This window comes from Zalophus californianus, chromosome 17, assembly GCF_009762305.2.
Source record: "Zalophus californianus isolate mZalCal1 chromosome 17, mZalCal1.pri.v2, whole genome shotgun sequence".
Taxonomy (NCBI): Eukaryota; Metazoa; Chordata; class Mammalia; order Carnivora; family Otariidae; genus Zalophus; species Zalophus californianus.
The window spans coordinates 57,436,313-57,718,155 of record NC_045611.1 but is presented as its reverse complement, the minus strand read 5'-3'; the positions used below and the strand labels follow the sequence as shown (position 1 = coordinate 57,718,155).

The window sequence follows — 281,843 nt, the reverse complement described above, 5'->3', positions numbered from 1 at the left end:
ACCCAGTATGTGGTTTATTCTGGAGAAAGTTCCATGTGCGCTCGAGAAGAATGAGTATTCTGTTGTTTTAGAGTGGAATGTTCTGTATATATCTATGAGGTCCATCTGGTCCAGTATGTTATTCAAAGATCGTGTTTCTTGACTTTCTACTTAGATGATCTATTGCTGAGAGTAGAGTATTGAGGTCTCCTACAATTAACATATTGTTATCAATGACTATTTTGGTTAACAGTTGGCTTATGTAGATGGCCACTCCCATGGTGGGGGCGTAGATCTTTACAATTGTTAGATCTTGTTGGATAGACCCTTTAGGAATGATATAGTGTCCTTCTGTGTCTCTAACTACAGTCTTTAGTTTAAGATCTAATTTGTCTGATATAAGAATTGCTACCCCAGCTTTCTTTTGAGGTCCATTGACATGAAAGATGGTTCTCCATCCCTTCACTTTCAGTCTGGATGTATCTTTAGGTTCAAAATGAGTCTCTTGTAGACAGCATATGGATGGGTCCTGTCTTTTTATCCAATCTGCACCCTGTGCTGTTTTATGGGAACATTTAGGCCATTCACGCTCAGAGTGATTATTGAAAGATATGAATTTACTGTCATCCTGTTGCCTGTGAAGACCTCGATTTATAGATTGTCCCTATAAATTTCTGTTCTATATCACTCTTGGGGTCTTTCTCTTTTTTATAGAACCCCCCTTAATAATTCTTGCAGGGCCGGCTTACTGGTCACATATTCTTTCAATTTCTGCTGGTCTTGGAAGCTCTGCATCTCTCCATCCATTCTATTTTTTATTTTATTTTATTATGTTAGTCACTATACAATACATCATTAGTTTTTGATGTCGTGATCCATGATTCATTGTTTTCGTATAACACCCAGTATTCCATTCTAAATGACAGCCTTGCAGATAAAGTATTCTTGGCTGCGTGTTCTTCTCGTTTAGTACCCTGAATGTCTTGCCAGGCCTTTCTGGCTTGCCAGGTCTCTGTGGATAGGTCTGACATTATTCTGATGTTCCTCTCCCTGTACTGAAGGAATCTCTTCCCCATAACTGCCCTTGAGATGGTTTCCTTGGTTCTAAGATTTGCAAGTTTTACTATTACATGCCAGGGTGTTGGCCTGTTTTCCTTGATCTTGGGAGGGGTCCTCTCTGCCTCTAGGACGCGAATGTTTGTTTCATTCCCCAGATTAGGGAAGTTCTCAGCTATGATTTGCTCAAATATATCTTCTAGTCCTCTCTCTCCACCCACTCCTGGATTCCAATAATTCTGACATTGGAACGTTTCATGGTGTCACTTATTTCTCTGATTCTATTTTTATGGATTCTGGGTTGTTTTTCCCTGGCCTCCTCATTTCCCTTTTTATCTATTACATTGTCTTCCAGGTCACTAATTCGTTCTTCTGCCTCACTTACCCTACCTCTTAGATTATCTAGATTAGATTGGATCTCATTGATAGCATTTTTAAGTTCTGCCAATTCAGCTTTCATTTCTGCCCTTAGAGACTCTATGTTGCCATTAATCGATTTCTCCATTCTAGCTATTGTCTTCACAATTGCTAGCCTGAATTCCAGCTCCGACATCTTGGTTATATTTGCATCCATTTGTAAATCTGCAGCATAAATCATAATCTCTGAGTCTTTTCTATTTTGGGGGTTCCTCCTCCTAGTCATTCTGTTGATGGGTGGTTGAGGGAATGTGTAGAGTCCAAACTATTGACCACAACCGAAGCAAGATGCACCTGTTTTCTAGGGACGTTAGGGTTCTGGCCTTTTGGTTTCCCAGCCTGTCTTCTGGGGGAGGGTCCTGCCTCACTGTTACTCAGGCAACCCTGTTTGGGCAGAGTTGGCAACCCTGTGGCAGGGGATGGGCACATATTTTTGGGGGGGGGGCTTTTGTTCTCTAGTGTCTTTCCCTTGTGGCTTTCTGGCTTTCACCATCTCTTCTGAGAGAGCAGAAGAGACCGTTTCCAATCCTCTGCTTCAGAGCAGAGAGATCTCAGTCTGTTCTTCAGTGAGCTCTCCAGGCCACACTGTCACCATTTCTGTCCGTGCTGCTATAAACTGCAGCATCCTGGGTTGTGTGTCCCTCAGCAGTGCTCCCAGTTCTCACCTCTAGATTGGGACATGTCTCAGCCCTTTGTGCTTCTAAAACTCCCAACCACCCCCAGTTCACACACGCGGCCCCACTCTGGGTTTCCATCCGGGCGGTCTGTCCTAAAGTCCTTTTCCCGTTGCTACTGGTCTGCGAGTCTGTGCCTGGTCCCCAGGTGGGAGGCTATCACTCTCCTGTGGTGTAGGATCCCTATGGGCGGGCTCCCTCCTCCTTCCATTTGTCTTCTGATATCTGCCTGAGGAATCACGGCTCCCCAATTTACCTCGAAACCAACCACTTGAGATATTCTGTTTGTAGAGATCCAGATCTATCTTCTTACGTCTCAGGCTGATTTTGTGGGTGTTCACAGTGGTCTGGTAGATATCCAGCTCAATTCCGGGGCCAGTTGGAATAGGGTCCCCTACTCCTCCATCGTTCCCCCCATTTTTTCTTTATAGCAACTCAAAGATGTCATTTCATTGTCACTTTTATACAATCGAGATAATTGACATACCTGTGTGTCACTGCTGTCTTAGAGAATGCAATGAGGTGACCAATCATAGTATAGAGTAAGTGTTCAGTATCGCTCTTTCCTCTTCATGTACCAGGTGCTGCTCTAGGTACTGGTGGTGCAGCCCACAACAGACAGCCGAGGGAGTTTACATTCTTGCACTGTAGAGAGAGAGAGAAGTGTGCAGACACAGGTAGCAGGATGTGCTACTGGGAGAAAGTAGAACAAGTGTGTAGATTTGTTTTTGGAGGAGGAGAAATCCTGGCTCATGGTTTCAACTCTATTCTCTACAGGTTCTGTGGATGTAGCAATTCCCGGGCAGAGCTAGAAATCTTGTGTGTTGGGCAAGATGAGCCCCTCCGTGAACGTCTCTTTTGACAATGGTTCCTGTAATAAGCTGCTGTCTTACCTGATTGGCCTGGATCAACCTCAGCTGGAGGAATTCAAGCTGTGCCTCCAGTCCCCAGAGCTGCTGCTTGGGAACTTCCAGAAGATCCCCTGGGCAAATTTGAAAGCCAGTAATCCCATTAATCTGTTAGGTCTGTTGGGTGAATACTTTTCAGAAAGGCAGATATGGGAAGTGACCCTCAGCATCTTTGAGAACATGAATCTGACTTCATTGTGTGTGGAAGTTAGAGCAACGTTGAATGCTGAGTGGGTCCACGGGAGGGAGGGAGGGACGGATGAATGGATGGATGGGGGTGGAGGGACAGAGGGGCATCTGCCTGGTGTGCAGGGGAACAAGGAGATGGTGGCTGGATTTTTATGGGGTCGTGCCAAAATTCTACCTACCCTTAAAAAAATCTCCCTGCTGGGCTATGAGAGTTTCGGGTTAAAGGTATAAAGGCTACGAAAATTCAGAGCTCTAGCCTGGGAGGGAATGGTGACTCAAAGCAAAAAGGAGGAAAATGTGAGGTACGCTCAGTTGTGTTGCAAACCTTCTTTTGAAAATACAGACTTCCTCCTGGAAGGGAGTGGGTGGGAGGGTGGGGTAACTGGGTGATGAGAATTAAGGAGGGCACATGATGTGATGGGCGCTGGGTGTTACACACAACTGATGACTTATTGAATAGTACATCTGAAACTAATGTACTTTAAGCTGGCTAATTGAATTTAAATTTAAAAGAAGAAAATACAGATTTCTTCCAAGGCAGCTGTAGTATTAGGGAGTGATTTGAGTATAACAGGAATTTCATGTTTGCTTATGCAGGATTCTTTTTCCTACAAGGGAAACACTAGGTAAATGCCAACAAAACAAAAAACTGCCCCCAGCTGAGCCAAGCCATGAAGGAATATACAAAATGTACGGGTGCATACACACACCTCAAATATTTATCAGCTACCCTAGCACGAGCCACACCCACCCAAAACTTTCTGATTTTAGATCGCTCTTTCTACTTCACAAAACCTCACAAGCTGTAACACTTGCTACACCCTCAAGTAAACGTCAGGCGCTTTTTTTTTTTTTCTTGTAATGTGCATGCTCTGTTTGTGGTGGCATTGCGTCTGGTGTGCTGTTGTATTGTGTGGTATTTATTGTGGTAGTGATGTGTTTCATAACTAGTTAGCAAGTGTGGGACTGTGCTACTGTTTTTGTTGCTATCATTTTTCTGAATGTATCACTGATTCCATTTTCCTATAATATAAAAACCCATGTGGTATTTATCCAGTTTTCTCTCTGCAGTGAGCCTTAGGAGTGCATATACCACTTTATGGCAGAACCAGTTGTCTCTGAGACCAGTACAAAATCATCCTAACTTTTACTGGTACCTGTTATGAGCCAGGCATTGATCCTGATGCCTCCTGTGTTTGTATGTAGTCTTTACTACACTCATAAGGAGGTCCTCTTGTTCCACTTTTGTAGACAAGAAAACTGGGGCCCAGAGCTCAAGTGAGTTGCCCAAGGTCACAGAGCTGGTGACTTGAACCCAGGTAGTAGGTGTCCAGAGGCTCTGTGCTTGACTGTATACTGCTTCTCTTGCCCCGAATGAGGGCATAAGTTCTAAGCAGTAGGGATGGGAGCTGGCAACATGATACCTCCCACATTGGAGACTGAGTCTATGGAAATTCAGGCTCACTGTATCTTTTGGTGAGCAGGAGGATGGGGTGGGAACTAGATTTCCCTGTCTACCTGCCATCCTTTCTCCATTCCCTCTCCCCCCATCTTCCTCCTTCATTTGAAATCCCTCATTTACTCTTGTGTAGAATAGGCAGGTGTTGAACAGAGAATTAGAGAATGGAACCTAGAATCCTTAAATCCTGTTTTAGACTGACGATCCCAGAGGGAGGCATTTGCACAGAGGAGAATGCCATTAAAGGAAGAACATCCTTTCTAGCCACTGGTCCTGTATGAAGGCTGTAGAGCCAGACCTGGCACATTGAAGAAGCCCATTCTTCCTGGTCCTTACTTGATTCCCACTTGGCCTTCTGAGGGGGTGTAGCATATGGAGGATAACTTGCCAGCAGGAAAAAGCCCTAGACCACATCATCTTCCTGGCAACATGAGTGATGATATAAAGGTCCAGGGGGTCAGGATGGCTTCTACTCCCCCCTTGGCTCCATCTTCTAGGAAATATGGCATAACAAGAGTCTCTGTGCTTGAATGATGCTGTTGTATGTGAATGCGTGTGTGTTTGCGGGCACATGTGTGCTATCTTTTGGGGGCCCTGGATTTAGGAGCTCAGGTTTGGTGTCAGAGTGCCTGGATTCAAAGGTTGGCCCACCTAACCAACTGTAACCCTGGGCAAATGACTTACCCCTGGGCCCCTGTTCTCTCTTCTTGAAAACCTGGCCAGCTGTACCTACCTCTGAGTTTCTAGAAGGAAATGCTTAGAAGATGCTGGGCTCAGAGAAAGTTCTCACACATTCATTTATCTTTGGGGTAGTTTTTTCTGGATTCCAGGTGCTAGTTTGAGACAATGCCAGAGGGACAGTATCAGAACTGGGAATGCCTTTGTCATCTTATGGCATATACTTTCCGCCCTACCCAAGACTATGTCAACAGATTTTGGGTAGGTGAATCTGTGATTCAACAGGCTTTCCTAGGCAGACAAAGGGAAGTCTGAATTGGGATTTTTTTTTTTTTAAGGAAAATGGGACTTAAATTCTAGGCTGTTGTGTTGACTCTTTTGATAAGTGGCCCCAGCTAGATCTAGAGCCTTCAATTTAATGTATCTAGATATAGATTGTGGCAGCAAGGCTATAATCTGGAGGTATCCCATCACTGGGCTTATGTGCAACAGAGGAATGCAATGTGTCATGTTGTGAAATGGAGCTAGTGATGAGGGATGATCTTAGCTTACTGCGCTATGCACATAAGATTTCCCGTTCAGGTCCCCTGATCCTAGGTGAGCTGGCCTAGCCCTGGACAGGCCCTACAGGTAGGCTCTGTGGGGCTCCACAGAATTGGGATTATATTGGCCAAGCTCACCATAGTGGAGAGTGATGGGTAGTAGCTCTTCAAAGGAACACGGGGCATGAGGAGGAAGCCCAGGACCCAGCTGGCTACCCAGATCAAGTCCTGCAAACCTTGACAACCAATGGAATTATAAACATTAGAGCCATGTCTCTGTTAGAGCTATTATCCCTTATGGGGCATTGGCCTATAGCAGCTAAGCAGTGGCCAGTGGAATAGGAGTTATTGCTGTGTGAGTTAGACATGGAAGGGGCCCTTTAGCTCATGAGGAATGGGGCATTCAGAGTGGTTTTGTGAAATATATAGAGGGAGGCTTGAGTTAGAACCCAATTCTTGGTGCTTTTATTCCCATGGTATTCTGGTATCCAGAGATAGTAGAGTGGTTTCTATGTGCTGGGTGTTGTCCTGCGTACTTGGGATAAGTAGGCAAACAGAGGCTAGCCATTTGTGTCCCTCCTTCAGTGTGGTGGGAAGAGAGGTACTGAGCCTAAGAAATACATACACTACATAGTGTGTTAGGAGGTGACAAATGCAATGGAAAGAGAAAGTTGAATGGGGAGAGTCTTGAATGTGTGCCCAGTGATCAAGTGAAATACTAATCAAGACTGCCCAGCACCATTGAGCTAAAATTTGAGCAAAGACTCAGAGGTGAGGTGGTGAACCACATGAGTATGGGAGAGAGCATTCCTGACAAGGCATGGCTGGGTCCAAAGTACTTGAGTTGATGGGGCTGGAGAATGTGATTCTTTTGTCTCTTCAGTCTCAAGCCTGTCAGAGCAATACTTAGCTCTGTGGAGAGCATCCATCATTGGCCATTTTCAGCCTGGGTATCTCAATATCCCACCATCACTGTTTGTTTCAGAGATGGCACAAGCATGGGTACCCCAAGATCCAAACCAAGAGAAGAAGAGATGCCAGAAGAAGAAGAAAAAGGTTTGTATGCTACTTTATGGTGGAAAAATGTGGTGACAAATGGCTTGATGGGGCATCCATTTTATTGGGTCTATAATCGCCACCACCTCTGAAATTTTCTTCGGTTGATAGCATGCAGGAAATTATACAATTCCCAACCTGTTCTTGCACTGCTGCTTATTGAATAATAAGTTACTATAAACTGGATAATTTCTCTGACTCCACTCTCTGCTCTTAGATACCAGTGTCTCTTTCTGGACTTTGTACTTTGCATTAATAGGTAACTGTATTTTTTTTTTTTTTTTTTGTACCAGTTGACTGTTGGAGATTTTCAGGTTGACAAAGTAATACATGCAGCTATGGAACAGATTTGGTTTTCTCAAATATATGTACTGGTGTATAATCCAGAAAATATCATGGAAACCTAAAACTTGTAATGAAAAACCTCAATCCATTACTCAACCCTTGAGTTCTGTTCTGTAGAAGCAACTATATGCCACTCTTGCTCAAAAGAGATTAACATACACTGTAACCTCTTGGTTTTTCAATCAGTTATCATGGTAGTTAAATATCTCCAATTATTTTTGTGAAGCAATCAATTTTCAGTATCATGGATATAAATCAATGCTGAGCCACATGATACATCAGGAATACAAGCTATATTTCTTTTCTAGGGCTGCCATAATAAATTTCCACAAACTGAGTGGCTTAAATAACAGATGTTTACTCCCTCACAGTTCTGGATTAGTCCAAAATCACGGTGTCGGCAGTGTCATGCTTCCTCCTGGGGTTTGCAGAGAGCCTCTTTCTTGTTGATCGGGCTTCTGGTGGCATTCCTGGATTTGTGGCTGCATCCCTCCAGTTTCTATCTCTGGTCACATGGCCGCCGCCTCTTATGTGTCAGAATTCTGTCTCTTGTGAGAATATATTTGACTGCCTCTAGGGCAATACAGGATAAGTTCTTCTCCTCAAGGTCCTTATATTTGCTACACAAGGTTCTGGGGATTAGGATGTCAACATATATTTTGGGGGGGCACTGTTCAGCCCACTGTATATACCTTTTTGGGGGAATCATTGCCTGTTTTTGTTTGAGTTAATAATTGCTTTTTAAACTTTCCATGCAATTATCTCCAAATTCTTTGGGAAGTATAATGTAATCAGATGTAACAAGCAATCCATCAGGTCCCTCATCACTGTTTCTAGACAGTTTCCTGAAGCTGAACATCCTTCCCTAGTCTGTATCAGTTGCCACATATTTCTCATCCTGGGACTTGATTTAATCTCGAATTCTATTTTCTACTCTCAAATGTTGTTGCCCCCCCACCCCCACTTTGCCCTAACTTCTATGTCCATCTGTCTTTCTCACTGCTGTTTCAGGGGACCCATTTTATGATAAGTTAGAAAAGTCAATATGAGGAAATTTCCTTGAGAGCTTGCCTGATAATTTCTCTAGTGCACCATTGATGAATGGCTTGGGTGTAATTGTCCAGCTTGAAAGTCCTTCTCCCTCAATGTTTCTGGTGTTCCAATGTCCTCTGGTGCCCAGTGTTGATAAATCTTGATAACGTGATTTTTTTTTTTTTACATTTTATATGACCCATGACCTATCTTTTACACTATGAGAACTTGTGGAGTCCTCCATCCCTGTGTTCTGAAATGTCACAGGGTATCTAGGTTTGTGGTCCTTACCCTCTTGATTAGGTTGGATACTAAGCAGGACATTTAAATGTAAAAAGTGCTCTTCTGCTCTCAAATAGTCTTGTTATCTTTTTGGCATTAATCATTCCTTCTCTGTTCTTTCTCTACAACTCTAATTAGGTGTTGTGTTTCCTGGGACTAACAATTAGATCATAACTTTTTTTTTTTTCACAAAATTGACTTTTTTTAATTGTGTATAGTTGACACAATGTACATTAGTTTTAGATGTACAACTTAGAGATTCAACAAGTTTATACATTATGCTGTGCTCACTTTGTTATTGCCATCCGCCCATTACATTGCTATTACAATATCATTGACTATATTCCCTGTGCTGTGTCTTTTATTCCTGTGACTCCATAACTGGAAGCCTGTATCCCTCCTTCATCCATTTTACCCATTCCCCCAATCATAACTTTTTAATCCCATGCTACCATCTGTTTTTGTTAAAACCATTTGAAAGATTACTTCAACTTTCCATCATACCATCCACAAAGCCTATTTCATCGATAATATTTATAATATCGAAACTTTTTAACTCGATGTCTCCTTTTAAAATGTAATACCTTTTGAATTTTTTTTCCAACTTTTGGAGCACTTTTTGGTTCCCAGAGTTACCTGTTTCTTGGTTAAAGTGATTATACAAGCAAATATAAATGGTACAATGTGCTTAATATTTTAAAGTTTCTCCTATATAGCCAATTAATTCTACAAAGGTAGCAAGCTCAAAAATTTGGTGTGTGTTCTTCCAGCTTTTCTTCATGAATTAGATTATATATCAGTTTGTAATTCTTGTCATTTGATACCTTGATCACATCATTATACAAACCTATCAGCTTCACATTTTAATAGCTACTTATTATGTCATGGCCTGTAGCTTACCCTGTCCTATTGGTAGAAACTTGGGCTTCTGGGTATGTGCATATTAAACAATATTTGAGGGGCGCCTGGGTGGCTCAGTCATTAAGCGTCTGCCTTCAGTTCAGGTCATGATCCCGGGGTCCCGGGATCAAGTCCCTCATCGGGCTCCCTGCTCGGTGGGAAGCCTGCTTCTCCCTCCTCCACTCCCCCTGCTTGTGTTCCCTCTCTGGCTGTCTCTCTCTCTCTCTGTCAAATAAATAAAATCTTTAAAAAAAAAAAACAATATTTGATAAACATCCATGACCTATTGTGTCCATCCGCAAGTATTTCTGCAGAAGATGTGCCTAAACTAGAACTCCCGGATCAAAGCACATACAGAATCTAAACTTTGAGGCAGCTAAATTGATCTTCTAAAAGACTGTATCAAGTTATGTCTCTCCTGATACTTCAGGTGTTTTACTGTCCTGTTATCAACAGATTCTTTAAAAAAATTGCCGCCTTGATAAAAATACTGCCCTGATTTAATACTTGGTTTGCATTTGTTGTGTGAGTGAGTTGAAAACTGTAATTGCTTTTAGCCTGTTTATTTCTTGCAAAGTGACTGTTTGTTCTTCCCTCTTCTTTTGGGTGCTTGCTCTATTCTTTATTGACTTGTAAGAGCACATTGCATATAGAAAATGAATGACCTTTTGGTCTGTCCCGTAGATGGCAAGTATTCCTCCTCATGCGGTTTTTGTCTTTCAAAATGACATGTGCTGTGTTTGTGTTCTGCTTTACATCTTCTGGATGGCAAGACTGTTTCTCCACTTGGCTGGGGCGGGGTCGGGGGGAAAGGTATCCGTGCTATAGCTGCCACCTGAGTGTAGACCCACATGTTCTCCAGCTCTTGTTGTGTGGGAGAGAACAGAGGCAGGGGGAGATGGGTTACCTGGTTCTGAGGAAGAAGGTCCCACACGAGTGTCCCACCTTTGGTCCATAAGATCCATTTCTTAAAGGCTGCGTGATCAAGTTTTGGGGTTTAATCAATCCAGAACAGTCCTTGTTTGGAGATGGGGTAAAGCTCTGTGAGGTTGAATATTTGAGGAATGCCAGCCTTCAGAGACCTTTGATAATCTGAACAGAAAGGGCCCCACCTCCAGAAAATGACTTTGCCCTTCTGGTGAGTAAAAGAAAAATGCTTTTCCATTCTTTCCTGCTTATTTGGAACTTAAAAGGGAACCGAGGTTCGAAGAATTTGATGTGTCCACAAAGCATTGCAGCCCTAAGCATCAGTTCTAAACCTTAAAGAAAATGCAAAGGCAGGCCTTTGGTATTCCCACTCTCCTGTTCTTTATACCAGAAACTGCATGTGTGTGTGTGTATTAAAAAGAACCATCCACTAAGATATTTAAGCCACAAACCTAGAATGCATGTACAACTCTATTTTCTTTAGCATTCCCCACACCCTCGTTATTAGAAATCATTAGTAATACTACTGGTTCTACTCTCAGTATATACCCTAAGTTCATTCATCCTATTTTCAATACTATGCTCTAGTTCTTCACAGGCTCTGCTCAAGTGTTTCCACAAAGAACCAGGGACCTATTGTTGTTGCTATTGTGTTATCAATGGATATGTTTGACCAACCCTACCTACCTTCACTTAGACAACAGAAGCAGCTTAATAAGTGGGCTCCTTGCTCCTTTCTTCCAACATCATCCCCTCTCTAAGCAACAGTGACCTTTTAAATATGGAGATTGTGGCTTTTCATCTCTTGGCCTTCAGAACAAAGATACCCATGACCAGCCCTTCCCCACAGTTGAGACCCCCTGTCAGGCACTTTGCTCACTCTGCTCTAGAATGTTCTTATTCCTGTCTCAGGGCCTTTGTGCTAGCTCTTCACCCTGCCTAAAATCCTCTTTCTACATCTTGGACTGGCAGCTTCTCGTGATTATGGTGTTAACTCTCCTGCAGAAGCCTCTACAGATCCCTTCCCCTCCTCCTCCAAAGGGCATTCTCAGTCTCTCTTATGTTCTCCGTATTTTTTGTATATCCTTGAGCTATTCTGCTACCTTTGCTACTTTGTACCACCACGCTGCTCCTTCCAAAAGTTAGACCCTTGAAGGTAGAACTTATTGTCTTGTTTAAGGTTTTATATAAAAACTGACTATTCCTAAGGCCAAAATTCATTCTGACCATTGTTGTGTTCTGTTTTGCCTCACTTCTCTGTCTTAGTTCACAGAAGAAGATACAGAGAGAAGATGAAGGCTAAAATATTGATGCTGTGGGACAACATGCCTTGGCCTGAAGGCCATATATATCTCCGCAATGTGACGGAGAAGGAACATGAAGAACTGAAGAGCCTCCTGTATCCTAACAGGACTGGAGCCCAGCCACAGACAATAGTCTTAGAGGGAGTAGCAGGGGTCGGGAAGACCACCCTGGCAATGAAGGCCATGCTGCATTGGACAGAGGGCTTTCTCTTTCAGCAGAGGTTCTCCTATGTTTTCTTTATCAGTTGCCATAAACTTAAAGAGATGAAGGATACCACATTTGCTGCCTTGCTTTCCTGGGACTGGCCTGACTCCCAGCCCCCCACTGAAGAGCTCATGAGTCACCCTGAGAGGCTTCTGTTTGTCATTGATGGCTTTGAGGAAATGGACCTGCCCTCCAACTTGGACAACAGCCCACCATGTACAGACTGGTATCAGCGACTCCCAGTCAACAGAATCCTGCTCTACTTATTGAGGAAAGAATTGGTTCCCATGGCTACCTTACTGATCACAACCAAGGAGTATAGAACCAAGGATCTTAAAAAGTTGTTACTGAATCCATGGTTTATACAAATCTTAGGGTTCACAGAGGGAGACAGGGAGGAGTATTTCATCAGGTACTTTGGTGACCAAAACGAAGCTAAGAAAATCTTGCGTTGGGTAAGAAAAAATGAAAACCTGTTTTATTTCTGCTCTGCCCCCATGGTGTGCTGGACCGTGTGTTCCTGCCTGAAGCAGCAGATGGCAAGAAATCCTTGTTTCCAGCTAAGCACCCAGACCACCACCAGTCTGTACGTCCACTTTTTCTCCAGCTTGTTTGCCAAAGCAGAGGTGAGTTTGTCAGACCAGAACTGGCCAGAGCAGTGGAGAGCCCTCTGCTCTCTGGCTGCAGAGGGGATGTGGTTTGGGAATTTCACATTTGCAAAAGAGGACCTCAAACACAAGTGCCTGGAAGCACCTCTCATTGATTCTCTCCTCAGCTTGAATATTCTCCGAAAGGTCAGGGACTGGGAGGCGTGTGTTACTTTCACCAGAGTTTCCAGGTGTTTTGGGGGGCCATATTCTATGCACTTGGTGGGACAAAAGGGTCCGTTGGCAGTCCTGCAAAGCATGAAGAGATGAAGGTGCTACTGAATGATGCTTTGGCTGACACAAACTTGTATTGGAATCAGATGGCTCTTTTTTTCTTTGGTCTTTTAAAAAGAAACTTAGCAGAACTGGAAGCTACTTTGCATTGTAAAGTGAGTCGCAGGATAATGGATGAATTATTAGAATGGGCAGAGGAATTAGAAAGTTATGACATTTTCTCCAACCGTTTTGAATTCCAACACTTTTTTGAGTGCTTATATGAGACTCAGGAGGAAGACTTTGTAAGGCAGATTTTGAGTCATCTCCTTGAAGCAGACCTTGATATTTTTGGGAATCTACAACTCCAAGTTTCTTCATTTTGCCTAAAGCACTGTCGAAAGTTAAGTAAGCTAAGGCTTTCTATCACCGTTCCCATCCCTCAAACGGAATTGACTTTCAACGTGGAGACTTTGGAGGTAGTAATGCAAACCATTTCCCTCCCAGGTTTCTTCCCAGGCTCTGCCCAAGTTCTTCCATGAAGAACTGGGGATATGTTATTGTTTTATCATTGGTTATGATCGACCAAACCTTCTAGGTCACTCCAACCCAGGAGACCATTTCCCTTTAGGTGTCATATAGGATTCCTTGGCTACTTCCATTGATCTACTTCGAGGTAGAGCTTCTATCTCAGGCCCCGAATAGTGAAGATGTATGTGCCAGACATTGTGCTAAGACCTCTCCTTATATCCGACTGATGCCCATTGTTGAATGGAGGGTGGAGTGTTATTGCCATTCGTAGATGAGAAAACTGAATAAAAACAATTTGCTTATGTCAGTGTGGCCACTAAGCAGCTCAGCTTGGATCGATGTCCAGCTCTCTTCCAGAGCTCCAGAGCTCAAAATGCTGGTGCCCCTCCTTTGAGCATGAGTTGGGGTGGGGGTGCGTCCAATGGTGTCAACTATATCCTGAGGTTTGTCATGAAGAGTTTGTCCCTTTGTCTCCGGGAAGAAGAATCCCAGAAATACTTAAACTACTTTTGGGTCTTACCCTATGACCTTCTCCCATTGCTGACACTGTGGACTTGCAGCCTAAGAGGTAAAGAGATCTCAGTGTTCTAATTATTTCAGGCCCTAAGGGTGTTTTCTAAACTCCTCCCATGAGACAGGGGCTGCTATGTGTTCACACATCCTTTCTTGTTTAACCCTCAGACCTACAAAAAATACCAGTTCAATTTTGGTTGTACAAATAGAAATTCTGAGAAGACTAATCTCTTTGTGTTCATCCAGATTGGAATATTAGTAAGATGTTTGGTCTCAGGGTCTCAGAGTCATAAAAAGTTCAATATATCTTGGCTGACGTTTGTCCAGTCTTAGATTCCCTAAAACCTAAATAGGGGACTTAGGTAGCATTCACTGTTGGGTTACATGAGTAAGTGTCCTTACTACTAAATGTTTTCCCAAGGATAATACCATTTATTGTAAGGATTAATACTCCATCAACACCATTCCTCACCTTACACATAATCACCCTAAGGCTGAAGGAGATTTCATGTCTTCCTTAATGGCAATAACAGACCTTCTGATGTGAAGGTCAGTCCCTGTTTCTCTACAGTACAGTTTCTTTTCCTAAGTGGTTTTTAATTCTGTCTGTATCTCAGAATTAACTGGGATGTTAAACATGAATACATGGGCATGTGTACACACACACAAATACAAATACACTAAGGTTAGAAACAACTAACCAATGCAATAATTCTGGGCTCACCATGTAGAACCTTATATCCTTAGGTGCTTTAATGTGTTTGTTTTACTTTCTTCATTGGAGATAAAAAGTTTAATTCATGACTTGGATGCTCTTTTACTCTTGTAAATGTTGACAGCCTACCACATTAAGGAAATACTAAATAGAATTTTTTATTATGTTCAGTTAGCCAACATATAGTACATCATTAGTTTTTGATGTAGTGTTCAATGATTCATTAGTTGCGTATAACACCCAGTGCTCGTCACATGTGCCACCCTCAATACCCATCACCTGGTTACCCGACCCCCCTCACCCCCTCCCTTCTGTAACCATCAGTTTGTTTCCTGGAGTCCAGAGTCTCTCATGGTTTGTCTCCATCTCTGATTTCTTCCCCTTCAGGTTTCCCTCCCTTCCCCTGTGGTCTCCCACACTATTCCTCATGTTCCACATAGGAGGGAAACCATATGATAATTGTCTTTCTCTGCTTGACTTATCTCACTTGGCGTCATCCCCTCCAGTTCCATCCATGTCGATGCAAATGGTAGGTATTCATCTTTTCTGATGGCTGAGTAATATTCCATTGTATATATAGAACCCTCCTAAGTTCTAAATATTTGCATAAACATTTTTTTAAATCAAAATCCTATGAGGGTTAAGTTTTATTATGTACATTTAGAGATAGACAATTGGAGCACAGAGATTAAATCATAGGTAGTGCAGCTCTGAATTTATCTTAAGTCTGTTTGACTTGAAGTCTGAACATGTAAGGATTAAACCAATTGCCACCTCACCTCACTTATGCAGTTGCTTTCCTCTGAAAAGCCTGGTTGAGGATTGTTGGAATAAAACGTCTGTGACTTTAAGAACTATACTTTTGGGATCACAGTTTTCCTGCCCAGCACTCTAGCAAATTCCTTCATTTCCAATGGGTCTCTTTTTGTCCCCTGTAGACCACACTCTGGGCATTGGTTGAGGTTCACTTTAGTAACACTTCTTTCTCTCATAAATGACAAGTCTGCATTCCAAGAGACACCAGTGGCAGGATATTTGCTCCATGTTTTGCAATGGGAATGTGAGTGAGCTGGACCTGAGTGATAGCAAGCTTAACACTTCTTCAATGAAGAAACTCTGTTATGAGCTGAGAAATCCAAGGTGCAAGCTCCAAAAACTGATGTAAGTGTGACACACAATTTGAAAAATTCCATCAGAGAATAATCCAACATTTTTCTCTTGATTATTGCAGTGAGTATCTATTTTCCAGAAAGTAAGCTCAGGTGCTCGGGATAATAAAATAAACATGTTTGTATGAATTGAGGCAAAGACCTGGTACTGTCATGAGTCATCTTGTATGAGACGTACAGGTAGACAAACTAATTTTCATAAGACCTCTGAGTGAATCTGCTGTTTTGAGCTGAATATGAAGGAGTAGAAAACTTGTAGGATGTGATCGGGACAAAGCACTTGAGGAGAGCCAGAGTTTATGTAGAATCCATGTGAAGTGTTGAGTCTTAAGGAAAGGTGGGTAGTTTGTGGTAAAGAGTTTGTTCATTCAATGGATATCTAATGAGCATCTCTTCTCCATTCTGAGGTTATAGCCATTAACAGAATGGACAATTCCTGCCTTCATGGAGCTTACAGTGTTGGAGAAATGAACTTAAATGACCAGAGTAGTGTATGAGACAGTGAGATCTCCCAAAGCAGGAGGAAATCTGTTCAGGGACCCCGGGTGTGGAAGAGGAGGCTTTGTGTTGTTGGATAGGGAAAGCAGAAGGCCCTCTCCTATCTAAAAGTTTTCTGAATAAAGACCTACGCATTGGAGCTGAAGCATCATTTTGGACTGAAACCTCTCACATGATGTAAACAGAGATCACAGGGTGCCAAATCTGGCTTGAAGGTAGGGAATAATGGAGGTGGCCATTGAAAGAGAAGCCAGTAAGAGCTACCTGACTGAGGACAGACTGAATGACTCTTACACTTGGAGAAGGCGTTGGGTTGGATGCTCTGGAGTCCACACCAACTAATTCTGCCTTACTGTCCCTCTGCAATGCAGTGCCACCTTGAGGTCTGAATATCAGATGTTTGCACTGATTCAGTGAGTTAAGAGCAGATTTGGCAGTAATGATTGTCCTCAAACTTCAGTGTATTGTGAGCTGAATCAAACCCCCAGGAGGCAGCCTTAAACATCTTTTATTAGGAGATGGCTTTTTCATCCTCCCTCCCTCCCCTCTGTTTTGGTCTTATTGCTTAGTCCTAAAGTGAGGAGAAACAGAATTAAGAAAAAACAAGAGGAGAGGTGTTCTCATCAGAACTTTCTGGGTTGGTGTGGGGGGTTGCCCCCTGCCCAGAAGAGCAGGCAGCTCCAGGGTCTCTTATGCAGACTTGGTGGGGAAGGGGATTGATTCCTGATTTAATCCATCCAACTGAGCTTCAATTTCGGGGTCCCTCTTATAAATGTATATCCTTGAGGGAGGGCGTACATGAGTGTGCATGTGTATGTGTGTGCGTGTGTGTGGTAGAAAGGCAAGATGAAGTACTCCCATGAGGCCAGCCTCCTCACTTCCTCTCTTTCTCAGATGCAGATCAGTAACTCCTGTGAGGATTCTGAAGGAGCTTGTCCTTGTCCTACACGGTAACAAAAGGCTGACCCATCTGAACTTGAGCTCAAACCACCTGGGAGTTCCCGTGTCTACGATGATCTTTAAAACCTTAAGGCATTCAGCCTGCAACCTCCAGTATCTGTGGTAAGTCTCTGTTTTTCCAGATCTGTCCTCAAGGTCACCCCCAGGTTCAGTGATGCATTGGGAGGATGGGACTCAGCACGGCAGCAAAAGGATGTAGAGAAAGATGAGCAAAGGGAAGAAGTGCTTGGGTACAATGCAGTGCTTCACATTATTTAATGTCCACCAGACCCACCCGAGGGCGTGTGTTAAAATGCAGGGTCCTGGAACCCACACCCTGAGACCCAGCAGGGCTGCTGGGGGGCCTGATAGCTAGCATTTCTAACAGGCTCCAAGGTGGTGCTGGGCCACTCTCTGAGTAGCATTGACTTCAGGCCATCCTGCCTGGGGAGATGAGGAGGAACAAGGAGACATAAGCTTTTATTTGTGGAACAAGGGGGCCTCCAAATGAAGACCCCTCTTCCTGTGAGTAACTGCCTGTCTTGGGGTCCCTTTGGTAGGTTGGAATCGTGTGGCCTCACCCCTCTGATGTGTCGTCATCTCTTTCTGGAGCTCAGCAAGAACTCGAGTGTGAGCTTCCTTAGCCTGGGGGACAACGATCTCTCCAGTATTGAGGTAAAAAGTCTGCAGGGGCCCTCTGGGATGTCAAAGTCTTCCCTGAAGGAGCTGTCGTAAGTCTTCCTATCTTGTCAAAATAGTGTCTTTGCAGGGTTAAGTGGCAGGGTGGGGTGGCAGTGGGATCATGTCTGGGAGAGCCTTGGGGATCCCCCTCTTGTAGTTACCTACCCTGCTGACACATTCCCTATCTTCACTCTTTTTCACTATGTCCTTAGGGCTCCATCTCAGCCAGCTTTGCCGTCACCTCGACTGTGGGAGACTCACCTGCCAGCCTCCCCTAAAATCAGTGTTTTTTTATTTATTTTTTAATATTTTAATATTTTAAAATTTATATTCAATTAGCCAACATAGAGAACATCATTAGTTTCAGATGTAGTGTTCAATAATTTATCGGTTGCATATAACACCCAGTGCTTAAAGATTTTATTTATTAGAGAGAAAGAGGGAACACAAGCAGGGAGGGGAGCGGGGAAGGGGCAGAGGGAGAAGCAGACTCCCCGCTGAGCATGGTCGGGGCTGGATCCCAGGACCCTGAGATCATGACCTGAGCTGAAGGCAGATGCTTTACTGACTGAGCCACCCAGGCGCCCCATATTTTTTAAAAAAGGATTTTATTGAACACTACATCAAAAACTAATATGTACTGTATGGTGGATAACTTAACATAATAAAATATATATAAATAAAAATGAAGAAAAAATGTCCCATGTCAAAAAGATTAAAAAAATAATTAGAGAGAGAGAGAGCAGCAGCGGGGGTGGAAAGGGAGAGGCAGACTCTCCAGTGAGCAGGGAAAACCCAGTGGTTTTAAACTGGGGGTGATCTTGTCCTCCAAGGGACATTTGGCAATGTCTGGACACTTACTTGGTTCTCACCACTGGGAGGGGAGGATGCTACTGGCATCTAGTAGGTGGGGACCAGGTATGATCAATATGCTTCAGTGCAGCATTGGGGGACCCCCGCTCCCCACCCCCCACACACCGGCATCACAAAGAATGATCTAGCCCAAAGGTCAGTATGGCTGAAATTGAGAAGCCTTACCCTGACCCACCTTTTTCTCCTTTATCCAGTTTAATCTTTTGATGATGTTGGGGTCCCAGATGTGTGGCCCAAGGGATTGGGAGTTTGAGAAAGAAAGAGAAAGTGGGCATAGCTGGGGCTCACACTGCACTTGTACCTTCTACAGCCTGGAGAAATGCAACCTGTCAGCGGCCATCTATCAGGATCTGGCATTGTACCTTACCAGCATCCAGAGGACAATTCGACTGTGCCTGGGATTTAATCCACTCCAAGATGATGGCATGAGGCTCCTCTGTGCTTCCCTGACTCATCCCGAGTGCGCCTTAGAGAGACTGGTGTAAGTTCCTCTTGGTTCTATTTCTGGAAGTGACTCTCCTTGGGAGTAGGCATGGAGGAAAACAATGGGTCCTTCATTTGGGACCCATTTATATCGTTGAATACTAACATGTGTTGAGCAATTACTCCATGTGGTAGGCACCATTCTAAACATAGGTTCTGAGTAGCACCCCAGATTTGTTGAATCAGTCCCTGGGGGTTGTGCCAAGGAATTCAATTTTAACAAGGATACCAGGAAATTATGGCCTGGTCAACTAATAATCTGAGCTCCTATCTCTAGATACAGAGCTGGGCACCAAGGTTGGGGTCAGGGATAAAATAGACACCCGCCTGTGTGGAGGATGTAGTTTTATGAGTGAGATACCAAAAAAAACAAAAAACAAAAACTAGGAGTTCAGCTAAGAAGAAAAACAAAGTGGAATGAGTAGACAGGAGTGGTAGTTGGTTTCCTAGTAAGGTCTTCTCTCATCAACCAATTGGAGGAGGTGACACTAAAGCTACAAGACATTGACTAAAGAAGCCACATGCAGAGGCCCCGAGGCTGGAGTGAGCATAGGGCATTGCAGGAACAGCAAGACAACTAGTAAGACTGGGGTAACAGGAGTGAGTGGGATGACTGATGAAGATGAAGCTGGAGAGGCAGGACTATGCCCCAGCAGTGAAGGAATCGGTTTTGTTTGGAGGTGAAAACATTGTCTGAGGACTGGAGTTTGTACAGGGACATACTCTGAAAGATTACTCAGGCTGCTCTTGAAGGATGGACTATAATGGAAGCAAAAATAAGAACAGAAACAAGTGCCTGTAGATCAGGCAAGAGAACGACAGTGAATTGGCCAGAGTGAGGTGGTAAGATTTCAGGGTATACTTGATGGTAGAGCCAGTAGGACTTGCTGATTCATTAGTGTGGTTTAGGAAGGAAAGAACCAAAACATCGCCAGGTGATGGGCTGGGCAGCTGGGTGAAAGGTGGTACCATTTTCTGACAGGGGGAAGACCGGGGAGGATGATGAGGTTTGGATGTGAGGGGTTTGGTCTGGGACATGGGAGTGTGAGATGCCTATTAATCAACCACATAGAGATGTGACCTGAGCAGATGTATGTAGGACTGTAGGTTTCAAGGGGATTGCTGGGTGGGGATGAATCCACTGGCAATGGTAGGTGCCAAGTGTGATTTTGTAGGTGATTTCTACTTTAGCTACAATCTGCTGCTCTGGGGCAGGTGTGGAATAGATGGAGAGATGGGTTTTCCTGGAATTGGATACTGTTCAAGTAAATATAAAAGGTTTAAAAGGCCAAGGGTCTTGAGGCCCCTCCAAGGGGGTAAATGGTGAAAGACCATAGAATCTGAGCTACAGACCAACAGGTTAGCACTCAACACTGAGCCTCAAAGAACCATAATATTAATAGCTAATTAATACATATGTAATATGAACTAATATTATATATAACTTACAGGTTATATTAACAATAGATATAATAATGTTATAATTATGCTTAGAGCAATATACTTTAATATATAATTATATTTCTTAAATTTTATTTTATTAGGTTAGTCACCATACATCATTAGTTTTTGATGTAGTGATCCAAAATTCATTGTTTTCATATAACACCCAGTGCTCCAAGCAGTACGTGCCCTCCTATAATACCCACCACCGGACCAATTCATCCCCCCCACCCCCCTCCACTCCAAAACCCTCAGTTGGTTTCTCAGAGTCCATAGTCTCTCATGGTTCATCGCTCCCTCCGATTCCCCCCGTTCATTTTTCCCTTCCTTCTCCTAATGTCCTCCTTGCTATTCCTTATGTTCCACAAATAAGTGAAACCATAGGATAATTGACTTTCTCTGCTTGACTTATTTCACTTAGCATCATCTCCTCCAGTCCCATCCATGTGGATGTAAAAGTTGGGTATTCATCTATAATTATATGTATTTAATAGATACATGACTATATAACAAAATATAAAATAATATAAATCATATATGTAATCTATATAATTCATGTTACTCAATAATATAAATCATGTATATATAACATGTCTATTATATAATGCCTAAGCATTTTATATATATAATATATAGTATACATATTATATATATATCTAAAGCTTATATAATCTCTCTATATTCTATATCTCCTACAACTTGTATTGCACACTTGCCAAGTGCTGTTTCAAGCACTGCACGTCATGGCTCATGGGATCATCAACAATGCCATGAGGGACCATTATAATCTCCAGCTTAGCAAGAAATGAAGGCTGGAGGGAATAAAGCAACATGCCTGACAAGTCAGTAATGGCTGAACAGCATTTGAATCCATGTCTAACTGGCTTCAAAGCCTTGGGTTCATCCCCAGCTGCCTCAAGGTCATTTAAAGTGTTTTCCCTTCTGTTTATTTTTTATTTTTACTTAAAGTTAAAAAAAAAATTCTCACAGGGTGCCTGGGTGGCTCAGTTGGTTAAGCGACTGCCTTCGGCTCAGGTCATGATCCCGGAGTCCTGGGATCAAGTCCCACGCCAGGCTCCCAGCTCAGTAGGGAGCCTGCTTCTCCCTCTGATTCTCTCCCCTCTCATGCTGTTGCTCGCTCGCTCGCTCTCTAATAAATAAATAAAATCTTTAAAAAATATTTAAAAATATTCTCACATTAAACTTCTGACCTGTGAGAAGTCGCACATTTTTACTATACAAGTCGGTGAGTTAGGGGAGAAGTACACACCCATGAGATCATCACCACCATTAAGGCCATATACATATCCATCACTTTCCAAAGTTTCCTCTTCCCCCTTTTTTATTAAATTTTTTGTGATATCACTTAACATAGAATATTTAAATACATAGAAAATTCTAAATGTTAGAGAACTTAAAGTACACAATACGTATTGTTAGCTATAAGTGATGTTGTAGATCTTCAGAACTTCTCTTGCATTACTGAAACTTGATATTCTTTGATCATCATCCCTTTATTTTTAAAGACTTATTTATTTGAGAGAGAGCAAGGAGAGGGGCACAGGGAGAGGGAGAGGGAGAGAGAGCATCCTCAAGCAGACTCTCTGCTAAGCGTGGAGCCCAGCGTGGGGCTCAATCCCAGGACCCTGAAGTCATGAGCTGAAATCAAGAGCAGGAGGCTTACCCGACTGAGCCATCCAGGTGCCCCGATCATCATCCTTCTATTGGCTCTTTTTTTTTTTTTTTTTGAAGCCGCCACTAATAACAAGCATGTTCTTGCTGTGCGCATTGCATAAATCTGGGAAAGGATAAGCACAGATACTCAGCATATCCTGGATTGGGGTTCAGGGGGACACCATGGTTGAACTCAGAGGCAGGGCCTGAGGCTTGTGTCCCCATGGGCCTTGTTTTGGGCTGCTTTCCTGAGCATCTGTCTCTGTGGCTCTTGCCCCGTAGGCTCTGGTTCTGCCAGCTCGATGTACCCAGTTGCAGGTACTTGTCAGATGCTCTCCTTGAGAACAAGAGTTTGACACATCTGAACCTGAAGAGGAATAACCTGCAAGATGAGGGAGTGAAGTTTCTGTGTAAGGCCCTGAGTCGTCCGGACTGCAGCCTACAGAACCTGGAGTGAGTTCCATTGCCCCTCTGTCCTTCAGAGGATGGGAAGAGAGCATGTGAATTAATTTGCAAATGCCTGAGTTCCAGATGGGCCTGGAGTCCTGGGTGTAGACATGATTGCTCACCTAGAGGAGCTTCAGGTTCTATTGGAGGGGGGTAGGTGGGGATGGGTGGGGGTACCTATGGTTGGGGGTGGGGGGGTACTGGGATGACTGCTGAGGACCAACCACAATGTGTGTTGGCGGTTCCCAAGACCACTCTGTGGGTCTGATGATTCACAGAGGACTTCAAGAACTTGGCACGGAGTCAGATTTGTGGCTGTGATTTATTACAGTGAAAGGAGAAAAAGCAAATCAGCAAAGGGGAAAAGTGCATGGGGTCAAGTCCAGAGGAAACCAGGTGCAAGCTCCCCATAGATGGCATGGGGAAGGAGCTGCATTGTCCTGTCTACTTCCTTTCTGCCGGGTAGATAGTGTACTCAGACCTCCTGACCAGCACCCTCCTCTTCCCAGGGCTCAGAATGAGAAGTCTGGCTTTGGCATCTCTCTTTTCCTTGGAAGAATGTGATATGGGCTGGTGTAGATAGAGCAAAGCCCAAGGATTCGGGGGTTATTGTTTTTCCCTTTCTGTTTATTTTGCAGTTTGTCAAGTTGTTCTTTAACCGCAGAGGGCTGTCAGGAGCTTGCTAATGCCCTCAGGCATAATCATAATATGAAAATTTTGGATCTTGGGAACAACGGTGTTCGGGATGATGGAGTGAAACACCTGTGTGAGGTTCTAAAAGATCTGAATTGTGCACTGAACACACTTGGGTGAGTTGACGCTGTTCTCTTTGTGGGGAGCCCCCATCTCTACTGTTGCATCCAGAGGGAATAATATGCGGTCACCTGAGGGTTCAAGAAAGGAACAAATGACAAAGTTCTCTTGTTAAAAATCTCTTCTGCTTAGGGCGCCTGGGTGGCTCAGATGGTTAAGCGTCTGCCTTCAGCTCAGGTCATGATCCCAGGGTCCTGGGATCGAGCCCCATGTCGGGCTCCTGGCTCAGCGGGGAACCTCATTCTCCATCTCCCTCTGCTTCTCCCCCTGCTCATGCTCTCTCTCTGTATCTCTGTGTCTCAAATGAATAGATAAAATCTTTAAAAACTATATCTTCTGCTTAATGGTAAGGCTCAAGTTCAGAGACAGAAGTTCATTCCAGTTACCCCCTCCTTGGTGTATTGGAAGTATTCTTTGTTTCAGTTAGTACCTTTTGGATAGTAGGTGGGGGGCTGGTGCACCATGTTTCCCACCCCAGAGTCTTTTCTATCTAAGGGGAAGTCTGGTTTTAGCCATAAGGTGATGTGTTTGTTCAGCAAACTAAGATGGTTTGGACTCAAATAATAGGAGTCTTGGTTAAGTGTGGCTTACAGGATAGCTATTTTTCACATAGGTGGTGATTCTACTCATTCTCACAAAATGCTTAGAAATCATACAGTATTTCTTTCTTTGTGGAAATCCTGCCATTTGCATTAAGTGGATGGACCTTGAGGACATTATGCCCATAAGTGAAATAAGTCAGAAGTTGCTGGGTTTTTTTTTTTCTCACCACATTCCTGTCCTTCAAGAAGTATCTTGAGGTGCAATATTCTTTATCCTGTAGGTAAAGGAAAAGCTGTCAGATTTATGCAAGTAATTCCGGGTCCTATTTGTGCCTTAAAAAGAATGCTGGTCTGGTTTTAAGCCCTCACTTGCTAGGTGCTTCTCCCTGGATGTAGAATGAATAAAATGTTTGCAACCGTTATTGCATTGTCTCTAGTGACGAATGCCTGTCTGATATTCAGTTCACTTTCACTCCGTTTTACTCTCCAATGTTGTAGTTTTAATGATTTTTTAAAAGATTTTTTTATTTGAGAGAAGAAGACAGAGAAAGCATGAACAGGGGGAGGGGCAGAGGGAGAAGGAGACCCCTTGCTGAGCAGGGAACCTGATTCAGGGCTCCATCCCAAGACTCTGGGATCATGACCTGAGCCAAAGGCAGATGCTTAACTGAGCCACCCAGGTGCTCCGCCAATGTTGTAGCTTTAAAGCAGGCACCTGAGTGTCTTATTTGGGCTCACAGGCTTCCATCTTTACCATCAGACCAGGGTTTCTCAACCTCAGCACTACTTACACCTTGGGCTGGGTAATCCTTGGCTGTGGGCTGTCCTATGTAACATACAATGCTGAGCAGCATCCCTGGCTTCCATCCTCCAGATGCCAATAGCGCCTCCCTAGTCTGCAGACATTGCTCGGTTTCCCCTGTGGGGGAAAGATCACCCCTCATTGAGAAACATTGGCCTAGATGACCAAGGGAATACTATTAAAAGTACATGATCGAGGGCGCCTGGGTGGCTCAGTTGGTTAAGCGACTGCCTTCGGCTCAGGTCATGATCCTGGAGTCCCAGGATCGAGTCCCGCATCTGGCTCCCTGCTCAGCGGGGAGTTTGCTTCTCCCTCTGACCCTCTTCCCTCTCATGCTCTCTCATTCTCTCTCTCTCTCAAATAAATAATAAAATCTTTAAAAAAAAAAAAAAAAGTACATGATCGCGGTCAACCATATATAACAGTGGTAAAAGCCCTGCAGGTGGCGCTAGACCAGAGACAGGACGCACTTGGGTGATGTTGGAGCCCATTTTTCTCATGTCATCCCCTTCCTGTCTACCAAATAGTGCCTTTACCTTGAAGCATTCTCTGGATCCTACCCAACTTCTTCCAACCTAAGGAAACATTCTTTCCCTTTACTGTTTTTTTTTTTTTTACCTTTTTTTTAAATGTTGTTTTATTATGTTATGTTAATCACCATACAACACATCATTAGTTTTTGATGTAGTGTTCCATGATTCATTGTTTGCTATAACACCCAGTGCTCCATGCAGTACGTACCCTCTTTAATACCCATCACCGGGCTAACCCATACCCCCTCCACCCTCCCCTCTAAAACCCTGTTTCTCAGAGTCCATAGTCTCTCATGGTTCGTTTCCCTCTCCAATTCCCCGCTTTCATTTTTCCCTTCCTACTATCTTTTTTTTAACATATGATGTATTTGTTTCAGAGGTACAGGTCTGTGATTCATCAGTCCTACACAATTCACAGCACTCACCATAGCACATACCCTCCCCAATGTCTATCACCCAGCCACCCCATCCCTCCCACCCCCCCACCACTCCAGCAACCCTCAGTTTGTTTCCTGAAATTAAGAATTCCTCACATCAGTGAGATCATATAATACTTGTCTTTCCCTGATTGACTTATTTTGCTTGGCATAATACTGTCTAGTTCCATCCACATTGTTGCAAATGGCAAGATTTCATTCCTTTTGATGGCTGCATAATGTTCCATTGAATATATATACCACATCTTTATCCATTCATCTGTTGATGGACATCTTGGCTCTTTCCATAGTTTGCCTATTGTGGACGTTGCTGCTATAAACGTTGGGGTGCACGTACCCCTTTGGATTACTACATTTGTATCTTTGGGGTATACCCAGTAGTGCAATTGCTGGGTCATACAGTAGCCTATTTTCAACTTTTTGAGGAACTTCCATACTATTTTCCAGAGTGGCTGCACCAGTTTGCATTCCCACCAAGTAGGAGGGTTCCCCTTTCTCTGCACCCTCGCCAACATCTGTCATTTCCTGACTTGTTTATCAAAATTTTCATGTATAGATACCTGTCACATTTCTTTATAGGCTTATATGGAAATTTCTACTAACTTAAACTGATATAACACTAGAACTTTTGTCTTTGAACATGTGGTTGGCTAGCTACTACAAATAGATTTTGTTCTGTTGAATTTAGAAACAAGATGAAAGTGTAGGGAAGGGGTTGTAATCTTATTTTAGTCCTTTCAAGGACCTTATAAATAAAATCACATCCACTTTTTAAGATTTTATTTATTTGACAAAGAGGGAAAACAGCAGGGGGAGTGGGAGAGGGAGAAGCAGGCCTCCTGCCGAGCAGGGAGCCCAATGCAGGGCTCCATTCCAGGACCCCGGGATCATGACCTGAGCCAAAGGCAGATGCGTAATGACTGAGACACCCAGGTGCCCCAAATCACATCCACTTTTTATGAACATTGTTTCTTTCACAGTTGGGCAGGCTAATGTTCTGTTTCCTCAGCTGGCAAATGGAATTTAAGATTTTGGCTACCTTTTATAGGATTGGTATATGGATTAATGAGTTATGTGTAAGCATTTGGAGAAGTGTCCAGTGTGTGGTAAGCTTTCCACTGTAAGCCAGTTTGTTTTAACCACATACTTTTTCCTAGATCTGGTATCACTTCTAACTTCTCAATCTTAGAGGACCATCTTTCACACTTCCTTCCCACCCACTCCTAGGTTGGAGAAATGCAATCTGACGCCTGCTTGCTGCCAGCATCTCTCCTCAGTCCTTGGAAGCAGTAAAAGCCTGGTTAACCTGAACTTTTGCAGAATGACTTGGAGCCCAGTGGAATCAGCATACTGTGGAAGGCCTTGAAAAAAATCAACGTGCAAACTACAGAAACTTGGGTAATCCCCCGTGACTTTTATACTAGGAAGCACTAGCTGAGAGAGGGGGATGGGTTGGTTGATGTTTTAAAGCAAGCATTGGGTTCAGCCTGCATTCGATTTCCTAGAGCAGTGCTGGCCAGCAGAACCTATGGTAATGATGGAAACAGTTTATATCTGTTGTCCAGTACAGTAGCCAGCAGCAGCATGTGGTAACTGGGCACTTGAAAGGGGGTTTGTGCACCCCAGGAACTGAATTTTTGACCTTTCTCAGTTTGAATGACTGAAACGGCCAATGGGTAGTGATGACCATACTAGGCAGCATAGTCCCACAGACATTTGGGTAGTTGAGGAGTCCCCTCATTTTTCTCATTCTTGTACCTACTCAATGTTTCACTTAACAGACATTCACTCAATGACATCCCTTTCAAGGCTGACAAGCATGCCGTGGTAGATAGCAGAAAACTCATGGTCGTGGGCCTTGCCTTCATGGCTCTGCATTCTCCTCAGGGAGATGACAAATCTGAGATGTATAAAAGCAGTGTTGTCATGAACTCTATGAAGGAAACTCTGGGTTGTAGTAGAAAAACAAGGGTGATCAGGGTGATAACAGAAGGCATGTCTGACGTGGTGACGTTGGTCTTGAGTCCCAAGGAGGCCAGAAGGAGGAGTCCATGTATCAGGAGGGGAACATGGACAGTGACAAGAGACAAAGTGTAGAGTATTCTAAGGAATACTTAGTATTGGAGTAGCATGTGTAAAGGCCCCAAGGTTGGATTACCAAGCTCTGTATTGCCCCTTCCAGGCATTGAAATAGAGCATTTCGTTAGAACACTCTCCACCTTATTCAGTGTTCTGGAGATGAGGTCAGAAAGGTAAGCAGTGGGTTCCCCCCCCTCGCACCCTGGAGAAAGACTTTAAACTAGGCACGTTTTAACAGAAATCCTCTTGGATTCCAAGGAAGCTTGCCTACTTTGGGAAGTTGATCAAAAGCTATACATTCAGGACTTTATATTACCAACTTCACATCTAAAACAATGCATATTTAAAAGCATTCTCTCTCTCTTTCTTGCAGGCTCAAGAAAGAGTTGTACGACATAGTGAAGGGGGAGCTGCAGGAATTGCAGGAGAGGGGGTCCTTTCTAAGAGTCAAGTGTAAATGGGATTTCAATGACCTTGAGGACAAATGGTGGTGGTGATCCAATGAGGAGATGCCATGGCTTCACCATGGGATGGTCTTGGATTAGAACCACCGGGAGATTGTTCAGGTGTCCCTGTGCATGGGGACAAATGAGCTGTTCCCTCCAGAGTGCTTTTCTGCCCTTTTGTTGTAGGCAGCATATTAAATACCCAATCTCCAGATTTCTAATATAATTCTACATTTGGCCCCAAGACCCTACATTGGCTTTGCCTCAAGTTTCCTTTTGTCCTTCTTGGTGTAATGTCTTTCTCAGATGTTAAGAGGATTTAATAAAGCAAAGGATATTAAAAATACCTTGAGAAAGCTTAAAGCCTCATTTCCTGTGGATGGAGAGGTGGGATAAATGTGACTCTAATTCCATAGTTATCCTACTGTGGATAAACCAGCCGGATGGAGATCCAGAACCACTCCTAATATGCAAAAATAGACCCCATTTTGGCTTTTGCATCTACCTTTGAATGATCTATGGCTGTGATATATATAAAATCTATTTTACCTACCTGAAAACAGGAACCATGGATCCTACACAGGATATAATGTGAAATTAATGGCCTTCATGGGAATGCATATGAGGATAGGAGCTCACTACAATTTTCTCTCCCTTGCCTTATTATTCAATAAGCAAAAGCCATCAGAAGTCTTAAGGAACAGTTGGATATTCATTTTATTTTGCATTTTGTAGCTTATAAAACCTTTTTGGTATGTCTCAATCCTCAAGTCCTGTAGATGGGGGCATTCCTCCTTGATGAAGAATTTAAAAACAAAAGACACTGAGGGTGATCATAGTGTCTCCTCTGCTAGGTAAGTATAGGGGAAGGGAGGGAAAACTGAAGGGGGAGAAATCAGGGAGATGAACCATGAGAGACTATGGACTCCGGGAAACAAACTGAGGGTTTTAGAGGGGAGGGGCGTGGGGGGATAGGGTAGCCAAGAGATGGGCATTAAGGAGGGCTGGTGTTGTGATGAGCACTGGGTGTTACAAGCCACTAATGAATCACTGAACATTATATCAGAAACTAAGGATGTACTATACAGTGGCCAACTGAACACAAAATAAAAAAGATACTGAGGGTGAATGCTTTATAACAGATCACAGAAATAGTAAGTCAAATAATGGAACTTGGAATCCAAGTCTTCTGTTTTAAGAGTCAACATGCCTTATGAAAGCCAGTGGGGTCTTTCAGTGAGTTGAAGGCCATGATCTTTCTATCCATCCATCTTCCCTCATCCATTAAATATAAGTAAAACTTAGATCCTTGAAATACTTCATTCTCTTCCTGCTGCACTTTTATCATTCATTGTAGATGAAAACTGGGTTAGTGGGGAGAGGTGTATTAACTAACTTGGAAAATCTTGAGGGAGAGATTTTTTTAAATTTTTTTTATTGTTATGTTGATCACCATACTTTACATCATTAGTTTTTGATGCAGTGTTCCATGATTCATTGTTTGTGCATAACACCCAGTACTCCACGCAGAACGTGCCCTCTTTAATACCCATCACCAGGCTAACCCATCCCCCCACCCCTCTCCCCTCTAGAACCCTCGGTTTGTTTTTCAGAGTCCATCGTCTCTCATGGTTCGTCTCCCCCTCCGATGTACTCCCCTTCATTCTTCCCCTCCTGCTATCTTCTTTTTCTTTTTTTCTTAACATATGTTGCATTATTTGTTTCAGAAGTACAGATCTGTGATTCAACAGTCTTGTACAATTCACAGCGCTCACCATAGCACATACCCTCCCCAATGTCTATCACCCAGCCACCCCATCCCTCCCACCCCCCACCACTCCAGCAAACCTCAGTTTGTTTCCTGAGATTAAGAATTCCTCATATCAGTGGGCACCTGGGTGGCTCAGTTGGTTAAGCGACTGCCTTCGGCTCAGATCATGATCCTGGAGTCCTGGGATCGAGTCCCACATTGGGCTTCCTGCTCAGTAGGGAGTCTGCTTCTCCCTCTGACTCTCTTCCCTCTCGTGCTCTCTATCTCTCATTCTCTCTCTCTCTCAAATAAATAAAATCTTTAAAAAAAAAAGAATTCCTCATATCAGTGAGGTCATAAGATACATGCCTTTCTCTGATTGACTTATTTCACTCAGCATAACACATCTAGTTCCATCCACATCGTTGCAAATGGCAAAATCTCATTCCTTTTGATGGCTGCATAATATTCCATTGTGTATATATACCACCTCTTCTTTATCCATTCATCTGTCGATGGACATCTTGGCTCTTTCCACAGTTTGGCTATTGTGGACTTTGCTGCTATAAACATTGGGGTGCACGTACCCCTTCGGGTCCCTACATTTGTATCTTTGTGGTAAATACCCAGTAGTGCAATTGCTGGATCGTATGGTAGCTATTTTCAACTGTTTGAGGAACCTCCATACTCTTTTCCAGAGTGGTTGCACCAGCTTGCATTCCCACCAACAGTGTAGGAGGGTTCCCCTTTCTCCACATCCCCGCCAACTTCTGTCGTTTCCTGACTTGTTAATTTTAGCCATTCTGATGGGTGTGAGGTGGTATCTCATTGAGGTTTTGGTTTGGATTTCCCTGATGCCGAGCGATGTTGAGCACTTTTTCATGTGTCTGTTGGCCATTTGGATGTCTTCTCTGGAAAAATGTCTGTTCATGTCTTCTGCCCATTTCTTGATTGGATTATTTGTTCTTTGGGTGTTGAGTTTGATAAGTTCTTTATAGATTTTGGATACTAGCCCTTTATCTGATATGTCATTTGCAAATATTTTCTCCCATTCTGTCGGTTGTCTTTTGGTTTTGTGGACTGTTTCTTTTGCTGTGCAAAAGCTTTTTATCTTGATGAAATCCCAGTAGTTCATTTTTGCCCTTACTTCCCTTTCCTTTGGCGATGTTTCTAAGAAGAAGTTGCTGCAGCTGAGGTCGAAGAGGTTGCTACCTGTGTTCTCCTTTAGGATTTTGAAGGACTCCTGTCTCACGTTTAGGTCTTTCAACCATTTGGAATCTATTTTTGTGTGTGGTGTAAGGAAATGGTCCAGTTTCATTCTTCTGCATGTGGCTGTCCAATTTTCCCAACACTATTTGTTGAAGAGACTGTCTTTTTTCCATTGGACATTCTTTCCTGCTTTGCCAAAGATGAGTTGACCGTAGAGTTGAGGGTCCATTTCTGGGCTCTCTATTCTGTTCCATTGATCTATGTGTCTGTTTTTGTGCCAGTACCATACTGTCTTGATGATGACAGCTTTGTAATAGAGCTGGAAGTCCGGAATTGTGATGCCGCCAGCTTTGCTTTTCTTTTTCAATATTCCTCTGGCTATTCAGGGTCTCTTCTGGTTCCATACAAATTTTAGGATTATTTTTTCCATTTCCTTGAAAAAGGTGGATGGTATTTTGATGGGGATTGCATTGAATGTGTAGATTGCTCTAGGTAGCATTGACATCTTCACAATGTTTGTTCTTCCAATCCATGAGCATGGAACGTTTTTCCATTTCTTTGTGTCTTCTTCAATTTCTTTCATGAGTATTTTATAGTTTTCTGAGTACAGATCCTTTGCCTCTTTGGTTAAATTTATTCCTAGGTATCTTATGGTTTTGGGTGCAATGTAAATGGGTTTGACTCCTTGATTTTTCTCTCTTCTGTCTTGTTGTTGGTGTATAGGAATGCCACTGATTTCTGTGCATTGATTTTATATCCTGCCACTTTACTGAATTCCAGTATGAGTTCTAGCAGTTTTGGGGTGGAGTCTTTTGGGTTTTCCACATGAGGGAGAGATTTTTAAAAATCAAAGGTTTAGACTGCTTTAGTCACCATGTCATGACCTTAGTTACTGCTGAGTAAAATGGTATCATGTCATTTCTGATAATCTGACAACTTGTTAACCCCAAGTCCAAGATAAGCCCAAAGTTTCTTGTTTCTTTATAACTCAGGGATGTTTTTCTGTGAGTGTTGGGTATACAAATTCTCTATTATTCTCATAATATTTTAGGAATTTATTCTAGAATTCCTGAATTTGCAATGGAATTATTCAATTACAGCAAAGGATCTTAACCCTTGGGTATTCTTAGAGTGTTGTTTTATTTCAAAGCCATGTAAGGCCAAAGTGGCTTTCTAGAGGAATCAATGATAAGTCCACCAACCCCTGCCCCAGGAAGGGGAATTGAGGGTTCAGTAAAGGAAGAGATGAGACTGAAGGGATTTGTATGAGCTGTGATTGCTAAGCTGCTTCCCCAGGCTCACTACAGGTTATGAAACCCACCACCCAGCAAGGAGCGATTCACTTGTGGCCAATTGCACACTAACTGCAAGTCTGTGATCATGTGGAAGACCTACCCACCCACTCTTTTTTCACACCTGCTACTTTGCCATCATAAAAGCATGGGTAGACGTGACCAGGACTAGGGAGTGGCTGGGAGTAAGGCCAAAGTAGTGCATAGTTGAGGTTAGAGAGCAGGGAGAATCCCCTCTGTGATGTGATGGGGGAGCTGTGGTTGAGAAAATGATCCCCTGAGTGGAATTTGGCGAAACAAATAGATTCTCTACAGAGTGTTTTTTTTTCTTTTTTTTATTTCTCTTCTAATTTGATTAGAGATGTAACATGTACCATACAAAGTTAGACATTACAGAAATGAAGTGCCACCTCCCAGAGAACCATTGGAATTTATCATTATTTGTTGGTAGTATCAGAAGTATTATTTAATAAGTTGGTATTTTAATAGCCACAGTAGTGCCATGCATTTGGAAAGTGTACATATATGTGGAAGACATTAGTTATGAGATGCCTTATGAGAAAATGTGCAATGGAAATGGAGTTTTGCAGACACCTTGAAATAACTCAGAAGCCCCCAGGAGTGACTAGTCTAGACTGTTTGGAACAGAGTGGCTTTTGATGATGGCACCACTGCTTCTTAGCTAGTGATTTACACCTTTTAAGTCGATTTTTCTTATTACAACATGGGTCTAATAGCACTAATCTCAGGTTTTGCAAAAATTACACAAAATAACTTGTAACATGCTCAGTGTGTGGTAAACACCTATAATGTTGCTCTTAGGTTAATAATCTCCTTCAATCCTGTCATCTCAAGATCCTCTCTTGCAAACTAGATGCTTTATGGCTCAGTTCTTTATCTGCACATCCTTCCCCCTGTTTTCTACTGACCTCTACTTTTGAGGGAAAGAGATTTGAGATTATGGGAAACTGTTGGAATGCCTCCTAGTGGGTGGGAATGGATGCCCCTTAACATAATTGTTGCTAGGGCAGGAAGTTCTTTGGTTTTTCCAGCTGGTCTGTCTCTCAGAAACCCTGGCAGGATCTCCTTCCTCTTCTCCACAGATGACTTGACGTGACTTTCTCGATCTTTATCTCTTATGATGTTTGTGATAAGCTGGACATAACAAATTCACTATTTAGCCATTTTGTTTGTTTGTTTTTTAAGATTTTGACAGAGCATGCACACAAGCAGGTGGAGCATCAGGCAGAGGGAGAGGGAGAAGCAGACTCCCCACAGAGCAGAGTCCAATATGGGGCTCGATCCCAGGACCCTGGAATCATGACCTGAGCCGAAGGCAGACGCTTAACAACTGAGCCACCCAGGTGCCCCTATTTAGCCATTTTAAAGTGAACAGTTCTGTGATGTTAAGTAGATTCACACAGTTGGGATGCCTGGGTGGCTCAGTCGTTAAGCATCTGCCTTTGGCTCAGGTGATGATCCCAGGGTCCTGGGATCGAGCCCCGCATCAGGCTCCCTGCTGGGCGGGAAGCCTGCTTCTCCCTCTCCCATTCCCCCTGCTTGTGTTCTATCTCTCGCTGTGTCTCTCTGTCAAATAAATAAAATCTAAAAAAACAAAAAAACAAAAACACACTGTTGTGCAACCCTCACCACCATCCATCTATGGAACTTTATCTTCCCAAATTGAAGCTCTGTCCCCATTAAATACTAACTCCACATTTCCTATTCCCTCAGTCCCTGGAACCACTATTCTACTTTGTCTCTATGAATTTGACCACCCTAGGTACCTCATAAAAGTGGGATCATACAGGGGCATCTGGGTAGCTCAGTTGATTAAGCATCTGACTTCTAGCTCAGGTCATGATCTCAGGGTCCCCAGATTGACCCCCATATTGGGCTCCATGCTCCGTGGGGAGTCTGCTTCTCCCTCCGCCTCTACCCCCTGCTCATGCTTTCTCTGTCTCTGCCTCAAATGAATAACTCTTTTTTTAAAAAGTGGGGTCATACTTTTATTTATGCTTTTGTTGACTGACTTATCTCACTTGGCATAATGTTCTCAAGGTTCATCTGTGATATGGCAGGTGTCAGAATTTCCTTTTTTAAGGCTGAATCCTACTTCATCATGTGGATAGACCACATTGTGTTCATCCATTCCTTTGTCAGTGGACACTTGAGTTGCTGACTTAATCTTAACTCCTGAATTGATGGTATAGGAGGCCAGAAATGAAATACTCCTTAAGCTTTCTTTCCAGTTCCCACCCGTCTTCATTTACAGGGTTGGAGGTCTTCATTTGGAGGAAGGGAAAGAAGAGTAGAGAGTTTTAGAAGCCATAAGATGTAGTGGGAAAAGGAGGACCAGAGTAGAGTCTGGGGAAGGATGGGAGATGCAACGGGTCGTGCAGGGAGGTAAGATTAGCAATGCCAGAGAAATGACCTAATACTTGGAAGGAGGCAAAAAGAGAATTAGGTGTTCTCTTGGGGACAGTGCTGCTCTTGCAGCTTTTATTGGAGTGATTTTTACAGCTCTGCAGAGGCTGACTTGTGGAGTCTTCTCTGGTGTTTATATATTATTTAATTTTATGCTTCTACTTTTTCAATTTATTCCACTGAACAAGCATGACTCACAAGATGAATCATAAAGCATTGTTCAAATTTACTCTCAGATGTGAAATCTTTTCCTGCACCTGGTTAAATACTTGACCTGGGCCATTTCTTTTCTTTATCATGTAATAGTTTCAATATCAATAACTTAACAATCTAGTCCATGCCATAAAACTCAATTTAAACTTCATGCTCTCCTGAACTATGAGATGGAAGCCCTAAATCCTGAGAAGGGATGTGTTCGGAAAGAGGAAAGGCGAGGGAGCAGGGAAAATAGTTACTGGACTGACACAGTGACAGACTCAGCATATGCACCACCCGATCTGGATGTGTAAAGCCGGCTTTCCTGGGATCAGCAGAGCCTTCTCATCAATAGAGAATTGCCCTTTGGAGGCTTTACTGATGAAGACAAATACATGTTTCATTCAGCTGGTAGCTTATTCCTTACTAAACCCCAACATATACATTGAAACCAGTAGCTTACCTTGCTAATATTTGTCATTGCGACTTTACACATTGTCTACTAAGGTCTTACTGTGCCTGATGTTGAGCTCAGTTCTGCATGCCCATGCCACCTGCCTCCCTCTTGTTACAATTTTTATCCTTCTATTGGTTGCCTTGTAGATACATGTGGTACATGTACATCTCTAGATGGTTAGACTTCTGTATGAGAAGAGATTTACAAGGTTGTAAGTTGTGATATGTATAATGTCAAATATTAGCAGATAAAAGCCTATTAATAGATTATTTAAGTGAAGTACATATATACAAGGCTGTTCTCTCAGGTTCAAGAAACAAGGTTTAGATATGTATAGGTATATATAGATATGGTTTACTTACGTATTATGTATCTCAACCTTTTTGTATGTGTGCACATATGGATACATGCATACACCTTTAACCACAGAATGCTATTGTATATATGTGCTTCACTGTGTTTATACTTTAACAATCTATCCATGTTGAGATGTATACACAATTTATGTGTATATTACATGAAGTACATTATTTTCAGTCTATTCATGTTATGTTTACATACATATATCAATATAGGTAGACTAACAATGAAAAGTGCATTTAGTGTGGGATCTTTATGTAATTAAAATCAATGCTATTTTGTTGATGGATGCATTCACGTACAGAGAAGTATAGGAATGATATGGGGGGCCAGTCTTATGACAGGTTGCTTGTGCAGAGGAGAATAAGACAGGGTTGGTGGTCAAAAGGATCTTCACCTTTAATTGTACTTGTAGGTGGAGGGCAATGGATGGTTTGTACTTTTGTGATTTTTAAAAAAAGCGCTTTCCAAATACCATCGTAAGGCAAGAGAAGAGAAAGCCTGAGTTGGGATACTAACGACACTAACAGAAAAGACAGTGACCAAGTTATACCTTAGGTCCAGTGCTCTTGGTACGGGCTGCATCTGTCCAAACCATGTGTGGAAAGGATCATGGTTTCTACAATCCACATGCTTGATCCAGGCATTCACGGGGAACAAATTCTGTTGGGAGATTTGTTTTACAAAATGTTTAAGATCTAAGACTCTATTAAGTGTTCAAAATGTTGTTGTGAGACAGGATAGGAACTTGATCTTGGCAGTCTTTAGTGACTTTCCCAAGACCACAAAGTTGAGGGGAGGGCAGTGGGGGGATGGGTTAGCCTGGTGATGGGTATTAAAGAGGGCACGTTTTGAATGGAGCACTGGGCGTTATACGCAAACAATGAATCATGGAACACTACATCAAAATAATAAATGGGGAAAAACCCATATAGACACAGTCTATGAAGTATCCAAATGTGGGGCCAGAAAAATCAGGGTTCACATCCATGTCCGGAACTGTAATTCCTGGGGACAGAGTAGGCATGAGTGAGGGCTCCAGTAACTTTTCTTTGAAGGTGCCCTTGGGTCAGGAGGAGTCTAACTTGCTTGCTGCCCTATTGTCCTGTCTCTTTTCCATCGGTCAGCTATAATTGTCAAGGTTAGATTTTGCTTTTCTGCAGCTGTCAGAAGTCTCTGGGTTTCCTCATCAAATTCAGTTTTTTGCAGCCTAATAAGATAGAAAAGGGGCTCTGTTGAATTCCTACCTCTTTTGTTTCTTCTCTGCAGCTCCTCTTTCTCAGTCAGTTCTTCCTGGGACAATCCTAGAACAACTTGGTGTTGCCTCCAAAGGGAAAGACAGATCCATGGGGCGGTGGTGTGTTGATAAATGTTTAACACCGGGCTCTTGCGAGGGGGAAAGAAAGCCCTGATTTGTAGCACTGCACGTTTCTGAGGTGTAAATTATCCAACCATGGCCAATTTTAAGCTGCCAACTTGGTGTCTCTAAACACAACAGGAGAAAGAGATAACACAGGGTTATCATGATCTGGTAGGAGCGGTCTCCACATTACAGGACAGGAAAAATGTCCTGTCTGATAGAAAGCCCTGATTCCACCTAAACACTAGCATTTGGGACTGGAAGTCAGAGGCAGCTTGGTAGAAAAACTATTTTTATTTTTCAAAAGATAAACTAGTAATAGCTTCCATTATCCGAGTGCCTGGTCCTAGCCTTCCATTGTGGGTTTACACGTGTATCTCATTAAAATGCCAAACCTTATGAGATGCCGTTATTGACCTGATCTGTGAAGAAGACAAGGAAGGCTAAGCAAGTTAAGGAATTGGCCCAAGGTCACACAGCCATCAAGTGGTAGAGATAGGACACAGATCCCAGCAGTTTGGTTCTGGAGCCCTGGCACTTAGCACAAGGCCGTATAGCGTTGCTGTGAATTAAACAGGAGGGTTAAGGATCACCGTGTCTTTGTTCTTCTGTGGATATCTGTTTGCAACTTCCTGAGTAGCTTCACCTCACTGTTGGAGTGAGGGACACTCCTTCGTGTCTCTGCTTCTGTCCACAGTTGGGGAGGGTGCAGGGGACGTGGAAACTCACATAGTTCTGTATTTTTATCACATTTATATTTTCATAGTTACTATGTCAAGTCAAATCATTTCCCCCATTTTGCAGAGAGAAGACAGATAATCAGGGAAGACAAACGCTTTGCCCAAGGCGACAAGACTCAACACAAAAAATCTAGAATTCCACAGCTCAGGAAAATGATGGGCAATCCAAGTCTTCCCACTGCCTCAGGCACCACCCCCCCCCCACGGTATGTTTGGAATCTTTCACACAAGGTAAGAGGAAGATGACATGGTGCAAGCCCCCTTAGGTTTCTAGATGTAGGTTTACAAGGAGGGGCTTTAAAGGAATGGACCTATTTCTTCACAAGTTGGAAAAGACGGTAATAGTCTTAGTGCTGGACTTCTACATCATTTACTTCCCCTTTCAAGAAAGTAGTGGCCCTATAAGTACCTCTGACTGTGCCTGATTTCAGATAGGTTTGAAGAGGGTAGGAAAATATAGAAAGAGATGCTGTAGGTTCATTATATTGTTACTTAATAGAACAATATTTATCTAATAAAATAACACATATAATTTATAATTATATAATACTATACATGTATAATTTATAGATTTAAATCTATAATTATAAATACATAGTAAATTATACAGTATAATTATAAATATAACAAAGTATAAATACATATATGTGTTTGATAGATTTTATAGTTACAATTTATAACTAAGTACCTATTATAAAACTTTAATATGTCTGTATATTACATAATATAAGTCTATTTGATATTGATTTTATAACAATAAAAGTTTATAATACATATGTATAATTTTATATTTATACAGGCTTATATAATATATATTTTATTGATATTAGATTTGTTATAATTTATAAATGTATATAAGTCCTATAAGTCTACATGAGTCTTATATAAATCTATAATTATAAATACATTAAATTTTTAATATAAGCTTTAATATAGTAAGTTATAATTTGTAATTTTACATACCTATGTATTGTAATTATAACTTGTACAATAACAGTAGCAAATGCCACTGTTTTTGGGTGCTCACCATCCACCAGGTATTGTGCTGAGTTGACCCATCTTTCACTCCTGGAAGCCTGAGGTGGGGAGCACCACTTGCATTTTGAACATAGTGAGACTGGACTGTGGCAGTGCCATACCTCAGGTCCCAGTGAATCCCTCCTTTGCTCAGGAGTGTCCCCACAGGGAGAGCAGCCCCGGCTCACTTGAGCATCTGCAGAGTGCATGCTGGGTGTCTCAGGGCTTCACACAGCACCACTGCCCCACTGTCGTCCAGGGCGATTCCTTTCTGACTCAGTCTTTGCAGGGTTTTACCGCTGGTGAGGGCACGGGAGAGGCCATGACAGCAGGCACTCGTTAACTTGCATGCACCCAGCCTGCAACCAAGGACAAAGAGTGAGAAGTGGTTCATCCATGTGAATGGGACATGAGCTTCACATTTGGTCAAGCTCACTCCTAGCCTCTGAGTACAGTGTCTCATGGTCCAGTCTGTGACATCTGGTCCCTGTGCTGGGGTAGACTGTAGAAGTGACCACAACTGTGTGTCCCTCTTTTACCCGGGCCTGTGGCAATGTGCCTTTGGTGCTCATCCATGTGCACAGGGCACTGTGCAGCACCGTTTGCCGAAACTGTGTCCTCTCCCTGCCCCACCTGCGATGCAGTTGTCCCCACTGCAACATCTGAACATGCATCGATGGGTCTTTTTGGGATCCCTATGCTGGTTGTTTATAACTCTGGGTTCAACTTGGCTTTTAATTTCTTTTCTTTTTTATTTTCTTATGTTAGTCACCATACAATACATCATTAGTTATTGATGTGATGATCCATGATCCATTGTTTTCGTATAACACCCAGTGCTCCATGCAGTACGTGCCCTCCTCAATACCCATCACCGGGATAACCCATCCCCCCTCCCACCTCCCCTCTAGAACCCTGTTTGTTTCTCAGAGTCCATAGTCTCTCATGGTTCATCTCCCCCTCCGATTCCCCCCCTTCATTTTTCCCTTCCTTCTCCTAATGTCCTCCATGCTATTCCTTATGTTCCACGAATAAGTGAAACCATATGATCATTGACTTTCTCTGCTTGACTTATTTCACTTAGCATCATCCCCTCCAGTCCCATCCATGTTGATACAAAAGTTGGGTATTCATCCTTTCTGATGGCTGAGTAATATTCCATTGTATATATGGACCACATCTTCTTTATCCATTCATCTGTTGAAGGGCATCTTGGCTCCTTCCACAGTTTGGCTATTGCGGACATTGTTGCTATGAACATTGGGGTGCATATGGCCCTTCTTTTCACTACATCTGTGTCTTTGGGGTAAATACTCAGGAGTGCAATTGCTGGGTCAAAGGGTAGCTCTATTTTTAATTTTTTGAGGAACCTCCTACTCTTTTCCAAAGTGGCTGTACCAACTTGCATTCCCACCAATGGTGTAAGAGGGTTCCCCTTTCTCCCCAACCTCTCCAACATTTGTTATTTCTTGCCTTGTCAATTTTTGCCATTCTAACTGGTGTAAGGTGGTATCTCAATGTGCTTTTGATTTGAATTTCCCTGATGGCTAATGATGTTGAACATTTTTCATGTGTCTGTTAGCCATTCATATGTCTTCTTTGAAGAAGTGTCTGTTCATGTCTTCTGCCCATTTTTTTGACTTGATTGTTTTTTGGGTGTTGAGTTTGAGAAGTTCTTTATAGATCTTGGATATTAGCCCTTTATCTGTAGTGTCATTTGCAAATATCTTCTCCCATTCTATGGGTTCCCTTTTTGTTTTGTGGACTGTTTCCTTTGCTGTGCAGAAGCTTTTATCTTGATGAAGTCCCAAAAGTTCATTTTTGCTTTTGTTTCACTAGCTTTTGGAGATGTATCTTGAAAGAAGTTGCTGTGGCCGATGTCAAAGAGGTTACTACCTATGTTCTCCTCTAGGATTTTGATGGATTCCTGTCTCACATTGAGGTCTTTCATCCATTTTGAGTTTGTCTTTGTGAATGGTGTTAGAGAATGGTCAAGTTTCATTCTTCAGCATGTAGCTGTTCAATTTTCCCAGCACCATTTATTGAAGAGACTGTCTTTTTTCCATTACATATTTTTTCCTGCTTTGTCAAAGATTATTTGACCATAGAGTTGAGGGTCCATATCTGGGCTCTCTATTCTGTTCCATTAGTCTATATGTCTGTTTTTGTGCCAGTACCATGCTGTCTTGGTGATCACTGCTTTGTACTATAGTTTGAAATTGGGCAACGTGATGCCCCCAGCTTTGTTTTTCTTCTTCAACATTTCCTTGGCGATTCGGGGTCTTTTCTGATTCCATACAAATTTTAGGATTGTTTGTTCCAGCACTTTGAAAAATGTCATTGGAGTTTTGATCAGGATGGCATTGAAGGTATAGATTGCTCTGGGTAGCATAGACATTTTAACAATGTTTATTCTTCTGATCCATGAGCATGGAATGTTTTTCCATCTTTTTGTGTCTTCTTCAATTTCTTTCATGAGTGTTCTGTAGTTCCTAGAGTATAGATCCTTTACCTCTTTGGTTAGGTTTATTCCGAGGTATCTTATGGTTTTTGGTGCTATTGTAAATGGAATCATTTCTCTAATTTCTCTTTCTACAGTTGCGTTGTTAGTATATAAGAAAGCAACTGATTTCTGTGCATTGATTTTGTATCCTGCCAAATTATTGAATTGCTGTATGAGTTCTAGTAATTTGGGAGTGGAGTCTTTGGGGTTTTCCACATAAAGCATCATGTCATCTGCAAAAAGAGAGAGTTTGACTTCTTCTTTGCCAATTTGAATACCTTTTATTTCTTTTTGTTGTCTGATTGCTGTTGCTAGGACTTCTAGTACTATGTTGAACAGTAGTGGTGAGAGTGGGCATCCTTGACGTGTTCCTGCTCTTAAGAGAAAGACTTTCATCTTTTCCCCATTGAGGATGATATTCACTGTGGGTTTTTCATAGATGGATTTTATGAACTTGAGGAATGTTCCCTCTATCCCTACACTCTGAAAAGTTTTAATCAGGAAAGGATGCTGTATTTTGTCAAATGCTTTTTCTGCATCAATTGAGAAGACCATATGGCTCTTCTCTCTCCTCTTATTAATGTGTTCTATCACATTGATTTGCAAATGTTGAACCGCCCTTGCATCCTGGAGATAAATCCCACTTGGTCATGGTAGATGATCCTTTTAATGTATTATTGAATCTTATTATCTAGGATTTTGTTGAGGATTTTTGAATCCATATTCATCAGGGATATTGGTCTGAAATTCTCCTTTTTGATGGGGTCTTTGCCTGGTTTGGGGATCAAGGTAATACTGGCCTCATTGAATGGGTCTGGAAGCTTTCCTTCTGTTTCTATTTTTTGAAACAGCTTCAGTAGAATAGGTATTATTTCTTCTCTGAATGTTTGGTAGAATTCCCCATGGAATCCATCACGCCCTGGACTCTTGTTTTTTGGGGAGGGTTTTGATCACTGCTTCAATCTTGTTACTGGTTATTGGCCTGTTCAGGTTGTCAGTTTCTTCCTGTTTCAGTCTTGGCAGCTTACAGGTTTCCAGGAAGGCATCCATTTCATCCAGATTGCTCAGTTGATTGCCATATGGTTGTTGATAATCATTTCTAATAATTTTTCTATTTCCTTGGTGTTAGTAGTGATCTCTCCCCTTTCATTCATAATTTTATTAATTTGGATCCTCTCTCTTTTCTTTTGTATAAGTCTGGCCAGTGGTTTATTGATCTTATTAATTAAGAACCAACTTCTAATTTCGTTGATCTGCTCTACTGTGTTTCAGGTTTCTAACTCATTGATCTCTGCTCTAATCTTAATTATTTCTCCTAATGCATGGCTCAGGCATCGTTTGTTGCTTTTTCTCTAGTTCTCTAAGGTATAGAGTTAGTTGGTGAATTTGGGTTATTCTATTTTTTCAGTGAGGCTTGGATGGCTATGTATTTCCCCCTTAGGACTGCCTTGGCAGTATTCATAGGCTTTGGACCGATGTGTTTTCATTCTCATTGATTTCCATGAATTGTTCTTGATTTCCTGGTTGACCCAAACATTCCTGAGCAGAGTGGTCTTTAGCTTCCAAGTGTTTGAATTTCTGCCAAATCTTTTCTTGTGATTGAGTTCCAGTTTTAAAGCATTGTGGTCTGAGAATATGCAGGGAATAATCTCCATCTTGTGGTATCGGTTGAGACCTGATTTGTGACCCAGTATGTGGTCTATTCTGGAGAAGGTTCCATGTGTGCTCGAGAAGAATGAGATGTTTTAGGGTGGAATGTTCTGTATATATCTATGAGGTCCATCTGGTCCAGTGTGTCATTCAAAGCTCTTGTTTCCTTGTTGATTTTCTGCTTGGATGATCTGTCCATTGCGGGGAGTGGAGTATTGAGGTCTCCTACAATTAACATATTGTTATCAATATGACTCTCTATTTTGGTTAACAGTTGGCTTATGTAGATGGCTACTCCCATGTTGGGGGCATAGATATTTACAATTGTTAGATCTTCTTGTTGGATAGCCCCTTTAAGAATGATATAGTGTCCTTCTGTGTCTCTAATTACAGACTTCAGTTTAAAATCTAATTTGTCTGATATAAGAATTGCTACCCTAGCTTGCTTTTGAGGTCCGCTGGCATGGAAGATGGATCTCCATCCCTTCACTTTCAGCCTGGATGTATCTTTAGGTTCCAAATGAGTCTCTTGTAGACAGCATATGGATGGGTCCTGTCTTTTTATCCAATCTGCAACACTGTGCCATTTTATGGGAGCATTTAGGCCATTCACGTTGAGAGTGATTATTGAAAGATATGAATTGTCATCATGTTGCCTGTGAAGACCTTGTTTTTATAGATTGTCCCTGTAAATTTCTGTTGTATATCACTTTTGGGGTCTTTCTCCTTTTATAGAACCCCCCTTAATATTACTTGCAGAGCTGGCTGAGTGGTCACATCTTCTTTCAGTTTCTGCTGGTCTTGGAAGATCTGCATCTCTCCATCCAATCTAAATGACAGTCTTGCAGATAAAGTATTCTTGGCTGCATGTTCTTCTCGTTTAGTACCCTGAATATGTCTTGCCAGGCCTTTCTGGCTTGTCAGGTCTCTGTGGATAGGTCTGACGTTATTCTGATGTTCCTCCCTCTGTACTGAAGGAATCTCTTCCCCTTAACTGCCCTTAAGATGGTTTCCTTGGTTCTAAGATTTGCAAGTTTTACTATTACATGCCGGGGTGTTGGCCTGTTTTCCTTGATCTTGGGAGGGGTCCTTTCTGCCTCTAGGACGCAAATGTTTGTTTCATTCCCCAGATTAGGGAAGTTCTCAGCTATGATTTGCTCAAATATATCTTCTAGTCCCCCCTCTCCACTCCCTCCGGGATTCCAATAATTCTGACATTGGAACCCTTCATGGTGTCACTTATTTCTCTGATTCTATTTTCATGGATTCTGAGTTGTTTTTCCCTGGCCTCCTCTTTTCCCTTTTTATCTATTATATTGTCTTCCAGGTCACTGATTCGTTCTTCTGCCTCACTTACCCTAGCTGTTAGATTATATAGATTAGATTGGATCTCATTGATAGCATTTTTTATTGTTATGTTAATCACCATATATTACATCATTAGTTTTTGATGTAGTGTTCCACGATTCATTGTTTGTTCATAACACCCAGTGCTCCATGCAGAATGTGCCCTCTTTAATACCCATCACCAGGCTAACCCATCCCCCTACCCTCCTCCCCTCTAGAACCCTCAGTTTGTTTTTCAGAGTCCATCATCTCTCCTGGTTCGTCTCCCCCTCTGACTTACTCCCCTTCATTCTTCCTCTCCTGCTATCTTCTTCTTTTTCTTTTTTCTTAAAATATGTTGCATTGTTTCAGAAGTACAGATCTGTGATTCAACAGTCTTGCACAATTCACAGCACTCACCGTAGCACATACCCTCCCCAATGTCTATCACCCAGCCACCCCATCCCTCCCACCCCCAACCACTCCAGTAACACTCAGTTTGTTTCCTGAGATTAAGAATTCCTCATATCAGTGAGGTCATATGATACATGTCTTTCTCTGATTGACTTATTTCACTCAGCATAACACCCTCCAGTTCCATCCACGTCGTTGCAAATGGCAAGATCTCATTCCTTTTGATGGCTGCATAATATTCCATTGTGTATATATACCACCTCTTCTTTATCCATTCATCTGTCGATGGACATCTTGGCTCTTTCCACAGTTTGGCTATTGTGGACATTGCTGCTATAAACATTGGGGTGCATGTACCCCTTCGGGTCCCTACATTTGTATCTTTGTGGTAAATACCCAGTAGTGCAATTGCTGGATCGAATGGTAGCTCTAATTTCAACTGTTTGAGGAACCTCCATACTGTTTTCCAGAGTGGTTGCACCAGCTTGCATTCCCACCAACAGTGTAGGAGGGTTCCCCTTTCTCCACATCCCCGCCAACATCTGTCGTTCCCTGACTTGTTAATTTTAGCCATTCTGACTGGTGTGAGGTGGTATCTCATGGAGGTTTTGATTTGGATTTCCCTGATGCCGAGTGATGTTGAGCACTTTTTCATGTGTCTGTTGGCCATTTGGATGTCTTCTCTGGAAAAATGTCTGTTCATGTCTTCTGCCCATTTCTTGATTGGATTATTTGTTCTTTGGGTGTTGAGTTTGAGAAGTTCTTTATAGATTTTGGATACTAACCCTTTATCTGATATGTCATTTGCAAATATTTTCTCCCATTCTGTCGGTTGTCTTTTGGTTTTGTGGACTGTTTCTTTTGCTGTGCAAAAGCTTTTTATCTTGATGAAATCCCAGTAGTTCATTTTTGCCCTGGCTTCCCGTGCCTTTGGCGATGTTTCTAGGAAGAAGTTGCTGCGGCTGAGGTCGAAGAGGTTGCTACCTGTGTTCTCCTTTAGGATTTTGATGGACTCCTGTCTCACGTTTAGGTCTTTCAACCATTTGGAATCTATTTTTGTGTGTGGTGTAAGGAAATGGTCCAGTTTCATTCTTCTGCATGTGGCTGTCCAATTTTCCCAACACCATTTGTTGAAGAGACTGTCTTTTTGCCATTGGACATTCTTTCCTGCTTTGTCAAAGATGAGTTGACCGTAGAGTTGAGGGTCCATTTCTGGGCTCTCTATTCTGTTCCATTGATCTATGTGTCTGTTTTTGTGCCAGTACCATACTGTCTTGATGATGACAGCTTTGTAATAGAGCTGGAAGTCCGGAATTGTGATGCCGCTAGCTTTGCTTTTCTTTTTTAATATTCCTCTGGCTATTCGGGGTCTCTTCTGGTTCCATACAAATTTTAGGATTATTTGTTCCATTTGTTTGAAAAAAGTGGATGGTATTTTGATGGGGATTGCATTGAATGTGTAGATTGCTCTAGGTAGCATTGACATCTTCACAATGTTGGTTCTCCCAATCCATGAGCATGGAACATTTTTCCATTTCTTTGTGTCTTCTTCAATTTCTTTCATGAGGATTTTATAGTTCTCTGAGTACAGATCCTTTGCCTCTTTGGTTAAATTTATTCCTAGGTATCTTATGGTTTTGGGTGCAATTGTAAATGGGATCGACTCCTTGATTTGTCTTTCTTCTCTCTTGTTGGTGTATAGGAATGCCACTGATTTCTGTGCATTGATTTTATATCCTGCTACTTTAGTGAATTCCTGTATGAGTTGTAGCAGTTTTGGGGTGGAGTCTTTTGGGTTTTCCACATACAGTATCATATCATCTGCAAAGAGTGAGAGTTTGACTTCCTCTTTGCTGATTTGGATGCCTTTGATTTCTTTTTGTTGTCTGATTGCTGTGGCTAGGACTTCTAATACTATGTGGAATAGCAGTGGTGAGAGTGGACATCCCTGCCGCGTTCCTGACCTTAGGGGAAAAGCTCTCAGCCTTTCCCCATTGAGAATGATATTCGCTGTAGGTTTTTCATAGATGGCTTTTATGATATTGAGGTATGTACCCTCTATCCCTATACTCTGAAGAGTTTTGATCAAGAAAGGATACTGTACTTTGTCAAATGCTTTTTCTGCATCTATTGAGAGGATCATATGATTCTTGTTCTTTCTTTTGTTAATGTATTGTATCACGTTGATTGATTTGCGGATGTTGAACCAGCCTTGCAGCCCAGGGATAAATCCCACTTGGTCGTGGTGAATAATCCTTTTAATGTACTGTTGGATCCTATTGGCTAGTATTTTGGTGAGAATTTTTGCATCCATGTTCATCAAGGATATTGGTCTGTAATTCTCTTTTTGGATGGGGTCTTTGTCTGGTTTTGGGATCAAGGTAATCCTGGCCTCATAAAATGAGTTCGGAAGTTTTCCTTCCATTTCTATTTTTTGGAACAGTTTCAGGAGAATAGGTATTAATTCTTCTTTAAATGTCTGATAGAATTCCCCTGGGAAGCCATCTGGCCCTGGGCTTTTGTTTGTTGGGAGATTTTTGATGACTGCTTCAATTTCCTTAGTGGTTATAGGTCTGTTCAGGCTTTCTATTTCTTCCTGGTTCAATTTTGGTAGTTGATACATCTCTAGGAATGCACCCATTTCTTCCAGGTTATCTAATTTGCTGGCATAGAGTTGCTCATAATATGTTCTTATAATTGTTTGTATTTCTTTGGTGTTGCTTGTGATCTCTCCTCTTTCATTCATGATTTTGTTGATTTGGGTCATTTCTCTTTTCTTTTTGATCAGTCTGGCCAGGGGTTTATCAATCTTGTTAATTCTTTCAAAGAACCAGCTCCTAGTTTCGTTGATCTGTTCTACTGTTCTTTTGGTTTCTAGTTCATTGATTTCTGCTCTGATCTTTATGATTTCTCTTCTCCTGCTGGGTTTAGGCTTTATTTGCTGTTCTTTCTCCAGCTCCTTTAGGTGTAGAGTTAGGTTGTGTATTTGAGACCTTTCTTGTTTCTTGAGAAAGGCTTGTATTGCTATATACTTTCCTCTCAGGACTGCCTTTGCTATATCCCAAAGATTTTGAACAGTTGTGTTTTCATTTTCATTGGTTTCCATGAATTTTTTTAATTCTTCTTTAATTTCCTGGTTGACCCATTCATTCTTTAGTAGGATGTTCTTTAGCTTCCATGTATTTGAGTTCTTTCCGACTTTCCTCTTGTGATTGAGTTCTAGTTTCAAAGCATTGTGGTCTGAAAATATGCAGGGAATGATCCCAATCTTTTGGTACCGGTTGAGACCTGATTTGTGACCTAGGATGTGATCAATTCTGGAGAATGTTCCATGGGCACTAGAGAAGAATGTGTATTCTGTTGCTTTGGGATGGAATGTTCTGAATATGTCTGTGAAGTCCATTTGGTCCAGTGTGTCGTTTAAAGTCTTAATTCCTTGTTGATCTTTTGCTTAGATGATCTGTCCATTTCATTCAGGGGGGTGTTAAAGTCCCCCACTATTATTGTATTGTTGCCAATGTGTTTCTTTGCTTTTGTTATTAATTGCCTTATATAATTGGCTGCTCCCATGTTCGGGGCATAGATATTTACAATTGTTAGATCTTCTTGTTGGATAGACCCTTTAAGTAGGATATAGTGTCCTTCCTCATCTCTTATTACAGTCTTTGTTTTAAAATCTAGTGTGTCTGATATAAGGATTGCCACCCCAGCTTTCTTTTGGTGTCCATTAGCATGGTAAATGGTTTTCCACCCCCTCACTTTCAATCTGGGGGTGTCTTTGGGTCTAAAATGAGTCTCTTGCAGACAGCATATCGATGGGTCTTGTTTTTTAATCCAATCTGATAGCCTGTGTCTTTTGATTGGGGCATGTAGCCCATTTACATTCAGGGTAACTATTGAAAGGTATGGATTTATTGCCATTGTATTGCCTGTAAGGTGACTGTTAACTGTCTGTTGTCTGTGTTCGTTTCTGCTCTTTGCTGCTTTTAGGCTCTCTCTTTGCTTAGAGGACCCCTCTCAATATTTCTTGGAGGGCTGGTTTCGTGTTTGCAAATTCCTTTAGTTTTTGTTTGTTCTGGAAGCTTTTGATCTCTCCTTCTATTTTCAATGACAGCCTAGCTGGATATAGTATTCTTGGCTGCATATTTTTCTCGTTTAGTGCTCTGAAGATATCTTGCCAGTCCTTTCTGGCCTGCCAGGTCTCTGTGGATAGGTCTGTTGCCAATCTAATGTTTCTACCATTGTAGGTTACATATCTCTTCTCCCGAGCTGCTTTCAGGATTTTCTCTTTGTCTCTGAGACTCGTAAGTTTTACTATTAGATGTCGGGGTGTTGACCTATTATTATTGATTTTGAGAGGGGTTCTCTGTGCCTCCTGGATTTTGATGCCTGTTTCCTTCCTCACATTAGGGAAGTTCTCTGCCATTATTTGCTCCAATATACCTTCTGCCCCTCTCTCTCTCTCTTCTTCTTCTGGGATCCCAATTATTCTAATGTTGTTTTGTCTTATCGTATCACTTATCTCTCGAATTCTGCCCTCGTGATCCTGTAGTTGTTTCTCTCTCTTTTTCTCAGCCTCTTTATTTTCCATCATTTGGTCTTCTATATCACTGATTCTCTCTTCTGCCTCATTTATCCTAGCAGTTACTGACCCCATTTTTGATTGCACCTTATCAATAGCCTCTTTAATTTCGATTTGGTTAGATTTTAGTTCTTTTATTTCTTCAGAAAGGGTTTCTCTAATAACTTCCACACTTTTTTCAAGCCCAGCTAGTATCTTTAAAGTCATGATTCTGAACTCTAGGTCCGACATCGTACTAATGTCCGTATTGAGTATGTCCCTGGCTGACGGTACTACCTCTTGTTCTTTTTGCTGAGGTGATTTTTTTCGTCTTGTCATTTTGTCCAGAGGAGAATATATGAATGAGAGAACAAAATGCTAACAGGTTTACAACGTCCCCAGCAAATATACTGTATACAAATCAGAAAAGACCTGAAACCAGGGGAAAAGAAAGGGAAAGAAAGAAAAAAGAAAGAGAAAAAAAGAAAAAAGGATAAAAACAGAACAATACAAAAAAAGCAGAATATGATCAAATATGATCAGGCTAGTGCATAGATCAGTGCCACACACTAGATTTTGGGCGTATTTTGGTCTGTTAGAAAAAAGTGCCTCCTAAAATTTTAAAGGAAGAAAGACATATATGTACAACATAAGGGTTGATACAATGAAGGGATGGAAGATGACTGTAAAGATGAAAATTATAAAAGATTTTATAAAAGGACTTGATAAGATAAGAAGTTGTTTGAAAAAAGAAGATTTAAGAAGGAAAAAAAAAAGGAAAAAGGAAGAGAATGTGATCAGGCAGGAGACTAGAACAAAGCCATACACTAGTGATTTGGGGTATATTTTGATCTGTTAGAAGAAACTGTATCTCAAAATTTTAAAGGGAAAACAACTTATATATATATGCCAAAAATAAGGGTAACTACTATGAAGGGATAAAATATGACTCTAAAAATGAAAAATAAAAAATGGTTTTTTTTTAAAGAAAGGGATTGATAAGATGTTGATTGAAAAAGGGAAAAAGAAAAATAAAAAAAAAAACAGTTAACAAAAATTAACTTTGATGAACTAATGAATCATGGTAAAAAAAAAAAAAAAGCCTGGGGCACCTGGGTGGCTCAGTTGGTTAAGCGACTGCCTTCTGCTCAGGTCATGATCCTGGAGTCCCGGGATCGAGTCCCACATCGGGCTCCCTGCTCGGCGGGGGGGTCTGCTTCTCCCTCTGACCCTCTTCCCTCTCCCCTCTCGTGCTCTCTGTCTCTCATTCTCTCTCTCTCAAATAAATAAATAAAATCTTTAAAAAAAAAAAAAAAAGCCATGAATTCTATGTGCAGTATTCCCCTAGCGCTGGAGTTCTCCCGTTCTCCTTGATCGGTAAACTTGGTCTTGGCTTGCTGGCTGTTCGTGCTGATCTTCTGGGGGAGGGGCCTGTTGCCGTGGTTCCCAAATGTCTTTGCTGGAGGCGGAATTGCCCCACCCTTGTCGGTCCGGGCTAAGCAAGTTGCTCGGGTTTGCTCTCAGGAGCTTTTGTTCCCTGCAAGCTCTCGGTACAGCTTTGGAGGACTGGGGTGAAAATAGTAGCCTCCCAATCTCCACTCAGAGGAGCTGAGAACTCGGGGCCCCGCTCCTCAGTGCACCCCCAGAGAAAAGCAGTCACTCCCGTGTCCCCGGTCTCCGGCCGCACTCCGTGCTCACCCGGCCTGTGACCGAGCGTTGCTATCTCTGGCACCCGACCCCGTGTGGAGTCTCCAAACCCAGCAGATCCCTGCGGTGCGCTCCCGCGCCGCTCCTCCCCGGGAAGGAAGGGGAGTCTCCCCGGCTCTGCCGCTTGTTGGGTCCCTGCTGGAGGAGCAGTGGCCCGACTGGGCCGCGGATCACAGTTTATGGCAACCCCGAGCTGAGAGCCCGCGCCTCGGCTCTGTCTCTGCAGCCGGCTTCCCCGCTCCGATACCTGGGAGCTCTGCCGCACTCAGGCACCCCTGGTCTCTCTGTGACCCCGAGGGTCCTGAGACCACACTGTCCCGGGAGGATTCCACCCCCCGCTTAGCCACTGCAGCGATGTCCCTCAGCAGAGCCGACTTCTAAAAGTTCCGATTTTGAGCTCTGTGACTCTATCACTTGCCAGAAGCGGCCGAAGGAGGCCCCTCCCCCGCCGTCTATCCTCCCGAATATTGCCTCGGATTCACTTCTCTGCACGTCCTACCTTCCAGTAAGTGGTCGCTTCTCTGTTCAGAGAGTTGTTGCTACTCTCCTCTTCGATCTCCTGTTGAGTTCGTAGGTGTTCAGAATGGTTTGATCCCTATCCAGCTGAATTCCTGAGACCAGACGAAATCTAGGTCTCCTACTCCTCCGCCATCTTGCTCCGCCTCTCATTGATAGCATTTTTAAGTTCTGCCGATTCAGCTTTCATTTCTGCCCTTAGAGACTCCATGTTGGCATTAATCGATTTCTCCATTCTAGCTATTGTCTTCACAATTGCTAGCCTGAATTCCATCTCTGACATCTTGGTTATATCTGCATCCATTTGTAAATCTGCAGCATAAGTCATAATCTTTGAGTCTTCTCTATTTTGGGGGTTCCTCCTTCTAGTCATTCTGTTGGTGGGTGGTTGAGGGAATGTATAGAGTCCAAATTATTGACCAGAACCCAAGCAAGATGCACCTGTTTTCTAGGGACCTTAGGGTTGCTGGCCTCTTTTTTTCCCCAGCCTGTCTTCTGGGGGAGGGGCCTGAGGCACTGTTACTTAGGCAACCCTGGTTGGGCGGAGTTGCCCTGCCCCCCCCCCCCCCCCGTGGCGGGGTATGGGCTCAGTGGGAACCAATTTTGGGGGGCTTTTGTTCTCTGGTGACTTTGCCTGGCGCCTTTCCACGTCTCCTCCGAGAGTCCGAGCAGAAGAGACTGTTTCTAACCCTCTGCCTCAGAGCAGGGAGACCGCAGTCTGTTCTTCAGTGAACTCTCCAGGCCACGCTGTCTCCATTTCTGTCCGTGCTGCTATAAACTGCAGTCCTGGATTCTGCGCCCCTCAGCAGCACCCCCAGTCCTGCCTCCAGGTCGGGGCACATCTCTGCCATTTGTGCTTCTAAAACTGCCAGCCACTCCCAGTTCGCATGCGTGACCCCGCCGCTCCGGTTTCCATCCTGGGGGCTGCCCTAAAGTCCTTTCCCCGCCACTACCGGTCTGCAAGTCTGTGCCCCGTCCCCAGCGCGCGAGGCTGTCGCTCACCAGCGGTGTGGGATCCCCACGTCCAGGCTCCCTCCCGCTGCCGTTTATCCTCTGATATCTGCCCGTGGAATCACGGCTTCCTGCTTTGTACCTCGAAACCAACCACCTGTGATATTCTGTTTGTAGAGATCCACATTCTCTTACATTTCAGGCTGATTTCGTGGGTGCTCAGAGTGATCTGGTAGATATCCAGCTCAATTCTGGGGACCAGTTGGAATAGGGTCCCCTACTCCTCCGCCATCTTTTCTCTCTCCTTTTTTTTTTATTACGTTAGTCACAATACAGTACATCATTAGTTTTTGATGTAGTGTTCCATGATTCATTGTTTGTGTTTAACAATTATCATGATTTCCTTTGCCCATTTTTAAATTGGTATATTTGCTACTGAGTTGTGTAGTTCTTTTTTCTTTTTTTAAATTTTATTTTCTTTTATTATGTTCTTTATATCTATTTTGGATATTAACCCTTTATCAAATACATGGTTTGCAAATATTTTCTTCCATTCCGTAGGTTGCCTTTTCACTCTGTTGATTGTTTCCTTGGCTGTGCAAAAGCTTTTTTAGTTTGATGCACTCCCATTGTTTGTTTTTCCTTTTGTTGCCTGTGCTTTTGGTGTCATAACCAAAAAATCATTGCCAAGACCAGTGTCAAGGAGCTTTTATCCCCTATGTTTTTTCCTAGTAGTTCTACAGTTTCAGGTCTTACATTTAAGTCTTTAAACCATTTTGAGTTGACTTTTGTATGTGGTGTGTAATAAGAGTCCAATTTCATTTTTCCATTTTCCCATCACCATTTATTGAGGAGACAACCCTTCCTCTACTGTGTGTTCTTGGTGCTCTTGTGGAAAATCAGTCCCATAAATGTGTGGCTTTATTTTCTGGGCTCTCTATTCTGTTCCATTGGTCTTATAGGTCTGTTTTAATGTCTGTACCATATTGTTTTAATTGTAGTAGCTTTGTAATATGCTTTGAAATGAAGTGTGATGACTCCAGCTTTGTTCTATATTGATTGCTTGGGCTCTTCAGGGTCTTTTATAGTATCACACAGACTTTAGGACTGTTTTTTCTATTTCTGTAAAGAATACCATTGAGTAGTTTTTTGTTGGTTGGTTTTTACAGTTTACAGGGAATCTTTGATCACATTGGGTAGTCAAATTAACAGTATTCTTCCAATCAATGGACATAGAATGTCTTTCCATTTACCTTCACTAGTGTTTTATAATTTTCATTGTACAAATCCTTCACTTCCTGGCTAAGTTTATTCCTCAGTATTGTATTCTTTTTTTCTCACTAGGGTGAATGGGGTTTGTTAATTTCCTTTTGGGAGCATTCATTGTGTATAGAATTGAAACTGACTTTTGTATGTTGGTTTTGTGTCGTGCAACTTTATTGAAGTCACTTATTAGTTTTAACAGGTTTTGAGTCTTCAGAGTTTTCTACGTGTATGATCTTGTCATCTGCAAACAGAGATCATTTTATTCCTTCCTTTCCGATTTGGATGCTTTTTCTTTTTCTTGTCCAATTGTTCTGTCTAGGACTTCCAGGACTGTGTTGAATAGAAGTGGTAAGGGTTCACATCTTTGTCTAGAACTAGAGGAAAACATTTTGGTAACCACTGGTCATGATAGCTGTGGGCTTTTAATATATGTCTTTGATTGAATTTTTGAGTGTTTTTATCATTAATGGATGCTGAATTTTTGTGAAGGTCTTTTTCTGCATCTATTGAGATGATCATGTGCTTTTTAAATCTTTCATTTTGTTAATGTGGTGCATCACAGCGATTGGTTCATGTTGAACCATCCTTGCATCCCTGGGTTAAATCCCACTTGGTTATGGTGTGTAATCCTTTTAATATGTTTTTAGATTTAGGGGAGCCTGGGTGGCTCATTCGGTTGGGTGTCTGCCTTCGGCTCAGGTCATGATCCCAGGGTCCTGGGATCAAGCCCTGCATCGGGCTCCTTGCTCTGCGGGAAGCCTGCTTCTCCCTCTCCCACTCCCTCTGCTTGTGTTCCCTCTCTTGCTGTCTCTCTCTGTCATATAAATAGATAAAATCTTTAAAAAAAAGGTTTTAGATTTAGTTTTTTAGTATTGAGGATTTTTGCATTTGTAGTCATTAGAGATACTGGCTTGAAGCTTCTTTTGCTTGTAATGTCTCTATTTGGCTTTGGTATCAGGGTGATGTTGGCATCATCACATGAGTATTGAAGTATTTCCTCTTTTATGTGTTAGATATGTGTAAGAAAGATTGGTATTGATTCCTCTTTGAATGTTTGGTAGAATTCACCCATGAAGCCATTTGGTCCTGGGATTCTCTTTGTTGGGAAGTTTCAATTACTGATTCAATCTCTTTATTGGTTGTTTGACTCTTCAGAGTTTCTATTTCTTTCTTCAGTTCAGTCTTGGTACGTTATATTTTTAGGAATTTATCCATTTTTTTCTAGGTTATCCAATTAGTTAGCATATAATTGTTCACAATAGTTTCTTATGATCCTTTTTATATCTGAGGCATCTGTTGCAATGTCTCTTTTTTTTAAAGATTTTATTTATTTATTTATTTGAGAGAGAGCAAGAGTGAGTGAGCGACAAGCAGGGGGAGCTGTAGAGGGTGAGGTAGAAGCAGGTTCCCCACTGAGCAGGGAGCCCTACATGGGGCTTGATCCCTGGACTTTGGGATCATGACCTGAGCTGAAGGCAGACACTTAACCAACTGAGCCACCCAGACGCCCCCTCTCCTTTTTCATTTCTGATTTTGAGTCTTTTCTCATTTTCTTAGTTGAAGGGTTTGTTGTTTTATCTTTTCAAAACACAATTCTGTTTTGTGGGGGTTTTTTCTATTGTTTCCCTGTTCTCTATTTCTGCTATGATTTTAACTTCCTTCTGTTAACTTTGAACTTAGTTTGTTCGACTCTTTCTAGTTTCTTAAAGTGTAAAGTTAGTTTATTTTATAATTTTCTTCTCTTTTAATGTAGGCATTTATCACTATAAACTTCCTAGTGCTACTTTTTTTGAAGATTTTATTTTTAAGTAATCTCTCTAGCCAACATGGGGCTCAAACTCACAACCCTGAGATCAAGAGTTGCACACTCCACTGACTGAGCCAACCAGGTGCCCTTTTAGTGCTACTCTTGCTGCATCCCATAATTTTTATTTGTCCAAAGATATTTTTTAATTTCCCTTTGATTTCCTCTTTGGTTTAATGGTTGTTCAAGAGGGTGTTGTTTAGTTTCCATTCATTTGTGAATTTTCCAATTTTTCTTCTGTTACTGACTTACAGTTATTTGTTTTTAAAGTTTTTTATTAAATTCCAGTTAGCATACAGTGTAATATTAGCTTCAGGTGTACAATATAGTGATTCAACTCTTCCACACCATTGTGGTTGAATGAAATACTTGGCATGATTTTGATCTTAAAGCTTTTTTAAAGATTTATTTATTTGAGAGAGCACATGCTATGGGGAGGGGTAGAGGGAGAGAGAAAATCTCAAGCAGATTGCCCACTGAGCATGGAACATGATGTAGGGCTCAATCCCATAACCCATGAGATCATGACCTGAGCCAAAATCATGGATTGATTGCTTAACCGATTGAGCCACCCAGGCACCCTGATTTTGATCTTAAATTTAAGACCTGGTTTCTGACCTAAAATGTGCTCTATCCTGGGGACTGTTCAATGTGTACTTGAAAAGAATATATATTCTGCTGCTGTTGGATAGAAAGCTCTGTGTTCTATTCTGCGCCATTGTTCTATATGTCTGTTTTTGTGTTTTGTGTTTCTGTGTCTTGATGATTACTTTGTAATCATCATGCTTTGTAAAATAGCTTGAATTCCAGCATTGTGATGCCACCAGCTTTGGTTTTCTTTTTCAACATTCCTCTGGCTATGCAGGGTCTTTTCTGGTTCCATACAAATTTTAGGATTATTTGTTCCAGCTCTGTGAAAAATGTTGATGGTATTTTGATAGGGATTTCATTGAATATGTAGATTGCTCTGGGCAGCATAGACATTTTAACAATGTTTATTCTTCCAATCCATGAGCATGGAATGTTTTTCCATTTCTTTGTCTTCCTCAATTTCTTTTATAAGTGTTCTGTATTTTTCTAGAGTACAGATCCTTTACCTCTTCAGTTAGGTTTATTCCTAAGTATCTAACAATTTTTGGTGCAATTATTGTAAATAAAATCAATTCTTAATTTCTCTTCTGTCTCATTGTTAGTGTATAGAAATGCAACTGATCTCTGTGCATTGATTTTATATCCTGCCACAATGCTGTGGAAAGAACTGAGATGTCCATTGACAAATTAATGGATAAAGAAGATGTGGTATATACGCACAATGGAAGATTACTCAGCCATCAGAAAGGATGAATATTTACCATTTACATCAACATGGATGGAACTGGAGGGTTAAGCAAAGTAAGTCAAGCAGAGAAAGACAATTATATGGTTTCACTCATGTGGAATATAAGACAGTGCAGAAGGACCATTGGGGAAGGGAGGGAAGACTGAAGAAGAAATCTCTGAAGAAATCAGAGAGGGAGACAAACCATGAGAGACTCTTAACTATGGGGAACAAACTGAGGGTTGCTGCAGGGGAGGTGGGGGGGATGGGTTAATTGGGTTATGGGCATTAAGGAGGGTATGTGATATGATGAGCACTGGGTGTTATACACAACTGATGAATTATTGAACTCTACATCTGAATCTGATGTACTATATGTTGGCTAATTGAATTTAAATTTTAAAAACTTTATATATGTCTGTTAGGTCCATTTGGTCTGTAGTATTATTCAAGTCTGCTGTTTCATTACTGATTTTTTTTTATTATGTTCAGTTAACCACCACAGAGTACATCATTAGTTTTTGTTGTAGTGTTCAACGATTCATTAGTTGCGTATAACACCCAGTGCTCATCACAACACATGCCCTCTTTAATACCCATCACCTGGCTACCCCATCCCCCCACCCCCCTCCCTTCTGTAACCCTCAGTTTGTTTCCCAGAGTCCATAAGCTTTCATGGTTCATCTCCCTCTCTGATTTCTCCCCCTTCAGTTTTCCTTCCCTCCATTACTGATTTTTAAAATGTGAGATTTTTTTAATGCTGTGCTGTACATATCACATAAATGGAATTAAAGATTATATTACAGTATTTCAAGGAAGAAATATTACTAGCATCTCATTGATAATGAAGTTGAAGTTAAACCAAGTTAAATCTCTTGCCCAAGAATGTACAGCATGTTCATGAAGGGATAGGAAGTTTAAAGTTTTTCCATCCTACCACGGTGCTTTCAGTAAAACCAACTGGTGGTGGGGGCACAATATGTTTTTATGTACCTACTATATATAGAAACTAACAGATGAATGAGATACTTGATATTTTTCCATGTTAAGATTGACAAAATTTAAGTGCGGAGAGCAGGTCACTTGTCCAAGGCTCATCATTTTGGAGTGATATAACAGATCTTTTGGTATTGGGAAAATTCTCAATCCTGTCCTGAGAACTTTAAGGTACTTTCAGGCAAAACCAGAATTGAGACCTTGTTTGTCAGATGTCTCACTAGCCAAAGTAGGTAGAGAAGCAGAGATTCAAAGTTGTATCTGTTCTTAACCACCACATACATTTACACTTAATACGGTTTGGGAAAAAGTATTCTCCACCATCACTGGGGCTATAGACGTGAGGTCACAACAGAGGAAATACAGAAGACCATGTTTCTCAGTAGAAAATAGAATGTGTACTTTTGGTGCCAGGTCATCCTGGAAGTAGTTGAAACAAGGGTTTCTAGGACTTGGGGACAATGTCTCTATTCATTGTGAGTGCCCCTAAGACAAGAAGGTGGAATTGATTGTCTTAAAGCTATGGATGTATGGACAAAATCTGTCTTCTCTGTAGGGAGGAATCCAGGCTTGACCTTGTTGACAAATCTGTGTCAGGCACTGTTCTCGGTGCTTTGCAGTTCTCACCAACAAAGGCAGTCTTTCTGCAAAGCCATATTCCTTAACTTTGAAATATTCTGGTTTCAGGGCTTGGCATCTCAAAGGCAAAAAGAAACCACTGGACTGTAGATTCCTGAGCTAGATCCAGGCTTGGGGAATAGGTCCATGAATTTGGGGATTTGTTATGAAGAGGCTTTCATCTTTTAATTGTGGGATCTAAATCAAGGCTTCTCAACCTCAGTACTATTGACACTTGTGACAAGATCATTTTTTGTTGCGGGAGGATGTCCTGTGCATTGTGGGATGTTGAGCATCCCTGCCTTTTACCCACTAGATGCCAGTAGCAGCAACCCTTCCTCCAGTTGTGACAACTAAAAATATCTTCAGACAGGGCCAGATGTCCCCTGGGGGATAAAATCAACCACTGGCCTAGAAATGGCATTGCATACCCAGTGTCAGCAGTGTGAGCTGAGGTGTCTACAACCAGGAGCAGTGTGTTTTCTGTGGGTGTAATTTGGAAAGGATCTGCACGTAAGATGACTCTAGGTAAGTATTAGTTGGATAAGTGAGTGGAAAATTCCAACAAAGGCTCAAAAGATTTGTCTCTTTCACCTTGTCAAAGGGGTATGTTAAACTAGTTAAGCTTGGGGGGCATATGTTAAAATGCTGTATGTCACAGAAATAACTAAATTTCCTTGTCAAATGAACTCTCATTGGATCTTTAATCTTGGCCATTTTGCATCTTTTGTCATCCAGATTGTTTTACTCTGATTCTTTTCTTTTTTAAAGATTTTATTTATTTATTTTGACAGAGAGACAGCGAGAGAGGGAATACAAGCAGGGGAAGTGGGAGAGGGAGAAGCAGGCTTCCCAGTGAGCAGAGAGCCCAATTTGGGGCTCGATCCCAGAACCCTGGGATCATGACCTGAGCCAAAGGCAGATGCTTGACGACTGAGCCACCCAGGTGCCCCTGATTCTTTTCTGAAAGCATTTAAAATTGGTTCCAGGAAAGCATGCTCCATAATGGCATTGCTTGAACATCTTAGAGACCAAGCCAGTGGACTGAGAATTTTCAGAACTAATGAAGAAGCTGATGGATTCAAAATAACTGCTAACCCAAGACTAAGCAGAATTAATTACATGGGACAGATGAGGATGATTATGACTTTTTGACTCTGTTTGAAATACTGCTGGTTATTTAATGTTTTGATTTCCAGATTTAAAAAAACTTGTTTAAGCTATCTACAACTTAGAGCAATTTGATAAATTATTCATCATAAACAGATGTGAAGCATTTATCTTTTCTCCCTACCTGATCCCTCCAGAATTTGGAAACTGAGTGAGTATTCTAATTTTCATGACAACACAGTTATTTGCAAAAGTTCAATAAAAAAATCTCTTCTCCTTGGAACCGGACATAATTGGAAACCAACTGGTTAAAGTACCAAGGCTTTGACTAGAATGTCGTATTAGAGAATGATGTGCATCGAATCAGATATGGCCAGACAACTTGAAGGAAACAAAGCTGACTTTAAGGAGGCAATGCTTATAAAGTCCTGCTTGGAAAAACCAGCTTCTGCCTGGTTAATGGGGTTCCCTGCCTTACGGGTCAGTAAGGAACCTCAGGATATTTGGAAACCTTGAGAAAAGAGGAATTCACCCAAATCTATAGGTAAAGTCTCATGGCAAATTCTTGATTTGGCTTCCTAGCCTTGAAAGGCTATTAAAAATCCAATTTGAGGGGCACCTGAGTGGCTTAGTTGGTTAAGCATCTGCCTTCTGCTCAGTCTTGATCCCAGGGTCCTGGGATTGAACCCCACAGGTCGGGCTCCCTGCTCAATGGGCAGCCTGCTTCTCCCTCTGCCCCTCCCCCCACTTGGGCTCTCTCCCTCCCTCCCTCTCTCTCTCTGATAAATAAAATCTTAAGAAACAACCAATCTGAGATTCCTACGAAAACTTCCAGCAGAGCAAACTCAAAAAAAAAAAAAAAAGCTATATGATTCACTCTTCTTGTTGCACTTATGTAAATAATCAGTTAAAGTTTTCTGAAACCAGACTTACTTTGCAAACAAACTAGACTAACCTTGATTATCTTCGATAGAAACACAGGTATTTGTAGAGAGATGTTCTGTTTTGTTTTGTTTAATGGAAAGCAGTAATGCCTCCCTGTGGGTTCTGTCTGGAGCATTCTGCCAGTCCTTACCAAATCCTGAATTCTAGTTTTCCCCAATATCCAGCTACAACTCTGTTCTGAGGACTAAAGTATTTTTCAGGCAAAACCAGAGCTGAAACGCTGTTTTTCAGGTCTGAGTTTTTAATGTCTCTTTTTCCTTTTTGTCTTAGAATTATGAGAACTAAAACTGTTCTTTTTCTGAAGTTCTGCATGTTTAAGCTCAACAACTTAATATAAACTTAAAAATTACTACCACGGCTTACGTATGGGCAAGCTTCCTGCTGCCCACTGTATGAACTGCTCAGAAAGTTCATCGGAATATAGAACGGCATCAGGAGACACTCTAAATGCAAACCAGGAAAATTCTTTAGATGGCCACTGCCATCCCCACTGCACCATTTGAAGATGTGTCAAGCTTGTTTAAAAATCTCACTGGCTGCCCTGTGGACTCAGAAACTGGGTTTTTTGTTAATCTTTTATGGTCCTAGAAACTCCCCTCATTAAAAATGCCTGACTGTTAGTAGCATCCAGGAAATATCCTCTATTACCCAGTCCCAGCAGATGGTTCAGCTGGTCCTTAACAGAAGATAACTGAATGAGAAACTGGACTCTCTTTTTTCAGAGGAAAGAATATTTTTTTTCCTTGAACAAGAGGGGGGACTGACAAAGATTCTTTGACCTTTTCAAGCTCCTGAACCTCCTCCTATACCCTTCTTGTAAATTCTTAACAAGAACCCCCACTCTGGGTATCTTGATCACCTTCATACCTGATCACCTTCATACCTGTACTAACCCCCCATCATCTTCCAGGTGATGTCTGACCAACCTTGCCTGCCTTCAACAAGAATCTTATTTAGTAGGTTTAGTCAGAACCCCTCTTACCACAGATCTTTCCACTTAGTAATTTCTACCTACTTCTCCCCCACCCCCACCCCGGGCCCCTTGGCTGTACATACCCACTTGCTTGTGTTGTATGCAGAGTTCAGATCAATCTCTCCCCCCCCACTGCAAAATCCCATTCCAGTGGTACCTCTACCCACCGTGAGGGTCCTGATCAAAGCCTGCTTTACCATCTTTAACGAATGTCATCAAATATGTCTTTCTTCAACAGATCTGCTGGCAGTGAATTCCCTCGGTTTCTGTTGGAGCAGTGGATGTGCACCGATGCCCCAAGGTCAGTCGTGGTGCCCCTCTCCCCAAGATCAAGGGTTTGTTTTTTTCTTCCCTTAGTTGAGCTAGAAAAGAACGATAGGATTTTTCTGTGATAAATCATTATGGTTCAAAGGAAAGTGAAAGAAAATAAACATCTCGGTAGCCCAGTCTTGTGTTTCTCACCGGAGCACAGATGGCAGCTACTCCTTCCGGTCCACTGGCCACAGGGGGCACGACTGGGAAAACTGGGAAGAGATACTTCCCTCAGCAGATGCTGCCAGAAGCTGCTGTCCCCTCATCAGCCTTGCTTACCTGGGTCAGGGCCATTCTGGAGGGGAGAGAGAGCTGGTGAGGTGCACTCTGAGTAGGAGGTAGCTGTGCGTCCACTAACCACGTCCACAGGCGGGTCTTCCAAGATTCGATCTCCACCCGACCACACTCGGACGCCGGGGCTTCTGAGATTCGATCTTCATCCCGAAGCCCATCCTACGTGACTGCTGTTTCCATCCCCCAGGGGGTACCACAAAGGACACTTCTTAGGGCTCTCCTAGTTCTTTTCCATGGGTTTCTGGTGGGGTTTTGTGGAGAATAAGCCTGAAGCCAGGGGTAGACTTCATTTTTCCATTCCCAACACGCACCCCCAGGGTTTTCGCATCACCCACCAGTCCGTACGCTCTGCCTTCACAGGTTGGTTAGCTGTTCTAGCTTCGCTCTCCTAACAGGTACCCAGTTGTGTTGACCCAGGTGAGTGCATTTTGACATCCCTTCTTCCCTTTCAGACGAGGTCCCCTTAGATTTTGGATTAGTTGTTTACTCTGCAACCCCAGCTCTCTGATGGGTTCCAAAAAGGAATGAAATTTGAAGTTTGTACAGCTTTTTCATCACAAGGGAGGGGGTGGGAGCAATGTTCTTTCTACTGCTCTATAATGCAGAGCTAAAGCCAGAAGTCCCAGAACTCCTGTATCTATGAGGTAGCAATCAACCATTTTGAACTATTACTGCACCAGAAATACCCTACCATGGGGGCTGGGAGAAGACAAGGCAGAGGTGGCATCAGGGAGGCTCTGCCAGTGCTCCCAACCTGCAGAGAGGTCCAAGAGAGTCTCCCTTGGAGAGATCATTGTTTTCCTCTATTGGAAAACACTCTCTCTCCTCCCTCACATGCTTTCCCCTGTCCTTAGTCCAGTTACACACACCCCTTTTTATTTCTCTCTTTCCATTTTTCAAGGCTTGTCCAAGTCTAAGTGCTTGGCTGTCTGTCAAGCTTCCTCCACCTTAGTACCCACTCTTGAGTTAAGACCTGCTCTGAGTTGCAAAAGACTGCACTTTACCCTTAGTTGCTAAGCTGAGCTGTTCTGGCAACTTCTATGGTTAATTTAAAGGGATCATTCCATCCAAATTCCAGACTCGAAGCCAGCAGTCTGGGAAGCTTCACTGAAAAACAGGACTGTGTTGAGATGTCTGGTCCACCCTTATTCGAGGGGATCCAAGCACACTCCAGTTATACCAATATGGAGTCTTTGTGCTTTGCCTGGCATGAGTTCTTGGTGAGATATGATGATGCCTTTATGTCCAGCTACCTCAGATCAGGTAGGAAGAGTGTATATGTGTGAGGGTAGGCACATGTGTGCGCTTGTATGTGTTCTTGAAGTGAGGCTGTTCTTATGGGGTCCCCTTATGTATTTCATGCAGGAAAATATCTTTCTGCAGAAACCAGAAGATGATGATCGTGATATTATCTCTGATAATAAGTAACAGGTTATACCTGCCTAGATCTTGAAATGTATAAAGAACTGTTTTGAGGTCTTTATATGCTTTATGTAATTCAGTCCTTACATGAAATGGATGAAATTACTAACAATGAACTAAGAAAAAATCAAGGAAGTTAATGTTTGAAAAAAAGAAAGTATTTTTCCAAATTCTGAAAAATAGGGATTTTTCTATGATTATGCTAACATAATAAAAAGTGTTTTATAAAAATTTTCCTCAAGCACATAAGAAAACCGATTAAATCTCCAATTGTTTTCAAATGAGAATGACCATGAATTTACATAATGGCAATTGTTTGATATTACAGTAATCAAATGAATCAAAATTAAAGCACTACAGTATTCTCACATTAATTTTTTAAGATTTTATCTATTTTTTGAGAGAGAGCACGAGCGGAGGGGAGGGGGAGAAGGAGAAGCAGACTCCCCACTGAGCAGGGACCCTGATGTGGGACTTAATCCCAGGACCCTGGGATCATGACCTGAGCAGAAGGAAGATGCTTAACTGACTGAGCCACCCAGGCTCCCCTCACATTAAGTTTTGATATGCCTTTCAGGACAATTGCTTAAGTGTCTGATGCTGAAGACTGAGAAGGCACATCGGTATCTGGAATACAGGTGTTGCATATATTAATAAAAGTAAGTATGGTCACCCATGGGATGCATATGGAAAGAAGAATAACTGTTTCTCCTGTTATGAAAATCATACCATTAAAGACAGGGCCTGTGTCATAATCATTTTTCTATATTCAGCTCAGAAATAAAGGGGTGGATTAAACAGAAGGGGATCAGTTTGAGACATGTATGGGACATGTAATCTGTGAGCTTGGAGAGCAATTGGATGTGCATGAGGGTGAGAGCTAAGAGGAGGTGAAGACAGTGCACTAATCTGATAAGTACTACGTCTGCTTGGATGGAGATTTGAAAAGGAGCAGGCACAGAGAAAAACTGATTTTGGTTTTACACACAGTGAGCTAGTGGGACTCACTAATGAAAAAATTCTAAGGGTCTAAATTTTATTTTTTTAATCAATTAGCCAACATATAGTACATCATTAATTTCAGATGTAGTGTTCAATGATGCATCAGTTTTGTATAACACCCAGTGCTCATCACATCTCCCAGTTACCCATCCCCCCACTCACCTCCCCTCCCGCAACCGTTTCCCAGAGTCTCTCATGGTTTGTCTCCCTCTCTGATTTCTTCCCAGTTTTCCCTCCCTTCCTCCATGACCCTCTCCTTTGTCTCTTAAATTCCACATATGAGTGAAACCATATGATAATTGTCTTTCTCTGCTTGACTGATTTCACTTAGCATAATCCCCTCCAGTCCCATCCATGTCGATGTAAAAGTTGGGTATTCATCCTTTCTGACGGCTGAGTAATATTCCATTGTATATATGCACCACATCTTCTTTATCCATTCATCTGTTGAAGGGCATCTCAGCTTATTCCACAGCTTGGCTATCGTGGATATTGCTGCTATGAACATTGGGGTGTGGGTGCCCCTTCTTTTCACTACATCTGTATCTTTGGGGTAAATACCTAGTAGTGCAATTAGCTGGGTCATAGGGTAGCTCTATTTTTAACTACTTCAGCTCGGTTTTTAACTCCATACTGTTTACCAGAGTAGCTGTACCAGCTCACATCCTACTAACAGTATGAGAGAGGGTTCCCCTTTCTTCACATCCTCGCTAACATCTGTCTTTTCCTGACTTGTTAATTTTAGCCATTCTGACTGGTGTGAGGTGATATCTCATTGTGGTTTTGATGTATATTTCCCTGAGGGCAAGTGATGTGGAGAATTTTTTCATGTGTCTGTTGGCCATTTGTATGTCGTCTTGGGAGTGTTTTCTGCCCATTTCTTGACTGGATTCTTTGTTTTGGGGTGTTGAGTTTAAGAAGTTCTTTATAGATCTTGGATAATAGCCCCTTGTCTGACATGCTCTTTGCAAATATCTTCTCCCATTCTGTAGGTTGTCTTTTAGTTTCATTGACTGTTTCCTTGGCTGTGCAGAAGGTTTTTTTTTAAAGATTTTATTTATTTGACAGACACAGCAAGAGAGGGGACACAGCAGGGGCAGAGGGAGAACTGGACTCCCCGCTGAGCAAGGAGCCCTATGTGGGACTCGATCCCGGGACCCGAAGGCAGACACTTAACGACTGAGCCACCCAGGCACCCTGTGCAGAAGTTTTTTTATTTTTTTTTTATGTTCAGTTAGCCACTGTAAGGTACATCATTAATTTTGATGTAGTGTTCAATGACTCATTACTTGTGTGTATAACACCTAGTGCTCATCACAGGTACCCTCCTCAATACCCATCACCCAGCTACCCCATTTCCCCAGCCCCCCTCCCCTCTGAAACCCTCAGTTTGTTTCCTGGAGTCCAGAATCTCTCATGGTTCATCTCCCTCTCCGATTTCTCCCCCTCCAGTTTTCCCTCCCTTCCCCTGTGGTCCTCCACAGTATTCCTTTTGTTCCACATATGAGTGAAACCATGTGATAATTGACTTTCGCTGCTTGACTTATTTCACTTAGCATCATCCCCTCCAGTTCCATCCATGTCGATGTAAATGGTGGGTATTCATCCTTTCTGATGGCTGAGGAATATTCCACTGTAGATATGAACCACATCTTCTTTATCCATTCATCTGTTGAAGGGCATCTCGGCTCCTTCCAGTTTGGCTATTGTGGACATTGCTGCTATGAACTGAAAAACAGTATGGAGGTTCCGCAAGATGTAAAAAATAGAGCTACCCTACAACCCAGCAATTACACTACTAGGTATTTACCCCAAAGATACAGATGTAGTGAAAAGAAGCTTTTATCTTGATGAGGTCCCAATAGTTCATTTTTCCTTTTGTTTCTAAGGGTCTCACTTTGAACTTAGAAAACCAAAGCACAGGGAGTACCTGGCCTGGAGGTAGGGATTTTGGATTCTTCAACTTTCCGGTGTCTTTCAGCTAAAAACTGCATCACCCTGGAGGTGGAGTGTGCAGGGAGAAGAGAACAGAGAACAGATATTATAGAAATGATAGTCAAGATTATAGTGGCCCATCTCAGATTAATGAATTCTGGGCACTCGTGAAACATCTTCACCATGTTAAGGTGACGCACAAAAACTGATTGTCCCCTTTATTTCACAACCAGGAGCACAATGAGTGACTGAGATTGTCCATTTGATGAACACTGTGGGGGAGGCTAGTTGGGGCCGTACTGTCCCAAACTTTGCCAGGTCCCCATGGATAGAGTCTACATCTTGGCAGAGAGTCCAAAGGGACCGGGATGGACCATGTCTCATGATTACAGAAATCTTCCCCAAGTCCTAGTTCACCTCCAATGCCAAGGTGAGATGGTGCTCGTCGCTTTGAAGGAATCTGAGGATGTTCTATCATTTGAAAAAATGATGAATCTAACAAGTATCCCAGGTGCACAGCACAGCTGCCACTCTTCCCTGCTCTTCCATCCGTGGCAGCCATGACTGACTGATCATGACATTTTATCTTGTGAACACAGAGGGCAGCTCAGAATTGTTTCTTAATGTAGTGAAACATGGCAGCCATTACCAATCAACAAAACTTACCCGAGGATCAATTTACCAGCCTTAAAAGTAAAGGAAATGGTGTAGGGGGAGGAGAGCTTGCACTGAAGGAATAGATCGACAGTGAGGATTCACGTTTTCTAACCCCACTTGCGTCTGAACAAATGAGCAGTTTCTGGGAATGAGGAAATGTGCAGCCCTGAGAAGAGCAGAGACAAATGTCGATATTGCATGTTCATAAAATCCCTTTTTGTTTCAGATCATTTATATCCTCAGGAATCCAAGAGATCCTGACACCTTATCACTTATTGCATGGATTACCCACTCAGAGGACACCAGAAGATTTTGAATGAATAACTGGTTTATGCAAGGTGATGGTGAGAGAAATCTAGACCTCTTATTTTTAAATTTGGAATGAAAACAATTATGGTATATCAGAAATTCAACTCATGTCTGCATTTTTTTAAAAGAGTAAATCTATGATCCATGATTGTTTAACATTTGCCTAATGTCACAAAAAGAGTTTAGTGGGAAGGCAGAGATAATCTCATCTCATTTAATCTTTATTCAAAGAATCATTGCATATGTGAAGGGCTTACTTTAAATGAATGAACATATATTTTTCTATATTTTTCAGTTCTTTGTGGTCTCATCTTCTCCCTGAACTTTAATATGCCTGACTTGAATTCTTTCTTCATAGATGTCATTGCTTTATAAAAGTTTTTTATTCAGGACTTATTAAATTTTGCCCTTCTCTTTGGCATTTTTCTGTTGAGAAGTTGTCAGAGCCCATTAATTACCCTGGTTTTCTTTTTATTTTGGATAACTGTGTAGTTCTGGGGCTGGTTTGTTTTTGACCATTGGGGTGGAAAGAGGCTTTTTGTCATCTAGATCTATCAGAAGGTTTTCATAAGGGCCTGGAAGCTGTGTTCTTATGACTGGAGGATTTCTGTAAAAGTTGTTAGCCTTTATCCACAGCCAGTTTCCCTAATGGGTAGTTCAAAATTCAAGGGGACTCTTCTCTTTGACACACTACCCCTTATACAGAGTGCTTCCTGCAAATATGATTGACCTGTGTGTTTCTTTGTTCAGCTAGGACTCCTTTATTTTTTGAGATCAATGTAGAATGCCTCTACCACCATCAATCATGTTGCCTCTGTTGCCAGCAAGGCGTTATGGCTTTGTTTCTCAGGTGTGGATTTCACCCTCAATAAATGTAATTTGCTAATTTTTTTGTTAGTCACCATACAGTACATCATTAGTTTTTAATGTAGTGTTCCATGATTCATTGTTTGCGTATAACACACAGTGCTAATGTTTCTTATTTTTTACATTTCTGGAATATTTTCAGACACAAATTTGTAATTGAATACCCAGATAGAGCAAATATTAACGTATTTCATAAGGATTATATGATGATCATAGAAATTAACATTTAAATATGGATACCATGCTATTATCTAAAGACTACTCATTTCACCAATTTACATTAATGCTCTATTTCTAATGGATCCAGTCCAAGATCCTACATTGTATTTATTCTGTCTCTTTAGCACTCTTTAATCTGAAATAGGGCTTGTTTTTTTTTAGCATCTTGACACTTTTAAAGGGTACTATCTAGTTGTAGAATGTCCCTCAATCTGGGTGTCTCTGATAATTCCTCAGTGAAATTCAAGATAGGCCCTTTTGGCAAGATGTGAGTATGTTCTTAACTTCACTTGTAAGGAGTAAAATAGACATTAACTGTTCATTTGGTTAAGGTGTTACCTGTGATGTTTCTCCACTATTAAGATTGTCTGTTTTAAGATTAATGTGTCTGATGCAGAGTTACTTTGTCACTATCTTGTCACTATTAGAATCTGTTGAAGTTTCTTCTCTAAAACAATTATGACCATGATGTATGCCTAATGGTTCTAGACCTATTATTCATATTAAATACCCTTTATTTCCTATTTATATCAGTATTAGTTTTGTTTATAAATTTGTCTCATTTGGCATTTTCATCAGTAACGTGTGAGGGTGCTCATTTTCCCCTATCTTGCTACCCGAATGTGGTTTTGTTTGTTTTGAATCAGTCTGATAGGTCAATAATGGTATCCTTTAGAGGTGGCAGAGGGACAGTAAAAATGTCCTCCAGAGTGAGAAGACACTTGGATACTGAAAGATGATACATGCTACTCCATACTATTTACAGAGTTTTAAATTTTATTTAAATTCAATTAGCCAAGGTACAATACATCATTGTTTTTTGATATATTGAACTGATATATCATTGAACATTATAACACCCAGTGCTCATCAAATTACATGCCCTTAATGCCCATCACCCAGTCATCCCCTCCCCCCACTCATCTCCCCTCCTCGACCCTCACTTTGTTTCCCTGGAGGCAAGTCTCTCATATGGTTTGTCTCTCTGATTTCTTCCCATTTGGTTTTCCCTCCTTTCCCCTATTGTCCTATGCACTATTCCTTATATTCCACAAATGAGTGAAACCATATGATAACTGTCTTTCTCTGCTTGACTGATTCCACTTAGCATAATCTCCTCCAGTTCTATCCATGTTGATGTAAATGGTGGGTCTTCATCTTTTCTAATGGCTGAGGAATATTCCACTGTAGATATGGACCACATATTCTTTATCCATTCATCTGTTGAAGGAGATCTCAGCTCCTACCAGTTTGGCTATTGCAGACATCGCTGCTGTGACCATTGGGATGCAGGTGCCCCTTTGTTTCACTACATCTGTATCTTTGGGATAAATACCCAGGAGTGCAATTGTTGTAGCATAGCTCTATTTTTAACTTCCTGAGGAACCTCCATACTCTTATCCAGAGTGGTTCCACCAGCTTGCATTCCCACGAACAATGTAAGAGGGTTCCCCTTTCTCCACATCCTCGCCAACATCTGTCATTTCCTGAGTGTTAATTTTAGCCATTCTGACCAATGTGAGGTGGTATCTCATTGTGGTTTTGATCTGTATTTCCCTGATGCCAAGTGATGTGGAGCATTTTTTCATGTGTCTGTTAGCCATTTGTAGGTGGTCTTTGGAGAAGTGTCTGTTCATGTTTTCTGCCCATTTTTTTGACTTTTTCTTGGTGTTGAATTTGAGAAGTTCTTTATAGATCTTGGATACCAGCCCTTTATCTGCAATGTCGTTTGCAAATATCTTCTCCCATTCCATGGGTTGCCTCTTAGTTTTGTCGACTGTTTCCTTTGCTGTGCAGAAGCTTTTTATCTTGATGAAGTCCCAAAAGTTCATTTTTGCTTTTGCTTTTGTTTCCCTTGCCTTTGGAGACGTGTCTTGAAGTTGCTGTGGCCGATGTCAAAGAGGTTACTATGTTCTCTAGGATTTTGATGGATTCCTGTCTCACACTGAGGTCTTTCATCCATTTTGAGTTTATCTTTGTGTATGGTGGTAGAGAATGGCCCAATTTCATTCTTCTGCATGTGGCTGTCCAATTACCCTAGCACCATTTATTGAAGACACTGTCTTTTTTTCCATTGGATATTCTTTCCTGCTTTGTCAAAGATTAGTTGACCATAGAGTTGAGGGTCCATTTCTGGAGTCTCTATACAGTTCCATTGATCTAGGTGTCGGTTTTTGTGCCAGTACCATGCTGTCTTGATGATCACAGCTCTGTAATATAGCTTGAAGTACGGGATTTTGATGCCCCAGCCTTGTTTTTCTTTAATATTCCCCTGGCGATTTGGGGCCCTTTCTGGTTCCATACACATTTTAGGATTGTTTGTTCCACCTCTGAAAAATGTCAGTGGTATTTTGATAGGGATTGCATTGAATGTGTAGATTGCTCTGGGCAGCAAACATTTTAATGATGTTTATTCTTCCAAAAACATTCCAGCATGGAATGTTTTTCCATCTTTGTGTCTTCCTCCATTTTTTTCATGTGTTCTGTAGTTTTTGGAGTACAGATCTTTTATCTCTTTGGTTAGGTTTATTCCTAGGTATCTTATGGTTTTTGGTGCAATTGTAAATGGAATCAATTCCTTAAGTTCTCTTCAGTCACGTTGTGTATAGAAATGCAACTGATTTCTGTGCATTGATTTTGTATCCTGCCACGTTGCTGAATTGCTGTATGAGTTTTAGCCATTTTGGGGTGGAGTCTTTTGGATTTTCCACACAAAGTGTCATGTCATCTGCGAAGAGAGAGTTTGACTACTTCTTTGCCAATTTGAATGCCTTTTATTTCTTTATGTTTTCTGATTGCTGTTGCTAGGACTTCTGGTACTATGTTGAACCACAGTGGTAAGAGTGGGCATCCTTGTCATGTTCCTGACCTTAAGGGAAAAGCTCTGTTTTTCCCCATTGAGAATGATACTTGCTGTGGGCTTTTCATAGATGGCTTTTAAGATTTTGAGGTATGTTCCTCTATCCCCATACTTTGAAGAGTTTTAATCAGGAAGGGATGCTGTATTTTATCAAATGCTTTTTCTGCATAATTGAGAGGATCATATGGTTCTTGTCTTTTATTAACGTGCTCTATCACATTGAGTTTGCAAATGTTGAACCATCCTTGCACCCTAGGAATAAAGCCCACCTGGTCGTGGTGAATAATCCTTTTAATGTACTGTTGGATCCTAAGGCTAGAATCTTGTTGAGTATCTTGGCCTCCATGTTCAGCAGGGATATGGGTCTGTAATTCTTTTTGTTGGGGTCTTTGTGTGCGTTCGGGGTCAAGGTAATGCCTCATAGGACGAGTTTGGAAGTTTTGAAACAATTAGTATTTCTTCAAATGTTTGGTAGAATTCCCCTGGGAAGCCATCTGGCCCTGGACTCCTGTTTTTTGGGGGAGGGTTTTTTAATTACTGCTTCAATTTCCTTGCTGGTTATGGGTCTGTTAAAAAAATTTATTATGGATATTCCTGTTGGTCTTGGATGCATTCCTGGAAACTTATAAATTACCATTTCTTCCAGACTGCCTAGTTTGTTGGCATATAGCTGCTGGTTTTCGTCGTGATGTCTCCCCTTTCATTCATGATTTTATTAATTTGGGTTCTTTCTCTTTTCTTTTGGATAAGTCTGGCCAGAGGTTTATCGATCTTACTAATTGTTTCAAAGAACTAGCTTCTAGTTTCTATTTCATTTATTTCAGCTCTAATCTTTATTGCTTTTCTGCTTGATTTAGGCTTTATTTGCAGTTCTTTCTCCAGGTCCTTTAGGTGTAAGATTAGCTTGTGCAATTGGGATTCTTCTAATTTTGGGGGAGACACTTGGATGGCTATGTACTTCCCTCTAAGGACCACCTTTGCAGTATCCCAGAGGTTTTGAACCAGTTAGAATGGCTAAAATTAACAAAATGGGGAACAACAAATGTTGGCGAGGATGTGGAGAAAGGGGAACCCTCTTACACTCTTGGGGGGAATGCAAGCTGGTGCAGCCACTCTGGAAAACAGTATGGAGGTTCCTCAAGATGTTAAAAATAGAGCTACCCTATGACCCAGCAACTGCACCACTGGGTATTTACCACAAAGATACAGATATAATGGGCACCTGGGTGGCTCAGTTGGTTAAGCGACTGCCTTTAGCTCAGGTCATGATCCTGGAGTCCTGGGATCAAATCCCACATCAGGCTCCCTGCTCAGCAGGGAGTCTGTTTCTCCCTCTGGCCCTCCCCCCTCTCGTGCTCTTTCAAATAAATAAATTCTTAAAAAAAAAAAAAGATACAGATATACTGAAACAAAGGGGCACCCCAATGTTCATAGCAGCAATGTCCACAATAGCCAAACTGTGGAAGGAGCTGAGCTGTCCTTCAACAGACGAATGGATAAAGAAGATGGGGTCCATATATCCAATGGAATATTACTCAGCCATCAGAAAGGATGGATGCCCACCATTTGCATCGACATGGATGGGACTGGAGGGGATGATGCTATGTGAAAGCAGTCAAGCAGAGAAAGACTATCATATGTGGACCATAAGAAATAGCACAGAGGAGCACAAGGGAAGGGGGGGAAATCGGAGGGAGACAAACCATGAGAGACTATGGACTCCAGGAAACAAACTGAGGGTTTCAGAGGAGAGGGGGGTGGGGGAGGGGGTAGCCAGGTGATGGGTATTGAGGAGGACAAATGTGATGAGCACTGGGTGTTATATGCAACTAATGAATCATTGAACACATCAAAAACTAATGATGTACTATACAGTGGCCAACTGAACATAATAAGAGTCAAACTTGGAAAAACAGAACATTGACTGGCAGTTACCAGGGGCTGTGGGGATGGGCAAACTTGGAGTTACCGCTTAACAGGTACAAAATTTTAGTTATGCAAGACAATTAAGTTGTAGCTATCTGTTCAACATTGTGCCTACAGATAACGTGAGTTTTTAAATCTGAGATTTTTGGGTAGATAGTGGAGGGAGAGGATCCTGTGCTCACCTCATCCCATGGACACATTGAGAAAACTATCTATACAACTAACTGTGAAGATGACCTGAAGACTGCAGAACAGATCTTCCACAGCTAATCACATAGAGAAACCACATTGAAAAGGGTGGAGGGGTGGAGATGCCTTGGGAACTAAAACCTTGGCACAACTAGCCACAACTAGGAGAGACATCACAAGCATGGGGAAGTGGATCAGATCCCACCCCAGGTACCCCAGATACCCCAGGCATTGGGGACCCACAATGAAAAAATAAGTTCCCATAACATTTGACTTTGAAACCCAGCAGGGCTTAACCTTGAGAGCTTTAAAAAATTAGCAGGCTAACACATTGTACTTTAAGTCCTGCCACAGCAATCAGACCAAAAAACAAAAAAAAAACACAAAACGCACCCTATTGGTAAAGAAATTCAACTGTCACTATTTGCAGATGACACAATTCTATCCATAGAAAGTCCTAAAGACTCCTCCCCAATAAACTGCTAAAAGCAATAAATAAAACTTCAGGATACAAATTTAATACCCAGAAGTCAGCAGTATTTCTGCACACTAATAAGAAAGTAGCATAAAGAGAAATTAAGAAAATAACTCCATTTGCAATGGCATCAAAAAGAATAAAATACCTAGGAATAAACTTAACCAAAGAGGTGAAAGACTTGTACTCTGTAGACTATAAAACATTGATGAAAGAAGTTGAAGATGCCACAAAGGTAAAGATATTCCATGCTCATGGCTTGAAAAAAAAATACTATTAAAATGTCTATATTACTCCAAACAACCTACAGATTCAAGGCAATCCCTGTCAAAACACCAACAGCATTTTTCACAAAACTAGAACAAACAATACTAAAATTTGTATGGAACCACAAAACACATCAAATAGCCAAAGCAATCTTGAGAAAGAAGAACAAAGCTGCAGGTATCACAATCCCAGATTTCAAGACATACTAGAAAGCTGTAGTCATCAAAACAGCATGGTACTGGCATAAAAACAGACACATCGATCAATAGAATAGAGAGCCCAGAAATAAACCCACCCTTCCATGGTCAATTACAAAAGAAGCAAGATTATTTAATGGGGGAAAAGATGGTCTCTTCAATAAATGGTGCTGGAAAAACTGGATAGCTACATGCGATAGATTCAAATTGGACCATTTTTTTTACACTATACACAAAAATGAACTCAAAATGAAAGACCTAAATGTGAGACTTGAAACCATAAAACTAGAAGAGAGCACAGGTAGTAATCTCTCGGACATCACCCTTAGCAACATAGTTATGGATAGGTCTCCTCAGGCAAGGGAAACAAAAGCAAAAATAAACTATTGAGACTACATGAAAATAAAAAGGAAACCATCAACAAAACAAAAAGCCAAGCTACTGAATAGGAGAAGATATTTGCAAACAACATATCTCCCAAGAGGTTAATGTCCAAATTATATACAAAATTATACAACTCAACAAACTATCCAATTAAAAAATAGGCAGAATAGACATTTATCCAAAGACATATGGATGGCCAACTGACACACTGAAAAGAGGCTCAATGTCACTCATCAGGGAAATGCAACTCAAAAAACACAGTGATATACTACCTCACGCCTGTCGGAATGGCTAGACTCAAAAAAACAAGTGTGGGGTTAGGATGTGGAGAAAAAGGGACCCTCACACACTGTTGGTGGAAATATAAACTGGTGAAGCCACTGGGGAAAACAGTATGGATGTTCCTCAAAAAAATAAAAATATTGTATGATCCAGTAATTCCATCAGTGAATAAAGATGAAAACACTAATTTGAAAAGATATACGCACCTTTATGTTTATTATAACATTATTTACAATAGCCAAGATATAGAAGCAACCCAAGTGCCCGTTGATAGATAAATGGAGGATGTGGTATAATATATACAATGGAATATTAGCCATGAAAAAGGATGAGATTTGCCATTTACAAAAACATGGATGGACCTAGAAGGTATTACACTAAGTGAAATAAGTCAGGATGCGAAAGACAAATATGATTTTTACTTATGTGTAGAATCTAAAAAAAACAAAAACAGAAAACAAAAAACAAAAACAAATGAATTAATAAAACAAAGCAGATCCATAAATACGGAGAAGAAACGTGGTTATCAGAGGGGGTGATGGGCAGAATACAGGGCATTGAGAAATACAACTTCCCGTTATAAATTATGGTGATAAAAATACACTTAAATATAGACAGCCCAGTGGCGGGTATTAAGGAGGGCACGTACTGCATGGAACACTGGGTGTTATACGCAAACAACGAATCATGGAACACTACATCAAAAACTAATGATGTACTGTATGGTGACTAACAATAAAATTAAATTAAAAAATTAGGATTTAAACCTCAAAAAAAAAATATAGACAATACTTTAATGTTGTGGCAGATGGTGACTACACAATGTGGTAAGCACTGAGTAATGTATAGAACTATCAAATCAGTATATTGTGCACCTGAAAGTAATGTAACATTGTATGTTAATTGTACTTCAATTAAAAAAGAAGGCAGTGCCTGGCTAACTGAGTTGGCAGAGCATGTGATTCTTGATCTAGGGATTCTGAGTTCAAGCCCCATGGTGGGTGTATTGATTAAAAAAAAAAAGATTTTTATTTTTAAGTAAAGAGAGAACTTCAAAGATAGTTGAGAAAGATCCCTGTTGCTCAGATAGCCAATATGAAGTTTCTAATAGCTGTCTTAGCTTCAAATTTGTTTTCTTGCCAATAACTATCTTTTGCTGACTCAGATCTCAAAAATATGCAGAGGATGAAGCTGTTGATTATGAAGTAGAATTTTTATGAAAAGTCTAAAATTTTTGGCAAGATGGCGGAGGAGTAGGAGACCTGGATTTCGTCTGGTCTCAGGAATTCAGCTGAATAGGGATCAAACCATTCTGAACACCTACGAACTCAATAGGAGATCGAAGAAAAGAATAGCAACAACTCTCTGAACAGAGAAGCGACTACTTACTGGAAGGTAGGACGTGCGGAGAAGTGAATCCGAGGAGATATTCGGGAGGATAACGGTGGGGGAGGGGGCCTCCGTCGGCCGCTTCTGGCAAGTGCTAGAGCCGCGGAGCACAAAATCAGAACTTTGAGAAGTCGGCTCCACAGAGGGACATCACTTCAATGGTTAAGCGGGGGGTTGAACCCTCGTGGGACAGTGTGGTCTCAGGACCCTTGGGGTCACAGAAAGACCGGGGGTGCCTGAGTGCGGCAGAGCTCCCAGGTATCGGAGCGGGGAAGCCGGCTGCAGAGACGGAGCCGAGGCGCGGGCTCTCAGCTCGGGGTGGCCATAAACTGTGATCCGCGGCCCAGTCGGGGCACTGCTCCTCCAGCAGGGACCCAACAAGGGGCAGAGCCGGGGAGACTCCCCTTCCTCCCCCGGGAGGAGCGGCGCGGGAGCGCACCGCAGGGATCTGCTGGGTTTGGAGACTCCACACGGGGTTGGGTGCCAGAGATAGAAACGCTCGGTCACAGGCCGGGTGAGCACGGAGTGCGGCCGGAGACCGGGGACATGGGAGTGACTGCTTTTCTCTGGGGGCGCACTGAGGAGCGGGGCCCCGAGTTCTCAGCTCCTCTGGACAGAGATTGGGAGGCCGCCATTTTCACCCTGGTCCTCCAAAGCTGTACCGAGAGCTTGCAGGGAACAAAAGCTCCTGAGAGCAAACCCGAGCAGCTTGCTTAACCCGGACTGACAAGGGCGGGGCAATTCCGCCTCCGGCAAAGACATTTGGGAACCACGGCAACAGGCCCCTCCCCCAGAAGATCAGCATGAACAGCCAGCCAAGACCAAGTTTACCGATCAATGAGAACGGGAGAACTCCAGCGCTAGGGGAATACTGCACATAGAATTCATGGCTTTTTTACCATGATTCATTAGTTTTTCAAACTTAATTTTTTAACTTTTTAATTTTTCCTTTCCCTTCTTCAACCAACATCTTATCAATCCCTTTTAAAAAAAAAAGATTTTTTGTTTTTCATTTTTAGAGTCATATTTTATCCCTTCACAGTAGTTACCCTTATTTTGGGCATATATATATATAAGTTGTTCTCTCTTTAAAATTTTGAGATACAGTTTCTTCTAACAGATCAAAATATACCCTATATCACTAGTGTATGGCTTTGTTCTAGTCTCCTGCCTGATCACATTCTCTCCATTTTTCTTTTTTAAATCTTCTTTTTTCAAACTTCTTATCAATTCCTTTTATAAAATCTTTTATAATTTTCATCTTTACATTCATCTTCCATCCCTTCATTGTATCAACCCTTATTTTGTACATATATAAGTCTTTCTTCCTTTAAAATTTTAGGAGGCACTTTCTTCTAACAGACCAAAATACACCCAAAATCTAGTGTGTGGCACTGATCTATGCACTAGCCTGATCATATTTGATCATATTCTGTTTTTTTGTTTTGTTCTGTTTTTGTTTGTTTTTATCTTTTTATTTTTCTTTTTTTTTCTTTCTTTCCCTTTCTTTTCCCCTGGTTTCAGGTCTTTTCTGATTTGTATAGAGTATATTTGCTGGGGACGTTGTTAACCTGTTGTCATTTTGTCCAGAGGAGAATAGATGAATGAGAGAACAAAATGCTAAGACGAAAAAAATCACCTCAGCAAAAAGAACAAGAGGTAGTACCGTCAGCCAGGGACATACTCAATACGGACATTAGTACAATATCGGAACTAGAGCTCAGAATCATGACTTTAAAGATACTAGCTGGGCTTGAAAAAAGCGTGGAAGTTATTAGAGAAACCCTTTCTGAAGAAATAAAAGAACTAAAATCTAACCAAGTCAAAATCAAAAAGGCAATTAATGAGGTGCAATAAAAAATGGGGTCAGTAACTGCTAGGATAAATGAGGCAGCAGAGAGAATCAGCGATATAGAAGACCAAATGATGGAAAATAAAAAGGCTGAGAAAAAGAGAGAGAAACAACTACAGGATCACGAGGGCAGAATTCGAGAGATAAGCGATACGATAAGATGAAACATTAGAATAATTGGGATTCCAGAAGAAGAAGAAAGAGAGAGAGGGGCAGAAGGTATATTGGAGCAAATAATAGCAGAGAACTTCCCTAATGTGGGGAAGGAAACAGGAGTCAAAATCCAGGAGGCACAGAGAACCCCTCTCAAAATCAATAAAAATAGGTCAACACCCAGACATCTAATAGTAAAACTTACGAGTCTCAGAGACAAAGAGAAAATCCTGAAAGGAGCTCGGGAGAAGAGATATGTAACCTACAACGGTAGAAACATTAGACTGGCAACAGACCTATCCACAGAGACCTGGCAGGCCAGAAAGGACTGGTATGGTATATTCAGAGCACTAAACGAGAAAAATATGCAGCCAAGAGTACTATATCCAGCTAGGCTGTCATTGAAAATAGAAGGAGAGATAAAAAGCTTCCAGGACAAACAAAAACTAAAGGAATTTGCAAACACGAAACCAGCCCTACAAGAAATATTCAAAGGGGTCCTCTAAGCAGAGAGAGAGCCTAAAAGCAGCATAGATCAGAAAGGAAACATAGACAATATACAGTAACAGTCACCTTACAGGCAATACAATGGCACTAAATTCATATCTTTCAATAGTTACCCTGAATGTAAATGGGCTAAATGCCCCAAACAAAAGACACAGACTATCAGATTGGATTAAAAAACAAGACCCATTGATATGCTGTCTGTAAGAGACTCATTTTGGACCCAAAGACACCCCCAAATTGAAAGTGAGGGGGTGGAAAACCATTTACCATGCTAATGGACACCAAAAGAAAGCTGGGGTGGCAATCCTTATATCAAATTAGATTTTAAAACAAAGACTGTAATAAGAGATGAAGAAGGACACTATATCATACTTAAAGGGTCTATCCAACAAGATCTAACAATTGTAAATATCTATGCCCCTAACATGGGAGCAGCCAATTATATAAGGCAATTAATAACAAAAGCAAAGAAACACACTGACAACAATACAATAATAGTGGGGGACTTTAACACCCCCCTGACTGAAATGGACAGATCAACTAAGCAAAAGATCAACAAGGAAATAAAGACTTTAAATGAAACACTGGACCAAATGGACTTCACAGACACATTCAGAACATTCCATCCCAAAGAAACGGAATACACATTCTTCTCTAGTGCCCATGGAACATTCTCCAGAATTGATCATATCCTAGGTCACAAATCAGGTCTCAACTGGTACCAAAAGATTGGGATTATTCCCTGTATATTTTCAGAACACAATGCTTTGAAACTAGAACTCAGTCACAAGAGGAAAGTTGGAAAGAACTCAAATACATGGAGGCTAAAGAGCATCCTACTAAAGAATGAATGGGTCAACCAGGAAATTAAAGAAGAATTAAAAAAATTCATGGAAACCAATGAAAATGAAAACACAACTGTTCAAAATCTTTGGGATATAGCAAAGGCAGTCCTGAGAGGAAAGTCTATAGCAATACAAGCCTTTCTCAAGAAACAAGAAAGGTCTCAAATACACAACCTAACCCTACACCTAAAGGGGCTGGAGAAAAAATAGCAAATAAAGCCTAAACCCAGCAGAAGAAGAGAAATAATAAAGATCAGAGCAGAAATCAATGAAATAGAAACCAAAAGAACAGTAGAACAGATCAACGAATAGGAGCTGGTTCTTTGAAAGAATTAACAAGATTGATAAACCCCTGGCCAGACTGATCAAAAAGAAAAATGACCCAAATCAACAAAATCATGAATGAAGGAGGAGAGATCACAACCAACACCAAAGAAATACAAACAATTATAAGAACATATTATGAGCAACTCTATGCCAGCAAATTAGATAACCTGGAAGAAATGGGTGCATTCCTAGAGATGTATCAACTACCAAAATTGAACCAGGAAGAAATAGAAAACCTGAACAGACCTATAACCACTAAGGAAATTGAAGCAGTCATCAAAAATCTCCCAACAAAAGCCCAGGGCCAGATGGCTTCCCAGGGGAATTCTACCAAACATTTCAAGAAGAATTAATACCTATTCTCCTGAAACTGTTCCAAAAAATGGAAATGGAAGGAAAACTTCCGAACTCATTTTATGAGGCCAGCATTACCTTGATCCCAAAACCAGACAAAGACCCCATCCAAAAGGAGAATTACAGACCAATATCCTTGATGAACATGGATGCAAAAATTCTCACCAAAATACTAGCCAATAGGATCCAACAGTACATTAAAAGGATTATTCACCACGACCAAGTGGGATTTATCCCTGGGCTGCAAGGCTGGTTCAACATCCGCAAATCAATCAACATGATACAATATTTTAACAAAAGAAAGAACAAGAATCATATGATCCTCTCAGTAGATGCAGAAAAAGCATTTGACAAAGTACAGCATCCTTTCTCGATCAAAACTCTTCAGAGTACAGGGATAGAGGGTACATACCTCAATATCATAAAAGCCATCCATGAAAAACCTACAGCGAATATCATTCTCAATGGGGAAAGGCTGAGAGCTTTTCCCCTAAGGTCAGGAACGTGGCAGGGATGTCCACTCTCACCACTGCTATTCAACATAGTATTAGAAGTCCTAGCCACAGCAATCAGACAACAAAAAGAAATCAAAGGCATCCAAATCAGCAAAGAGGAAGTCAAACTCTCACTCTTTGCAGATGATATGATACTGTATGTGGAAAACCCAAAAGACTCCACCCCAAAACTGCTAGAACTCATACTGGAATTCACTAAAGTAGCAGGATATAAAATCAATGCACAGAAATCAGTGGCATTCCTATACACCACCACCAAGACAGAAGAGAGACAAATCAAGGAGTCAATCCCATTTACAATTGCACCCAAAACCGTAAGATACCTAGGAATAAATTTAACCAAAGAGGCAAAGGATCTGTACTCAGAAAACTATAAAATACTCATGAAAGAAATTGGAGAAGACACAAAGAAATGGAAAAACGTTCCATGCTCACGGATTGGAAGAAAAAACATTGTGAAGATGTCAATGCTACCTAGAGCAATCTACACATTCAATGCAATCCCCATCAAAATACCGTCCACTTTCTTCAAAAAAATGGAACAAATAATCCTAAAATTTGTATGGAACCAAAAGAGACCCTGAATAGCCAGAGGAATATTGAAAAAGAAAAGCAAAGCTGGCGGCATCACAATTCCAGACTTCCAGCTCTATTACAAAGCTGTCATCATCAAGACAGTATGGTACTGGCTCAAAAACAGACACATAGATCAGTGGAACAGAATAGAGAGCCCAGAAATGGACCCTGAACTCTATGGTCAACTAATCTTTGACAAAGCAGGAAAGAATGTCCAATGGAAAAAAAAGACAGTCTCTTCAACACATGGTGTAAATGGTTGAAAGACCTAAACGTGAGACAGGAGTCCATCAAAATCCTAAAGGAGAACACAGGTAGCAACCTCTTCGACCTCAGCCGCAGCAACTTCTTCCTAGAAACATCGCCACAGGGAAGCAAGGGCAAAAATGAACTATTGGGATTTCATCAAGATAAAAAGCTTTTGCACAGCAAAAGAAACAGTCCACAAAACCAAAAGACAACCGACAGAATGGGAGAAAATATTTGCAAATGACATGTCAGATAAAGGACTAGTATCCAAAATCTATAAAGAACTTATCAAACTCAACACCCAAAGAACAAATGATCCAATCAAGAAATGGGCAGAAGACATGAACAGACATTTTTCCAGAGAAGACATCCAAATGGCCACAGACACATGAAAAACTGCTCCACATCGCTCGGCATCAGGGAAATCCAAATCAAAACCTCCATGAGATACCACCTCACACCAGTCAGAATGGCTAAAATTAACAAGTCAGGAAACGACAGATGTTGGCGGGGATGCGGAGAAAGGGGAACCCTCCTACACTGTTGGTGGAAATGCAAGCTGGTGCAACCACTCTGGAAAACAGTATGGAGGTTCCTCAAACAGTTGAAAATAGAGCTACCATATGATCCAACAATTGCACTACTGGGTATTTACCACAAAGATACAAATGTAGGGATCCGAAGGGGTACGTGCACCCCAATGTTTATAGCAGCAATGTCCACAATAGCCAAACTGTGGAGAGAGCCAAGATGTCCATCGACAGATGAATGGATAAAGAAGCTGTGGTATATATACACAATGGAATATTATGCAGCCATCAAAAGGAATGAGATCTTGCCATTTGCAACGACGTGGATGGAACTGGAGGGTATTATGCTGAGTGAAATAAGTCAATCAGAGAAAGACATGTATCATATGACCTCACTGATATGAGGAATTCTTAATCTCAGGAAACAAACTAAGAGTTGCTGGAGTGGGGGGGGTGGGAGGGATGGGGTGGCTGGGTGATAGACATTGGGGAGGGTATGTGCTATGGTGAGCGCTGTGAATTGTGCAAGACTGTTGAATCACAGATCTGTACTTCTGAAACAAATAATGCAATATATGTTAAGAAAAAAAAAAGAAGAAGAAGATAGCAGGAGGAGAAGAATGAAGGGGAGTAAATCGGAGGGGGAGACGAACCATGAGAGACGATGGACTCTGAAAAACAAACTGAGGGTTCTAGAGGGGAGGAGGGTGGGGGGATGGGTTAGCCTGGTGATGGGTATTAAAGAGGGCACATTCTGCATGGGAGCACTGGGTGTTATGCACAAACAATGAATCATGGAACACTACATCAAAAACTAATGATGTAATGTATGGTGATTAACAATAAAAAAAATTTTTTTAAGTATAAAATTTTTATTCAGACTTTCTGATGGTTTTTTCTGAAATAGGTGACTTGGGTTATGTTGCTTGGAAAATCAAACACAGAGATAGATATTTGCATGCAGGAAGCTTACTGGGGGGTGTTCTGAGGAACAATACCTATGTAGGAGTGTAAGAAGCAGAGCTGACAGAGAGAAGTTTGGCCAGAAGCCTGGTGTATCAGATAAATCAGCCTATCACATGCATAGCTATATAGTTGAGAAAGCTTTCCAGAATTGTCCCAAAACTGTCTGACCAACTGTCCTTCAGAAATGAAGGAGAGATACAACTTTCTTGAGCAAACAAAAGCTGAGGGAATTTATTACAACTTGACCTGCTTTACAAGAATGCAAAAGAGCACTGTTGGTAAGAATGCAAGCTGGTACAGCCACTCTGTAAAACAGTATGGAGTTTCCTCAGGAAGTTAAAAATAGAGCTACCCTAAAACCCAGCAATTGAACTACTAGGGATTTACCCCAAAGATACAGATGTAGTGAAGAGAAGGAGCACATGCACCCCAATGTTCATAGCAGCAATGTCCACAATAGCCAAACTGTGGAAGGACCTGAGATGCCCTTCAACAGATGAATGGATAAAGAAGATGTGGTCCAGGGAGTGTAAAAAAAAAAAGATGGCAGAGGATTAGGGGACCCTATTCCAACTGGTCCCTGAATTGAGCTGAATATCTACCAGACCACTCTGAACACCCGAAATCAGCCTGAGATGTAAGAAGATAGATCTGGATCTTTACAATTAGAATATCACAGGCAGTTGGTTTTGAGGTATCAAGTGGGGAGCTGTGATTCCATGGGCAGATATCAGAAGATAAATGGAAGGGGGTGGGAGTGGATGGGATCCTGCACTGCTGGTGTGAGAAAGCCTCCCGCGCTGGGGATGGAGCACAGACTCAGAGACCAGTAGCGGTGGGGAAAGGACTTTAGGACAGCCCCCCAGACTGAAACCTGGAGCTGCTGGGGCAGGCATGTGAACTGGGGCTGGCTGGCTGTTTTAGAAGCACAAAGGGCAGAGACATGCCCCGACCTGGAGGCGAGAACTGGGAGTGCTGCTGAGGGGCACACAACCCAAGATGCTGCAGTTTTTAGCAGCATAGACAGAAATGGAGATAGCGTGGCCTGGAGAGCTCACTGAAGAACAGACTGCGATCTCTCTGTTCTGAGGCAGAGGGTTGGAAACGTTCTCTTCTGCTCTGACTCTTGGAAGAGACATGGAAGGCCGCCAGGAAAAGCCGTCAGAGAAAAAAAGCCCCCCAAAAAACAGTTTTCACTGAGCCTATCTCCCACCCACAGACAGGGCAACTCTGCCCAAACAAGGTTGCCTGAATAACAGTGCGACAGGCACCTCCCCCTGAAGACAGGATTAGGGTTAGAGACAGGCTGGAAGAACAAGGGGCTGACAACTCTAAGGTCCCTATAAAATAGGTGTATCTTGCTTGGGTTGTGGTCAATAATTTGGACTCTGTATACTCCTACAACCACTCAACAGAATGACTAGGAAGAGGAAACCCCAAAATAAGAAAGACTCAAAGACTGTGACCTCTGCCACAGATTTACTAATGGATACAGATATAACCAAGATGTCATAAATGGACTTCAGGGTAACAGTTATGAAGACGATAGTGAGAATGGAGAAATAGATTAATGGCAACACAGAGTCTCTAAGGGCAGAAATGAAAGCTGAACTGGCAGAACTTAAAAATGCTGTCAATGATGGGGCGGCTGGGTGATAGACATTGGGAAGGGTATGTGCTATGGTGAGTGCTGTGAATTGTGCAAGACGACTGAATCACAGATTTGTACCTCTGAAACAAATAATACATTATATGTTAAAAAAAGAAAAAGAAGAAGAAGAAAGAAGAAAGAAAGAAAGAAAGAAGATGATGGTGATGATGATAGCAGGAGGGGAAGAAAGAAGGAGGAGAAATTGGAGGGGAAGACGAACCATGAGAGACGATGGACTCTGAAAAACCAACTGAGGGTTCTAGAGGGGAGGGGGTGGGAGGATGGGTTAGCCTGGTGATGGGTATTAAAGAGGGCACATTCTGCATGGAGCACTGGGTGTTATACGCAATTAATGAATCATAGAACACTGCATCAAAAACTAATGATGTAATGTATGGTGATTAACATAATAAAAAAATAAATTAACTAAAAAAAATGCTATCGATGAGATCCAATCTAATCGAGATACTCTAACAGCTACAGTAAACGAGGCAGAAGAACGAATTAGTGATCTAGAAGACCAATTGATAGAAAAGGAAAAAGAGGAGGCCTGGGAGAAACAGCTCAAAATCCATGAAAACAGAATTAGAGAAATAAGTGATGCCATGAAACATTCCAGTGTCAGAATTATTGGGATCCCTGAGGGGTGGAGAGAGACAGAGGACTAGAGGATATATATAAGCAAATCATAGCTAAGACCTTCACTAATCTGGGGAATGAAACAAACATTTGTGTCCTAGAGGCAGAGAGGACCCCTCCCAAGATCAAGGAAAACAGGCCAACACCCCAGCATGTAATAGTAAAACTCACAAATCTTAGAACCAAGAAACCATCTTAAGGGTAGTTAGGGAGAAGAGATTCCTTACATACAGAGGGAAGAATATCAGAACATCAGACCTATCCACAGAGACCTGGCAAGCCAGAAAGGCCTGGCAAGACATATCCAGGGTACTAAAGGAGAAGAACATACAGCCATGAATACTTTATCCGGCAAGGCTGTCATTTAGAACGGATGGAGAGATGCAGACCTTCCAAGACCAGCAGAAACTGAAAGACTGTGTGACCACTAAGCCAGCCCTGCAAGAAATATTAAGGGGGGTGGTCTATAAAAGGAGAAAGACCCTAAGAGTGATATACAACAGAAATATACAGAGACAATCTATAGAAACAAGGACTTCACAGGCAACATGATGACAATAAATTCATATCTTTCAATAATCACTCTCAAAAAGAATGGCCCAAATGCTCCCATAAAATGGCACAAGGTTGCAGATTGGATAAAAAGACAGGCCATCCATATGCTGTCTACAAGAGACTCATTTTGAACCTAAAGATATATCCAGACTGAAAGTGAAGGGATGGAGATCCATCTTTCATGCCAACGGACCTCAAAAGAAAGCTGGGGTAGCAATTCTTATATAACAAAAATTAGACTTTAAGCTAAAGACTGTAGTTAGAGACACAGAAGGACACTATATCATTCTTAAAGGGTCTATCCAACAAGATGATCTACAATTGTAAATATCTACGCCTCCAACATGGGAGCAGCCAACTACGTAAGACAACTGTTAACCAAAATAAAGAGTTATATTGATAATAATACGCTAATTGTAGGAGACCTCAACACTCCACTCTCAGCAATAGACAGATCATCTAAGCAGAAAATCAACAAAGAAACAAGAGCTTTGAATGACACACTGGACCAGATGGACCTCAGAGATATATGCAGACATTCCACCCTAAAACAAGAGAATACTCATTCTTCTCGAGCACACACAGAACTTTCTCCAGAATAGACCACATTCTGGGTTACAAATCAGGTCTCAACCGATACCAAAAGACTGAGATTATTCCCTGCATATTCTCAGACCATATATGCTTTAAAACTGGAACTCAATCACAAGAAAAAATTTGGAAGGGCTTCAGACACTTGGAAGCTAAAGACCACTCTGCTCAAGCATGTTTGGGTCAACCAGGAAATCAAAAAAGGATTTAAACAATTCATGGAAACCAATGAGAAGGAAAACACATCGGTCCAAAACCTATGGGATACTGCAAAGGCAGTCCTAAGGAGGAAATACATAGCCATCCAAGCCTCACTCAAAAAAATAGAAAAATCCTGAATTCACCAACTTTAGACCTTAAAGCACTTGAGAAAAAGCTACAAAGAATTCCTAAGTCATGCATTAGAAGAGAAATAATTAAGATTAGAGCAGAGATCAATGAATTAGAAACCAGAAACACAGTAGATCAAATCAATGAAAATAGAAGCTGGTTCTTTGAAAGAACTAATAAGATCAATAAACCACTGGCCAGACTTATCCAAAGGAAAAGAAACAGGACCCAAATTCATAAAATTATGAATGAGAGGGGAGAGATCATGACTAACACCAAGGAAATAGAAACGATTATCAGAAATTATTATCAACAACTATATGCCAATAAATTAAGCAACTGGAAGAAATTGATGCCTTCCTGGAAACCTATAAACTACCAAGACTGAAACAGGAAGAAATTGACAACCTGAATAGGCCAATAACCAGTAACGAGATTGAAGCAGTGATCAAAAACCTCCCAAGAAAACAAGAGTCCGGGGCCTGATGGATTCCATGGGGAATTCTACCAAACATTCAAAGAAGAAATAATACTATTCTACTGAAGCTGTTTCAAAAACTAGAAACAGAAGGAAAGCTTCCAGACTCATTCAATGAGGCCAGCATTACCTTGATGCCCAAACCAGGCAAAGACCCCATCAAAAAGGAGAATTTCAGACCAATATCCCTGATGAATATGGATTCAAAAATCCTCAACAAAATCCTAGCTAATAGGATCCAACAATATATTAAAAGGATCATCCACCACAACCAAGTGGAATTTATCCTTGGGATACAAGGGTGGTTCAACATTCACAAATCAATCAATGTGACAGAACACATTAATAAGAGGAGAGAGAAGAGCCATATGGTCCTTTCATTTGATGCAGAAAAAGCATTTGACAAAATACAGCATCCTTTCCTGATTAAAACTCTTCAGAGTATAGGGATAGGGGGAACATTCCTCAAGTTCTTAAGCTCCATCTATGAAAAACCCACAGCGAATATCATCCTCAATGGGGAAAAGAAGAGAGCTTTTCCCTTAAGATCAGGAACACGACAAGGATGCCCACTCTCACCACTATTGTTCAACATAGTAGAAGTCCTAGCAACAGCAATCAGACAACAAAAAGAAATAAAAGGTATTCAAATTGGCAAAGAAGTCAAACTCTCTCTTCGCAGATGACACGATACTCTATGTGGAAAACCCCAAAGACTCCACTCCCAAATTACTAGAACTCATACAGTAATTCAGTAATGTGGCAGGATACAAAAATCAATGCACAGAAATCAGTTGCTTTCTTATACACTAACAATGCCACTGTAGAAAGAGAAATTAAAAAATCGACTCCATTTACAATAGCACCAAAAACCATAAGATACCTCGGAATAAACCTAACCAAAGAGGTAAACGGTCTATACTCTAGGAACTACAGAACACTCATGAAAGAAATTGAAGACGACACAAAAAGATGGAAAAACATTCCATGCTCATGGATCGGAAGAATAAACATTGTTAAAATGTCTATGCTACCCAGAGCAATCTATACCTTCAACGCCATCCTGATCAAAATTTCCAATGGCATTTTTCAAAGTGCTGGAACAAGCAATCCTAAAATTTGTGTGGAATCAGAAAAGACCCCAAATCGCCAAGGAAATGTTGGAAAAGAAAAACAAAGCTGGGGGCATCACGTTGCCTGACTTCAAGCTCTATTACAAAGCTCTGATCACCAACACAGCATGGTACTGGCAAAAAACCAACATATAGACCAATGGAACAGAATAGAGCCCAGATATGGACCCTCAACTCTATGGTCAAATAATCTTGACAAAGCAGGAAAAAATATGTAATGGAAAAAAGACAGTCTCTTCAATAAATGGTGCTGGGAAAATTGGACAGCCACATGCAGAAGAATGAAACTCGACCATTCTCTAACACCATTCACAAAGATAAACTCAAAATAGATGAAAGACCTCAATGTGAGACAGGAATCCATCAAAATTCTAGAGAAGAATGTGGGCAGTAACCTCTTTGACATCGGCGACAGCAACTTCTTTCAAGATACATCTCCAAAGGCAAGTGAAACAAAAGCAAAAATGAACTCTTGGGACTTCATCAAGATAAAAAGCTTCTGCACAGCAAAGGAAACAATCCACAAAACAAAGAGGCAACCCACAGAATGGGAGAAGATATTTGCAAATGACACTACAGACCAGGGGCTGGTATCCAAGATCTATAAAGAACTCCTCAAACTCAACACCCAAAAAACAATCAAGTCAAAAAATGGGCAGAAGACATGAACAGACACTTCTCTGAAGAAGACATACAAATGGCTAACAGACACATGAAAAAATGTTCATCATCATTAGCCATCAGGGAAATTCAAATCACAACCACACTGAGATACCACCTTACACCAGTTAGAATGGCAAAAATTAACAAGGCAGGAAATAACAAATGTTGGAGAGGATGTGGAAAAAGGGGAACCCTCTCACACTGTTGGTGGGAATGCAAGTTGGTACAGCCACTTTGGAAAACAGTGTGGAGGTTCCTCAAAAAATTAAAAATAGAGCTACCCTCAACCTCTTCGACCTCAGCCACAGCAACTTCTTCTTAGAAACATCACCAAAGGCAAGGGAAGCAAGGGCAAAAATGAACTATTGGGATTTCACCAAGATAAAAAGCTTTTGCACAGCAAAGGAAACAGTCAATAAAACGAAAAGACAGTTGACAGAATGGGAGAAGATATTTGCCAACGACATATCAGATAAAGGGCTAGTATCCAAAATTTATAAAGAACTTATCAAACTCTACACCCAAAGAACAAATAATCCAATCCAGAAATGGGCAGAAGACATGAACAGACATTTCTGCAAAGAAGACATCCAAATGGCCAACAGACACATGAAAAAGTTCTCAACATCACTCGGCATCAGGGAAATCCAAATCGAAACCACAATGAGATACCACCTCACACTGGTCAGAATGGCTAACATTAACAGGTCAGGAAACGACAGATGTTGGTGAGGATGTGGAAAGGGGAACCCTCCTACACTCTGGGTGGAAATGCAAGCTGGTACAGCCACTCTGGGAAACAACACAAATAGTTCCTCAAAAAGTTACAAATAGAGCTGCCCTACAACCCAGCAATTGCACCACTGGGTATTTACCCCAAAGATAAAAATGTAGTGAAACGAAGGTGCACCTGCATCCCAACGTTTATAGCAGCAATGTCCACAATAGCCAAACTATGGAAAGAGCCAAGATGTCCATCAACAGATGAGTGGATAAAGATGTGGTATATATATACAATGGAATATTATGCAGCCATCAAAAAAAATGAAATCTTGCCATTTGCAACTACATGGATAGAACTGGAGAGTGTTATGCTGAGCAAACTAAGTCAATCAGAGAAAGACTTGTATCATATGCTCTCACTAATATGAGGAATTCTTAGGCTCAGGAAACAAACTGAGAGTTGCTGGAGTGGTGGGGGGTGGGAGGGATGGGGTGGCTGGGTGATGGACATTGGGGAGGGTATGTGCTATGGTAAGCGCTGTGAATTGTGTAAGACTGATGAATCACAGACCTGTACCTCTGAAACAAATAATACATTATATGTTAAAGAAAAAAAAAAGATAGTAGGAAGGGAAAAATGAAGGGGGGGATCGGGGGCGGAGACAAACCATGAGAGACTATGGACTCTGAGAAACAAACAGGGTTTTAGAGGGGAGGGCGAGAGGGGGGATTGGTTAGCCCAGTGATGGGTATTAAGGAGGGCATGTACTGCATGGAGCACTGGGTGTTATACGGAAACAATGGATCGTGGATCACCACATCAAAAACTAATGTTGTATTGTATGGTAACTAACATAATAAAATTTAAAAAAAAGCTAATGATGTAATGTATGCTAACATAATAAAATTAAAAAAAATAGAGCTACCCTATGACCCAGCAATTGCACTTCTAGGTATTTACCCCAAAGACACAGATGTAGTGAAAAGAAGGGCCATATGCACCCCAAAGTTCATAGCAGCAATGTCCACAATAGCCAAACTGTGGAAAGAGCCAAGATGCCCTTCAACAGATGAATGGATAAAAAAGATGTGGTTCATACATACAATGAAATATTACTCAGCCATCAGAAAGGATGAACACCACAGCAAAAACTAAAGAATGAAGAGGGGGAAATCAGAGGGGGAGACGAACCATGAGAAATTATGGACTCTGAGAAACAAACTGAGGGTTCTAGAGGGAAGGGAGTGGGGGGATGGGTTAGCCCGGTGATGGGTATTAAGGAAGGCACATATTGTGATGAGCAGTGGGTGTTATATACAACTAATAAATTATTGAACAGGACATCAAAAACTAATGATGTACTGTATGGTGGCTAACTGAACATAATAAAAAGAATGTTAAAAAATGGTTCCTCAAAAATTTAAAAATAGAGCTACGCTATGACCCAGCAATTGCCCTCCTGGGTATTTACCCCAAAGACACAGATGTAGTGAAAAGGGCCATATGCACCCCAATGTTCATAGCAGCAATCTCCACAATAGCCAAACTGGAAAGAGCCGAGATGCCCTTCAAAAGATGAATGGATAAAGAAGACATGGTCCACATATACAATGGAATATTACTCAGCCATCAGAAAGGATGAATACCCAAGTTTTACATCAACATGGATGGGACTGGAGGAGATGATGCTAAGTGAAATAACTCAAGCAGAGAAAGTCAATTATCATATGGTTTCACTTACTTGTGGAACATAAGGAATAGCAAGGAGGACATTAGGAGAAGGAAGGGAAAAATGAAGCGGGGGGTTAATCGGAGGGAGAGATGAACCATGACAGACTATGGACTCTGAGAAACAAACGGTTTTAGAGGGGAGGTGGGAGGGGGAATTGGTTAGCCCCGTGATGGGTATTAAGGAGGGCACATACTGCATGGAGCACTGGATGTTATACGAAAACAATGGATCGTGGATCACCACATCAAAAACTAATGATGTGTTGTATGGTGACTGACATAAAAAATTTGAAAAAAATGCAAAATAGAGTTCCTTAATTTGAAACAAAAGGACACCAAACAGCAACATAAAACAAAAGTATAAAACTTACTGGCAAAGGTAAATATGTAGACAGAGAATACTTTACCACTCTAATGGAATTGTGTAAATCACTTGTTTTAGTAAAAGCTAAAAGAAAGTATTAAGAATAATTATAACTATCAACTTTTGTTAATGGATACACAATATAAAAGGATATAAACTGTCACATCAGTATCACAGAGTGTGGGAGGGGAGTAAGAGGGCAGAGTGTTGTATGCAATCAAACTTACCAGAATAATATAGACTACTATAACTATAGGACATTTTATGTAAGCCTGAGGGTAACCATGAAGAAAATACCTATGGAAGACACACAAAGGAAAAAGTGAAGGGAATCAAGGAATATCACTACAGTAATCTAAAAATCACAAAGAAAGACAGCAAGAGAGGAAAAGAGACACAAATGCGCTACAGGACAAACAGAAAGCACAATGACAATACGAAGCCCTTTACCTATCAATAATTACTTTAAACATAAATGGATTATGCTCCCCAAAGGACTGAGTGGCTGAATGGATTTTTAAAAATAAGATCCAACTATGAATATTGCAGAGCTGCAGGTCCTGGCACCCTCCACGGACTGGTTGGAGTTTCCGTCTTTCCTGTTACCACTGGAGTTGGGGGACTCTGAGCCCATGGTGGTGTATGGGACAGATTATTTGCAGCAAGTATCAGAGCTCATTAACCACACAGAGCCAAGCATCCTAACAATTACTTGATTTGGAACCTGGGACAGAAGACAACCTGGAGCCTGGACCACTGCTTTGAGTCTACACAAGAGAAGCTGCTCCATGGCACCAAGAAGTCCTTCAAGGAGCAGACCTGTGTCTCCAACATGGATGCTGCACTTGGCTTCGCTTCAGGCTCCCTCTTGTGAAAGCCTCATTTGACTGGCAAAGCAAGGAAATTGCTAAAGAGATGATCAGTGAGATCTGGACCACCTTGAGGCGGCCCTGGGGCAGCAGAGCCCCCACCATTCACTGTCACATCCTTCCAGGTCACCCTGCCTAGAGGGGGCTGGGCGGGGGAACCAGCTCCCACAGGAAGGAGTATGCCTCTTCCAGCCCTAAGATCACTTAATTTGGTGGCTTTGGGGGTTCCTGTCCTGCCCCACTCTGACCCCACAGGGCCTGGGTGGTTGCCTCCCCTACTTCTCCCCGAGGCCCACTCAGTGGACTCAGCTCCTTTCAGCCCCACCTTTAGGAGCTGCCCCCCGACCCCATGCTCCTCACACTGCTCCTCCCAATACTGCAGTCAACCTTCACTGACCAACTGTGCTCAGTTCTTAGTGGAAGCCTGAGGGCCTCTACAAGCCCTCCTGCTGCCTCCTAGTTTCCCTCAACTCATAGGCGAGTGTGTATGGTGTGTATGCATAGGGGATGCTGGTCTTTGTGTCTTGGGGCACAAGTCTTAGGGGCTGACTGAGCCTCCCTGGCCCAAGCAGAAAAGCAGACAGAGCAGGGGGGGGAAAGATAGAGTTTATTTGTACAGGGAAGAGGGTGGAGAGGGAGAGGGAGGGTTCTGTAGGCCCCTGTGCCGATAAAGAGACCCACATCAGTCAAAAATACAAAATAAAATAAGATCCAACTATATGCTGTGTTTAAGAGTCACTCTATAGATTTAAAGACACACGTAGGCTGCGAGTGAAGGCATGGAAAAAGATACTCCATCCAAGTGGTAACAAAGAGAGAAGAGGTGGCTATATTTTTATCAGATAAAATAGATTTATAATTCAATAACTGTCATAGTGGACAAGGAAATTGATTACATAGTAATAGGGTCAATCTACCAGGAAGATATTACAATTATAAACATATGTGCACCCAACACCAGAGGGCTTAAATATATAAAGCAAACACTGACAGATCTGAGTGAAGAAATATATAGCAACAGAATATCAGTGACTTCAGTATCCCACTTTCAATAACGGATAGAACATCCAGACAGAACATCAGTAAGGAAACAGCAAACTTGCACAACACTATAGACCAAGTGGAGCCAACGTAGAACACTTTGCCCAATGGCAAAAGAACTTCTCCACTGTACACAGAACAGTCTCCATGACGGATCCCATATTATCACAAAGCAAGTATGAAACATTTAGGAGGATTGAAATCCTACCAAGTATCTTTTCTGACCACAGTGGAATAAAACTAGGAATCAATAAGAGAAGGAAAGCTGGAGAATTCACAAATATGGGGAAATTAAACAACACACTCTTGGACAAAAAAGCCAAACAAAAGAGAATTTTCTTAAATATCATGAGACAAATGAAAATAAAAACAGTGGGGATGGGCTAGATGGGGGATGGGCATTAAGGAGGGCACTTCTGATGAGCACTGGGTGTCGGATGTAAGTGATAAATCACTGAATTCTACTCCTGAAACCAATACGGCACTGTATGTTAACTCACTAGAATTTAAATAAAAATTTAAAAAGAAAGAAAATGAAAACACAACATATCAAAATTTATGGGATGCAGCAGGGGCACCTGGGTGGCTCAGTCAGTTAAGCATCTGCCTTCAGCTCAGGTCATGGTCTCAGGGTCCTGGGATCGAGTCCTAAGTCAGGCTCCTTGCTCAGAGGGGAGTCTGCTTCTCCCTCTCCCTGCTGCTCCCCCTGCTTGTGCTCTCTATCTCAAATAAATAAATCTTTTTTAAAAATGTATGGGATGCAGCAAAAGCAGTACTAAGAGGCAAGTTTATAGTGATAAGCATCTACATTAAAAAAATAGAATCAGTAAATAATCTAACTTTACACCTCAAGGAACTATAAAAATTACAACAAACTGAATTCAAATTTATCAAGAGGAAGAAAATAATAAAGATGAGAGAAGATATAAACAAAACAGAGAAGAGAAAAAGAAAAACCAACAATGAGAGTGGGTTTTTTTAAAAGACAAGTAAATAAAATCAGAAATTAAACTGAGGACATTACAACAGATGTCACAGAAATGAAGAGGATCACAAGAAAATAGAAGGAACAATTGCCGAAAAAACTGTATAACCTAGAAGAAATTAATAATTTCCTAGAGAACTACAAGACTGACTCCAAAACATCAAAAATTAATGATGTACTGTATGGTGACTAACATAACATAAAAAAAAAAAGACTGACTCCAAAAGAAAGTTTGAACATATCTATAACAAGAGGGTTAAATCAGTAATCAAAGATCTTCTAAAAATGAAAAGCCCAGAACAAGATGGCACAACTGCTGAATTCTTCCAATCATTTAAAAAATGAATACCAACCCTTCTCAAACTCTTCCAAAAAACTGAAGGGGAAGGAACACATCCAAACCCATTTTATGAGGTGAAATTTACCTTGATACCAAAGCCAAGATATGGAAGTAACCTAAGTGTCCGTTGATGGGCAAATGGATAAACAAGATGTGGTACTTATGTACAATGGAATATTATTTGGCCATAAAAAAGCAATTTTGTGGGGTGCCTGGGTGGCTCAGTTGTTAAGCGTCAGCCTTTAGCTCAGGTCATGATCCCAGGGTCCTGGGATCGAGCCCCAGCCTGCTTCTCCCTCTCCCACTCCCCCTGTTGTATTCCCTCTCTCGCTGTCAAATGAATAAATAAAATCTTTTTTAAAAAGCAATTTTGCCATATGCAACAACATGGATGAATCTTGAGGGTATTGTACTAAGTGAAGTAAGTCAAAGACAAAAAGAAATTATATGAACTCATATGTAGAATTTTAAAATAAAAATGAGCTTATACAGAGAACAGATTTAACATATTGGTAGTTGGTAGGTGGGGAGGGGGTCAAAAGGTACAAACTTCTAGTTATAATTACATCACGTGACAGAGATGTTAGCTAATCCTACCTTGATAATCATACATTGATGTAAATATGTCAAATTAATATGTTGCACACCTTAGACTTGCATCGTTATATGTCAATTTCAAATAAAGATGTAAAAAAATCATGTGTATTTCTTGTAAAAAAAATTGGCATTCGGTGAATGATTACTGAACAGTATAATCATGGCTATTGTTGAAGCTGACTTCTATAAATTAAGGTTAACAGTCATTTTCAACATTCAAAAGCAGAAATTAGGAGCTACAGAATCCCTAAGGATCAGCCGTAAGAGACCAATAGTAGGAAAACATGAAGCCAAAACATGAGAAGTATGTATCAACCATAGGAAAGAGCCTATTAAAGTAATATCATAAAAAGCAAAAACGGAATTCAGCATGTAGAAGACAACACATGTGGTCACCAGCATCAGGACGGTATGGGCAGCTCTGGTCTCCGGGGGAATTTGCAGTAACCATTGGGGATGTGAATACACGGTGCTCTCTGGTGGTGCCTGTGCAGGAGCAGCACCGTGGGACCACTGGATCAGACTATGAGGCCACTCAAACATGGCATCAGAGATGCACCACAAGAAGACAAGACTTGTATTAGGACCTAAGGATGAGCAAAACCATTTGCCTTGGGTATGGTTGTATGTGTCCTGTAGACCAGTAACTTTCACAGGAACATAGATATTAATTAAGACACTGGAGATCCAGCAGATGAACAGGAAGGACCAATGACCTTGGGGGTTCATCCTCTGAGCATCCTCCCCGCTGTCCTGGGGAAGAGAAAGACATACTGAAAGGTGCTCAGGACACCGGTGGAGCACAAGGTGGTGCTGCAAGTCATTTGGTGGATGTAATGGACAAGTGTACACCCAAGAGTGGACAGGGGTTGCCTAAAGACAAAAGCCACTGTTGTGAGTGGGACCAGTGGAGAGAAGAACAAAGAGATTGGCTACAGCCATGTGGGTGAGCATCATGTTGAAGAGCCTCTGCTTGTGTCTGTGCCAGAATGGAGGGACCTTACGGGAGAAGAAGTGGACACTGACAAAGACCCAACACCAATCTGTAAAAACAAGATGGTTTTCAGAGCCTCTTCCCCTGTGGTTCTTAGGGCGTTGTTCTGAAAAGACATGGTGAGGGCTTCAGAGTGGCCTGGAGTGAAGAGTAGGCTGTTAGTCCCAGCATAAGGACTCTTCTTAGTTCTAGGACCTCATAAAGGGATTCTGAGCCTTTTCTTCTCCTGAAAATGGAGATACAGTCATATTCCACAGGATACTCGACCTGGAGAACATGTCATAGACACCAATTGCATATTATTACTTTGTATTTCTATTTACTTTTATGTTCTGTCTCCCCATCAGAATGTAAAGTCCATGAACTTAGGAAGCACGCCTGTCTTGGTCAAAAAATATGGTTGACATATAATGGGTATAAAATAAAGATGTACTTCATGAGTGAATATGTGGAAGGAGACAACAAGAATACAGTGTACCATCTTTATAATTCATTGCCATCCTGCCATTATAATGCATTAATAAAGTTAAATGGAAATACAAAAATATACAGATTAGAAGATTCATCTAACTAGGGGCGCCTGGGTGGCTCAGTAATTGAGCGTCTGCCTTCGGCTCAGGTCATGATCCCAGGGTCCTGGGATAGAGCCCCGCATCGGGCTCCCTGCTCAGCGGGGAGCCTGCTTCTCCTTCTCCCTCTCCCCCTGCTTGTGTTCCCTCTCTCACTGTGTCTCTGTCAAATAATTTTTTTAAAGATTTTATTTAACTAAAATTACAAGAGAATACATATTCACCTTCTGAGGACTCGATATTATATGTTAGAGTGACAGTACACAAAATGCTTTTCAAAAAGTCAGTAGCCATCTGAATACACAACATGTCCCTAAAATGTCTTCAGATATTCTATTTCAGTATAGAAAATATCCCTACTGGCCGAAGAATTCTAGTTATAATAATTCCACAGATTGTAACTTGTTGACAAGTCAGTTCCTGGAGAGTTTTGAAGTGGTCTCCCACTCACCTCAGTCCACACAAAAAAGTAAACGTGACTCAAAACAGCCAATCAAGACAGGTATTAAAGAGGACACTTCTTATGATGAGCCCTGAATTCTACTTCTTGTGATCAATGAATTCTACTCCTGAAACCAGTATTACACTGTGAACTAAAATTTTTTTAAAAACCTATCAAGTTGTACATTCACTATAAGCAGTTTTATTAGTCAATTACACCTCAATAAAGCTAGTAAAACTCTTCTATCATTAAACCATTGCACAAATTGATTTACATCTGAGTTTTTGAGTTCCTACATTTTCTCTGAGTCTTTGATTCTCATTTATAAAATCCAGAACCAATTAAACTAGGTACCTTAGCTCAAAAGCAACCATAGCACATTTGGGTGGTCCATTAAAATAAAGATTGATCTGAGCCCTTATGAGTGAAAAAGAAGGTTCTGTGACATACAAGAGAAAGACGGACCTCTTCTGGTAAAAGGTGTGAAGTCTTCCAAAGGCAATAATCCTAATTGTTACTGTAGGATTCAGAAGCCACAGTGAGAAAGGAAAAATAAGTGATATTGAGAAAAACATCTCCAAGTTTCTTGCTCTTTGGGAAAACTGGGTCCATGTTAGGAGACTGTTGTGTAGACAAGACAGGAAACAGCATAGTGATTACCTTGTGACTATCAGCTTTGGACTCACCCAGTACGGGTTTTGTTTTATATTCCCCCAATGATAATTAATGGTGCTGGGACATTAGGACACATCCTTGAGCTCTGAGAACCTGTTCTCTCATTTGTGACATGGGAATGACAGTGGAACCGTGTGTCAGAGGCTTAATCCTTGAGCAGACGAAGATTCCATCCTCTGCATCCTGAAAGCTCTTACTGTGGGTTACAATCATCCACTTACAAGCTTAGTCCCACCTGGGGAGCGTCACCACTCTGTGCATCTGTTTTCTCACTGAAAAGGAGAGATGAACCATGAGAGACGATGGACTCTGAGAAACAAACAGGGTTTTAGAGGGGAGGGGGGTGGGGGGATGGGTTAGCCTGGTGATGGGTATTAAGGAGGGCATGTACTGCATGGAGCACAGGGTGTTATACGAAAACAATGGATTGTGGATCACCACACCAAAAATAATGATGTATTGCATGGTGACTAACATAATAAAATTTTTTTAAAAAGAAAAAAAGAAAAGTAAAGTTTGCTTTAATATGGAACACCACTTAAACCTCATGTGGATACGCACGGCAGATTTCATGTCAATTATTGATCACAATGGCTAGAACAAAGTTCTCATTAAGTAGTGGGAAGAATTATTTTTATGATAGGGGTTGTTGCCTTGTTTTGATTACCTACCACTACCAGGGATACAAGGGAAGAAAAATGACACGTAAAATGGGAAGAACAGACTAGCTGCATTCCAACACTCACACTATTTTGTGTGACTTGAAAATGAACCAGAGTTCATCTCACTAAAATTTTCTCTCTCCACTTACTGCATCAAGTTAAACAAAGATAGAAGGGCCCTTTTCTACTTATTTAAAGTATGAGCAATACCCCCACTTTCAACACAAATCATCAGATCATCAGAATCATCAGAGTATCAGTGAGGAAGCATTGCCCCCGAAACACACAATAGACCCCCTTGACCTACAGACATCCTGACCATCCACCCAACAGTGGCGGAGTACACCTGCTTCCACGCACAGAGTATTCACCAGGAAAGATCATAGGTTAGGTCCCAAAACAGTCTTAACAGATTTACAAAGACTGACATCATATCGAGTATCTTTTCTGACCACAATGGCATGAAACTAGTGATCAGTAACAACAGAAAACAGGAAAATTCACAAACATACACAGATTCAACAACACACTCCTGAACAACCCATGGGGCAAAGAAGAAATCAAAGGGAAACCAAGAAATACTTTGAGACAAGCCTAAGGGGAAACACAACACACTAAATGTAGGGGATTCAGCAAAAACCATTCTAAGAGGAATGTTTATAGCGATAAACGCCTACCTTAAGAAAAAAGAAAGATCTGGGCGCCTGGCTGGCTCAGTCGGTGGAGCATGAAACACTTGGTCTCCAGGTTGTAAGTTTGAGCCCCATGTTGGGTGTATTGATTACTTAAAATCTTTTTTTTTTAAGATTTTATTTTATTTGAGAGAGAGTGAGAGAGAGCACAAGCTGGGGGAGAGGTAGAGGGAGAGAGAGAGAAGCAGACTCCCCGTTGAGCAGGGAGCCTGACGCTGGGCTCGATCCCAGGACCCCCAGATCATGACCTGAGCCGAAGGCAGATGCTTAACTGACTGAGCCACCCAGGCGCCCTGATTACTTAAAATCTTTAATAAAAAAAAGAAAAAAGAAAAAGAAGAAGAAACAAAGATCTTAATAAGCCACCTCAGTTTATACCTCAAGGGAAAGAAGAAAAAAAAAAAACCTCAGCCCAAAGTACTTAGAGGGAAGGAAATAACAAATGGCAGGACAGAAATAATGACAATGAAACCAGAAAAACAATGGAAAAGGTTGATGCAACCCAGAGCTGGCTTTTGGAAAAGATTCTCATTTCTCTACTCACCACTGGCAGGAGCGTGAGGCGGGACATCCACGGTCAGGCAGCCAACTGCGTTTCCCACTCCTCTCCCATCCATTCCTATAGTCAGCTGAATTCACTTCCCTACAAAGAACCAGAGACGTGTTTTCACGTCATCACACAACCCACGTTCATTCTCCTCCTGGAAGCCCCTCCTCCCATCACCTCCCATGTCTCACACCTTCTCCAGCTCCAGCCCACCCAGCTGCACCTGCTCACAGACGCCTGACCGCCATTCTCCATCATCATATCCCTGTTTGTTTCTTTACTCCTACAGCTTTTCTCTTCCCCCTACACTGAGCTGGGTGAGGAGTCGTCTCCTGATCCACTGGTAGATACTTCAGCCATAGTGTCTGGACACAGGGAGCAAATAGCACCTCCTACTGTTCCGTATCACCTCCAACAACAGCAGGAGGAAATACAGCAAATTTATGCTGGTCTGTCCTTTGAATTATAATGACCTGCAAATTCCCTGGCACTCCAGCGTGCTGGGTTTTACTGTAGACTCAATGAATCCCATGGAACCTTCCTTATTGGCAAAAGATCTGACTTGAGTCTCATGCAGTAAGGCCTCCTATGACCCCTCTAAAAACCCCACTCTGTGCTCCCTAATTCACACCTCCACCCAGCTGTGGCATAGATACAGCTGCTCAGAGTGAGGCAGGGTTGGCGTGCGTCCTGCCCAATCCATGTTGGTGCCCAACCACATCCCCAAGTTCCTGCTCTCCTGGGTTTTGCCCTGAACAGAAGGAACCACTCACCTGGCTGGTCTTTGCTCCAGAGCTCTGTGCAGGGGAGTGTCAATCACAACGAGCCAGTTACAGGGACAGGGTTCCTGGACCCGATCTCCCCACAGAGATGCCCTTACCATGTCAGCTGTAGTCTTGGTGACCCTCTGCATGGAGAGCCTGGGGCATCTCCAGTGAGGAGCTAATTTAATCCCCAGTGCAAATCACCATCACTCTCTGCAGATGATTAAGGACAGTTGTTGGCAATTAACAAGAAGATTGGGGTGGGGGTAGCCAAAGAGCTGGCATAAAAAAAGTTTTCTAACTCCCTGTGGAAAACCATATTCAGAACCAAAGTTGTAATCAGGAGTTAAAGGGACACAGAAAAACACATCAAGAACTCGTTGGGGAACAAGAAGATGTGACCACTCCCCCCACTCATGCTCTCTCTCTCTCTAGCTCTTGCTCTGTCTCTCAAATAAATAAATAAAATCTTTTTTAAAAGGTGGGGGGGCACACGCACCTGGGTGGCTCAGTCAGTTAAGTGTCTGTCTTGGCTCAGGACCCGATCTCAGGTTCCTGGGATGGAGCCCTGCATTGGGCTCCCTGCTCGGGCGGCGGGGGGGGGTCTGCTTCTCTCTCCCTCTGCCCCTCCCCCTCTGCTCTTGCTTGTGCTCTCTCTCTCATGTAAATAAATAAAATCTTTAAAAAGAAAAGAAGAAGATGTGACCACTGGGGTACCTAGGTGGCTCAGTTAAGCTTCCAACTCGATTTCAGCTCAGGTCCTGATCTCCTGGTTGCGAGATGGAGCCCTCCCTCCCTCCACCCTTTCCCTGTGTTAGTCTCGCCACTCTGCAGGGAGCCTGCTTAAGATTCTCTTTCCCTCTCCCTCTTCCTCTCCCCTTCTGCTCTTGCTCATGCTCTCTCGTTATCTCTCAAAAAAAAAAAAAAAGATGTGGCCGCCCACTTACCCATGAGCTGCACCTGGGCACTCAGAGGCTCCTCATCCTCTCTCCTGGCCTTGGAATGTGGATTTGCTTGCCTTTCCCACTCCCAGAGGCTGCTCCAAGGGCATAGCCTTGAGATAGTGATGTGATGAAAAGACCTGCCCGAGCCCAGTTGGCACCTCTTTATAAACTTAGGTTTGCAGGGCAGATTCAGGGATCCGTTCATCTTGCTGCTGCCGAGACAAGCCTCGTATGTAAGTTCCCTTTGCTTATTAAAATTGCCATCTACCAACCTGGAGTGGCCTGCCTCCTTCTTCGGTCCCTTCCTGCCCTCTGTGTGCGGGGGGCCAGCTTCCAGTTACACCAGGAAAGCTCCGTAGAGGGCTCCCTTTACTGTATTTCCAATGGGGTATGTTCCTCAGTGCTTTTTCATCTTTCCAAAATATTGACCATCCTCACCGGGTCAGGACTCTGGTCTTAACATGACTTTAAATTCCATGCTTCTTGCTGTTTATGGCCCTAGGTCTTTTTAGTCTGGAAAATACCCCATTTTGAAAGCATCTTTCCCACCTCAAAATACAGGTATCCCTAATCCCCACATGACTCCAAACAAGATGATAATTTCCCTTCCAAGTCCCCATTCAGCCTGCCTCCTGTGCCTCTCATTGTGTAACCAGACTCCCCTCTTTATTCTGGATCATTTGCACAGGGGTGAAGCATTCCTGAGCCTACACACTTTGCTAAGGGCAAAGCCATATAGGAGAAATAAGTGATAACAAAGGAATTCAGACTTCCAGTGCCCACCACCCACCCTGGTATCCGAAAGCCCACAGTGCCCCCAACCCCTGGGACAACCATACACTCCCCATGGGTTTCCAACAGTCTTTTCACCAAGAAATTATTCTTTTTGCTGTCTTTTGTTTACTATTGACTATGACCTCATCTTTTTTATTCTATTTTTAGGGCTAATTCTTTAACACTATATTTCACCCACAATATTTTATATTAGTTTGAACATTTATAATTTCAAAGAGCACTATTTAACATTTGCTCATTAAAATATAAATTTTAGGGATGCCTGGGTGGCTCAGTCAGTTAAACATCTGCCTTTGGCTCAGGTCATGATCTCAGGGTCCTGGATCCAGCCCCGCATCGGGCTCCCTGCTCAGCAGGGAGTCTGCTTCTCCCTCTCCCCCTGCCGCTACCCCTGCTCATGCTTGTTCTCTCACTCTTTCTCAAACAAATAATAAATAAAATCTTTAAAAAATAAAATACAAATTTTAGGGACCCCTGGCTGAGTCAGAGGAATGTGCAACTCTTGATATTGGGGTCATGAGTTTGAGCCCCACGTTGGATGTAGAGATTACTTAAAAATTTTGTTAAAGTTAAAACACTTTAAAAAAATAAAATACGAATTTTTTTTTAAAGATTTATTTATTCATGAGAGACAGACAGAGAGAGAGAAGCAGAGGGAGAAGCAGGCTCCCAAGGAGCAGGGAGCCCGATGCGGGACTCGATCCCAGGACCCTGGGATCATGACCTGAGCCGAAGGCAGACGCTTAACCATCTGAGCCACCCAGGCGCCCTAAAATACGAATTTTAATGGACATTTTCAAGCACACAAAACTGTAGACAATGGTATCACAACCTCCCCTTACACACACACCCTTCAGGAACACCTTGTCTACTTTAAACGATCATTTACACTGAGCAGATCTAGTTTCATTTATATCTCCCTCATATTTCCTTCCCCTAAAGAACGATAATTATACTCTGGCTAGAAACAGTTGGCTGTTCCTGTTAACAGACATCGCTATGATGATGCATTCATGGGGTGGAAACCTTTATCAGTTAATGCATTCAAAGAGGAATGAACAAGTGGGGAGAGCTCACCATAGGAGTGTCACATCATCGCTTCTTTGTTGCCTTTTGGAATGTCCCAGTCGACCACTTCAAACCTCTTCACTCCAATTGTGCAGGTAAACTAATTAAACATCATCAACTACAAGCATTAAAAGAAGATAATGATTATTTGAGAGCATGAATAAAGCAGAAATGTTTAAAAATGGCACCGTGGTTGATGTGGTTGGATCTCTGCTCTGATTCATAAAATGTTGAATCACCTAATGGATTGTGTGCTTTACTGTTAGGAACATAAGATCTCATAGGCCAGAGGTAAATTTGTATGCCTTAATAAAAAGGACAAACAAATGGGTAATCTGTTACAGTCACTATAACGAGAACAATTTCCACAATAATTGTGGACCTGTGCTTATCTGGGTCAACAGCAATGATTTTGGTTCTGCAGATGTCCTTTTGACTGTGATAACATTTGATGTGGTCAGACCCACCATCTCCCTTAGTTCCCTTTGCTTGCTTTCCACAGAGCTACACTCGTCATATTTTCCTTCTACGGAGCTGATTACTTACGGAGATAGGATTTGGTGTCAGTTGCAGAGACTTATTATCCAAGACAGGTATTTGAACTTGAAGGTTCTCTCAAGTGCCAAAACTAGAAGAATCTGGAGTTAAGGCCTCTAGTTCCAGTAAAATTGTATGTGGAACCAAGAGAAACCCTGCCCGTCACAGCCACATGAAAATGCTGAGCCCAAGACCTGTCCTTGGATGGTTCAAGGCAGCACATTCTATGGATTGGAAAGTGTGGCATATGGGAGTGGATGGAAGTCAGGGCAGAAACTGTCATGGCCTTTGGGTGGCCAGATGTGAGGACTGAAATGAAATCCCACCAAAACTACCTTGGGGCCGAAGTAAAATGGATCCTTCTAGATCTGGCCACACGAAAATGTCAGAGAATTAAAAAAAAAAAAACTATCAAATAATTTTTTTCTATGGTGGTTGTCAATCAATGATATTCTAATTCCATCATTCCTTCTACATTTATTAGTAGCTACCAGACCCATCTATCTTTGGTTGCTAGCTCTGCCACTCCAGCTGTGTAATCTTGGGCAAACGAAAGGAAAGAAGCCAAGGGTCAGCCTAGAATTTTGCATCCAGTAAGAAAGACCTTCAGAAATTAGGGTGACACCTCCTTCTCTCCTTCTCTCTCTTTCCCCTATTCATCCCTCTCTTGCCATGTCCTTCCCCCTCTCAGGCTCCCAAGCAGTTGGCAGAGCTGCGGAGGCACCCTGGTGGTAGCATGGGAACCCTCTAGATTGCAGGGCAGTGAGGACAGAAGTGGGCAAAACACCTGTATAGTTGTGTGTTTTAGTCACCACACACCCGGGGATGCAAGTGGTGAGGAGGTAGGGGAGCTGTGGGAAGGAATAGTAGAAGCAAACCTGCATTGCAGGAAGGCACTGGAGGAGTGGGGGAAAGTAGGCAGAGAATTCAGGCACTGTGGTTATGAGTGGGATCCTCGAGCATGTACGTGTTGAGCAAATAGAATGTAATACAGGTTTCTCACTGTTGGAGGAAATATTTATAAGCAGAGAACAGGGAGAAGCGAGAATGAATCCTAGGGGCTGGTTCTGATGGGAGGAATTCAAATATGAATAACTCATATGTGAATAACTTTGTTCATTACACACATGCATGTGTGCACATGTATGAAACCTAATTATGAGTTTTTGCTGAGAGGTCCCAGAAGCAAATGCACACTGGTAGCAAAGCACAAAGCTAAAAGCAGGTCTTGGTTTCCAGCAACCAACCTCCATTGAAGGGATCTTATTCTTTGGTGAAGTGGTAGATACGAGGGCTACGTCTGGAACGGCACAAGATGAGCCTACAATGATTCCTTTTGTTAAATCATGCAGCTATACAGATCTTCCACTGGCCAATCTGGGACGACATGAACATGAAAACGGATAATGATTGCATCACGGTGCAATCCATTGAACCATACAGGAATTTAGGAATCCTTTGGACATGAATAAAAGAGAATGAATGAATGATTAAATAAATACATGGGGTGAAGGGAAGCCTCTTCCTTCAGTAGAGTCCTACTAATTAGTGTTGAGGGCTGATGTTAGAGAACCATCCTATTGTTGGCTGTTCCAATGGGAGCTGTGATAGCTAAGGCACGTGAGTGTCAGGTGACGAGGAGGAGCACAGTGGGACAATCTCAGGACATCTCCCCACAATGCGCTGAATCGGTTGCAAAGACCAAATGGCACACATAAGATGGAGAGATTTGGCAGAGGCCAACCCGACCAGGCGATCAAGGTGAGCATGAGCACGGTTAGGATGGGTGAACACCATGCACGCCCTGGTGTGAAGCGCTGGGAAGAGAACAGCAACATTTCCCAGGTCCTCCTACCGAGGAAATGTGAGCCGAGTCTGGTCTTGAGGAAGCCCAGAGAGACCCACGGGGAGGGTCATTCAACAGAACAAAGTGGGGCGAGGATATGAAAGAAAGGGAAAGTCAGCAATAACAGTTTGAGACTGGAGAACAAGGAAGAGACACAGCAACAAATTGCACATTCCTGGTGGGTAATCCCAACCAGAAAGGAAAAGATGTTTCGGATCCATTGGAAAATTTGAGCATGACCCATGGATAGAGCAGTGGTGGTGTGTCTACACTGATTTTCTAAATCAAAGGACAGTATGTTGTTATTGCAGGAGTGTCTCTGTTGTAGGGAAAACCACACCAGTGAGTTTAGGATAGTGTGCAGGGTGTACCCACATTGCTTTCAAGTGGTTCAGGAAAAAAAAGGTGATAACAGAATAAAATGTACAGAAATTAGTTAATACATCAAATGTAGTAAAGTATTAACTGTTGGGGTATTTGGGTAAGGGATAAAATTATGTATATTTGAAATGATATCAGATGAATAATTGTAAAAATAAAATTAATTCAAAGGCGTTGAATTTCTCAACTTTTAAAATGAGGTTGGATAGTGTTAAATACATCTTTGTTATTGATCACATTTTTTTAAAGATTTTATTTATTTATTTGACAGACAGAGACACAGAGAGAGAGGGAACACAAGCAGGGGGAGTGGAAGAGGCAGAAGCAGGCTTCCCGCTGAGCAGGGAGCCCAATGTGGGGCTCGATCCCAGGACCCTGGAACCATGACCTGAGCCAAAGGCAGACGCTTAACGACTGAGCCACCCAGGCATCCCTATTGATCGCATTTTATTACCTTTTTTCAAATAGACATTTTGTATAATTTAATGGGAAAAACAGTGAGATAAAGATATATTTAGATAAATACTGAAATAACTCACATAGAGCAAATCTGTACCTCAAAAAACCTGAAGGAGGTGCTTCATACTGAAGGAAAATTATACCAGAGGAAAACACACACAAAAGAATTATTATCAGCAGAATTGGCAATCATGTGGATACATGGGTAATCTATACTCTATCATTTCTTATTTTTTCTAAGAGACAACTGGCTCATGACAGCAAAAATAATAGCATTAATTGTGGGTAATAACATACATAGAATAAAAATTTATAAAAACAATATCATAAAACATTATAAGGTATATGGAACTACACTATTATAAAATTCTTACATAATCTGTGAAATGGTCAACAGTAGTTCAAACTAGAATGTAATACCTTGGAAATCCACTTTAAAACAGCTACAACGAGCAATGTCCACAAGAGCCAAACTGTGGAAAGAGCCGAGATGCCCTTCAGCAGACGAATGGATAAAGGAGATGTGGTCCATATGTACAATGGAATATTACTCAGCCATCAGAAAGGATGGATACCCACCATTTGCATCGACATGAATGGAACTAGATAGGATTATGCTAAGTGAAATAAGCAAGCAGAGAAAGACAATTACATATGGTTTCACTTATATGTGGAATATAAGAAATAGTGCAGAGGACCATAGGGGATGGGAGGGAAAACTGAATGGGAAGAAATCATGGGAGACAAACCATGAGAGACTCTGGACTCCAGGAAACAAACTGAGGGTTACAGAAGGGAAGGGGTTGGGGAGTGGGGTAACTGGGTGATGAGTATTAAGAAGGGCATGTTTTGTGATGAGCACTGGGTGTTATATGCAACTAATGAATCACTGAACACTACATCAAAAACTAATGGCATATTGTATGTTGGCTAATTGAACATAATAAAAAATAAATAAAACAACTACAACAACCACTAAAAATAGTTATACCTTAACACCATTAATTTTAAAAATACCAGACTGTCCCAAAAGGAGGCAAAAGGAAAAAGAGAGAAAAAAGCAGATAGGACAAAGAAAAAAACTGAGTCCCCAATTTCTGTACTTCAATGATAAACTAGAAAATCCGAGTAACAAATTTATAGATGGCAGCTGTAAACCCTCCTTAATATTACTTCATTTATGCAATCGATGAACTTCACTGAGGGTCAGCCATGTAAAGAAAACCCACAAGGTATAAAGGCAAAGCAACCCACTGGACAGCATTGATTTTCTGTGTCGGACTACAGCATATTAGAGAAATAGGAGTGAAATGCAGTAATCAAGTCAGGCAGAAAACACCTCTCCATCTACCAGGTTTCTTACCTGCATCTGTGAAACAAAGCCTCTGCACCCCCCCCGGCGTGGTATTTACCTGTATCAATATTAGATTGTGCACGAATGTATGCCAGGTGTTCACCGTGCCCACACTGAGATAAAATTTGCAGAAACACTTTGAATATTCCTGAAGAAAGAAGCTTTGTTTCAGCATCTGCCCTGTTGAGAGGGAAGACATGTTTCCTTAACAGTTTTGTATGTTTGTTTTAAGTTCATAATTGGTGAGTTGACTTTGAGATCTCCCAGGGCAGCCCCAGTATCAGATTTACCCTCTAAGATCACCGCGGAGGTTGTATAAAACACTGGTGCCAAGTAAATGGTCACCGAATAGAGTGATCGCGGTTATCAAAGCTGTCTTCCACACATTTACATCTGATCTCTAACAACTCAAGAGCAGGACCTAGGAGGCCCAGGGTTGTGAAGGATCAGCAGGAAGGGGCTAAAAGCGGGGAAACATAAAGCCAAAATACTAGAGGTCTGTATCAACCACAGATGGAAATCTAAAAAGGCAGCAACATAAAAAGTGACAATGGAATTCAGCACATAAAAGCTGACGAAGGTGGCCACCAGCAACAGGACGGTGTGGGCAGCTCTGGTCTCCAGGTGGTGTCTGTGGGAGCTGTTGGGGGTGTGAATATACCGCACTCTCTGGTGGTGCCTGTGCAGGAGCAGCACCATGGAACCACTGGACCAGACCATGAGGCCAATAAACATAGCATCCACAGCAACCCACAGGATGACCATGTTTGCACTGGGATCCAAGGATGAGCAGAACCACTTCCCTTGGGTGTCAGTACTATTTCCCACTTGCTGTGCATCAGTGATGTTCACGGGAACATAGGTATTCAGGAAGATACTGAACATCCAGCAGATGCAACAGGAGGGATGAATGACCTTGGGGGCTTGTCCTCTGAGCATGGTCCACACCATCCTCCCCGGGATGAGTGTGAGGAACCGATAGGTGCTCAGGATGCAGGTGGAGCACATGGTGGTGTTGCGAGCCACTCTGTGTATATAATATACAAATTTACACCCAAGACTGGACAGGGGCTTCCTCAAAACAAAAGCTGCCTTCATGTAGGGAATCCCGGCAGAGACAAAATCCAAGAGATTGGCTACAGCCATGTGGGTGAGAATCGTGTGGGGAGGCCTCTGCTTGTGTCCGTGCCAGACTGGAGAGACGTTACGGAAGAAGAGGGTGACATTGGCCAGAGCCCCAATGCCCATCTGGAAAAACAGGATGGTTTTCAGAGCCTTTTCCCCCGTGGTTCTTCGGGCATTGTTCTGAAAAGACATGGTGAGGGCTGCAGAGTGGCCTGGAGTGAAGAGCAGGGCAGGCTCTGTCAGTGCCTCGAGAGGACTCTTCCTAATTACAGGACCTCATAAAGGGATTCTGAGCCTTTTCTTCTCCTGGAAAGGGAGACAGTCATATTCCACGGGAGACTTGACCTGGAGAACATGCCACAGACACCAATTTCACATTATTACTTTGTACTTCTACTTACTTTTTTAAATTTTATTTTATTTAAATTCAACTAATCAACATGCAGTGTATTATTAGTTTCAGAAGTAGAGGTCAGTGATTCATCAGTTGCGTATAACACCCAGTGCTCATCACATCACGTGCCCTCCTTAATGCCCATCGCCCAGTTACCCCGTCCCCCCACCCACCTCCCCTCCAGCAACCCTCAGTTTGTTTCCTGGAGTTAAGAGTCCCTCATGGTTTGTATTTACTTTTATGTTCTGACTCTTCACCAGAATGTAAACTAACATAAACTTAAGAACCATGCTTGTCTTATGAAAAAATATGATTCATCCTCAAAAAGTGTTAAGTAACATGCACTTAGTAAATAAATAAGTGGAAGGAGGTGGTCACACTGTACCGCTCTTCGAATTTATCATTATTCTGTCACCATAATTCATTAACCTAAGACAATGAAGTAGAAAAATGCAAACTCATGTTCAAATGTATAAGATTATCTAACTCATTAAATTTGCAACAGTCAGCTTTTGAGAATGCTTAATATTATTCATCAGAGTGACTGAATATGATATACCTTCTAAAAAATCAGTAGCCTTCTGATTAAGCAACATGACCCTAAATGACCTCAGAGTGAACACAACGTGAATTTCATGTCAACTGTTGATCGCAGTGGCCAAAACAAAGTTAGTTCCCATATAGTGTTAGAAGTAATTAATAGCAGTAGAAACATAATTATGGTACAAAATATTTGTTTCCTTGTTTTGATTACCCATCACTACAATATGAAGTAAAAGGTATTACAATGTCAAATGGGAAAAATGGATCAGGTATGTTCCACCAACCTACTTCTGAGACTTGAAAATTAAATATAATTCATCTCACATTTTTTCTCTTTCTCCTTGATGCTTCACACACACGCAGAGCAACACTCTCTCTCTCTCTCTCACACACACACACACACACACACACACACTACAAAACAAAGAAAAATGACCCCCCAAATCTCCAGAAGAATACAGAAGCAATTGCATTCTACTGCAGTAGGATTTCAGAAAGGAAAAAAAAAAATAGGGTCATTAAATCCTAATATCATTACACCATAGACTGTTTTTCTCTGTGAATATCTCTCTGTATGTGTATGGGTGTGTCAGTGGACCTTATTTATGTCAGCATTTTGAAGTTATAACCTGAATTCTGCACATCAATTTTCTACACGTATTCATACACAAGCCTAAAATCTGTTAGGTCTGAGAAAATAAGCAGACTCTTCTGTACATGGTTGAGGAGGTCAGTGACTCTGCTCATCCAAAATTTGGCTCAGATTAAGAGATCCCCGTCTTTTTTCCCTCATTGTCAAGGACTCTAGGACACAGAGATCTACAGTGACTCTCTCCACTGTGGTCCTACCCAGAGACACTCCCCAACACATGTCCCCAGCCACCAACCCAGCCAGAGCGCAGGCAGGTTTAGTACCTGTCCTCTACAACCTTACTACACAAACCCAGTTCTGAGTTCCTCTCCTGTTGGAGACTACTTGTCTCCTGGTTTTTGCCGTGAGACTGAACATAAGAAAGCACTCACCTGGCTGGTCCTTGCTCCAGAGTTCGGTGCAGGGAAGTGTCAATCAGGATGAGCCACAGTTATAGGGACAGGGTCCCTAGACCTCATCTCCCCACAGAGATGACATTACCATGTCAGCTGTGTCTCAGGAACACTGTCTGCCTGGAGAATCTGGGGCGTCTCTAATGAGAAGCAAATTTTATCCCCATTGCAAGTCTTCACCAGCCTCTTCTGGCAATTAATGGTAATTTTTGGTAATTAATTTAAAGTTCCTGAAAATCTGCTAAACAACAGGCAGAGAGAAGTTTCTATGTTCCCTGTGGAAGAATCTAAGTTCAGAGTCAAAGTTGCCATCTGTGGTGGAATTGAAACTCAATGTATGGACTTCGGAAAACAAACTGAGGGTTTCAGAAGGGACGGGGGTAGGGGGATGGGGTAGCTGGGTGATGGGTATTAAGGAGGGCACGTGTTGTGATGAGCACTGGGTGTTATACACAACTAATGAATTGTTGAACACTACGTCAAAAACTAACGATGTGCTATATGCTGGCTAACTGAGCATAACAAAAATAGTAATAATAATAAATAAAACCATAAATCATCAAAAAAAAAAAAAAAAAGAAACTGAATGTTGGGTCAAGGGTTCCAGTTACAGTATTTCCAAATGGGCATTTCCTGTTTCCAGAATCAGGCTGACACCATGATTAGCTCATACTGACCATCTCCATTTGATCTGGAAACTGGTCTCTCCCTTGACTTAAATAACACAATTCCTGTTACTTAGGGCCCCACGTCTTCTACATCTGGAGGATATCCCACTTGAAGTTAGTCTATCTTACCTCAGAACCTGTGAGCATCTCTAATGTCCACGTGACTCCCCAAGAGCTCATTATATGCTTCCCAAATCACCCAGAGAGCCCTCCTCCCTTGTCCCTCATCGGTCAACCAGGCTGTCCTTTATTTTCAGAGTTTGCCCTGGGAAGAATAAAAATAGCACAGATAGAGGGATAGCGTCAGAATTATTTAAAATCAAGAGAGGGGCCAAAAGCCAAATAGAAAATTGGGCAAAATAATAAAAAGAAAATTCACAAGATAGATGAGATGACCCTGAATCATATGTATGTTATTTATGGCAAGTCTGTCAATAAGTTATTCTTCAAGATTGGTTTGGATATTCTATCTTTTTTGCATTTCTGTATTATTTTTAGAGGAAGCTTGCCAATTTCAACAACAGCAACAACAAAGACAACACAAGTGGGATGGATCGTGACTGGGATTTGTCCGCTCCTTAGATCAACCAGGGACACATATAGGGTCAGGGAGTGTATGGAAAATCTCTGTACCTTCCTCTCACTTTTGTGGTAGATGTAAAACTTCTCTGAGAAATAGTTTGTTGCAAGTTTTCAAAATACTCAACAAAAATTAAGTTCTATATAAGGTCAATAAGGCATGAACAATTTCTTATAGAGGCAACAGAAAACCAGACAAAGTTTAATTAAGACAATGAGGTATTTACGTATATTTGAAAAAGAAAACGTTGGATTAAACTGTGTAACATTTGGAAAAGAGAATACTGAAGTTCTTTAAAAGGCTATTGGAGTGGCATATTCTAAAGGGTAAGTACAGATTTGGAAATGTATTTTTTTTTATTAGACCATGAAACTGATCAAATGCAAATTTGAACAAACTAAAAATGGAAAGTTTGAGTGGGTGCTAAATGTAGTGATAGCAATAAAATCTAGAATCTATAGATGCATTCTACCATCGCTTCTGAGTCAAAATCGTCAAAGGATTGTGGTTCCTTCAAATCCAAGCCCCTGCTTCCCAAGACACTCACTAAGAAAATAAAGTCATGCTTTCTAAAGTGTTCATCCATTTTAATGTATTCCTCTATCACAAGCTAAGATGGGAATTTTAAAGGTGGGGATGGGGGCTTAGGCACAGATGGCACATCCACAGTCATACCACTAGGACTCTAAAGGGACAGGCCTGAAATCACAGCCCCCACCACCATGAATTACAGTTTACAGGACAGGGTGTGCTGGGAGGAGGATGGCCCACTGTGACCAAGGAGAAGGCTTTGTGAGATTTTTGAGGTGTTCCCCCGTCAGGTGAGCACACCCCCGATCCTGTACTCTTCGTTGACCCAGAGAAGATGGGAAATGGTCAGGTGGGGATTTTTCTCTTCCACAGCAGTGAGCAGCGTCTGAATCTCCTCATCAAAAGGAGATTTGCAAAGGCTGGGAAAATAGAAATAAAGGTTTCTTGACTCTACACATGATTGTTCACCTCTCTACATCCCAGTGCCTACTTCTAAGCCATTCTTCCCGAGAAGTGACTGGCAAGATCGTTTTGAGTGTGCAGAGAAAGCACGTATTTTTCCTAGAGGATAGGAATGTGGAGAATAGGGATGTGATCCACTCTGTTCCTCCTCAGCATGTCATCCAGGGGCCTGGCGTATGGAGGGCACCCAAATATTCATTCTACGGATGTCAAATGCATACACTTCACATGCAAATGTGACTTTCAGAACAACGCCGACTGCTGCACTTCCAGGAAAGTGCCTCTGGGTCAGAACTGCTCAGCCCTTTATAGATCCAGCCACCATGTCTGAGCTGATGTTCCTTCTTTATGGACAATGTGAGCAGGAGGTGGTGTTTACCGTAAGGCAGTGGTTCTTGCCTGGGGCAATTCTGCCCCTCCGGGGACATTTGACAAGATCTGGAGATGTTCGTTTTTTTTATTTCAGGGAATGGATGTTATAGCTCTTCTGTTTTAATTTTCAATTAATTTATTATTATTTTATTGAGATATGATTGACATAGAACATTGGATAAGTTTCAGGTATACAACACATTGGTTTGATACATCTCTAAATTGCCAAATGATTGCCAACTTAGCATTAGCTAATACCTCCATCATGTCACATTATTATAGTTTCTTTTTTGTGGTGAGAACAACTGAAATCTTGTCTCTTAGCAACTTTGAAGTTCCCATTTTTGATCATCATGACTGAAGGAAGGTACTATGGGCATGTAATAATATGCAGGGAGAGGCCAGGGATGCTGCTCAGCATCCCGCAATGCTCAGGACAGTCCCCACAGCAAAGGACTCCCGACCCAAATGTCAGTCATGCCAAGACTGGGAAAACCTACCATGGGCTGATTTGACTCTGAGGGAAAGGACATCCACTCACCAGAGCTGCTGCAGGGCACAGTCTGGGTGGTTCAGGGCCTCACACAGCACAACCACCCCATCATGGTCCAAGCTAATCCAGTCCAGATCCAGGCTCTTCAGTGATCTGCAGACAGTGAGAACCGAGGCCAGGGCCTCATAGCAGGTACTGATGAGCTGACACATTTCCAGCCTGCAACAGGGAAACACACACCAGAAGGCACACCACTGTGAGATGCCAAATCCCATGCCTCACAGGGCACTTTACAGTCTAGTCTAGTGTTTTTCAACCAAGGACACTGTGTCCCCTGGGGGACATGTGGCGATATCTAGAGACATTTGACACACCTGGGGAGTAAAACTGGCATCTCATGGATAGAGAGAAGCCAGGGATGCAGCTGCATATCGTACAATGAGCAGGACGAGACCCCCTTCCCCACCACAGCAAAGAACTAACCAGTCCCAAATGTCAATAGAGCCAAAGTTGAGCAAGCCCTGGCTTCATGGGATAGCATTTTACTTACCACATCGTTCAGGACACACTTGTTCTTAAACTTGCTTCTTTTATGTACCACCAATCCTTGAGGTTTTCCTATTCTTGAAATAGGTACGCCTTCTCATAAAGGCAGTCAGTGGACACTCACCCAAGATGCTCTACTTTACAGTCCGGATGCTTCAGAGCTTCACATAACTGCTCGACACCTGCGTCTTGGATGTCACTGCTCCCTAGTTTCAGGGTCTTTAGCTCTTCATTGCAAACAAGAACAGCAGAGAGGTCCTTACAACAGAGAGAAGTGAGGCAACAACCCACCAACCTGGGGGGAAATACACACCGACAGACACAATCATGAGGTCCCACCTCACAGAGCTTGGCTTGTTTTCATTTATTCATACGAAGGAAGAAGTACCCAAGTACTTCTGAGATGGTGATGGTGATGGTTCCATGACTTCACGGGCCTCCATCTTCCTGCCCAACATGCTGGACTGCAATTCTGCTGCCTGTCTCTGCTCCCCTTGGGGCCTCGGCTCCCGTTCTCACTGATTGCAACACTCCTGCCCAAATATCAGTGGGGTTACCCCTTCACCTCCTCCGAATCTCTAAACAAATGTCACCTTTGGTGAGGACCTCCCTGAATATTTTATATAGTCTTATGTCCCTAGTCTGTGCCCTACCTCTGAGCTCCCCACAGTACTTACCACCTGCTAACATATGTGTACATATTTTCATGAGTCTGACATATACATATATGTGTGTATGCGTCTCTGTGAGTCTCAAACAGGAATGATTTTTGTCGCTCCTCCCCACCCCAGGGGACATCAAACAATGCCTGTAATTTTGGTTTGCCACACTGGGAGAGAGGGTACTATTGACATCTAGTGGGTAGGAGCCAGAGATGGTGTTAAACACCCTACAAAGCACAGGACAGCCTCTCCCCACAACAAAGAATGATCAAAGCCAAAATGTCATTAGTGCTAAGATCAAGAAACCATGATATATACACATATACTTGCAACCCACACTCGTGTGTGTATGAGTGTGGGCGTGTGACACTCCATAAAATTGACAACCATGGAAACAGAGATACTGGAGCATTTCATTTACCAATTCATCTTATTTACAGTGCCCAGGAGAAGCCGTGAATGATATCTATGCTATATGCCTTCTGCCATCATTTACTGAGCACTTGTTTTGGGCAAGCCATTGGTAAGAGTACTTTACATATGTTATTCCCTCTGGTCACCGCGATTCTTTGATGTGGGAAATGTAATTATCTTCATGTCACACTGGAGGAGAGGTGAGGCACCTCACAATTCACCCAGCTAGCCAGGGCACTTGGGACTCCATTTCTGGTCTTCTGGGGGCCAGAGACCCTACTCCAGAGTAGCGTGTCCTACCAAGTCCTGTCAAGCTCTTTGGTCAAGCTCACACACGTCAGTGCCACTGGACACTCCCACAAGTATCAGGCAGGGTCAACGTTCAGCCTTGCTTTCTTTCAGCAGACCCCATGATTTTACCCCTTCCCATTTCCTTCCCAGGATGCTGATATCCAAAAAAAAGAACTCTGTCATTCACGTAAATCATAGCCAGATATACCACAACTGCTCAATATTGCAGTTTGGATGCTTCAGTGCCTCACAAAGAGGTGCCACTCCATTATCTTCCAGGAAATTTGACCCCCAGATCAAGAAGGGACAGGAATTTGTTGCACAGAAGGACTTGGGAGATGTAGTCACAGGCCACAGAGGTGAGGCAACAGCACATCAGCCTGTAAAGACATACACACACACTCAACTGGTCAACCCACTCAAGCTCTTCTGGTAATATTTTCATGAAGCCACATGCAAAATTTGCAAGTCATTCCTCATATTCCATTGTCATCTGAGAAAAGTAAGAGGATTAGAACATGTAGCAGCTGCAGAAACACAGAAGCAAAAATGTGGAATATGGAATAGGGCTTCTCAAATTCCAGTTCTCAGATTCCAGTTCCAAGTCAGATCGCCATCAGCTGGGTAACATTAGCCAAAGTCATCCCTTCTCCATGACATGGCATACTTATTATTTGGTGGAATGTGCTGGATGACGTCCTACTTAACATGATTTTTCTTTTAAAATGTTATTGAAAAATTAGTTTTGTGGTTCTGAGTTCTTGTATAACCACTGTTGGAAAGTTGGAAAATAGTGGAAGGCATAAGATACAAGTCACAACCTGGTAGCTCACAGCTGAACGTGACCCCTGGATGTAATGAATTTAGGTGACCTTATGTTGAACATCTTTTAAAAAAAAATTAGCAGTCAACATTTGAGAACCAAGAGATTTCACATGGAATTCCACACTTCTACCTCCCACAGGCAAGCCAGCTACCTGGAATTCCACGGCAGATGGTCACATGGTGGAAAGGAGCAGAAACTCTCCTGTGGGAGAGGCAGGTGCTTCCTAACTCACCAGCACCCCCACCCAGCCCCTCTCACTCCAGCTGCTTACCTGGGCTTCAGGGGGCCCCTGAGCGTGACCTCTGGCAGGAAAAAAGCATAAGTTCCTGATAAGCAAACACAGCTCACCTGTGATGGGTTTTCCTTCTGGTCTTCTCGTTTTGAGATCAGAAAATGGACACATCATTCATACTTTTTTCAATGAAATAACCATTTTCCAGCATTTTGAAAATTCACTAATACTTTAATGGTTGCATAATATAAGATCCAGTGGCTTCACTACTCTATGCACTCCCTGAATATCTCCACTTGCATTCTTTACAGTTTCTGCCAATTTAAGTTATACTGAATTACTGCCTTGCACCCAAAAAATTTTTTTTGAAGTCCTGAGGCTTCCTTTTAGGATTTTTCATTTCGCTTTGACTTATTTGCTAACTTTGAAAAAAACTCACCAAATTAATACTTCGCATCATAGTATAAACTTGTCCATTTTGCAGAATCCTGGCCAAGTGAAATATATTTCAAAATTTTGTGCATTTGTTGTAAAGGGTATCATTTTGTTGAACATTTTTGCTTTTAAAATTACTAGTGACATTCCTCCATGTTCAGTAGTCTTCCATTTAAAAAATTTTTTTATTGAAGTACAATATAGTGATTCAACAATTCCATCCATTACTCAGTGCTCATCATGGTTAGTGTGCTCTTGATCCCCATCACCTATTTCATGATGTCACCCATCCTGCCACCCACCTCCCCTCTGGCAACCCCCAGTGTGTTCTCTGTATTTAGAGTCTGTTTTTTTGTCTCTTTTTTTCCTTCTTTGTTTGTTTACTTTGTTTCTTAAATTCCACGTATTTTTAAGGAATAAAGATTCAAGTGCAAAAACAAATAAACAAAAAACCTCATTAAGTGATATATCTTGAAGAACTCTTTAGAAAAATACAGCCCATTTTAATTACCAGTCATTGAGTACATGTTAATTCTATTCATTGTGTAATACCAGTCAGTTATTTAATAGCCAAATCTTTCCACCTTCCAATGTGTCATTTCTTTCATACCCTTGAAGATTTTTCATTCTAATCTTCACAGATCAAAGCTTTTCTTTCTTTCTTTCTTTCATAGTTTGGTTTCGATGTTTAATGTTCTGGGAACATATTTTACTGTTGATTTTTCTTATACAGTCTAGAATGTCATCTCAGTGATAGTACTCCTTCCCTCTACTGCCTTAGATGCCACTGTGTGTGCATGTGTGCAATGCATATGTCTATATGCACACATACATGCACACAACAAAGTTGTGTGTCTGGACTACACATGCATGCACACGGATTTGGTATTCTTGCACCTGTCCCCACTTTAAGGCACAAGAGCAGGGCGCCTGGGTGGCTCAGGTGGTAAAGCGACTGCCTTCGGCTCGGGTCATGATCCTGGAGTCCAGGGATCGAGTCCCACATCGGGATCCCTGCTCAGCGGAGAGTTTGCTTCTGCCTCTGACCCTCCCCCCTCTCATGCTCTCTCTCTCTCTCATTCTCTCTCTCAAATAAATAAATAAAATCTTTAAGGCACAAGAGCAGTCTGCCTGATTTAACACGAAGTTGCCCATGTGGCCTCACTGGACAAACAGAGAATCCACTCTACCGCTGCCCTAGTCAACCGCCTGAAGCAGAGGATGCAGTTCACTCTGTATGTTTGCAGCAGGAGAGAAATGGCAGCTCTGGAGAATCCCAGTAATAACCTAGAACGTATGAACCCTGTTCCTAAAAGGAATTAGATGAATGCCTTGTCTCAATAGTCCCCAGCACCCAGTATATCAAAGGCATGGGTCCTTCACGATAACCAGGATTTACTGGGCTCTCAAGTAGACGAGATGCACCTAAGGGCAGGTCTCGCACTCCTGAACTCAACCTCATGGCACCTCTATAGAGGAGGTGTTTGAGTTGGCTGTTTTTCTGACAGGGCAACAAAGGCAGGGAGAGTCAGGTCTGACTACAGAGTCTGTGTTCTACGGGCTCCCTCAGTGAGCATTTGGTCACCTTGACTATCAAGGGGTGCATGTGCACACTTTCACAGTCTCCCCAGAGCCCACTTGCCCAGACAGACTTACAACAGTGTCTCCAGCACACAATCTGGGTTCTTCAGGGCATCACACAGTATCAGCATGCCTTCGTTCCTCAGGGGGTTTTCTACCAGGGAGAGAAGCTTCAGCTTCTTATTGCAGACAAGGACAGAGGCAATGTCTTCACAAGCTTCTGTTGTGACGTCACACATTCCCAATCTGCACGTGAGACATATGTGGGACATGACCACAGGCTTCGAGTTGCTCATGCAAAATTGGCCATGAACCACATCCCAGCCTCTAGTCTCACACCAGCAGATCCGCCATCTACATTCCAGATTTTAAAAGCACAAGTGTAATTACATGACTTTATTTATTAATCCCTTATTGCTTTCCACCAAAGCTAGGGGGAAAATCTGAGCCAGTGGTTTCCAATAGGGAAAGATTTTTCACCTCAAGGGGACATTTGTCAGTGTCTGGAGATATTGTTGTTTGTCACAATAGGGAGAGGGGTGCTATTGGCATCTAGTAGAGGGAGACCAGAGATGCTACTCAACATCCTACATTGTTGTGGACAGCCCCCAACAGCAAAGAACGATCTGAAGCTCAAAAAGCCTGATTATCTGATTGTCTGTCAATAGTTCTGAGGCTGTAAAACCCTGGTCTGAGCCTTAATGCAGTTTAAGCGAATATCTCATAGGGGCTCCTGGCTGGCTAGTTGGTGGAGAGTGTGACTCTTGATCTCAGGGTTGTGAGTCCAAGCCCCACACTGGGTGTAGAGATGACTTAAAAATAAAAAATCTGGAATCAATTCAATTTACAATAGCACCAAAAAACCATAAGATACCTAGGAATAAACCTGACCAAAGAGGTAAAGGATCTATATCTAGAAACTACAGAACACTTATAAAAGAAATGGGGGAAGACACAAAGTTGAAAAAACATTCCATGCTCATGGATTGGAAGAATAAACATTGTTAAAATGTCTATGCTTCCCAGAACAATCTACTTTCAATGCAATCCCTATGAAAATGCCATTGACATTTTTCACAGAGCTGGAACAAACAATCCTAAAATTTGTATGGAACCAGAAAAGACCCCGAATCGCCAGGGGAATGTTGAAAAAGAAAACCGAAGCTGGGGGCATCACAATGCCTGACTTCAAGCTATATGACAAAGCTGTGATCACAAAACATCATTGTGTTTTGGCAGAAGACACAAAAACAGACCCATAGATCAATGAAACAGAATAGAGACCCCAGAAATGGACCCTCAGCTCTATGGTCAACTAATCTTTGACAAAACAGGAAAGAATATCCAATGGGAAAAAGACAGTCTCTTCAATATATGGTGCTGGGGAAATTGGACAGCTGTTCACAGAAGAATGAAACTGGACCATTCTCTTACACCATACAAAAAGATAAACTCAAAATGGATGAAAGACCTCAATGTGAGACAGGAATCCATCAAAATCCCAGAGGAAAACATAGGCAGTAACCTTTTCAACATTGGCCACAGCAACTTCAAGACATATCTCTAAAGGCAAGGGAAACAAAAGCAAAAATGAATCTTTGGGACTTTGTCAAGATAAAAAGCTTCTGCACAGCAAAGGAAACAGTCAACAAAATTAAGAGGCAACCCATTGAATGGGAGAAGATATTTGCAAATGACATTTCAGATAAAGGGCTGGTATCCAAGTTATATAAAGAACTTCTCAAACTCAACACCCAAAAAACAAATAACAAAGTCAAAAAATGGGCAGAAGACATGAAAAGACACTTCTATGAAGAAGACATACAAATGGCTAACAGACACATGAAAAAATGTTCATCATCATTAGCCATCAGGGAAATTCAAATCAAAACCACATTGCGATACCACCTTACACCAGTTAGAATGGCAAAAACAGACAGGGAAAGAAACAACAGATGTTGGAGAGGTTGTGGAGAAAGGGGAACCCTCTTACACTGTTGGTGGGAATGCAAGTTGGTACAGCCACTTTGGAAAACAGTGTGGAGGTTCCTCAAAAATTTGAAAATAGAGCAACCCTATGACCCAGCAATTGCACTCCTGGGTATTTACCCCAAAGACACAGATGTAGTGGAAAGAAGGGCCATATGTAACCCAATGTTCATAGCAGCAATGTCCGCAATAGCCAAATTGGAAAGAGCCACGATGCCCTTCAACAGATGAATGGATAAAGAAGATGTGGTCCATATATACAATGGAATATTACTCAACCATCAGAAAGGATGAATACCCAACTTTTGCATCAACATGGATGGGACTGGAGGAGATGATGCTAAGTGAAATAAGTCAAGCAGGGAAAGTCAATCATCATATGGTTTCACTTATTTGTGGAACATAAGGAATAGCAAGGAGGACATTAGGAGAAGGAAGGGAAAAATGAAGGGGGGGATATCGGAGGGAGAGATGAACCATGAGAGACTATGGACTCTGAGAAACAAACAGGGTTCTAGAGGGGAGGGGGATGGGGGGATGGGCTAGCCCGGTGATGGGTATTAAGGAGGGCACGTACTGCATGGAGCACTGGGTATTATATGAAAACAATGGATCATGGATCACTACATCAAAAACTAATGATGTATTGTATGGTGACTAACATAACATAATAAAATGAAAAAAAAAAAAAAAAAAGAACTTCTCAAACTCAACACCCAAAAAACAAAGAATCCAATCAAGGAATGGGCAGAAGACATGAACAGACACTTCTCCAAAGAAGATATACAAATGGCTAACAGACACATGAAAAAATGCTTAACATCACTTGCCGTCAGGGAAATTCAAATCAAAACCACAATAAGATACCACATTACACCAGTTAGAAGGGCTAAAATTAACAAGACAGGGAACAACAAATGTTGGCAAGGATATGGAGAAAGGGGAACCCTCTTACGCTGTTGGTGGGAACGCAAGCTGGTACAGCCACTCTGGAAAGCACTATGGTGGTTTCTCAAGATGTTAAAAATAGAGCTACCCTATGACCCAGCAAATGCACTACTGGGTATTTACCCCAAAGATACAGATGTAATAACAGGAGGGGCACATGCACCCTGCTATTCATAGCAGCAACGTCCACAATAACCAAACTGTGGAAGGAGCCAAGATGCCCTTCAACAGATAAATGGATAAAGAAGATGTGGTCCATATATACAATGGAATTTTACTCAGCCATCAGAAAGGATGAACACCTACCATTTGCATCAACATGGATGGAACTGGAGGGGATGATGCTAAGTGAAATAAGTCAAGCAGAGAAAGACAATTATCATATGGTTTCACTCATATGTGGAACATAAGCAGTAACATGGAGGAGTAAAGGGGAAGGGAGGGAAAAATGAAGTGGGGGAGAATCAGAGAGGGAGACAAACCATGAGAGTCTCTGGACCCTGGGAAACAAACTGAGAGCTGTGGAAAGGGAGGTGGGTGGGGGGATGGGGTAACTGGGTGATGGGTGTTGAGGGGGGCATGTGTTGTGATGAACACTGGGTGTTATACGCAACTAATGAATCATTAAACACTACATCAAAAACAAATGATGTATGGGGCGCCTGGGTGGCTCAGTGGTTAAGTGTCTGCCTTTGGCTCAGGTCATGATCCCAGGCTCCTGGGGTCGAGCCCCACATCAGGCTCCCTGCTCCACAGGAAGTCTGTTTCTCCCTCTCCCACTCCCCCTGCTTGTGTCCCCTCTCTTGCTGTGTCTCTGTCAAATAAATAAATAAAATCTTTTTTAAAAAATGATGTACTATACAGTGGCTAACTGAACATAATAAAATAAATAAATAAATAAATAAATAAATAAAATCTTTAAAAAAACACCAGAGCATCTTGGAGGCTAGAGCAGGTTTCTCAATCTCAGCACTACTGACATGTTGAACTGGAAAGTTCTTTGATGTGGGAGCCATCCTGTGTGTTGTGGGATGTTGAGCAGCATCCCTGGCCTCCACCCACTAGATAAGCCTGTAACATCCTCCCAAGGCAATGATGACCATCAAAAATGTCTCCGGACACTGACGTTCCCTGAGGGAAAAAACTGCCCTCTGTTGAGAACTAATGATCTGAGAAGAACCTGATTTGGGGCACCTCTCACCCCCAAAACAAAACTGAAGTCAAGCATACGGATGGTCTGTTCCAAAGAGGCAAAGTTTCCAGCAATAAACATCTACACTGACCCCTGGTTTTCTAGATCTGTTGCCCAGTTCTTATGGTAAAGTAGAATATTAAAACCTTATGCAAACGACATAATACGAAATAGAGCAAAATACTAGGGAATTCTGTAAGTTCCCCCTGAGTAGAGAGAGCTAGAGTAGAGGAAACAAATGTCATGATATGGAAACAGCTCAGATGAGGAACAGGATCTATAGAAAGCTTGTGTGTTCGAACAACTCTTATGCATGGCATGTGCCTCTGTCTCCTGAAGAATCTTGACTGAGTTACAATTAACAAAGTGTATATGAATCCATTAATTATATTTGCAACTGTTATAGCAAAGGAGAGATGCTGAACTAGGAGAGAGAAGAGCATATTTTGCTCTTTCCAGGTGGGTTTAATGATTTGGTTTTGTTGATTGCTACCTCTATGACTTCCCCCTTTTGCTTTCTGCTGAAATATGGATTGAGGCTGCCTAGAAACCACCCAACCATGGGAGGAGCATCCCAGATAATTTTCAAGAGGAAGAAATGATTTGGGGCAAATGGCTTCCCTTCTGACCTCCATGTAGTCACCTACCAGATTCACAAGAGCACACTTGTGATCATTAATATGATTTCTCATTTTAAGATGAGTATGAATATCTTCAGGGGGGAAAAAATGGAGTTCTGGTTTTGGCATGGTTGACGTTGAGGGTAGAACCAAGAAGAGGCAGGTCAGGTGTCCACAGGAAGTGAGGGAGAAGAAAAAGAAGAAAGAGAAGGAAAAGAAAAAGAAGAAAAAGAAAGGAAAGCTGGAACAAACTTTCTGAGAGGTCTGGAGATGCTGAGGTGAAAAGTTTTCAATGTAGGAGACAAATGTTGATGGGGGAAGGAAATGGGCATATTCAAACTGTGAATTCCGTGCTGGACAAGAAGCATCCCCACGCACGGACAACCTGAGACTTACGTCAGCTCTTCTATGCTGCACACTGGGTGTTTCAGCATCTCACACAGCTGCCTGACATCCATGCGGGAGAGGCCTGTGCCATGAAGGTTCAGGTATTTCAGATGAGGGTTGTGAAGAATGGCCTTATGCAAGTAGGGGCCACTTCCAAGGTGAGAAGCAAAATTATATCTACAAAAGTTGGGGAAAAGGTGGACTCACACCATGGAGTCCAAGCACAAAGTAAGAACCACCCAACCTCTCCTGCCTGCCACACTTAGGTTCACAACACCGTTAGACACCTGGTTACTCCCACCTATATATTCTCTCTCTCTGGGATTTTCAGACAATGGACAAGCGCAGAAACCCAGCCGCTGGGTCCTCTCCTGTCTCTCCTAGTCCTTGCACATCTGCATACCACCACACACACTAACAGGGAGGCGAGCCAGACTGATCCCATATTAAATCCTAAGCACCATCAGGATGAGGACACTATGCTTATGTCTCTTTGCATCTGCAGCTCTAGCATGGAGCCTAACATAAAAGGGAGATGCAGTATTTGAATTCATGCACGAGACTGCACTCCCCAAAGAAAGGATCCATTTGTTTAAAAACTATGGGTTTTTTTTTCCCTAAAGGACACAATAATAATAACAACAGAAGACCATCTCTGCCATTGTTGAAGAACCAGTTTCCAGGGTTATAGAAAACTGGACTCTAATTTTTGCTTTTCTCCTGGATAATTTTGCAAGGTTGGGCAAATACAGATTAACTTCTTAGTTTCTTCATGAAACAAATAGTATCATGATGGTTACAAAATTAAAATTTAGGGGCGCCCGGGTGGCTCAGTCGGTTAAGCATCTGCCTTGGGCTCAGGTCATGATTCTGGAGTCCTGGGATCGAGCCCTGCAGCGGGCTCCCTGCAGCCGGAAATCTGCTTCTCCCCCGGCTCATGCTCTCTCCCCAGATCGTTCTCTCTCTCTCTCTCTCTCTCAAATAAACAAATAAAATCTTAAAAAAAAATACAATACCATTGACCATATTCCCCATGTTGCTTCCCTTATTCCTTTGACTTCACTAGAAACCTGTATAATGAGCTTGCTAATCTTTTTTTTAAAGATTTTATTTATTCAAGAGTGAGTGAGAGAGAGAACACAAGCAGGGGGAGTGGCAGGCAGAGGGAGAAGCAGGCTCCCCCCTGAGCAGGCAGCGCAACATGGGACTTGATCCCAGGACCCCAGGGAACATGACGTGAGCTGAAGGCAGATGCTTAACCAACTGAGCCACCCAGGCGCCCTAGCTTGCTAATCTTTCTTTAAAGTTTTAGGTCCAAACCCTATAAAAATCTAAGTTTATCTTGATGACATTAAGACAAATGGTTTCAAGTTTTTACCTCCTTACTAGGGCAGAAGTAAGCAATTCTGATAGTTTTCCTGAACTTAAACACAACTCCCAAAAGCTATTTACTTTAGTAATCATTTGTCAGTTCTACAATTGAAAGGGTCCCAGTAAGTGCCAGGAAAATTAAGTTAAACAAACTCCACACAGGGATCCATTACCATTGAAATTGGTAAACTAGGAGGGATAAAGAAGAATCTGAAATACTACCAAAGGATTTTTTTTTAAGAAATGACTTACAACTGAACAAGAATGAAAATGTTATCAATCTCTGTATCTGCAAGTAAAATGAGTCAGGCAGAGAAAGACAAATACTGTGTGTTTCCACTTTTATGTGGAATCTAAAAACTAACTCCTAGATACAGAGAACAGATTGGTGGTTGTCAGAGGGGTGAAGGGGGTCAAAACATATGAACGTCCAGTTATAAGATAAATAAGTCCTGGGAATATAACGTACAGCATGGTGACTACAGTTGATAATACTGTCATGTATATTTGAAAGCGGCAAGAGAGTAGATCTTCAAATTCTCTTAAAGTTTTTTTTTTTAAGATTTTATTTATTTATTTGACAAAGAGAGACACAGCGAGAGAGGGAACACAAGCAGGGGGCGTGGGGGAGGGAGAAGCAGGCTTCCCGCCGAGCAGGGAGCCTGATGTGGGGCTCGATCCCAGGACCCTGGGATCATGACCTGAGCCGAAGGCAGACGCTTAGCGACTGAGCCACCCAGGCGTCCCCAAGTTTTTTTTTTTTTTTTTTAAGATTTTATTTATTTATCTGAGAGAGAGAACACGCGAGCGAGCATAAGCCGGGTGAGGGTCAGAGGGAGAAGCAGGCTCTCTGTTGAGCAGGGAACCCGATGCAGGCCTCAATCCCAGGACTCCAGGATCATGACCTGAGCCAAAGGCAGAGGCTTAACCGTCTGAGCCACCCAGGCACCTCTCTTAAAGTTCTAAAGAAAAAAAATGTGTCACTCTGTGAAGTGAAGCACCAGATCACTTCACAATGTATACATTTATCAAATCATCATGTCATACACCTAAAACTAGTATGGTATTATATGTAAATTATACCTCCATAAAACTAGGGAGAAAATCTCTACTCTACAAAGCTGGATTTGAGAAATAAACCAATAGACTCAAAGAAATAAGGAAAAAACATCTCCAATATTCAATGTGCATTCTCATCATTAAAGGGTACCATTAAAAGGGAGAGGATGTTAGCCTCAAATTTACTCCAAGTTTGGACTCATAGAGTCTCTTGGAAAAGCCACTGGACACAATGACGTAGAGAGAACAATGAACTCAGCTGGACAGAACAAGACACAGAAGCATGAATAAGCTAAGAAATCAGTGAAGTGGTCCAAAGTAGCCACACACGCTTCAGTAACAATTTGGTGTTTTGTGATACCTACATGAGAGGTAGCATTGCTGTAAGATGGGAGGTGGGTAAGTAACAGAAGAAAGGCCCACACTCTAAAGGCATTCCCGGAGAAAAATACAGATACTTATCGACACAAGATCTTCTGCTTTAAAGGATGATCCTTAAACTATGCAACCACCACAAACTACCCATGCCCTCTCTTCATCCAGCAAATCCTGACCTTCCAACCGTGGGCCAAGGTGTGTGGAGGGTATAGCTGTGAATGGGATGGTCCAGGACCAGACACTCACAGAACTTGGCATCCCATACTCAAGAGAGATGCAAGACAAAGGGGAAGACACAATTTCATGACAAGAGCCACAGGATGCAGTTATGGAGTGACTGGGGTGGGGGCTGCTCAGTCTGGGGGAGTGGAAGTCAGAGAAAGCATTTGGAAGCCCTTGCCAAGTGAAAGTCTAGAGAAAGACTGTCCAGAAATGAGGAGAGCCAGAACAAAGTTTCCAAAGCAGAAATGAGCTTGGTCAAGGGCTTGAAAGAGAGTTACTGTCCTCGGGCCACAGCCTGATGTGGAGAATAAATGAGGGAGAAGGAAGGGATCAGACCATATAGCCATGCTCTTCTCTTCACGCCCAGTGGAAATTTTTTTCCTAGTTATGGGAAATCAAATTTCCCAGAAGAAAACAAAAGTTCAATGACCCACATTTTACTCTGTGTGGGGTCTTTATCAGTTCATTTCTCAGTCAGTTTCCTTATCTGAAATAAAGAACCCATTTTCATAATACAGGGATCCATTCATTCACTCAACAGATATTTAATGAGCCCCTACCAAGTTCTGTGTTTTGCTAGCTGGTGGAGATATGAGGACAAAGAGGTATCACCTCTCCCACCATGGTGGTGTACTCAACACAGAAACACTGTCCCCAAACCTTCCCTGGCTTCAGTGACCTGCTAGGACCCAAAAGACTTGGCATATAGTTGCGCTCATGGCTATGACTGATTACAGTGCAAAGACAGAAAGCAAAATCAGCAAAGGAAAAAGGCACAAGGGCAAAATCCAGAGGAAACTAGGTGCAAGCTTCCAAGGGTCTTTGCCAATGGAGTCGCCATTGGATGTGCTAAATTCCCCCAGCAACACACCGCGACAATGCACGTGAAAAGTCATCTACCAGGGATGCTTTTTGGAGACTCAGCACCCAGGGTGTTTATCGGAATGGTCACAGAGGCACCCACTGCCCAGCATGAGACAAAATCTCAGACTCACAGAAGGAAAGCAAGTCTTCAGCATAAACCACATTGTTTACACAGTATGGGAACAGCGAGCCTTTCTTATCAATTAGGGTGGTGGGAATTCTCCCCAAAACCCAAGTTCCAACATGCCAGCCAAAGGCCAACCTAGCAAGCAGTCCTTTCTAAGGACAACAGTCTCAGACCTACTATATTAGCTCTTCTGCACAAAGACAGCAACCAATAATTAGATGTGTGATAACTATGACCAAAAAAAAGACATATAAAAAGTGTTTTGGGAGCATAGAAAATCTTCCATGAAGAAGTGAGCTCTGGGGCACCTGAGTGGCCCAGTAGGTTAAGTGGCCAACTCTTGATTTCGGCTCAGGTCATAATCCCAGGGTCCTGGGATCGAGCCCCACTTTTGGGCTCCCTGCTCAGCAGGGAGTCTGCTAGAGATTCTCCCTCCCTCAGCCCCTCCCCCCCACTCTCTCAAATAAGGAAATAAATCTTTAAAAAAAAAGAAGTGAGCATTGAGCTGAAGGAGGAGTTACATTTAAGCTGAAAGAGATAAACTTCTGGGGGTGAAGAGAAGAGCATGACCCAGGCAAACCCAGATATCCAAAGTACCAGGGAGTAGCTGTGTGCTCCTCTGGGCTTCTGTGTGTGATCTGTATTAAGGTGACAGTGAGACCGTTTGAGGATTAAAAGGAAACAATACAGATAAGGAATGTGCCTAAAGCGGCCGCCTCTGTGCTAAAGAGCTGTTTTATAAATGCTGCCTTGTCTCTATGTCTATTCTTATTATTTTTCTCCTTCATGAACTTAGGGCTATTTTCCCATTGGTCCCTTCGTTACCTGGGAAACATCTATTCACCCATCAACATCCCAGCAAGTGTCACCAAATTCTCTCTGTGGCTCTGCAACCACTACATTTAAAACATCTGTTAGAGTCGGGCACCTGAGTGGCTCAGTCGTTAAGCATCTGCCTTCGGCTCAGGTCATGGTCCCAGGGTCCTGGGATCGAGCCCCGCATCGGCCCCCACGGGAAGCCTGCTTCTCCCTCTCCCACTCCCCCTGCTTGTGTTCCCTCTCTCGGGGTGTCTCTCTGTCAAATAAATAAATAAAATCTTTAAATAAATAAATAAATAAAACATCTGTTAGAGGAAAACCCCAAATGTACCCCCAAACCAAAACACACATGGTCATGTAATCCAAACGTAAGACTGATGTTCCTGAAATGCATACTCTGCTTTAAAAACTTACACTTTCTTCGTGTCAACGTGAACTTGTAGCTTTCTACTAACAGTCTACATGCAAGCGAGCTGGCGCCCTGAGAAGGGGAGTGCTCTCTGGCGCAGAAAACCAAGCACTTCCCCATTAGTGCTTAGAAACTGACCTGTGGTGACTGGGGACTGAGCCCCTTGACCATGTTTGGTTCTGAAGTCCCCCCCATTTGCCAACAGTTTGCTTCTTGCTCAATAAAACATTGGTATCAGGGAAAGTGTTCCAAAACTTTTCTTGAGACAGTGGATTGTAGCTCTGTGCTTACACATTGGCCTTTCCAAAAAAGCCAGAGTAGAAAGAATGAAACTCAGTTACTTAAAGAACGGGTAACATCCGACTTACATGAACTTTTGGAGTTTACAAACAGGCTGAGCCAGAGCCTTACAGAGAATCGCCAGGGAGGCTTCACTGAAATTACAGTTGTCCAAATCTAACGCCTGGAAGTTCTTGTTGGTGGTGAACACAGAGCAAAGGTCTCGCCAAAAGGAGAGCTTCTTACTGAGAGTACGGGGAGAACGAAGACTGTGACTCTCCAGTGGCTCAAAGCAGCTCAACACGTTCACAAAACAAGCAGGACGCCATTTTCAGGGCCCCTCAAAGCTGACCCATGGACACCTGTGCCTGAACAAGGAGAGGGCAGTCAGGTACACTGAGTCAATATGGCCTAGTGGTTAAGGAAATGGGCCCGGATGCCAGAGCAATTGGGATCAAACCCCATCTGAACCACTTACTAGCTATGTGACTCTGGACAAGCTACTCAACCATATTCAGTCTACACTTCTTCCTCCGTTAGGTGACAATGCTTAGTTGTGGTGTAAATGAAGGTTGGTATTTGGTGATCCACCAGCAAAATGGAGAACTATATCCAAAAATAAGAACATACAGGTATAAAATAAAGTCTTGGGGATGTAATGTATAGCCTGGTGACTGTAGCTAATAATACTGTATTACATATCTGAAAGTTGCTAAGAGAGCAGATCTTAAAAGTTCTTATCATGGGGCACCTGGCTGACTCAGTCAGAAGAGCATGTAACTCTTGATCTTGGGGTCATGAGTTCAAGCCCCACGTGGGGTATAGAGTTTACTTAAAATAAAAAAAAAAAATCTCATCACAAGAAAAAAAATTGTGTAACTATGTGTGGTGACGGCTGTTAACTAGACATATCGTGGTGATCATTTTGCAACATATACAAATACTGAATCATGATGTTGTGCTGAAACTCGTATAATGCTATGTGTCAATTATACCTCAATTTAAAAGACTAAAAACCAAAAGTGTAACCATGAAAGGTGATATATATATTTTTTGGAGGAGTAAAAATAATCTATTAATAGATTATTAGAACTGAAGTGTGAGTTGGTAATCTGAACCAGCTGGTGAAAAGATACAGGTTAGACCAGCAAAGAGGAGAAGAGAAGCCCAAGGAAACCACTCACAAGCTTCCAAGAGTCCCTTCCTGATGGATATGCTCAAATGCTGTGGGGGTGGGGGGGAAGCATAGTCATGGCAACAATAAAACCTGCTTACCTTTCAACCTCATATTGGCCCCACCAAGTAGGTAAAGTGTCACGCATCTTTATACAGATAGAAAAACTTAAGAACTTACTGTTCATGGTGACACAGCTAGCAAATGGCAGAGCCAGAACTCAAAGCAGTCTCTCTGGTTAAAAAAGCTGGGGCGCCTGGGTGGCTCAGTCGTTAAGCGTCTGCCTTCAGCTCAGGTCATGGTCCCAGGGTCCTGGGATCGAGCCCCGCATCGGGCTCCCTGCTCAGCAGGAAGCCTGCTTCCCTTTCTCCCACTCCCCCTGCTTGTGTTCCTGCTCTTGCTAACTCTCTCTCTCTGTCAAATAAATAAATAAAATCTTTAAAAAAAAAAGCCATGGTTTTTTTTTTTTTTTTTTTAAGTATAAGGCTCCATGAAGGATCCACTGGGACCTGAAACAAGCAACTAGTATGGCGTGTGTGGCATGGGGGGTGGGAGAAATTATAGATGGACTCACTTTGTGCTGGATCCAGAGTCATCTGAGAAGACATCTTCTAGACACAGGTGAAGTTTCTGCAAATTTGGGCAATGTTTTAGGCAGAATGCAGATATCACCAAGTCTTCTGTGTTACCAATATAAATACTAACTTCCTCAAAGAAATCCATCACTTGTACTACAAATTCTTTTTCATGGGTCTCAAACAAACTGCTGAACAATTCCTGGAAATTCACCACCTCCTGATCAGAGTTATGCTGACTTAAACTTTTAAGGCATTGGGTTATTTCCTGCTTTATCTCTTTGGCCAGGAGAAAACCAAAGGATGTCTCCAGCATGTTGGTTATTTTTTCAGTTGAAAATGCAAACAAGAATGTTATCATCTGGAACAAGTGGCCTTGGACCTGACTCGTGCTTGCTGCCACAAGCTGGGTCACACTTCCAATGGCTGGGTTAGGACTGTCCTTGGATTCTTTGAGCAGATATAACATGGAGGCACAAAACTGTTGGAGGCACACATGTATGACGGTAAAGCATTCGCCATTCCTTTGAAGGAGTCTCATGCCCATCCACATCAAGGCATCGGACTCAGATACCCCATTCCTCCTGAGGTTCCCATGGCAAAACACAAACATGCGAGTCCATATTCCCTCTGCAGCCAAGGAACACAGGCCTTTCAGTCGGGCTCTGCTCTGCTTTGGTGGACGGCTCTCATTTCTTGATTTGAATACACTAATAAAAAAGGATGCATACAAAGAAGTGGTGCTTTCAGACACAATCTCAAGGTCTTCTCCTCTCTCCAGCTGCCATTTCATACAAGTACAGACCAGCCAGTATACAAGGGGATTATGACAGAAGAGAAACAGCGGCATATTGCCCCTCACAAAACTGAAGGCTTTCAAGGCTTTACTCCTCTCGCGGAAGAAATGGTAGAAATACAGCTTCCTTTCATGTTCAGAGAATCCTGAGAGGGTTATGTATTTCGGACACTGCAATAAGAAATAATTTTTTCTCATGCCCACTGTTCCCAATGCAATAAGCAGAGAAGACTCTGGAAGCATTTTTTTCTGCAGCAAACTGCTCAGGATAATCTGCATTGGCTGTCGCTGTCTCTGGTCATCGCACAACTGAGTCATTTGCTCCAAGTCAGATTTCAGTTCCTCAAAGCTATCCAGGATGAACAGAATCCTCTCCAGCTGAGAGAAGATGTCCTCATCTGGCTCTGAAGACTGAGGCCAGTCCCTGGAGATAAGCTCCACTAAGCTGGTCTTGGTCATAGCGTTCATTTCACAGCCATTGAGGAAGAAGATAAATGTGAAACTGTCCTTCCAGAGGTTCCCCTCTGCCCATTTCAGCATCACTTTTCTCAAAAGTGTTGTTTTTCCGATTCCCTCTGGACCTTGCAAGACCACAGTGGGTGAAGGCTCTCCTGCTGGTGCTATATGCAGCATGCAGCTTTTCATACTTACACTTTGTGATTTCTTTGTAGAAATCATTGGGAACCAGAAGGCAGGTTTCCTTTTCCCATAGGAGATGGAATTTTTCCTTCATGTGATTTCTTTATGGGTTGGGTTTCTCTGAGTTCACAGGGAGAAAATACCAGACAATTAAAAAGTGCACCCGTTGACACTCAGAATGACCCTTAGAGATTTACTTGTGCACATATGTAAAGACTACTGCATGTCCACGGATGACCAGTCTCGTTAACTTAGTTTTTGTTAGGACCATAATTTATCTAAAATCATGTCCATGGAAGCACTTGACCAAAACTGGAAGCCTGTCTCAGAGTTATAGGCTACATAGTGTGAATTCCATTCCAAACCAGAAGGGGGGTGGTCTCATCTCCCCAGTAAAAAATCCACAAGCACTATATCATTTACTGAGTGTCTGCCAGGAACCAGGGTTGAGAATGTCCCTACCGATACCATGTCTTCCATGTCAATAACCCATCAAGACTCATTCTACTCCCACTTTACCTAAAAAGTGTTGGGAGAATGTTTCACTTGATTGATTTGCACTAGTGAATAAATATCAGGGTCAGGTGTCTGTCCCACATCTGTCTGACTTGAAACCATAAGCTATTTCTGTTCCACCATGCTGACCGCAGGTTAATTTCAGAAACCGACCCCTGAACCATAATGCATTCAACCTGCCCTTGTGATGTACCTTCCATGTTCAAGGCAAGCCATTACGGGAGGTCAACAAAATTACAAAAGGATCATATGACAAGGATCATACCTTGCACCGGAGAAATATATGCCACACTAGGTGAGGAATTTCTGCATGCCTTCCAAGCAAAGGGCACTAATGGTTTTGTTCAAGGATGTATGACTAGAAAACATTCTTGGGATGTACCAATGGTCCTTCCTCTCTCTGGGGCAAAGGAAGATTTGTTTCTAAAAACAGGTCTTTCTTCCCCCTCTGGAGAAATTCAGAGATGTCTCTCACTCTCTGGAGACATGCTAGGGTAAAAAGCTAGTATCTGTCTCTGGAGGGCAGCGGACAGGGCTGTCAGCAGCCATCACCTAAGATCAGGATCTCTGACTCTCTAGGTTCCTATGACCCAGATCTGCCTGAGCGCACCTCCATAGACCCCTGCTGAGAGATTCAAGGGTTAAGAGGAATGGACATGAGCATGAGTCTCATGTTCCTGTTGTGGGTGAGCAATGAACCTTCTAAATCCATCTGGGCACATGATGTCCTTTCAGACCAAACTTATGGACATGTGGCAAGCTGACCTAACAGTGGCTTGCTGCTTAGGAACTGCCTAAAAATGGGGAGACACCCCTTAGATGAGCAGGACACTACCCATCCACAGTTCATCACTAGCCCATGTATGCTCAGAGTTGGCGTGCAATTCCTCCATGACCTCCAAGTCTCCCTCAACCCACAACACATTCTCAGTTGATGGAGGATGACCACTAACTCAATAACATCACCTTCATTCTTATAAGCTCCCAGCAGACCAACCTTCCTCCATAGGTCACTGCCCCTTCACCCTACACTTACTTCTGATCTCCTCCTGAGCCTTTGTCCAGAGGTCACGCCGAATGATCTGTAGAAATAGGTTCAGGGTCACCTCCCATGCCCGCTTTCCTGGGTAATCCTTGTCCAACAACTTCGCTAGATCTTCTCTTGAAGCCTTCTTTAACTCAGTCCACGGGATTGGCTTGAGGTCAAGTTGCAGAGGCTCTTGTTTGAGGAGCACCTTAAATTTCCAGAACTCTTCCTTTCTGGGCTCTTCCAGGTACCACAGCAAGCCAAAGTCCGAAAAAAGGGATTCAGTCAACTTGTCCTGGGATTGTGAGCTTGGAAATCTCCAGAGGGAAAAAATCTTCAAAAACAAGGAATAAGTAGTACCTGAGGGAGAATGACGTGATTACAGAGATAAATCTCAGCAGTTGGTAGTGGCTTAGAATTATTGATATCCTGCATTTCCTGCTTAAAACATATCTGGCCAGCTTCACTTCATCCTTCCTCTTTTTCCACACAGCCGTACACATGAATTCAGTGCTAGCAACTAAAAATGTAGTTTACACTAAACCAGTTGGCAGGGAGAAGTGTAATTACCTAAAACCATAATAAAGCATTGAAGTTTATCACTGGGCCATGGAAGAAGGAGTTAGAATAGTTCTGTCCCAGGGCCCACCACTGTGTGTATCTCTGGGGATGCTTCTGAGAAAAGCTGACTGTTGACTTGGTGTCATTGTGGGAGCTTCCAACTAAAATTCAAAAGACCATGTTTACTGAACATTCCTTAAAGGAGAACAGTTTCTGACCTGGCTTCACTAAGTTATGAAGACTTTAAAATTACAAAAACCTGGGGCGCCTGGGTGGCTCAGTGGGTTAAGCGTTTGCCTTCAGCTCAGGTCATGATCCCAGGGTCCTGAAATCGAGTCCTGCATCGGGCTCCCTGTTGAGTGGGGAGTCTGCTTCTCCCTCTGCCCCTCCCCCCCGCTCATGGTCACTTGAGCTCTCTCAAATAAATAAATAAATAAAATCTTTTAAAAATATATCAAAAACCTAAAGCTATGTCTTTGGGGCATGAATGTTTTGCTGAATCCCTGCAAGATAGGAAACAGGGGTGCACCTGGGTGGCTCAGTCGTTAAGCATCTGCCTTCAGCTCAGGTCATGATCCCGGGGTCCTGGGATCGAGCCCTGCATCGGGCTCCCGGCTCGGCGGGAAGCCTGCTTCTCCCTCTCCCACTCTGCCTGCTTGTGTTCCCTCTCTCGCTGTCTCTTTCTGTTAAATAAATAAATAAAATCTTCAAAAAAAAAAAAAAGATAAGAAACAGGGAGCTGTGACTAACAGGGAAAAAAATCCAAATTTCAAAACGAGAGCAGGAAAAGATGAATCCCAAGGCACTCCAGCTTATATACTGTGCTCCTGGACAGAAAGAAGAAACTCTGGACAGCCATCTCAATGATGGGCAAGGAAGTACATTTCAAACAGCACTCAGCACAAAGAGAAAGGATGAAATGTTTAGATACTGTTAATAACTCTAGAAATCCCAACATCCATCTTATTGAAGTTCCAAAGAAAAGAAACAAAAACAAAAAGAACAGAGAGAACAGCAAGAAAGAAAGAATTCATGGAAGAAATCTCTGAAAATTTCACCACTATTTTCATATTTATTTTTAGGGGTTGTGTTTTATAATTTTAAAATATGTATTCCAAACAAGATAGCTTGGTGTCATATGATTATTTTTGGTGAATGGAACAATAAATTCTTTTCTATCTGGTCTCCCTTTGGTTGTCCTTATATTTGTGAGATTCACCCATGTAGACATAAGTGGTTCATTTGGATTGTTTGTATAGTAGTCCCCCGTCAGTATTCCACTGTTTATTAATGCTGCAGTTGGCTGGCATTTATATGTTTTTCTGGGGTTTTTTAGTAACATAAATGCTGCTTCTACGAACAAACTTTCACGTGCACCTTGGTGCAAATAAGCACACATTTCTCTCGGTTTGTAATTTTAGGTCACAGCATATACGGACCATCATGTTTACAGCATAATGCCCAACAATTTCCCTTTGTAAATATAATAATTTACATTACCACTAGCATCCTATGAGAGTTTCTTTGCTGTACAATCCTGCCCATACTTAGTAGAGTCTAACCCAATTTCAATAATGGAAAAAATGAACAGACACTAAACTCACCGATGATCTTATTCTAGAAGATGAAAGTAAAGAGTGGGGAGAAAACATTAAAGCATATTTGGGTTTTCCTCTTATTTGGAGGGGTATGCTTTCTTACTGTAGTACAAAGGACAAAAAAGATGTTTTATTTATGTATTAAAATTTTTAAATTTTACATCATACGTCAATGGCTAGAGCAGTATTATTCTCAACAGCCAAGAGGTGGAAACAACCCAAATTTTCATCCATGAAAAAAACCCAAATGTTCCATAACGAATAAATGGATAAACCAAATGTGCTATATACATGCCATGGAATATTATTCAGCCATAAAAAGGAATTTTGACGCATGCTACAGAATGGATGAGCTTTGGAAACATCATGCTCAGTGAAACGAGACAGACACAAAAGGACAAATATCTTGTGGTTCAACTTATGTTAGACCCCGAGAGTCTCAAATTCATAGGGACAGCAGGTGGAATAGAGAGGTCCTGGGGTGGAGGCATATAAACTAAGTGGGTGTGGTCTCAGTTGCAGGGATGAGAAAGTTCTGGAGATGGATGGTGGTGATGGTTGCACAACAATGTGAATGAACTTAATACCGTGAAACTGTGCCCTTAAAAAATGGTTAAGATAGTCAATTTTGTGGATATTTTACCACAATTTTAAAAGGAAACCCTCATGTGTCCTAAATCTTTTCTCTAAACATTCCTTTCTCCTTCCTTTTCTAGCTGAAACCGTCCCTTGAAGATACAGTGTTCCCTGAAGCCCTTTCAAATACTGGCTGCTTAGGTAGCCCCAGGACAGCCTCACAGACACTCCCTAACACCTCGCAGACCTAATCAGGCAGACTTTAGGCTCCACCACCCATTTTCTTTGGTTGTTGTGGCCACCACAGTCCCTGGCACAACCTGCCATGTTCCTCACAAAATTACACCACCTAGCTCACTCCCACTCTGATATGATGTCCATACAAAGCAAATGTCACCAACAAAGTTACTTACATGTCATTTAACATACGGTCAGGAGTCCTAGAACTTCTGGATAGTAAAAGATTAGTTCAAAGCCAATCAACCGAATTACCATAGCAACGGGTCTCAGACTTAAGTCTCCGATTTGCCTGCTGCTTGCCTTTCCTCTTTCATAATTTCCCCATTGCCAAAATTCTGTTTTTCATTTGTCTCCCCTGGTTACGTGCATTTTCACAATCAGAACCAATAGACCAACCGAGTCTGAGAAACAGCTCTTGGGCTTCTGGTGTGTTCACCCTTTCTCCTTTATTCTATGATACACGAGTTCCTCTAATTCTCCATGTCCCCGATTACATTTGAGGAAAACAGGCAGCCTGTTTCAGGTGGAAGACTCTGTTCTCTTACCTAATTTAGAGTTGGGATACACAGAGGATACACAATCTGCAAGTCTCAATGCTTTTCATGTTAATACATCCTTGTGGAATCGAAGGGGCAGGATTTGATCATTTCTGGTTCCCCTCTCCCTTGTTCTTTACGCATGCCAAACCGACAGTCAGTGTTGAAAGAGAAAAATGAAGAAGAAAGGTCAGTGAGAAGACTTCCTCACCCAGTCTGGCCCCTGGTCCTCCCGGCTGGTCCCCATCAAACAACAGCTGTGGAAACTAACACTAAAAGGCTGTGCTTGACCTTTGATTGGCCAGAGAATCTCTCCCTTCCCATTGGCTGGCATGACTCTTGATTGACTAAACTCCGGAGGTGATGTGAAACCACTTAGGCATGTTCTCTGCACCTCAGGTGTGAGTGATCTTCCTTCAGGGACTGCTGAGAGCTACCAACTGATGGGTATTCCCATGATGCTACCAGCTGCATCTTCCTGTATGATAGAACCACTTGGGCTTCTGTGGGCGGTCTTCTCCCTCTACCAATGAGGGATAACATGGAAACTGGTGACGGGAACCACTCTGCTCATGATCTGGATATCTGACTTCTGCCATCAAAGATACCATAAACCTCCCAAGGGAAGCTGTCTTGGGCAATTTCTCAAACTTCCATAGAGCACCTAGAATGGAGCATTTATATAGGAGGAAATTGATGAGTATTTTCAAATAACTCGCTCTGGATGCAAAAGGCAGAAGTTAGATTTTACAAATGTCTTTTTTTATTATGATAAGAACACATCTGTAGCCTTAACAAAGTCTTCAGTGTGCACTACAGTGTTGTTAACTGCAGTCACAATATTGTAATGGCACATCTCTAGAACTCATTCATCTTGCATAACCAAGTTTATACCCATTGAACGATCACGCCATATTTCCCCCTGCCCCCAGCCCTTGGCCACCACCATTCTATTCTGCTTCTGCGAGCCTGACTATTTGAGATACTCCATTCAAGTGGAGTCATGCAGTATTTGTCCTTCTGTGGCGGGTTTATGCATAATGTCCTCCAGATGCAGCCATATTGTTGCACACGGCAGGATGGCCTTTTTTAAGGCTGAGTAATATTCCAGCACAGGTGTCTACTGATGCCCCTTTATCCTCATCACTAAATCTTGTGCAAGTTCTGCCTCATCTTTATTCTAATCACCATCAGTGCTATTAGCTGTCATAATTGTCCCCACTGTCTCTAACATTAATTGGATGCTATTAATGTAGGGGCCCTATAGCTAAGGGCATTTCATGCAACATCTGATTTTCTTCAGCCCTCTGAAATAAGTAGTATTATTACTCCCCTTCTCAAAGATACCTGAGGACATCAGGGTGGAGGCTAGAGGTGAGACCATTCCTGTTTTGTCAGCCCAAATTTCAACCTTTCCACTGTGGTGCCTCTCAGGTGGCCTTGACCCCAGTGGGGCTTAAAGAAGTCTGTGTCGGATCAGTGTGCAGGTACACCTTAGTTTTGTCTGCTGAGACTGAGCCAAGAGACTCAGTGGATCTTTTCCCTCCACGATATTGATTATTGGTTAACCCAGACACCCTCCACCAAAATGTTGACCTCATGCTGACTTTCTAAACCATTCTTAGCTGGGTCACAGCTCACATTAGAGCACTGAGTCGTCTTGATTTTCTTTCTTTCTTTCTTTCTTTGTGTGTGCCATTCCCTGGTAGCTACCACAGGATCTGACATAGAAGGTTAAAAGTGGTTAAGCACTTGACCTGCCACACTCAGTCACCTAGGCTCTATTCCAAGCTATCTTTGTGGCCACGGGCAAGTGTCTTAACTGCACTGTATTTCCCCCACCTCCATAAAAATGGAGATGGTGATGATGATGAAGGTAATGAAGGTGATGATGGTGATAAAAATGGTGATGATGGTGATGATGAAGACGATGGAGGGGATGATGCTAAGTGAAATAAGTCAAGCAGAGAAAAACAATTATCATATGGTTTCACTCATATGTGGAACATAAGCAATAGCACAGAGGACCAGCGGGGGAGGGAGGGAAAACTGAAGATTGTGAAATCAGAGGGGGAGACAAACCATGAGAGACTCTGGACTCTGGGAAACAAACTGAGGGTTACGGAAGGGAGGGGGGGAATGGGGTGACTGGGTGTTGGGATGAGCACTGGGCGGGACACGCAACTAACGAATCATTGAACACTACATCAAAAACTTATGATGTGGGCGCCTGGGTGGCTCAGTTGGTTAAGCGTCTGCCTTCGGCTCAGGTCATGATCCTGGGGTCCTGGGATCGAGTCCCGCATCGGGCTCCCGGCTCAGCGGAGAGCCTGCTTCTCCCTCTCCCTCTGCCTACCACTCTGCCTACTTGTGCTCTCTATCTGTCGAATAAATAAATAAAATCTTTAAAAAAAAACTTATGATGTACTATATGCTGGCTAAATGAACATAATAAAAAATAAAAATAAAAAGAGGAAAATCAAATATACTACTCCTAATTACAGAAATTTGTTGTTGTGGGGCACCTGGGTGGCTCAGGTGGTTAAGCGTCTGCCTTCAGCCTAGGTCATGATCCCAGGGTCCTGAGATCGAGCCCCGAGTTAGGCTCCCTGCTCAACGGGTAGCCTGCTTCTCCCTCTGCCACTCCACTCCTGTCTCTCTCTCACTCACCCTCAAATAAATAAATAAATCTTTTTAAAAAAATTTGTTGTTGTTTATGGATCCTGACATAGCACGTATATTTTCATGCTATTTTTGACTTTCCAAAATTCTAAAACCCATGTATTTTGTAATAGACTGAAATGATATTCCACTGTGACCATTTTTTTTCTGTTTGATATTTTATTTATACATTTCGTATTTTCTTTTATTTGCTTATCTCAGGTTTGGAAACTTTTGCAAAGGAACAATTATTATTTATATGGGGAGAAAAATGAGGCATTAAAATAAAGAATAAAGCTCAATGGCAATAAGCGCTTTACAGAACCCTGAGATTCAACCCAGAGTAAAATGATAGGGTCTCGGTTCTCCTGGGGTTCAGGCTGGCATTCAGGAACCTGTTGCTGTATCCTCCAGTGACCCTATACTATGTTCCATTTGTGTCAACCCTGAATCTATTTTTCAAAGCTCTCCTTCTTTTTCTTCACGTGAAATGTAATCTCTACACCCGAGACATGTATCACAAATAATTTGCATGTACTCTTTTTTTTTTAAGATTTTATTTATTTGACAGAGAGACACAGCGAGAGAGGAAACACAAGCAGAGGGAGGAGCAGGCTTCCCGCGGAGCAGGGAGCCCGATGCGGGGCTGGATCCCAGGACCCTGGGATCATGACCCGAGCCGAAGGCAGACGCTTAATGACTGAGCCACCCAGGTGCCCCAATTTGCATGTACTCTTAATATTTCCCTTTTACCATGCCTTACCAAAACTCAGAGGAATTTCCCATGCTTCTATGTATGATTCAAAAAGCAATTTTTCTTAATACTGCATTATATACTTGAAAGTTGCTAAGAGAGGAAATCTTATATGTTCTCAACACCAAAAAGAAATGATAATTATGTGACGGGAGGGAGGTGTCAGCTAACACTGTGGCGGTTATCATGTTGCAAAATATAATGTATTAAATCAACACGTGGTACACTTTACACTTACACAACCTTACATGTCCTTTATATCTCAATAAAGCTGGGAAGAAATAGAAAGTCATTTTCTATAGACCATTGTGATGTAATTTTTTTCCAGAATGTTTTTTATTTAAATTCAATTAATTAACACATAGTGTATTATTAGTTTCAGAGGTAGAATTTAGTAGGTAGAATTTCATCAGTTGCATACAACACCCACTGCTCATCACATCACGTGCCCTCCTTAATGTCCATCCCCCAGTTACCCCATCCCCCCATCCCCAACCCTCCAGCAACCCTCAGTTTGTTTCCTATGATTAAACCTCTTATGTTTTGTCTCCCTCTCTGATTTCATCTTGCTTTATTTTTCCCTCCCTTCCCCTATGATCCTCTGTCTTGTTTCTTAAATTCTACGTGAGTGAAATCATATGATAATTATCTTTCTCTGATTGACTTATTTTCTTTAGCATAAAACTCTCTAGTTCTAACCACGTCATTGCAAATGGCAAGATTTCGGGTTTTTTGATGGCTGAATAATATTCCGTTGTGTGTATGAACCACATCTTTATCCATTCGTCTGTTGATGGACATCTTGGCTCTTTCCACAGTTTGGCTATTGTGGACATTGCTGCTATGAACTTTGGGGTGCGGGCGCCCCTTCTTTTCACTACATCTGTAGCTTTGGGGTAAATACCCAGTAGTGCAATTGCTGGGTCGTAGAGTAGCTCTATTTTTAACGTCTTGAGGAACCTCCATACCATTTTCCAGAGTGGCTGCACCAGCTTGCATTCCCACCAACAGTGTGGGAGGGTTCCCCTTTCTCCACATCCTCACAACATCTGTCATTTCCTGACTTCTTAATTTTAGCCATTCTGACTGGTGTAAGGTGGTATCTCATTGAGGTTTTGATTTGTATTTCCCTGATGCCCAGTGATGTCGAGCACTTTTTCATGAGTCTGTTGGCCATTTGTATGTCTTCTTTGGAGAGATACCTGTTCATTATGACGTAATTTTTGTTTTGGATGGCCTCCAGGGGATGAGAGATTTTTGTCTGGATGATAAAAATCCAGGGGTGGGGGGAAGAAACATGAAAAAGAGACCAAATTGACTTTAAAATTTAAATTTAATCATTGAAAGATTAAGTGAGTAAATCAAGTATAAATGATTAGATCACAGTGCCAGCCATTAACTTAGGTTGTCCTTCATTCCACTGCGGTGATGTGCCAGACACTCTGTGATTTAATGTCAGCAACAAAGGCGAGGGTGTTGGCTTTCCAGAGCAGCTATCTCAATAAGGAACATGAACAACAAAGCTCTGCAGAGCCCGATTCTAGGAAGGTTCACAAACTGTGCAGGCAGCACAAGGTGGAGGAATGGCTGTCATGGGACCAAAGGAAAGGTTCTGCTAGGAAGGAACAATCAGGCGGCCGTGCCTTCATCGGAGTTTCGCCAGATCAAACATGCTTAAATATTTCCAGGCAGAAGGAAGGGTGGGTCATTATGTGCCTGTGAATTTAAACTGCGGTGACTTTAAATAGTCTTGGGAAGAGCGGATAGTCAAGATGTCCCGAGGCACCAGGAGACATGAACTTCTGCTAAACAGAGCAGTCCTGGTATCAGATGAGTCCTGGACCTCTGGAGGGTGTTTCAGAAAGTAGGATGGAGGCGGGAAGCCTCCGTCAGAACAGGAAAGCACAAGGGGGCCACCTGGGGGACGGGTGTGAGCTGACCGGAATCAGGTTTTTATAACTACTTCATTTATCAGAGGTGGTTAGAAGTGCAAGAGCTGTGACTCACAAAGCAAATCTTGGCTGGGCTTTTCATATATGGAGAATCAAGGACAAAATAAGTAGGAAAATATCTAACAAAAACCAAACTTCAACTTTCACTGGGAAAATATATGTATTTTATATTTATATTTCTGAGCTGTCGTTATGACTCTTTCATCTTCATGAATTTCAAAAATATTTTAAAGATTTTATTTATTTATTTGTGAGAGACAGAGAGCACAAGTGGGGGGAGGGACAGAGGGAGAAGCAGGCTCCCCGCGGAGCAGGGAGCCCAATGCGGGGCTCGATCCCAGGACCTGGAGATCATGACCTGAGCCGAAGGCAGACGCTTAACCGACGGAGCCACCCAGGCGCCCCTCAAAAATATTTTAAATGATTTTTTTACACACTTACATTTTTTACTTTAAATGTGCAGCAAAGTCAGATGACAATAAGGGATGTTTTTCTAGTCATTCATTGGCTGTAATACCAGGGGAGGACTCGATCTCATACAAGGGGATAATGTACGGCTGAATTCCATTTCACCCTACTGTGGACCATAGTAGAATGTGATTACTTAGCAAATACATTATTCCTCAATCAGCTTGGACCTGCATTACCTCGGGACCAGAAGTTTTGGTAAAGGGGAAGGTAAGAGAGCCACTGCTAATGTTGAAATAAGAAAATGATCTCCAAAGGAGCAGCCTCACCAGGTGCCATGTGGGGCCCCTGTGGTGGACACTCCCATTCATAGCCCAGAATCCAACTCCTGAAGACACTCGGACATCCCCACGGGGGAAATAAATTCTCTACAAATGCCACGAGCCCACTCGTGGCTGGTTCTCACGTCCACCTCCCAGTGGCATCCCGACGTGAACCTGGCAGCATCCAGGGTACAGAGCGCAAAACTGAGCTCTCGGCATGCTTTTTTGGAATCTGGTTGATACGCCCACACGGCACACTGCTCGGGTCACCCGAAATGATGAGGGGAGTGTTGTCTGTGCCCCATGCAGGCTCCTATCCACTGTGGAGAGAAGTACTTTCACAAATGGGCAGACCCCGCGGCCCACGTAGCCCCTTTTCACTTAACCTGCTTTATTCTATGCCTTTCTCTACTTGATAAAACTTTCCCACAGAAATCTTTCCCGACTGTGGAACTGGGACTGAATTAACGGCTCGCCTTAACACGGACCCTGCTTCACGATAGTTAACTACTTAGTAAATGTTTTAGAACAAAGGAAGGAAGCAACACCAGATACACGAGACAGAATCACTTTTGAACTATTGGGACTTTGGGGTTCCCTTGGTGCTGCCCAATCCCCATTTCCCAAACCAACCACTCGACCACAAACTAGAATTACAGAGATTTCTTTTTTTCCCTACAAGTCTAAGGAAAAAAAAAAACAAAACACCATTATGTCAAGTGTCTTGTGAGAAAATGAAGAGCAGACACAGAGGCCTTGCCCCTGTCTACACGGGATGCCCTTCAGGCTGGCGCCCAGGAGGGACAACAGTGATGAAGCTCACGTTTAGAACTCGGGGAGGTGGGAAAGCACGGGTGGGAAATGTCCGCCGGCCCCGCGCCTCTGCTTGGGATGACATGGGGTAAGGATCTCCAGCAAGTGCCAACAAGGGATCGATGAAATGAACGATATTGAACATAATCACTTAGGCACCATCTAAAGCCCTCGCACCCCCTGCTGTGCCCAGTTTTCAATCCAAGATCCCCAGTGAGTCCTCTGATACCACAAGGAACAGGTTTGGCCCATGTTTGAAAAGAAATGTCTCCTCGTGTCTTATCTCCTCTCATCTATGTTGCGATGGAAGGAAAACACTAATACTGTGAAACACCTTTAATCTTTGATTCTGTAACTCACATAAAACAGGACCTCCAGTGGCCGACTCATCATCAGGGATCAGTTTTGGGCCTTGCTTTCCGACCTTGTAAGCAAGGGTTCTCACGTCTGTGGAGAAACACTTTTGAAGAAGAGACTGTCTAGTAAGTGGGATTTTAGGAGAGACTTCTCAGTAGGCTTAACCAATTTTCTGGCTCAAAATGGGGGGTTTCACTGTCATGATCAAAATTATTTGAAATTGGCCTCATTTGTGTACAAAGATCAATAACGATGACACATTTTTTTAAAAAAATTGTAACCCTGCTTCCAATTCTTATCACCAGCGGAGGGAATATTCCACATCTAATCTGGAATGATTTTATGGCAACATTGTGAAAAATAACACCTTCGAGATACAATTACTTCTCTAACTTGTGAGAAAAGTCCCACGAACGGGCAGCGTGAAATCCGATTCTGACTGGATTAGGGAGGCTGTGGGATTTGGGAGGCTGTGGGCGGGGAAGCATCCCTAATAAAATCCCCTCCCAGGGGATCTCGCTTCAGAACTGCTGGGGAAGACCTGGGGCCAGAGCGGGGCTGAGGTGAGTCCAACCTCACAGGTTTCCTTTGTATTTCTCAAATGTCTACAAAGACCTGCAAATACAGAGAATAAACGGGTGGTTGCGGGGGGGGGGGGCGGGGGGATGGGCAAAACCCGTGAAGTGGGGCGGGAGGTGCAGGCCTCCAGTGATGGAGAGAGTCTCGGGGGGGAAAGGCACAGCCCGCGGAACATAGTCGGTGGGACAGCACAGAACCTCTCAGCACTTCGCCTGGAGCCGGAGGATGGATGGTGTCCTTCATGCCAACCAGCATTTTGAGTATCAGAAGCTGCGGGCCATGAGTCCTGTCTGCACGTACACAGTACCTTCATGACTCCACGGACGTGACCGCAAATCACCACGCATGCCCAGGTGAAAGTGGCCCAAGGCCTGATCTCCGTCTGGCTCTCGCAGAGTCCCCTCTGCCCATCTTTCCCCACACAGCGGCCATGGCCGAACGCTTTAAAGAAAGAAGTGGATGTCCTGTGTGCCTGACTCACCTGGAGACACCCATGTACCTGCAATGTGGCTTCGTCTGCTGCCTCCGCTGCATCGATTCGCTGCAGAAGGAGCCCCGAGGGGAGGGTTTCTTGTGCCCCTCCTGCTCCGTGGTCTCTCAGAAGAAGGACCTCAGGCTCGGTACCCATCTTGGGAGGCTGGTTTCGAGGATCAAGGAGTTGGAGCCCCAGCTGACAGCCGTTCTGCAGATGAACCCGAAGATGCGCAAGTTCCAAGGTACGGCCTGCCCCCAACCCCTGAAGAGCCCTGGAAAACATAACTTGCCTACAACTCTCCATACACAAGGGCATGATCTGAAATGTTTATCTTTGCAAGCCACAGCTGTTCTTACCTGGAAGTATAGATTAGAACCATCTGTAAGAAAATAAGCTTCTGTCCCTGACCTGCACCTAAGAGAAATCATGCCTGACTCTCTCACAACTCCGAGTTAGGGTGAGTTCTCCCAGTTCCCCAGCACTTCTCACCAGCTCAAGCCAGGATGCCAAGCGGGCCCTCCCAGGCTCCCTGGAGCGGGGTCGAGTCCTTGCTCCTTCTGGCTCTGTCCCGGCTCTCCTATGATGGGTCCTGAGGACCGGTGTGGCCCTTGGCGTGAATGGGGTGTGAGCAGAGTGATGTGGTGGGCACTATGGTCCCCAGTGTCTTTGTGAAGGACACAAAGGGGTGGCTTTGTGTTCTGAGTGTACTCTAGCTCCATGCAACTCGAATTTGGGATGGCGAGCCCTGTCCCAGAAACATGACGAGTCCTGTCAAGTCCCCTGTGATGGTGAGACGGTCTGAGCATCTTCCAAACAGCTGTATGTCAGGGCGCCAAGTGAAACAGTTGGTCTTTGGTCCAGAGGGTTTGTTTCCGAGGCTGTGTTGCCTCCATCCGCATGGTCCCCTTAGGATAAGCCTGATCAGGGGCTGCAGGTGCAGGCGGCACACACAGTCCCCATGGGATGGAATCTCCCCACCCCTCTGAGCCCTGCCCTGCGTCTAAGTTGCTGCCAGACCCCAGCACACCCCCACGCCTGTCCACGGAGCCCCTTCCTCTGCCTGGGCTGTCCAGAGTTCACCCAGCTCCTCTCAGGACCCCCAGCCTTACTTCTTTGTGTGTTTGCAACCCCAGGAATCAAAGGTCCAGGATGTGTTTGCCTGTTAACGGCAGTAAACGAAGAAGGTAATTGGCAAGAAGACGTGAAAAACTTCCATATTTAATGTTCTAAGATTAAGTTGCCATCATTCACATATTCATTTGGTGCCTGTACATCAATGGAATATGTGGTCTGCATAATAATTTTGAGAACAAACAACGGTCATAGTGTCTTCAGGTTATGATCTGTGCCAAAGGAAGAAGCACCTTTAATCAAATAGAGAACTTAACGTGAAGAGAACACCCCTAGTAGGGGTGGGAGGGACTAGTTCGGATTAGAATCATTCTCTCTCCACATTCGACCACATCAGGGGCCAGGGAAATTCTGATCAGGAAGGAAGCACAGGGTGAAGAAGGGGGGGCGGGCGAGACATTGGGGCCTTTGCAGCAGACGTGCCGAGTGCCGTCAAGCGCGTGTGTTTGCTGATTGGCTTGTTTTCCCTCCACAGTGGAGGTGACCCTGGATGTTGACACCGCCAACCACTACCTCATCGTTTCTGAGGACCTGAGGAGTGTCTGCTGTGGGTATTCCAAACAGAACCGGAGAGCCCGAGCCGAGAGATTCAACTATGCCCTGTGTGTCCTGGGCTCCCCTCGGTTCCCCTCTGGCCGCCACTACTGGGAGGTGGACGTGGGGACGAGCAAGGAATGGGATGTGGGTGTTTGCAGAGACTCTGCCAATCGACAAGGGCCAATTCTACTATCCGCAGAACTTGGCTTCTGGACGGTGGGCTTGAGAAAAGGAGATCTCTTCCAAGCCAGCACCATGCCTGTGACTGTTCTCTCGGTGAGCCCCCGGTTACACCGACTAGGGATTTTCCTGGACATGAATTTTGGCACCATTTCCTTTTATCACATTAGCGATGGATCCCATATTTTCACCTTCACTGAAATTCCTGCCGTGGAGACAATGCGTCCATTTTTTGCTCTTTCGGATCCCATCACGGATGGTCAAGGCTTCCTGAGAATCTGTCCTGTGATGAATCCAGCTCCAGTGGCCTCTGATACAGAACAAAGTTTCTAGAGAATCCCTGTGTGCTCAGAGCCGCAGCTGGGACCTTTCCTGCCTGGTACGTGGACGGCACAGCGGGCAGCAGAAAAACACAGAACAGTTGGCGAACATGAACACTGATTACATAAGGGAGAAGTGCCTTTCAAACAAAGTATCACCACAGTCATTCTCTTTGGGACTTCAACATTTCTGTTCCAGTGAACGGGTTCTGGATTTTCAGATCAATTTCCAAATGCATTTATTTTCCGCAGTATTAACTTAGTGTGTGATGGAGATTATAAACTAAATAAAAACGTGGATGTGACCTAACAGATTAATTGATTTTCTAGGTACTATGTAAGCAAAACCTATGGGAACAGTAAGTATGTGTGTGTACGTATTCAGTTTCCCTCAACGGCTGAAATGCACACATTCCTTTCAGGTGCACACCATTTGGAATATAGGAAGAAGGCAGGCAGGGCAATCAGGGGGTGGCTTCCACTGATGGGGGATTGCAGCCTGGCACCCTCTAGCTGCCCCGGCCCCTCGTCACTGTGCCATGGCCTGCAGGCCGTGGGGTAAAGGGAGTGAGCTGGTGGTTGTCAACTCAGGGCGGTTCTCTAGTGGCTGGTGGGTGTGTCATTGCAGGGGGTACTGTGTGTGCCACCCCGGCAGGGGTAAAATGCATGGGACCCAGCCCTTTCCAATACAGGACCATGCTTAACTTCTGTATGTGGTCAATCCGTCCAATCATGGAGACGTCCGTGAGAACCTTACTAGGTAACAGGAGCACTTCTGCCACGGTGGGTCATCCCCTCCGGAGAGTAAACGCTTGCAGGTCCCCAAGCAGAAGAGACTGCCTCAGTGCAGTTCTCAGAGGGGGCTCCCAGGGTGCTGCGGATGAGGAGGACCAGCCAGAAACACTGACCGTCAAGTCCCGCGGGCATTCAAGGGATTGGGAGGCAGATTATGACACTGTCGTCGAGTTGTGTGTGCTTGAAAACGTCCATAAAATACGCATCGTAAGGAGCAATCGTTAAATGGAGCCCTCTGAAATTACAAATACGCAAACTAGAATACATGAGTGATGAAAAAGAATTAGCCCTAAAAGCAGAATGACAACAGAGAAATAATAGGAAGCGAAGGATGGCAAAGGCAGTGCCCATGGGGAGTGTGTGGCTATCTCAGGGGCAGGGGCGTGACAGGCCTGCTGACAGGCCTGCAGACACCAAGACAAGGAGCTGCAGGGAGCTAACTGTTCTTAGTCAGGTAGTCAATACACTCGGCTCACGGGTCATGTGGTGTCTGCCTTATCTACTTCCTGCTACCTTTGTAGATGGACGCTGCCACAGACAATACGAAAACAAGGGGCCGTGTTCCAATAAAACTTTGTTTACAAAAAGCAGCAGGCGGCCAGGCCCTGGCTGGCCCACCTGTGCCAGGGCATCATGCACTGACTGCCGGCTGGTTCACAGCCCAGCGCAGGGTGTGTGCACACCGAAAGCGCGGAAGGGGCGTGCGGTCCAACGCACAGGGCGGCGCGGCCCGGGGCCCGGGGCCCAAGCGGAAGGAGAGGATTCTGCAAGGAGGGGCAGACCGAGTTCTTGAGGGAAGGTGAGGCAGAGGCTGGCTGAGACAGGTGCGGAGACGGAACAGGCGCGAAAGGCTGGAGCAGTGGGCCGCGTGAGCACACGCACTGAGGTGCTGAGGAGCAGGGGGGCGCTGGAGGCACAGCACAGGACCTCCGTCTCCAGTGCCACGGGCCGGTCACAGAGCCAGGCGCTCCCCTAGACAAGCCCTGGGCCATCCTGTCTCCTCCGGCCCTCAGCCCCTGCAGGCACACCCACTGGGACCCCCACAAGCACCCACAACGGCCACCGGAGCCGCTCGGCGGAGAGCCCAGAGAACCACTGAGGCGGGCACAGATAAATGGCTGCACTCGTTCAGCATTCAGGTCGGGATGGGTCACAAGCGCAGGCGATCAGGACTGATGGGGGGGCTCTACTGAGAAGTGGTGGCTGGCATGTTCTGGACAGACGAACGAGTGGCGGGGCACAAGGTTTTTGGAGCTCAGCTGTACTCACGCCGAAGGACGAACAAGGAGCTAATCCCGAAAACCCCCTAAGTTGTGCAGCCGCGTGTGTGACTGCGCTGCTGCTGGGCTTGGCCGTGCTTCTCGTGTGTGACGAGGACGGACACGCAGACCATCACAGCCTTCCAGGAGAGCACGATGGGGCGCCGTGCTGCCTCAGCCCCCGTGTGCGGCCCCCCGGCCCCCGCAACGGCGCCGTGTCCTCCAGGGTCAGCCCAAGAAACACTCCGGGCCAGCTTCTGGTGCCCCCAGGCACGCCCTTCCCTGGATGGGGAGGCTGCCGCCCTCCGCGCCCCCGCCCCCCCCCCGGCACGTGCAGGAGGGAGCCCGTCAGCCTGCCCTCACCCCCCCCACCGGAGAGCAGGGCCAGAACTCCCACCGCCCTTCACCTGAGCTCACTCCTGCTCTGCCACCTGTCTCGGTTCCCCCTCCCCATGGCTGTTCAGGGCTCACAAGCCACCCTCTCAAGTGGGCCACCTCCTTGGGGAGACACGCTCAGCCCTCATCACCGTGGGAGAGGGATCCAGCGGAGGCGGGTCAGTGGAGGAAGAACACAGGCCCAGCAAATGGGTGGCACCGGGGGGCCTGGGCTCCAGCAGAAGTGGACTCCGGTTTCTCAGGACTGCTGGCCACATGGGGGATGTGTGTGCGGTGGGGGTCACGTCCAGTGGGACACAGCGTGGCAGTGCCGTCAAGGGCTCACCAACAGCTTACCGAACCCTGGACGACCCCTGACCCCCATCCAACAACCCCATCAGCTCTCCAGCCCCAAGTGGGCTGCAATGCCCCCCCCCACCTCCCCGCCCCGGAACAGAAAGGCTTCTGAGAAGAGGCAACCAGGTTGGAGCCCTGGGTCCCCCAGATGAGGGGTCCTATGAATCATGGATGGGAGCGTGGGGGAGCCACACCCGTGAGAATTGCCATTTATTCCCGAAGTCGCCAAAATTATCACCAAGGATTCACCAAGGGATGTGCATGGGGACGAGGAGGCTCAAACACTGACTGAGGGGCCAGTTGGGAGGGAAGGGAATGGGTGGGGGGACCCCCAGCTGTCCCTCCCCTTCCTAATGCCACAGGAAAGGGGTCCTCCTCTGGCCAGCACCCCTCCCCATCCCCCGTGTCCAGTTTCTCTCCAGGGAGGTGGGGTGGGGGACATGGAAGAGGGTGTAGTGTGAGTGGGCCCCAGGAGGGAGAGGGTGCTGGGGTGGGGGCGGGGGGTCCCCCGCTTCACATGCACTCACAACACTGGTCTCCCAGGGAGCAGAAATGGGGGAAGCCAGGCCAGGCCAAATCCCCCTCCCTCCTGGATTATAGAAGGAAGGGGTTAGTGTTGGGGGCCGGGGGGCCTGGGGGCATCATGGGGGGCAGGCCAGGGCCCCCACCAAGCGGAGAGATGTATGTTGGTGGTGCTCCAGGGACCGGGGGCACGGGGCTGAGCCGGAGCTGGTTCAGCGTGAGCGTCGCAGGGGGTGCAGGCTGGAAGGGGTTGGTGATGGAGGGACCGGTTGTCGGGGCTCCTACAGGAGAGAAAGGAGAGGAGATACGCAGAGCAGAGTCAGGGGTCTGCCTGGGGAGGAGGTCGGCAGGAAGGACCAGCCTGGGAGGCCCACACTCACCGCTTGGCAGGAAGGGGTTGGAGGCCTTGGCTCCTGGCGGCGTGGGGCCCGGCCGGCTCACGAGCGAGTCCAGGTCGACAAGAGCTGCGTTAGGCCCCAGGAATGACTCTGGTGTCTTCCGTGTGGGCGGTGGCGGTGTTGGAGCGACTGCGGGTGGGGGGCTCCCCACAGCCTCAGCCAGAGAGCCCCCGACCCCACTCATGTCAAACGCCCCAGGACTGCGGGCAGGCACCTCTCCAGCGAGCAGCTCCAGCTCCCCTAGAAGGAACCAGAGAAGGGGTCAGGGCAAGATGGACAGTGGGGGCCTCAGACAGGGAGGCCGTGGTACTGAGAGGCAGAGCCCTGGGAGGGACACGTGTCCAAGGAACAGCAGCAGACGACCTCCGGGGCAGAGTGCTGGGGAGAACCACCAAGGGACGAGAGTACTTGAGGGGTGCTCACAGAGCCCCACAAAACCCCACCGGTCCCATGGTCCCAAGCAGAAACTTCACGGTGGACAGACAACGGCAGGCACCAAGGAGCCCAGCAGCCTGGACGATGTTTGGCAGCTTGACCTGATTTCCTTAAAGAGAGTAGGAATCCTATCTGGCGTCGGGAAATGCACCAACTGGTGCGGAGAGAGAAGAGGCCCCGAGGAACGCCAACTGCAGGCTGCACAGTAACCAAGGTGGGCCTGGGGGGGCGGGAGGGGACCGCTGGTGCCCCACCAGTCCCACGTGCTCCTGCGGGCCCGCGTCACTCAAAGATGAACAAGGAAAGGGAACGAAGGCACCACCACTGCTGTGGGAAGAGAGGCTCCCGTGCCCTCCGGACAGCTCGCAGGACGGGTCTCCCACCGAGGACAGAGCCAGCCTGGACTCTGGCCAGGAGAAGAGAACGCAGGAGCCAGGACACCCGTGGATGGGACGCCTGGTGGGAAAGATGCGCTGGGCCCCGAGGCACCCGTGGGCAGGCCGGGGAGGGGACACTCGCCAGAGGCCCCTTGCGGTCAACACACTGCTGGGAACGCAGGTACAGCCGGCCGGGCCCTCAGAAACACGCAGAGACATGTTCCAGGGGGCAGAGAACTCAGAGATCAGTATACGGGGAAGCCCCAGAAAGAGAACTCTCTGCACTCTTCTTACAACTTCTCTCTTAAGTATAAAATTACTCGAAACAAAGTTAAAGCTTTCTTTTCCAAGATAAACCAACAAGCTTCAATAAGACTGCGGCCCATGGGGAGCTGCAATCCACCCTGCTTAACCCCTCACTCAGAAGCCTGCCTGCCAAGGAGCCTGCGGGCGGGGGCGGGGGCGGGGGCACAGGCGGGCAGGGGGCACGGCGGGGGCGGGGCGGCTCACCTGTGCTGCTCCCGGAGGTTGGCAGGGCCGTGCGCAGTCGGTCAAAATCAGAGAACTCATCAGGCTCCGCGTCAAACCCCACTGCTGTAGGGGCCCAGGATGTCGGCTCAGCTGGTCAAGGGGACCAGCCTCCCACTCCCCCTACCCCCCAGCACCCGAGAGCAGACACCTCACGCTCACCTGCACACACACAGACACACACACACACACTCTCTCTCTCTCAGGCCCCCGCAGCCCGACCCCAGAGCCCACCCCGTACCTGCAGTGCCATTGGTGCTGGGCTTGGCAGGTGACCCTCCCCAGGGGTCTGAGAAGGCCGGGGCTGGAGCCCAGGGATCAGAGGCAGGGGGTCCGCCAACTGGGGCCCCACCTGGGTGAGTAAGGAGGCATGTGAGAGGCTGGTAGTTGGAGGATTTGTCACCTACAAATGTAGGCCCACTCCCTCCCAGAAGCCCCCCCGCCCCGGACATCCTGGGATGCAGCTGGACATCCCAGAGGCTTCAGGTGGGCGCAGCCCCAGCCAGCCCTTCCCGCCTGGTGCCCACGATCTACCCATGGTGCACCGCTGCTGGGCCTTTGCCCACCTGTCCCTTCCTGGCAAAGCCCTCCTCAGCCTTGAGGCCTCTGGAAAACCCCCAAGAAGCTCCCCAGCTGGGCAAGGAGCCTTAGGTGCGTGCTTCACCTAGGTGTGCCCAACCCCCACCCCCAAGCCCCCAGAGCTCCTAGAAGTCCCCATGGGGTATGTGGCCCCTTCCCAGCCCACCTGTGCCCAGCCTCACCAGACACCCCACCCTGACTCCACCCTAGCAGCCTCTCCACAGCCCGACACGCCCCTGCTGCCCTTCCCACCGTCCTTCAAGGCTCCCTCACCCACCCCCCTCTCGGCTGTCTTATCTGACGCCCCAGCTGCCCGTCACCCGCTTGACTGTGTGTCCCTGTCCCCAGGTGTGCCCCGCACTGCACACTGGATGTGGAGGCTGGAGCAGGCAGGCAGCCAGCACTCACCATCAGAGCTCCCCCACGGGTCAGGCGTGGGCCCCTCTCCAGCTGCAGGGGCCTGGGTCCCACCCCAAGGGTCAACCGGGGGCCCCGCAGGGGCAGCAGGCCTCCAAGGGTCCCCAGAGGCTGGTGTAGGGGCTGGACCACCCCAGGGATCAGCAGCTGGAGGGACAGGGGCACCCCCCCAAGGGTCCGAGGTGTGGGCGCTCATGGGTGCTGGGCCCCCCCAGGGGTCCGAGGCTGGCGGTGGAGCCGGGGCCGTGAAGACATCAGCAAGATCCATGAGGGATGACTGCAGGAGACAAGGGAGAGAAAGCGTATGAGGTCCGAGCAGGCCAGGCCAGGCCAGGGGACTGGGAAGAGAAACCGGAGGAGAGACGGCCCCAGAACAAGAGAGAGGAGAGACCCACCGCCAGAGAGGGACAGCCAGGGGCCATGAGACAGGAGGCAGCCTCCCCACCTCCCATCCCCACCCCGCCCCCGCTGTGTGCGCCTCCCCCGCCACCCCAGCCCAACCCAGCCCAGCACCAAATCCAAGAGCCCCACTTGGTCCTGCCCCCATCCCTCCATCCACTCCCCAGTTCCCACCAGGAACAAGAACAGAGGCCAAAGCCCAAAGCCGCCCCTCCCAGCCCTGCCTGTGCACTTCCCACGCACTCCGGGAGGTCTGCCCTGGGTCGCCCACCCTGAGTCTCAAGTCATTACAGGCCACCCTGAACGGTCCTGGCTGAGGCCCAGCACCCGTGCCACATCACCGCACGCTCCGGGCCTCCAGTGCTTCACGTGAGCAACATACACGCATGTGCACATAGCCTCCCCTTGTCCTGGGGGTGAACCCAGCCAACCAGAGCCCCTGGTGTCTCTGGATGCAAAGGCACCACATCTCCCGTCCCCACAGGACAAAAGCAGCAGATGCTGGGACCGACACTCTGAGCCATCAGGCATCAGGGAGACCCTTTGGCCGAGGCTGGCGTGAGCAGGCTTTTCCACCAAGAGCCCTGCTGTGGCTGATCAGCCAGCCCGAGCTATCTGCCCCATGCCCATCAGGAGGGTGTCTACACCCTCTGATCAGAGCTAGCCCCATGACCCAGCCCCCTGTGGAGGCCAACCGCACTATGAAGACGCTCAGGACACACAGCGCCCGGTGTGAGGCCACACAAGAGGCCAGCTTGGATGCCCCAGCCACGTGAGTGACCGTGGCCCAGGCACGAGGAGGAAACCCGTCTACCCTCAGACCCAAGAAAAGGGTTGAAGCGGCAGAAACTGAAACACCACCAAACATCATCTGTCTCCACCGGGGGGGACTGGAGGCCCAGAAGGCTGGGGACCAGACTGGTCTGGCTCACCCACCGACCCTCAGAGTCCAGGGTGTGGACAGACACCGAGGAGGTGCCTCAGACAACGTGAGCGTGCAGGAGCTCTACGCCATCCCCTTCTCGCACAATCAGGCTGCTCATTGACAAGGACTGACCAGCAGCAGCGCAGTCTCCCACGGCAGGGACAGACGGAGGTCACACCTAGAGCGCTCTGTGCTCCAGGCACTAACCAAGTGCCTTCCAGTCTCCAGGTCTCCACGCATGTCCATGAAAAGAGTTACCTGCGGCGGCCGCCGCCTGGCGCCCCACCCAAGGCCCAGGAGTGCATGGAGGGCGGGGCGGCCTGCCCGTGCTCACCTCCTCCTGGCCGCCGGTCTCCCTCCTGCTCTCCTCTATGGCCATCTGCAGCCTCAGGTCGTCCCCACGGCGGATCCGCTCTTCCTGTTTAGATCACGGAAGCAGGCGGCAAGGGAGGGTCAGAATGTGAGCAGCAGGACTGCGCCCCGCCCAACTGCACGGCCCCCAACGACCCTCTCCCACCCAGACAAAAGTGACAAAATTAAAATGGGATGTGGACAATGTGTGGGGAGGGGGAACGGGGAAGAACGTGCGGTCTAGGGGATGGGGATGCAGGGGTGGTGTGCGGGAGATGGGTCTGGCCCGGCACGGCTCCGACAGACTTGGGAAGCATGGGGCCCTGGGGAGGACGGGCCCTCCCGCCAGATGCCTGAGTCTGTGGTATCTGCTGTGCTGGGTGGAGGTGACCAAGCCTTGGGCTGTGCCGAAGGGTGAGGGAAGGGCTCCCTCGCCACCCGGAGCAGCTACAAGGCATCTGCTTCACGTGCTGAGACAGCACCCGTCTGAGATCCGTCTGACGCGGGTCTCCCAGCTGGAAGTGCTTTGGCGGAATGTGTGTAAACTAGGGAGGGGGCTGGCGGGGAGCCAAGGAGGGGCAAGGAAGCGGGGACCTGAGGAGGGTCTGAGGGGAACCCTACGGAGGGTAGGGAGGCTGCTCTGACCTTGTCGTGCTCCTCTCGGCTCAAACTAAGGGCCAGCTGGAGCTGGACGTCATCCTCGGGGCCGCAGGACGGGGGCTGGGGGAGAGAGAGTGTGAAGGGGCCGGGGCGGGACACAAGATGGGGGAGAGAAGGGGGGAGAGAGAAGAGGAAAGACACACACACACACAGAGCAACGGAGGGGAGCCAGGGACGGACAGAGCCACAGACGGGTCACAGACAGAAGGGAGAGACAAGCACCCGCGCAGAAGAGACAAGAATTCGCAGGACGCGGTCGGAGGGCGGACGGACAGAGCGGAGCGGCGGACAGACCAGAGGCGGGGCGGCGGGGACGACCGAGCAGCAGCCCTCAGGAGCTGCGGGGTGAAGGATGGAGATGGGATGGCAGAACCAAAGGCAAACCCCGGCCCCCCCGCCGGCCCCCCGCCGGCCCCCCGCCGGCCCGCCCGGCACCTGGTCGGCCTCCTCCTTGCTCATGGCCAGGGCCAGCTGCAGCTGCAGCTCCTCCTCCCCGCTGCTCTGTGGCCACGCCTGCTCTGCCTCCGGGGGCGGCCCAGAGCCCACCGCTGCTGAGGAGGCTGCCGTGGGGAAAATCAGCTGAGACCCCGGTGGAGAAGGGGAAGGGGGCCCTGCAGCCCAGACAGCGGGCTTCCACTGGGGGTAGGGGTGGACTGTGAGGCGGGTCTATCCCATCCCCCAGAAGCCCTGCTGGCCTGAGAGCAAAAGCCCGCCAGGAGAGAGGGAAGTCTGGGAGCCTCGGAGCCCACGACCCAGATTCCCACACTGCACGCCTGGGGCCTGGCCCAGAGCCTGGGGGCGGTGGGGGGGGGGACACACAGGTCCTTCATCCTGGCTCCCACAAAGCTCCCAGCACGTCCAGTGGCCTGCATTTCCAGGGCTGCTGGAGAACTGTACAGCAGGACCAGCTGGGCGTTCGGGGAACAACTGCGCCTGCAGCCTCAGCCCCCAACCTCTTCCTGGGTGTGGCTGACACAAGGGGTGAGGGGCAGCAGTGAAGGAAGGGAGGAACAGAGAACGGGAAGGGGGATGACCATCTGGAAGGAGGGACGGACAGGGCGCAGGGGCCTAATGTAGGCAGAGGACCAGCTGAGCTGGGGGGGAAGCGCCCGCCTGCTCATCCCAGCTGGCCTGCTCTGGTACTGCTGTGCACGGCCCCCCTCAGAGAGCCGTCCCTAACCTCCGACCCTAGGCAGCCCCCTCCAAGTCCCACGCGCTTGGTCTTAGGCATTGAGTGCCCTCAGGCAGGACCGTGGGCGAACCCATCTGGCAGCTCCAGGGCCCAGGCTGCGGGCAGGGGCACCCCCGGGCCCTTAGGTGGCTCCTGGTCATTTGTGGGTGAATAGAACAGTTCTAGGCTCTCGGGTCCTACAGTGAGGGGGACAGGACAGGGAAGGACCGTCACGGGAGGGGAGAGCCTGAATTTGGAACTCCAGCCCACCTGGCCGCGCAGGAGAGGGAGTGAGAGGGCTCGGCGGCTGGGCATGGGGCACCCAGCAAGGAGGCCACCAGGGGCTTGGAGAAGAAGGGGCAGGGTAGGCCGGGAGGGACCTCCTGGGGGTGGCGGCCTCACCAGTGGCAGTCTGCGCCAGCTTCTCCTTGGTCTTGAGCGCGTGGGCGCGCTCCTCCCGTAGCCGGTCCTCGTCACGCAGCAGGGCCACCAGCTGTTTGGCCTTCTCACGCACGTTCACACCCTGGTCCTTGCCGTCACGGTCCACGTACTGGAAGTCCTTCAGCGTCTGCACGGCGTACATGTTCTCCTTGCACTGCTGTGACACGCGCTCCGAGCCGGTCTTGATGAGGTACTCCATCAGCGTCATGGCCTTCAGGGCAGGGGGCACACTGGTCACGCATGCGGCCACTGGGATCCCAGTCCCAGCACCGACCCACACGTCACCAGCAGGTGGATAAACAAGCGTGGCCCACTGGCACGGCGGACCCTACACAGCCGTGAGAAAGAGCAGAGCGCAGCCGCGAGCTGCCCCCGCCGGGATGACCCCGAAGACACAGTGCTGCGTGAAAGCAGCCAGACTCCAAAGGGCGCGCGGTGCGCGCCTGTGCTCACATGGAACGTCCTCGACAGGCCCATCCAGAGGAAGGGGGTTCACGGCCGCCAGGAGCTGGGGGACCCTTAACGGACATGGGGTTTGTGTTCAGGGTGACAAAAAACGCTCTGGACGTAGGTGGCAGTGAAAGCTGCACCGCCTGGGAACACGCTCGATGCCCTAGCACAGCACGCTTCCCAGGGGTGACTTGTGTGGCACGGCGTCTACACGTGTCTGGTAAAAAGATGGCAATCTTTTGGGAAGGGCAGGTGCAGTCCCTGCAGCCTCACCTGGACTTCCCACAGGGGTGCAGACCCCACTCTACTTCTCTAAGAGGAAAACCCAAAGCAGCATAGCCACAAAGACACGCTTGTTTATCGCCCAGAGCAGCCCAGGACAGGGGCCCGCGCGCCGCTTTCTCTACCGTCCGTGAGTCTGGAAAGCATCACCACTTCCTGCCTAAGACTTCACAACTCAGGATGACGAGGAAGTGACTCCCTCCCCCAAATCGGTGGGAGGAAGGGAGGTGCCAAGCTGCAGGGCGTGCCCAGGCCCTGCTCTCTGCAGGGACACACGTGTGCTGCGAACAGCGGGACATCCCGTGACAGCTGCGGCATCATAGGGCAGGAGGACACATGCTCCTCCCGACACAACAAAGTTAAATGGGAGCAAAAACCGCCAGTCCTCAGAGTGTGCAGGGGGCCCGGGACACACGGAGCCCCTGACAGCCCCCCAGAGCACAGCCGAACAACAGAGGGAGGCCCCGGCCATTGGGGTTGAGCTGGCTCAGCAGCTGTGAGATGTGCCGGGGACCCTGCTGTGGGTCATGAGTAACTCTCCACCGTCCACGGGAGCCGGACCTGGACCTGGCCGGCTGCCCGAAGGTGTGTGAACAGTAATCAGAGCTTAGTCTTTAACCAGCCCTCGAGGTGTTTAGGCATCACAGCAGAAAGCAAGCAGCAGACCGCGCCGGGCATGGAGGGCAGGCAGGCTCGGCGCACCTTGGGCCAGCTGTGCTGGGACCACCACGGCTGCACACACGACACACGACACAAGCCTCCCAGCAGGTCAGTCAGGCTACATGACACAAACAGATGGTTTCGCCTCCATCCAGGATGGGACTCGCACCCAACAAACTGGAAGAACCCATTTCCAGGGCTCTTGAGAGCTTGGCAGTGAGTGCAGTTAGAGAGATAGGGAACCCGGAAATAACCCAAACACCCGTCAAGGGTCAAACACACACGGAGGATGCACAGCATGCTCATAGGATGGAAGCAGCACACACAGCAAGGTAACTAAAGAAACCTCCCAGATGCAGCAGACACAGAGGACCATGTGCATGAGCCCATGGAAAGTTCTACAACCAGCCCGGCAGACAGGAGACAGGGCAGGATGCTTCTGGGGGAGGGGTGTGCTAAGCAAGCCTGGGAGGGACGGGGACACCCTCCATCTCCATCTGGGTGCTGGCCTCACAGGTGTGTGCACGCATGAGAGCTGCCAGGTCGCACACTCACGATGGGTGCCGCATTGGCAAACGTGAACATTTTCTCAAAAGCGAGCAACAGGACAACCCAACAGTCCCTCTTAATTTTCGAAACCGCTTGCTCATGGATGGTGGACGAATCAGCATACAACCATCTAAAACGGGGACCAGCAAACTTCTTCTGAAGGGCCCAGGTGATCAATAACCCAGCTTTTCGGGCCACAAGGCCCCCGTGCTGACCCCTCAGCTCTGTGCAGCAGAGGGGAGGCAGCTGCAGACGCATGGGCCTGGCCGCACCCACAGGCTTTACAAACACGGGCGGCAGGCCAGATTCGACCCATGGGCCGAATCTGGTTTAAGAAATAAAACTTGAGGGGATGCCTGGGTGGCTCAGTCGGTTAAGTGTCTGCCTTCGGCTCAGGTCATGATCCCAGGGTCCTGGGATTAGGAAGCCTGCTTCTCCCTCCCCCACTCCCCCTGCGTGTGTTCCCTCTCTCACTGTCTCTCTCTCTCTGTCAAATAAGTAAAATCTTTAAAAAGAAAAGAAAAGAAAAGAAAACCTGAGACCCTGATTCCTCAGAGCAGAGAGGTGACAGCTGAGTCAGAAGAACGGGCTCCGGGACTCCTTTCCCCTTGCCCCCTGGGCAGCCCCGAGGCTCCTCATGCCTCTATGTCCCCACCTAAAAAGTGGGGACAGGAAAGTCCTTCTCGGGATTCTGTGCCCACAGCAGCGTGTCTCCAGCTGCAGTCAGGGCCCCTCAGGACTCACCTCCCCTCGCATACGGTCCATGAGCCCCACAAGGCTTCTCCTCCCTTTGCCTCCACACGAAGGCTCACCCAGACCCTTCACCCTTTCCCTGATTCTCAGCGAGACAAACGTCACCCAGTCCTTCACAACAAACAGCAACATAACTGACCCAGCACAGAGTCCACGGGAATGAGAACCCAACCCGGGTTTGTCAGGATGGGCGTGAAAACAAGCCAGAGCATTTCCAGGCCCAAGGGAAATGAGGGAGCCACCGTGCCGCTGAGGGACGGAGGGCCCGGCCGGCACAGGCCCCAGCTGGAGTCCACGGGGCCAGGAGCTTCATCTGCCACGGCCACACATAGAGCAGGCCCTCCGCCAACGTTCACTGAAGCAACGGCAACAAGAGGACTCGCCAACACTGCTAAACCTCGCTCCAGCTCACACGGAAGGAGGTCCACAGGCTGGTCTGAGCCTGACTGCCAGGAGTGGGACCTGGCCATCTGCCCCAGCCTGTGTCCACTGCCACTTCTTGACCCAAGGGGAGGATACCAGGACCCAGGCCAGAAAATGGAAAAACCGCTGAGTGTTGCCCAAAGACACGTTCCCCTTGACCACAGCCTGTGGTCTTGTCTGTTCTTCGGATGAGGACGCGTACATACGTCACTAGGGGCCAGCAAAAGGATTCCTGTGGAGAGCATTCTGTCCACGTTTCTCCAAATGACATCTGCATGTGCCCCTTGACCCAGAAATTCCAGTTCTAGAGAATAGCAAACATACAAGGCTACTCACGGCAGTCTTGTTAACAAAAGCGAAACACCACAGACCACTTAAAAATTCAGCACCAGGTAACTAGCAGTTGTTTAAAAAGATAAAGAAGGAAGGACAGAAAGAAGGACGGAAGGAACGAAGGAAGGAAGGAAGGAGATGACAAATCTATATTTTGACGAGAAATGATCTCTAAGATATGAGCCCGTTTTCCTTCTTAAAACTCGGCGGTAGTTTACATACGATAAAATGCACCAGTTTTCACTTGCAGCTCTAAGTTCTGACAATCGCCTATAACAACATAACCAGTGCTGACGCAGAACAGCGCCACGCCTCCCAGAATTCCCTAGTGCCCGTGGACATCCACACACACCTGAAGGAGAACACAAACGCTGGGGACACCAGCTGCCTCTGAGAGGAAACTAGGCTCCGGGCACAGAGAGGGTTGAACACTGGGCACCCGCTTCGGCCTTCTGTGTGGACGAGTCTCGTGAATGTGCCGTTTTCAAAAAGAATTTGGAGTCCTTAGACTCAACATTCTCAAACCCTCATGTCTGTTACCTTCATTAAATGAGAAGAGGGACAAACGGAGAGAGACTGCACATAAAGACCTAGAACTCCAGCTCCTCCGCAACACGGGGAAGGTGGGCCTGGTGGCACCTCCACCTGAGCCCTGCGCGCACCCACGCAGTCGTGTGCACGTGAGGGCCCGCTGCAGGCCCGGGCACTGACCTTGTAGACGTGCCTCCAGTTCTTGCCATGGTCATTGAGCCGCTTCCAGATCATGCTCATGATCTCGGAGAAGGCGACGACATTGTAGGTGAGGTCAGCGATCTCAGACATTAGGGAGCTGGACGGGCCCCAGGGGTCGTTGCTCGTGGCTTCTCGGACCTTGATCTCGGCCTCTGAGTAGTTGTGGACTATGTTCTTCATCTGGCGCCGCAGCGACGAGGTCGACATGGTGTCAGGTGGTGGTGAGGGTGCTGGGCCCCCCGGGGTGTGGCGAGATGGAGTGACTCGAGGAAGACAACAGCGGCAGGAGCTGGTGGGTCACCGCATCTGAGAAGGAAAGGCCCTTTGGAAATACAAAGGGGACCTGGGGCTGCCCAGCCTGAACCCACACCCTCGTGGGGTTCCCCACGGCCCCTGGGGCCTAGAAGGCTCTGGTCCTCATTAACCCCATCTTAGACACCCAGTCCATCTTTCAGTTCCTCAAATATGGCCAGCTCCTTCCTGCTTGGGGGCCCAGCTCAGTGAGGCAGGAAGGCAGAGTGTGCAGTGAGGGATCACAGGCTGGCAGCACCTCAGTGCAGCATGTCCCAGCCTGTTGCCCTGGGTGGGCCAGGAACTCCTGCACCTCAGTTTTCCCCCCTAAAAAGTGGGGTTTCGTTCTGTAGCCCAGGGAGCTGAGAGAACCCAGTGCGTGGGAAGTGCACTATGAACATGGGCGGTCATGAGATGGGCACCCTGCTCATCCACTCCCTCACCACCCAGAGCACGCCCACTCACCCTGAGAACTCTGTTTAAGCTTCCCAGATTTTACACACCCAAACACCGTGGTCATTGTTCCCGAGGGGCCCCATGGGTAGACTAAGGCATCCTTGTGATTATATACTCGTCTGTCTTGACTCTGTGGCTAAGGCCAACCCACAAGCCCCATGGGGACAGAAAGCATGTCTGTACGGACATGAATTTTCCCGTAAGAGCAGCTGCCCCAGAAGAACCATTCAATAAACTGCTGGAAGGAAGGAAAGGAGAGAAGGCAGGAAAGACCTCTGGAGCAGGAGTGGACCAAGCAGAATCTGAGGCAGAAACAAGGGCACACAGGGAGACCATAAAGGGAACAGAGAGGCAGGCAGGAGGCGGGCAATGCCAGGGGGACAAGGCGTCCCAAGGGTGGAGGAGCTGGAGACTCAGGGAAGGAGAGATAAGGGCGAGCACAGCCGCTGCCGGGGTCCCAGCCGCATGCCAGGTGCTCGCTGACCAAGAGATGCCCATTATCTCATCCAACACCACCAGCAGCATTCTAACTGATGGGAAGGCAGGGGCTCATGGAAGCTGGACAATTCAGCCAAGGTCACGCACCAAGCACGGTAGCACAGACTCCACTTGTGGCTGCCTGGACGCCAAAATTTCACTTTTTAAACTAACCTGTGCTGAGAAGAAGGTGATGGGAAGAAACAAAAGGACGGGAACCAGGCAGACGGTGATGCTCCCAGCAAGCAGCGACACGGCCCTTACCCTGTGCCAGGCATTCTTCCCCGAGCTTTACACACAGTGACTCAATTAATCCTCCCAACTCCACGATTCACAGCACCTCACAGCAGAGGAAACTGAGGCACAGCAGGAGTCACTCCCCGGGCCTGGCTCCAGAGCCAACTGCAACCACCACATTCCACATCCACGCCAACGAGCCCTCCCACAACCTACCTAAGTCCTGGGACAGGCAGCTGGCCCCAGCTCTGAACTTAGGCTGGAGAGCCAGGCACTTGAAGGTACACGTGAACAGCCAGAAAGACACGGTCAGGGGGCCGAGCAGGCCAGCCAGACACACTGAGATGAAGAGCTGATGGGACCGACACAGAGGACACAGAGGGACGGGAACGAGACACATGACGGGAGAGAGAGGGGCAGAGACCCGGGCGGAGGAGCTACCCAGAGACACGGTGAGCAGAAGTCACAGGAGACAGAGACAGAAACTCAGTAGGCAGTAAGGCAGACGACCAAGAGCAAAGACTGAGACCCTGAACGAACAGACAACCTGACGCTACAAATTTGCAGAAGAAAAACTAAGAATACAGAACACGCGAAACCTGGACCCAAATCCTGGCCAGGAGCTACCAACAGGGCAACCTCCTTGAGATTCAGTTTGCAAGACTCTGACCTGAAGAAAAGAATTCCTACCTGGCAGGCTTGCTGATTAAATAAGATGGGTACATAAAGTGCTTGGCGCCCTGCCCCACAGATAGTAGCTCAATAATGCCGCCCGCCCCTTATCATGAGAGGCAAAGAGCATTTTTCCCAAAGGGTGGTATCAGAAGATGCCCTGCTTTAACGCTGTGGAACTGTACGAAAACACGTTAGAAAAAAGTCAATAGGGCATCCAAGCTAAAATTTCTGGGATTGCTCAGAACGAGACCAAATTTTTCAAAATAAACGAATTCCAACACAAGTACTAGGTTAAACAGAGGACAACGACAGGGCAAAATTCCCCGAGGGGTGTTCAAAGGACTGACAGAACACACTTGGTGTGGAACGGGAAATCTGGGAGCAATCATGGAATCCGGAGCTCCCAGCAGTTGACTGCAGGGCCAGACGGCGCTGGGCACTTCACCAGGACCACCTCCATAAACACGCACGGCCCTGACTTGAGAAGTCACCCGAGGAATACCACAGGCCGGCAAGCAGTGGACCTGACTGCAGAGCCGGACTCCGGACCACCGCACCAGAGACCCAAAACCCTGCGGGAGGGGGCATGTCCCAGACCAACCAAGCCACGCACGCGCGCGGGGGGGCCCGGGCTCGCGGGGACGACAATGAATGAGAAACGGGGGGGGGGGGGGGGGGGCGGGGAGCGGTGCCCAGCGTCCCCGGGAACTGCAGACACGGGAGCCCGAGGGGAGAGAGAGGAAGAGGGGCACGGCCATCACCCCGCGCCGACACCGGACACAGGCAGGCGCCCGGACCCCGGCAGACACCGACGCCGGCAGCACCGAGGCCCGGGCGCAGGCCGGCCGGACGCACACGCACACAAAGGCCGCGGGGCTGAGCCGGGGGACCACACGCGACGGACGCCCGAGCGCCCCGGCCCGCCGCGCCCCCGGCCCGCGCTCACCTCGGCCCCTCACGCCGGGCTCCGGGGGGTCATGGCGGGCAGACCCCTGCCCCAGCTCGGCCTCGGTGTCGCGGGGCGCGCGCCTGGCCGCGGGCGGCGGACGCGAAGGCGCACTCGGGCGCACGCGCGGACGCACGGATGGGCCGCACGCCGACGGCCCCGCCGCCCCGGCGCCCGGGAGGGGCGCAGAGAGCCCGGCGGGGGAGGGGAGCCGCCGAGCGGACGGGAAGCAACCGAAGGAGGCGACGGACCGGAAGCGGAAGTGGCGGCGCGCCCCGCCCTCCGCGCCGCACCCGGCGACCCTCCCACAGCGAGCCTGCGTAGTCGCCGCTTCCGCAGCCCTGCCCGCCCACCCCGCAGCCTCACTTCCGGCGCGCGGGCACGACGGCCGGGCGCCGCCGCGAGGTCCCCAGGAGCAAGCGCGGGACGGTGCAGGCCTGAGGGGCGGGCCGGCGAGCGCGGCCGAGGGAAGCGGGGGAGAGACCGCGTGGCCGCCCGCCCGAGCGGCGCTCGAGGTTCCCCCTCCTCCCGGGGTGGGGGGAACGGCCGCCCGCCCCCTCCCGCGCCGTGCGGGCCCGTCGGGCGCGGCGGCCTCCGCGCAGCCACGCCCCCGCCCGAGCCGCGCAGACGGCCACGCTGGCGGGGTGTGCCCCGGAGGGCGGGCCAAGGGCGTCCGGGCCAGAGGTCAAAGGCGGTGGGGCCACGGGGGACCGGAGTGGGGCGGGGCTTACACACACCGGACACAGAGCAGCTCCGTAAAGTAAAATACAACAAAATGTTTAATGAGCAAATTCGTCTTAGCAAATATGAAACTGCCACAGAGAGGAGAGGGACGGGGCCGCGGGGCTGGGGCGCAGGTCAGGGAGACTAAAGAGAGGAGAGTCAACTACGTAAGAAACCGGGGAGGGCACCGGGGGGAGGACCGGAGGCCAGGAGGACGGGAGCTGCGGTCCTGGAAAGGGAGAAGGCAGGGCACCGGGGCGGACAACAAAATTCAAAATAGTTTGGCCATAAAATATAAACACACTATGTTTCTACGGTGGGGAAAGGGAGGGGGAGGGTGTAAGGGAGGAGAGGCGAGGCTGTCCTGGGGAGGGGCTATGGGGTCCTACCCCGCCCTGCTGTGCACCCCCTCCCCACCCCGACCCCTTCCCTCTGTGTCTGTGGGTGCATGTGTCTGTGTGGGCCTGTGCGCGCACTTCCCCATTGCCCTCCCCACCCCAACCCCCACCCCACCCCAATTGCTGCCATTCCAGTTGCTGCCGGCTGTCATTCGGCTGTCACTCCTCTGCCCATCTTCTTCAGAGGGGGAAAAGAGGGGGGGCGGGAGGGGGGTAAGCCCCCAGCCCGCCCTGCCCCCACCCTCCCCCTCCACCTCTACCAGAAGTCCCGGCGGTGGTAGGAGTCGGGGTCACAGTATTTTGTGACAACCACTCTGTTGGCGAACTTGCGACCCGTCAGGCCCTGCATGGCTTTCTGGCAGTCAAACACAGAGGTGAACTCCACGAAGATCTGCAGGAGTAAGAGACAGAGTTTGTGAAGGCAAGGTGGCCTCAGCCTCCGAGGATAAACTGGCTCAGCCAAGCCACCAATCAGCATCTGCCCAAAACCCAGAAATCTGCAGAAAGGGGAGGGAGGGAGAGGGCCTTGCTGCAGGTCTGGGAGCATTTACCCAAATGTCCTCCAGAACCCCAGGATCAAAGAACAAGAGTGCACAGAGCAGAGCCATGTGGAGGCGTGGGAGAGAGAGTGGAGCCAAGAACCACACGGGACCGCAGCAAGCTCCCCAAGTAAAGAGGAGCACCTGTGTTCAGTGGTCTCCCCTATACCACACACCCTGCTGGGCATTCCCCAAGGGCCAGGTTCTCCCCAGAAGACAGACAAAAGAAATTAGGATTCAAACCCGGATTGACTCAAAACAAAACAACCCTGACCTAGACAAGTTTCTCCTCGTTTGAACCACCAGTTTATGGGGGGGGGGGCGGGGGTGTGATACCAACCTAATTCACAACATGGGAATTCTTTAAGACAGATGCCCTGTTGCTTCAACAAAATGGCTTGCAAAAAAAAGAGCAGTACGTGCAACTGTTAAGTTCTAAGAAAGTTCTAAATAAATTGCAAGAATCCTTTTTTGTTTTTTGTTTTTTTAAGGATTTTATTTATTTATTCGAGAGAGAGAATGAGATAGAGAGCATGAGAGGGGGGAGGGTCAGAAGGAGAAGCAGACTCCCCACTGAGCAGGGAGCCTGATGTGGGACTCGATCCCGGGACTCCAGGATCATGACCTGAGCCGAAGGCAGTCGCTTAATCAACTGAGCTACCCAGGCGCCCAAGAATCCTTTTTTGGATACTTAAACCAAGTATAAAAAGACATGTGGGACAGGGAAATCTGAACACAAATTTAAGTTAATCCTAAGGATAATTTTGTTAATGTAATAATGGTACTGTAGTTTTATTACGATTGTTTAGAAGTTATCTGTTAAAAGTTTAGAGCAGTAGTTCTCAACCAGGACAAATGTGTCCCCAAGCAACATTTTGCCATGTCTGGAGATGTTTTTGGCTGTCCAGAGGAGGGGGTGTAATGCTACCGTGCAGGAGGAGCCCCCATCTACTGGGTGGAGGCCAGGAATGGGGTTACACATCCAAAAATGCACGGCACAGACCTCAAAGCAAGACTTAGCTACCAGGCACCAAATATTTGTAGCTCAATTAGAGAAATATACTTGAATATTGCAGGTAAAATATAGAAGATATGCTTTCAATTATTTCAGGAAAAAGTTGGGAAGCTAAACATAGAAATTAAGAATGACAAACTATGGGGGTGCCTGGGTGGCTCAGTCGTTAGGTGTCTGCCTTCAGCTCAGGTCATGATCCCAGGATCCTGGGATCGAGCCCCGTATTGGGCTCCCTGCTCCGCAGGAAGCCTGCTTCTCCCTCTCCCACTCCCCCTGCTTGTGTTCCCTCTCTCACTGTGTCTCTAACAAATAAAATCTTTAAAAAAAAAAAAAAAAAAAAGAATGACAAGCTATGGATAATTTGAAGCTGGGTGACGGGGCACTAGAATACATACATTCCACAACAGACCTGAAGTGACCTACTGCAGAATGTCACAATACTTGTACTTTCATGTATGTTTGAAAAGAATGACCAAGTTTAAAAACTAAGATGATCCCAGACACCAGGCAGGTCTTCCCATTCATCCTTCCCACAAATACTGACTCGGCCCCTCAGGAGCCAGGCTCCACCCCAATGCCCATGACGGCACTGAGTGAGACTGACATGCCAGGAGCGGGTGCTTCCACCACACCACACCAGTGAGGACTGGGCAGGAGAACAGGGGGTAGGGAAAAAGGAAATGCTGCCCATCCCCACCACCACCACCCCCAGCCCTGTCCCTTGGCCCCCGATACTCATTCCACTGCTCCCTGGGCAAGCTCATCCAGCTGACACCAAAACGGGGATCAGTATGTTCATGACGCCTAAGTTTCTATCAGACCTCATGCCTGGAACACAGCTCTGCTGAGGTGTCTCAGGACCTCAAAGTGCCTGCCAACACTGTTCCCCAACACCGACCCCCCACCCTGAAACCTGCTCCTCTCCCTTGCTTCTCAGCTGCCATTTCTACCCAATCACCAAAGCCAGGAGTCTGAGCAGCTTACTTGACTCCTCTTCCCCCTCCAGCACACCCCAGTCAACCACCAGGATCTGGGTGTTTACAGGTCATGTGTCTCTCAAATCCACGGACTTCGCTCCATCCTCCTGCTGCTACTTTCAATCAGGTCACCATCTTCCAACCAGCTGACCACAAGCTGTTAGGTTCTCAAAGCTCCAGAGATAGTACCACCATCACTTCTGCCTGCTCCACATTCCCGGCCTGCAGAACGCAGCTCTGCAGGGCTGGAGTAATAACTACCTGCTCTATAACCCCCGACCACGCTTACCTCATTAGGAGGAACTCTATGTGCCAGGTAACAGACCACATTCCAGACCTTTCAAAAGGCTTCCTTCTCACTCCACGGAACACCCAACATTCTTCTAGGACCCACAGAGGCCAACAAGATCTGCCGTACTGGGCCCCAGCTCCCAACCTCAGACCTCATCTCCCACTGCTCTCTGCTTAGGCTACACGAGCTTTGTCACTGTCCCCAAACACCAGGGGGATTTACGCTCAATGGGCTCCCTGCTCAGGACCCTACCTACCTGCCTGCTGGAATAACCTGGTGTCACTTGGGTCTACTTAATGCCACCTCTTGACCTTCCTAAGAACAGCATCCAGAGCAATTCTACTCCCTTCGCAGCTGCTACCTGAGATAGCACACATGTTGTCTTTGACAAGGCTGGCCCCAGGACTTGCCCTGCTTAAAGGCTTGAATCACTGAGTGGTTAGATGAACCTAAGTCACCCCCCCTTCCCTGTGTCCCAAGGAGGGTTCGAAGTGCTGACGCCTGGCAGTGCCACAAGTGACATGACTCAGTGGGGCTGGAAGATCAGACAAGAATTGGAAATCTGACCATGTGGCCTGAATCGCCTGAGGAAGGGCCCAGAGAGCTGCCGTAGAGTTTGGGGTTGCACAGGTAAGCTTAGTGAGTACCTGGCAGGCAGCAGATACAAGTGGGTTTGCTGCTGTTGTGACTGTTTTTAGCACTTTTCTCCCCACTGCACAGACAAAACCAAACCACTTGCGTAAGGTCACATGACAGAGCCAAGCTGTGAAGCACAGTTGCAGGGCCACACTCCGAGGGAGGGGGGAGGTGGCCCACACCCATCTAGGTCACAGCAGTGGTGTACACGCATGTGTTGGGGGGAGGGGCGCATGCACACACGCACACCTTTCCGCAGCCGGGCACCTCAACGCCGTCCACAGGCCGGGGGATCTCGATGGACTTGACAAGCCCATACTTGCTGCACTCATCCCGCACATCCTCCACAATCTCCTCATACTCCTCATCGTCCAGGAGCTCCTCGGGCAGCACCATGTTCATGAGGCACAGGACCTCAGTCGGGTGGCCACCCATCTGCACCTGGGAGCTCATGAGGCCCGGCACTTGCAGGGTCACGGGGGTCTGGTTGATGGTGCTCTGTGGGGAAAAGGGGGGGGCGTCACGGCTAGGGCCACACAGCACCCCCAGAGGCCTACCCAGAAAAAAACACACCCTGCCCCTGAAGGCCCAGGTGTCCACTCTCAGCACAGCCCAGGAAAGCCAGGGCCAGAGCTTACAGGGACCTACTCCCAGCCCCACCCAGCCCCACGCCACCCCCAGGTGTCCCTCTAGCCAATGGAAGATGACGTGCCGGGGGGCTCACCAGCGTGGCATTCTTGGCTCCCACACTTGCCCTCTGGACGAGCAGTTTCTTATCCCCCAACTGCATCCCATTCAGCCCTGCGATGGCCTGTGTATGGAGGATTGGGGGGGGGGGGGCGCAGCGAAGAGGTGCGGGTCAGGAGCCAGGAGACTGACACCTCCCCCCAAGCCCCAATACCCCAGAGCCGGGCATTGGTGGGGGAGAGCTTGGAAAGAGCTGGAACCGAGGGAAAGGGGCCAAGTCCCCCACACAGGACCCTGCTGCAGGCTGGCCTCCTCCCACCCCTCCCGAGGTGGGGGGGGGAGACTTCAGTGAGGACACAGCAGGGTGAGAGGCAAGGGTGGATGCAGCAGTGCCAGGGACCCAGGGCTCACCTGATCTGTAACGTTGATGTCCACGTACTCACAGAAGGCGTAGCCCTTGGAGAGCCCTGTGGCACTGTCCTTGACCAGGTTGAAGGCCTTGAGAGGCCCGAACGATGTCAGCAGCTCTTTTACCTGCAGCAAGGCCGCAACTCCGTCAGGGCTGGTTTGGGCAAAGACTGGGAGGGGAGAAGCCAGGAGGAGGCAAGGGGTCTACCTGGTCATCATTCAGGTAATTGGGTAAGCCCCCGATGAACAGCTTGTGGGCAGAGTCCGGGACTACGGTGGACACAACTCCTGGGGAGAAAGGGGAGCAGACAGGCTTTGGTTTCCAGCACAAGGTCTTTACCCGGACCCTGGGGTGAGGGCACAGGGACAGGCCCATTACGCCTGCCACAGAAACAACAGGCTGACAATCGGCCATCCACCCACCCACTCTAGCCACGGAGGCCCAGCAACCACTGTCCCCCAAACCCGCCCGAGACTCGGAGACTCACACTGGCAGCTTTCTGAACACACCGTTAACAGACAGCAGCGTGGCACAGCAGCAAAGGTCCCCCGCTTAGGGGCCACAAAGACACAAGCTCACACCCAAACCTGCCAACCACAGCAGGTGATGTTGGCTCTCGCCCTACTCGTCAGGTATCAGGATGACACACCTACCCCCTCCCTCCATCAGACCACAACTCCAAGCCCTTTCTTACCACCTGATATTTACATCAGATCTCCCGTTGAGACTCTTGGCCCTTTTCTCTGTGGTCCTGTATTTTTTCCAACTACAAAAGCTCAGCAACTCCCCCCTCTGTCCTATTGTGTGTGAAATCGGAGAGGCCTGCTGCTCCAGGTCCGTGAGGGCAAAGACGGGCTCAGTTCACTCAGCACCCTGACCGCAGAGGCCAGCAGGGATGTCACAGGGGACTCATGTCCGCTGAGTGGGTTTAATGACCACTAGGTGTCTAACCACTCAACTCTGGATTCAGAGGTAAGTGCCTGCCAGGGGGCTCAGCCCGTTGGTCCCACTCACTTCAAAAGTGTGCCATTCAATTCCTGGAGGCTTCCTGTGAGCTGTGAGCTACCCAGAGCCCCAGCTCGCTGCTGGGGCTCAATGTTAAGAGAAACACCACCCACCCAGCCTGATCAGTTCCAGACTTTCCAAGGTCGGAGCCCACTACCAATGGCAGCATGGCCTGGCCCGCCTCTGCAGTCCATACCAAGTGGCCCCTCCCCACCTCCTCCTGACCTAGGGAGGGCAGGTGAGATAGGAAATGGGAGAAAGCATCAGACACGGAGTCACTGGACCCGAAGAAGGGTGCACCCTCCTCTCCTACCACCACCCCAGCTACTTCAACAACCAGAGCTGAGCCCCATCAGGGTGGGGCCATGGGGGTGTGCATGGAGATCCAACATGTCCAAAAAAGGATAAGCAGAGGCCACAAGCCAGGCACTACAGGTAAACTTAAATCTACTGCCTCAGTGCTCTCCAAAGCCCTGTCCATAGTAAGACGAGATAAACTAAGGCAGAAAAAGGAAGATCTACCCTGGATTCACACAGGCAGAAAGACAGATCTCTAGAATCCCTATCTCACCTGTGACTCCACAGGTGGTTCTCGGCAAGCTAAGGGACCATCACTCTGACTGATGGCAGACGAGGACAGGGGCAGAGGTTAGTCACCCCAGTAGGGGAGTAGCAGAGCCAGATGAACCTCAGCCAGCGGGCCGAAGCTGAGCCGTGCTGTGCCGTGCATCCCAGGAAAGTACATAGTGCTGAGGGCACCAGGGTCGGGATCCCTGGGTTCAAGTCTGGGGTGCAGCACCAAGTGAGGCTCCCCTGGGCCTCAGTGTTCTCATCTATGAAACAAGAACAGTCACACCTACAACAGAAGAGAACAACCCAGAAAAAATATGCACCTAAAATGGGGCCTGAGGCCAGGGCCACAGTGACTGCAGACCCTGGGTGCACGATGATTCTGAAGCAGGGGACAACAAACCATACAAGGTCACACAAACAGAAAGGGGTGATACAAATCAGTCCCAGTGCCCAAACATCAACCCCCTGGGCAACCTCCTCTCCCAACACAATGAGCAGGCTCCTCCCTGACCATGCATCTACTGCCTCAGAAGGGCCACCTGGCACACACCCCTCATCCTCAATTCCAAGGCCTCACCTCGTCTCTGAAGGCCATGCTGGACCCCCAACAGCTGAGCAATCTTTTCTTGTACCTGGAACACCACTTCCTCCTACCATGCACTCACCCCTGGGCCTGGCCGAGAACTCTGCTGAGGGAGAGGGTGCATGGAGGTGAGGCCCCACTAAGCAGGTGCCTGCTGAGGAAGATTGGGACTCAGCCCTGCCCTGAGCAGGGAGCCTGGCATGGCAGTGGGCGGGTGCTCAGGGCTAGCTGAATTCACACACTGAATGGCTATTCTGCTTTCCTGCCTCCAAAACAGCTCTGGCTCTCATTCCTCCCCCGCCCCCCTTTCCCTCGTCTTAAAAGGAGGGCCAAGATCCCACCATCAGTGCTCAATAGCTAGGCCTGACTTCAATGAGAATGAATTTAAGGTCTCACAACTCCAGGTGATGCGTGTTTAGTTTTAGGTCAACGCGCTTCCAACAAGGTCAGGAAGTCGCCTTCCAGGTTCCTGAATTGTTCTTCGTCCAACCAAGAATGTCTGAATTTTATCACATGCTTTTCCCCTTTAACCTCCTTATTTAACAAAACTTTTTTTTTTTTTTAATGGAAAACGAAAATCAAAACCTTTTACTCTGGAGTTAGAAAAAAACCAACCGGAGAACGCTTAACCTGCAGGCAGAATCCCACTTCCTGCCGCTTCCCGCCACACTCCCAGAACTGAGCACGCCCACCCAGGCACTGGTACTGCAGACCCTCATCCCTCTCTGGGTGGGCAAAGCCCAGAGTGAGAAAAGCGGTAAGTGATCTTTCAGCGGCTTCATGACACCAACAGCCACCTCTAGAAAGGCGCCCATGACTCCAGGAAGACTCCAAAGCAGCAGTCCCTGGATCTATGAGGTCTCCGTTCCCAGGGAGACCACTAATCGTGCCCTTGCCTTGCTTTCCTCCCGAGTGAAATGGGATCCCAGTATCCACAACGGTGGCTGTCAAACTGCTCACTAAAGGGCTGAGTGGCAAACGTCCTTTGTGGCCCACAGGGTCTCCGTCACTCAAATTGGCCACCGCTAGGGGCGCCTGGGTGGCTCAGTTGGTTGGGCGACTGCCTTCGGCTCAGGTCATGATCCTGGAGTCCCTGGATCGAGTCCCGCATCGGGCTCCCTGCTCGGCAGGGAGTCTGCTTCTCTCTCTGACCCTCCCCCCTCTCATGTGTGCGCTCTCTCTCTCTCTCTCTCATTCTGTCTCAAATAAATAAATAAAATCTTTAAAAAAAAAAAAAAAATTGGCCACCGCTGCACAAAACAGACTATAGACAATCAGTGGGCTGGAGTCTGTACTAATTAATCTTTATTTAAAAAGAGGGCAGGGGGCGCCTGGCTGGCTCATTTGGTGGAGAATGCTCCTCTTTCTCAAGTACATGAGTTCAAGCCCCATGCTAGACATGGAGCCTACTTAGGAAAAAAAAAAAGGCAGTAAACCACATTTGGCCCCCCAGCCCCCTAGCTGTTCCTCGCTGACCTTGTACTACAGGCGGTCATAAAAATTAACATGATGCACAGAGCCCACTTGGGAAAGTGCCTGACATAATAAGCTTCGGCAAGTGGGTAGGCTCCTTACATTACTAGTAACGACTTAAAGCACACGAAGTTTACTTAACAAAGGGGTGCCTGGGTGGCCTAGTCAGTTAGGTGCCCGACTCTTGGTTTTGGCTCAGTTCGTGATCTTGCAGTCATGGGACTAAGCCGGCATCAGACTGCTCCAGGCTTTCTCCCCCCCCAGCCCCCTTCTCATGCACTCTAAAAAAGTCTTGGGGCGCCTGGGTGGCTCAGTTGTTGAGCAACTACCTTCAGCTCAGATCATGATCTCAGGGTCCTGGGATTGAGCCTCATGTCGGGCTCCCTGCTTGGCAGGAAGCCTGCTTCTCCCTCTCCCTCTCCCACTCCCCCTGCTTCTGTCCCCTCTCTTGCTGTCTCTATTACATAAATAAAAATTTTAACAAGAATAAATAAAACAAAATAAACAAAATCTTTAAAGAGTTTACTTTGCACAAAACAAAGTTCCGTGGCTTCACCTGGGACATGGTCCCACAGATGCGTGCCCACGTAGAAAATCATCAGGCTATGTGCTTAGAGCACGTCAGTATGTAGGACACCTCAGGCATTGAAAGAATTCAAGAGACCCACCGAACCTACCCAATTATTACGGTGGAAAACACTGGAGACAAGCCAGGGAACCAGCCCCCAGGTCCTGAGGTGCCACTCGCTCTGGGACTCCCAAGTCCCCTGCTTTGCCAAGAGTGGACTCGGTTTCTAAAAGGTATCCTCAGGGCAAAGCCTCAGCCCGTGGAATCCCACCTTTTACTACTTCCTCCCCCCATGCCCAGAGCACCAGGGCTCACCCACCTTTCCTGGCAGAATTCGAGGGCCTGAGACCCAGGACCCCTGGCTCCGCTACAGCACAGGCTCCTCCTCCAAGCCCATTTTGCTCCCTGCACTGCAACAGGGCCTCACAGAGATGTAAATCCTCACCTACACTCACCACAGGACACGGCAACCAGCCTGCAAGTCGACTCAGGCCTGCTGTTTCCGTAAAGCCCGCAAAGGTTTTTAGAGACTATTGCACAACACGGGGGTAGTACATGAAACGGGAAAGTCAACCTCCGTAAACAACAAGGCCATACCCGTTCACTTAGGTATCACAAAGCTGTGCGCAGGCTGTCACGTCACAACAGAACTGTGACCCAACCGGTATGGTATCATCCACAAAGCCAAAGATATTTACTACCTGACCCTTCGCAGGAAAAGCTCGCCGACCCCAGGGCAGCTATGCTCTCCACTGACCCAGAATACCACTGAACATAGCTGTGGGGAATGGCCCAAAGCACAAAAGTCAAGAGAAAACACCAAGACCAAAAAACGAGGGAATATCCAGCTGCCATCCCCACATGGGTAGCCTGACTGCCTGTGCTCACACTGACCACCAAGGTCCCAGAACAAGAATGACAGCCAGGCTGCAAGCCCTTCACCTCCCTCAACACATCCCACAGTTGAGGGAGTGCAAACTCAAGCGGGGAGAACGCCCAGTTCCAAAGGTTTGGGGGAATGAACGAGAAGCACTCACACCATTCCCCAAGTATCTCCAGCTAAGCTGGAGACAGAAGGGAGGAACTAGGCCCCCACTCACCAGGCACATAGACAGAGGGATTCTCTGACATGCCAGGCAGTGGCTGGTAGTCATGAGGCCTGCGAATCTTCAGCGACTGGCCCTGGAAGATGATGCCATCAAAGGCCATGGCCTGGGTGGTCTCATCCACTGAGCGGAACTGAAAAAGAAGGAGGTGGTGAGGCTCAGGGAGCCCAGCGGACAACGGCCTGCAGAAGGGCCCTAGGCAAACAAGGGCTGCTGCAGAGGTGCTGCCGCCAAGAGGAATGCACGATTTCCTGACCCCACCATGCACCCGGCTCACCTCCAAGAAGGCAAAGTTCTTGTCTTGGTTAATCTGCACAGCCAAGACGGGGTTGCCAGGGGCCTGGGTCAGTCCCCCAAGGCGCATCTGGGCGTTGAAGAAGTCCATCATGGCCTCCTGCAGAGGGAATAGGAGACAGGGGGGGGGCGGGGGAAGGGAGGTGGAGAGAGGAGGGGAGGGTGAGAGAGGGAGACACAGAGGGGTTTGGGGGTAAGGGGAAGGGAGGGCATAGGGATGGGTGGAAGAAGGGAGGAACAGTGGAAGAGGGACGGGGGCACAGAGATCAATAGTAGGAACGAAGGCAGGAGAAAAGGAAAGAAACAGGGAGGAAAGAAGGCAGTAGCAAGAGACAGCCAGAGGCCAGGAGTGTGGGGAGGGCCACGGGGGCCCCAACCAGAGGAGGGACATCGTCCAAGAAAAATGCATGGAAACAGCAACAACAGGAAAAGAAGAAAGAGCATCAAATAGAAAACAAGGAGATAGAACACGAGGAAAAAAAAGCATCCAATGGCAACAAGAGAAAAGCGGTAGGAAAGCAGCAAAGAAAAAGCAGGCAAGAATAGAGAGCACCAAGTCAGAGAGAAAGAGGAGCAAAGGTACAGGGAGGGTGGAGGGAAGGAGGGTGGGGTGAGGGAGGGTGGGCGGGAGGGGAGGAGAAAAGAGTGATGTGGCGGGATCTGGCCCTGGAGTCCGGGGGCTGCTTTATCAAACGTAGCAAAGTGCAGGTTGAGAAAGTCAGAATGGACCTTACTTGCCTTCGACGACGGTAGCAAACTTTTTGTTGCTACGAGGGATCTCAGCCCCACAATATTTCACTTTAAAGAGAAATGGAAACAACTCTTTGATCTCGGGATTCTCGGGGTGCCACGGGAAGGGGTTGGGGAGAGGGGAGGGGAGAGGAGCGGTGGGGAAGGTTGGGGAGGTCAGGGCCATCAAAAACAAAAGAGCAGCGACCACGGGAGGGACGTGGGGAGAGGATGGGGAACAGGTGGCAGAGAACCAGAGGTGTGTCAAAGACATCTGAGGGGAGCGTGCGTCTGTGTGTATGTGTGTGTGAGTGTGTCAGCGTGCGCGCGCGTGCGAGTCTCCCTCTCTGTCTCTCTCGATACGGACTCGTGGATTTTCGTAGGTTCGTTATGTGTGTGCTTGATCCCTGGGTTGTTGGAGGAGGTTGGGAGAGGGGAGACGGGAGAGGGGAAGAGGAGGGAGGGAGAGGGCCACCCCCAGCCCGGCCCCTGGCTGGCTCAACTCCATCGGTCCGTCTGGGAGGGGGCCGGGGGGCCTTGCAGGAGCAGAGTCTGACCCGTGCAGGTTGGGGAAGGGAAGGGAGGGAAGGGGAGGAATGGGTGGGGGGAACTGGGGAGAGGGTAGGGGCAGGGAAAAGGCAGGGGGCGGGCAGTACCTCAGTGATGCCAAAGGGGATGTTGCCCACGTAGAGGCGCCGGGCCTGTCTGGTCATCTGGCTCCCGACCACGGGCACCGGCGTCGGGGTCACAGCCAGGCCGTCAGGGGTCATGGTGGGGAGAAGGGCGGTGGCTGGAATCTGACCCGCAGCTTCAAGAAGGGCAGCAGGATTAGACCGCAACAGGGCAATCCTCTACACCCCCCACCCAGTTCAGGGATCACCCACTGCACACCCGGAGAGCCACGGGAGGGCAGCTTCCCATGGACCAGCCCGATGGAGGTTCAACCCCACTCCGCCAAGGAGTCTCGCAGAATCTCCTCTGTGGTGATCGAAAAGGCAGAAACCAAGAAGCCCAGGACACAAACCTTATCCTGCCACCCCACACCACCCCCTGCCCCCGCCACATCAGAGTCTGCTCCCTCCACCACCCAGCACGCTCAGATCGTTAGCTAATGAAGCAGCAGCTGAAGCCTACCTTGCATGGCCTTGTACTGCATGGGGGTGATGTGCTCAAAGCCAGGTGGTGGTACGTCCCAGTATTTACGGACCTTCTTCTTCTTCTCGTGGCGGGGGGAACGACTGGGGGGAGGGAAGGGGAGAGCAGGGCAGGACGACCTCAGTCTGACCAAAGGTGGGCCTGCGAGCACCCCAGGCTCCCCTCAGCTCCCCACCAGGAGTGCAGCGCTCTCCAGGAGGGAGAGGATCTGGGTCAGGGCCGCACCCAGGCCTGGGGGAGGGTGCTGTTTTCAAGGCAAGTGGACTCTCTTCCCCAGTGCTTGGGCTAGGGCTGGACGAGGGCAGGGCAGGGTGCACGGGGGCGGGGGGGGGGGGGGGCAAAGGAAGTGGACATCAGGGTGGAAGGGGCAGGAAGAGAAGCTCACATCAATCCACCGTGCTCCTCTTTAGCGCCTCTGGTCAAAGGTTTGCTGGGGGGTGGGAGGGAAAGGTATGGGGAAGGGTGACTGGGGACCCTTGTCTTCCCCACACGCCACACCTCCCCAAGGGCACAGAGCCCCAGGGCTGGGGGCAAGCCCCCTCGGCCCTGCCATTCCCCCCAAACCCCCTACCCCAGGAAAGAGGAACTGAGGAAGGCAGAAAAGGCCACACAGACCACTTTCTACTTGGAGAAACTGAGATGAAAGGAGACAGGAAGACTTCAACCTACCCCGCCCTTCCTCACCTAAGGGGACAGAAAACGGAGAGGGCAGTCTACAGAGGAAAGAAGCATTAAAAGACCAGAAAGCAGTCAGGAATAGGAGATCCTGCCCCACTTCAAAAACCCCCTCTTCCCAGGAGGCAAAGCACAGGCCCCAAAAGACAATCCCATAGAGAACCACAGACAACGGAGAAAACAAGAAACCAGTCCTAAGAAACAGGGACTTGGAACGGGCCTCACGAAAGAAGAAACAGAGTCGAGTACCCTGACTCCAGACTCAACTCCAAGATAAACAACGTACTACCCCCGCCAACCCACCAGAAACTAAAAAAAAGTCCAGGAACAGGGTTTAAAAAAAAAAAAAAAAAAAAAACTGAACTCTAGACAAGGAGCGGACCCCCGCCCCCCAGATACACAGAGAGAAGCACACAAGATCTGAGTGCACCGATACCCCGTTCCCACCTGTGCCCAGCCGGGGGTCCCCAAGCCCTGGTACCTTCGTCGTCGCCTGTCCCGGGAGGCGCTCCGCTGGTCCCGGTTGCGCCGGTCCCGACTCCGGCTCCGGCGCTTGCGGTCCCGGCTTCGAGAGCGGCTGTGGCTGCGCTTCCGGTGCCGGTTCTCCTTGTCTCGCTCTGGGCCAGGGCGAGGGGAAGAAGAATGAGCTGAGGGAGGACACGGCCCAGCCCACCCACGGTGGTAGCCATGCCCCGAGCCCCAGGGAGACCACCCCCAAGGGAAAGGGACTCAGTGGAGGAGGGGAGAGAACAGGCTTCCTGGGTCCACAGGCGAGTCCAGGGGACCCTGGGGGACCGAGGGGACGGGTGCCGGTTACCTGAGGGGACAGGGCCTGGAAATGCCCCCGGGGTGTAAGATACCTGAGGATGCTCAGGAGGAGCTGGGGAGCCAGAGAAGACAGAGGAGGCTGGCTCCTGGTCCCCCTCGAGGGCTGAGGGGCCTGACCCCAGGGTCGTCCCTGAGAGGGGCAGGGCTAGAGGCTGGGGAATCAAGAGACCCAATGATGTTTTCCTGAATGAAGGAAACTGGCGACCCCTCAGGAAAGACCTCCTCAACCAGCTGGTACCCACAGCCCCACCATCAGGCCCCAGGGTCAGGTGCCAGGCAGGATCTGATATCCCCAGGAAGCCAGGACACCCAACAGTCCCTGCCCAACCAGGTGAAGAATGCAAGATGTCCTCCTCTAGGGAGGTGCCCCTTTCTGAATGTGGGCTGAAAGAGGGAGATACCTGGCCCTGCCTCAGGAGATAGAGGAGGAGCGTGCCCTGCCCACTACCCCTCGCAGGTTGGTATCCCAAACCACCCCATCCTGCCCACACTCCCTCAAAGCTAGTGACTGGGGTCCAGCCCTCAGTTGGGTCCCTCAACCCCCTCAATGGCCTTGGGGGTGGCGACTAGGAACGCAGCACAGCCTTGCCTGTAAAACCAGAAACCTCTGCTCAACAGACCTCTCGCCCTGGGAAGGAGGTGCAGACCAAACCACCAGCACCATGTCAAAGCGCATTTCCTTAGTCTTTAGTTCAAAACACCCCCCACTCCTCCACTACCCCGTGTCTATGGACAGAAGCAGGAAGAAGCAATTATGACAGGGTGTTAAAGTGAACTTCAGCCTCATGGGTTCTACTTTATCTCATGTTTTCTAGAACTTTAACCATGAAATTTCCGTAAATAAATCTCAATTCCAGAACCACTAAAACTCAAAAAACACGCACCTCAGAAAAGGAAAAAACAGAGGAAATACAAGAATGCTCCTAAAACCCACCTGTACTCAGTAGCCCCACTTGCCCTCAGTCCTTACTGTGCAGAAAAAACACTTCTACCCGCTCCAATAACAGAGAGAGAAACAGAGACACAAGAGGTCACGTAACTTGCCCACGGCAAAAACAAAAAGATGGTGAAAACTGAAAGTGCACCCTGTAATGTTAGCAAATACAGTTAGGCACTTTGGCACACTCCTTAACTTAGGACAAGCAGAACACTTAAGGGTCTGTCTAGAACCACTAGTTAACAATGTTATTAACTCTAGCAACCAAAAAAAACAGAAAATAAATCAGGGACTTGACGCAACGTGAAGTAGTAAGCAAACAGACAAGCATGGCGTTGGACAGAGCGCAGCTGTGGCCTGGAGCTTTGGTCCTCTGGCTCCATACTTGTGAGATGAGCAGGCGGTGAGCCAAGAACCTTCCCTGAGGCTAAGGCTCTGAAACAGACAAGCAAGCAGAGGGACCAACACAGAGGAGCAGACCTGCTGGGTGCCTGCCACCAGACGAGGAAATTAATCCTCTGGAGACACACGTGCCCTAGCCATAGGCTGAACCTCAGAGACCACCCCCAGAGAAAACACAGGCACGGCAACACGTGGACAGAGCTCCCAGCCTCCCAACACACACAGATTCCCGGACAAATAAAAACAGAAAAGGAACTTCAGTTGCTCAAAATGCTGTGGCCGCATTGTGGGACAGCTCCACCAACCCAGAAGTTCAGGCCAGGGCTGAGGGCCGGGCCTCCCAGTGTCAGGAAGAGCCAGACAACTTCTCTGCAAGCGCCTTGAGGAGCTCCGTCAGCCCCACCTGGCAGCCCGGCCCAGTGGAACCTGGCCTCGCACCAGCCAGACTCAGGGAGCGTTTCGCTCTTCTGCTTACTAACGGTGCGCAATCACGCAAAAACAGCCAAACCTCCCCTGAAACAAAGCTCCCACGTATCCCAAGTGTGTGAGGACGGGGAAGAACACCAGCTGAACGAAGACGTGCCTCTCCACGCGGTAGTGGGCACCACACTACGGATAATTAAAAAAAAAAAAAAAAAAGATGTATCGATTAGACACTTAGTGCGTACCAAGGCCCACGCCACGCAAACTCCCTATGTGTTACCCTGTGTGATTTCAGCTCTGCCTCTTACCGGCTGAAATCTAGACAAGTATTAAAATTTCCTGAGCCGGCTTCCTCCTCTGCAAAAGCAAGAAAATCATTTCAGCCTCACATGGCTCTTACGAGGATCCCCTTAGAAAAACCGCAAAGAGCTCAGCAAAGCGCCCAGCACTCGGCGAACACTAGTCTCATCGATCACTACGGTCCTCCTCAATTCCACAAACGCGGTGGCACAACAAGAATCCCTCTACGAACGGAAGACACGGACGCCGAAATCCTACAAACGCAACGAAGCAGGTGTTTGAACCGAGGAACGCCGGCCGCGCGGGCACTCAGGAAGAGGCCTCTTCCCCGCCGGGGCCGCTCTCCGTCCGCCGCCTGTCCTCCCGCCGACACGCCGCAGCCCCCACGCCCCTCGGCCCCAGCTTGGGGGGAACGCGCTTCCCGCGGCCCCGAGCCTCGGCTTCCTCCTGCCTGCGCAGTGCCGAGGCCGCGTCCACGCGCCCCGACGCCGGGACCGGACGAGCAGCCAACACTCCACGCTGCGGGCGTCGGGCTGCCACAACTCCCGCGTCACAAGGACGCACGCGTGTCCTCTCCCACGAGGGACACCGCGGCACGCTCGCTGCCCCGGGCCGGGGCCCCCCCCCCGACTGGCGCCCACGTGAAGGGGGCTCGCAACCGCCATTTTGGAACAAAGGGGGCGTGGAGACCCGGGCCGCGGGCCCGGCCGGAAGCGGAAGTGCCGGGACAGCGGGAAAGAAAACCAGCATTGCGGGACCTGATACACAAAAACCCTCCTTTCAGATTATTTAAAAAGCAGTTAAAAAAAAAAAAAAAGGGGGTGGGGAGTCCGCGAGGGAACACCCAGCCATCCCGCGAGTCCGCGCCGCCTCCGCCGCGGACCACGTGGGGCGCAGAACGGAGCGCGCCGCGCATGCGTCCGGGACCCGCGCCCGCCGCCCCCTCCCCTCCCCTCCCGCGCGCGGCGGCACGCCGGGTGGTCACGTGAGCGAGGCGCGCGCCGCGGAGCGGTGGGGGGGGCGCCGCGCGGCCCTGAAAGGAGGGGGAAGAGAGGGGGAAAATGGCGGGGGACACGGAGGGAGGCCAAGAGCCGCCCCGCCCGCCGCCCCGCGCCCCCGGCGCCCTCACCTTGCTTATTCTCGTTGAGCTGCCGCTCGAACTCGTCGAAGTCCGACATGCTGAGGCGGCCGCGTAAGGGCCCTGTGCAGCTCTGGCCTCGCCTTGCCGCCCGCCCGCTCCGGCCGCTTCGGCTACTTCCGCCGCTCGCTTCGGCTACTTCCGGCCGCCGCCGGCGCTCCGCCGCCTCCTACCTAATCAAGCCCCGGCCGCCCGCCCCGCCCCGGCTCCGCCCCTCTCCCCGCCCTCCCGCCCGCGAGGCGCCCCTCCCCCCCAGAGCCTAGCTCCAAATAGCGTCCGCTATTTCCCGGCCGTAGAAGGAATCGGGAGCGGCGGCTTCGGCTGCTTCCGAAAACACCCGAAGCGAGAATTTCACCGGCTTCCCAAGCAATCGTAACTTTTCGGAAACTAGCTCCTCAACGTTCGGGTGTTTCCGTAGGTCCGCGCGTTCCTCTACGCCCAGCCCCCTCAAGGGTTCGGCTTCTTCCGACAATTCAAACCGCCCCAGTCTTTGGCTGCTCCCGCAGATTCTGCCCGCTCTTCGCCGCCGGCCCTATCCAAGCAATCGGCTACTTCAGACAATCCTAACCGTCCCGGACTTCTGCGCTTTCTGAAGGTTTCCAGCCCTGGCTCTCGGCACCAGCCAGAGAATTAAACCCGATGCCAAGCTTCGGCTCTTTCCGGACAGTGCACTCACTCCTCCCCCGCCCGAGAACTTCGGCTCCTTCCGCCACCGCTTCGGGAAGGCCTCACTCACGGGGACAGCTTCGGCTTTTTCCGTCGGCGCTTCGGCTCCTTCCGGCTCCGGGAACCGAAAAGGGAGGGAGGACAGAGACGAGGTGGGTCAGGAGAAGGGATACAGAGAAAGGGCGGGGTCCCGGCTCTCTGCACCTGGCTCTCCGGGTGGGGAGAGCGGAGGGAAAAAAGGGCCGATCTCGCGGAGGGCCTAAGAAGGTTGCGCGAGACAAAAGCAGGCAGCGGGGTGAAGGGTGCGCGCGGCCGCTGCGGAGGTTGCCAGCGCGGCTTTGTGCGCCTGCGCAGAGTGGAAGAGAAAGGGGGGGGCGAGATCTGCTTCTGCGCCTGCGTAGAGGTCGGTCTGAGGCGAGGTTTCTCGCCGTGCGGGAGGCGAGCGCGTTCCAGAGGCCCCAGCACGCGTGCGCGAGACTTTCCCTTACTCTGGGAAAGGTAGTGAATTGCGGACCGTTAAGCACATCCGCCTTCTCCTGGTTGCTGTAGCAACCGCGTAAGCGCGCTCGCTCCCCTCCCGCAGCGCAGGCACAGCAGGCGACGTAGAGGGCACTTCCGGAAGACCAGTAATCCGGCAGCACCGCCTCCTAGCGGGCGGGCGTGGAAGCCTCCGCCCGGACGTGTCCCTTCCCCCCCCCCTTGGCGGTCGCTTCCGCTCGCGGTCATCGAGTCCCGTCTCCTGCCGCCCCGCCTGTAGTCGAGCTAGCCCCGCGGGCAGTGTTAACGCCTCTCTCCCGGAGCTCTCTGCCCCTCCGAGTTGCCTGGGGCACAACTGCTTCTCCCCCCGCCCCTGCCGCCGGGGGTGCTAATTACACCCTGTCTCCCCAAGCTCCGGCTCCCTGCCTGACCGCCCGCGCCGTGGAGCTCCCCGGTGCCCCCGTCACTGTCTCCGCGGCAACGGACATCCCCTCCAAGAAGAGGCCGGGCCTAGTTTATCCCAAATTTTATCGTCTCTCTTTAATTTAAATTCTCTGAATAATTTTTTCTCGTCCGAAGCTCCTGGCAGAGTGGGCCAGCCTGTCCTCGGGGCTGGGGGTAGAGACGGGGTATGTACAGTGCCTGGCCCCGCAGAGAGTCTCGCAGTGTCCCCAGGAGGGAGGGCCGGTGAGGGCAGAACGGTGCAGCTCGCGTGGGAGGGGTGCCAGTATTTGGGAAAGGGCAGAAACCGACCCCTGGGCGGTAGCTCTTGGGAGCCTGGCTATGTGGACGCCCCTCCCCAGGGAATGCGGAGGAAGGGGAGGGTGCTGGGGCCGTGAGAGGCAAGGAGGGGACCAGATCTACATACAAGGGACCCGGGGTGGGAGTGGGGATCTGCAGGAGCCGGAGAGGCACACGCAGAAACACCCCAGGCCCTCTGGAGGGGCACACCACTCATGCACACGCTCGCTCGGTGCCAGGAGGGGCACAGGAGGGGGGGAAGTGGGGGCCGACGGGCGCGTCCTGGGCCGGGTGGGCAGGATCACCGCTTGAAGCGGTAGGTGATGGGAAGCAGCAGCTTGCTCTTCTTGAGGGCCTGCACCTTCTTGAGGGTCTCGTCGTCCAGGGCCAGGAAGCAGCGGCGCGAGTACTCGAGCAGACGCTCCTTAGAGGGGTCGAACTCGCCCACCTCCGCCAGCTTCTCCGGGGCCACGATGAGCAGCTCCGCGATGGGCGTGGTCAGCGCCACCGTGTTGCGATCTACTCGGTGGTGCTCAAAGGCCCGAGACATGCTCTTCAACTTCTGGAAGGTGCCCAGGATCTTCTTGTAGCGGCAGAGGACGCCGTCTGCATCCTTCACTGCAGGGCCAGGGCGGGGCAGAGAGAGAGACACGAAGAACAGAGATGGACACGGGAGGCAGGGATGCGGCAAGGACAGGCAGGGAGCCCCATACAAGAAAAGCCAGGAGAACGACATGGAAACCCAGAGGACAGGTGGGTGAGGAGTCAAGAGGTGGTGGGAGACATGGACACAGAGTGAGACAAACGGAAAAATCAGAGAAGGCAGGCCCAGAGAGGAGGGGGGAGTTCCCAGCCCAGCTGAGCCTCACCCACTCCCCTTGTTACTAATGAGGAGCCTGAGGCTCGTGACAGACCCCAGAGGGCAAGGCTGCTGAGGGTGGACTGCAAAACTAAGACCACACATGGAGGCTGGGACAGACAACCAGGCTAGGGGAGAAGGGAGGGCCTCCTCGAAGGTCACAGCAAGACCCCAGCCCAGACCCCTTGAGCTCCCACCCCCTGCGTGTGCCTTGCTCACCCCGCTGCCTCTCCCGTGCCTTGGGCTTCCCAAAGCGCCTCCGGCCAGCACCTCCCTTCTGCTTCTGCCTCTTCCTCTCCATGGTACTGCCTTCTTCAGACGCTCCGCTGACCGAGGAGGCCGCTGACTCAGGGTCTGAGGCCTCGCCCCCAGCCCCACCCCGGCCATCCCCCTCAATCCGCCTGGGCCCAGGCTTCACCCGGCAGTGGTCCTCTGGAGAGACGGAGAGAAAGAGAGACCCGTACACGTGAACTTCCAGAACAGGAGGGAGGAGGAGGCAAGAGGCTGGCTGTAAGGACAGACACCACATCACACAGGTCCCCAGGAAAGGGGGGCCTCCACCAGGGCTGGAGCCCCCAAGGAGACCAACAGAAAATGTGGTGTAGATGTTGTAGTCCTCACCAAGATGGCTGAATACACACTGCACCTGGTTGGATGTGGGGGCAGAGATCACAGGTGGGGCACAGGTTCATGCTCTTCTGACTTCTAAACTTTATGGCAAGAGATCCGGGGGGAGGGCTGAGAGGAGCAAGACACGAGCAGACACCTAAGAGAGTCTGGGACTACAGGCTCCCCCGGCGGAGGAGAGAGTTTCTGGGGACTCAGCGGGACCTCCAGGAGAGGAGACTCTAAAAATCCGGGAAGCAAGCAAGGCCTTGGTTGGGGTGGGGGACTCAGACCCTGAAGGAAATCCCAGGCTCTGGGTCTAGTGGGCTGGGAAAGTCAGGCGCCCGCCTTCACCTGGACAGAAGGTGCGCTGGGGGGAAGTCCACTGTTGGGATTCTCACTAAGAAAGCCCAGAAGACCCCGGGCCAAACCATCCTAGGTAGGTTCCCGTCAGCACGCGAAGACAATGGGAGGTCCCAGCAACCCAGGCCACAGGCAGTTCCAGAGCAGAGGGGTCCCCAATAACACAGATGTTGAAGAAACACACCCCTTGCCCAAGCTGTCAGGTGAATCACAGGGGATTACAGGGTCCTGGGGAGGAGCCAGCCCGGGGCTGAACACCATGTGGAGGGAAGCAGAAGTTGGACTCCCCAAAACCGGGTGTAAAGATTTGGAAAAGGAAAGCCCTGACTATCCCTGGCAGGGGATGGCCACAGGATTCTGCCCATCAGCAGTGGCAGGAGTCAAGCAGGAAGGAAGCTGAGCTTGGGGTCCTGCAGACGGCCTCAGGAGCAGGGAGAGAGCCGCACTGGGCCACCAAAGGGTGAGAGTAGGTGGGAAGCGTCCCGTAGCCCGGAGAAGGGCCAGAGCTATGTCAGGGCCCAGGAGTGAGACGAGGGAGTAGCCCCTCAGGCACCTCACCTGCATCTATGCGGGCAGAGGAGATAAACTTGTCTAGCTGACACCGTAAGAAGTCCCTCTCCTCCTCCAGGTCCTCGATGCGCTTCTGCAACCATGAGTTTCTCTCCAGGGCCATGTGCAGCTGGGCCCTGACACCATTCATCAGGGCCACGGTCGGGGATGCGGCCTCCGGAGGCTCTAGGGACACCAGGAAGCTTTGGTCACACCCCAGGCCTCAAGGGCCCTGCACCCCAGCTGACTGGGGTCCCTCCGAGCCTTCCCCCCAGCTCACCCTCGAAGTTCCCCCGAGAGGGGCTCAGACTGTAAAAGATCTGTGGGTCTAGGTGGGGCGTCTCATCGAAGGGGATGGAGATCTCGAAGGCCTCATCGTCTTTCTTCACTGGAGGGGAGAGGCCAGGGGTCACCCCAGGCCAGGCCCCAGGCACCTCAGACCAGCCCCCCACCACAGCAGCCCTGGGGAGGAAATGGCAGGGACGGGCAGGGCAGTGGTGGGACCAAGGGTGGGGCAGGGTCCCCGCTTCCTCACGTGTCCTCCTTCGGCTGTTTCGGTCATTCATGGCGCGGCCTCCAGCGGACCCAGGTAGCTTAGCGCCTCAGCGGCACTGGACAGAAAGGGCAGCCACAGATGGAGGGACCCCCCCCCCCAGGAGAGGTGGGACCCAACTCTTTAGTGCTGGGGGTGGGGGGATGATGCTGAGGGCCGGGACTCCCGGATCTGAGGGAGGACACCTGGGGTTTCAAAGTCCTGGGCGCCTAGGAAACGAGGGCGCTGGGGGCCCAGACCCTGAGCTACTGAGAGCAGGAGGAGCGCGTTCCCCGCGGGGGACAGAGCCGAAACATCCTGGCCTGGATGGGGCGGACCCTCATCACGGGTCACCTCGGGGCCAAAAGAAGGGAGAGGTGCAGGGGGGAGGGGACCGTGCCCCAACTTCCAGGCGTAGGGTGGGGGTCCAGCCCACGCGCAGCCCCTCCCCCGCACTCGTGTGGGCGAGCAGGGCCCCTCCCCCGTGGTGGAGGGGGCGCGTGCGCAGTGCGGGGGGAAGGTCACGCGTGGGGATGCGCCCCCCCCGCCCCCGCCCTTTGTCCCCCGGGTGGGAGGGGGAGCGATGTGGGCCAGGGGTCCCAGCGGGAGACTCACTAGGCCGCGGGTGCAGATGCGGCCACCACCCCCCGCCCACAGGTTCCCGGGGTCGGAAGGGCCAGAGCCCCGCGCTCACCCACCCGCGCGCGGAATCCGGCCAGGGGACCGACAGCGGCGGCGCCCATGCCCGGCGCCGGGGAGTGTCTGCAAAGTATCGCGGGGAGTGGAGGGAAGCGCCCGCCCGCTTCGGGCGGGCTGGGCGGTAGAGGTGGCGAGTCTCGGGCGGGGTGCCGGGCCGGTGGGAGCGGGCAGGGACGCCGGTACTTCCCGGTCCGCCGGTCGGTGCGCTCCTCCGGGACCCTCCGGCCCCAGGTGAGACCCGCCGTTTGCGGCAGAGGCGCGGGCTGCACTTGCGCGACGGCCCCTTGCCGCACTACCCCTCCCTCCGCGAAGCCCGGGCAGGGAATGTCGAGAAACTCCCAATTCCTGGACAGCAGGCGGCTCCGGGGTCCCCGGGGTGGGTGGCGACGCACCGAGTCGGGCCCGGGAGAGAGGAGACAGCCAGGGAAGTTGAAGCACAGGGAGAATCTTTTTCAACGGTACCCCAGGAACTGGGCCCACGGACCCCCGCAACCCGCTCCTTCATCTCCCACAGTATGCGCATCACCAGCACAACCAGACCGCACGCACGGTTCCTAGGACCATGGGACGGTGGAGGGGTTAGAGTTACCCTCCCTGAAAATAGGGGCCTGGAACACCAGCACCACTCCTGTGGTAGCTAGCTTGGGAGGAGCTTTCAGACCCAATCTTGGCCGCTCCTTCTCCCCCAACCCCGCCTCAGTTTACTCACCTGTAAAGTGGGGAAGTTATGGTCCCGTTTAGGTTCCTTGTGAGGATGTACTGATATGGTGCAGGCAAAACGCTCAGGCCAGCGTCTGGCCATAGTCTAGGCTCAAGATCAGGGCGCTGGCGGTGGTATTTGAGGTCAGACAGTGGGAGGCTCTTTCCCTCTCTGGGGAGTGGACATGGCTAATTTGTTCTTCCACCCAAAAAGAGGTCAGAAGAAGAAATGGGGCCCAGCACAGTGCCTGGCACAAAACAAACGCGCAAGGAAAATTCATTAAGAAGGCAGATGTTTATTCAGCTTCCGGCTCGGCTCCCTGCCTCTCCTCCCAGTCACCAGTTGCTATTGGGATTTTTGCCAGCCCTGCGAGAGTAGGGTTTTAACCTTGCAGAAGTAAAATTTAAATGTCTGCACCGCTTAGAAAACTGTGTCCACCCTCCTCTACCTGCTTCACATTACAGACAAACTGCAGGCTGGGTCAAAACGTCCGCCCTAGATTGGTGTTTTGCAAACTACAGGTTCATGGGCAGGGAATTCAATATAATAGAACAGAATTGGCAGGGGGAAGAAAAAGTGGACTGCACGTGGCAGAGATTCAGTATTGTTAAAGTTTTGTTTCACATATATTTTGTGTAATGTATACTGGGTTGCCAAATAAAATGTTTCTCGTACAATAGATCCTGTCTTTAAAAGGGGGGTGGGGTGGAGTGTGTTTAAAAACACTCTGCCTAGATGATGCACCTTGTGAGGAGCCACGCTAGGATTGACCCCAGTGCACCCCAGTGCAGAAGGCCAACCTTCCCATCCCATGCCAGGCAAGCCACGAATTTTGCACTGGTATGACCCATGCAAGGTGCTCAGCGCAACACCTGGCCATAGTCTAAGCTCAAGATCAGGGCGCTGTTCCTGTTATTTGAGGTCAGACAGTGGGAAGCTCTTTCCCTCTCTGGGGAGAAGAAATGGCTGATTTGTTCTTCTGCCCAAAAAGAGGTGGGCCAGGCACTTGCTGAATCTCGCTGTTGGGCAGCAGGCTGGCCAAGCCGCTGTCCCCAAAAACAAATCTCAAGTGCTCAAAATGGGAAAGGTGTTTATTGGGTGTCCAGTCTCAGGCCCTATCTGGGGGCTGGGAGGCAGGTCCGGGGCCCCGTCCCCCAGCATCAACATGGAGGCCTCGGGAAGCTGGTGCAGATTCTTGATGGCTCCCAACCCCATTTTTCAGGCTGGAGAACTTCCACCCATAGCACTCTCCCCCACACCTCCAGTCAGGGCTCAGCCGGAGGCTGGAGGGCTCCACTCTGTGAATGTTAAGGTCTTGTCTCCATCTTATCTCCAAAACACGAAGGCTACTCATGAGCTCCTCCTTCAGGTAGGGCTTGGCCTTTGCAGGAGGTGTGTCTGTGTCCAGGGCTGCAACCCAGCCTTCGGCACTGGCCAAGTGTCTGAGGGCGACAGGAGTCCAGGCTCCCCCCAGAACCCCATGGTACCTGGGGTACCCTGCAGCCTGGCTCATGGATGCTTCCACCGAGTATGCTTTTGCAGCGTGTTCTGCTCCATAAATCGGCGTGGGCAGTGGGGGCACTGAAATGGGCGCTCTCCAGAGTGGACCCGGCTGTGCTGGGCCAGCTCACCCGCCTCACGGAAGCGGCGAGGGCAGAGCGGACAGCCATGGGGTCGCCCACCGCCAGCCCGGTGGATGGAGTGGTGCCGAGCCAGGTGGCTGGCCCGCTTGAATGCCTTCCCACAGGTGTCACACTCGAAGGGCTTCACCTCTGAGTGGGTGATGCTGTGCCGCTGCAGGTAGGACATGTACTCGAAGACCCGGGAGCACACAGGGCAGCTGTAGCACTTTTTCTGAGCTGATGCCCCATCTGCCCCAGGCTCTCTCTGAGACTCCTGGTCCACCAGCACGGTGTATGGGATGCCCTGGGTGTCAATAAGCAGGTAGTGGTTGGGCCTCGGAGACGAGGAAGTCTGGGGAGGTCCTGTGGAGGAGGAAGGTCCGGGTTCTGGAGACCTGCCTGTCCGAGAGGGCCGGGCCTCCATGGCCTCTGCGGAGGGCAGCACCAGCATCCGGAGGGGTGGCTGAGGCCTGGTGGATGGGAGAAAGGATGAGGTTAGGTAAAGGAGGGAAGCTGGCCGCACGAGCTCTGTTCTTTATCCTCCGTGTACGCTGCCCACAACCTGTGCATTCCCCAGCCTCCGTCCCTGGACTCTATGGCCTTCTCTAAAGCTTCTAGGGTCCTTCTCCCTGCCCCCCGTTCCATCACCCACTGTAAGCACAGGCGCACCGGGACCCCGCTCTATCCTCCTTTGCACCCTCCTCAGGTGCCTGGGCTCCCCTTTACTCTTGGCCACCCGCAGGGCCTCGCCAGGCCCCACCCCCTAGACCTGCAGGTCTTTCTCTCGGCTCTCCACGCCCCTGACCCAGGTCTGGGTGTCGCCCCATCCTATCACAACACCCAGAAGCCTTCCATGTTCGCCCGAGCCTTCTCCAACGGGCTGCCACGTTAAGACCCGCAGGTCCTGACCCGCCACCCAACAACCTCCCTGAACAGCCCTGCGCCCCCCTCCTAGCCCGGCTACCTCTAGGTTCTCTCTCGTCCACGCCCATCCAGTTCACCCTCCCCAAGTTTTTTCTGGGTCCTAGCGCTCTCGAGGGCGCCGGCCCCGCGAGTTCTGGGCGGTGCCCTCCTGGGCCCCCATAGCGGCCCCTCCCCGCCCAGCGCACAGGTACCCGCTCCCGGCCCCGCCCCTTCTCGCGGCCCGCTCCCCGCTTGCTCCCGCCTCCCGGCCCCCGTACCCGGTGCAGCAGCCTCTCGGGTCCGGGCGACTCCGGAACGGCCCCGGGCTACCCCCGTGGTCGCGGGTGGTGGCGGGACGAGCGCCTCTGGGTGTCCCCCGGGAGCCGGTGGCACCGGTAACAAGAGAGCGGACCGGGGCGCGGAGAAGAGGGTCCGGGGAGGAAGGTGGGGGCGGGGCGCCTGGGCCTTCGGGAAACGGATCCGGCCAGAAACACACGCCGAGAAGAAGGTTCCCAGGTGCTCACGGTCCTGGCTGCCCCCTCCCAACCCGCTGCCCACCCCCCAACACACACACACACACACACACACACACACACACACACACACACACACACACGCAAATCAAAGCCCTAAAGTGGAGTGCGGAATGTTTATTGAGTAAGGGGTGAGGGCTGTGGGTGGAAAGGGGGAGATAACAGAAATGAGCCAGACCGCGCCGTGCTCTTTTGTCAAATCTTCCGCGCACACAACCGTTCACCACTTCGGAGCCGAAGACCAAGGCCCAGAGACGTTGTCTCCTGCAAAGGCTCGCGCAGCACAGCCGGGCCGGAACCCAGCTCCGAGACTGGCTCCCAGGTCCAGGGAGGGGCAACGGCTTGGTCTACATCACACAGCTAGAAGGAAGGTAAGGAAGGGCTGGTGTTTCTCCCTTTGGGCGGATGGAGAAACGGAGGCCCCGGGTAAGGCAGGGAGCGCGTGTGGGAGTGACGCTGTGTGGCTCGCGAGGCCCCGAGGGTCTGGAACTCAGTGCAGGCGCACGTGTTGCGCCAGCTCCGCGGCGTCCTGGAAGCGACGTGGGCAGAGCGGGCAGGTGTGCGGCGGGCCTGCGCGCGCGCGGTGCGTGGCGCGGTGCCGCGACAGGTGGCTGGAGCGCTTGAAGGCCTTGCCGCAGGCGCCGCACGTGAAGGGCTTGAGGTCCGAGTGCGACACGCGGTGGCTCTGCAGCCGCAGAGGGCTGGCAAAGACGCGAGCGCACTCCGGGCAGCTGTAGCCCTTGCGCGGCCCGGGTTCTCCCGGCGCTGCCTCGCGCTGGGGCGGGCCCCGGGGCTCCTCCTCCAGCTGCACCGTGTATGTGTAGGGCACCCCGTTGGCGTCGATGAGCAGGTGGCGGCCCAGCCGCGGGGGCCGGGGGCCTGCCGCCGAGGATGGAGTGGAGGAAGGGCCTTCCGTCTTGGGGAAAGGGGGAGCCTTGGGGGGCGGTGGGTCCATGGCCTCTGGCGAGGAGGACCGAGGGTGGGGTGGCCGAGGCGGCAGCAGCAGCATCTGGGGTGTCAGCTGCGAGCAGTGGAGGGGGGAGAAATTAAAATCGCGACTTCCTGGGGGAGAGTGTCCCCATTACCACTGCTCGTTAGGCTCTCTGTACCACTGACCCACCTCTCCTGCAAAAACGAAACCGCCTCTGGGCCAGGCGGCGCCGCTCCCGGGACACCCCCTGCCTGCCTTTCCTCCCGCGGCTCCCTCTCAGACCCCAGGCCAGGCGGAAGGTCCCTATCCTGCCCCTTTCCTATCCCGCAGCTCCCCCACTGCCTGCCAATCGGCAAGTCTGTTTCCTCCCTCTACAGCTTGTTCCTAACAGGTCGCTCGCTTCCTCGTCTTCCTAGGCCCAGCTCCGGTGGCATCGTCTCCCCCGGGGCCAGCACAGCAGCCTCGTTCCCTGGGAGGCCTCCCCATCTCTGCACACATCGTGGCCTCGCTCGGATTCCCTTCTGGGTACACCTCAGAACGCCAGTTTTCATTCTGGGCTCCTCTATTCCGACCCTGCACTCAACACCTCCAAGTCTCACCCTCCCCCCTCGCCTAGCGGACCCATTGTCTGGATTTCACGCAGACAGCCCTAGGACGCCTCAGCTGCCTGCTTCTACGCACCCTACACCCGGGGCCCTGCTACCACCTAAATGCCCCCCAGGGGTGCCCCTGTTCCCCCGCGCCTAGACTCAAGTCACCGACATCCTTCTTTCTTCTGTCTGTGCCCCTCAGGGGCCTCGTCCCGCTCCCCGTTGGCCGCACCGGGGCCCCCGGAGCCCCCTCCCCTCCCCTCTGTGTGCATCTGGCACCTCTGTTTCTCCATCCCTCCAGCCAGCTCCAGTGTGCCGCCTCCTTCTGTGACCCCAGTGCCCGGGGTCCCCCCGTCCCCCTTCCCGCTGCACCCTCAGGGCCCCTCTCTCCCTCCGGCCCGCCCCCCGCCCGGCTCCCACCGTGCCGGGCCCCACCCCCACCCCACCCCACCCCCGCGGCGCCCGCCCCTCCCCCAGCCCGGCCCGGCCTCGCGCCGTCCCGGAGCCAGGCTCCTCCCTCCGTCCCGGCCCCCGTACCCGATGCGGCGGCCTCTCGGGACCGGAGGAGCGGGCCGAGGTCCCGGGCGGCCCGGGCTTCCCCTCGCGAGTGCCGGCGGCGGCGGGACCGAGGCTTCCGGGAGCTCCGGGCCGGCGGCGCCGGGGACGCGGGCGCGGGGGGCGCGGGCGCGGGGGCGCGAGGGGCGGCGGCGTCTCTGGAAAAGGGCACCGTCCGGAAACGCTCACGCCGCAACGAAGGTTCCGCTGTCCCGGAGCGCGCCGCTCCCACGGTCCGCTTCCATTGAGCCCCGGCGGTGCGGGCGGAGGGCGCGGGCGCCGGCTGCACGGTGAAAGCCCTGCCCCCGCTCCCGCTCCCCTCCACTCCCGACAGGAGCTGTTCGGGCGCCGCGACACACATCCATTAATAAACGGGCTAGGCGGTCTGTTTGCCGGATGCTCCTCAAGGAAGGGGCGCACCTAGGTTTGTCCAGTTGAGGCTGGACCGGCCCGCCTCCTCCCCCGCTCGGCAGTGCAGAAGGCGGGAGCAGGGATGGTTCTGTCGGTCGGGCACACGGGGAAACCAAGGCCCACAGAAGGCCAGGCGTCACCCGTCACAGAGATGGGGCGCTGTGACGTTCCCCACTGGACGGACGGGGAGACCGAGGCCCACAGAAGGCCAGACATTGCTGGATGCGGAGGTGGGGAAGGGTGGGTCTTCGCGTCGGGCTGATGGGAAGTTGAAGCCAGACGAGGCGCGGCGGCCGCGTCTTGATGGTGCCCGGCACAGAGCGCGGTGCACAGGGGGAAACCAAGGCAGTGCTCGGTGCAAGTGGGTCCACCCACAGGCCGCGCCTGGAGCTTCGTGCGGGGCCGCGCCAGGTGGCTGGAGCGCTTGAAGGCCGGGCTGCAGATGTGACTCGCAGCGACGCGGCAGCTACCGGGGGACACGCACTTGGGGCGCCCGCTGCGCCTCTCGCAGCCACGCCCGGAACAGTCAAAGAGCAGGGAATGGCGTGGCGGGGAGCGCGCCGCACAGGACCGGCCGGAGAGGGGGCGGCAGCAGCTTGGGGGTGGGGGGAGGTGGGGGAGGTGGGGGCGGCGGGAGCGCAGAGCGGAGGGAGAGAAAGGGCGTTATTGTGGCGCGCAGCCCCAGGCCCCGGGGGAGGTGGGGGGCGGCCAGAGCTGCATCCCAATGAGCTACCAGAAATAACTGTCTGCGGTGACCAGCCCAGTGTGGCTACTGCGGCCTGAGGACCTGAATTTTAAATGCATTTCTCTTAAGGTAAATCTAAATGCCTGTGGTTTTGGGACAGCTCCCACCACCCTCAACCTGGAGGCCGCAGGCCAGAAAGGACTCAGAGTTGTATCTGGTTGGGACCGTATGCTACGTTTCAGTGTTTTACTGGGCAATATTTAAGAAGCCAGACAATACACAAATTCAAAATCCCATACACAGTTGGAAAACAATTTCTAGATGTGGCAATAAGCTGGAGCTGAGAAAGCATTCTTCCGAAAACCTTCCAGAAACCTCCATAACATCTGTGGAATTGGTCTAAAATTAAAGATCCTCTAGAATTGTGCTGCCCAAAACAGCCACATGTGGCTCCTGGGTTCTTGACATGTGTCTGGTCTGAACTGAGATATGCAAGACGCCCCACAGATTCTGAAGACTTAGTTTTACAAGAAAAGAGTAACGACTCTTTCATGAATGACTTTTATATTGATTACATTTTGAAATGGTAATGCTTTGGATATACTGGGTTAAGTAAGGCATCTTATTAAAATTGATGTCACCTGGTTCTTTTTTTTTTTTTTTTTTTTAGTTTGGCTCACATTCTGTTGCTGAGACAGCATTGATATTCCAAGTGTCCCCCAGGGCAACACAGATTCTGGTCCACACAACTACCCAATGAGTCTCCCCAGATCCCTTTCTTGAGTTTCAGAACCATATAACTACCTGCATCCATGAGAGCCGCATTGCTTAGTGTATTGCATCCTCAGAGCAGACCTGCGAGGTAGGGGTCATGAAGATCCCTTTTATGGTTGAGTTAACTGAAGCTGGGAGAGATCATGTGATTGGCCTGAGGTCACACCTCCTCAGGACAGCACCAGCTTCAGCCAGAGCTGGTGACCACCTCACACATCCCCCCCAACCTGCCCCTGGCAACCACTATGCAAACCACGGTCCACTCCCTGCTTACAGGGACAGCCTCCCACCCCCACTCTCTGCCTCCTCCAGTACTTTCTCTTTATGGCGATACTGCAGCGATGTATTTTTTTTAAACGCACGGAATCATGTCATGCCCGGACTTAAAACCCTCCGCACTGCACTTAGAATAAAGCCCAGAAACCCATCGAGCACAGTGCTGCCCCCCAACCTCTCCCATCCTCCAGGGCCTCTGTTTGCTTTTCCCTCTCTCTGGAGTATTGCCTTTGCCCCTCAGCAGGATGGACTGCAGGATGGACCCACTCAGGTCTCCGCTCGGACAGTATTTCATCACTGAAGCTTTGCTGACTGTGTCTGAGGTCAAGCAGGTGACACTCCACTCTGCCTCCTCATTCTGTTCTCTCTCTTTCAACATCCCATAGGGCAGTCCAGGGTGGTCTGGCTTATTTAGCAATTTACTCTCCTCCTGTCTGCCTTTCCCACTCCACAAAGGCTGAGAGTTCTATCTTGGTTGACATTGTATCTCAGAACCTAGCCAAGGTCTTGGCGGGGGGGTAGGGGCTCCATTCAATTTTGGTTGAATAAATGAGTGAATGAATGAATGAATAAATGAATGTTTTCAATCACCCCATCCAAAAGTGAAGCATTCTCTACCCCCCCCATAAAAACCCCTGCTTCTCTCCTGGGACATGATCATGATGAAGCCCCCACATTCACTCGAGTCCAGAACCTTGGATGTCCCCATTCTGCCCCGCCCCCCCTTCCTCAGCTCCCCAGAGCCAGACAGCACCCCTCACCTCACACAGCACCTCGCAGGCCCTGACCAGACCTTGAACTTACACAGCTCTAGGTGCAAAGGCTCCTGTGTTTTCCGGCTATGTGTCTCCTGTATGCCCTGCTCACCAGCTCTCGAAGAATTCTCCCCTGGCTCAGCCTGGAACGCCAGGCCCCTCACCGTCCGCCCCAGCCACCCTGACCAGTTGGCCACATGTCAGATTTTGGATCACTGTGCCTCTGCTCACACTGGCCGTCTGGTATCCCCACCCCGTGGCCCTCAGCAATCTCTCCAGCTTCATCTGTGACCGATTACTCACGTCCCCCCGCCTTCGGTCCACACAGCCTCTCAGTAATCCAGTGAGGCAGGCACTCCACTGAGCCTCAGGAAGGGCAAGAGGCTTGCATCTGCTCCCCAGCCCAAGTGGCAGGGACAGTGTCAAAACCAGGGCCCACCGCTCCAGCATCCTCACTTCCCTCCACAGCCTGCAGCCCGAGCCCTGCCTCCGTCAGGAACTGCTCCTGGAGCACGCTCCTCTCAACGCCCACCGTTCACTCCACACGACCTCGCATTCCCAGTCAACAAGCCCTTCTCCCCTCTGGGGAACAAAGTGATTGCCAAGGCTGTGTGTCTGGGTCCATCTGGGTCTTACTAATCCACCCACCAGGCTTCCTGCCCTCCTCTCTGCACCCCATCCCAGGTCTCCCCGAACCTCCCTCGCAGGGGTTCTCAAGCCCCCCTGCCCTTGGGGCCACTCGGTCCCACACCCCAAGGCCCTCGTGTGGTCCAAGCCCTCACTGCTCCATTGGGCAGGATCCTAGCAATGCCACACCGCCTGCTCCCACTCACTCCTCCAGCCCTTGGCTCAGCCATCCCACCCTCTTCGGTAAGTGGATGCATCAATGAGTTCCTGAGGGCTCCAAGTTCCCAAGCAGAGGGAGGTGTGCCTAAGAAAGCTCTTGCCAAGAACTCACATCCACAAAGGAAACGTTCCCACATAGTTTGGGTTTCATCTCCACCCCAACTTAAGGAGAATCAAAACTCACATTGGTTAGAGCCTGTCGCAGAAGACCCGTGAGTTGGGAAAAATAGGTAAGGAAGCAGTATGTGCTGCCTTTGGACGGCACCGCACACTTGTAGCTCACCTACAGTACTCAGGTATGGTTCCATCCCACTTACAGATTGGAACTGAGTTACAGAATGGCACAGCCGTCCATCCCAGGCTATGAAGAGCAGCTGGGGCAGTCAGGGATCCAACAAGAGCTCCCACCTCTCACCCCTGACCAGAGTTGGCTGGGGAACCCCAAGCCATTCCCTCTTCCGGACCAGGGAAAGGGAGGGTCCAGTCACATAGCAAGTAAAACCAGGGCGTCTGCCATCTGTACCAAAAACAGGAGATTCTATGGAGTCACCGTGGCCTCTCCGCCCTCCAGCAAGTTCCCTTCAGCCTGCACGTGCTGGGTCAGGCGCTGAGCATCCTTCGGACTCCAGGGCAGAGCCGGCGGGCCGGGGCCACCCAGCCGGGCCAGTGCACGGACGAAGCGAGGCCTCACTTGCAGCGCTTGAAGGCTCCACGCGCTCCGAGTGGGCGATGCCGTGGCTCCCGGGTGCGCGCGGCTCTTGCGGGCCGGGATCACTGGGGGCCAGCGGGGGGTTGAGGTGGGGGGGGGTCCTGGGCTCCTCTTGCAGGCCCGGCTCACTGGGGGACAGTAAAGCCCCCCGGGGAGGGGGGTGCTGGGCTCCTCTTGCGGGCCCGGATCACTGGGAGCTCCCGGATCACTGGAGGCCCGTGAAGCCCCGGGAGGGAGGGAGAGCTGGGCTCCTCTTGCGGACCCGCCGGGGATGGGGGGGGCGGCTGGGCTCCAGCCCGCGGGCCTCCTCCCTGCGCATGTGCACCCCGGCCACCGGGAAGGGTCCGCGGCCGCCAGGGGTGCGCAGGGGCAGGCGGGGCAGCCGAGGGGCCGGGACCTGGACGGGGACCTAGGCGGGAAGGGCCGGAGCAGACCTACCTCGGGGCGCCACCGGGAGCCCAGCGCCGTGCGGTCACCTCCACGGGCCGCCCCGCGCCCGGCCCCGACGCCACTGTGGCCGGACGCCGCCCCGGAAACCCGCCCCGACGGGAAACGAACACCCCCGAACAACGGTTCCGGCGTCGCAGGGGACAAACTGCAACCGAATTCAGAGGGGCTGGCCATTTCTCTGTGGCCACACAGCAAAGCCAGAGGGCCGGACGATTCCCGCCCTGCAACAGCAGAGGAAACCCCAGCCTTGACACTTAATACATCACAAGGCAGGAAGACAGAGTGCCGGTGGTGAAACCGAGGCCAGAGACAGGTGGTGAGTGGCGAAGGGCCAGGTACCGTGCCGCCAGTCCCTCCGTGGGCTGCAGTCCTGGAGGCAACTGATCCCCGGATTCGAGCACAGCTGAACCCTTGGCCTCCATCTCCACAGCCGGCCAGGAGGCCCCTCCCTGAGGAATCCAGCGGGATCTGTTGGGCCAGCTCCGGGAGAGGTCGGCAGCAGCAGCCCACCCCAGGGCGGGTCAGCCAGCGGGGGCTGGGGCTGCTGGAAGGCGTGGAGGTCTTTCTGCAGGGGCCGCACACTCGGGGCCAGAATCCCAAATGTGAGACCCATGCTGGCTGAGGGAGAGCGTGCTCACACAGCTCTGCAGGCTCATGCACAAGCCCGGTGGGAGTCGGCCCATCTCCCTCTGCATCAACCTGAGCTGCTTCCTACAGCCACAGTAGGACATATGCAGAGCACCCCACCACAGCCAGTAAGTAAGTGACCACTGGAGCACGGGGGCCCAAGTGAGGACAGAACAGGTGACCGACTTGACCTGGTTTGGGATGCGTCCCACGACTTTCCCAGTTTTAAAATGCGGAGGAAGAAACAAAGAACAAGGCAAGGAGCTAGATGCCTTAGCAGGTTTGGCAAATCACTGCCATCTGGTGCTGACAGGGAGGAGAGAATTCGTTCCTGGGTTACACAGGGAGGACTGAAGCCAGAGAGTGAACTCCCCAGTCATAAATCCCACCCGGTGCAGAGTTAAAACCCAAGGTCCCTGCCTCTTGGGGGAGGCTCAAGGGGAGAAGAGCATTAATCCCCTTAGGAGGTGAGGGCATCTTTTTCATTACTTCCTCCCGATTTCCCCGCCACCCGGAGGCCTGCAGTGCATCTCGAGGCTGGAGATCGTTCAGTGTGGGATACAACAGCCCAGAAACGGATGCTGCCTGTCCACATGCCAGAGCCAAGCTCTACGTTGGAGAGCTGGGGAAACATTCCCAGCACACTGTTCGCTAAACACATCAGCTTTGTGTCCATATCAGTAAGAGACTCAGTTTGCCCTAAAGTGCCAGAATGTGCTGAGGAACACCTACAGGAAGCCCGGGGGATTGGCTGGTGCTGGCCGAGACTGCTAGATTGCTTGAAGGCCTTGCCACAAGACTCACAGATGCCATGCTGGACATCCAAGTGGGACAGGCCATGACCCTTGAGACAGAAAGCATTCTTGAAGACCTGCAGGCACTTAGGACAGCTGTAAGCCAGGGGGAACGAAGCTCCCTTGTCTTGCAGGCTGTCATCAGGCTTCTCCACTCCCATCGTGGGTCTGTAGGTGTATGGTATGTCCCTCTGGGCATTGAGCAGGTACTGGCCTCGACCCAGGGCAGGAAATGAGCCTGGAGGCCCAAAAAGAGGAGGAGGGGCAAACTCAGGGGAAGGGTATTCGCTGGGGATAGGAGAAGCCTCTGTTGATGAAAACAAAGCCACGGGCATCCTTGAATCCAGACGAGCAGCTAAAGGAGGAAAACCTGCCTTAAGTGAAAGCAGGGGGAGCTGTGGTGACCAAAGGCCCTCCCTGCACCCCCCAATCTCAGCATACCCATGTCATCCTCCACTCTCTCCTCCTTAAACACCCCCCCCCCCGGTCTGGACAAGGGGCAGGGGCGGTTTCCATGGCCCGCGCCACACGCTGCACTTGCTGACTTTACCGCGGCTCCACGCTCCCAGGGCTCACACGGGCCTCTAGCATCTATCAACCCATTCCTCCTGGTGTGCACTGGGGTCCTCTTACACTCCCCGGAATCCCCACCACCCCCGCGCTTTCCTTTACGATGCTGGCCTCCGTCTCGTCCTCCAAACGACCCGCGGGGAGGATGCACTCCTCCCTCCCTCCTGGGGCTCCCCGCGCTCCAAACGAGCGTCTGCACCCCCCCGAGGTGCCTCCGCTCTGACGACCGGCGTCCCACCCCCGCCCTCCGTCCCCACGGCCGCGCCGGTGTCTGCCCTGTCCGTGTCCCCGACGGTCGTCCGACCCTCGCTCCCTCCCATCCCCCTGGACGCCCACCGCAGCCTCGCCCCAGACTCTCTGCAGAGCCCTCCCTCTCGGCGCAGGGTCCTGACGCTTCCGGACCCCCACTCCGGGCACAGCCTACTGTCCGTGCGGGCCTCGATCTCCTGGGAGCCCTAACGGGGCCAGCCACTCCGACCGGAAAGGAAGGGGGGGGGGATGTTCGCATGAAAGGCTTCCGGGCAGAAACACACGCCATCAATGGAATGGTTCCAAGAGACTTTTGTTCCACTGAGCGCTCACTCCTTCACTCCTTCATCAAATAGTTGTTAAACGTCTCCTTCGTGGCATCTTCCGGGAATAAAAGCGTGAGAAAACCAGACCGAAGTAGTCTGTGCCTTCCTTCCCTTCAGAGGTGACAAATATTTTTATCGGACGCCTGCTGCAGCAAGGAGCTCTCCTGGGCCTCGTGGGGGCGACAAAGACCAAAATATTGAACTGTCACTCACCCCCCCCCCACCTAAGCACCTGGGGGGGGCGGGGGCGGTGTATGACCATCAGGAGACGCAAAGCATCACTAAAGAATCTTAATCTCACTGAAGACAGGGATTTCGAAGGAGAAGGTCCTTTAGTGTCTCAAACTCAGCCCTACCGTTTTTCAGACAAGTGAAGCCCAGAGAGGTTCAGTGAAATGTTGGTCATACAGCAGGTGGACACCAGAGCCAGGATGGCAACCAGAGCTGGGACTCGACAATGTCTCATCCCATTATGTTCATTTTAGGGAAACTGTTCTGTGGCCCCTGAGAGTTACAAGGGGTGAAACTAGAAAGACTGAAAATGAGAGAGCTGCCTCGGGGAAAGAGCCGCCTGAGTGCGACGCAGACGGGTGGATCCTCCGGCGGAGAGTGGTCGGTCTGGCTGGCCAACTACACGCTGGTTGAGCGTGCTGCCGAGGAAAAACCAGAAGGCTGAAGCCAGCCTCCATGCTGTCTGTCTGGAAGGATTAAGCATTCCATCAGGATTTTGTAGCAAACTTCAGATTTTAATGAAGCAGCTTAGAAATGACAGGATCCCAGTATAGTCTCTGAACACTCAGACCCCAAGTCTCTCCAGGGGAATCTGAGAAGCGTTGTGTGACACCATTCTCACTTGGTGACTCAGTTTCCCCATCTGTCGTATAGAGGCCACCATTCTTCGGGGTTTTTTTATATAAGATGTTAATTACACAAAGTAACAGATCAGTGAATTTTTACATATATACACAGCAACATAATCAGCACCCTAGAGAGCTCCCCCGAATGCTTCCTGTCGGTCATTAACGCCGAGAAAGGGTAACCACTTTTTCTGATTTCAACTCCCAAAGACTGACTACTTTGGCTTGTTTTTAAACCTCATATAAATATAGTTATATTTTTTTTAAGTACTTTTTCATGCCTGACTTCTTTCACTCAACATATGTCAGCCATGCTGTTGTTTTCAACAGTTCACTTTTTTTTTTTTTCCCATTGCTGTGTAGGTTGTGTTGTAGGGCTGTCCCACAATTTCCTTCTCTTTTCTTTCTAACTGCCGACGGACATTTGTTTTGAGTTTTGGTCTATTGTGAACAAGGCTACTAGGAATATTCTCATACATGTCATTTGGTGGATATAAGGACACACTTCTTATGAGTGTGTATCTGGGAATGGAAGTGCTGGGACCTGGAGTACATGTCCGCTTAGCCTTAGTGTGTATTAATGGTTTTCTAAGTGGCTGCAGCAATATGCATACCTGTCAGCAGTGTATGCAGGTTCCAGCCGCTTCACACCCTCCCCAACACTTGATCCTGAAAGTCTTTATACTCTCAGCCTAGTGGGTGGGAAGTGTATCTCATTTCAGACCTTCCTGATGCCCAATGATGCTGAGCACATCTGCCTGTGTTCGCCAGCCACTTTAATAGCTTCTGTTCTGAAACATTTGGCCCATTTTTAAGCGGAGGGATCTCTCTCGATGGCCAGGGAGGAGGCTTGGCAGGCTGAAGAAACCAAGGTCTGGAAAAGCCGAACAACATGCTCATGTTACACAACATTCCCAGTCTACTGGGCTGCCATCATAGAACACCAGATCTGGGGTGAGAGAAACGTACTTCTAACCGTTCGGGGGGCTGGGAAGGCTATGATCAAGATGCCGGCAGATTCAGTGTCCGAATTCACAGACAGCACCTTCTCTCCTCACATGGAAGGGGCGAGGTCGTCTCTGGAGTCTCTTTTATAAGAGCACTAAACCCATTCATGAAGCCTCCACCCTCATGACCTAATCAATTCCCAAAGGCCCCATCTCCTAATACCAACACACTGAGGATTAGGTTTCAACACATGAATGTGGGGAGGGGGGAGACATAAACATTCAGTCTGTGCAAACAGCAAATCAGGCACACACACAGTCTTCATCCTAGCACCTGAGTCTCTGATAGCGAATATGGTCAGACACTGCCCCATCTACATCCCCCAACTTAACGCACTTACCAAGAATCTAGGAAGCAGCTGTGGTACAAAGGGCAAGAAAAAGAAGCTGGATGGATGAGGTGGGTGCTTATAGAGATCATGCGTAGTTCAAGTCCAAGTGGAAGGTGCTGCAGGACCTGAAGGAAAAGGCTGTTGGGTGAACCCAAAGACACACCAGAGCTTGACGAGGATGCAGGGAAAACTGGAACCCTCAGACACTGCTGGTGGGAATAAAAAAATGGCGTGTTTCCTCAAAACGTTAAAGATGAAAATTTACCATGTGACCCAGCAATTCCATTTGCAGGTAGATACTCAACAAAACCTTAGGCATGAATGTTCAGAGCAGCATTATTCGTAAGAGCGAAAACGTGGAAAGAAACTAAATGTCCACCAGTGTTTGAGAAGTGGATAAATCCTATGTGGTGTACCCATTCCACGCACTATTACTCAGCCAGGACCGAACAAGCCTGGAGAACTACTTGTCCTTCAGAGTGACAACGCATAACGCATAATGCACGCAGCCAGGGTCACTGGCTGGAGACATCAACAGGTCCTAGCCCCAGGCACTTGGACTATAAGCTGCACCGCCTTGGGAGGGTTTTGAGCTAGGCAAGGATTCTACCATGTGAGGGCTTTGGGATTCCTCTGAAACTAGTGGCCTGAGGTCGGCAAGCGAGAAGCCTGGGGGGAACCTGGAGGTCGGCAGGAATCAGAGAATGCTTTCTGGAAGAAAGCTTCAGAAAGGCCTGTGTTGGCGGGCTGGTGGAAGCCGAGGGACGAGGGAGAGGCCTGGTGCTGAAATGCAAGCATGAGAAAGAAGGAGGTCCGAGCAAGCGGTGCTGCACATCGAGATGGCAAGAGCGATGCACAGGGAACCCTAAGTTCGTGCTCCATGGGCCGACTGAAATGCCCTGGAGAATCTCAGCGCTGCAGAGAGGAATTCACCCCGGAGAATATCACCAGCAGGAGCCCGCGCGCGGTCCGGGGTCCGTGCAAAGGCATTATTCCGCTCGGCGCCTTCACACCTGCTTTTATCCAATCACCTTGCGAGGTAACGCACAACCATTCCCGTTTTGCAGGAAAGAAGACTGAGGCTCAGAGACGGAGTTCACTGCTCAAGGGCACGCGGGCACCGATAAAGGACCAACATCCCTGCGGCCGAGAGTCGGTCGGGTCGCAGCTTTACGGCCGCCTTCGGGGGCCGAGCCCCTTCCCTACACCCACTTTCTTCCGCCCCGCCCACCACGGCCCTTCCAGCCTCGGCCGGCCTCTCTATGGTCTTCCCCTGCCGCCCTTGTACACACACGCTTCCTCTCGTTTCCCTCCCAGCCTGGCTGCTCTATCCGCCGCCACCCTCTCTGTGGTTCCCAACCCCACCCCACCCCCGCCGCTCACACGGTGCCGGCTCTGTCTCGGAGTAACTCAATCCCGGCCTTCGGCCTCTCGCGCCCGTCCGAGCCGAGCTGGGGCGGCCTCTCCTGTCCGGCTGGGCGGAAGTGGCGGCCACCGCGAGAGCGCTCGTAGAGAAAGCCCGGGAAGGAGGGACCGCGACTTCCGGGGAGAGACCCTGGAAAGACGGTGCGCCGTGCAGGCCCTCCGGGAGAAGGCTCCGGCCGGAAACGCGAGGCCCGGAGAGGAAGGGTCCGCTTTCCGCTCGGGCCCCCCTCCCCCCAGAGGACCTGGGATCCCAGAAAGATCACGGCGTCCAGAGGAGGTTCCTGCCTTGGGTTTCATTGTTGTTCCCCCAGCGCTGGACATAGACCAAGAAATCGGGAAATGCCCACCTCGGGACAGAGACCGGGGAAAACGAGGCCGAGAATGGGGAGGGAGCGCGGCCAGGACTCGGGGATGTGGGGCCACTTACCCCATGACGCCCAGTTTGCAGAAGCTCAGTGGGTTGGTTTTTTTTTTTCCTCTTAAAATAGGCGAGGTCGCAGGTCACTGGAGGGCTCCTCAGGGAGGCCTGCAGGGCCTTCGCAGTCGGCTCCTGTCAATCAAATAATATAAGGGGGAGAGTGTGGTGGAGCTGAGTCAGGTAGGAAACTCCTAAAAGTACTACACCACTTGGGGGTGGCGTGGTCATTGTCACCTGTTAAGTTTTGTAATTGGTGGGAGTTTGTTTTCTCATAATAAATGTGCACGTGCATACCTTATTTCGTGTTTCAAATTTTGTGTTCCTGGTTGTGTAAGTCGCACCCCACAGAATCTGGATCTGCCCCCTGCTCTCGCACTCGATGAGCTCTCAGCAAACACTAGTTATTATTTTCGGTGTTTTTTTCATTTGCAGACCCTGCAACAGGAAGGTGTGAGGATGATCTATTCTTTGAGGATTCCTATTGGCTTAGGACTCCAGACAACCATAATTACCAGCTACTTGTTCATTCACATACTTATGTATTGACTCGTTAATGTAATACATGTTTACTGAATACCTGTCACATCCCAGACACTGGTGTGGGTGCTGGAGATGCACGGGGGAATGATAATAGCCATGGTCTCTACCTTTATTTATTAGAATTTTATTTATTTATCTGAGAGAGCACAAGCAGGGCAGAGGGAGAGGGAGAAGCAAGCCCCCAGCAGAGCAAGGAGCCCAATGCGGGGCTCGATCCCAGAACCCTGGGATCATGACCTGAGCCAAAGGCAGATGCTTAACTGACTGAGCCACCCAGGTGCCCCTAAAAATCAGATTTTAAAAATCATCCACAGGCTCAAGGGGCACCTGCCTGGCTCAGTGGGAAGAGCATGTAACTCTTCATCTCGGGGTCATGAGTTCAAGCCCCACAGTGGGTGTAGAGATTACCTAAATAAATAAAAAACAATAAAAAAATATTATCTAGAGGCTCCCTCAACCCCATGTTTTATTATGGAAATTTACAACCATAGAGAAAAGTTGGAAGAATTGCATAGTGAACATCCATATACCTACCTTACAGACTTATGTTTAAATGTCATCTACAGTTTGACCCTAAAAGATCATGTTCAGCTAATTCTTTTTTTTAGCAGCTTCACTGAGATATAATGCACCATATAATTTCCCCATTTAACCGATGATTCAATGGTTTTTAGTATATTTACAGATATGTGCAGCCATCAGCACAATTTCAGAACATTTTAATCACCTCAAAAATAAACCTTGTACTCTCTAGCTATCACTCCTCTATTCCCTCAACCCCACTCCACCCATCCTCTGGCCCTTAAGGAACCACGAATCTACTTTCTTTTTTTTTTTTTTTTTAAGATTTTATTTACTTATTCATCAGGGAGAGAGAGAGAGAGCACAAGCAGGGGGAGCGGCAGACAGAGGGAGAAGCAGGCTCCCCAGTGAGCAAGGAGCCCGATGTGGGGCTCAATCTCAGGACCCTGGGATCACGACCTGAGCCGAAAGATGATGCTTAGCCGACGGAGCCACCCAGGCGCCCCTCTACTTTCTGTCTCTGTAAATTGCCCGGTTCTGGATAGCTTGTATGAATGGAATAATAAAATATGTGGGGTTTGTGTCTGGCTTCTCTCACTGAGCATAATGTTTTCGAGATTCATTCATGTTGTAGCATGTATCAGCACTTCGTTCCTTTTTGTGGAATAAAAAATAATTATCTTATGGATAATATATATCCCTTTGGCTATTATGAATAATGGTGTTATAAGCATTTGTTTACAAATTTTTGTGTGGACAAATATTTTCATTTCTTTGGGTACATCCCTAGGAGTGGAATTGCTGGGTCATATGGTAACCCTAACAGCCAGTTCGCTTAAAAAGCAGGGGATCCAGCCGAGCAAGGAGAAGCGATGTGCTCACAGGAGGGACAGAAGGAAGCAAGACTAGACCCCACATCTTCTGATTCCAAGCCCAGGACTCTTTCTGCCATTTTATAGTGGCTCCACATAGCCAGACTTCTAGCATCAGATCATGCAATAGAGTACTACATGCAATTAATGTAGTACCAGGCCATGAAGGACTCAGGCAAACAGGGGAAAAGGCAAGGAACCCACAGCTATTGAGCACCAGTTGGTTCCAGGAATTACGCTAGACCTGTAGCATTTTCCATCTGTGGTGTTCGCAATACAATCCCACCAAGCAGCATGGTGCTGCCCACTTTGTGCATGACAACTGGATACTGAGAAAGCACGTCTTGCCCAAAGTTGCATAGCAAGTGGATAGATGGCTCTGAACCCAGTTTTGTCTGACTTGAAAGTTTATGGTCACTCCACTGAACTATGGTCTCCTCTACAAATAGTTGTCTCTAGCTCTGATACCCAAATTCTTCTATATCTCCATTAATTTAGCTACTCATCCATTCATTAATTTGTTCGTTCACCCACCAAACATTCACTGAGTCCTTCTGAGGATGCAGAGATGAAACAGACCCAGCCCACAAGAAAGAAGAACAGAGGATGAGCTCTGTGCTAGATGCAGTATCATGAATTATCTCATTTAATAGAAGGAATCTCAATGAAAAACCATGTCACACCCATCAGATTGGCAAAGATTTAGGTTTGGCTATCAAATATTAACAAAGACTTTAAGCAACGGGAGCTCCCATTCATTGCTGGTGGAAGTGTAAGTCAGTAGTAATTATAGCTAATACACAGTTCCTACATTACACTTTACAGATAATGGCTCATTTAATCATCATAGCACCTAACATTTAACCCTGTTAAGTAAGTACTATTATTTTTGCCTTACAAATGAGAAAACAGAGGGCTTTCTCATTAGACACAGCAGGTACATACAGTGCCTAGGGCTCATGACACTTTTAGGAGCCCACGAAAAATATTTTAATTTTGAAACCGGAAGAAAAAAGAATGTAATCCAGCCTAGCTTATGTTCATCTTTATACCAACGGTCATAAAATATAATTTTAAATATGTTTTTTGAAATGAAGGGGCCCACAAAGGCAGAAATGCCAGGGTCCATGAACGCACTGGAGACACTGAGTAGCTAAATAATTTACTCAAGAGAGGCGTGTGGGTTGCTCAGTCTGTTGAGCATCCAACTCTGAATTTTGGCTCGGGTCACGATCTCAGGGTAGTGTCATCAAGCCCTGCATCAGACTCAGTGCTGAACGTGGAGTCTGCTAAAGTTTCTCTCTCTCCTTCTCCCTCTGCCCCTCCCCCTACTCTCTAAAATAAATAAATAAATCTTTTAAAAAATAATTTACCCAAGAGCCCCCAGATAGTAAGTGGTGGAGTTATTAGAAAAGCAACTGAATAATAAAGATGGGAGTTGAAGATGTTAATAAACTTTGATCCAGCAATTCAACTTCCAGTGATATAATATAGAAAAAGCTCTCTTTGGGGTTCAAGGAGACCTGAGCAAGACTACTCATGGCAGTATTGTTTGTAATAACAAAAATTTGGAATCAACCCAATGTCCAAGAATAGGAGAATGAAAACATGTAATGGGACATTATCATCCGTGGGATATCACACCAGCATTGACATCAGCAGTAACTAGACTACATGTATTGATGTATACAAATATAAAAAGGGGAGCAGAAAAAAGTTAGAGAACATTAGACTGAACTTATATCATTTATTAGAAAAATTTTTGAGTTGATTTATTTTTTAATAATCTCTACACCCAATGTGGGACTTGGACTCACAAGCCCAAGATCAGATGTTACATGGTCTTCTGACTGAGCCAACCAGGCACTCCTAATTTATTAGACAAAAATTATTTTTTTAAAGATTTTATTTATTTACTTGAGAGGGAGAGCATGAGCAGGGGGAAAGGGCAGAGGGAGAGGGAGAAGCTGACTCCCCGTTGAGCAGGGAGAACAACGCAGGGCTTGATCCCAAGACCCTGGAACATGACTGGAACCGAAGGCAGACACTTAAGTGATTGAGCCACCCAGGCGCCCTATTAGAAAAAATTTAAAGCACACAGAACAATATCATATTTCGTATGTGTAGGAAAATAAGGAAGACATGCCTGGGAATGATAAACAGAAAATACAAAATCTAACCTCAGGGGAGGGCGGGAGAACGGGGGAGGAGTACACAACTTAGATTGTATCTGTAATGTGTATTTTAAGTTTATTACTGAGTATGGGCAGTTTATATTACTGAATACTTACTTATATACTTTATAATAAAATAAATGCAAATAAAAAGCTCCGTATGTGTATCAGTTAAGATAGAATAGCTTACGCCCGTAGTAGGAACCACCACAATGGCTCAGTGGCTTAACAAAATAAAACGTTTTTTTGTATGCTACATAAATGCTACATCCCAGGAGGTCCAGCACCAGGCTCTGTTCACTGTAGACGCTCTGGAACTCGGGCTGATGGCAACCAACCGATGCCAAGCACGGATGGGCAGGGGGGATCCTGGCGAAGGGCCCGCAGGCTCTCGCTGAGAGCTGAAGGTGATGCACCTGCTGTCTCTGACAGTCCACTGGCCAAGGAAACCCACCGGGGCCACAACTAAATTCAAAGGAAAGTGCAATGTTATCATGTCCCCTAGAAGCGGGAGAAACAGCGCATTTAGGAACGATGGTAGTGTTCAAGCATCACCTACCCTGCCGTCCCAAGAAAACCTAAGGGCGTTCAAAGGTGTCCCATATCTCTTTTCTCATCGGGTTTTCACACCACCTCTCCAGTTTTATAGAGAAGACTATGTGTACGTGGCCCAGAGCGGTGTGGCGACTTCTCCACGGTCGCCATGTGCGCTTCCAGACGTCGCACCGACCTGTGGGTGTTTGCAAACTCCCAGGGCCCTCGGGGTCGCTGACAGGTGCTCAGAAGGGACGCGGCACTCCCCTCGGGCGGGCGGGGCGCGGCCTTCGCAGAGCCACGCCCCTGCCCGCCAGTGTGCGCCTGCGCGGCGCCTCTGACGACGGCCCGAGCCCCGCCCCCTCCCACAGCGACCACGGGCCTGGGGGCGGGGCCTGGGCACAAGATGGCCGCCGCGCGCCCGGAGACCCCGAGTCCGAGCTCAGCGGCCCCGGAGCCGCGATCCCCGGAGACGCCGGACCTGGTGCGGGCGGGGAAGGGGCCTCGGCCGGGGACTCGAGGCGGGAGGAGGTCTCAGGGCGGGGGGCGGGGCCGAGGCGGGGTCTATGAGGGCTGGGCGGGGGAGGTATTTAGGGCTCCGGGTCTGGAGGCGGTGCTTCTCGGGGTGCGCGAGGGGCGTGGCCTAAGGAGGAGCCTATGAGAATGGAGGGCGGGGCCCGGGCGGGGCGGGGCCAGAGGAGGGGGTTGGGTGGAACATCTGGGCGGGGGATGAGTCCAGGGAGAGGTCTCGGAGATTGAGTTTGTGTAATTAGGGGGCGGGATCTTCCGAGGGGCGGGGCCTCAGAAATTCTGGGGCTATTGGACTTGGGTGGAAGGTTGGGAAGGTGACCCTGAAAGACAAGTGCGGGTAGTTATGGTCGGGGCACCCACGTTGGAGTGGGGTAATGATTCTGCAAGAGTCCGAGTGACGTGTCTCGAATGCCTAAGGGAGGATTTTGGGGGGCGGAATGACTGCTCCAGGTGACTTCGGAGCTTTCCCCACTCAGGACTGGAGAGTAACAAACATTTCCTGAGCTCCTACTTAGGCTCAGTAGATAGAGAGGTGAACAAAACAGATGAGGACTGTATTCTCTTCGAGCTCGGTCTAGAGGAGAGAGACAATAAAGGATATTTATTGTGTTCATGCTATAAAGGAAATAAAGAGTGAGCTGATAGGGTGGGGGTGAAGGGGAGCTAAATTTAGATGAGAGAGGTCGGCTGTGTGCCAGCTTATATTTACACTGGGGTCGGAGACCAGCCGGAGCCAGATCATGATGGGTATTATGATGATGGCTTTGGATTTTAAATGCAGTTGAAGCCATGAGAGGGTTTTGAGTGGGAAAATGACGGTCTCATTTCCATTTTCAAAAGGTCATTCACGCTTCTTTGGGGAGGTAGCAGACAGAAACAGGGGTTCTGCTCAGGAGGCTTTTTTAGTTGTCAGGCCAAGAAATAATTGGCTTTTAACTGGGGTAGAGGAGAGAAGTGGCTGGATCCGTGATGTGGTTGGAACAGGAGTGGAAGTCTTGATAGGGGTACTGCAGAATCCTGGAGGCTGGAGAGCAGGATCTGGAAATTGAAGGGCCCAGTATGCTACAAAGGAGATGGATGCTTTAGTAAGTGGAGGCGTGTTGGGAGGCCCTGAGGAAGGGTCCACAGGCTCCTGGTTTTTTCTCCACCCACCCCCCCCCGCCCAGGTCCTGGTGCCAGATGATGGCCGCCCCGCCACACCCCCGAGTGACCTCATCGAGATCCAGGTGGTGAAGGTGACAGACACCACGCTGGTGCCCGAGCCCCCGGAGCCAGGTTCCCTCCACTGTGCCTTGTGCCCAGCTGCCTTCCGGCTGGTCTCTGAGCTGCTGTTCCACGAACATGGCCACCTGGCGGGGGCAGAGGGCGGCGGGCAGGGTGGGGACCCCAGCCGGTGTCATGTGTGTGGCCACAGCTGTCCGGGCCCCGCCAGCCTCCGCGCGCACTACAGCCTGCACACGGGGGAGCGGCCCTACCGCTGCCCACTCTGCCCCCGGGCCTTCAAGGCCCTGGCACCTCTGCTGCGGCACCAGCACCGACACGGGGTGGAGCCAGGGACCTCTCAGAGGCCTCCGGAGGCGGCAGCGGCTCGAGAACAGAGGCCCGCGGTGCCCCAGGAGAGGTCGGAGGTGGTGATGGCGGCAGCAGCAGCGGGCGCGGCGGTGGGGAAGCCTTTCGCCTGCAGGTTCTGCGCCAAGCCCTTCCGCCGCTCCTCAGACATGCGCGACCACGAGCGGGTGCACACGGGCGAGCGGCCCTACCACTGCGGCATCTGCGGCAAGGGCTTCACGCAGTCCTCGGTGCTGAGTGGCCACGCGCGCATCCACACCGGGGAGCGCCCCTTCCGCTGCGCCCTGTGTGATCGCACTTTCAACAACTCCTCTAACTTCCGCAAGCACCAGCGCACCCACTTCCACGGGCCAGGACCGGGGGACTCTGGCAGCCAGCTGGCCTCAGGGCCCGAGGGGCTAGGGAGTGGGTGTGGGCCAGGAAACAGTCTGGAAGAAGGGCAAGGGGAGGTGGCCAAGGTGAAGGTGGAGGTCGACCAGTAGGCTGGGAGAGCAGGGCCGTGGGAGCATTAACACGGGACGGGGAGTAGGAGGCAGATCGCAGGGGAGGGGGTGGGTGGGAAAAGGAGGCAGGAGAGGGGAGATTGGGGGAGAGGTGACAAGAGCTAACAGATGGCCATGAGCAGCTAGTGCAGAAGAACACAGAACCAGTTTTGGGACACCCACAAACCCATACAGCACCTCCATGAGACTCAGAAAGGCACAGACACCACCCTGTGGATGCTCAGTTAAATGTGAGGAACATGGGCTGGATTTCACTGCCCAATCTGCCTGCTCGTTGGGATGTCCTCATGCAAGACACAGCTTGTCCCAACAGAGCCTGGGCACGACAGAGGGGGAGCCAGGGTTGAATGGAAGGGGCAGAACCAGGGTCTGCCCTGGTGTCTCTGGACTAGCCCTTCATCTACAGAACCGTGGACTATCTTGGGGCCTAGGGCGGGCCAGGATGGAATCTTTTCCTACCTCACTGGATTGCACTGAACCTGGGATGCCTACCCACCCTCAGGCAGAAGACGCCCACCAGGTCCTCCATAAAGAGACTCTGGGATCCCATCACCTTGAAGCCAGAGGGTCCCCACGTCCTAGCCAAGAGCTCTCAAGCCTCAAGGATGTAAGCCTGACCATAAAGATCTTGACTCCAAGAGCTGCTCCCTGCTCCCATGGTGGTCCCTCCTTAACCCACCGACTCTGAAGCAACAAAAAAATCCGGACAGCAAACAGCCACCTAATATCCCTCTCATAAGGCTTTAGATTCAGAGCCCATGGCCCCCAGGGCTACAAAGTAGTCTCAGGTTTCTCTTGATTTCCTCCACTCCCAATTTGAAGCAAAAGCTTAATGCCTGACCCAAGGCTACCCCAAGGAAGGGCTGGGAGATGGCAGCATGGTGGGCTGGCCTGTGTGCAGTGGGTGTGGGAAGAACTGAGTCACTCTGGTGGGAGCGTGTGGAGGGCTGGGGAGCTGGAGGAGGGAACCTCCAGTTCTATTAAAGGACTTTCTGAAGGGTTTCTCTATGTCAGTCTTGTGTTTCAGGGGGTGGGGGTAGAGGACCCACACAGTGGTCTTGCCATGAGCAGTTAATTGCAGCACACCTCTCTCCAAAACTTTCCTCATCTTTAGATCTCTGTTCAGTGATGCTGTGTTTCACCTGTGGCAGTGGATGTCAGGGAAGTTTGGCAAAAGGAAGGGACTCCCGTGATCAGTATGCCTGTCAAGGAGGGAGAGCCCTAGACTGGCACACCTTCCTGTTCACCCAACCCCTCCCACGAGATATCCCTTAGGTCAGAACACCAGCAGAACTCACTCTGTTTCCTCCAAAGAAATGCCTGTGTTTCTATCATTGGCATCACCACCCAAGCTACAAACCTGGGTGGGTTCCTGAAGCCTTCATCCCTCGTGCACTCATCTAATCCCTATCCTCCCTCCTCCCTTTCCTGCTGTTGAGCCAGTTAAGTATCTCTGAAATCTGAACACTTTTCATCATTACTACTCTTGTGGGCCAAGCCAACAGTGGCCCCGCATTTGGATAACTACCCAGCAGCACCCACCGTCTCCAGTCTCCATGCTACAGCCTCATGGACCCACTGCTCCTTGTGGCTTTGAGAAAGGATCACAAGCATAAATGCCTATAGGAGCAGGGTGGCTGTGTAAATAAATGAAGGAGGTGGCTGGATGCAAGGTGGAAAGCACCAGCACCAGTGAGGTGACACATGGCAACTGACACTTGGGCTCAGTGCTGAGCTTCAAGGCGGGGCAGGAGTTGGTGGCAGATTGGAGAGTGTGTGCTCTGTTTGAAGAGGGCAGCAGTTACCCAGCTCTGGGAGAGGGCAGGCTGGGTTGCTAAATCTTGCAAATTTTTCGGAAGTTGCATTAGTTCATTATGCAAAATCTTCTGATTTTCAAATGTTGGCAACTAAGTCAAACTTTATTATTCTTATTTTTTTTTTAACGCATGAGCTAAACAAAGGGTGTCAGCGGCTTGTGTCCAGCAGCTGCCAGCTTCCAGCCTCTGGCCTACAACATCATCCAAGCTTCACTATTTGGAATCCAAAGCCCTTCAGGATGCAGCCTCCCATACCCCAACCTCTCCTGCCATACTCATCTTTTAAGATTCTCTGGAACAGCTGGGTCTAGTTAGACACACTAAACCCTCCACCTAGAATTCTTTGCCCACATTACCTGGCAAGCCTCTGTGGCTTTTGTTATTGTTCGGGCATCACTTTCTCCTCCGGGAAGCTTGGCCAGCCCCCGGTCTGATAGGGTGATTCCTCCATGCTCTCAGCCGCCAGTGACCATTCCACGTACTTTCATGGTGGTGCCCCCGGGGCACAGGCACCAGGTGTGTCTCATGCTGGATCTTCAGCACTGGCATACGTTGGCCACACTAGGTTGCTGCCCTTGTGTGGGTCAAACTGGACCTGCCCAGGCAGTGTCCCTGAACCAGCTTGGTCTTCAAGTTTCAGTATTGAGGCACCCTGGGCCTGCAGTCCCAGTTCTACCATGGACTTGCTAGGTGTCCTTGGAGCTTCTTTCTTCTCCCAGGACCTCAGCCTCCTCTTCTGACAGATGGGAGAACTGAACGAATGTTGGAAGGGCACATGGCTTGCTGTTGCAACATTGGAAATGAGGGCTGTTGGAAGGGCTTTTGAAGCTCCTCCAAATTATCCTGGAGGGACAGGTGTGATGGGTGAGGCTGTAAGAAACATGGGTCTGTACAACGCTGGGACACAGCAATGGCTTAGCAGGGGATCTCTTCCACCTTAATCGAGGGCAAGGAGCATGTCCAATTCGTGTTTCCACAGTGTCCAGTGAAAGACTCAGCAGACGGGGGGCTTCAGGAAATGCTGGCCAAGCGAACAAATGCCGAAAACATCTTTGAAGGGGAAGGAATCCGGGTAAACTGTAGGTTTCCGAGAACAGAAACTTACCTGTCTTGTTCAACCTCCCTTTGCTCAAGGTGCAGACTACAGCTTGGATATGGTAAATCCTCAGCAATTACCAGTTGAATGAGGCAAAGCAGGAAACATGAGCGCAAGGCAGATGGTGTTGGGGAATCCAAATCCCTGGGAAACAAAAGTTCTCAACTTTCTCTTTGTCAGCACTTAATCCCCTCTCCCTGGGATGCAAGAAAGGACTCCAGCGGCCCTGTTGGTAAGATTTATTATTCTCCGCTCTGTACAAGCCGCGTCTGCCACCCCGCCCCCACCCCCACAATCCAAAAGAGCACCCAGTCCCCTTGTGCCCTCCCAACTCCGCTTATACTCCACTTTCCAGCCAGATCCCAAAGGAATTGGGGAGGGGCAGTTCAGACCCACATCCTCCACAAAAGCTTATTGGGGGACAGAATGCTGCAGGGGTGGGGGGGTTGCTGATGAAGGTTACAAAACGGGGCTGGACGGAGGATCAAGTTCAGTGGCTGGCAGGATGAGAGGAGGACCAGAGAGGTCCAGGATGGGAGTGATCCAGTCTTGAGTCTGTAGGGCATGGGCCTTAAAGGAGGCTAGTCTGTCTGGAGTCCTGAAGGATGGCTGGGGCAACAGCGAGGAGGGGTAAGAGTCTGATCAGCAACTGGGGAGGGGTGAGTGTGCAAGGGGACATGTGACTGGAGGGGCGGATCAGAACGCCCCTCCTGGTCAGGCGTCCTTTCCGGCCAAGGTGCCCGCCCCCGCCCCAGGACCCCCGAGACCCTCGGCTTTATGAGCCAGGCGATGTTTCTTGAGGCCATAGGTGTTGGCGAAGCCCTCGCCGCAGGAGGAGCAGCGGAAGGGCCGGCCGCCCTGGTGGGCCGCCAGGTGCTTACGGAAGTAGCCAGGGTCCTTGAAGGCCTTGAGGCAGGCGGGGCAGCGGAGCTCAGGCCGCGGCGGCTCATGGGCGCGCTGGTGGCGCAGCACGGAGCTCAGGTAGAAGAAGCCCTTCCCGCAGTGCTCGCAGCGGTAGGCGCGCTCCCCCAGGTGCAGCCGCTGGTGCTCCAGCAGGTTGGAGCGGTAGCGGAAGGTCTTGCCGCAGGCGCCGCAGCGCTGGGGCCGGGCCACAGCGTGCAGCCGCCGGTGCTCCGCCAGGCTGGAAGACTGCGCGAAGCGCTTGGCGCACACGCCGCACTTGAAGGCGCGCTCGCCCGTGTGCACCACGCGATGCTGCCGCAGGTACCAGGAGCGCAGGAAGCCTCGACCGCACACACCGCACCGGTAGGGCCGCTGCTCGGTGTGGCAGCGCTGGTGGCGCATCAGCAGGGCTGCCTCCCAGAAGCGCTTGCCGCACACTGGGCAGCGGAAGCCCCGTTTCTGCCGGTGGCTGCGGCGGTGCAGGAGCAGGTCGTAGGCACCAGCGAAGCTCTGGCCACAGAGGCCACAGCCTAGGGTCCGCCGCACCAGGTGCACATACTTGTGAGTCACCAGGCCCAGGAAATGCTTGAAGCTCTGGCCACACGTGGCACAGCTGAAACGCTCAGGACCTGAACTGGCACCCCCACCGCCCCCAGCCACCGCCGTCCCGCTGGCGTCATCACCCCCGGACACCCCTGCCAGTGCTGCCACAGCCGCCCCCACCTCTCCCGCCAGCCCGTTGTCCAGCACACTGGCCGCGTCGGCACTGCTGGAGCCATCCTGGGTCTGAGGGCCGCCGGGTGCAGGCGGGAGCAGGCGCTCAGGGGCTGCCTGGTGGACTAGCTTGTGCCACATGAGATTCTCGATGAAGCCGAAGGTCTTGCCGCACGCATCACAGCCGTAGGGCTTCTCTGCCATGTGAGCCTCCTTGTGGCTCATCACGTGGAAGAGATCGGGGAAGTGCTCGCCGCAGTCCGAGCAGGCGTAGCTCAGTGCATCCGCGGCCCCCGCAGAAGTAGCCGAGGCGCCCGGTCCACAGGCCCCTGGCGCGCCCTGGGTGGCCGGGAGGCCGGCAGCCCCGGCCAGGGCGCAGGGCAGCTGGAGCCGGTGCACCTGGCGGTGGCGGGTGAGGCTCTGTGGGTAGCCAAAGACCTTGCCGCAGAGTTCACACTTGTAGGGCCGCTCGCGGGTGTGCACCACGTGGTGTTTGCTCAGGTGGAAGGACTCCCGGAAGCGCTTCCCGCACACGGGACACTGGTGGGGCTTCTCGCCGGTGTGGATGCGCTCGTGGCGCTTCAGAGTCTCGCGCCGCCCGAAGCCCCGCCCGCAGATGCCACAACAGAATGTCTTTCCAGGGACGCTGGCGCTGGAGCCCCCGGCCCCGCTGGTCCCAGCCCCGCCAAGCAGCAGCGGGTGGGCCCCCAGCAGCGGGACGGGCACGGCGCCGTAGACCACTGCCGCCGCTGCCGCCGCGGCCTTCTCGCTATCTGTGGCCGGAGGGTCAGGAGGCAGGAGGTAGGGGCCCGCAGGGAAGGCGGGCGGGGGCTGCGGGACGGAGGCCCCTACGTCCTTGGGCGCGTCGGGGGCAGCGGGTGGGGCGTGCGCGGCCTTGTGCCGGAGCAGGCTCTGGGGTGCAGAGTAGGACTTGCCACACAGGTCGCAGGGGTACACAGGCCGAGGCCCCGCCGCGCCTGCGCCCGCGTGCGCCGCCTGGTGCTTGAGCAGGTAGGCGGCGTCGCGGAAGGCCTTTCCGCAGACGCCGCACGGCAGGCGCAGGAGGTCCGCCGAGTGCGTCTTCACATGCCGCTTGAGGCTCTCCCTGCGGTTGAAGCTCTTGCTGCACACCGAGCACGAGAAGGGCTTCTCGCCGGTGTGGATGATCTGGTGCTGGTGGAGGTGGCTGGGCTTCTTGAAGACCTTCCAGCAGAGCGGGCAGGCAAACGGGCCCTCGCCACCCCCCGCCGCGGGAGGGGGGACGCCCACCCCGGCGGGGGCACCGGTGCCTTCCGCGACGGTGGCGGCCACGGTGGCAGCTCCGGCGGCGGTGGCGGCGGGCGGGGCAGGGGGGCCGGAGGACACGGGGGTGGGGGCGGCGGTGGGGGGCGCGCCGGCCGCGGGCAGGCCCAGCGGCGGAAGCGGCGCCCCCGGCTGCGGCGGGCCCCCGGCGGCGGGCGGCACGTCCTTGTGGCAGCGGCGGTGGCGGATGAGGCTGGACACGTGGTTGTAGGTGCGGCCGCAGACGCCACACTCGTACGGCCGCTCCCCCGAGTGCACCAGCATGTGCTGGACCAGGTGCGAGGACTGCTTGAAGGACTTCTGACACACGCCGCAGGGGAAGCGCCGCTCCATCAGGTACTTCAGCCTGCGGAAGTAGCCCTTGTCGTCCTTGCTTGGGTCGCAGGCTGCCCCCGCGGCAGGTCCGGGCGGGGTCTGGGAGGGGGCGGGAAGCGGCCCCGGGGTCCCAGTGGGGGACGCCAGCCCCGGCGTCACCCCCGGCCCGGATGCAGGCCCTCCGCGCTTCAGGTTCCCAAAAAGGTGCTGGTGTCCAGAGAGGTCGACGATGCCCCACTGCGGGGCGGGGAACGCAGCATCAAATAGGGGGGGCGGGGGGGGGGCCGAAGGCGGGCGGCAGAGGCGGGTCGGGCTTCTTGGCCTGCGAGGAAGAGGATGAGGACGACGACGAGGACGACGAGGACGAGGAGGACGACGACGGTGCCTCCGCCTTGGGCTTGAAGGTGGCCTGGGGCGGGTAGTCGTACTGGGGCGGAGGAGGCTGGGGCGGGGGCTGGGGCGGCGGCCCGGGGGCGCAGGGCAGCGCGGCCACCGCCTTGGCGTGCTCCCCGTAGAGTTCCATGGGCTCAAAGCGCTGGTGGTTGAGGAACTCCAGGAAGTCGAAGGGGTAGCTCTGGAAGTGAACCCCGTCCTCGCCCCCTATGCCGCTGCCCCCGCCACCCCCGGCGGCGCTGCCGGCTGCGTTTGCCTCCATCTCGGGCGGGGTGGGCGACGGGCGACCCTGCGGAGAAGAGCATGCGGCTGAGCACACGGGACCAGGCGCCGGCTCGGGAGCTGTGCGCGCCGGAGGACGCTGGAGGACGTGGCCAAGTGCCGGGGCCACACTCCGTCTTCCGGCCTTGCTCCTCTCCTGCCCTGTCCCTCCACCCCACAGGGCAGACTCCTCCTCTGCCGCCGGTCTCCCGTCCCTTCCCTTTTCCCCGTTGTTTCTGGGGTCTTCACACATCCTCTCTACCCATCCCCCAGACCCCTTCCCCACGGTTGCCTGCAGACCCTCGGCTCCCCACCCCCGATCTCCTTCTCCCAGCATCTTCGGCCTCTGGTCACAGTCCCCTGGCAAACTCTTGGGCATCGGCACTGCGCCCTACCCTCGTCTCCAAAACACACACACACGAGCCCTGTTCTCAATCCCCTCAGGTTTTGCCTCTGTAAAATGATAATAAAAGAGGGTGGGCTCTAGAGCCAGAAGGCCAGATAGACTCTGAGCCCCACCACATTTTAGCTGTGACCCCAGGCAAGTGCCCGAACCTCTCTGTGCCTGGCTTTCCTCATCTACAAATAAGAGGTGACAAAGCACACCCCTACTTCACAAGGCTGATGTGAGGATCCAATAAGCACATCACATGAGGCCTTCGGGTGGATGCTTCGGGCACTTCGCGGGCACTGGGAAAGTGGAAAGTATTCTATGGATACCACTCTCGCTACCCCTGGTAGCGACAAACAGTCAGGACAAACCAAGACAACAGGAATGAAATCAGTGTTGGGGGAAGGCGTTCTTTTACTACAAGGTGGGAAGCAGAATGTGTTTGCCTGGAAGAAACAAGTTATGGCAGAAGGACAGGCACTGAGAGGGAAGGCAGCCTGACACAGCAGAAAATACGTGTGCACCCTGCACCTGGGCAGACCTGGGTTCGAGTCCCATCTTCTTCCCGATCCACACTTCTCCATTTCTAAAAGGGGGCGGCTCCTAGGCTGCAGGGGACTCAAGGGAGCTCACCTAGGACGTAAGGAAATACTTACTGGCAGAGCTTTCAGTCCCCAGAACCATCTGTACCTTCAGGCCATCACACACCTGGGAGGAGCCCGACCAGGGAGTAGCTGCCCAGGGAGTGCAGTTCCTGTCCTCACCCCACGGGGCTTCCCCTGCCTCCCCTGCCATGGGAGTCATTCTCTGGGCACCCCTCCTTTACAGTACTTTTCATTCCAGATGGCAGCTGTCCATGTCTGGACCCCCTACTCCCACCTGAAGCTCAGCTCCTACAATTAATTTTTGAACCTGAGCCACCCAGGGGGCTGTGGAAATGCCCCCAAGTCGGTGCAGAGCCAGTAGAGAGAAGAGTCCCCGAAGTGTGGCATGCTTCTTGGCCATAATCCCTGGCCCCTGGGGGTCTGGCTCTATGTGCAGCCCATGGAAGGGGTCAGTGGTGACTACCAAGGCCAGGGCCCATCAGCCCCCATCCAACCAGCTGGCTCTCTCCCCCCACAGGTGAAAGGTGTCCCCTCCACTCCCCTCGCCAAGAGGCCGATATTTTTAGTCTCTAGCTCTGGGTGTCCTTGGATGAGATTCAACATCCCATGCCCTTCACACCCCCTCTAGTTAATCTGATCTCCAGAAGGAACAAATGCATGGCTGGAGTGGTAGTGGAAGCCTGTGGGTGACACCTAAGTCTGGGAGACCAGGCTAGCGTGGGCCGGGTGAGCAGAAAGAAGCACATGGTAGAATGGAGGGGGTTGGGAGGCGAGTGTCTTAGGGAAGAAGCCACCACCCCGGCTCACCTCTGTCAGAGTACATATTAATAACAAAAATTTGCCTGGGCATTTCCTACAGGCCTGATGTGTTCCAAGCCCATGACATACGTTAACTCAATCCCCACAAATCTATGAGACTATGACATAGGAACTACTGTTAACCCCATTTGACAAAACAAGAGCACAGAGAAGTCAAGTGACTTGCCCGAGGTCACAGAGCAAGCCTGCGGCTCAGCCCACCCCCTCCCCGCACAGGGTTGTTTTACCAGGTTGCTCTCTAAGGTGGACAAAGGTGGGGTGGAACTGTGGGGGCAGGAGCCTTATTTGGGGGTGTCCTCTAGGTTATGGGGGGTTATGCCTCCCACCCAGCCTGGGAGGGTGGGAGGGGAGGGAGTGGGTCACCATCTCGAACAGATGCAGCAGTGATGTGGTGAGACGGTTCTCCGATGTCAAGCCTCCGTCCTGTGCCTGCTTCGGGTCTCTGCTCGGATGTCATGCCCACCCTGTCCTCCCTAACCCCTCGTCTTGCTGCATTTTTCAACACTGTCACTGCCATGACTTGCTGCGTGTATTTCCTTCACCATGTGTTTACCTAAAAGGATGGGAATTTGGCCCGTCTTGTTTGCCACTGTGCCCCCCCCCCCCCCAGCACCGAGCACAGCACCCAGTACAGCGTGGTTGCTTGGTTAAGGATTCACTGATATGTGGGAATTAAACACACACTCTTAAATCGCCAGTGGGTCCATGAAGAAATCTCAAGGAATCCCAGATGAATAAAAATGAAATCACAACCTACCAAAACTTAGTGAAGATGCAGCTAAAGTAGGGCTCAGAGGTAAACTGATAGCCTACATTGATAAATATTTGTTGAATGAGCAAAGGGATGAGACTGAGCTGTCCAGAACTCCCTGAGGGAGGGAGGGGGACATTTAGCAGAGATGGAATTGACATAGGGGACGGGGTCCCCAGAAAAGGGAATTTGAAGGGCAGTGATGTTATAAAGAGCGACTGACCCAAGGGCGAGTAGGAGAATGCTGAAGAGCTGCTGCCCTGAGGAGCAGGGAGTAGTACTGGGGGGCAGAACTGATCAGGCTCACAGCATTTCCACTAGGAAACAGGAGGCATTTCCTCTTTCCAAACCTTAAATTAGAGTCTTTCTAAGGAGAGACGTGTCATGGGAGGGTTTCATGTGGAGAGTGGCATGATGGGGGGAGGCCCTCCCCAGGGCAGGAGTCATAACCCTAACAGCCATATTTATTGTTCAACTGGTCTGAGCTGTAGCATCACCCGATGCCTCACAGTGCTCCTGCACTGCTATTGGTCCCGCTTTAACTGGGGAAACTGAGGGGGGGTTCATTTCCCCAAGGTCATGTAACCAGTAAAGGGGAAAGCAGGTATTGGATTCCAGGTCTCTCCAATACCAGGACCTGTGGGCCATTCTGTTGCACCAGAGTTGACTTGTGATGAAAGTCTAGTCTGTTAATAACAGTAACAGTGACACAGAGTAACACGTAACGTGAAGTGCTTTCTACAGGCCAAGTGCTCTTCTAAACCCTTTACGTGTGTTGACTCAATGAGTCTTCCTATTAACTCAAGAGGATGGTTACCGTTATTAACTCTGTTTTACAGAAGAAGAGACTAAGGGCTAGAGAGATCAACTAATCTCCTGAGGACACACCAGTAACAGGCTGTAGTGGAGCAAGGAATTGAAGGTGGGCAGTGGGGCTCCATAGTGCATCACTCATGACAGCATGCTGTCCTTCAATACTCGCTCTCCAAAATTAGGAAGGCCCCACTCCGCCTTATACTAGAAATATACTTCACCCCGCTTCCAGGCCACCTGACCCCAGAGCTAGCCACCAGCATTTACTGAACACTAGTAAGCACAGTTACTAGGTGCCTTAAGTGGCTTGTCTCAATCAAACTTCCTAACAGGCTCCTAAGATAAGCACTGCTATTATTCTAATAGACAGGACGACTAAGGCCAAACCATGTCCCTCCTCTGCTCAAACCCTGCAGTGACACCCATCTCACTTAAAGTCAAAGTCTTTATGATGACCTGCACAGGCTCCACGGCCACTGGGCTGCTCCTCCAATGTGCCAACATTCCTGCCCCAGGGCCCTTGCACGGGCTGTTGCTTCTGCCTGGAATGCTCTGATTGTTATCTATACACTTCTCTCTCCCCCTCACCTCCTTCATGTCTCTGCTCCAATGCTGTCTCCTCGGTGAGGCTCTCCATGACCACTGTAACCCGTCATCCAGACCAACATTCCTGCTCTTCCCAGCCTGCTTCACTTCTGTCCTTCCCTGTCAGAATCACCTAATAAACCACACATTCTGCTTATCTTGTTGCCGGCCTCCCCCTCAAGAAGGTAGGCTCCATACAGGCAAGGATTTTTATGTTTTGTTCACTGTTCTATCCCAGGACCTAGAACAGTGCCTGTCTCTGAAAATATATGTGAAATAAGTGAATGAATGGGGCTAGGAAAAGAGGGAGTGGTCTGTTCAGAGATGTGAACACTGGAGGAATGCAGGACTCACCCTCCTAACCACTTCACTCGGGGGGAGCTAGTAAGAGCAGCCCCCGCTTGGCCACAGTTGTCCAGGAGGGATGAGGTTCACACACAGCTATAACTTTTTGGTGTGTGGTGTTTTGGAGCAACAAGACGACAATGGGAATCTTTTGAAGGAGGCCTTCTTGCCTTCTCCCTTGTAACTATACCCTGTTTCTTCACACACGGTATTTTGTTTTTTAATTGTCCCATGAACTAGCACAGGCACTCCACGAGGGCAGGGGGTTTTGTCTATTTTGTTCTCTACTGCATCCCTAGCGTGCAACAGGTCCTCGTCAAACACTTGTTGAACAAATGAATGAATGAACAAATGCAGAACATTTGGGGCTTCGTAGAGCTGACAAAGGCCAGATATTTGATCACAACACCCTTACCCCCGAGGCCCTATGAGATCAAATTCTCTGTCCCCTTTTTCTTCTCTTCAATTTCTCTGCCCCAACCTCACTGGCCTCCCCCTGGTGCTCTTCCACTCACCATGATCATGGCCACCTCGGGGTCTTTGGCTTGCTATTCTCTCTGCCTGAAACAGTCCACCCATATCTTTACACGGCTAAGTTACCTCTGCTAATTCAGGATTCATCTCTGAAGCAGCCCATCAGGCTCTGGGAGAACCCAGAAAGCAACATTTCTCCTCTTCACTTGTTTTTGAACTCTCTTGACTGTAAAACCCACAAAATGAAAGACTGGGTGTATCTCTCTCCTTCACCTGTGTATGCCCTGTCCTTAGAACACTGAATGAATGAATGACTGAATGCATGCATGCATGCCTAGGGAAGAGAAGAGGTCAGGCCATAGTGAGGCTGGGGGTCTCCTCTGGGGTGTCCAGGAGGATGAAATGGAGCTGGGTGAGAGGTGGCAGGCGGAGAGGGCTTAGGACCAGGGAAAGAGGTGCAGCCTGAGGGAGAGCCTCACGGTGGGGCACTGTTCTGCGGGAAGACTGAAGACAGGGGCTGCTCCCGGTGGGGGAGGGGAGGGAGGCGGGGCACAAGTATTTCATTGGAGCCTGGAGCTAAACAGGCAGCGATTTCTACCTGAAGGGGGAGAGGATGTGGGTGTGAGAGCAGAACTCTAGAGGGAGCTGTTCTATAGGAGGGGTCGAGGGGCGGTGGAAAGGGGTATTCCCGAGAACTACGGCGGGTGGGGGGGTGCAGAAGGACAAAAAGGCATTCTGGGCTGCGGACCAGCAGAGAAGTATTTTTACACCAGGAGGAGGCGGGCGGGGCGTGTAGGAGGTCTGGGGGCTGCTGTGTGTGCACAGAGGTAAGAGGGGCTGTCCTGCAGCACAGCACTAAGGCGACACTCTGGAGGCAGCCTATAGGGAGTACTAATGGAGGGCCCACGGGCAGCTGCCCTCCGTGAGGGAGGGCAATGCTGGTGGCATCTCGGGGGCTGTCCTGGAGGAAGCAATGACGGGGGATTATGCACAAGCGATCCTCCGAGAAAGCATTAGTGGGGGGCCCTGGCAGCAGTTTAACGGATCGCCACTAACTAGGGCGCTCTGGCAGCCGTCCTGCACGGGGGCGTTAATGGGGCAGATGTCCGGAGAGGTCTCGTGAGCGAGCAGTGATTGGGGACCCCTGGCGAGGGCCCGGCGGGAGAGACACTGACGGGGACGTTCTGGGGACCAGGGCGGGACCCCCCGCCCCCGTTGCCCCCGGGCCCCCGGGCCACGCGCCCCGTCACTCACCGGCGCAGGGGTCTCCGCCGGGAGGAGGCCGAGGAGGCGGAGGAGGCGCCGCCGCTCCGGGGAGACCCGAGGGCCCGACCGGAAGTGCCGCCCCCTCCCCCTCCCCGGCAGCCCCGCGCCGCCCGCCTGCCCGCCCGCCCGGAAACGGAAGTCGCGCCCGTCTCCGAGGCGCCGGCGTGGAGGAGCGGAAAGAGGGGGCGGTGGCGGCGACCGGGAAGGGGAACTGCGCCTGCGCACTAGCTCGGAGACGCGGCCAGGGAAAGCCTAGGCCGCTTCCGGTAGCCGAGCCGAGCAACGTGCGCCTGCGCCCAGAGCGCGAGCCTCCTAGGGCACCGCCCACACGCTCCGGACGTCCGGTTAAAACACGCCCCTCGCGTAAATCTTGTATTTAAGCCCCGGCCCCGCTCGGAATCACGCCCATTTTCTGGCTTAATTGCTTAAGCCCCGCCCATTGTCTCAAAAAAAAAAAAAAATCCATCCTCCTCGCCCCAGCACCCACGATGTTTCTCCTGTTCTTCCCGACCTCGGAGTCCCCAAGAACTCCACCTCACCCTCCTCAGCCCCGCCCACAGCCCCAGCTCTTTCTTCTCCACCGGGCCTCTCAGAGGTCTTTAGGCTGCACCAAGCCCCCTGCGTTACTGAGCCCCTCAGTCTCGGGGGTTTCCTTTCCTTACTCCCTTCTTAGGTACCCCCTTCGCTCCCTTTGGCCTGAATAACAGTCATGCCCACCTCTTAGCTCCCGCCTGTCCTAACACCTTGCCCTCCTGCAGTCCACCCTTGAAACCTCTCCTCTCAGATGAACCCTACTCATTCCTTCTAAGCCGCTCCCACCTTCTGCCTGCCAACCCAACCAATTCAAGCCCCACCCTTGTTCTCAGCCCCTTCCCCTAAGCCCCGCCTATAATCCTCACACACAGCCGCACCCCTCAGTCCCGACCCCGCCCCCTGCTTCCCTGGCCACGCCCCCTCCTGGCCACACCTCTGACCTACCTAAGCCTTACCAAAGTTGTGGGTTCTGCTCACAACCCTCAACTCAGTATTTCCTCACAGTGTCAGGACAAAGAGATGGGGCAAAGTAGTGGGTGCAGAATTTCCATGAAACTGGCTGGAACGGGGGATGGGGACCTAAAGTCACGTTTGCACAGAGGGTCAATGCTTTACTCAGAGCGGATATTTACAGGGAGTCCTTTGAGGTCTGTTGGGGATGAGAGAAGGGGCAAAGCTTTCCTCCAAGCCAGCCTTCAGCGCCAAGTGTTATAACAAGGCACATGACATGGGGTTCTCCCAAATTCCATGCACGCCCATCAGGGTGGCATAGGGACGGGAGAACATTTGAAGGAAGGGCCAGCCCTGGTACCATCACTGAATACACACAGAAGCCAGGAGGCAGAGATTTATTTCCAAGGCCCCTGCCCCCAGGGGCCTGTCAGTCCGGGGGAGGGTGGCAGAAGGCAGCAGGACCCAGGAATTTAGGCCCTCACCCTCGACCCCCTCCCACAACGGGAAGACCACCAGGTATAAGGGTGTCCCCACTTTCCTGCCCAGGCTCAGCACCAGCTGAATTCCCAGCTCTACACCTGACCCGGGGAGCGGTGGCCCACGGTGTGGGTCAAGCCCGCTCTTTCCCCTCCGGCTCCTCCACCTCCTCCTGGGTCCCCGCCGTAGCCGGAATGCCCTCGTCGTCCCACGGTGGTTCAGGCCCTGGGTCCGGGGAACACAGGGGTACCCCCATGGCCTCGGGGTGCTTGCGTTTGGCATGGCGCCGGAGCGTGTTGGCCTCCGTGAAGCGCAGCCGGCAGACAGGGCACTGGTAAGGGCGCTCCCCGGAGTGGACACGGTGGTGGTGGGCCAGCTCGCCCGCCTCGCGGAAGCGGCGAGGGCACAATGGGCAGCGGAAGGGCCGAAGGCCGGCATGGATGTTGCAGTGCCGCCGCAGGTGGCTGGACCGCTTGAAGGTCTTGCCGCAATCCTTGCACTCATGCGGCTTCAGCTCTGAGTGCGAGATGCTGTGGCGTTCCAGGTCGGAGAGGTAGGGGAAGGCCCGCAGGCACACCGGGCAGAAGTGCGGGGCCTTCTTAGGGCCAGAGCCCTCAGGCAAACCTGCCGCTGACCCCTCAGAGAGCGTATAGGGCACACCCTGATCATCGATCAGCAGGAGGTCGCTGCCACCGCCGCTGTCCACAGGGGCTGTCACCCCTTGTGCCAGCGGGGGCTCCTGCCCTGACTTGGGGGGGCGGCCCCGCTTGCGAGGGAGGGTGGCCTTGAGCGTCCGATTCGAGGAGGTGGCCCCCCCGGGACGCCGGCCTCGGCGGCCCCGGGGTACAGGAGGAGATAAGGCCAGAGGTTTCTCTTCCTCCCCGGGCAAAGGCGAAGGCAACGGGTCTGGGCTGGGGGTGTCCATTGAGCAGTGGGGGGCTTGGGTCTGGGCACTGGAGCCGGGCTAAGAGGAGAGAGGGGGCAGCCGTCAGTGCAGGGAGGGTCTGGAGCATCCCTTGTCCCCCAACACCTCGCCCATCCCTTGGTCTGAGTCTCTTCACCTGGGCATGGCGGACATTCACCTGGACAGTTATAGCCACACCGGTGGGTAAGAGAGCAAGGCAATTCTGTACCAGTTGGTAAACAGACACTGCCCTGAGCCACACAGGTGTTCCCTGAGCCTCCCTAACCCCTCTCCTAGAAGTTCAGGGTCAACTTGAACCAAAATGAAGAAAAATCTTCATGGGAGGATAGGATAGAGTCCAACTAAGGGTCTGGGCCAGTATTTTGATCCTCAAAACAAAGAGCCCATCAAACCTGAGCCATGGAGGCCCAGAAATGTTCTGTGCCGCTTCTGATTGGCAGAGTGGGAGGAGTGGGAGTTCAGGACTAGAAGAAGGGACCGGTCCCACGTGATGTTTGGCTCCGAGTCATGGATGAAGAAATGTGCCAGAACTGTTAAGAGTCTGGGGTCCCAAGTCAGAGTTCTGGGTTCAGTTCCAGGGCCTGTCGCTCACTCTCTGTGTGGTCTGGGCCAAAGTGCTCACTTCTCTGAGCCTCAGTTAAGCCTTTTGCAAAATAGGATGAATAGTCCCACCTATTTACACAGACATGTCATGAGGATAATACACATAAAGTGCTCAGTGCACAGAAATCCCTAGGAGATAGCAGCCCATGTTATCCTGGTGAGTGGCTAAGCTTCACATCAACCCTCCGAATAATGGTACATCACCCCCACTTTGCAGCTAGGGAAACGGAGGCACGGGAAAGCCACGTCAGTTGCCCAAGCCCTCTCTGCCAGTAAGTAGCAGGACCAAGATTCGAACCAGATCTCAAGGACACCAATGGCCCAGGGAGTGAGAAGACATGGACCCAAGGAGACATCATGGAGCCCCTTACACCTGGGTTAGACTCCAGCTCTGCCGCTAATTAACAAGTGACCTTGCTTCTCTGGGCCAGTTTCCACTTCTGTAAAATGGATATAGCAGTGTTGTCGGTTGGTAACTGTAAGCACTCAGTAAACTACCATCATCACCACCACCACCACCACCAGCAGGACCACCAGCTCCATCACCAGAGCCTGGGACCACGAGACTAAAGTGTCATGAAGGGGAGAGGGAGGAAAAGAGATATTCAGTTAAAAGCTGGGTCTGCAGGTGCCACTGAACCCCCCTGGAACAGGCACATAAACTGAAGGCCAGAGTGGGGCCACCGCTTGTCCACGATCACAAGGTTTGCTCAGGTGGGAAGGCCTGGACTAGAACCCGGGTCTCTGGAACGGTGCCCTCCCCCTTGCCCCTCCGCCACCCCCGTGCAGGCGCGCACCCGCCGGCCCAAGCGCGCGGGGCGGGCCCTGCGGGGGCGGCGGCCAATGAGCGGCGCGCGGGCCGCAGACGGCGAGGGCCGCCAGGAAGGGGGTCTGCGCGCGCGCGCCCGGGCCGACTCCGCGGGGCGCGAGGTCGGCGCGCGCGCTGCGGCGGGCGCGGGCGCAGAAGCAGGTGTGGGGGCGCGCTCCAGGAGCGCGCGGCCCCGGGCCTCCCCTCCCTCCGCTCCCCTCTCCCCGCCCGGACCCCCGCCTCTCGGGTACCTCATTTGCATGTCGCCTGGGCTCGCGAGTGTGCGCGCGCGGGGGCGACGGGCCGGCGCGTGGGAAGGGGCGGGGGCCGGGGGCCCTGCCCCTCGGCGGCGCGCGCGGGGACGGCCCCGCCCCCTCCCGCCCCTCCCCCTTCTCCGTCGGGCCCGCGCCCGCCGGGAACAAAGAGGACGCGCTGGGTCCTAAGGACCGGTCACGTAGTCGCAGAGAACACGCGCCTGCGCGCCCGTCACCCTTACTGGCCCCGAGCGGGAAATAACCCCACCAATACATTCCCAACCACGTAGAAATGTCTTTCCTCCCACAAAGCACCCAGTAGGGTGACCCAATCAAAGACAGGTACCGCAAGGATGAGGAGCGGGAAAATGGCTGCTTGTTCCCGTAATTAACATGGCGCCTGATAGGCTTCAAAGCGCCCTAGAGGGCTGACAAGATGGAACATGCTCTGTCCTCCTAGCTCTACCACAGCGGCCGAACTTCAATTTTTCTTTTATCCTGGTGCAACTCTACCAGGAGAAGCCTGAGGCTGCGAAACAGGAATAAAATCTGCCGTGATGTATGTTAACACCCGTCAGGGCAGGCACGGAGGGTAGGAGGCCAAGCGGGGTGTTTGTTGCCCTTAGTCTGGTGCAGGGAGTCACCCCAGGCCCCGCCTCTACCCTGCCCTCACCAAAGATGGCGCCATCCTGGCTTCTCCAACCTCCAGTGCTAGGGGATGGGACGGGAAACAGGGAGAAGGGCGGGCGGTGAGGAGGGGGAAGCCAAAGGGGCGGGAGAAAGGAGGAGTGTGGGGGGAGACAGGAGCCGAGGCGGAAGTCGAGGGGCCCCCGGGTGGAAGTGACGCTACCCCCGCTGCCCAAAATGTCGGCGCCCAGAGGGAGGTGTAAGTAATTAAAGAGAAAAGCCGACTGACTTTCCCGGCTTCCTGGGGCCGCCCCAGGGCTTCAGAACCCCCGCTCCGAACGAGCGAGGTGGACTCGCCCGGCTGCGGGTCCCGCTTGACCTGCTTCTGCCCCGGGCGCCCCGGGCCGCACCTTTTAGGGACAGGGGGGAGGGGCACAAAAGGCCGGTACTCGGGGCCTCGGTCCCAGAGCCGACTGGGGAGGTGGGGGGGGCAGCCCTGCAGGCAACTGGGTGGGAAGGAGGCGGGGCTTCGTGGTGGCAGAGGCGGAGCAATCGCAGGGAGGAGCTTCCCGTGTGGGCGTGGCTTAGAATGGAAATGGGCTGGGCTTGAAGGATGGAAGGGACTTACCGGGGGCTGAGTGGGGAAATGGGGTTCAGGGCGAAGGTGGGCGCAGCTTGGAGTAGAAGGGGAGTAGTTGGTCTGGAAGTAGGCACGGTGAGGTGATGGGATTGAGGTGTGCAACTTGGCTAGTCTTAGTGGAAATAATAAGTCTTCATAACGTAAGTGCAGTGACTTCCAGGGGTAGGGAGGGGCTCCCAGGGGAAGGCTGAGAACGGGAGATTGAGGGCAGGGTCTTGCAAAGAACGGGGCTTCCCTCCAGCTAGGTTTCAAGGAAAAACTGAGTGGTGTTTTGGAGGCAGACCTTAGGACTTAGGGAACTCAGAGGAGCCTAGCGGATAGTAGCAGTCAGAACAGCTTACCTGTTGAGCCCTGGCTGTGGCCCAGTTTTGCGTAATCCTCACCTCCACTCCATGAGGTAGGTACTCCCCTCCCTCCCTATTTTGCAGATGGACAGAGTTTCAGTTGGTTTCACTGGAGGTTCCAGGACTGGTTCTGGTCGCCCTGGAAGGTTGACTCAAGTGCACTTGGCCCCAAATCTCTGTCCTCTCATTCCCTAGGAATGTGACTCTTTATCTGAAGATGGTTTTCACTCTTGAAGAACAGTGGTAGGGCCTTTCAGAAGGGTCTTGTCAAGGAGTACAAGACGCTTCGGGAACAGTGTGGGGACTTTGGGAGGACTAGGTGGGACCTGATTGAGAGTGGGCGGGGTTTAGAGAGGAGTGGGGAGTCCATTGGAAAAGAAGGGGAGAGGCTTAAAAACCGTCCAGTAAGGTCGAAGTGACTTGGGACTGATTAGGAAGATCGGCAGATGAGTGGGAGAAGGGTTTGTAGGAGAGTGGGAGGGGCTTACAGAACGGTGGCTGTGGCTTGGAGGGAAGTGGGAAGGGTTTCCAGGGAACAGATGGTGGGTGTGTGAGTCCAGGGAGCCTGATGGAGAGGGCTCATGGGAAGCTGACTCCACCTGCCCTCCATGTCTCCTCCCTGCTCCACAGAGAGCCTCCATTTGCTACTGCCTTCGCACCACGCCATCATGGATGATGCCCCGCTGCCAGTGCCCCCGGTCCCTGCCCCTGCCCCGGCCCCAGCACCTCCCGCTGCTGCTCCCCGGGTCCCATTTCACTGCAGTGAATGCGGCAAGAGCTTCCGCTACCGCTCAGACCTTCGGCGCCACTTCGCCCGGCACACTGCACTCAAACCCCATGCGTGTCCACGCTGTGGCAAGGGCTTCAAACACAGCTTCAACCTGGCCAACCACCTGCGTTCACACACCGGCGAGCGGCCCTACCGCTGCTCTGCCTGCCCTAAAGGGTTCCGAGACTCCACCGGCCTGCTGCACCACCAGGTGAGTCCCGCAGGCTGGACCCAGACTGGCCTCTCTGGGCTAGACACACCCTTGGAGCCACAGGGCTTCACGCTGGGCAGCAGAGAGCACTGTGTTTTCTCATTTAGCCTTACAGTTCTCCAGGCAGGCAGTACCAATCGAAAGGACTCGTCGTTCAAAATCTGTCTCTGCTACTCCCAGACAAAGGCCAGTATCTGTAAAGGCACAGTCTTGCACGGTACACTGGCCACATTTCAAGTGCCCAAGAGCCACATGTCGCTGGTGGCTGGTCAGTGGCAGATAGAGAACATTTCCACCATTGCAGAAAATTCTGTTGGACAGTTTTTGCTCTAGAAGTTTGGACATGTACCTTGAAAAGCCACCTCCCACCCCAGGGGATTATAAAAGCTCCTCTCCACCTTTCCCCAACATCTACTGCCGTAAAGGACATCAGTAGGACATTGGAAACTTTGTCAACAATAATCCTAATTTCTAGTAATTGAGTCGTTCTTTAGTGATGATTTTATCCTATCATCACAAGAACCCTGTGAAGTGGCATGTCTTATTGTGCCTGTGTACAGAGGAGAAAAGCAGAGTCCCAGAGATGATGTTTACTTGTCCATTTGTCACTGAGAGTGGAAAGCAGAGCTGGGATTTGAACCCAGTTTTGTTAGTGCTCAGAGCCCTAGTACTTGGCCACTCTCCCAGGGAGTCCCAATCTCCTAGGTGGGCTTGTTGAAAATGAGCTAAGAGTTAGTCTGGAAGAATGGGAAGAAGAGTCTTCCAGCTTTAAGGAACAGCACGTGCAAAGGTCCTGAAAATGAAGGGACTGAAAGAATGCCAACATGGCCCGAATGGGAGCAGTCGAGTGAGAGGGTTGAAGCTGGGTGCGGCTTTGTAGAAGCTGCAGGGAGCTTGGACCACGCCCTTCTGGGAGTGCAGAAAAGTGACCTGCATGCGAGATCCTCAGCCCTGATGCTAGGCTCTCCCTCCCTCCCTCCCAGGTCGTCCACACTGGTGAGAAGCCCTACTGCTGCCTGGTCTGTGAGCTCCGCTTCTCCTCGCGCTCCAGCCTGGGCCGCCACCTCAAGCGCCAGCACCGTGGGGTGCTCCCGTCCCCACTGCAACCCGGCCCAGGCCTGCCGGCCCTGAGCGCACCCTGCTCCGTCTGCTGCAATGTGGGGCCCTGCTCAGTGTGCGGGGGGGCAGGGGCCGGTGGCGGAGAGGGCCCAGAGGGGGCCGGGGCAGGCCCGGGCAGCTGGGGGCTGGCAGAGGCGGCCGCCGCCGCCGCCGCCTCGCTGCCCCCTTTTGCGTGCGGAGCCTGCGCACGGCGCTTTGACCACGGCCGTGAGCTGGCGGCCCACTGGGCTGCGCACACAGATGTGAAGCCCTTCAAGTGCCCGCGCTGCGAGCGCGACTTCAACGCCCCCGCGCTGCTGGAGCGGCACAAGCTGACGCACGACCTGCAGGGCCCGGGCGCGCCCCCGGTGCAGGCCTGGGCCCCGGGGGCCAGCGCTGGGCCCGACCCAGCCGGCGACAGCGGCGGCACTGCGGAAGTGGGCAACTCCCAAGCGGCCTGGGACGGCGGGCTGCTCCTGGGCCACGCTGGGGGCAGCGTGCCCGAGCTCGCGGGGCTGCTCCCCGAAGGCGGCGGGGAGGCCCCTGCCCCGGTGGCCGCGGCCGAGGCGTCGGAAGACACCCTGTACCAGTGCGACTGCGGGACCTTCTTCGCATCAGCCGCAGCGCTGGCCAGCCACCTGGAGGCCCACTCGGGCCCCGCCACGTACGGCTGCGGCCACTGCGGGGCCCTGTACGCGGCGCTGGCTGCCCTGGAGGAGCACCGGCGGGCCAGCCACGGCGAGGGCGGCGGAGCGGAGGCGGCCCCTGTGGCCCCGGAGGGGGAGCCCGCGTCTGGCGAGGCCGCGTCCGGCTCCGGCCGGGGCAAGAAGATCTTCGGCTGCTCCGAGTGCGAGAAGCTGTTCCGCTCGCCGCGTGACCTGGAGCGCCACGTGCTGGTGCACACGGGCGAGAAGCCGTTCCCGTGCCTCGAGTGCGGCAAGTTCTTCCGCCACGAGTGCTACCTCAAGCGCCACCGGCTGCTGCATGGCACCGAGAGGCCCTTCCCCTGCCACATTTGTGGCAAGGGCTTCATCACGCTCAGCAACCTCTCACGGCACCTGAAGCTGCACCGGGGCATGGACTGACGCCACCAGGCTGCGCCTGTGCCCCACCGCCCCTCCCCAGGGGCTGCACTCAGGGCCCGCGGCCAGATCCCCGGGCCCTGCCGTCAGGGGACCCCGGCGGGAGATAGCGGGCCACCAGACACCCACACAGGCCCCTGAGCTGGGGGCAGCAAATAAATGGAAGGACTCCTCAGCTCCGGGGTCCAGGATCTAGGAAGAGACTCTTGAGCACCCCCAAATCAACAAGCCTCCCCAAGCTGTGGGGACCTAGCAATGAGAAATGGGTCTCTACAAGTACTTCTCATCTTGAAGACCCTAGTAATAAAAGATGGGCATCCTTCCCCCAAAGGAAGACTGCCCCTCTCCCCAAGAGCCATCATTTCCAATGACCTTGATCTGGAGAATGTGGGGGACCATGTCCCCGAACTTCCCTGGATCCCCCTGAATGCTACCCACCAGTCACTGGTGCCCCCCCGAAAATGGATATAGCCGGAATCTGCCTTCCCCCCGACCCCATTTCATTCCTTATGCTGAAAGAGGACCAGGGTAGATGCCCTCTGCCCTCAACCCCCCTCCCCAATTAGGTCTCCCCTACTGCAGAATGGATCCATCCTAATGATCTTCCCCATCCCAAACACTAGAATAGGCTGGTTTGAAATCCCTCCTGCCCAGTAGAATGAACTGAATCAGATACACACCCCTGTCCACTGGAATGGGCTGGTCCAGATTGTGGCCTGTACCCACCCTCCTTAGGCGAATACAGCAGACACTCCCTTCCTCTAGAGTGTGGGCCAGTCCACATCATTCCCCATCCTGTGAACTCATCTGAATGGGAGGTGGTGGACATTGGGGTTTTCCTCCCACTCTGCTGTAGCACCTGTCTTTCCATCTCTGTTGGTTTGTCTGTCTCTGTGTTCCTCTCAACCCCAAGGGGAAGGGGGTTTGGCCCGGGGCTTCCCCCCGTGAGCCCCGACCTTGCCCCTCATCCCACTCCCTAATGTCTCCAGGACCCCAATAAACCTTGTCCTGTCAGTCACTGCTGTCTCATTTTCTGATCCTTGGCTCCAGAGAGGTAGGGTATTTCTCCCTCCCTGATTTAGGATGAGCTCCCTAAATAGAAGCTCCCGCCTGGCAAATCTTTCCTCCCTCCTGGCGAATGTTGAGTCCCTTAGATAGTACACGACCATTAAAATAAAGAATGGCTTAAGTTTCATCTCAGTGGAACCCTGTCCCTTAAACACAAGATCCACCTCCAATGGACTGTATGTGCCCCATAGAACCAGACATGCCCTTTATACACCATCAATCCCATAAGACATGCCCCCTACAAACAAAACCGTCTCCTTAAAGAAAAGTTCTAGCTCTAAGAAGAGACCCTGTATCTTAGACTCTGCCTCCAGGTGACCAGATGTATACGTTAGACACTGTATCCAACCCCAAGGATAGGATTCACCCGTCAGGGAAGGAGTCAGCCATTCCTCTTTTCTCTTAGGCACTAGATTACATTCCTGTCCTGAGTGCTACTCTGTGCCAGGCATTGTATGCCTCTCTGGGGATCCAACAGTGAAGGAAAAAAGAACTCCTCGTGGGGCTTATCTTTTAGTGTTTGAGCAGTGGGGTGGACGAAAGTAAAGAAATGGAAGTAATTTCAGGTGGTTCTGAGCATGCTGAAGGAGGGGAGGAAAGGTGTTAAGAACGTGAGTGACCCCGTGACAATGCCTTCTCAGTGCAGGTGTCCCGTGGACGTCTCTACAGAGGTGGCATTCAATTTGAAACCCAAAGGGTGATGAGAGGTCAGCGAGCCGGGTGGGCACGGAGGAGAGAGGGATGAAGGGATGTCAAGGGGTCAGGCCCCACAGAGCCTGGTGGGCCAAGACAGGCGTTTGTGCTCTCCAGGTAATTGCACGCCAAGATTTTAACGTGGAGGGATGTGGCCACTCTTGCACTTCACAAAGTTCCCTCTGGCTGCTAAGTGGAGAAGGAATTGCAGTCCAGCAGGAGAGATGCGTAGGAGCCTAAACCAGAATGGTGAAGAGAAAGGGGTGGATTCAAGATGAATTCTGTAGGTAGAGAGAGAGAGAGAGAGAGAGAGAGAGAGAGAGAGAGAGAGAGAGTGTGTGTGTGTGTGTGTGTGTGTGTGTGTGTGTGTGTTTAATTGAAAGGGAGGAATCAGGAGGGACTGGTTGGGTGGTGGCAGTTTGTGTTAAGGCCAGAAAAGGGGAAGAATGAGTTTGGGTATGGGTTTAGGGGGATCAAGAATTCCATTTTGAGCTTCTTAAATTTAAGACACCTGGGAGATTGGCATGCACTGATAAGGCTGAAGATGTGTGTATCCTGTGATACAGTGATCCCACTGCTAGGCACGAACCCTAGAGAAACCCTTTCACCTGCACCAGGAGACACATTTAAACATTCCCAGCAGCAATCTGTACAGCCTCAAACTCTGAACAACTGATATGTCATTGCTATGGTCTGAATGTTCTCCCATCAAAATCTCTATGTTGAAATCCTAAAGCCCAATGTGACGGTATGTGGAGATGGAGCTTTTGGGAGGTGCTTAAGTCATGAGGGTGGAGTCTTCATGCAAGGGACCAGTGCCCTCATTTAAAAGCCTCCAGAGAGATCCCCAGCTCCTCCTACCCTGTGAGGACACAGCAAGAAGCACTGGCCATAAGCCCAAAAGAGGGCCTCCCCAAGAAGACAAGCATGCCGGTGCCTTGATCTTGGACTTCCAGCCTCCAGAGAACTGTGAGCAATAAATTTCTGTCGTTTATTAAGCCACCCAGTCTGTGGTATTTTGTTACAGCAGCTGGAACAGACTAAGACATCCGTCAACAATACAGCAGATAAATAAACGGTGGTATCTTATGCTATGGGATACTATACAGCAGTGAAATACCGGGGTGCAGATACACACAATTACATGAATGCAAAGTTACAAAGAAGCCCAACACACGAAGTCAACTACACAGAGTATGATTCTATTTACTTAACATTCAAAAGCAAGCAAAACTAAACCATAATATTGTTTAGGATGTATTGTGGGTAGTGAACCATCTAGAAAGGCAAGAAAACCTTCTCCCATAAAACTCAGAACAGTGGGGTTGGATGCGTTAAGCTTGGAATGGGACTTGCCGAACGTTCTATGGACTCTGGGGCAGCTGCTAACATCCCGTTTCTTAATCTGGTGATCTATTGATAATTATTTGTTAACTGTGCATCTGTATCGTGCCCTTTTAGTCTATGCGTCTTATATTTCACAAGGAAAAAAATTAGAGGAGGGAGACATATTTGCGGGGAGAGAAAACAAGAAGACATTTTTGCCTGGAGATCCACAGTTGCCCATTTGAAGGCTCCAGGTCAGCTCCTGGGGACGCTCAACCTTGAAGATACTTCCTCTCCGCTCTCCCACCCAGGAACCAGGAACAAGACTCATCCCCTGGGGCAAAAACCAAAACCCAAAAACCGCCTTGAAGAAACAAGACCCGCCCCCTTAGATTCAGGCACCGCCCCAGGGACAAGACCCACCCACTTCGAGACCTGCTCTGCCGGAGCACTGAGGGTCTGGACACTAGCCAGGGTTGTCATGGAGATGGCCGCAGGCTAGGGGTTAATGAATAGGGACCTCTGGAGGCTGAGGCTCCGCCCACCTCACCTCCAACCCAATCTTTTCTCTTCTGAGACAATAGCGACAGGGACTCACCCATTTCGCCGCGGGCCTCCCAAGGGCGGGGCGCAGGGCTGGACCTCGTACCTAACTCATCTCACTGTGGCCCCATCTTATAGATGTGCTAACTGAGGCTCAGAAGGGGTGGGGAGGATTCTACTCTGGGGGCGATCTCAGCCTCTCCCGAGCGCCAGTTACTGGCCTGAAGCTGACGACGCTCACGTGTCTGCTGCCGGAGCTGCCTCGGGCAGCTGACCAGTCGAGCCAGCCACCTGCACGCTCAGCTGAGCTCCGCAAGTCCCCGCCACCTGCCTTCTCCCTTCGGGGCAGTCACCCTCTCCTGAAGCCCCAGCCTCACTCCTCACTCACTCTTCATCCACTTTTCTGGGCGCGGCTGGGCGCTGACGGGTGAGCGGTTAAGCAAACGGGCAAAGCCGACCCCTGCCCTCAGCGAGTTTATATTCCAGGGGAGGGGAGATAGGCGATCAGTGGATAATCCACGAGTAGCCAACTGCTTGTTTGCGATAAGGACAGTTTGAAAATTAAGGCGGAGTGAGGACTACAGGGTGACGGGAGGGCTGTTTTAGCTAGGGTGGACAGGAGAGGTGTCTCTGAGGACGTCTGGAAGAAATGAGGGGGAGTAAGTCACACTCTTTGGAAATCCAGGGGAGGGCATTCCAGGCAGGGGGGAATGGCACGTTCAAAGGCCCTGAGTCCACAAAGAGCAAAGAAGGTGGTGTAGCTGGAGCGGAGTGAAGCAAGAGAGAGGTAGCCAACAGTTGAGGGAGGCTCCAGGGGCCAGACCTGTCGAGACTTCCAGGCAGGGGGTGAGGAACACGGGAGGAGGGGCAGGGAAGCCACGGGAGGTTGACAGGACGTGATTTCTGGCCGCGCAGTAGGGGCGCTGGAGGCAGGAGAACCAATGAGGAGGCAGTTGCAGGGGGACTGGCAACCAGGAGTGCCGTCCTGAGCCAATCAGCGCTAGGGCCCGCCCCCTGCCCGAGAACCTGCTGCCCCGCAGGGGCCGGCAGTGCCTAGGCCCCCTCTCTCACCTGGGCCCGCGCCCCGCCTCCTCCCTGCTCCCAGCCTTGGTTTCCCCTGCATTCGGCCGGGCCTCCACGCGGGTCCCACAAGAATTTCTCTAAAACATTAATCGGATCATGTGACTTTCCAGCTTAAAACCTTTTCAATGGCTTCTCAGTGCACTAGGAATGTGTCCAGCATTCAGCCTGGACTAAGAGGCCTGACACGGTGGCTCGTGCAGCTCCCGGCCTCTCTCCACCACACTGCCGCCTTTGATGTCCTAATCCAAGGCCTGGAGTCTCCCCCAAGACAAGATCTCCCTCTCCAACCCCAATATGCTCTTCCCTCTTCCATTCTTGAATCTTCCTTCCTTCCTTCCTTCCTTCCTTCCTTCCTTCCTTCCTTCCTTCCTTCCTTCTTTTGGGAAAAAAATGTTAAGCCTTTAAAATATAGATAATGAAATAACACCCCCCCCCAGCCAGGTATAGACTCAGAAGAATTGAAAACAACCATGCAAACAAAAACTTATACACAAACGTTCATAACAGTACTATTCCCAATAGCCAAAAGGTAGCAACAACCCAAATATCCATGAACAGATGAATGGACAAAATGCAGTATACCCATATGGTGGAATATTATTCAACCAGTAAAAGGAGTGACATACTGATACATGCCACAACATAGACGAATCTCGAAAACATGCTAAGTGAAAGAAGCTGGTCATAAGAGATTACGTATTGTATGACTCAACTGATATGAAATGTCTGCAGGAGGCAAAGCCATAGAGAGACAAAGCTGATTATTGGTCGCCAGGGGCTGGGAGGAGAAGGAAATGGGGAGTGACAGTTTAATGGATCTAGATTTCTGTTGAGGGAGATGAAAAAGTTCTGAAACTAGATAGTGGGATGGCCACACACACCCCCATATACTGTCTATCATATTTGAAACGTTAGAGGTATACCTCACGCTCCATAGGCCCCTCTAGGATCTGATTGCTTCTCCCTGCTACAAGGTAACTCCTACCACCAATTTGGTGCTTACTGTTTCCATGGATATTTTTAGACTTTCACTCATATGTATATATCCTTTAAAAAGTCGTACTATTGACCAGGTGCTTTTAAAAGTCATGTTCTTCACCTCTGTCTTTTCTCCCATCTCTTTGTGAAATGCAAAGACTCACTGAGACTCACTAGCTTTAAAATGTTTTGGTACCTCACTTTACTGCTCTTTAAAATGGGAGAATAATGTGACCCACTCCATAAGGTAAGGAGAAACAAATGGGTTTGTATTTGTAAAGCACTTACAAGACGAAGCTATTATTTTTGTTTTATTTATTTTTATTACCCCCCCCCCATTTTATTCTTGTTCCTTTACTTTTTTGAATATGGAACACATTCACGTGGCTTCAAATTCAAGAAGTACAAAAGGATTGAGTGCAGTAAGTTTCAGTTCTGGGAGTTAGACAATGTTGCTAGTTTCCTCTTCTTCCAGACACAACCCACTGATAAGCACAGATAGTTAGAACAGGTGGCAGGCTGTTTTCCACCTTCCTTTCTGCCCGCCCCCCCCCTTCACTTCACATTATCACTTGGAGTGTTTCCATATTTTTACACAGCAAGTTTCTTCATCTTTTTTTTTTTTTTTGATATGGAACATTCCACTGGGCAGGTCAATCATGACGCCACTCGAATCCCCTATGGATGGGCATTTAGCTCATTTCCAGTCTTTTTCAGTGTGCAATACTGCACTGATTCACCTGGTACAGATGTCGTTTTGCATGTTTCTGAACAGATCTGACAGATAAGTTCCTAGAATTGCTCACGTGTTAAGGCTGTTCCAAATTTCACTTGCCCCAGCCATGTACAAAAAGGTCCTGTTTCCCACACTCTTGTGGACAACGTTCAGCGTGTACTTCACCTTAAACAGCGACAGGCTGCAGGCATACCTCTGCAACAAGACTTTCCTGCTCAGCATCGGGCATTTGAGATGTGTTGAGGTGCATTTCTCTCTCATTTTCCCTTGACTTATCCTTCTCATCTCCAACCCTTGGCTTTCTTCCTGCAGGTTTCAGCAGAAATACTGTTGCCTCCTGGAAGACCTTGAGGATTGCTCTCACCCCAGTGGGGGATCAGCTCGGTGCCTTCTCTGTTCTCTGTCTTCCCACCAAATCCTCTTTCCTGCGTTAGAGCACATTTTCCAGGAAGGTGACTGGATCTGTGTCTGACTGCCTCCTCCATCTGACGGTGAGCTTCCTGCAGACAGGGTCCAATGGTAGCTCCAGCACCAAGGACAGAGCTAGCCCACAGTAGGTGCTCAGTAAATATCGGTAGCTTAGGATCCAGTGAATATATATAGCAAAATATATGCAGGACTCAGGAGCACAGTAGGTGCTCAGTACATGTTGGTCTCTTAAGAGCGAATGAATATACGCAGGGCTTGTTATAAGGTGGCGGGGGGGGGCACTGAGGCTAGGAGAAGGGACAGTCGCTTGCTCAGGCAGCCAAGTGAAGGCTGGAGTGGGGTTCTAGTCCAGAGCGCCCCTACTTTCCTTGAGGCTTCTGCCACTGCCTCATTCACCTCCCTCCCCCGGCATCCCCTCGCCCAACACAGTGCCTGGCACAGACAGGACCTGATAAATGTGTATTTGTTGAAGGAATGAATGAATATGTGTGTCTGCTGAGGTGGGGAGGGGAGCTGCGTCCAGCTTCCCAGGCCCCCAGCCCCCTCCCCGTACAGGACCCAGGAATCCAAGCCGCCCGCCCTCCCCGCCCCTCTGGGTCCCCTCGTCCTCCCGCTTCCGGCCTTGCAGCCGGTCTTTCCTCTTTTGGGCTCGGTCGAGAGGCCGGGTTTCCGGGCGGAAGGCTTAGGCTGTGACACCGAGCCCAGCCTCCTCCACCCCCCACCACGCTCGGGCCCTCCCTCCCTCCCCGCCACCACCGTCCGCGTTTGGCCGGCCGCGGGGAAGGAAGAAAGGAGCGAAGGAGGCGGAGGTAAGAACCAGGCGCCCAGCGATCAGGGCCGAGCCCCAGGGTCGGGGCTCGGAGATCCGCGAGGCCACGACCCGCGGCCCCAATTCTGCTGATCACGCCTGCGGGGAACCGCAGGCTGGGCCCGGTGGGGAGCTCGGACCCCCGTGGGGACCTAGGGCTCCGGACCCTAGCAGCCTTGATGGGGGGCAGGCGTCCAGGGGCCGGGCCCTCGGCCGCCTCCTCCCTGGAGAATTCGGCCAGCTGAGCCCCCAACCCCCCCTCCCCCAATCCTCCCTGCCACTAGGACCCAGGAATCCATACCCCCCACTTACAGGAGTGGATCCGAGTCACCTCCCAAACCTGGGGTTCCAAACCCCAGCTCCCATCTCTCTCGGTCCCAGGAGTCCAGGGCCCCAGCCTCCCCCCCGCCCAAGAATCTGAGCCCTCCTACCCCTGGCCTCTCCCAGACCCTGGTCTGGGCACCCACACTGCATTTCCGGGGCCTCCCAATGTTGAATTGTACCCGCTCCACTCGGGCACCACAGGCTGGATCCCAGCCCCTCCCAACACGCTCCAGCGGGCCCCCTGGAGGAAAAGCAGTTGGCTGACTCCCTGTCTCCTCTCCTGTATCTCTGGCTTGTCCCCTCTCTCTGTCTCTCTGTCTCTCCCTACCTCCATCCTGCTGTGGCTCTTCTGATCTCTGTGTTTGCATCATCTCTCCCGAAATCTCTTTGTTTTCTCTCCCTCTCTGTCTCTGCTGGGAGTCCCATCTCTCTCTCCCGCTGGCTCCCACCATCCTGTCTTTACCGCTTCTCCTGCTGTCTGTCTGTCCCCGGGTCTTTGCTCTTTCTGTCTTGCTGGCTCTCTCCTTTGCCTGGCTGAACATCTGACCATCACTGAATCTCTATCTCTCTCTGTCTCTGCTTCTCTGCCTCACTCCACACATCTCCCTTTATCTGACCCACCCCATGCCCCCCCCCCCATGTCTCCTTGTCTCCTCTTTCTCCTTACAGGCATGGATCCGCAGCCCCCTCCACCCGCCCAGGGCAGCCCACCTCACCGTGGCCGGGGCCGGGGCCGGGGCCGAGGCCGTGGTAGGGGCCGTGGCCGTGGCAGGGGGGGCGCTGGAGCACCTCGGGCGCCCCTGCCCTGCCCGACCTGTGGCCGCCTCTTCCGTTTCCCCTACTACCTGTCCCGGCACCGACTGAGCCACTCAGGCCTCCGACCCCACGCCTGCCCCCTGTGCCCCAAGGCCTTCCGCCGGCCCGCCCACCTCTCCCGCCACCTGCGAGGCCACGGGCCCCAACCCCCACTGCGCTGCGCGGCCTGCCCCCGCACCTTCCCGGAGCCGGCCCAGCTCCGGCGCCACCTGGCCCAGGAGCACGCAGGCGGCGAGGTCGAGCTGGCCATCGAGAGGGCGGCCAAGGAGGCAGCCGAGTCCAGCTGGGGCTCCCAGGACGCGGGTGCGGAGCAGCCCACCACCGCCGCAGCTGGGGCCGCTGAGGAGGAGGCCGCGTGGCCCGAGCCGGCCACGCTGGCGGCCCCCCCGAGCGCCGAACCCCGGGAGTCGGAGGAGGAGGAGGCCGAGGCAGGGGCGGCGGAGCTGAGGGCCGAGTTGGCCCTGGCGGCTGGCCGGCAGGAGGAGAAGCAGGTCCTGCTCCAGGCCGACTGGACGCTGCTGTGCCTCCGCTGTCGCGAAGCCTTCGCCACCAAGGGCGAGCTCAAAGCGCACCCGTGTCTGCGCCCCGAGGGAGAACAGGAGGGTGAAGGGGGCCCCCCGCCCCGCCCCAAGCGCCACCAGTGCTCCATCTGCCTCAAGGCCTTCGCCAGGCCCTGGTCGCTGTCCCGCCACCGGCTGGTCCACTCTACTGACCGCCCTTTCGTGTGCCCAGACTGCGGCCTGGCCTTCCGCCTCGCCTCCTACCTCCGCCAGCACCGCCGCGTGCACGGCGCGCTCAGCCTCCTGGCCCCGCTGCCCCCGGCGGGCAAGAAGGACGACATGGCCTCGGGTGGACGGAACTCAGGGAAGGGGCCCGAGGGGGGCGAAGGGGCAGAGTGCGGGAGCGCCCCCGAGGGGGGAGAAGGCGGGCAGAACGGAGGGGACGCCACCCCGGCCCGGCCCCCCGCGGGGGAGCCCCGCTTCTGGTGCCCCGAGTGCGGCAAAGGTTTCCGGCGCCGCGCGCACCTGCGGCAGCACGGGGTGACCCACTCGGGGGCACGCCCTTTCCAGTGCGTGCGCTGCCAGAGGGAGTTCAAGCGGCTGGCCGACCTGGCCCGCCACGCGCAGGTGCACGCAGGGGGCCCGGCGCCGCACCCGTGTCCGCGCTGCCCGCGCCGCTTCTCGCGCGCCTACAGCCTCCTGCGTCACCAGCGCTGCCACCGTGCTGAGCTGGAGAGGGCAGCCGCGTTGCAGGCGCTCCAGGCCCAGGCCCCGCCATCGCCGCCACCGCCCCCGCCGCCCCCGCCAGCTGGGCAGGAGGAGGAAGGGCTTCCGCTGCCCATTGCACACATCAAGGAAGAGCCACCCTCCCCGGGAACCCCACCCCAGTCGCCGCCGCCGGCTCCCCCTGTCTTCCTCAGCGCCTCCTGTTTCGACAGCCAAGACCATTCAGCCTTCGAGATGGAGGAAGAAGAGATTGACAGCAAGGCCCACCTGCGCGGATTGGGAGGCCTGGCCTCCTGACCTTCACACCCACTCCTGGCCCCTCCATTTCGCTCCCGGTTTGCAATATGGAGGAGGGAAGTCGAAGGAGAGGCGCCTCCTGTCTACCCACCCTTCCCCTTCCAGCCCTCAACACTAAGGGGGGGGGGGGCCTGGACCGCCCCTCCCTCCCATCGCCCACCCCCAGGACCCCTGATGCTGGCTAGAAACTGCTTGCCCCAATAGGCCTCTGAAGGCAGGACGAGTTGGAAAAGGAGGCGGAATATATTGGCCAGAGAGATGGAGACTGGGGGGGGGGGATCCCCTGCCTGGCTGTCTCCCATTATACACACTGGACACCATCACCTCTTTGGAACTGCCAGACCCTTGGGGTCCCCAGTGAGCAAAGGTCCATCCCTGTCCTTTTGTCTGTCTGTGAATAAATGTGAGTTCGTGAAACAGGAGAGAGTGAGGCTGTCTGTGGGGGCTGCTAGAGGGGGGGTCTAGGGTGAGGCGGGATTCATCCAACAGCCACTGACCTTGCGTTCCAAGCAGGAAGGATCCAGATTCCCACATCAGGGAACGGGAGGGAGGTGCTCAGACACCAAGAAACTCAAGAGAAAAATCGGGAGTATGGCAACACTGGTTACCATCTGCCCAGGCATCTTTGGGGAGCCCCATGGCCCCCCTGTGCAATCTCTGCATGCATTCTTTCAGCAAACATTTGCCAGGCACAGCCCTGGGCCCTGGGGATGCTGGAGATCAGAAAGCCATGAGGAGCTAGAATTCTAGATCCACACTGCCCAATACGGTTTAGCTGCTAGCCGCACATGGCTGCTTCCATTTAGATTTAGAATGAGTAAATCGATTTAAAATAAAATAATTAAAAACGTTCAGTTCCTCAGTCACACAGTTTCAAGGTTCAGTAGCCCCATGTGGCTGGTGGCTACCCTGTTGGATAGCACAGATCTAGAACATTCCATCACTGCAAGAAGTTCTCTTGGACAGGGCTGCCCTAGATAATAAACTGATCTGCCATAGAGCACCAGGTATTAATGAGGGCTACTGAGAACACTGCATGGCTGGGAGGGAGGGCCCTCTGGTGACCTTTGACCTGAGTGAAGGACTGGGTAGAGGGAAGAGCAGGGACAAAGGCCATGAGGTAGTTTGGTGCTGCATGTTCGAGAAACCGCAAGAAATTGGGGTTGAGGGAAAGTGTCATTTTCTGCAAACCTTCTAATGGTTTTTTCTTCACCCATCTATTTGGGTCTTAAGGAGTGGAGAGGGAAAGATGTGTTCAAGCCATCTTCCTTAAACCCCTTCTCTTTCCTTCTATTGACCTCCTGCCTTCCCCCAGCGCCTTCAATGGCTCTCTCTTTCCTATGCAAATAATGATGACATCGACCACTTAGGTATCTTCATGCCTGTAAGGCCAGGAAAAGGGGTGAGGTCATCCCAGTTTTCCAGGGCAACAAACAGAGGCTTTGGGAAGGAGGATTTCTCCCTAGTGTGATGAAAACACCAGGCAGGGGCAGGGCTGGAGGGAGGGAAGCCAGAAACATGGAGGTTGAGGGTGTAGGAAGGGAGATGACTGACAACCCAGAGCTTTGCAGAATTCTCCCTGGCAAAGATTCAACACACCTTGGCTGAGCCCTTGGCACAGTGCCTGTCACGTAGTAGGCATTCAATCCATGTTAGCCCATTTGATTATCGCTGTATCATCCAGGGCTGGATGTAGGGGATGGAGTGATGAGTGAGACCACCTGAGCACCAGCCCTCGTGGAGCTTACAGACCAGCAGAGGACGTGGACAATAATCAAATATTGGCACAAATAAATTAGGGTTTCCAAATGAGACCAGTTCTTCAACAAACTAGATCCCATAACAGCCTCAGGTGTGGGGAGCTGGGGTGTGCTTTCATGATGTCAAAGCTACCTTCAGTGGCTCCCTATTACCATATCCAAACATGGGCCACCATTTAGCCAGCACCTACCATGGCCAGACACCTTTTCAGCTCAATCTCATTGATTCAACTCATTGAGGGAAGGGATTATATAGCCCAATTTACAGAAGGAGCAAACAGGATTAAAGTTAAGTTATTTGTCCTAGTTTGGAAATCACTACCATGAATTGAACTCTTTGTATTCAATGAGGTGCTTTGTGGGGAGGGCTGAAAACGGGTTGGCACCCTGTGAGGAGGTCGTTGCTGTTGTTGCTTTGTTATGATTATTTTCCCAGGCTGGTATAAAACTGATCTCAGGGAACCCTCACCACCCCACTGGGGATTAGAAAACATCCTCATCACTTTCTAAGGGCAAGACAGCACTCAGAGAGGGGGTCCCTTGTCCAAAGTCTCATAGCTAGGAATTGGCGACCTGGAATTTGAGCCCAGGCTGGACCAACTCCATAGCCTGCACTCCCTTAGCCAGGCTAATCTAATGCTTAGGATTAGCCCCCTCTTTGCCTGCATCCCAGTCTCCAAGCCCTGAGGCATCATGCCCCACCCTTCCTGGGCTTTGCCCACCACCTGCCCTCTTCCCCACAGGCTTACTCTGCCTTGAGGATCCACTGCATCCGGAGAGAAACGTTCCTAGAACAAAACACAGAACTTAGGGTGAGAAAAGGTCCCTAAGGATAGAGCCCAGTTCTCCCATTTTGCAGACGGAAGACTGAGCCCTAGACATGTGGGACAGACACAAGACATGACAAAACACCCAAAGGGTCGCTATTATTGTGAAGAAGCGGTGCTGGTGTTCATGAATCAAACCTCGTAGCTTGTCTTGCCCTGTGCTGAGCATTTTACATATATGACCTCAACCACATGTTCTTAATCATACAAAACACATTTTTTAAAGATTTTTATTTATTCATTTGAGACAGACAGATACGGGGGCGGGGAGAGAGAGAGAACATGAGGAGGAGAAGAGGCAGAGGGAGAGGGAGAAGCAAACTCTCCGCTGAGCAGGGAGCCGAAGGCGAGGCTCAATCCCAGGACCTGGAGATCATGACCTGAGCCGAAGGCAGACGTCCAACCATCCGAGCCACCCAGGCGCCCCACAAAACACATTTCTTGAGTACTTAGCCTATGGCTCCTTCTAAAGGCATTGCATGGATTAGCTCACCTATTCTTCCCAACAAGATCAATTGATAGATGCTATCCTGGGCTGCATTTGTTTCTCTTAAACAGCTTGAGATATCATTTGCATACCATAGAATTCACTCATTTTAAAGGTACTCAGTGCCTTTTAGTGACTTTATAGGATTGTGCAACTATCACCCAAAGCAAATGTTACGACACGTCCACCCCAAAGATCTCTTGTGCCCACGAATAGTCACTTCCCATCCGCACCCCCAGCTCCAGGCAACCACTGATGTATTTTCTGTCTCGACAGATTTGCCTCTTCTGGACAGTTCCTATAAATGCATCATACAATATGTCACCTTCCGTGTCTGGCTTCTTTCACTCCACACGCTGTCTTTAAGGCTCATCCACGTTGTAAGTTTTATGAGCACTTCATCCCTTTTTATGGCTGAGTAACATTCCATTGTATGGATAGACTGTGTTCAGTTTATCCACTCATCTGTTGGTGGACCTCTAGGCTGGGTCTGCTCTTTGGCTGTTGTAAATAGTGCTGCTATGAACACGCTTGTGGACACAGATTTTATTCTCTTGGGCAGATTCTCGGGAGCAGAATTGTTAGGCTTTGTGAGAAGCTCATGATACACTCTTTAAGAAACTGCCAGACTGTTTCCCAAAGTGGCTGTACCATTTACAGTCCCATCAGGGATATGTGAGGGTGAGGGTTCCCCATGGGGGCTCCATTTTCAGGAGAAGGAAGCCCAAGATCTCCTGGCTGGTAAGTAGATCTGGGTATGTCTCTGGGCATTGTGATTCTAAAGCCTGTGCTCTTAAGCCTCATGCAAAGATTCATTCTTACCCTGTTATTCCTTCCTTCCTTCCTTCCTTCCTTCCATCCTTCCTTCCTTCCTTCCTTCCTTCCTTCCTTCCTTCCTTCCTTCCTCCCTCCCTCCCTCCCTCCCTCCCCTCCTTCCTTCATCCTAAAACTACCGAGCTGTTGGCTATGTGCAAAGCACTATTCTGGATGTGGGAAAAACATCAGAGGACAAATAGATCAGGTTACACTTTGGCAGGAGACACAGATAGACAAACTCAGAACACTGATTCCACAAGTACTTACTGAGCCTCACTATGTGCTGGGCACTGTCAGAGGTGCCAATCGCCCTCTGGTTGATGAAATGGACACAAATCCCTGCCCGCATAGGGTTTCCATTCTACCGGCAGGAGGCCGACAGGAAACCATAGTAGGCAGGTAACCTATATATAAAACATCTTAAGGGGGGATGCGTGCACGGGGACGTGTCCCGGGGAGGGCACAGCTGATGCAAAGGCTCTAGGTGGGAATGTGACTGGTGTGTTCAGGAAGCACAGAGGCCACTAGGACTGGAGGGAGAAAGAGACAAGGAGGGAGCAAGGGGGAGGGGATTAGGGAGAACATGGGAGTCCAGATCCCACAGGGACTCGAAAGGACTCTGATTTCTACTCCATATGAGATGAGAAGAGAGTCTCTGGCACGATGTCACTTCCCTTTTTCCTTTTAACATTTGAAAAAAACATTTCTAAAGATTTGATTTATTGGGGGGGAGAGAGAGAGAGAGAGTGAGCGAGCACAAGCGGGGGGAGGGGCAGAGGGAGAGGGAGAAGCAGACTCCCCGCGGAGCAGGAAGCCCAAGGAGGGGCTCCATCCCAGGACCCCGGGATCCTGACCTGAGCTGAAGGCAGGCGCTTAACTGACTGAGCCAGCCAGGTGCCCCAACATTTGAAAATTTTAAAACACATAGCAAATGGAAAGAATTCGACACTAAATGTGTATCCTCAGCCCTTAGAGTCTACAGTGAGCATTTTGCTCTATTTGTTCATAATGGACCTGTCTATCCGTCTATCTTTTCATTTACCCATCCATCAGCCTGTCCACCACTCATCTTTAAAAAAATTAATCAACTTTCCTTTTTTGAGAAGTTTTACGTTCAGAGAAAAATTGAGTGGAAATTGCAGACAGTTCCCATATATCTTTAAAGAAATTCATTTCAGGGCGCCTGGGCGGCTCAGTCAGTTAAGCGACTGCCTTCGGCTCAGGTCATGATCCTGGAGTCCCGGGATCGAGTCCCACATCGGGCTCCCTGCTCGGCAGGGAGTCTGCCTCTCCCTCTGACCCTCTTCCCTCTCATGCTCTTTATCTCTCATTCTCTCTCTCTCAAATAAATAAATAAAATCTTTTTAAAAAAAAGAAATTCATTTCAAAACAATTTGCAACTATTAGGTCACATCACCCCTAAACACTGCAGCATGCATATCGTAACAAGATATCACATATTTATTTAAGCTTCTTGTTTCTTTTGTACTTTGGGTGATAGTCCCATAGGATGGGATTTATCTCATGTAAATGCATATTATAGTCCCCTACAACATTATTTATTTCATTGAAGCCCACCTGTTTTATTTTTTTTTAAGATTTTATTTATTTATTTGCGAGAGAGAGCATGAGAGGGGGGAGGGTCAGAGGGAAAGGCAGACTCCCCGCTGAGTAGGGAGCCAATGCGGGACTCGATCCTGGGACCCTAGGATCATGACCTGAGCTGAAGGCAGTAGCTTAAGCAACTGAGCCACCCAGGCGCCCCGAAGCCCACCTGTTTTAAAGTCAGGTGCCATCAAGAGAGAATAATGCTAACGGAGAAGCAGGGGCTTCTGGCGGGTGCTGTGACTTCAGTTATGTGGTCCCGGAGGGCTTCTGGGAAGGAGTAATTTGAGACTTGATCCAGATGAACTAGGGAATTGAGCGTGTGAATCGGGAGCCGGACACCCTCCCTTTCCAGAGGGGCTCTGAGGCGCCAAGGGGACATCCGGGGACATCCAGGGACGTCAAGGTGGAGCTACGCCTCCCGCCGGCTTGGCCGCTCCAGGCCTCCTGGGGGGTGGTTTGGAATTCAGCCTCAGAGGCCAAGCCCCGCTGCCTCCTGGGCCTCTTATCTCACCACACCCAGCACTGTGCCTGGCACAGACCTGTGCTGCATAAATATTTGCTGCCACTCACCCAGCTGCTCAAGCCCCAGCCACCCTCCTTTCCCACCGCAGGGGCTTTGCCCACATTCTGCCCTCCTCCCGAATCGGCTCTTTGTGTCAAGGGGGGGGGGGCATTGCTGGCAGGTATGCAGCCACGGAGAGGGAAGTGACCCACCCAAGGTCACTGGAAGAAGGGGGCCAGAGAGAGAAAGAGAGTCCTTCCAGACTGGCCACCTCCAGGCTCCTAATATCAGGATAATAATTGTAACTACTCTTCACCATCACCCCCATGTTCGGGGACCTGCAGGCCACACGCATTAGCTGCAGGTTCCCAGCACCCGCCAGGCTTCCTCCTCTCAGCCTTGGATGGGCAATTCCTCTGCCTGGAATGACTCCCCTGTCCGCCCCTTCAAGCCTCCTCTATGAGACCCTCCCTACCTCACCCCACCTCTATCAATCCTTTGTTGTAGGCAGAATTCTCAGCTGGATCCCAAGATTCCTGCTCCCCTGGTGCCCATGCACCTCCTCCCAGGGCCAGTCTAGGAGCCGCTGTGGAAGGACTTTGCACACGGCACTAGGACTCCAAGTCAGACAACACGGATGGAGCAAGAGGGCATCATGCTAAGTGAAGTGAGTCAGACAGAGAAGGATAAATACCATACAATTTCACTCATATGCGGAATGTAAAAAACAACAAACAAAACAGAAACAGACTCATAAAGACAGAGAACAAACGTGGTTGCCAGAGGGGAGGGGGGTGAACGGATGGGGAAAAAAGATAAAAGGGATTAAGAAGTATAAACTTCCAGCTATAAGAAAAAAGAGATGAGGGGCGCCTGGGTGGCTCAGTCCGTTAAGTGGCTGACTCTTGATTTCAGCTCAGGTCATCATCTCAGGGCCGTGGGACTGAGCACTCACCACAGACTCTGCTTAAGATTTTCTCTCCCTCCCCCTTTTGCTCCTCCCCCTGTTCATGTGCACATGCACTCCCTCTTCTCTCTCTCAAATAAATAAATCTTTAAAAAAGAAAGTCAGAGAGATGAAAAAGTACAGCATGGGGAATGATATTCAGTAATACCGCAATAGTCTTTTATGGTGGCAGGTGGTGACTACACTTCTCGAGGCGAGCATTGTGAAAGGAATACAATTGTCAAATCACTACGTTGTGCACCTGAGATGAATACAATATTTTATGTCAATTATACTGCAATACAATTTTTTAAAAAAGATTCCAAATCAGTTGATTTAAGCTAGGGAGGGGATCTTTGGTGGGCCTTGCCTAATCAGGTGACCCCCATCCTAAAAGGGACAGGGCTCTTTCTGGAGCTTGAGGGGGATTCCACAAGAGGGAGATTCTCTGTTCCTAGCTTTGAAGGAGGAGAGGATCCCGCCCCAGGGGATGCAGGCAGCCTCTGAAAACAGAGTGGATTCTGCCCAACAAGCAGCAAGGAAATGGGAATCTCTCAGTCTTCCGGAAGCAGAGAACCCCAACATTCTTGTGTAGGCTTCTGACTCACAGAAACTGTGAGCTAATAAGGGGGTGCTCTTCTAAGCTGCTGCGTTTGTAGTCATTTGTTACACCCCACAGAAAACACCTGCGATCTGTAATCTGTTCTGTTTCTTTCATGGTGCTGGCTGTCAAAAGTAAGTTGGTTTCTTTGGTTGTTTCCAGTATGCCCATCCACCTGTATTAGTTTGCTGGGGCTGCTGTAACAAAGTATCACAAGCCAGGGGGCTTCAAACAACAGTATCATCTCACAGTTCTGGAAGTTAGAAGTGGAAGATCTCAGGGCCATGCGCTCTCTGAAACCCCCAGGGGAAGCCTTCCTTGCCTCTGCCTAGCTTCTGGGGGTTTGTCCTCCATCTTTGCCTTGTAGATGCCTCACTTCCTTCACTTTCATCTTCATACGCCGGTGGCCTCACCTGGCCATCTTTCCACCCTTTCCTGTGGGAGAATCATGTAGGAACCCACCTTCCTCCAATGCGATCTCCTCTTAATTAATTTCATCTGCAGTGACACTGTTTCCAAAAAGGTCACATCCTGAGGTACTGGGGGTTCGGTATATCTTTTTTGGTGGGGGGCACAATGTAACCCATAGCACCATCCCTATCCACACGTGCAGTCTGCCGGGGTGCAAATCTTGCCTGGGTGTCACTGGGTTCCTAGAGCCTCGAGTATTGCTTGGCACAGTGTAGATGCTTAAAAAGACTTTGTTTTTGCTAAATCATCTGATGAATTATTTCTCAGAGCTTTACACATCTTTCGGGGGAGGATAAAGCCACCATCCTCATTGTTTTCTTCTCATTGCTAATGTGTTTCGTTTACAAATTGGCCTCCGACCACCCCTCACTAGAACAGAAAGGTGCCTGTGTGGCTCGTCCCTGTGTCCCCAGTGCCCAGCACCCTGCCTGACACACACTGGATTCACAGCAAATAACTGTCCAACAAATAAATGAGGTTATAATCTACCCCACCGCCACTTTACAGAAGGGGAAACTGAGGCTTACTTAGAAAGGTGAAATGAGTTGCTCAGGGTCACTGTCACTGCTCCCGCCTTCTGATCACCTGCCGATGCTTCCCATTGGCCGAACCCAAACAGAAGCCAGATGCAGCCCAGGTGATGCAGTCGGAAGGGGTCACCTAGACAGAAAGGAGACAGATGGACGAGGGGATGGTAGTCAGCACATCCAGATTGCCTTCTGTGGAAAATCTCTCAGGGACAAATACACCCAGAAAAGGAATCCTCAGACATGGGGGTCCTGCTTTCACTCAAGTCTCCCACCTTGCTCACTGAGAGGCTGCACCAGCCTACACGCCCACCGGCAAAACTCCAGGGACCTATGTCTCCACGTGCTCAACCACTTCCTAACTTCTGCCCATCCAGTGGAATCCGCCCTCAGTGGTGTGATGGGGCGACAGGGAAGCAGCCTGCCCTAGATGCAGGCAATAAGGGGCGCGTTGGCCATAGAGGAAATAGAAACAAGAAGAAAACCAAACGAAATGTTTGGTCCACTTTTCACTGATGTCATGCACCCGCGATCAGAACCAATGTCAGTGACACACACCCCTCCCTGAAAAATAAAACAAGACGAAATCAGAGAGGGAGACAAACCGTGAGAGACTCTTAACTCTAGGAAACAGAGTTGCTAGAAGGGAGGGGGTTGGGGGGATGGGGTAACTGGGTGATGGGCATGAAGGAGAGCACACGGTGGGATGAGCACTGGCTGTTATATGCAACTGATGAATCACTGACCTCTACCTCTGAAACTGGTAACGCACTATATGTTAATTAATTGAATTTAAATTAAAAAATACGTTAAAAAAAAAAAGAAACCCCTCCCTGTGAAACAGTTTTATTGATCTAAGTTCCAAACATTTGCTGCCAGTGTTACCATGTAATATTAAATATTATATATTAAATATATAATAAATATGCACACATATATTAAACATATACGTATGTGTATATACATATAGAATACATATGGACATGTACATTTATACAATGTGTATATATTCATGTATATAATTAGCACATTTTATTACTTCCTTCCCCCATCCTTTCATGAAGCACTCTATTGCACATGCAAGTCAATGGAGAGAAACCCAGTTTACAGCTGACCTCGCTGCCCGCAGACTCCACTACCCACATTCGTTTTGAGAGTAAGTTCCTGAGGATCAGATTGTCCGAGCTCACTTCAGATGCAACCCATGCCTTCAGCGTCTGTGGAACTCCACGTCCCCACTATGTTTAAAATGGTAGTTTTGAAGTACACATAGATGGCACGGTGATTCTAAACACAAAGAAACAGAGCCTGAGAAACTGGGGTGCTGACCTTCTCTGTCACCCTTGGAGTTTGTATTTGCAGATCAAGTTCGAAATGGAGAAGCAGAGCACCCGCCACACAATGTAACAGTTTTTACTGAAGTGCAAGTTTGAGCTTATACCTGAAATCTTTGCTGAGCTGATATCTCTAACATTGGAATGTGTTCTTTTCAATTTCTGATTGTTTGCAAACTAAATATATATATAGATATAAGAAAAAATGACAAGTGATGGCTCTTAAAAATCATTTTGTAATGTGAGAGACACCCAGCACTTATGCCCCTTAGTGTTCACGCAAATAAGTGAAAATCTCTCCTGCACACAAAACCCTGAACACGGAGGATACTTGGAAGCAAGACGATGGAATATTATTTGGCGCCAAAAAGGAATGAGCTATTGGGTCACGAAAAGGCAAGGAGGAGCCTTAAATGCACATCATTAAGTGAAAGCAGCCCATTTGAAAACGCTACATGCCACATGATTCCAAATGTAGGACATTCTGGAAAACGTAAAGCTATGGAGACAGTAACACGGTGAGTGGTTGCCAGGAGTTAGGGGAGGACAGATGAATTGGGGAGCACAGAGGATTTTTAGGGCAGTGAAGCTACTCTGTGTGATACTATAATGGTGGACACATGTCATTATACATCCGTTCAAGCCCGTGCAGTGGGCAATGTCAAGAGCGAACCCCAATGTAAACTATAGACTTTCTGTGATTATGGAGTCAATGTGGGTCATCAACTGTGACAAACGTGACAACTGTGACAAACGTACCCTCTGGTGGGGGACGCTGATAATGGGGGAGGGGGGACATGCATGAGTGGGGGCAGGGAGTCTATGGGAAATCTCTGTATCTTCCTCTCAATTTTGCCGTGAACCTAAAACTGCTCTAAAAACTCAAGTTTATGAAAGAAAGAAAGAAAGAAAGAAAGAAAGAAAGAAAGAAAGAAAAGAAAAGAAAAAGGAAAAGAAAGAGAAGAGAAAAGAAAAAAGAAAAAAGAAAAGAAAAGAAACCCCCCCAAACCAAGAAAACAATGCTGCTGGTTATTCCATGATTTTTGCTGAAAATCGCTGTTATCCACAGGCAGAGGGGGTATTAAACGCTCTGTCACGTTCTCTGCAGCCTCGCTAGAATGTCAGCGCCACCAGAATGGGGACCTTTTTTTATAGCTTTATGGAGATAGGCTTCTCCTAGCACACCATTCATCTCTTTAAAGTGTACCAGTCGTTGACCTTCGGTGTGGTCGCAGAGCCGTGTGACTGTCACCATGATGAACTTTAGAATGCTCCTGTCGCCCCAGAAAGGACCCCCCGACGCATCGCCCCGCAGCACCCCATCCCCTCCAGGCCTTGGACAACCACCCGCCCCCTTCCAGTCTCTGTAGATGGGCCTCTGCGGGCAGGAACTGTTGCTCGCATTGCCTTCTCTCTATCCCCAGAGCCGGCAATCCACTCCGTAACTGCAGAGTTCTTCCACCAATCTGTCTTAACTTGAATCCCAGATAGGACAAGCCTCTGCTTGGGGGCCTCTTTCTCCCCCACCCGTCATCCCTGTCAAGCCCTTTCAGAGTCCCCTCTGGACTCCACTTTGTCACCTCCATTAGAAAGGTGACACCTGTTTTATGACTGCTTGCATCCTTGCGCACGGCACCTTCTAGACTCCTCCCCAGCCGGGACAGAACCTATCTGCTGGTACCGGCTCCAACTCACGGGCCCCAGGAAATGTGTGTTGAATTTGAATGGAAACGAGAGAAGTCAGCAACCTTGACACACATCTGTCCCCAGCTCCTGCCCTGCAGACGTCCACCCACACCGGAGAGGCTGGGGGAGGGTGTGTGTGAAATGTCCTACTGTGCCGTTGACCCCTAGCGGGACACAGAGCAAGAGATTTAATCTCTGCAAGTCTCCCTTCCTTCAACTATAAAACGGAGCTAATAATAGGACCTACCTTTCCCGGCTGCTGTGAGGATTAGCACAGGGGCTGGTAATACACAGAGTTCAGTAAATGCTAGCTATAATTATCGTTAATCACGCGGGATTTACAAAGCCATCACAAATGCACTCCGGCCATCCGTCAGTCTTGTCTCACACACATTTCCTGAGGAGAGGGAGAGAGAACCCAGTGTGCTCCCGGGAACTGTGAGTCCTTCCGTGTGACTGGGGTGTCGGGTGAGATAGGGCGGGGCGGCAGATAAGACGGAGAGAGCATCAGCTCCAGAAGGGCTCAGAGGCCAGGCTGGGGAGCTTGGACTCTATCCCAAGGGTAATAGGGAGCCATGGGAGGCTATTGAGGAGAGGGACACGTGTTGTCTCTGAGTGTTAGATGCTTTTGGGGTGGTGGGTGGGACACTCTATGGAGAGACACCGGAGGCCAGGAGGAAGGTGGGGTTATGGTCCACATATGTGAGGGACCTTGACCTGCAGCCCAGTGGACATGGGCGAGGCAGTCATTCTTAACCCGTGGTCTCTAGACTTCTAGAGAGATCCAGCAGGGTCAGTCCCCCTCGATGCTGTCTGCCAAATCGTGTTTCCATTTTTCCAAAAGTAAAAAAGGAACTAGGTGAAAATAATTTTGATGCTTTATTTGGTTCAATGCAGCGTATCTTCCTCATTCCAGTCGCTCAGTACACTGATTCTTCTTACCTATGGTGGTTATGGTCTATAAAGTCATAGTGAATGCTGAATCAATGAATACGGAACCACAGTCCCTCGGGGAAGGACGGGCTTGGGCTCCTATGAGCCTTTGTCACAGAATTCTCATTAACCGGTCAATACATAACCTTGTTTCATGTGTGTTCTGTTTAAAGACACCTTACTTAATATACACTGTTGACTCGCTCACACTGAACTCACGGCCCACGGCTCCGTAACTCGTGCTTGAAGGAAGCTTACCTAACACAGATATTTCTCGGTAAGACACATCACACCTTCTTGCGCTCGGGGGCCACTTTCAACCACAAAGTCACCAACAAAAAAGCACAATACTGCGAAAAATGCGGCACTAGCCAGGCTGCCGGAAGGACACTTTTGTACAGGGTGACAGGTGGAACAAGGAGGCGGGGGGGTGGGGGGCGCCTGGGGGGCTCAGTCGTTAAGCGTCTGCCTTCCGCTCAGGTCATGATCCCAGGGTCCTGGGATGGAGCCCCGCATCGGGCTCCCTGCTCCCCGGGAAGCCTGCTTCTCCCTCTCCCTCTCCCTCTCCCCCTGCTTGTGTTCCCTCTCTCGTTGTATCTCTTTCTGTCAAATAAATAAATAAATCTTTAAAAAAAAAAAAAAGGAGGCAGAGGGTCCCTGTGTGCAACCACAGCGGGCTCACATTTTTCGCCACCCTGCGCATGCCCACCAGAGTGCCATGATGTTGATTTGAGGACTACAGGAAACTTCGTGGGTAGGCGAGTTTGCAAATACGAAATCCATGAATAATGCAATTGACCGTATATCCAAAACATTATCATGGCATCATGTAATTAATATAAAAATCATCAGTGAGAGAGTTTACATTCTCTTTTTCATGATAAGTCTTTGAAATCCGTGGTCTGTTTTATACTCATGGGAGTTCTTAATTTGGACCAGCCACATTTTAAGTGCTTAAGAGCCGCACGTGTGGTGGCTTCTGTATTAGACAGTGCAAGTCTCTGTGGCTTTCTTCAGATTCTCAGAGGAGCCTACGAACTCAAAAACTGACAATAAAAGGTCAATGCCAGATAGAACCACCTTGGGGAGCGTATGGCAGCACCAAAGTGAGCCCCTTAGCCCAGGGCAGCCCGTGTGAGAATATTCTTTGCATCCCTGCTTGTAAGAGCGCAAGATGGGAGAAACATAAAGTGTCAGTCATCAGAAGAATGGATCCATAGAACAGGGCAGGTTCATAGGCTAGAATATGCAACATCTCTGCAAAGGAAAGAACCTGAGCTCCATGTAATGACACAGATGAAGCTCACAAACACAGGGTTGAGCTGGTGAGGACAAAAGCCAGCTGCAGAGGGTCACAGACATACTATTTATATAACATTTAACCACATGCATGGTGATCCTCTATAGCAGCTATGTGTTTATATGTGTGTAACAAATACATTTTTTTTTTTTAATGAATAACAGATACCTCCTTAGTGACAGTGGTTACTTCAGGGAGGGAGGGGAAAGATTTGGAGTGTGGTAAGTACCCTGCAGGTTGCAATTGCGGTAGCAACATTCTCTTTCTTCAGCTGGACAGTGGTGGACATGTAGGTGCTCATTATATTATTTGGGATATTTTTGGTGTGTCAGCTAAAATATTCCATTGCATGAGGAACCATAGCAAGGTTTTGTGTGGCTATGAAGAAGCAGACTCCCTGCTGAGCAGAGAGCCTGATGCAGGACTCAATCCCAGGACCCCGGGATCATGACCTGAGCCGAAGGCAGACGCTTAACTGACTGAGCCACCCAGCTGCCCCAAGAGCCAAGATTTTGATTTACTAGTTTATCATCTTATTCTTTTTAGACAAAACAAATCAATTTAAGGTTACCCCTTTTCTTTTTCTATTGATCTTTTTTTGGGGGTGCGAGGGCAAGGGGGTTGTCAAGTGCACAGTCTTTGAAGTCTAACTCAATTTTTTCTGTGATCTTTCCATACATATTTTATTCATTAGTTATTTGGAAAAAATATAAAATATATAAAAAATAGGGGTGCCCAGCTGGCTCAGTTGGTGGAGCGTGCGGCTCTTGATCTTGGGGTCATGAGTTCAAGCCCCACATTGGGTGTAGAGATTACTTAAAAATAAAACCTTTAAAATATGTATATAACAGGGGCGCCTGGGCGGCTCAGTCAGTGAAGCATCTGCCTTCGGCTCACGTCATGATCCCAGGGTCCTGGGATCGAGCCCCGCATTGGGCTCCCTGCTCGACGAGGAGTCTGCTTCTCCCTCTCCCTCTGATGCGCCCCCACTTGTGCTCTCTCTCACAAATGTAAAAATCTTAAAAAAATTTTTAAAAATATATAAGATATATACTCTACTATATATAAGATGGTATATATTATATATAATTATATGGAAGGTAATGTATATTACATTTATTATTATATTATATACAATATATAACATATTATAATGCTCTGGGTAGAACCTGCAGTTGCTCCCATCTCATAAGGAGGAAACTGAGGTATGGGGGCAGTTGGACACTTGAGGGAGAGCACACCCTGGGCCAGCAGGGACTGAGCTAGGTTAGTCACTGCAAAGAGCCCATGGGGCGGGTGGACAGGAGACACAGGAGGGGATGGGCATGAGGCCTAGAGGCCGACTTAAATGAGGGTGTGTGCACCCTGGGGCCAGGACTGGAGCCTGCCCTGCCTGCCTACACCTGCCTTCTCCAGGTCACTCCGGGTGACCCTGTGGGGTGGCGTTGCTAAATGGGGAGGTGCAAAGCTCCCTGGATCATCAGTGAGCCTCTCAGGGGGCCAGGGAGGGCCAAAGGCCTGCAGCGTCCCCGCCCCCCACCCCAGCAGACCCAGGTGGCTCTGCAGCCTGACCTTCTGGCTCCAGAGTAGCAGCTGCTCTGCAGTCCCTGCGGGCCCCTTGCACGCACACATCCGGCCCCACGTCCCCAGTGGAAGAATTCAGCTCTAGTCACACACCAGGGGGTCTGCCTCCCTCAAGCTGCCTGGGCAGGGGACAGAGAGTGGCCTGGAGGCCCCAGACCCTCTGTCTTTGCCTCTCACTGTCTGTTGGCCAATGCCTCTGCTGCTCCATGCCTCAGTTTCCCCATCAGTAAACTGGAAACCATCATTCTACTCATCCAGGGCTTATAGGGAGGATTCCACAAAGTCTTAATTAAAAAAAAAAAAAAGCCAAGGCCTGGCATCTGGCATCTGAGAAGCATTGAATAAATAGTCATCATTGCATTTCTTCATTTTAGTTCTGGTTTTTGAATAGGTAACACATGCTGGGCAACAACAACAACAAAAATCAAATAGTACAAAAGGCACAGCAATGAAAGTTTCCCCCAAAGCTGTGTGTTGACATCGATCACTGACCCAACTACAGCAGCAACAGAGGGTTTGTTTGGACAAATTGGGGTGCGCAGAATAGGACTGGGTATCAGCTGGTTTTCTGGAATTACTGTTAATGTTGCAATTGATAATAGCATTGCAGTTGAGCTGGAAATGATCCTTACTTTCAGAGAGATGTAGACCCCAGGATAGCAATAATTTCTCATGCCGTCTGTAGTGTATTTGACAACATTTAGCTTTTTATGAGGAAAAATGTCCAGCATAGCCAAAAATAAAGAGTAAAAGGAATCCCCTCATTCACATTTTGCGAGGCGAATGCTGCTCCTGTCCCAGCAACCCCCCACCCCCCCCCACCCCCGCCGCACACATTTTTGGATTTTCTCCTGCTGGAGTATTTGAAAGCAGGCACCAGGCAGCATACCATTTCACCCAAAAAGATTTCGGTAGACTGTAATTTACTTTGACAAACTTCATTCCCCCACAGAAAAGAGATACAGCAAGTACTGGAAAAAGTCAACCTGTGAGGTCTGGTCAGTGCCCTGGAGGGTGGTCACCGTGGGGTCCTTTCGACTTTTGTGCACGTTTGCAGAGGTTTTCACCATCAAACCCCCCGAAAATCAAAGAGCAAAGGAAGTTCTCTGCCACCTGCCCCACCCCCGGCCTGTGTTCCCAGGGGCAACGTCGCAGCCAGTTTCCCTGGGGATCCTTCCAGAGTGTGAGTAGCGTCCTGGCTTTGTCTTTATTAATAGCGGGTTGTAGTAGTAGTAAAACCAAGCTGGGCAGAACTCAGGGCTGTGAGTCACTCCGACCTGGCTTGGGTCCTACCAGACACCTCCTCCCACTCTGACCTTGTGTAAGACGGTCCCAGCTCACAGCCTCAGTTTCCTGCTCTGTAAACTGGGGATAAATCTTCACCCCTTCTGGATGGCTGGGGAGGATCTATGGTAAAGCCCTACCCCAGCCCCTGCCCAGAACCAGGCTCGGGGCAAGTGCTGAGAACATGAAAGAAGCCCTTTCCCCCAGTGCATCTCTTGGCTATTAGAGCTCCTGGGTCTGAGGGAGGGGGGCTGGGGGCTGGACTCCTGGGTCTGAGGGAGGAGGGGGCCGGGGGCCTGGACTCCTGGGTCTGAGGGAGGAGGGGCTGGGGGCATGGACTCCTGGGTCTGAGGGAGGAGGGGGCTGGGGGCTGGACTCCTGGGTCTGAGGGAGGAGGGGGCTGGGGGCTGGACTCCTGGGTCTGAGGGAGGAGGGGGCCGGGGGCCTGGACTCCTGGGTCTGAGGGAGGAGGGGCTGGGGGCCCGGACTCCTGGGTCTGAGGGAGGAGGGGGCTGGGGGCTGGACTCCTGGGTCTGAGGGAGGAGGGGGCTGGGGGCTGGACTCCTGGGTCTGAGGGAGGAGGGGGCCGGGGGCCTGGACTCCTGGGTCTGAGGGAGGAGGGGCTGGGGGCCTGGACTCCTGGGTCTGAGGCAGGAGGCTGGGGGTGTGGACTCCTGGGTCTGAGGGAGGAGGCTGGGGGCTGTACTCCTGGGTCTGAGGGAGGAGGGGCTGGGGGCTGGACTCCTGGGTCTGAGGGAGGGGGGTTGGGGGGTCTGGACTCCTAGGTCTGAGGGAGGAGGGGGCTGGGGGCTGGACTCCTGGGTCTGAGGGAAGAGGGGGCTGGGGGTCTGGGCTCCTGGGTCTGAGGGAGGAGGGGCTGGGGGCTGGACTCCTGGGTCTGAGGGAGGAGGGGGCTGGGGGCTGGACTCCTGGGTCTGAGGGAGGAGGGGCTGGGGGGCTGGACTCCTGGGTCTGAGGGAGGAGGGGCTGGGGGGCTGAACTCCTGGGTCTGAGGGAGGAGGGGGCAGGGGCCAGAACTCCTGGGTCCGAGGGAGGAGGGGCTGGGGGTCTGGACTCCTGGGTCCGAGGGAGGAGGGGCTGGGGGGTCTGGACTCCTGGGTCTGAGGGAGGAGGGGCTGGGGGCCTGGACCCCTGGGTCTGAGGCAGGAGGCTGGGGGTGTGGACTCCTGGGTCTGAGGGAGGAGGGCCTGGGGGTCTGGACTCCTGGGTCTGAGGAAGGAGGGGGCTGAGGGGGGTCTGGACTCCTGGGTCTGAGGGAGGAGGGGCTGGGGGCCTGGACTCCTGGGTCTGAGGGAGGAGGGGCTGGGGGTCTGGACTCCTGGGTCTGAGGGAGGAGGGGCTGGGGGCTGGACTCCTGGGTCTGAGGGAGGAGGGGCAGGGGCCAGAACTCCTGGGTCTGAGGGAGGAGGGGCTGGGGATGGGGACTTGGTATTAAAGAACAGGGCTTTGGGAACAGTCTCCCTGGTTCCTGGAGGCCAGACTCCCATCCCATGGAGGAAGGCAGAAAGCATGGAGCTCTGGGTCTCCCATCCCAAGTAAGGTATGTGAAGGGGCCCTGTTTCCTCTTTTCTCACTGCCGTCAGGCCTGGCCCTTGGGGGTTCACAATATGTTTTGTCCCCTCTGTCCTGGGACCAGAGCCCAGAGTCCAAGCTGGTCTAAGTTTGGAAGGGGGAGGGAGGGGGGCAGCGGGTCAGAGGGGGTGAGGGAGGGGTGTGGGGGGGGGACAGGATGTCTCTGAGCTGTCACACACACCTCTGTCCCGGCCCAGAGAAAGGGAGGGACAAAGGCTCTGAGAGAGAGTCAGGAACAAAGACGGGAGGAGGGAGACAGAGAGACACTGGGGAGAGCAGGCCAGAGCACGGCTGAGCGGGAGAACAGAGAAGCAGTGAAAGTGTGGATATCCTGAATGACAGACAGTGGTGACAACAGTGGGGAGAGTGTGGGGACGAGAGACAGGATAGGGAGACCCACCCGGAGATCCGAGAGCTGGGGCAGGGAGGCTGGTGGGGAGAGAGACTGGGAGACAGATAGTCACACAGGAGCAAAGACACTGTGAGGTCAGAGAGGGGAGGGAGGTGTGAGACGGAGCAGAGAGATTGGCAGGAGAGTACCTACGGACACACAGAGACCCGGGCTGACAAGGAGGCCGGAGGCCGGCAGAGGACGGCGGAGAAATCCTCCGACTCAGACAGGCAGAGGGAGACCGAGGCAGACCCTTTCAGACGGTTCTAGAGCGGGGCTCTGTAGGGCGAGGACCTACGTGCTCGCTCACACAAGGTCCAGCTGACGCCAGGGGACTCTGACATGGAGCTCAGGGAGCCCGAGAACCGTGAGGATGGGGACCCAGAGGTGAGAGACGGGAGACAGGGAGAGAGAGAGAGAGAGAGATGCAGAAAAGCAGAGTCAGAGACAGACATGAAGAGGGACAGTGGACAAACACACAGAGAGATGGAAGAGACGGGGAAACGGAGAAACAGCAGAGACCCAGAGTAACACAAACCCGAGGACACAAAGCAAGACTGAGGCCGCCAGGGCAACAGACTCAGAAACAAAGAACGGGAAGCACAGGGGGAGGAAGGAGAGAGAGATGGGCGCAGTGGGGGCTGTGTAAGCTGAGGATGCGGTCCCAGCCCCCCAGCTGTGGGCTTCTGGGGGTTCCCAATGATGGTGGTGGGCAGGGTCTCTGAGACAATCACCCCTAACCCTGCCAGGACACAAGAACAGGTGGCCCAAGGCCCGTGAGTCATTGTGACTCATCATCCTCCCTGGGGACAATGACCCCATCACCCTGGCTCCCCACCTCAGCCCTGGGCTGGACCTCCAGTTTCCCCCACTGCTCTCAGTGGGCCCCAGACTCACCCCTTCCCCACCTCTGCTCCTCTCTGACAGGAGGACACAGCTACAGCCCTCCAACGGCTCGTGGAGCTGACAGCCACCAGGGTGACCCCAGTGAGGAATCTGCGTGTCCCGTACCGCCTCATCCGAGAGCTCGGCTCCGGCTCCTATGGCCGCGTACTCCTTGCCCGGCCTCGCCAAGGAGGTGAGTTTGGCCATTGAAGGGCAGACTCCAGAATAGGGTTCTCAGAAGCCACTGAGACAAGGAGCATCCCCAGGAGATGATGGGAACCCTTGATGGGGGCTCTCAGAAAGTTAAGAGCTCTTTGATCTTCCAATAAACAGAGCTAACCCAAAGAAGGGGGACTTGCCTGAGGTCACACAGCAAGGCAGGAGTGTAATCTGGATTGGAGCCCCAGTCACCATGTCCCCTACTTGATTCAAGAGAAAACTGAGGCTCAGAGAAGGTAAAGCAGTCATGCAAGGCCACACAGCAGAATAGGGAGTCCTCAGGGAAGGTCACCTTCAACCCTTACTGCACACAAAGACAAACTGGAAGCAGAGGGAGGTCAGATGCCATGCGCTGCCACTCTTGTTTTACACATGAAACATCCACAGTTCAGAGAGGTTAAACAGTTTGCCTAAGGCCCCACAGCAAGATCAGAGCTCCCTGAGCTCCCTTCTGCACCCTTCTCCCTGGCAGGTCCAGCTGTGGCTCTGAAGCTTCTTCGTCGGGACTCGGTCCTGAGAACCACCTTCCTGAGAGAGTTCTGTGTGGGCCGCTGTGTCTCATCACACCCAGGCTTACTGCAGACCCTGGCAGGACCCCTGCAAAGCCCCCGACACTTCGCCTTCGCCCAGGAATACGCGCCCTGTGGGGACCTCAGCGGGATGCTGAAGGAACGGGTGAGGCGGGTGGGGAAGAAGGTCAGAACAGCTCATCCCATGTCTAACCCTGTCCCTAACCCATTTCTGTCTCCAATCCTGACGCCCAGATCAGTGCTCAACCTAGCTCTGCCCTAACCCCCCAGAAACCCTCCTTATTTCTAACTCTCGGTACAGTCCCACGCCTAACCCTAACCTAATCCACCCAGCCATTCCAACATGAGTTTGCATGGGCCGGGGGATGCGGTTGGGTTGGGAATGAGATTAGGGGTGGGATTTTAGTTAGTACTGGGATTGGGAGTGTGGGCGTGGGTGGAGTTGGGTGGGTTGATAATAGACTGGTAATGGGTGTGGAAAGCATGGATGGGGTCTCAGAGAGAGACAGGGATGGTTGAGGATGTGTATACAGAATGAGTTGGAGATCGGTTGTAATGAGGTGCTCTCTGGTGAGGAGACCAGGTCAGGACTGAATCCATGAGATTCTGGGGGTACATGAGTTTGAAGATTAGGGTGGAGCCATCTTTAGGAATAGATTTTGGATTTGAGATAGGGTTGGAGATAAGCAGAAGGAAAGAAAGGAGGGAGGGAGACAGATGAATGGATAGAGAGATGGACAGATGGATGGAAAGACGGGTGGATGGATGAAAAGATGGGTGGATTGATGGGTTGGTGGATGGATAGATGGATGGAAAGACGGGTGGATGGATGAAAAGATGGGTGGATTGATTGGTGGGTGGATGGATAGATGGATGGATAAATGGATGGTAGATAAATGGAAGGAAACAAGGAAGAATGAATGGATGGATTTTGGATATTAAGCAATTGAATACATTATTGGATTGCTGACTGGTGGAATGGAAGTTAAGCAGAAACCCTGCTGGGTAGACTGTTGAATGGATGAGTGCTTTGACAGATGGATTGTTGGCTAGCTGCCTGGCTAGGTGGATGGCTAGATTTACCAGTCCAGTGATGAAGAAAAATGACTTCAGAATGGTGTCTGAATTAGAAACACCATCTAAATTAGTAGGAACTAAGACTAGGATTCAGTATGAGACTTGGGGTCCCACTGGAGATCTGGGTGGTCAGGCGAGAGCAGATAAGAAATGTAAGGAGCAGGTTTGAGTGTTAGGGTTAGGAGAAAGCTTGGTGGAGGCGAAAAGATCTTCTGGTTCAGTTTGGGGTTCCAGCGATGACATACTAAGGGGCTGGAGTACAGAGGTTGTAGCCCGGTGTGGCTGAGGATAATCTGGAGAAGGTGTTGGGGGACACTAGAGGTAGCCACTGGTCTGAGGTTCTGAATTCTTGAACTCCAAGAAACCAAATAAAGAAGGAGCCAAGGCACCCTGACCTTCATCTCTCCTTGACCCCAGGGCCTCCCAGAGCTGCTGGTGAAGCGGGTGATGGCCCAGCTGGCCGGAGCCCTGGACTTCCTCCATGGCCGGGGGCTGGTCCATGCGGATGTCAAACCAGACAACGTGCTGGTCTTTGACCCCGTCTGCAGCCGTGTGGCCTTAGGTGACTTGGGGCTGACCCGGCCTGAGGGCAGTCCAACCCCTGCCCCACCAGGGCCACTGCCCTCGGCCCCACCCGAGCTCTGCCTTCTGCTGCCCCCGGACAGCCTGCCCCTGCGGCCAGCAATGGACTCCTGGGGCCTGGGGGTGCTTCTCTTCTGCACTGCCACTGCCTGCTTCCCTTGGGACATGGCACTAGCCCCTGACCCTGAGTTTGAGGTCTTTGCTGGCTGGATGACCACCAGGCCCCAACCCCCTCAGCCACCCCCACCTTGGGACCAGTTTGCACCCCCAGCCCTGGCATTGCTTCAGGGGCTCCTAGACCTGGATCCCGACACTAGGAGCCCCCCACTGGTTGTCCTAGACTTCTTGGGGGATGACTGGGGGTTAGAGAGGAACAGAGAGGGGCCTGGGGGCTTGGGGGGCACGCCTAGTGAAGATGCGGAGGAGGAGGAAGAGCGAGGAGCTAGCCTGGAGGAGTGGACGGATGAAGAGGAGGAGAATGACAAAGATGACAAGAGGATGGGCACAGATGGGGGAGCTCCCTGACCAGGTGACTGAGACAGGTGGTCAGAGCCTGGGCCAAAGGCCCCTCCCCCAGCACCCCCCTCCCCGCCCTGGCCACCTGGATGGAGACAGCTGCTCCCGGGAGGACAGAGACAGAACACACTGCATCTCTCCCTGCCGAGCGCTGGACAGGGCTGCACAATTCCCCTCTCAACTAGGACCTGGGAGTCCAAGACCCAGCCCCTCCTCCCTCGACCGGGAGTCCAGGCCCCCAGCCCCCTGCTCTCTCAAGGACCCTTCCTCTTCCTTCTGTCCTGAATGGGTCTTCTAGGAGGAGGGCACTGCTTCCCTACAGACACATTTCCGCAGCGTGGGGACATGCTGAGCGCCTCCATGGAGTTCTGATGGGGCCACTCATCCCCACTAAGACCTGGTTGACTCTCACCATCCATGGCGCTACATCTGAGCTTTCAGGATCCAACACCATGGAAACCTCACCCTCTGCATCTTCCATTGCCCTGGGCTCCGGGTGACACTGGGGAAGTCACTCATCCTGTCTAGACCTAAATCCTTGCACACACACACACACGCACTTTCCTGCCACGGGCCCTCTGCACACTCTGGGTCCTCCCCTGAGAACACCTTTCTCACAGCTCGGTGCCTCCAAGCTCTCTCCAGCCTCATCGGGAACCTATATCCGGGCGATCTATGTCTCCCGTCTTTTTCAGCCTCACCTGTTTGGGCTGCCCAGGATGGACGTGGTTTTCCTCCTTACGACATCCTTTCAGTTCTGCTCCCCCCTGTGCCAGCTCCCTACCGGCTCGGAGCACCGCGCCGTGTGACTGTCCCAGCTTTGTGGGCCTTGGGCTCCGTGCTGACAGCGGCGGCTGGTTGGGATGAGCTTGCCTTCACCTGCGCCGGCCCGTGCGCCCCACGCGTCTCCAGCGCGCGCCTGGTGCCTGATGCTTCCCACCTGCAGGGCAGGGGCGCGAGCACGAGCGTCGGTCGTGTCCCAGTACCCAGCTCAGGCTCAGGAATGGGGAACTGCTCCCCCCTCCCGGGGAATCTGTCCGGCGTGCTTTCTAGACTCAAAAGAGTGGGTTCACGAAGCGCAGTGGGGTGTCCCGGATCGGACCCCGGGGGACGGCACAAGGTTGTTGGCGCAAGTGCTGCCGAAACAGGCAGGGCCTCGCGCCAGACGGATGATTTCTTGGTTTGAACAAATGTGCCGTTGGCTGCGTGAGATACCAACCTGGTGGGGAGCTGGGGACGGCCCGGCAGCTCTCGGCACAATGCTTACAGCTGTTCTGGAAATCTAAAACTGTTCCGAAATAAAAGGTTTGTTTAAAAAATTAAGGAAGTTCACAGTGGTCATCTTGCTGCAAACCGGAGGAGGGGATGTGGCATCCCAGGCCCCCAGCCCTTCCTCCATCAGGCCCAGGAGTTCCTGCCTAGACCCCCACCAAAGTTGAAGTCTGCAGACTCAGAACGAGGGCCTCCCCTCCCCGCTCCTCCCAGGGGCTCCACCACCTGCTTCCCCTCAGCCCCAAGTCTGAGATCATCTCTCACTGCATCGTTCTGGAATCTGGTTGTCTCATCCTTTCCCCAAACAGGACCCCAGTGTCCCATCCCCTGGACACCCCTCACCAAACACTTGTGTCTGACCTGTCAATGGGGCATTGATGGGGCAGCTGGGTGGGGTCAAGGCAGGGCCAAACTAGAGAAATGATTTCATCCTCCACAGGGGCCCGGACTCCTGGGTCAGAGAGAGGAGGGAGCTGGAGACCTGGACTCCTGGGTCTGAGGGAGGAGGGGCTGGGGGTCTGGACTCCTGGGTCTGAGGGTGGAGGGGCTGGGGGCCTGGACTCCTGGGTCTGAGGGAGGAGGGGCTGGGGTCCGGACTCCTGGGTCTGAGGGAGGAGGGGGCTGGGGGCCTGGACTCCTGGGTCTGAGGGAGGAGGGGCTGGGGGTCTGGACTCTTGGGTCTGAGGGAGGAGGGGGCCGGGGTCTGGACTCCTGGGTCTGAGGGAGGAGGGGCTGGGGGTCTGGACTCCTGGGTCTGAGGGAGGAGGGGCTGGGGGCCTGGACTCCTGGGTCTGAGGGAGGAGGGGCTGGGGGCCTGGACTCCTGGGTCTGAGGGAGGAGGGGCTGGGGGTCTGGACTCCTGGGTCTGAGGGTGGAGGGGCTGGGGGCCTGGACTCCTGGGTCTGAGGGAGGAGGGGCTGGGGTCCGGACTCCTGGGTCTGAGGGAGGAGGGGCTGGGGGTCTGGACTCCTGGGTCTGAGGGAGGAGGGGCTGGGGGTCTGGACTCTTGGGTCTGAGGGAGGAGGGGGCCGGGGTCTGGACTCCTGGGTCTGAGGGAGGAGGGGCTGGGGGTCTGGACTCCTGGGTCTGAGGGAGGAGGGGCTGGGGGCCTGGACTCCTGGGTCTGAGGGAGGAGGAGGCTGGGGGTCTGGACTCCTGGGTCTGAGGGTGGAGGGGCTGGGGGGGCCTGGACTCCTGGGTCTGAGGGAGGAGGAGGCTGGGGGGGCCTGGGCTCCTGGGTTTGAGAGTGGAGGGCGCTCTGGGGCCTGGGTCTGGGACAGATTTCTGGCGGCGGGCAGTTCTAGGAGTCAACACACGATGTCGCTCTGGCCCTAGTGGGGTAGAAGGGGCGGGTCCAGGGGCGGGGCTTACGACCCCCTAGGTGGGGGCGGGGTCTGCTCCTGGGCAAGCCTCTGCTGGCATGGGATCTAGTGCTGGGCACTGACCACAGCAGGCAGCGAAGGGTCAAGCAAGCTTTGGAGAAGGTGAGGTTTGGAGGTCGGCGCCCTGGTCAGGAGGAGGCAAGGGTTAAACAGCCTGAGGTGGGCAGCACCTGATAGTGAAGCGGCACAGCTGGTCAAAGTCCTGGGTCCCTCAGAGGGTCAGGGGCTGAACTTTGAGGCTGTAGAGTGGTTGAGTGTTAGAGAGACAGAGTCTGAGAGTCATAAGATGTGTGAGTTGTATAAGGTTCCAGGAGAGGGGTGGGCTGGCAGTCCAGACTCCTGGGTCTGAGGGAGGAGGGCCTGGGGGCTGGACTCCTGGGTCTGAGGGAGGAGGGCCTGGGGGCTGGACTCGTGGGTTAAAGGAGGAGAGGGCCGAGGGCCTGGACTCGTGGGTCAGAGGGAGGAGGGCCTGGGGGCTGGACTCGTGGGTTGAAGGAGGAGAGGCCCGAGGGCCTGGACTCCTGGGTCTGAGGGAGGAGGGCCTGGGGGCCTGGACTCCTGGGTCTGAGGGAGGAGGGGCTGGGGGCCTGGACTCCTGGGTCTGAGGGAGGAGGGGCTGGGGTCTGGACTCCTGGGTCTGAGGGAGGAGGGGCTGGGGGCTGGGCTCCTGGGTCTGAGGGAGGAGGGGCTGGGGGCCTGGACTCCTGGGTCTGAGGGAGGAGGGGCTGGGGGCCTGGACTCCTGGGTCTGAGGGGGGAGGGGCTGGGGGCTGGGCTCCTGGGTCTGAGGGGGGAGGGGCTGAGGCTGTAGGAGTTGGACCCCAGACATCTCAAGGACTTGACCTTCCAAGTGCTTGCTCCCATCTAGGTCCCAGGCGTCCCCCAAGGCCCTGGTGTGCGCAGCCGCCCTCACCAGCCCCTGGAGGCAGAGAGCACCTGTTTGCTCTTAGGAGAAAGAGGCTACTCATCCACCCCCAGGGCCCAAGTGTGTTTGCTTTGGAAACAAGGTGGGGGGTGTCTGGAGTTATCTGGTTCATCTTTCACCCTTGGGCCATTGGGTGGCGCCAGGATGTGGGGGTGGGGGCAAGAGACATCTGTGACCTTAGGCTTGACCTCACCCCAACCAGCAACTGGTCTCCCCACTCCTCAGATGCCATAACGAAGAGGGAGACTGAGTCACAATGGAAAGTGCCAATGAGCCCCCAGCCCCTCCTCCCTCAGACCCAGGTCCAGCATGACCTGGGCCCTGGGTCACTGTCTCTGCTCCGTCCTGCAGAGATGCCTGGCAAACAGTCAGATGCGGAACAGGAGGAGACGGGGGCTGCCGAAAACGTAGCTGAGGAGGACCTAGGGGGCCTCACGGCAGAGGAGCTCCGGCAGGGCCAGGAGGCAGCCCTGGAGCTAGAGGACATGATGGCACTAAGTGCCCAGACCCTGGTCCAAGCCGAGGTGGATGAGCTTTACCAGCAAGTGCGTACCCTGGGCCAGGGCCGCTTCGGCCGGGTCCTGCTGGTCACCCACCGTCAGAAAGGTACCAGGGCCCGGAGACAGATGCAGGAGGGTCAGGGGCTGGTGGAATGGGCCAAGACAGGTGCCAGCCAAGGCCGGGAGTCTGTAAACAGGAATCAAGTGCTGCCTCTGCCTCTTCCAGGCTGTGTCTTCTTGGAACCTCCCCTACCCTCTCTGAGCCTCAGCCTCCTCCTCCGAAAATGTGGGTGATTCTGTGAGCATAGGTCGATGGCTCTCGCTGGTGAGAAAGGGGGGGGGCAGACAGAGTCCTCCCCTGTAGTTGGCTTAGCGGTCATCACGGGGATGATTCGGAGCCACACCGTGTGCCGGACCCTCAGCAAGACCAGAGCACAGTGGGTCCCCCCACCCCCAGTCTGGCACTTTCCTGCCAGGTGTGCACACATCCTCTGTCTGTCCTCTGAGACCGGCACAGTGTGGATGGAACTCGGAGTCGGTGCCAATCCAGGGACACGCCTAGCAAGGCCCCCTGGGGAGCTCTCGGCCCTGTCCTGAGTGCTTGGTGCTTGGACCCCAGAGCTGAACCCGTGAGACCTGCCTTCATGGAGGAGCTCCAGCCTGCGCAGGGAGAGAGAGTGCAAGCGTGCTGGGGCAGCCACAACAAAGCACCACAGACTGGGGGGGGCGGGGGGCTTAAACAGCAGAAGTTCATTTTTCTCACACTTCTGGAGGCCAAAGTCCCCCGCCCCCAGGTGTGGGCGGGGCTCCTCCCTGTGTGTCCACACCTGCGTGTCTGTGTCCATTTCCTCCTTCTCTAAGGACACCAATCACAGTGGGCTAGGGCCCACCCTCGTGACCGCACTTTACCTCTTTCAAGACTCTGTCCCCAGATAGAGTTCTATTCTACGAAACCAGAGTGGGGACTTCCACCTCTGGGTTCGGGGAGGGAGGGTGCACAGTTCAGCCCACATCAGAGACGGATGCAAAGAGCAAGAGGTCCAGGTGTGTGCCACCAAACGTGGGGGCACAAGCCATAACGGGGCACAGGGGCCATGCTTCTTTCCACCTTCTGGATGCCCGGCGCCTGGGCTGGGAGGTGCTGGGGCCGAGCGCTCACAGCACAGACAGACGCCATCAAAACAGAAGGCGGCCTGTGCCATCATGGCGGGAGTCCAGGGCATCCCAGATGCTTAGGAAAGGCGCTGCAGCATCCAGCTGGGGAACGGAAGGAGAGTGGTCAGCGTGTGAGGCGAGGAGGTGACCTTTCTCCATCACTCACAGGCTCCTGGTGGGGGAGGTCGGGGTCCTGGCAGCGGGTGGCTATGCAAGTGAAGAAGCCAGAGTTCCGGCCTCCAGGGGACTTACGCTCCAGGTCACTATGCATAATGACTCCTCCTCGATGGGACGGAGTCTCCGGGGCAGAGCATCTTTTCTGCATTCACTGTGGCTTTTGGGCACCGGTTTGCCGGAAGCAGGGCATTTGAAGTTCCGAGTTCAGTTTCCCAAGGGGCCCCCTCCATCTGCTCCAACGCAGCAGAGCAGAAACTCACCGAATGCTGCATTGTTGTTATTATTAAGTACCACTGACAGCGTTTCCGTGGCCATGCTGCGTTTAGGGTGGCGTGGCAGGGAGGCAGCGTTTGGAGGAGGGGGCGATGGCATGTGGGAAAGTCAGGGCTGGGGTGGGGGGCGGCCAGGGCCACCCTTGGCTCTCACACTCCCTCCACACCTCTCCCCACTGCCCCCAGGCACCACCCTGGCGCTGAAGCAACTCCCAAAGGCCTCGACCTCTCTCCGTGGCTTCCTGTATGAGTTCTGCGTGGGCCTCTCCCTGGGCACGCATTCAGCCATAGTCACGGCCTACGGCATTGGCATCGAGTCGGCCGACTCCTACAGCTTCCTGACGGAGCCCATCCTGTATGGGGACCTCATCACCTTCATCCAGCCCAAGGTGGGTAGACGGGCCCCGAGCAGGCCCCTGAGGGCCCCTCCCTGGGCCTCTCTGGAATTCACGGACACCACAGAACCATCACTGTGCCCGAGTGAGATTCACCTGCCCCCATGGACTCACCCCAGGCCTCTAGGGGGTCGCATTAGACCTCCCCAGGGCTCACAGTGCCTCACGGGGTCACACTGGGCCTCACAGTGCCTCATGGGGTCACACTAGGCCTCACAGTGCCTCACGGGGTCACACTGGGCCTCCCCGTGGCAAGTCTGTTGGAGGTCCTTCAGTGGTCTGGGCACCCCTGGGACTGAGGAGCTGCTGCATGGCCTCAGGTCCCTGCCGGCTGTCCAGGGAGGGGGCAGGAGGCCCTGACACCAATCCCCCGCAGGTGGGCCTCCCGCAGCGGGCAGTCCAGCGCTGTGCAGCCCAGCTGGCCTCGGCCCTGGAGCACATCCACTCCCGTGGCCTGGTGTACCGGGACATCAAGCCTGAGAACGTGCTGGTGTGCGACCCAGCCTGCCAGTGGGTCAAGCTGACCGACTTCGGCCACACGAGGCCCCGTGGGACGCTGCTGCGCCTGGCTGGGCCACCCATCCCTTACACGGCCCCTGAGCTCTGCTGTCCCCCGCCCCTCCCCGAGGGCCTGCCCATCCAACCTGCCCTGGACGCTTGGGCACTGGGGGTCCTGCTGTTCTGCCTTCTCACCGGCTACTTCCCCTGGGACCAACCCCTGGCCAAGGCCGACCCCTTCTACGAGGACTTCCTCATCTGGCAGGCATCGGGCCAGCCCGAGGACCGTCCTCAGCCCTGGTTCGGCCTGACGCCTGTGGCCGACAGTCTCCTGTGGGGGCTGCTGGACCCTCACCCCCGGAAGAGGAGCCCGGTGAACTCCGTCCGGGGCTACCTGGGGCGCCCCTGGAGGCAGCAGGAGGAGGAAGCTGAAGAGGCAGAGGAAGGGGACAGAGAGGAGGGTGGAGGGGAAGGGGGACAGCCCGAGCCCACCTTGCCCGCGGAGACTCGGAAGGGGAACCAGGTGGGCCCCGCATCCTGAGGTCACCTCTGCCTTCTTGTGGTGGCTTTTGGCTTCTCTCTTGCCCGTTTCCCCTTTCTGCCTTCCTTGCCTCCCACGTGGGCATTCTGTGTCCCTCCCGTGGCCGGGGCGGGGGCTGAGACGGCCACGTGTCTGCCCCACTGTCCCCCTCTTCCCCAGGGCTCTGGCACCTACTGCTCGTCTTGCCCGCGGGCTTGTGGCCCCTGACCTCGCCTCCCGCACACCCTGGGGGCCTCCGCTGCCCTGCTCAGCGAGGCCTGCCCTCGGCGAGGCCCCCCGGCCCGTGTTCCTACCGCCGCCTCTCCTCTGCTCCCTTCCCTCCGGGATTCTCCTCCCCTGTGAGCTGTCTGCTGAGGTCAGTGTGTCTCTTCTGCGTGTCCTGCTGGGGGGCGGGGGTCCCGCCCGTCCTGCGAGGTACCCCGCGTAACCGGAGCCGTCCTGGCCGAAGATGTTTGCTCAATAAATGCCCGTCTGGTTCTGTGGCTGCCTCCGTGTTCCTGTCTTCCGGCCCTGTCTCTCCCCCTGGCTGGGTCTCACTCCCGCGGCCCCGTGTCTTCTGCCCACATGCCAGGCTGTCACCCTCTCGATGATGTGCCCTCTCTTCTCGCACCCAGCTTCGTCCAGCACTTAGGTCTCCACGCTGCTGCTGGTCTGTCTGCTTGGGGAAGACTGGACAGCATGCTGTCAGGCAGAGAGACGGAGCGAGGGACGGACAGGCAGACAGAGAGACAGAGTGGCAGAACACGGCCCCACGGGGTGGCTATGCTGCGTGCCCGAGGCTGGCCTCGGTGTCTGTCCGGGCACAGGCGCTTCCACTGGACTGGGGCGGGAATTGCTGCAGATGTGTGTGTCCAGGAGCGCCTGGGCCCGTGGGTGTGCACAAGTCATGGTGCGTGGGGGAGACACGGTCACGTGACTGTGTGTTTCATGTGTCCGAGCGTTGGAGCCTGTGGGGGGGTGGGGACGGAAGTTTGCGTGCGCCCGGCTCCGTGTGTGCGGATATCGGGCCTGTGTTTGCATATCCACGAGACCTTGAGTGCACGTGTGTGTAGCAGGAGGAGAAAAGTCACCCGGGCGCCGCTGCCAGTCACCAGCTGGGCCCCTCTCTCCTTCACACCTTCCCCCCCCCCCACCCCGGCCCCTTCTTGGCAGCTGCCCTGTTTGCAAACACTCTGTCTTCCTCTCCTCGCCTTCTTTGGCCACCCGCCCAGAGCAAGGCTACAACTCAGAGCTGGATCGTGTGTCACTCTCTCCCAGGCCCCTCCCCTCCCCCCCCCCCCCCCCCCCCCCGCCCAGGGCCCCTGCTGTGGCCTCCTAGGTGTTGCCTGGACTGGGGAGGGGGGGTGTTAACAGCACCTGTGGAGTGACCCCAAAGACACTTGAATCTAGTTCAATTCAGAGGACTAGTGACACTGACCCCTGTCCTGGGCAATCCAGGTGAGCTTCCTGGAGTAGGGGATCATTGGAGAGAACAAGATAAGGAGGTACATAAGGGGGGGGAAGCATGATCAGGACCTCCCGCCATCTTATCCGTGGATGTGAACTATCCCAAGCCATCAGGCCAAGAGTGTGTCCCAAAAAAGCTGGAGGGGGCTGGGGCAGGGTGGAGCTGAGAAAGAGGGGAGTGGAGATGGGCAGGGGAGGGGAGGTTGCAGAGGGTGTTAATTGGTGGCAGCAGCTGAGGATTAACTGGGAGGTGATAATGACCCAGTGGGGGGCCCCAGGGCAGGGCAGGAGGACGAAAATTCCCAGGCAGGGCCTGAAGGGGGCAGGGGCAGTGCTAATTAAGTATTAGTTGCTTAATTAGGTAATTCTTAATACGAATCATAATACTTAACACTAACAAAGCAGCTTGCTCCTCGAGCAGCCCCCCTGGCAGAAACATCTGTTCACTTGGTGGGATCCTCCTCATTCACAGGTGAGGGCCCCAAGGGCAGCCAGGGAGGCCAAGGCAGCACCTGAGCTCCCACCGTGGGCCAGGGGCAGGAGCAGAGCCAGGAGCCGAACCCAGACTGGGTCCTGCCTGCCCGGGGTCCACGGTCTTCAGCTTTAGGATGTCCCGCTACCATCAGTGGCCTAAGGTGTCCCACACGGGGGGCTGGGGTGCATGTGAGGGGGTGTGTGTCGGTGTCCGTGTACGTGTGAATGTGCAAGGCTGAGTGTGCATGAGGGGTCGTGAGGTGGTCATCCCTCCCTGGGAGGACACAGGCGTTGGGGCAGGGAAACCATAGGGATAGAAGGTGGGGGCAGGTCGCAGAAGCCTCCGGACCCACTGACACGTGCTAGTGAGGATGTGGAGAGGCTAGGACCCCCATGCGGCACAGAGAGAGTGTAAACAATGGTGCCGCTATTGTGGGAGACTGCCCGGCAGTTCATCAGCTCGTTAGACACAGAATTACCATGGGGCCGGGCAATTCCGCTCCCAGGTCTGTGCCCATGAGTAACGGAAGCATGCGTCCATACAGATATTCACAGCGACATTACTCACAATAGCCAATCCGTGGAGACAACCCAAATGTCCATCGGCAGCTGAGCAGAGAAACACGAGGTCGTCCAGCCAGACTCCGAACTACTACTCAGCCATGGAAAGGAATGAGGCCCTAACACATGCCACGTCGTGGGTGGACCTCACAAATACCACAGGAGGAGAAAGAGGCCAGCTCTGGAAGATGAGCCATTGCAGGACCCCATTATGAAAATGTCCAGAACAGGCAAACCCACAGAGAAGGAAAGACTGCTGGCTGCCGGGGGGTGGGGCTGGCGGGGGGAGACAGGGAATGGCCGCTGAGGGGCACAGTTTTTCTTCTTGGGGGTGGTGATGGTGGTGGAGTCGTCCTAAAATTAGATTGCGGTGAGTGTTGCACAACCCTGAATATATTAAAAACCCCTGAATTTTACACGGGAAAAGGGTGAATTTTATGGCATGTAGATTTCATCTCAACGAGGCTAAAAAACCCACAAAGCAAGCATGTCCAAGGTTCTCATGCCTTGATCAGCTTCTTTCCTTCTCGGGGCCTCTGAATTCCCTTCAGGGAGAAAAGAGAAAACCCTGCCCTCCTTCTAATGGCTCTGAATTAATCACAAACCAAGACCTTAAACACAGGACCCACTCCCTATAGCCTTCCCTCCGTTTCACAGAAAAGACCACTGAGGCCCCAACGGCGAGGAACCTACTTTCCGAAGACCAACAAGTCTAAAGGTGTTGGAGCCTGAGTTCAAACCCAGCTCTGGCCTGATTCCAGAGTCTTTGCTCTTCACCTCAGTCCAGCACCTCTAAAGTGTGCCCAGGCTGGTGGTCCTCAAGGAAGATCTGCTCCCCGCAGCTGGGAAGCCCCAAGCTTGCAAGCAGGACCACGTGGGTGTCCAGTGCAAAGTGAAAATGTGGGGTTTCTTGCTTCAACAAAAGTTTTTCCTTCCCCTTGCCCTCTGCCATTCGCTGTTGATGCCACACCCTCGCCTCAGCCTGGGGCATGGAGCTACTCCCTGGCCGGTCCTCACCGGGGATGGGGCATCCAGCCACCAGAACCCAGCAGGGAAGTGACTGTGCATGAGCCCGGGCTCCGGTCCCATCGACTTCACTTAGAAAACACAGAACCAAAAATCACGAAGAAGAACATGGGCAGAGCATTAAACCAACCCAGCTGCACCCCACATGCACCCTGCTTGCAGCGGGGGGGAAAGAGCCTGCCCGGGGCTAGAGGGGGCCAGCCCGGCAAGGCCTCTATGAACAAGCTGCGGGGTGGGAGTTCTGCAGTTCAGTCTAGGACACAGATAATGCAAATGGCTTGAGCAGCTCTTCTCAGTCGTGACAGCTGCCGGCCGCGAATCACCGGCCACCTTGTTAAAACGCAGATTCCGATGGGGGGGGGAGGGGTCTGAGGGGGTGCTGGTGAGGTCCGTGCTTCCAGGGCACGGGTCACACTTGCTAGTGCAAGGGACACAATTGTAGAGTACTGATCTTGCGTCCTAGCTAAACTCCTCTTAACTCTAACCATTCGTCCACTGGATGCTTTGGGGTTTTCTACGTGGACAGTCATCGCCCACGGGAAAGGACAGATCTGTGTCTTTCTTCCCACCCTTCCTGTGATTAAGGAAGCCCCCTCTGCTCCTACTCTGCTAGGAGTGTGTGTGTGCGTGTGCGCGTCAACCATGAATGGGTGCTGAGTTTTGTCAAATGTTTTTTTTTTTCTGCATCAGTCAAGCTCGCTAGGCCTCTGCAGCTACTGTTCTGGGCTTGTTGCAAGCTGGCAGGCACAGGATAGGGCTCAGCTGTCCCGTGGGAGGTGCCCAGGTCAGGGCCAGCAGTAGGTGGGGGCTGGCCATCCACCCTGGCCCTGGGCCCTGGGGCCAGATGTTTGGGCTTAGCTGCCTGGCCAAGCAGGGATAGAGTGACCGGATAATTAAGCACCCGCTTCTTTGGGGCTGGCAGAAGGCAGCAGAGGGTGGAGGAACCTGGGGCCAGAGTGCCCAACAGCCCCCCCCACCAAGTCCAGCTCACAGATGGGGGCCTGGAGCCTAAACTCCCAGTGGGGCCCTCTGAGGGGACCCAGAGTTGGGGTGCACCTGCTCCCAACCGCAAATGGGAAAGTAGACCCTTTGCCTCCAGGTTGGCGTGCCGTCCTCTGAGCCCCTGACTGCCCAGGAGGGCAAGGGGCGGGCAGGCAGGGCCCCCTCTGGCCCTCCCTGTTTCCCAGTCAGCAGTTATTTAAGTCTGGGGCTTAATGAGACCCGGGGAACAGAATTCTCTGCGTGTTCCTTTGCCTGTTGGCAGGGGCAGACAGTCTATCTATTAGGACCCCCGGACATTATCCCTCCCCACCCCCAACAAGTAACTGGACCCTGCTGGCCTTTGCAGGACTGCGGGGGCGCCAGCTCCATGACCTTCCAGGACCTCTGAGCCAGGCTCCAGACGGGGGGGGGGGGGGGGGGGGGGGGGAGGGAGAGGAGGAGGAGGGAACGGTCTCCTGTCTGAGGCTGCAGAAACCAGAATCGGAGCTTCTTTCAGTCTTTCAAGACGGCCCCCCCTTTTACAAGTTTACAGTTTACAAGGAGAGGGGAAGGGGCCCACCCAAGGTCACTCAGAGAGGGGCCGTCAGGGGAGTCCTAACCTGGAATCTCAGGCCAAGGTAAAAGCAGGGGAATTGGCATCGTGTTATTCTGGGTTTGAGTTCCCACTCTGCTGTGTGGCCTGAGGCAAGGCGCTTGCCCTCTCTGAGCTTCAGTGTCTTTTCTGAAATGGGGATCAAGTTCCTCCCTCAAAGGGCTGTGGTGAGGATGGGATGTAGTGTGTTAAGAGGCC

General features: G+C 49.5%; 16 protein-coding genes and 1 pseudogene across 37 annotated transcripts; 7 read left to right on the top strand and 10 right to left on the bottom strand.

Annotated features, from left to right (window-relative positions):
• The first annotated feature begins 2,959 nt into the window (after positions 1–2,959).
• On the top strand, positions 2,960–27,308 carry NLRP13 (NLR family pyrin domain containing 13). Its single transcript, XM_035724923.1, is given in 12 exon segments — positions 2,960–3,264; positions 6,888–6,958; positions 11,711–12,778; positions 12,781–13,300; positions 15,575–15,733; positions 17,134–17,301; positions 19,043–19,213; positions 22,615–22,785; positions 23,418–23,588; positions 27,134–27,216; positions 27,219–27,271; positions 27,273–27,308. Coding segments are annotated over 12 exon segments (2,976 nt in total).
• Positions 27,309–96,663: 69,355 nt separating this feature from the next.
• On the bottom strand, positions 96,664–97,559 carry LOC113936276 (annotated as a pseudogene).
• Positions 97,560–109,584: 12,025 nt separating this feature from the next.
• On the bottom strand, positions 109,585–110,493 carry LOC113935858 (vomeronasal type-1 receptor 3-like). The gene has a single exon (XM_027618458.1). It carries the CDS (start codon positions 110,491–110,493, stop codon positions 109,585–109,587), a length of 909 nt encoding a protein of 302 aa, XP_027474259.1.
• Positions 110,494–114,347: 3,854 nt separating this feature from the next.
• On the bottom strand, positions 114,348–139,524 carry NLRP9 (NLR family pyrin domain containing 9). Its single transcript, XM_027619339.2, is given in 12 exon segments — positions 114,348–114,480; positions 115,437–115,607; positions 116,059–116,229; positions 117,510–117,592; positions 117,594–117,681; positions 120,451–120,621; positions 125,521–125,688; positions 131,129–131,284; positions 132,788–134,184; positions 134,186–134,343; positions 135,776–136,061; positions 139,489–139,524. Coding segments are annotated over 12 exon segments (3,018 nt in total).
• An 8,030-nt stretch (positions 139,525–147,554) lies between these two features.
• RFPL4A (ret finger protein like 4A) lies at positions 147,555–149,816 on the top strand. Its single transcript, XM_027618468.2, has 2 exons — positions 147,555–147,840; positions 149,206–149,816. The coding sequence occupies exons 1-2, from the start codon at positions 147,555–147,557 to the stop codon at positions 149,778–149,780; spliced, it is 861 nt and encodes a 286-aa protein (XP_027474269.1). The 3' UTR covers positions 149,781–149,816.
• Positions 149,817–152,747: 2,931 nt separating this feature from the next.
• On the bottom strand, positions 152,748–167,221 carry EPN1 (epsin 1). 5 transcript variants are annotated; one of them, XM_027618333.1, is made up of 11 exons: positions 167,021–167,221; positions 163,918–164,244; positions 159,718–159,967; positions 158,580–158,704; positions 158,130–158,204; positions 157,468–157,551; positions 155,801–156,086; positions 155,055–155,165; positions 154,796–154,879; positions 153,456–153,713; positions 152,748–153,356 (listed from the first exon to the last, which is right to left on the bottom strand). In XM_027618333.1, exons 2-11 carry the CDS (start codon positions 164,143–164,145, stop codon positions 153,148–153,150), a joined length of 1,710 nt encoding a protein of 569 aa, XP_027474134.1. In that variant the 5' UTR covers positions 164,146–164,244; positions 167,021–167,221; the 3' UTR covers positions 152,748–153,147. The 5 variants fall into 5 exon arrangements, with proteins under 5 accessions (XP_027474134.1, XP_027474132.1, XP_027474135.1 ...); XM_027618331.1 differs by having other exon boundaries at positions 152,748–153,713; XM_027618334.1 differs by lacking the exon at positions 158,130–158,204.
• A 555-nt stretch (positions 167,222–167,776) lies between these two features.
• Positions 167,777–185,078, bottom strand: U2AF2 (U2 small nuclear RNA auxiliary factor 2). 2 transcript variants are annotated; one of them, XM_027618387.2, is made up of 12 exons: positions 184,877–185,078; positions 181,339–181,474; positions 180,568–180,612; positions 180,162–180,265; positions 179,684–179,835; positions 178,282–178,398; positions 177,999–178,137; positions 172,904–172,983; positions 172,699–172,821; positions 172,313–172,411; positions 171,850–172,098; positions 167,777–168,532 (listed from the first exon to the last, which is right to left on the bottom strand). In XM_027618387.2, exons 1-12 carry the CDS (start codon positions 184,923–184,925, stop codon positions 168,398–168,400), a joined length of 1,428 nt encoding a protein of 475 aa, XP_027474188.1. In that variant the 5' UTR covers positions 184,926–185,078; the 3' UTR covers positions 167,777–168,397. The 2 variants fall into 2 exon arrangements, with proteins under 2 accessions (XP_027474188.1, XP_027474189.1); XM_027618388.2 differs by having other exon boundaries at positions 168,339–168,532; positions 172,325–172,411.
• Positions 185,079–186,542: 1,464 nt separating this feature from the next.
• Positions 186,543–191,256, bottom strand: CCDC106 (coiled-coil domain containing 106). 3 transcript variants are annotated; one of them, XM_027618467.2, is made up of 6 exons: positions 191,087–191,256; positions 189,682–189,757; positions 189,427–189,534; positions 189,156–189,332; positions 187,848–188,060; positions 186,543–187,387 (listed from the first exon to the last, which is right to left on the bottom strand). In XM_027618467.2, the coding sequence occupies exons 2-6, from the start codon at positions 189,710–189,712 to the stop codon at positions 187,071–187,073; spliced, it is 846 nt and encodes a 281-aa protein (XP_027474268.1). In that variant the 5' UTR covers positions 189,713–189,757; positions 191,087–191,256; the 3' UTR covers positions 186,543–187,070. The 3 variants fall into 3 exon arrangements, with proteins under 3 accessions (XP_027474268.1, XP_027474267.1, XP_027474266.1); XM_027618466.1 differs by lacking the exon at positions 191,087–191,256 and adding an exon at positions 190,373–191,034; XM_027618465.1 differs by lacking the exon at positions 191,087–191,256 and adding an exon at positions 190,377–191,033.
• A 102-nt stretch (positions 191,257–191,358) lies between these two features.
• ZNF581 (zinc finger protein 581) lies at positions 191,359–212,628 on the bottom strand. 8 transcript variants are annotated; one of them, XM_027618499.1, is made up of 3 exons: positions 212,390–212,628; positions 207,732–207,854; positions 191,359–193,169 (listed from the first exon to the last, which is right to left on the bottom strand). In XM_027618499.1, the coding sequence occupies exons 2-3, from the start codon at positions 207,734–207,736 to the stop codon at positions 192,587–192,589; spliced, it is 588 nt and encodes a 195-aa protein (XP_027474300.1). In that variant the 5' UTR covers positions 207,737–207,854; positions 212,390–212,628; the 3' UTR covers positions 191,359–192,586. The 8 variants fall into 8 exon arrangements, 5 of the variants coding, with proteins under 5 accessions (XP_027474300.1, XP_027474304.1, XP_027474302.1 ...); XR_003524144.1 differs by lacking the exons at positions 191,359–193,169; positions 212,390–212,628 and adding exons at positions 204,884–205,414; positions 205,889–206,004 and having other exon boundaries at positions 207,732–207,954; XM_027618503.1 differs by lacking the exons at positions 207,732–207,854; positions 212,390–212,628 and adding an exon at positions 207,265–207,293.
• On the bottom strand, positions 194,238–202,666 carry ZNF580 (zinc finger protein 580). Of its 3 annotated transcripts, none has more exons than XM_027618486.2 (2): positions 201,106–202,666; positions 194,238–195,156 (listed from the first exon to the last, which is right to left on the bottom strand). In XM_027618486.2, the coding sequence occupies exons 1-2, from the start codon at positions 201,289–201,291 to the stop codon at positions 194,626–194,628; spliced, it is 717 nt and encodes a 238-aa protein (XP_027474287.1). In that variant the 5' UTR covers positions 201,292–202,666; the 3' UTR covers positions 194,238–194,625. The 3 variants fall into 3 exon arrangements, with proteins under 3 accessions (XP_027474287.1, XP_027474289.1, XP_027474288.1); XM_027618488.1 differs by lacking the exon at positions 201,106–202,666 and adding an exon at positions 196,194–196,594; XM_027618487.1 differs by lacking the exon at positions 201,106–202,666 and adding an exon at positions 195,936–196,062.
• A 105-nt stretch (positions 212,629–212,733) lies between the features above and the next one.
• ZNF784 (zinc finger protein 784) lies at positions 212,734–215,969 on the top strand. The gene is made up of 2 exons (XM_027618449.1): positions 212,734–212,848; positions 214,062–215,969. Exons 1-2 carry the CDS (start codon positions 212,771–212,773, stop codon positions 214,944–214,946), a joined length of 963 nt encoding a protein of 320 aa, XP_027474250.1. The 5' UTR covers positions 212,734–212,770; the 3' UTR covers positions 214,947–215,969.
• Positions 215,970–216,874: 905 nt separating this feature from the next.
• ZNF865 (zinc finger protein 865) lies at positions 216,875–228,620 on the bottom strand. Its single transcript, XM_027618261.2, is given in 3 exon segments — positions 216,875–221,396; positions 221,398–221,796; positions 227,806–228,620. Coding segments are annotated over 2 exon segments (3,174 nt in total). The 5' UTR covers positions 221,770–221,796; positions 227,806–228,620; the 3' UTR covers positions 216,875–218,594.
• A 539-nt stretch (positions 228,621–229,159) lies between these two features.
• ZNF524 (zinc finger protein 524) lies at positions 229,160–258,938 on the bottom strand. 3 transcript variants are annotated; one of them, XR_003524142.2, is made up of 5 exons: positions 258,782–258,938; positions 256,630–256,801; positions 255,515–255,647; positions 249,479–249,517; positions 242,946–243,569 (listed from the first exon to the last, which is right to left on the bottom strand). XR_003524142.2 is itself a non-coding variant. In XM_027618477.2 (2 exons), the coding sequence occupies exon 2, from the start codon at positions 230,204–230,206 to the stop codon at positions 229,415–229,417; it is 792 nt and encodes a 263-aa protein (XP_027474278.1). In that variant the 5' UTR covers positions 230,207–230,245; positions 232,218–232,236; the 3' UTR covers positions 229,160–229,414. The 3 variants fall into 3 exon arrangements, 2 of the variants coding, with proteins under 2 accessions (XP_027474278.1, XP_027474277.1); XM_027618477.2 differs by lacking the exons at positions 242,946–243,569; positions 249,479–249,517; positions 255,515–255,647; positions 256,630–256,801; positions 258,782–258,938 and adding exons at positions 229,160–230,245; positions 232,218–232,236; XM_027618476.2 differs by lacking the exons at positions 242,946–243,569; positions 249,479–249,517; positions 255,515–255,647; positions 256,630–256,801; positions 258,782–258,938 and adding exons at positions 229,160–230,245; positions 231,869–231,974.
• Positions 232,657–239,393, top strand: FIZ1 (FLT3 interacting zinc finger 1). 4 transcript variants are annotated; one of them, XM_027618354.2, is made up of 3 exons: positions 232,657–233,535; positions 234,113–234,462; positions 235,446–239,393. In XM_027618354.2, the coding sequence occupies exons 2-3, from the start codon at positions 234,151–234,153 to the stop codon at positions 236,643–236,645; spliced, it is 1,512 nt and encodes a 503-aa protein (XP_027474155.1). In that variant the 5' UTR covers positions 232,657–233,535; positions 234,113–234,150; the 3' UTR covers positions 236,646–239,393. The 4 variants fall into 4 exon arrangements, with proteins under 4 accessions (XP_027474155.1, XP_027474154.1, XP_027474156.1 ...); XM_027618353.2 differs by having other exon boundaries at positions 232,666–232,757; XM_027618355.2 differs by lacking the exon at positions 232,657–233,535 and adding an exon at positions 233,578–233,725.
• ZNF579 (zinc finger protein 579) lies at positions 244,207–247,388 on the top strand. Its single transcript, XM_027618348.2, has 2 exons — positions 244,207–244,307; positions 245,300–247,388. Exon 2 carries the CDS (start codon positions 245,302–245,304, stop codon positions 246,967–246,969), a length of 1,668 nt encoding a protein of 555 aa, XP_027474149.1. The 5' UTR covers positions 244,207–244,307; positions 245,300–245,301; the 3' UTR covers positions 246,970–247,388.
• A 6,544-nt stretch (positions 258,939–265,482) lies between the features above and the next one.
• SBK3 (SH3 domain binding kinase family member 3) lies at positions 265,483–270,719 on the top strand. Its single transcript, XM_027618423.1, has 4 exons — positions 265,483–266,006; positions 266,547–266,697; positions 267,196–267,398; positions 268,748–270,719. The coding sequence occupies exons 1-4, from the start codon at positions 265,962–265,964 to the stop codon at positions 269,435–269,437; spliced, it is 1,089 nt and encodes a 362-aa protein (XP_027474224.1). The 5' UTR covers positions 265,483–265,961; the 3' UTR covers positions 269,438–270,719.
• Positions 270,720–272,100: 1,381 nt separating this feature from the next.
• On the top strand, positions 272,101–277,018 carry SBK2 (SH3 domain binding kinase family member 2). Its single transcript, XM_027618422.2, has 4 exons — positions 272,101–272,184; positions 273,358–273,612; positions 275,297–275,499; positions 275,882–277,018. The coding sequence occupies exons 2-4, from the start codon at positions 273,360–273,362 to the stop codon at positions 276,542–276,544; spliced, it is 1,119 nt and encodes a 372-aa protein (XP_027474223.2). The 5' UTR covers positions 272,101–272,184; positions 273,358–273,359; the 3' UTR covers positions 276,545–277,018.
• Positions 277,019–281,843: the final 4,825 nt, after the last annotated feature.

Excerpts from the sequence above, each read along its gene's own strand:
- LOC113935858 (XM_027618458.1), bottom strand. The coding sequence starts at position 110,493 with ATGTCTTTTCAGAACAATGCCCGAAGAACCACGGGGGAAAAGGCTCTG.
- RFPL4A (XM_027618468.2), top strand. The coding sequence starts at position 147,555 with ATGGCCGAACGCTTTAAAGAAAGAAGTGGATGTCCTGTGTGCCTGACT. Across the intron at positions 147,841-149,205 it reads GAAGATGCGCAAGTTCCAAG|TGGAGGTGACCCTGGATGTT; the intron begins GTACGGCCTGCC and ends TTCCCTCCACAG.
- EPN1 (XM_027618331.1), bottom strand. The coding sequence starts at position 164,145 with ATGTCGACCTCGTCGCTGCGGCGCCAGATGAAGAACATAGTCCACAAC. Across the intron at positions 155,166-155,800 it reads CCCGTGGGGGAGCTCTGATG|GTGGGGCCCCAGTTGGCGGA; the intron begins GTGAGTGCTGGC and ends TTACTCACCCAG. Across the intron at positions 154,880-155,054 it reads CAGCACCAATGGCACTGCAG|CAGTGGGGTTTGACGCGGAG; the intron begins GTACGGGGTGGG and ends GGGCCCCTACAG.
- U2AF2 (XM_027618387.2), bottom strand. The coding sequence starts at position 184,925 with ATGTCGGACTTCGACGAGTTCGAGCGGCAGCTCAACGAGAATAAGCAA. Across the intron at positions 172,984-177,998 it reads TCCCTCTGTCTATGTGCCTG|GAGTTGTGTCCACCGTAGTC; the intron begins GTGAGTGGGGGC and ends CTTTCTCCCCAG. Across the intron at positions 172,099-172,312 it reads CCACGCTGGTGAGCCCCCCG|AGCACCATCAACCAGACCCC; the intron begins GCACGTCATCTT and ends TTTTCCCCACAG.
- CCDC106 (XM_027618467.2), bottom strand. The coding sequence starts at position 189,712 with ATGAATGACCGAAACAGCCGAAGGAGGACAC. Across the intron at positions 188,061-189,155 it reads CTCTGCCCGCATAGATGCAG|AGGACCACTGCCGGGTGAAG; the intron begins GTGAGGTGCCTG and ends CCGTCTCTCCAG. Across the intron at positions 187,388-187,847 it reads GGCACGGGAGAGGCAGCGGG|TGAAGGATGCAGACGGCGTC; the intron begins GTGAGCAAGGCA and ends CTGGCCCTGCAG.
- ZNF580 (XM_027618486.2), bottom strand. The coding sequence starts at position 201,291 with ATGGCCAGCCCCTCTGAATTCGGTTGCAGTTTGTCCCCTGCGACGCCG. Across the intron at positions 195,157-201,105 it reads GCTCCCGGTGGCGCCCCGAG|CTGACACCCCAGATGCTGCT; the intron begins GTAGGTCTGCTC and ends CACTGCTCGCAG.
- ZNF784 (XM_027618449.1), top strand. The coding sequence starts at position 212,771 with ATGGCCGCCGCGCGCCCGGAGACCCCGAGTCCGAGCTCAGCGGCCCCG. Across the intron at positions 212,849-214,061 it reads CCCCGGAGACGCCGGACCTG|GTCCTGGTGCCAGATGATGG; the intron begins GTGCGGGCGGGG and ends CCCCCCGCCCAG.
- ZNF524 (XM_027618477.2), bottom strand. The coding sequence starts at position 230,206 with ATGGACACCCCCAGCCCAGACCCGTTGCCTTCGCCTTTGCCCGGGGAG.
- FIZ1 (XM_027618352.2), top strand. The coding sequence starts at position 234,091 with ATGTCTCCTCCCTGCTCCACAGAGAGCCTCCATTTGCTACTGCCTTCG. Across the intron at positions 234,463-235,445 it reads CCGGCCTGCTGCACCACCAG|GTCGTCCACACTGGTGAGAA; the intron begins GTGAGTCCCGCA and ends CCTCCCTCCCAG.
- ZNF579 (XM_027618348.2), top strand. The coding sequence starts at position 245,302 with ATGGATCCGCAGCCCCCTCCACCCGCCCAGGGCAGCCCACCTCACCGT.
- SBK3 (XM_027618423.1), top strand. The coding sequence starts at position 265,962 with ATGGAGCTCAGGGAGCCCGAGAACCGTGAGGATGGGGACCCAGAG. Across the intron at positions 266,007-266,546 it reads GTGAGGATGGGGACCCAGAG|GAGGACACAGCTACAGCCCT; the intron begins GTGAGAGACGGG and ends CCTCTCTGACAG. Across the intron at positions 266,698-267,195 it reads TGCCCGGCCTCGCCAAGGAG|GTCCAGCTGTGGCTCTGAAG; the intron begins GTGAGTTTGGCC and ends TCTCCCTGGCAG.
- SBK2 (XM_027618422.2), top strand. The coding sequence starts at position 273,360 with ATGCCTGGCAAACAGTCAGATGCGGAACAGGAGGAGACGGGGGCTGCC. Across the intron at positions 273,613-275,296 it reads GGTCACCCACCGTCAGAAAG|GCACCACCCTGGCGCTGAAG; the intron begins GTACCAGGGCCC and ends CACTGCCCCCAG. Across the intron at positions 275,500-275,881 it reads TCACCTTCATCCAGCCCAAG|GTGGGCCTCCCGCAGCGGGC; the intron begins GTGGGTAGACGG and ends AATCCCCCGCAG.